Source organism: Manacus candei, unplaced genomic scaffold (genome assembly GCF_025592945.1).
Source record: "Manacus candei isolate 608988 ecotype Guabito, Panama unplaced genomic scaffold, ASM2559294v1 h1tg000008l, whole genome shotgun sequence".
Classification (NCBI taxonomy): domain Eukaryota; kingdom Metazoa; phylum Chordata; class Aves; order Passeriformes; family Pipridae; genus Manacus; species Manacus candei.
Window position 1 is genome coordinate 17,715,360 of NW_026138056.1, and position 253,734 is coordinate 17,969,093.

The following is a 253,734-nucleotide window of genomic DNA, read 5'->3' on the forward strand; positions in this document are numbered from 1 at the left end:
CTGTTAGGACTCAAAAAAACTAATGCGCTCCTGCATTCCCCGAGACACACCTCAAGTGGGGAGTGGAAACATGGTTGGTTTATGACTTCTCTTGTAGCATTAATCCAAAACTTTATGCACATGAACTACTCATTAGTCTTTCTTTAAGAAGGCAGCTACCAAAACAGAAGATTCTGAGGCTGATTATAAAATTTATGTAAAAATGTTTCAATTATCTAGGTTGGTGGTCCCCAAATGTTTTGCTTTTGCAATTCTACTTATGATTGTCTTGGTTTCTATCAAATTACCATAGATGGCTAAGAAGTAGGTGCTGCAGCTTTCTTTGAGGTCACAACCTCCAGACTAAGAACAAATGCTGGTATCCATAGCACGTAGCAATACTTCTATTTTATTAAAGATTATCAACCCAACCTATTTTCTACTTTGAAGGAGAAAGGCAAGGGAGGAAAACACTTGTTTTTTCCAGATAGAGACATTGTGTTGTATCTGTCCAAAACAGAGCTATACAGAAGTCCTGTCAACACAAAATGTGTCACAGGACTAACCAGAAAACACAGTTTCCCTCCACATCAGCTCATGGCACAGCAACTTTATGGGTCTTTCCCAGGTCAGAACGTTTTCATCTTACCTTAGTCAAAAAAACATGCTGGAAGAGGCTTAAAAAAGTCACTTATTAATCTAAAATAAAAAATACCGCAAAGCAGAAAACAAGTAGTTTTCAGTGCAGATCAGACTTCTCCTCTCCTCCTTGCCTGTAATTAAAAGCTGACTTTGAGTGCTAAGATCTGAGTGTCTCCAGATTTTGAGATGGAATCCCAAGGAGTCCAGTGACCAGAAACCAAAACACAGTAGATAATGGTTTATACACTTCAGAGTGGAAAAAATGCAAATGAAAGGACTTGTTACATGAAATGCTGCAGACTTTCTTCTTCCCTGAAGTCTGTGGCAGTTGCAAGTGTTCACTGCCTACAAAAGATAAATGGGCCTATGGTATCATACTCTGAGATTTCCATGAGAACATTTTGTGGGATAGTATAATTGATTTTATACCAAGTGTGAACCCTCTGGACCAAAAAGTCTATGCACTCCTTCTAAATATCATTTCTTTCCTATTCAAATGCTAATTTCCACTTGCAATGTATATTCTTAAACTCTGTTCAACATTTTTCATTCATCTAGTAGACATTACCACCCCAGGTTTTAAGTGACCATCTGAAGCATGTCAAAGACAGACTTTCAGAAAATGGCAACCTTTTATCTAAGAAGACTGAAAGGCTGAGAGAATTGAGATTGTTCAGCCTGGAGAAGAGAAGGCTTTGGGGTGTCATAATTGCAGCCTTCCAGTACCTGAAGGGAACCTAAAATAAAGATGGAGAGAATCTACTTACAAGAGCATGTAGTAACAGGACAGGAGGAATGGATTCAAACTGAGAGAGGGTTGGTTTTGTTTAAGTATTAGGGAGAAATTCTTTACTGTGAGGGTGGTGAGGCACTGACACAAGTTGCCCAGAGGAGCTGTGGATGCCTCATCCCTGGAGGTGTTCAAGGCCAGGTTGGATGGAGTTCTGAGCAACCTGGTCTAGTGGAAGGTGTCCCTACCCCTGGCAGGGTGTTTATAACTATAATATTTAAGGTCCCTTCCAACTCAGGCCATTCTACCATCCTATGAAGTCAAATATGTTTCAAATGGATTACTTTACTTAAAATGGGTTACCCAAGAACATTTTCAATGAGATTCCTAAGGCATTCCTCCAATAATCACCACAGTGATGAGGTGTACTCACTATTTCACATGGCATCATTTGAACACATGGTCTAGTAATGTTTACTTTCTGGTTGCAGTAGACTCCTGCTGATAACTCACAAAATTATTGTTTCTCCTCACGTTTTACACTGTTCCAGATCTGGGTGCATGAACATCCAAGAAAGACATGCAGAACGAGATGCTAATGCTGTAGGGAGCCCTGTGTGACACATTAGAGCCGTTCTCTGTGGAGTCACCCTGTGTGCTGTCACTGGTGACTTGCTAGAACTAGTAGGATGAGTTTTATCAAACTACATAATTTCTACTGGATTAAGCCCAGTTCCTGAAGTGCCTTTGATTTTTCTTAACACTACAGTCCGTCATGAGACATATTATTGGTGGGATTATATTGTTCAGGACAGCACGTGATTTGAAATTCCTCCTTGTGCTGGTGCTGTGCTTCAATAACACCTGTCAGTCTACCCTGGAAGATAAAGTGTTGGCTGATACGGGAACCACACACCAAAGTGGCTCTGGTACCCTGAAATGCTGGCAGTGAGCCAGCACTAAAGATCCCAGCTGGCACCGTGCCATTTTCTTTCCCAGAAATTCTTGGGGACTTCTACTCTTCCTGGTATTCTGCTGTTCTGCTATTATAATTCTATATTAGCAGTCTATGGTTCCTTGTGCTTTTAGCAATATCCATATTAGCTCTACCCCCATTCTATTACTCCTTATGTCTTAGTCCACAATCACAGAGCTGGCAATGGTAGCTCTTAAGTTAATATTGCTTCTTTAACCCCAAGAAAGATTATTAACCATGTTTTTTCATTGTTGGAGACATATACTATCAAAATCTTTAAACCTGAGTATTTATTTACCTTGGTATATAAGGTTGACTGTTTGCTGACATTAGGAAAGACGTGGGAGTCTATTCATTAGTGAGGGTTTTTTTGAATCTATCCTGGCTTCATTAAACGGGCTAAAGCCAAATAAATTCTTGACTGTCAATCACCCATTGTCTTGGTTCATTACACGACCCATTTCTTAAGGCTCACCACAGCAGGAATTGTTTTCATTTTTGTTCTGCTAATGGAACCTGATTTGGAAAAACTCAATGGAAGTCATTCAAGGAGCCTTAGCTTCAAATGAAAAATATGAAACAATTTATTTCCCAGTGGGAAAAAATGTGGGTTGGAGAAAGAAAAAGGCAGCAAAAGAAAGAAATGCAGATAGATATAGAATCACAACTCAGTCCAGAGTGTGGAAGCCTGAAACACTGCAGGAGTAATCCATGTAATGAACCAACAGCCTGAGAAACCCACAGGGAGTTTCCAAAACATTTTCCCTTTGGAGAAGATAAAAATAATTTCCATAAGAATTATCGTCAGGGGCTTATAACCAACACAAAGATTGTATACTATGTTTTCAGCCAGCTGTTTCTCCAGTGTGGCTGAATAGAAGTTGGTAAAGCCCTTCTCTCAGATAAAAGACTTTGTTCTGCAACTCACAGAGCAGAAATATCCTTGTTTCAAGTCCTGTTGTCACCATCCTAAAAAGGATTGCTCTCTGTCTATCTAGGTATCTTAATACACAGGCATATATCCAGGTGACAATACCACTACCAGGCTGGGTTTTATTCTGAGTTGAGCTTGACACTTTAAAAAAAATATCAGTAATAAAAATTTTCTCTCTTAAAAAATTTCACACAAAAGATTATGTGGGGTTTTTTCATAATAATGTTTTTAAAATAATCCATAGAATATGGGGAGCAACAGAAGCAGGGCATTCTCTATTTGCAATTAATTTTATCTCTGTGACTAACATTTGTTTTTAGCTTCATGGATATTCAGCAGTGTAGTATCAAAACCCCTTGTGTCAACAAATTTTTGCTTTTCAAATCTCAGAATAAAAACTCAGGAAAAGTCAAAATTCTAAGGATTATAAAAATATGGTTAAACGTTTGCATTATTATGAGTGAAAACCAAGTACAGCGTTTGGTATAACTAGGCTGTGAAGTGCTTAATCCATTATTCTAGTGAATTCTGTGAATTACTATGCTTTTAAAAAAAAAAAATATGGAAGCACTGAAAATATCATGTAGTATAGCCGGAACTTAAAAATTAATCATGCAGGCCAGACAAAACTGTTGTTAAAAGCAAAGCCATGAATGCTGAAATATTTGATTTTTTCTCTTAAGGTGGTGGTTGGAAACCATGAGGAAAAGAGCTTACAAAAACCTCAATCCAGATTCTCTGCACTGCTTTCATATCAACCTATTTAAGACCTAGCAGAAATTTTTCCAGGGTCAAAAATATTAGAATTTCTCCAGGTCCAGCTCTACCACAAATATGACGCTGAACTTCCACTCCCTTGGTGAGGGCCCTCTTGCAGCAATTCATACCAGGCAAAGTCCTTTAGTGTTTCTTTAGACCATGACACCGCTGACAACACCCCCAGCCATCAAGTTTCTGCATTCAGCAAAATCCAGATGGATTCAGAATTGAGGATATGAGATAATTAAGCTTGAAATCTGTTTCCATCCTCTGACTTTGAAGTCCCACATTTACAACTGCCAGAAAATACAGGTAGAAATACTGCTTAAAACATGAGGAAGTACTTTCTATTGCTTAATGCAACCAAGGTCATTCACTCTAGACTACCTGCTGTAGCTGTGGAAAGATGTGTTGCTGAAGGGTTTGAACTGAAGGAGAGAGTTTGCAAAACTCAGTTACACTGGTATTAATAGAATACAGCCAGATGGTGCAGTCATCAATAATCTAAAAATATCCCTGGTGCATAGTCAAAAGCAAAGTAGCATGAAAATTAAAGTAAAAAAAAAATCACACCAATAATGTCCTAAAAAACCTTTAATGGCAACTCACCCTATGTTTGCTGAAAGGTCGATGCGTAGAAACAGTGAAAGCCTTTTGCTGTGAGAAGTCATTGAAAGAAAATCTTACTGTTACCTGACTGATTTTAATATTGTGCTTTTATGCAACTGAGTTAGAATAAATACTTTAAATAGTGGCTTTTAAATGGCACCAGTTTTTTGTTAAAAACATGCACTCATCCTCCTGTATACTTGGTCCACTAATGAGTAAAAATTCCTGTGACTAGCCTGATTCATCACTCCTGTGTGGGTTTTGATATTGTTTATACACCTTTATGCAGAGCAGGCAAGAATTAACCACTCTGATCTAGTCCTATCTGTGCAACTATTGACAACTGTCTAAGATAGAGTGGTAATCAAAGTAATTCTCATCAAAATCAAAATATATATATTTATATTCATATATAAAGCTATGAAACTACCTAACTAATATATATATATGATAGTCGCTCAACTGATATATACATACTTATATACATGTATTTGTAAGCAGCCATTCACCCTGCCATCTGCATAGAAATAGTTCTAGTCCTCAGCTGCTACATTTTTAAATTATTATTAACCTCTCCATCTAAGACTGTGGTTGACAGATGAATGAAAGAAGGTAAAATAAGCACTATAGCAAACATTTCTTTCAATGTTTATTTATGATAATAAGATTTTTAATAGTTTAATCAACATTTATGAGCAAGTAGTCCACATTTAAGTCTTAGCAATTAGTTAATGCAAGGTTTAAATTTAGCAATATTAACTAGGGGAAAAAATTTACGCAATTATACATTTTTTAAAAACCTTACCTGGTCATAATCTAGAGTTCTGATTTTCTCTAGGCCCAGGGGAGGAAACGCCACCAAAAATAAATCAATTTTCTTTCTGCTAATCCCCAAAGAAAAAGGCAGATACAGTACATTTTTATTTTGTGCACATAAGCTATTTCTCACCAACTCAGTCTTTTTATAGTACATGTCAAAAGGCAAGTAGGTTGGGTTTTGTTGGTGTTTTTCTTCCCCCCACAGGCATTCCCTAACAATGAATTTGGGAGCCTTTGTTCTATGCAAAGTCAAACATCTCCTGTATGCCTTCAGAGATCTACATGCACAGGCTCTGTAAAAGAAAGAGTACATAGAATTTCTCAGGGCATGTCAGCTTTTATGAAACTGAGCATTTCTTCAGTAACAAGAGAAGCAAATGGAAAAAGACATGGCAGGAGATTATACTTATCAAGTAGAAGAAATTACACAACTATCTGCCACAAAGCCACCTCAACCCCACGACTGCCTGTATGGCTCAAGGAGACAACAGCTCAAACCAGTCGTGCTTGAAATGGTGATGTACAGGAAAGACTCGATAAATCTTCAGAGCAGGATAAGATCTAACAGAAGTTTTCCTTGGTTTTTGGGGGGTTTTATTTGTTTGTTTGTTTGGGGTTTCTTTTTCTTGGTTCACTTCACCTACATGTTCTGTACTAACAATGTACTTACAGATTTCCCTTCTCCAGAGGAGCACTTGATTGGGTTGCTGAGAGCCACGTGGGCTGCAGGAGACAACAGAACACCTTGATGGCTTTACTAAAGTATTGAAAAAAAATATTTTACGGGGAGCAGACACCATGAAAATGGGAAATGAGAAGGAGGTTGGGATGTAAAGTTTGGGGCATGCTAGAGATGGAAATACCTGTAGAATCTTCCCATGCATGACTATAAGGGGTGCCCAAATTATCAAAGAAAAGAAGCCCATTTTTAAAATGTTTGAGAGCTGCTGAGAAGAGAAGCATTTAAAGGAAATGAGTAGATATACAAAGGCTGCTTTTGCTCAAGAGAGCAGGCAACAGAAATACTAAGACAAGGTGTTCTGCTCAGCCTCATGTCTCACTACAGGTGCATATTATGGAAATGCAGCAACATCAGAAGCATATATAGAAGTGAGATTTGTGCTGATTTTTCATTGGTGTAACCAACACCTGAATCTAGCCCAAATTTATACAGTTCTGTCAATGATCTTCAACAGCTGCTTCTGTCCATACTTACTTCTTTTCTTCAAAGCTATTCACTCCTTGAACCATTTCAGAGTAGGAAGGAATACCTCTAAATTACACTAAAGACAGAAGACTAACAAAACTGAAATGAAGGTAAAACATGTAATTTTTACAGACCTTATTTTTCTTATGCAAAAATAAGACTTGTGGTCTTATGTGGTGCTGTGAGTTCCTTACAGTACAATGCTTCAGCAGTTATAAAACACCTGAGACTTCTTTTTGGCTTCACCCAAGAAAACAATTCAAAGGGCCAAGATATCCTCATTACCAGGATCCTGTAATTAAATGCCCACACCACCCATCAGAGATACTTGGAAAACATTTGGGTTTATGTGTTAAAAACAATTAGAAGGAACACATTGTAGTTTTTTTTTTAAAGCCAATGAAAACCAACTCATTTCAAAGTGATGAACTAAAAAAGCTCAAACACCAATATGTTTTTGTGCCTGTTTTATGCTTTACTTTTATTTAGACAGATGGTGATACCCTTATTTCTATGAATAATTTTTTATTCATGCACACTTCAGGAATAATTTCTGAAACTTAGCAGTAGTTCTTGTGAAGCAAAATCACTTTTGAGCATCCAACTTTTAAGGATAAATTTTTCAAAGGCACATAAGTGACTTAGGATCCTACATTAATTTTCAAAAGTGATTTAAGCCCCCCTAGCCTAGTTTCGTCACAGCCAGCAAGATTTAGGATTTGAAGGGATTTATATAGATGGTTTTCAGCATTGTTTGGCAGAGATGCACAACACAACTCCTCGACTGCTCACAGCTTGTAATTTCAGCATCAACTTGAGTGTCTGTTTGCAGCTTGGGATCCCTATATGGGAATTGCTAAGCTTGTAAGAAAGGGATTTTCAGCTTTTTAAGGCAAACAGCTGAGCAGGGAAGCTGCCTAAATTAGCCAATAGTGCAAAGCTGAAGAATGGGGCTTATGCATCTAAGCAACTGATGTGATGCCAGTTTAGAGGTGGCTCCCCTCACACAGGATCCTTGGCTGCAAGCTCTCTGCTGGACATGGGCACCACAGCCAAGTCAACTACTTAAGCAGCCTGTGCCCTAGTTGTCAAAACTTCTGCCTGTCTTGAAGGCCATCTCTGCTGCACTTATCCTATTATTCTCATTATCCCTTAGCTGTCATGTAGTCTGGAGTTGGCTTTCCTTCCATCTAGAGGTGGCCTATATTTATTTTTCTGCCATGGTGCTGGGAAACAGCATGCCTCAGGCATGCTGAGAACACTGCTGGATGGGTACTAATAAAAAGATGGGATAGGTATCCAGGCTAAAACCCTGATGTCAGGGCTTCTGGAGTCTCTGTTTGAGGCAGAGCAGCTCAATACCGTGGTGCTGAAGTTGAGATTAGGCTCATTTGAGTGTGTTGGATAGCAGCAGGTGAGAAGTTGCCATTACTGATTTGCACTGATGGATTCACTGTGATCTAGTTTTAAAACTCTTGGTGAAGCCTCTTCAGCTTGAGTGTATGATCTGGCCCAAGGGAAATTGTTTTTGAAAATGGAATTTATTATCATAACTTCTTTATACTGGTATCCCTAAAGGTTTCCTGAACTGAAAGATCAGTTTCACAGTATCACACAGCATAAGTAACTAAATATTTAGATATCTAAATATTTGTGTGAATATGAATATTATGTGCCTTAAAAATCACGGATGCCTATCAGCATCCTCTAATACCTAAACGTCCTTACAAACAGCCTGAAACTCTGTTTTGTTTGACTGAAAGGAAGTTGTTTTGAGTATCTGAACTGCAGTTTACAGATTTGAGCATTAAATGATTATAAACATATTCAAAAAACTCTAAAAATAACATCTTCTGAGTTAACTGTTAAGCTATTAACTATTGGGACAGCGGCACTTTCTATTTTAAAGTTCTTTATAATGGCTTTATTATTTCACAGTTTGCTTTGAAGTCCTGCCACCTATTGGTTTGTCAGAGCAATGATCAGGCCGGCTGGATTTCTCCCTGTGAAACCACAGAGTAAAACGGATCTTAACAACATCAAGCCGCTCAGCATTAAGAAATCTAACAAGTGAGCAGAAGTAATTTAGCCCTTTTGCAATTGCCAGATAATTTTCTAGTGCTGTGTTTGCACCCCATATGGACGAGGCAATTGCTAAAGTTTAGTTTCTGTCCTTTTGAATTTAGAAAAAAAATCCTCTTCAAAGATCAAAACACCGAAGCCCTGGAATCTTATTCAAAGGATTCACAGACTACACTAGGAAAATGTACATATGTTCATTGATGCAAAATAGATTTTAAATATACAGATACGCATGCACTACATTTACTTGTTTTGAGCCAAGTTGTGCATAAATAACTTATTTCATAGCTGCAAACAGATCAATCACTGCCTGTATTTGCAAATGCCTTCTTCTACACCACTAACAAACTGCACTGGGAGAATATATTGGAATCCTCTTTTAGCTTATGTTATCCTCATACCACATTACTTTCAAGGTCCTTACTACAACACTAAAAGCTGGTTATAATATCAAGAGTATTTGGGGAGTGACAGCAGAGCACAGTCAGAAGTTAGGAGTTATGTGAGCAGTGTGGGGTAAAAGTCTAAGTAACAACTGTATGGAAGCAGAAATAAAAACTGAGTGAAAAAATTTATTTCTAGACTTTCTAGTACTGAGATATTTGAAATTTTGTTATGAAAGTGAGGATTTTTCAAGACATAGCTGAACCTACTTTTAGCCTTAACTTTTTTAAGGCTTTGTTCAGGAGATGCTTCACTCTTGGGTAGTGACCTTTGTCTCCTCTGATACCTCATTTCTGCCTGGTGTCCTTCAGAGAAAAATAAAACAAATAACCACCTGAGGAGAGGAGTTTTGCAGCTTCTGAAGGTTAGTCAGTCAGCCAGCCCTCTGCTTTCCCCGCTAGTATCAAAGCAGCGTAGGCAAGTAGCACTGTACAGAGGAAGCAATGATCAACTTGTCACAGCTGCAACATAGACTGTATAAAATAAAGCATCATTGTCAACATAGCTTGCCCTGACAGCTCAATCAAGTTGTGTTGTGCATATTCATGCAAAAGGGTCTGCATGGAGAAGACAAAATATTTTAAGAAAAGGGCTTAAAAAATATATCACCAAGAATAAACTTCCAATTAGCTAACCATTCTTTAAATATTGGGAATAGGAAACTGCTTAATTCACAAGCCTTGCTGTCTTCTGTTCATTATTTTGTGTACCCAAAAGAATTCACTAAAGTGCACTCCACACGATGACAGTGTGACAAGGGCCAATTTGTGAATAACTTGTCAACAGCTTGAATGAAACTCTAGAAATCCATAACAGGTGCTCGATAGCTATAATCGAGTGACAGATGGATTAGATACATGAAACCACAACAAACTGACTGAATGGGAGAGGGAGAGAGAACGAGGGTGAGAGTGGGGGAGGTTCATTAACTATAGAAGAGAGCAAAAATACATGAATTATTAAAGAAGCAGCATGAGCCAATTTGTGTGGATGCTTCCTGCTCATCTTCAGCAGGCCTGGGGAAGAGGAGCTGCAATGCCAGCTACTACACACAGCAGCAATGGTCTAATATCTTGACTCTAGGCAGGGATGTACCAGAGCTTGGCACTGGCCTTGATTGCAGAAATCACTGTTATATTTCAGTACACACATAAGAGCTGATTCAGCAGTGTACTTGAGTGCAGGCCCTGCTTTAAGCATATGAATAGGACCATTAAGGTCAGCAGAACAACTGTGTTCAACTCACACTAACACATTTAAGCATGTTGCTGAATTTTTGTTCTCCTCTGTGGGATATAAAATACAGGAGGATGAGCCCCAGCTAGTATAAGTTGTTACAAGCCCCCTGGGCACTGCTGATGTAAGAGTGTCAAATAGTACTTGGAGACACAGGCAAACGATGGACGAACACTTCTCTGCAGGCTTTAAGCAATGGAGTTTACACCTGGGCCGAATCTGGGCACTGCAGATCTGTTCCTGTGCCAGCAAACCCAGACAGGGATTTCACCAGAGCCAGGGGCTACCTGCAGCCACCCCATAGGGTTTTCCTGGTGGGAGACCCATAACATCATCAATACCAGATACTCTGCACTTTAGGCATCTAAAGTCATTGACAGGCACTCGTTGACCACACACCTTTGTTCCAGGTATGTTAGAAAATTATAATAGGTCTCAGCAAAGACACATTCTACTCAGTCAGTGCCCAGCCCTGACTGCAGGCAGCAGTGGCGCTCCCATTACCACCTTTCATATCTCTTCCTCTCCAATGGGTTTTCCCTTAAATTAAATTTTTTACTTCAAATTAAATCTTCCGTTTCCTTATTTTCCTCCTGTGCACACTATGGAATGCCACAATCCCAGATTTGCAATTATTCTATCCAAACAATGCTTTTCCACAGCTACCTATTAGAGGAACAACCAAAACCTTGACAGCTGGTTTGCTTTCATAGAATGACCTATCTTTTTTTTTTCCCCCGTCAGAAATCTTTCTGTGACTAGTATCTTCCCTCAGAGAAAAAACTGTGAAATTATGGAACCAGTTTAGACAATGAAAGAAATACAGTTCCCGAATGTTTCAGGTGCAAAACCAAGACTTCCTGTTGGTAAAAAAACACAACTTGGTTTTTATTTTTCTTCACCATAAATTTAATGTAAACATATGGACCAAACTACTGCTTAGAAAAGGAATTTGCTGCATAGTATTACTGTACTAGAAACCCCTATGATAATAAAATATGACCATTTTAAAATAAGATACAGTCTTGGACTCCTGACATCATTTCATCTTCTTGTTTTGGCATAATTTTTTTATTTTATGATATATTCACTCCTGCCACAGTCCAGGCTGCTCTGTTTACCTGGGGTGAGACTGTTCTCTCTTGCTGTGTGGGCAGTGATTCCCAAAAGGTCACACTAGCACACTCATACTCTCATGTGAACATTTAAACAGTGAATTCAGTGTCAGAATTAACCCAAGGAAGGCACTGTTTCTTGAATCCCTTTCAGCTCCTAGCAATGAAAAAGCAAGTTGAGCTTATAGATCCAGAATGCAGGGAAAAGGCTGTCCTGTACACAAAGATCATGCATTAATGAAATCCTATTTTATTTCATTTAAACTCTACTTTATAGTGTTTCTGCAGTGCATAGCTGCTTGCCTCAGGTGTGAGAAAGATTTCATTCACTTTTTTTTTTTTCTGGGCCTGCAATAACATTCATGTAAAGATGTGACCAAAAGGCTGAAAAAGCATAAGATGAGAAATGAAAAGATCGTGATCTTTGATAAAGATACCCAGCTGTCACCACTACAGCAGTGGTCAGTAATAATAATATAATGGCTAATGCCACTGCTTAGGACAGAGCAGGCAGGCATGTGTAGCAAGTAAAAAAAGCATATTAAAGCAAAATGCAGATCCACAGACAATCAATTGTATTTTAGTCTCTGGAAGACTTTGTGTGCCTGATGTTGCTCTTAACCACTGCTTCTATTGAAGCAAAACCGAGACTGGAGAAAGTTTCCTGCTTAGTAAGTGAAATTCCTAATCTTGTTCAGATCTGACTAAACGTTCCTCTCCTTTGGCTGAGAAACCTATTTTATGTATATTAGCCTTGGATTTAGCAGTGTTTCTCTGTTCCAAAGTTAAAAAAACCAATCTGATTGCATGCTCTTATGTCTATGCCTCCTTTGTAATGCACACTGTAATTATCACCATGTAGAGAATTTTGCCTGTCTACTCCACAGCTGCTTGTGGGTGAAACAGCAACTCTATGTGAGCAAGTACACAGATGTTCAGCTATTGAATCACTTCTTTGCAATCCAGACCTGACAATAAATAGGATGTCAGTGATCTCCAAGCATCTGATCCAGTGTTGGCTTCCTTATTTTGAGAAATCAAATTAAACTTTGGCCTGGTGGATTTTAGGGCATTAAAGCAAAAAAGTGACCCTCTATGACAATTGTGTAAACTCAGAAAGACTGGCACCTTGGATGTACAAGGAGATGCTTATTTTGAATCTCTCCACTTTGCCTAACCTTTATCTCTACCATAAACTAGGCAATTGGCTGCTTTCACTGGAATGAACAAGCACTGGACAATGTTTTGGGTTTGTTTTGGGTTTTTTGTACCTGTTAAGCCAGGTACAAAAGCTCTGTCTGAACTCCCAAAAACTGTGTGACTGGCTGTACCGCCACTTTACAATTAGGATCTCACTTAGAGAATCCTAGAGACCACTGCAGATCTTGCTCAAATTTACTGCTAACATCTAGAGGAAAAGAATGTTATTAGTCACCCCATTTCACAGATGGAAGGTGAGAACGAAGAAGTAGCATTTACTTGTGTAACCAAACGGCAGACAAATGCCTGCATGCATCTTTCACTTCTCCATGAACAGGAGTGAGAATTTTCACATGTGCCATTTGCTCATAGTCAACTGTTTGAAGTGTAGATGGTGTTTAAACCACGCAGACTTGTTTTTCAAAGATCCTGTTAAGACATCCCCAAGATCTGTAAGTTCTATGTGTTAGAACCAGGAACAGCTGCGAGGAGAGTACCTTTTCCCTGGCATTGTGAGAGCAGCTGTTAAAAGAGAAGGTGTTCACTTCATTGGGTACTATAAACAGAAACTAGAAACAGCCTGAAACGCTTCACAATACAACTTTTGCAAAATCCGCTCATATAGATGATTAACCTCCTAGTAGCCTATATGAATGAAGGACTTTAAAAACCCATTACTTTAGCATAAATAACTTTTTCCTCTAGCTGATCTGACCTGAGGACATCAATTTCTTCACAGTTTGATTTGGGTTAACACTTTTAGCTTCAGCTGGGGGGGAAAAGGAATAGAAATGTTACACAAAAGCTTCACAAATAATTCACCATCTTCACAGCCAACTTGTGTGTGTTTTACTTTTGTGTCAAAATAAAGAAGGCACAAATGCACAGTTTTTACCCCAAAACTTTTCCTATAGATGGTGTGTCTTCTGGTCAGAAAAAAAAAAACACAGCAAAGCAACATAAAACCTACCATTAAAACACTCATTCTTTAATACCGATATGTGTCAACGATGTAGAGTGAATCCCTAACTAAGGACTGGGTCTAGGTTCTGAATTTACAAAAGTTGTTTTAAAAGACCGTGAAGCCAACCGTAATAAGCATGACCAGACCTCCTTATATTTAAGCCCGAAGTTGAGAGTTGCCCTTAAGCAAAAATCCACACATAAATTGTAATTTCTAGGTCAGTTTGAGACCTGGAATAGCAATACTTTGTTAGATCCTCATTTTGATGTTGGAGAGGTATATACCAAGAAGTGCATGAGAGTGTATTAGGAAATGTGATTCACAAACTTCATGCTAATTTTCAGCTCTTCTGTTTCTTTCTGGGGTATCTTAACTTGCTGATTGGCTTTGATATTACATATCACTCTGAAGCAGACAAGAAATCTAAAGGATGAAAGACATGAATTAGATCTCCAAGATACGTATTCATACTATAGGGGAAAGAAAGAGATAGTATTAAAATTTTGGAGGCTGAATGCTTGCACCCCCAGGCCAACACTGTACGTTCAGCAGCAGGCTGTCATACCTAATTGCTAGTACCCCTTTGTGAATCAACATCTCTGAGAAGCCAATTCTTCATGATGTTTCTTTAATATACATCTTCTCATTTGCCCCACGTATATTTCAGTTTGCCATCTGATAATTGGAATTGTGTGGGTAGCAGCCGGTACCATCTGGCTTGTTAATAAGTAGAGGATAAAAATGTCTAATGCCTTGCTCTACATAAATACAAGAATTACCCTACAAATAAACATCTCCCTAAAACCTCAACTGATGAGAACAAAAGAAAATAGTGTGGTCTTAGCTCATTAAAAATCACTGAGGAGAGAATGAGGGAGCAGTGGGAAAGCCTCATCACTTCCCATATGAAGTTTTAGTGTAACTAAAACATATGGGGAAAATAATGCAAAATTAAACGTGATAATGCACTTTTCACACCAAAACATATTGGGCCACTATACAAATGATGCAATTAAAACTGCTGCCTTCAGGAGCCAAAACCTAAGCTGAATAAGAACGGTACAATTAAAGTTTTTTATTTAAAACCAGTGAAAGATTTATCATAATGAAGCTCAGAAACAAGATAATATGACTTGGGGGCATCAAAGCTAAGCTATAGAAAGCCACATGTCCTACAACGTGGACTTAGAATTGGAAGACTGACATCAGCAGATTTTAGGGCACAGAAAGGCTTACAAGTTCATTTGCACGTGAATGGCCAAGACCATGCAAAATCTTGCATGTAAACAGTGCAGTATTGTAATCACTACTTTAATTAACAGGAAGGCAGTGCAAAGCTGTCTGCATTGGGGAAATAAACTCTGATCCTGTAGGCTGGATACGAAAGCCGTGCTGTTGTATTTGGAACCTGCTGGAACTTGTACAGCGCCTTATCTGAAAGGCCTCATACGCGTCACGACAATGTCCTCTAATCTGGTAATAAAAAGGGCATCATGAACAGTGGTAGCCGGGCCAGCCAGTGATGTCTGCAGTCACGCTATGCTCCCAAGATGGTGAAAGGAGATTTAAGCCTCTTGCAGAAAAAAAAAAAAGGGTTGCCTCCAGTCTGGAGGACTCCAGCGGCCTCCAGCCAGCCAGCGGCCTCCAGCCGCTACCTGCTTGGAAATGGCAGTACCTGGGAAGCTGCCAACATGCAGAGGAGAAAAGGCACACAGCCAGCACCTTGGTTCCTCCCTGCCACCAGCCACCCCCACCAAACCTCAGCCTGAGAAAGCAGACATGCTGGCTGTTGGAGTTTTGCACTGCTGATTTTTTCCCCAGCAAGGCTTTGCCTGCTCAGCTGATGCTGGGAAATGCCTTCATTCTTCCAGACGTAAACTCACCGTGGGGTGAGCTAGAGCTCAGAGGTAGTGTGTGCTTCCCCAAGAAGGAAAGGTAGCAACACTCTTCATGATGATACTATAGCAGGCTGAGGGGGTATTTAGTGTGACAAAATTGGTAAAGATCCACATTTGGAAAACAGACCTGTTCTGCACTGGGTGGAGCTGATGTAGTAGGGCACCCAACGGAGTTCTGTGGTTTTCTGCCCTGTGCCCCTGACCCTGTCAGTGTCACTATTAACACGGAGGCTGTAGTCACTGCTTGTTTATCTGCTTTCTTGCTCAAATATTTATACTTATGCATAATATTTGTATCGTGTACATCCTTTGACACTGCACCGAGCACAAGGGTACAGTTCTTTGGCCAACCTTGCACTAACTCTTGCTGCTAGTCTGAGTTGTACATCACGCTGATCTGGAGCCAGTCCTTGCCAAACAGAATCTGTAACAGCTGAACCTCCCTCCTCTTCTCTCTTCCCATGAATCATAATTTTGCTTTCATAGCAATCAGCTGATTTTTCACAAAATCTCTAGGAGCTCCATTATCTCAGTAAAAATGCTTTTGCTTTTATAGCCTTTTCTTCTGTTGTTTTGAAATTTAGCCTCTGCATTTTGAAAATTTAGTTTGAGACTGACCAGCAGCACTAACTAGAAAATATTTTCAAGGGGAACAATGTAAGAAGCATAGCAATAAAATGAAGACTGTAATGATGCCTTAGAAGGAAAAAAAAAGGAGCGAAACCTACGTGATGGGCTTTGTGTGAGAGCTGATAGTGTTTGAAAGAGGAAGAGTAGAGATTTCTAGTGAACTTGGGGTATATAGAGTGGAGATGGTTCTAACAGGTGTAGGAACCAAACCAGAGGCAGCAGATCTGAATGCCTTAGCTGGGACCATGCAGTGACCCTAAAATGCAGGGAACAAAGTGGTTGCATCAGAGTTATGACTGCCCTCAAGGCATGGAATATGTAGTGCAGTATTTCAGGTATCTCTCATCAAGCACAGCAATTGCTGTTGTGAAACTGATAGTGTATTGCCTGTCACACAGTAATAGCTGCTCTATGCCCTTACACATGTGCTAAGGCTCTTCCTTCCTTATTGTATACACACACATGTACCACATGCCCTGTTGTAAGACTGATGTTGCTCATTCCTAATGCACTTCAAAGTCGTTTTTGTTTCCCAGATGTTAAAACAGAGCTAGAATCAAGTGTCTTGCTCAGGGTTATCCATAAGCCTGAGTAAGGCCTAAAGTTGGGCTTCCTGGGGTTCCATTTTGTCTCTTGCCAACTGGGAAACACAAGGCATCCCCTCACAGTCTTCAGCACTGATGCTCTACATGTGATGTCTCTGCCATGTGTCAGTGCAAAGAGCTCAGTTCTTCAGTCTATGGAAATTGCACTGTACTTTCTCTGAAGGAAATCAATTTATACACGTTTTTCTGGTAAGATGAGTTTTATAAACCTTCATTCCTTTCCTGAGGTCTTTTTGATCATACATCAGGATTAAATAAACTGTCTCACAATTCTAGGCACTTCCCTCCCAAGGGAACTAAGCTCATCATGCTTCTAAAGGATCACATCAATTTCATCCCAGTAATTTTGAAATCAGTATAGAACCTGATTCCTAATCCAGATTTTGTTTATTTTAGAAGTATGCAGAGGGTGCACATGAGATGGTACATGTATTTGAGGAATATTTCAGGCCACATACATTAAACCCTAGCCCAAGCTTCAGGGAACTGGTTGAACAGATGATATCTTCAGTTCGATAAAAAATGACATTCAGTCCTTTGTTTTTTCTTCTTATTTTATTTTCTGTCAAAAAATAAGATAAAAAAGGTGTGCACAAACAGTAAAAGACAAGTTTGGTGTGAGTCAGAGTTAAGCTTGATGTAACATAAATTATGTTTTCTTCAATACCTGGGATGGGTACAAGTATGGAATTTGATGGTGCATATATATATATATATAAATATATATATATATATATAAAACAATGCTATGAAATAATAATATGAAAACTTATTAGCTAGTAATTTGGATTGGCCAGAGAAGAGAATTTTGAAAAGGCCCTGCTTGGCAAAAACAGCTGTGCATTTAGCATCTAAAAATGAGGCCACTTCAAACGATGTGAAGCTGGGCACCAAAATCTGGTGCTGGGCACCAAAAGCTGGTTTGAAAAAATCCCATGCAGTAACAGTTTCAGGAGCAGGCAGCAGCCACCTAAATAGTAATTGTTATCACATAACTGAAAAGTCCTGAGATTTACTTAGACAATGTCCCTGGGAACATTCGTTAAGAATGAAATGCAGTTGAAGCAATTTGTACCATGAAGTCAGACAGGAAATCAGACTAATCCTTGATGCAATTATGTGTAAGCTTGGCTGTCTAAGACTTACTAGACCAAAAGAGACAGAAGAAAACGAAGCCAGAATGAGATATTGAAAGGTACTGAAACTAGGTCACTGTCCTACATTACACAAAAGCTAAATGGAGTTCTATCATCTCACGGTATCCTGAGCAAGTTGAACAAAGGACTTCATCTCGTACAGATCTCCTGGCAGTGTCCAAGTTATACAGCTGCACAAGTCATAAAAAAACTAAGCATAGCAGAAACGGTAAAACAGGTAGAACGTATTGCACTGTTGGAACACAGGGAGAAACCAAGGAGATGACTTCTGTCACAACTCTGTATGATTGCATGATAGCAAATTCCCATCAAGAAATCCCGTGACTTATTAAAAGTACGATGTAAGTAGAATGAAGGGACATTGAGTAGAAAAGCCACGACATAGTTAGATAGATATACTAAGTCAGAAGGAGACAAGAGATGCTTAATTAGTAAATAGAAACAAAATTCTATATAAAATATAGAATTCTATATAAAATTCTGGTGCTAATAGAATAAAATAGAATCTGTTTTCTACAGAATTTGTTTTCTACAACACAGACTCAAAAATCTTTGTTGTGATTATTTAAGAAGCAGGATAGGCTTCCTGATCTGTCAGGACAACAAATGTTAACTGTTCTTGCTCTCCTTCCATCTCCTTAATATTTAAAACTTCAATTCCATTCAAGTTAATTCAATAATTGGAATTTATGTATTTTTTCCGAATCAAGTACTTTTCCCCTTTCTATAGGGATCGATTCAGAACTATTGTTAAAAAATGGAAACTTCAGAAAACAAAAATGGTTTTAAAGGTTGTTTCAAGCACAACATGTTTTGTTCTTTTTGGGATACTCCTGACTCCGCAGCTTATATAAGTTAAATAATGAATATGGTTTAAGTATTTACACTATTCTTTTTTATTGGAGAAAGGCCATAATTTCAATACTGAAATATTATCAGAGCAAGTTGTTTAAAGATGAATGTAGATAAGATAGTCTTTAGATAATAATAATAATGTAATCAATTAACTGTGAATATCGTATTTCCCATCCAAAACCACTAGGAAAAGTATTTTTCTGCTCACATTCCCTCTCAGATTGCTGGAAATATTTGAGAATACAGCATAGTTTTCTTAACATGTACCTAGAGCCTAACAGCCTCATACCACTGTCTTTCCCCAGTCTTGTAAATAGCAGATGATCAGATTTAGTATAAATCTTTGAAAAATGAGATGTGAAGAGATGCCTATCTGACAATAAGGCCTTCTAAATTTGTGATTTGAATTTAGGCAGTCAGACAAAATGAAAATCTTGGCTGAAGTCTTTATGTGTTTAGCATTAGGGCACATTGCTAAAGTAAACCTGTTTCTGCTTCATCTGTGATGTGGGAGAAGACATTGCCCTTTTAATGTCTGCTTATCTGAAGGTCCAAGTGAAAGTAATTTTAAGAACCCTTAAAAATATTATTTATATTCATTAAAACATTATGTAAGTAACTAATAATTAACTAAGAACCAGTTCATGCTGTCTTTGGGTAAGTGTCCTAGAACAAAGAAAACTCTGAACCCCAGTGGAGCAGAGCTTCCCAGGACAGGTCTGTCTCCATCCCAGCCTTTTGCTAACTCTAGAGTCCAAACTCATCAAGATTTGTGAACATCCAGGATTCATGTGATGCAAATTTTGAAATTCTATTCTATTTAAATTCAGGACATAGCTTTTCAGTGTCAGGGTCCATTTTGGTTTATCTAAATATGTCTATTCAAATAAACAATTACCAGTTACTTTATGGGATTTAAATTTGCCTTGTTTTCTAAGTGAAAATTATTCTCTATCCGTGGAAAGTTGGAATCTGAGACAAGAAATGCTCCTGAAGCCATTAGCATGCATCCTAAATAAAACTGGCCTGTTTTCGCTACAACGAGCAGTGAAAAAAGAAAGTCCATTAGGTGGAAATATTGTCTTTCTAAAACCAGCAGATTTTTATTTGTGCAACATCTAAGCACTGCAATTCTCCGCAGAAAATTGCACTGGAACAGTGGGCGGTTCCGAATTGCTGGAAACTTTACAATGGCTTTTATGTTTAAACATCATTTAGCAGCTGTTAAAGGTCAGCACAAATCCTGTACTTTATCAGTATAAATGAAGTCTACAACTGCCAAGAAAAGAATGCATTAAATAATGCAGTGATTATCATCTTGATTTTTTTCCCTTCGGAAGTGAAAAGGACCTCTTAAACGGTTCTATTTTTCTCCTTCTTATTTCAAATTGACAAAGTAAAACACTAATTAAATTATTTATGTCAGACATTTACTTACAGGGATGACACATTTTGTACACAAAGCAAGTGAAACATCTGACACATTGTATAGTGCCAGGTGCAGTTAAGAAAGTAAAATATAAGTCAACATATAGAGGATAAAAAACCCAAAAAACTTGCTGCAATATTTCATTATCAATTTTATTTTCTACCATACACCAAATGTACAGCACAGAACACAATTTTGTTGTTTTGATGTAAGAAATATTAATTGTATGAAGAAACAGTATACAAACTACTCCAAATTAAAAAAATGCATACATCATTGCTCTTTACAAAAGGTCTAATTTACAGTATAGCTCATCAATGCATTTAAACACAAATAAAAGGAAAACTGAAAGAAAAAAAAACAGTGCACATTACAAAACACATCAAGTACAAGGGAGGCAAATAAATACAAACATACTTCACAGAACATCCTGAGCAAACAACCAAACACAGATAAATTAACCTGAAGCCATAGTAAATCATAATAATAAATACATAGGTCAGTAAGAGATTTTTTTTACTTAAATAAAATATATAACAAATTTGTTAAAATATTTAGTAAATTAAATTTTAGTCTTTGTAATGAGTGAACTCATTTTGTATGCATTTAACAAGTATAACAAATGTTTGCTTTTTGTGTTTTTAGCAAGAACAATAACTTTAATAGCAAATTTTTGTTTGGTGTTCTCCTATTTATATTAGACAGCACGTATGGTAGCTTTTGAAAAATCAATTTAAAAATAAACACAGCTCCTAAGAACATACATTTTCCCCTGTCTAAACTAAGATCGGAGAGTTGAATCAACCTCCCAACAAAAAGCAAGCCCCACCTAATGCAGAACAGTGACCACAGTGCATGAGAGTTGAATCACTTCTGAATAGTACTTTTGTGCAGAAACAGTAATAATATAATTGTATATGTCAAGCCTGTGAATGCCATCATATTCAATCTAAATATAAATGCGGCTAATAAAAATAAACACTTTCATTATAGCACGGAAAAATTAAACACACGCTAGATCCATGTATACATTTACACTGAGGCACATATGCACATGAGGTGTGTGTGCATACAAAAAAGGCAGTTTAGCTGGTTGTTTATACCTTTTTCTTAAAAAAAATAAATATAAAAAAAACTTTTGAAACAATGCTTAATTACTTACAATCCCTGAAATAGACATTGCCTCTGTTATAGCAACCGCTAGTTTCTGACGGACTCAGAAATTCCATACCCAGGCTAACCAGATACCGAGGTGCACGCTGGCACCTCTGTGCAAGTGCTCGTCTGTCCACACCTCCACCTGTCTTACACTCTGTAGCACTTGGTATCCTACCAAGAGACTGGTAACAAACTCAGTATCAGCCTAGTCTTAGTGAAGAAAGATAGGAGAAACCAGTCACGGCGTTGCTACCAGTCATTCCAAGAGACAAGCAACCACCGTCAGGCCAGAGGAGTATTATTCCCCTCCAGTCCGCTGCCTTCTCAGCTGCCGTTAAGTTCAAACCAGTATTAAATGCCATTTCAGGGGAGATGTGTTCGACTCGTTATGCAAAAAGCCTTTAGCTTGGGATGTGCTTGCATTTTTCAAATCCAAATCCAATTCCATAGCAATACTGGTCACTTGGGTAAAACCTCAACGTCTCATATTAAAAAAGTATCAGTACCTGCCTAATTACCCTTCTTGTTTAGAGATAATTGTCATTTCCCTTCATGAGCTAACTCTGAACAAAAACTGCAGTGGTAAAATAAATCTGAAGTTCTCTTGAAACATTTTAAATAATCATTCTCATAGGCTAAATCACACAGCCAAGTCAAGTGCTTTGCTGATTGCTATATTTCATTATTGCTAACGTATTCTTTAACACACTGTTTTCCAGCATACTGTGCTTTTAAGAGCCCAAGTTCCCCACTAGTGGGCACCATTTGTCTTCTCATTCCGTGCATCTTCACATCTCGTGTTACTGCAAACCCATTTCTGATACAAAGCCATTATAAAAAAGCAGGATGTGAGGAAAATAAAACTAGAACCACGGTTCAGTCATTTGTTACTTTCATAGGTTTTTTTTATCTTCCTGTACAAACCCAGCAAGTTATTTAATTTACAGTATAACTTTCAGTCTATTTAAAATCTTGTTGGAAAATAAATTAATAAACACATTTGTAAAAATATGGCAGGCTGCAAAAATGCTGTTAAAAGATAAAAAAACCAACTCTTTGATTAGAAATAAATAAAAAATATAAAAAATAGTTGCACACACTTTTTACATTCACTTTACAAAAACTGAGTGCAAAAGAAGAAAAAAAAAAAGAAATTGTACTGAAATAAATACAATATACTAACAGAGTGCATTGCTGTTAATACAAATAGTCTGTTGTGGTTTTATTCTTTTTTTTTTATGTCAGCTGGGAAAAAATTAGTGCAATGTTGCAATTGTAAATGCAGCATGGCAACCTACACCCCTTAGCAGTACATGAACTCCTAACAGATCCATCTGGAGTTTACTGCTGTTAAGTAATTTCTGTTGCCCAGCAGCTTTCACATCCTACACATGGATGCCCTTCACTGCCTGTTTGATACTTTCCAGCAGAGCTTTGCATTCGGGGGAATAGTCCCGTTCCAGATTGCTGTACATGTCTGTGAGTGTATTTACATATGCTTCGAAATTCTGCTCGCTGATTGGCCCCTAAATGAAGACAAAACAGATTATAATTGTAAGAGATAAAATTAGGCCAAAAAAACCCAAACACCCAACCCCAAAGCATGGAAAAGTAGCGATATGGCAACTGGGGAGAAGTCATAAACAGGGCAACCATCTGTATTAATGGAGGGGTTGTGGAAATGACAGGAGTTGCAGTGCTGGGGGGATCCACGCACTTTCCAAGCAAGCAAAGGAGTTGGAGATATTATGATTACTGTAGCTTTTTTTTGTTGTTGCTTATTTGGCTCTGAGATTGTGGCTGACATTCCCCCTAACCGTCCTTACTTAATCTTTCAGTGGCACTCTTGACATTTGGAAAGGGGACTGGAAACCCAAGTACCTCTGTGGATTTGGCCTGTGTTTGCAAGCAAGGTGTGAAATTTTTGAGAAGGTAGAGCTTTTTTGGCTTCAGAAAAATCACCTGTATTAAACAGTTTAAAGTTTTGATTTGGAAGCAGAGTAAATAAGGATTCTCAGTGTGAAATTTTCACTCTTTGTGCAGGGTGGATGTTCAGATAGGGAGAGACGGGGAAAAAGCCTGCTTTGCACAGTGTGGTATAGGGTAAAGATACCAGTGCTGGCTCAGTCCTGGAAGCAACTGTGCCTGCCATCACACAGATTTCATGATCCAGCATCTCTGCAAAGTAAATCAGGCTAAAAGAGCTCTCTGCTACTGTAGCTTCAGTGCTCCTGCTGGTCCCTGAGCTTGCTCATCTGCTTCAAGCGCTGGCAAGACAGTCTCAAAGAAGGTGCAAAGCTGCTGGCTGTGGTCTTACCATCTGTGGAAGCTGAATGTCAGCGAGACTGGAGATAAGGGCTTGGCTTAAGCCAGCTAACTCCTTCAACAGGCTCTCGTTGTTCTGCTCTATGAGTTTGTTCTCTTCTTCTATTGTTTTCAAATTGCTCTCCATAGATGTAATCTAAAAGACAGGCACGCACAAACACACAGACAAGCAGACCCTTGGCAGCATTGTAACTCCAGTTTGAACTCAAAATGTAAGTTGAGTGATTACAAGAGGGGCTACAACAGATCCGAAACTCAGCTATATTTTTTTAGGAGAGACATAACTACTCCCCCAAATATTCAAAGCAAAGAAGAGGTTGTATTTGCTCTGAATCGATGGACTTCGCTGCTTGTTCATGGAGAAACCTTGGGGCAGGAAGGCACTGGAGGGTGGCCCACAGCAGGAGGAGGGAATTCAGCTAGGGGGGAAGGTCATTGTGGAGCTGGGATGGAGAGTGCGCCGCAGGGCCGGCAGAGGGAAGGAGAAAGGAGGTTGATGTTTACATTGCTGTCCTGCTCTTACAGCATCCCTGCTGATCGACCACAATAGGAAGGGCACGGGTATTAGCTGTTGTGCTGCTTTCCCGCCCTGCTCCTGGGTGAGCTGTGGGCTGGCTGGGATTAGCAGCAGGGCTGGCACTGGAAACAATAAGAGAAAAATAGAGTGGAAAGGAAACTGATATGAGAGGTTGAGTGCACAGCGATCATCACAAAGATGATCTCTGATCAACAGAACTGAAAGGGTTTCGAAAAGAGCAAGATAAAGCAGCCAAGGTAGAAGAAAAATGGTATCTTTTTAAAGTGAGAGCTCTGGAATATATTCAGCTCTGAAGGCTTATATGTCAAAGCAGTGCTGAAAAAACATAAACAGCAACTGCAGGGCCTGTTTTCCTCCTGCCCTTCTCCTTTCCCTGGGAACAGGCAGTGGGACAGGGTCAAACCAAGGGCTGGCATCCCTGTGCCCGGCCACAGCTCTGCAACTCACATAAGGGTGCAGTAACATCCATGATTGTTATGCCCACCCTATCCTTATTAGTATGCACCTCTTTGCACTACTTAATTGCCTCCTGCTGTGGCCACTTTACTTTCTTTTCTCACACACAGCAAAACTCCCCAGTGTGAGAAACCCCTTTTTGCCTGCCTGCCATCCACCACAACCTCTCCTCTGGAGGGTGTTCATAGCAGCCCAACACCTGGCTGGGATGGATTAAAAGGAGGTAGGGGTGTTATTGCTTCTGTTGTAGTTCAGTTCAGGCTTTGCTGGTCAGACTGCCTTCACCAGGGAGCAAGTCTGGGGAGAAGAAATCTGACTGCATAAATTGGGCAATCTCCGTACAAACAGCACAGTGATCACCAGAGAGAACTAAGTGTCCTGAGGCACAGAGCACAGCCCTCCTGCAGTGCAATTTGAGATGGATATCCCCATAGCCGTTTCAGTTTAGATCCAGCAAAAGTGGCATAGACTTCTCCTTTATTTAGACCATACATGCAGTGGTTTTTACAAAACCGGCACGAATCAACACTATGCATTCCAATGTGGTACAAATACAGTGGGGTGTGGTTACACTCAGTTTGGTTTAGATCAGTTTAGACTTATATTCAGTTCCCAGATCTCACTTAAACACTTATTCAAAAAATATTGAGCAAGTTTCTGCTCTTGCTTTTACACAGTCCACCCAGGTTAGCTTCCAGGTGCATGTAGGAGTCTCTGTAGGGATGAACCTACACAGCTCACTCCATAGAACCACTATCAGCATCTTAAAGGTAATTTAACCTCTCCAGTATACAAAATAATGAAAGAGAATAACTCGTCTAACTCCCATCAAACTCCTCTGCTACACAAATTAGCAAAAGGCATACATTATTTACCAGGTGTTGCCTGTAGGCAAAATTCAAACTATTTGGATAACTGACAGTGAACTAGGCAGATTTTCCGAGGTACACCTAAGAACAAAGTCAACTTGCATTAAGAGTTGGAGTGTGCTAGTAAGAGGCAATATCCTCCCTAAAAACTCAAGTCATAAGATCTGCATGGTTTGGTCAACAAACGTTTGATCAACAAAGGAAAATGAATGTTTTGTTTTGTAAATATGTTTTTTTCTGCTTGCCAAGATTAGCTCCCAGCTGCCCTGAATTTGTCATTCACCAGATCTTTAAGACAATAGCCAGGAACCTGCTGCTGATTTACAGAAAACAAGCAAGCAAGAGCTTGACAAAAAAGCATGTAGGATTTTTGGTACTTATAAGTTCCACGGAACGATGGAAAAACTAGTGCAAGGGAGACTAGATGTGTTTAAACATAGCATTTACACAGTATCTAATTTATTTAGCATGCTTAAACATAGCATAAGAAAAGGTACAACTTTCACATTAATGTCATACCTGAGTCTGAAGTTTCATCATGTCAGCTTCAATTTTAAGGTTGGATTCATTCAGTTCTTTTATTTCCTCATCCAAGTGTCTTATTTCTTCATCACTCTCAATACCTGTAAATAGTTGAAAACAACAATGTCAGATTTAAAGTGTCCATATGTAAATGGATGTATGACTTACAAACTACATTACCTGTTACTGAACAAGGAGAAGATAACAAGTATTTCATCAAATGTTTGATCCTTAAATTGTCTTTTACTTTGCTTTTACTGTCAAAATTGTATCCTACCTGTAAAAGATCTATAGGACCTGAAACACAGAAGAGGCTATCTTAATCCTTGAGTTTCACAATTCCTTTTATTTTCCCATTGCAACATGCAATTACAAGCTGAAGGGTGCAGAAAGGAAAAATTACCCAGAAAGAGGAAAGTTTATCATAAAATATAAGGGCATTTTTGCAGTGTTTGGGTATGGGCCTTGGGTTGTTTTTTTTGTTTGTTTTAAAAAAACATAACAGCAACTCTTCTCTTTCAGAAAACACTCCAGGATAACATCTTCACTGGTATAATTGCTGACTTTAATAAGCTCATCTGTACTTGCTTCTGATCTTGCAAGAATTTCTGTGGGGCCAAACCTCTGTGCAGAATAACTTCAATAACCAGTCTTAGTTATATCTGATAAATAGTGAAGTTTAAGTAACAGCAAAAACAAAATTATCAGAAAGCTAACAAGCATTATAGAAAAAAAAAAAAGGAAGGTAGATTTTTACATTCCACCAAGTTAGAAAAAAAAAAAAAAATTCAGCTCTTTAATCAAAATCTTGTCCTGAAAAATACAGAGCAGTTACAGCTGCTGGCAATACATGTCGCTCTTTCTGCTCAGGATCACTCTGAGACGAACTCTGCCTGGAGATTTGTGCCGCAGTTGTTAAAACCTAGAACCCTGAACTGAGTCTGCTGGGGAGCCAGCTTGGGAAATGTGTAAGCAATAACACAGCCGTTTTGCTCAGCAGTTGGAGGCTAAAGACTAAGTTTCCTGAATCCTGGTTCAATCCTCAACTTTCTAAAGCACATTGTATAAGAAAGGAGACTCCTGCACATTTTCCCCTGTAACTATTTGGTAATTGTTGCTTTGCACTTGGGTTAGCAAAATTACCTAAGCACTGCGTAGATACTAAACCAGGTAGTATTCAAGTTAGGGAGATGAGCCAACTTCTGACCACAATATTTCTCCCTTCTCACCTTAGTCATTAGCTAGCCAAGTCCTCCTAATCTGTAACTAATAATTTATTAATAGCAACAGTATTGAAAGCATATCCAAATAAAAAAAAATAATCCTCTCAGACAAGAGAATACCCTCAACGTTGGTTTATCATGATGTAAATGAGAATAATTTTTTAATCTCTCATGCAAAGATTTTTGTTATTTAAGATTTTTTATTACTAGAGACAACTGAAAGTAGTGAGAATTAATGCCAGAATGGCATAAAGGGGCATAAGCATAAATGGGAGTCAGGGCCCTTCTATCTAAATAAATGTCATCGTCTTTTACAAATCTCCTTACCGCCACTTGCTTTAAGCTTGATAGTCATTAATTCTTCTGAAATTTTGCCCTTTTTTATGGTTTGTGCATTCAGAGGACAACCAGACAGGCTGAAACGGATAGGAAAAAAAACATTAGCACCCACTTGAAAATGGCAACAATCCTTTCAGGCGATATTATCATGCACTTGGACAGACCTCTGTACCTAAGGTCACATCAGTATCTCCATTATAGCATAGCTTCGGGGAATGACATAACTCATAAAGAGCCATTTAACTGTATATTGCAGCTTGAAAATTGGTACAGAAATCTCAACCTATAAGTAAACAACTCTTAAGCATATTTCAAAATAATCAAAATAACAATGGCAGCTACAGTTATGTGAAGATGTATTTACAGAATTCTTGAAGTTCCAACACTTATGAATTGTTTTTATTGAGGGATTGTGCTCCAGAGGAGAGGGACAGTATGGTCCTATGAAACGGCAAGTTTACTATCCTAAAAAAATTTAATTAATAGGATGATTGCCATGGTGCATAATTATTGGATCATTTTGTTGATACATAATAATGATCAATACAATAATAACTCTGGATATACCCTGTAGGCTGTAATAGCTTTTTAGAATGGTTCTATTATATAGTCAGTTTGCTTTTTAACCACTGTTCACGTTAAATTACATTTTGCTATTTCAAAGCTTACAATTTCATCAGCTGGTAATTATCTGAGGCAATTTTTATAGCCCACTAAAGGGCTAAGATGAATTGCACTGCCTTAATACTATCTATATAAATAACAAGGAAGAAATACCCATATGCTGAAGAACTGGCAGAAGGATTTGTATTCAGATGTAGCCAAGTAAGGAGTGAAGGAAAATTTTGTTCCACAAGAAAATGGTTGATTTGTGTGTGTGTGTGTGTGTGTGTGTGTATAAAAATTGAAAACAAAAATCCTAACAGACATGGCATTTCCACACAGAAAAAAAAATAATTCAAAAGCAAGCAAGTTTTTGTTGGCTTAGCTAAAAACTATACAGGCAAAGATGCTAGTTCTTCAACTCTAAATTACTGCTTATTATCTCTGCCCAGAGCAGATAGCTAACTGGAAGATTGTCTCAAAGCCATGAGTTACTTGTTAGGTTTCAAATGTCCTAGGAAAGGATATCATATCACAAAGCTATATTTGCTTGTAACATCTTGAGTGTTATTCAGCCTTATGTAGGACAGAAGTCATCTGTACTCTGAGTTGCAGCCAACTAAAATACTATTTATGCTACTTGCTTAATTAGCTAAAATTTACACTAGTGTCCTGATGTAAAGACTTTAACAGGGGATGTAGATCATAAAATTAGGATAACATTGGACTCTGACAGAATTTATTCAAGTCACCTTAGACATTCTTGTATTGCAAAAGATGGTTCAGAGTGTTACGAAGAAAGCAAAGGAGATAGAGAATGTAGACTTAATTCCTGTTAAAGATAGAAAACTAAACTTGGCAGATATTAATTCAGATATTATAGCCAGATTCTTTGAGTAATATTGATTGAATACAGTCAGGTTATAGTAGTGTTGTCACAGTGATAGCTGGTGTTTCTTGTTATTGGTTATATGTGTGACTCCCTCTTTGTAAGGTTAATTTTCTTTGTAAGATTGTCATAACTTCAAACTTTTTAAATCCATATGAGTTCTACATGCTTAATTTTTTTATGTGTGTCTCTAGCTGTTTAAATACAAAGTTTATGAAGACAACATGAAATGAATGCCGTTAGGCTAAAACTTTTCTGGTGACATTTAAATGATATTTCCATTTTCTTTTAAAGATGTGCAGATACAAATCTATATTTCCCTAGGAAAGAACTCTATTTAATTTTAAACTGTGTAGGCACTGTGCTAATCTGAAGACCTAGGAAAGTCATGCTGCAATGGGAACATAGAAAAAGACATAAAAGTTTAAGTCTCTCAAAGTAATTCTGTTTTGTATCACTCTAGCTGCAATGTAAACCATGTTGCTATTTAAAAGACTTCAACACAGTTTATTCTGGCTCTAACCTCATACGTTGCCAATTCAACAGTGGATTGTTAAGGAAAAATGAGAAGAGAAAACACAAAGTTATACCTTCTGTGGGTGACAAAAACATTATTAACATGACCCAGCCCGTTGCAGCCTGGCAAAGGACAGTGTGGCAGCTCTTGTTTGTTCAGTTTCCAGGATAGTGAAGACCCATTGACAGGACTCTCCTTCTGTCTCTTGGCAGCCAAAGGACAACCAGAAGCAGTGCGATGAGAAGTGTATTTACCTGATATGTGACCTTGGCCATCACAGCCTATCACTGGACATCTACAGAAACACAGCAAAAGAATCCCTGTTTTTGCTGGAGAGAGCAGACGAAGACAGTCTCAAGAAAGTCTGAGAAAATAATTCCAGCTGCCTCTGCTACTTTGCATTAATGGATTTAAGACTTGGTCCCTGGTGGCACACTGTACCCGAGCATCCAATTCCTGACGAAATGAGCTATGGAGGTTCAGTTGATCTTAAGACAGGGCAATTTAAAATACAGTTGTAGAGACTAAGAAAATAAAACATTCATTTAGATAGTTTTTTACTAGAAAAAAAATCAAAATTCTATTACAGGCAATAAATCACACTTCTTCAACTGTATGGAAGGTCAACATTCTCTCCTCTCTCTCTAGGTTTCTGGTATGAAGCAGAGGGTGGGTTCTGTACCTGGAAAACTTGTGTGCAAACCCATGCAAATATTTGCAAAGAAAGGATATGGATTTTTTGTGCTGCTCTGTCAGCATTATGCAGTTTCTTATATTTCATTAGCAAGTATTAAGGACAACATTGCAAGCAACTTAGTCTTCACATTTATATTCTAGTTATCATTTACAGATTTCAATGGAATGTGCATTCAAGCTGGGGATGTAGTGAATCTCTGTTGAATTTCCACTTTAAGTGAAATTCTAATTTATACATAAAGACATAAGACTTACGTATATTTAATTCGTCTGGGATATATTTTGAAAGTATCACTCTGATTTAATTAACTGACATGTTTCACCTCATGCAGTAATAATTTTCCTTCATTTTGCCAATTTTTTTCAACTGGGTGGTACTTTCATATTTAAAATATTCTTTAAAATAATTGGGCCAATGCAAACAGATATAGCAATCCTTCCTCACTGTTCAGTCTCCTCAGTGATGGACTCCACCTGCTTCACTAGAAGCAGAAACACTTGGTTTCGTTCCAGCTCTAGGCACTATTCTCACGTGGTTCAGATTAACTGGGATATCTCCCTATCATCCCTCGTCCTGAACTTTTACGGGCTATTTACCCCCCTCCACTGGTGGTGGATCATTGTTTCCGTACTCACTTAAGTTCAGGATCTTCTTTTTCTTCCTTGGTAGGAGTCACTTTGATACCTCCTTTCCTGGCACGAGGACAACCAGATAAGCTGAAAGAAGCACACAGAATAAAAGCCACCTGCTGCTAGCCGAGAACCCTGAGCACTGCATCCCCATGTGATGGGACGGGTTTTACCTTCTGTGGGATGCATAGTTCCCTGTTACGTGGCCAGAACCATCACAGCCAGGTGTTGGGCACCTATGGAACAATACAGGAAGCTTACAAAATATGGCCTCGAAGATTATTTTTTTTTAAATGAGCAGATTCTTTTTGGGGGGGGCTTTCTTTTTTTTTGCCTTTTTTTTTTTATAACAGCTTTAGTAAGGAATGTGAAATATATTGCATATAATTTGTAAATTTGAATAGTTTATAACACTGTTTGCATCAAACATTTTTCCTTGTACAGAATCAAAGTTACAAAAAGAAAAAATGCAGCTTGATATTGATAGATTTGTAAATTTACTGCTATGTGTTTGTTTGTTTGCTATTTTTATGATGTTTTCAGGTACAGATATAAATAAGCACTTTGCCACTATTTACAGAAAGGAAAATGGAAGCAGAGAAGTAGTTTTACTTTTGAGCATCAGATGATAGCCAGAATTTGAATTTAATAATTTGTATGTTCTAGCACTGTAAGCATACCATGGGACCATCTCTATCTAGCACATGATTCAATTGAGTTTTCAGATGGGCAATTGGATTATGCTTATGTCTCATAGTTCAGGGGTTTCTGTGCGTGTGTGCAACAAACAAGTCTTTCCAAGTATGAATGTTTAATACTGAAACATCCACACAATAAAAAGAAGCAAAACCTGCCCATTACTGTGTTTTTACCAGTGGTCTGGCAGGGTGGGCTTCTTGCTTGCTGTTCATACATGAAGAACACGCTCCAAAAGCCAACTGGAGTCACTAGGTCTTAACACTAACTTCTGGAGCAGGACCTTACTGGTAACACTTTCTATCTCAGAAGTTCAGAGATTTTTTTCTTTTTTTTTTTTTTTTTCATTTAGGCTATTGTATGTTTGTGAGGTGATTTGATTTGGGTTTTTTTTCAGAGAAGAGAAACACACCTCAGCATACAAAGCAGCACCAAAAATATTTAACTTTATAAGATATGTCAGTCTTTTCTATGCTTCTGTATTATACAGCACAAAGTTCTTATACTAAGCACCCCTAAGGGACTTTGAAATGCTCTGATTTTTACAGAGTATCAGAGTTACAGAAAGAGTTGTGCCAAATAATATTGTACTGAACCATTAAGGAAACTTTCATTTTTCAATATGCTCTTAAGGGCCTCAGTTGTTACTGAATCTTTCCTGACTTAAAGTGATGAGTGATTTCATCTAGTCATTGGTAGGCTGCCATGGACAACACCTACAAACAGAATTGTAATAGCACATCTGAGTATGCAGGTGCATCTCTTCACAGATTATTTAAAACTAGTTTTCTGCGAACAATTAATTTGTCAAAAATCTGATTTCTTTTGGACATGAACAAATTTATGCATTGATTCAAGCAGAATTCAGCAAATAATTTCATATGAAGAAAGGGGTGACTTTTTTTTAAAAGACAATGTCAAAACATTTCATGATGACATTTTGTGAACAAAATATTTTGGCAGAATGACATGCCTCGCACTGACAGCAAAGGTAAGGGTTGCAGAGTGCCAGATTTGCTCGACTGTATAGCACTGACTGTTGACCTATCTGAGTGTGGGACAAGGACTGGGCACAATGTCAGTGGAGCAGGCAGCAAGGGCAGATGTCTGGAGAGTGTGAATGCTCACAAGTAAATCCAGAACACCTGCCAAATACCATGGATATTAATTTTGGCTACTTGTTTTATCAGATGATCACAGATAGAAGAGCTGTTTGCATACACTGGAGGTGGACTTTAATTCAGTAAAAGCTCTTTGTGTGAGACATTCAGATCTGAGAGTCTAAGAGTTGTGGACTTAAAAAAAGACACTGAACTAAATTTTAAATCACCCATCTGTATTTACCACTTTTGGCAGCAGACACATTTCACAACCAGATTGGAATACAAGCTATTCTTGAGGTCATTAAAGATTTGAGTCTGAGATATTACAAATACTGATGGAATTATAAGGTGATATTTCAGGTGGACTACTGACAAATCAGTAAAAAGCTTCATTAGCAAGACTCTTAAGCTTGACCACTGGGTTGGGTTTTCCAAATATTGGTTATATCTTTGTATCGATTGTGAAATTCCACAGCACAAGATACATCAACAACGTATTGCCTTACAGTCAGTAATACTCTTGATCTTCATCAGCTTTTAACTGGCTGATGAGTTTGAACTGGTGCCCCAGCTTAGGGAGTTGTACTCTGTTACAGATTCCTGTGCAAAGCCAAGAAAATCAGATTTATGTTGAAGGGCCAGAGGCCTCAGGAGGTCAAAATAAAAGATGTCAACTCTCAAGTGGGTGTAGGTTACAAATTCTTTTACAATTCTTCCAAATTTGTTCTTCAAAAATAAATCTCTCGGTGATTTCATATTCATATTGCAAATAGGCATTGAGTGCCTGCTATTTTGTCCCCTTGTCCCAGAGGTCTGTTTTATCTTTAGGAAGATGAACTACAACTACATGTAAAATTTAAATACTGTGCTGCAGATCTAGGAGCATGTCTGGTTCTTTTGATCCCTCAAAAGCTCACAGGGTATGAACTGTAGTTAAGGCAAACCCATTGAGATCAGCTGAGAAAACCATTAACTGAAATACATCATGCTGCCTATGGAATATGTATCAGTGTCAATGTTTTCTGTGAAACCTTTCTAGAAGAACCGCTAGAATGTCTCCTAAAAATTGACATTTAACCACTGTAAAAGGATAGGACTGACCACCTATTTCTCAAAGTTTCTGAACCGTAAGTAAATATCTCTCTAAAAGTACACATTAAGATTCTTAAAGGCTTGATTAGCCTTTGGTGAAATAGGATGTCAGCCACGATTATCCCTTATAGCTTTAAAATCTGAGTCATCATCAAGTTCAGTATGTTTTAAATTGACCACCTCAGATTGCTCTAAGCAGTAAGAATCCTCAGATAAAATTTTCTTGAATCTGACTCAAAGGCCCACTTTCTGAGCAGATCTTCCTTATTTCCAAACTGTGGATCACATGCAAGCCTTGTATCTTTGCTGGCATAGAGATTCATAATTAAAGCCAAAATCATATCTTGATACTGGCAAATTAAACATGAATAACATTTGGAAAAAAATACACAGCTTTTTCATATTCATGCTTAACTACATGAGGGTACTTTCCTGGCCTGATTCTATGAGCATTTATGCCCTCTGCTCACAAAGCAATACTGAAATTAACTATTGATATCACTGTAGTATTCTATACAGTGCAAGCATGACTGCAGGTTTTGGCATAAGATTTCTTTTAGCCAAAAGCAGAGTTTTGTTCAAAATTTCACCTGAACTATGTTTCCAAGAAGCTAAAATAAGGTGGTACATTTGTGGAAAATAATTTTATTTAGCACTTTTTCCTTTTGCGAATTGTCTGTGAACAGATTTTGATTTTTGCTCTTTTTCTAGTTAATTGAAATTAAATGCTAAGTGCGTTATGCAACATATTTCTGTCTGTGAAATGTCCATGAACTTTGACTTTGTCTTTCACAACTCACTTATTATACATGGCGTACAGTGTGCAGTTTGTCATTTAAGTCATATGCTGTTGCTCCTCTTTCCTTATGGCATGACCAAAACTCTAGAAGCTTTAGTGGAAAAATAACCATATTGGTATGCAAATTTACTTATTCACACATGAATGGAGGGGGGGTGGTGGTGCATGAGGAGCAACTATTCAAAATATTTGTGTGAGTGTCTCTGTATGGCAGAAAGCCAACAAAAGCAGGGACAAATATATATGACTCAGCAAATTACTTCAAATTTGTCAGCATTTTTACAAGTCAGTTCCTTGCTTCTTGTTCTGCTCTTAGGAAACAAACTGAACCTCAATTTTATACCTTTTGAATCAGTCGTGTCAAAAAATGAAGCATTGTGTCAATCTGCCAGTTTACCTACTGGCTTTGGGAACTGCTTTGGACAGTTTTCTGTATAAATGGCCTTTCTTTGCCAGTTTGCTGCATCTCCTGTACATCCAATTCCATAGATACCATCAGTTCAGCATTTCATTTATAATTCAAGTTGTCAGACTAAGGAATAAGACCACTAACATTCGATCTGGGGAAGATAAACACTGAGTCAAATCTAAATGTAGTTACTCCTGCTATTAACACCATTAAAAAGCATAATAGTGCCATGATCAGATTTATGTTATATCTGGACTAGGGATGAACATAAAGGACAGAAAGGACAGTCATGGGATTCTCCCTTTTTTCATGCATTCATGAGTTTTTCCAAGCCATCTATTATGGGGTCCAATTTACAAGTTGCAGAGGGAAAGCTATGAAAGAACTCTAATTACCCTTTCCTTTTCCCCACATCCTTATTGACGAAGCCAATTCATAACTAGATGACTGGTTGCCAGTGCCTCTCTTGACTACAGATTTTTGAAATATTCATATGTCCCTATACATCTGTCTATATAGCAGAGCCTGCACAGTCCTTTTGTAAGTGACATTTCATGGTGAGAATTATGCCAGTACAAAATCATATGACTTGATGTCTGCTTCAGTGACATTAAACTCATAGTATAGGGTAGTGAATAATAAAAAAATTATTTGCAGTAATTCTAGTCTCATTTTTAGATTTATTCTAAATAGATTTATTTCTAACTAAATAATTCCAATTTATTCTATCTGGATCAGGCTGAGTTGTTTGCCAGATCACTCTTACATGTTAGATATCTTCTATTTCTCTCTGATTCAGAAGTACTGGGAGAGCTGCATCTCTCCTAGTGTTTACAATTTTTTCCCCCAGGTCCTGGTTAATTCATGAAAATGAAGGGGTACAAGAATGAAGAACAACAAATGGAGAAAAGTAAACTTTATTTCACTCAAAAGCTTTCAAACCAATTCACTTCACATTTCAGACAAACATTTGACATTGCTCTCAGAGCATTTCAAATAACATAGGGAACATATTGATTGAAGGTAAAAAACAATAACATTTGTGCAATTTTCAATACTTACTTGAGCTCCTGAGAATTAGCAGCCATAAGGGATTTTAATGTCTTGTCAGCTAATGGGCACCCAGAAACACTGAAAAGAAAATTCTATGTGTAATATTTTACTAAACCAAAACATCTGTTTTTTCCTAAAACATCAACCTCCAGACAATCTATGACTTGTAATGTGTAAAAAGATACTCTCTAATATATGCAAAAGAGGAGCACCCAATATAAGACTGTGGTTCTTAAATAACTGGAAAAAATTATCTAGTTAGGGACAAAGATTTTTAGGCCCTGTAAAACTTAGCATGTGGAGGCAATGGTACACAGAGTCCATCTTTTATGTTTCGTACATGAAGGACAGGTAGAGGATCTGGTCCATGTGGTTGGTAAAGACAGAAAATGTTTCCATGCTGCTCCCAAAGGAAAAGAAGGAAATTATTGTTGCAACCCCTAGGTTGACAGTAGGCTATTTATTCTGAGGAAAATATTTAACATCCTCAGGTTATAATAGCAGATCTATGAATTTCAAAGCCATTCAGAGAGAGAGATGCATAAACCTCATTTATAATCACATGCAACAGCATCTGTGTAGAGACTGCTTGTACACTTAGGGAAATGCAAACTTTACTAAAGGACTTATCTGCAAGTCTCAGTTAAGAAATGCAGCTACACTGATAAGCATATACTGCTTAACTCTGCATCAGTGGTTTGAGTCCAAATGTTCACAAATATAACAAAATCAGGAAAAACAGCCACATTTCTGTATGGATTACTTTCTGCAAATTACTTTTGAATACTTATCTATGGTTAGTATAAAAACATTCAAAGATACATTAGCTAAAAGCAGCTCTATTTCCTGTTCTAGGCTTCCTGTTGTTTCTTACCTGCGGTGTGAGGCGTAGTTTCCTGTTACATGACCGCTACCATCACATCCTGGAGTTGGACAGCTATGCAAAGAAGAAGCAATGAGAAATTAGAGTATGTATAATACACCACATAGCTCACCATACACAGCAGTGAATTATGTAATGATCCTTAGGGCGATCACGTTCGTCATTACACATTTCAACACTATCATGACACTGCAAAAAACTAGCAAAACTTCACTTCTATTTTTTAAATATTACTTGAAGCACAGATTAAAAGAATTTTTCCTATTTCCACAATGCAAACAAGTCAAAACCTTATTTTTTATCAATGCCGTGTTAAACCATCATGCTTTGGATAGATATTTTGGTTACAATGTGGGTTATTAAAAAGAAAAGTTCATTATTGTTAAGAAATTTTGACAGCAATTCATAACGTTAGTGCTGAAGTTTCTGAGCTGACCTCCTGTATAACACAGGTCAGAGGACAGTAATATTCAAAATAATTCCTTGACTTCTGACTAAAATAAGGGACCCTCTTTAGAAACACATCCAATATTTATTTGCTGATACAAGTGAGAAATTTGGTGTTACGGTTGCTTGCAGAACGGAAAGCACCTCAAGCTGACACAGGTGAAGTTCAGAATGAGCACATAAGTTTTTCAAGGTGTTTCAGATCTGAACTGAGAAGTGATACAAAGGTGGTTGTTGTGGTTTAGGAATGGTACTCCCCAATTCAGTGCTCCCATTGAGACTCTCCAAACCATGTGCTACTCACTTGATACACCAACCCCACCCCTTTCCCCTCCCCTTACAGTGAGCTGGAGAGGAGAACTGGAGGCACAAAAGGTGCACAGGTTGAGATAAGAACAATTTACTGAAAACAGCAATGAGATAAGAAAACTAACAGTAACAGCAACAATACTAATAACAAAATGTACAAGATAGGCCAACAAGTCACACAGGGTTGCTCAGAACTGGCATTATTCCCCTGTTCCCTGAACCACACTCTACCAGAAGGAATCCTTTCTCCTCAGGAGTGTCTTCCTTTCTCCTGCCCCTGGCAATGATGTGAGGTGGTATAGAATAACCTCCAGATCCTAACCATGCCTTCTCCTGGCTACTGCCAAAATTAACCCTGTCCTGGCCGGAACCAGGACAGTGATGTACGTTTAGCAGAACAGATGCCAAGAGTTGGAGGTATGCTTGACCTGGAGAAGATGTTAGAGCTTCTGTTTTTCCTCAGCCCTTCTTCAGTCATAACACTGAATTCATTTATCAAATTGGAATACAGTTCTCTGCAAAAGGGCAAAGATATCAAGAAATGCAACTTGTACATGGAGGGTGAGGTGAATTAAATATACCTTTGCACAGTACTTTAGAACATCCTAACACTAATGCTTATAAGAATGGTTTTATTTCACTGGGCATATGGATAAAAAGGGCAAGCAGGTGCTGTACAAAAAATGTTAGCTAGTGCTCCATGCTAATGAACAAGGGGTGCCTGAGAAGCTCACCTGGCTATTTTCTCTGAGTGGCAGAATGTTAGGAGGTTTTTCAAATCTGTAAAAAAGCCTTAGGAAGACATCATCCTCATTTTCACAGCCCATTTCAACCTGAGCAATGCAGTTATGGGCAACAGAATTAACATGTAAAAATAGAAAGCAATGCTAGAAGGAGGTATCGAACAACAGTTCACTGCAACTGAGCTAACCATGTTAGAAAATTTTTCTCTGTAAGTGCTTATGTCATTTTAAAAACTTCCTCATGATGGAGCCAGCTGTACTGAATTGTTCTGTACGATTTCTGAGCTCAATGGAGTCATAGAAACACAGTCTGATCCCTATATTACCTATGGATTCTTCTGATAAATTAAAATTACTTCTTTAATTTTCTGCACAACTACATTTTCAATACCTATTTCTACTCACTGTTTGAAAATAATATAGTAAAACCACTGTAAGCTGATCAATGCCCTAGTATGTTATTATTGAGGAGAGTAGAAAAGTATTTTACAGACATCTCAAAACAGGTCAATATCACAAAGGAATAAATATTCCAAAAGAAAAGCCATTAGTCTCCAGCAAATAAACTCTCAGTGATTTTTGTATGCATTTGTTTTAGAAGAAGAGGCAAAACAAACCTGACCTGTAGCAATTTAGGTCATGAACTACAACTGCAGATATAATGTGGTGAGTAGACAACATGCAGACTGCATGACATGAGGTGAAAGAATCACTCTTCACAGCAGCTTGCCCCAGGGAAATGTAAATTCTAGAGACATGGTCAGATCTAACTGTTTCAGTGCCATTGAGTCTGGAGAGCAGGACACAAGTTGCTGGAATGTGACTTGTTTATTTACGGGTGAGCCTGCAGTGATATGTTATAGACTATCATTACTAAGTGATGCAGACCTCACTTTTCTGAAGAGACCTATTCTAGTTTGGGACAAAATGTACTAAAAATGGTTGTTGAGTCCTAGTTGACTAGTACAGTGAAAACTCTGCATTGATATCAAAATGAAGTTGACATGAACCAAAAGGGATTTTCTGAAGAGCCTAGATGAGATTTTAAAAAGTGGCCAGTGTTAGGGTCAATTTTATGAACAATTTAGCTTGGAACAATTTTAGTGAACAATTTAAACTGAAACAAGGTGTTGCATGCAGAAAGATTTGATAGAATTTATTTTCAGTTTTAGATAGGAAAATTTTGGTAATTAACACAGAACAAATGCATCTCAGTACTTGGGAAAAGAGAGTATTAACCTATTCTCCTGGAGTGCGAATTTGGACATCCACTGGATTTTCGGCAGGACAGAATAACTAACTCTTCTTTGAAGGTAACAGATGAAGGACATAAACATAGATTTCCTACATGTTAGAAAAAAACCTGGGACAGTTTCTATCTTGTATTTTGTCTTTTTATGAACTCTACATGTTTCCTGTCTGAGGAGTCCTGACCACTTCGACGCAAGCGCTTACCAATGGATCTCTAGTGGTAATTGCTCAATTAAAGTTTATTTAATTATGTCAGCATAAACAGAGTCAATCTGTAACATGCTATGAAACTGTGTATTTTGTAGAAGGACCCCACTTGTTACTTATCTATCCGAAGAATTAGTGGCACTCAGTATAATGTCAGTCATGAATCTGTCCAGACCTCCAGGCGTACCCTGGCTTGCCTCAGCTCCAAATCTCACGTCTATCCAGTTGCACACCTGAAATGTGGAACTAAGTACCTGCAGGGAACTGTGCAAGTCTCCCCGCTCAGCTCCTACAAATCTGCTCCAAACCAGAAGTCAGAACAACCGTGTAGTCAGTCTTTACCAAGGCAAAGGAAAATGTGGCACTTTTTGTGACTCACGTGATGAGTTCCTTTTTGAGATCTCTTGAATGGAGCTTGGGTTTAGGGCTTGGTATGGAGACGTCTCCTGGATACTTCTTTTCCTCCATATTTTCTGGAGAGTTCACTGGATCTTTCTGAAATATTAGATGAGAATGTGACAAAAGGTTTCTCTCTTCAAGTCGTCCCATGCGTTCAAGAAATAATTTGCCATGGCAAGAAGAAAACCTCTTGTAAAACTTAAAAAAAAAAATTAAAGAGAAATTAAAAAGAAATGACAGAGAGAAATTAAGAAAGCTTAGTACATCATAGTTTCAGGTTCTAATAGGTTGACTTCTAAAAATGTTGTGAAAGGATTTCTGAAGGCAAATGCTGGTTTAAGCTGTACATAGGGAAAACTGAGTTTCAATTTATAAAATGGTGATAAAGGCTAAAGAGAAGTACATAGAGAAAATAAAACTGGTTGTTGAATATATAGAGGCAAACAAGACTTTGGCAAGTATGTTCTTGTTTTTTTTCTGTGTAAGAACATCACTGAGTTTTGTATACAGTTGATATGAGGACTGTTGTACTGTGAATTATTAAACTGCAACCATAAATTTTAAAGAAATTACTGTTTTACGTAAGCATATGTAAATGCAAAGCTTTTTAGATCTGTAGAACGGAATGGCTTGTTATCTTATTCAGAGAGCAGATTCTTGTTAAAATAAAAATCATGAGAACAAAACCACTTTGAAGTTTTCTTAGTAGGAGGCTGCTAAGGGTAGTTCTTGATTTCTACTAGTTGTATATCAAAATTATCACTGCTGCTGGACTGTTTGGTGAATGGTATGAACCATGAGCGTTCACTCCCTTGGGAAGGCATTTTGGGAATTTGGAGTCCTGAAAGGAAATTACATTTTTATTTTCTGAAAAATCTCTTTGGTCACTTCAAAATAGCTTGGTTTATACTGTTTTGAGACTTAATGCCTTCAATTATCATTATTCTTATGAAAGATAAGTATTTCCTTTCTGGAGGGATGCTGTGTGGCTATTTTATCATTCAAGAGTTCTCTAAATCCTATAGCATCAATTATCAAACCTCTATTAATCCCTTCTGGGACTTCATGCTGGTTTTGTGATTCCATTCCAATACCCAGATAGGTATTGCCCAGAGATTACCATCTGTGGGAGCAGAAACTGCTGCCTGTGGTTGAAAGGAGAAGGTCCCAGCTCCTGCTAAACTCATGGGGCTGATGCTCTGGGCTTGTGCAGCTGACAAATGTGCCAGGACAGAGGGACAGGGATGTCTGCAGAGCTGTTAACACAGAGTGGAGGGCTGAATAGAATCTGGACTGAAAATGGAGATACTGCCTAATGGGACTTGTAAGCTCTGCAGGGGTGTTTCTTCTGATAAAGCTTCCATATGGTCCTCAATTCTGGCAGCTCATCTTTGCCTGTTTGGAGGCTGGATCCTCAATATGACTTCCTTCTGCTTTCTGCTATTGGCTACCTACAGTCTACTGAAACTCACACTATCCATACATATAGAAACAATGCCATATTATTGCTACATCGACTACTACTGAATTTTGCAACCACATTTGTGGGGTTAGTTTGTTTGGGAATAATCTAATCTGCTACAAATATAGAAAGTAAAAATAGATATGTTCAGCTTTTCTAAACACTCTTTCACAGTAATTATCTAGTAATTATTTTAGATAAATAGAAAACCCCTCATATGTCTCAGGCTTTTAGAATTTTATTTCTAAAGGAAAACTTCATATAAGGAGCATTAGAGAAAAAAACTATGAAAGGTCTTGACAAAATGTTAGTACAGAAATAATAAATGGTTGAAAGTCCTCCAAACATGGAAACTAAAATGCTAAAATTCAAAACTGGAAAAATGGATGTCAGCTCTGTTCAAGATTCAAGAAACGTCAAAGACACTTTTCCAAAGTTGAGTTAAATCTTGGTTCCAGTGACGTATGGTGGTGGTTTTGCCCCTGCAAGCCACAGAATGTGGATTTGAACTCCTGACTACTGCTGTCCACAAGTTCTGACCTACCTTTCTTACAAACACATAATTGCAAGCAGGGATCATCACCAGTATAAGTTACTGTAAAATCAAAAGCTCCCCAAAGAAAAAACAAAATGGCAACCCTCTGTTGCCAGCTGGAAGGGATCAGATGTCAAAATAACTCCAAAAAACACAGGTAAAATGGTTTCCTCTTAATTCAATGGAGGTTGAAGAAGGCTACCTTATCGGTTTCCTGTCTAACAATTAACTGACAGGCTATATCTGTATCACTGAACTGAGGACCAATGCTGTGTTTCTAAAAATTCAACGCATGCCTTGGCTGGATCCTAACTGCATATCAAAACTGGGGCCCACAACAGCCTCTTCCGCTACTCAGATGTAGAACTGAGAGAAGTCTGGAGTAGGTGGTGATGGAAAGACCCCTCTGACACTCCACTGCGATCCTGAGCTGTGTGATGGACCTCAGAAGGCACCTGCAGCACACCAGAGTAGCCACAACTGTTTGGACTGCAGGATATATTAATATTTTCATATATGTAACTTGTGTTTTTTATCTCACACGAAAGATATCTCTTGATCTCTTGCTGGTGATGGACCAGGAACTTGCTTTTGTTTGAGTTTTTCATCATGTCATTGTTTGATACCCGTTGCACAGAACAGACTAGTGGAGAATTATGTATATCAAGGCTTGACAAAATGCTACAGTATTGCAGTTCACAGCTTCATTTAATGATGTTTCACTGAGTCATTTAACAAAAATAAGATTTCACAATGAGAACTAACATGAGTACTACAGCCACGAGTATAAGTGACACTAGAGGGTTTAGAATTGAAGTATTTTCATTTTCTATACTGATTTCTTTTTCAAATCTTAATAGTAAATTTCCTGAATTAAGTTATTAAGATTTGTAATTTTTTTAAATGGATAGCTATATGCACATACATACATACATACATAAGCATCAATAGTTTTACAGTAACTCCTCTTTTGAAAAATAAAAAATCTAATAAGGAACAAAGTGTGAATACAGTTTTTTTCCTAGTTAACAACCCTTACTATATTTCCCAGAATGAAAGAGGTATATAGACATTTAAACAGGTGACTTCTTCAGCACAGTCTTAGCATCTTGGGGACCACTTGATATCACTCAACAGCATGAAATCTTCAGATGTGTAGAAGCTGCAAAAGTAGCACAGTGCAAAGGAAATGTAGGCAAAAAATGCCAAAATTCTGCCTTTCTAGGACCTTACATCATTAAATGTGGCCCAAAAGGGGTTGCATCTCTGAAACACAGAAGATCAGAAATAAAGATCAAATATTTCTTGATCCTCTACACTTAAGACTGAGAGTAGAGCATCATGTCTTGGCTTATGTGCTTCTCCAGCTACTTAGCTTAGATAATCCTTTGGGAAAACACCTTTAGCATCTTCCACTTTCTGGTGTATTAGGTGATGGTTGTCACAGCTAGTCAAGTCCAACTGTATATATAATTTTTTCGTTTCCCATTTGAATGGATTTATAGTTAAATGCTATCAAAAATCTAACAAATTCTCGACTAAAGAAAAATCAGAACCAGACCCATTAGTCCAAACACCACTATTTCCTGCAAAGAGCATGTGTATATCCATGCATGCACACCAAAGAAAGCAAGCAATGAGACTCCATTAATGTACAGATGGAAGTTTATATTGATTTCAGCAAAGACCAGAACATAATGGTAACATGAATAACAGATAATAGCATCTGGCACTTTTAACATTTTTAAGCCCTGAAATCTTTGGAGAACTGACAGTTGAACTAACTGACAGCTCTAGTTATTTCTCGGCGCTTTCCTTTTGGAGAGATTTTGAGCTTTTTCCAAATTCAGATTTTTTTTTTTTTTAAGGGGGCATCTGGACAGGCTATTTTGCTGAGAAGGAGAGAGACAATATTTTCTGGAAATTACCACCAAAATTAAGCAACTGTTGTGCATATGAACCAGATAACAATGAATTAGAAATAGATATCATCAGTCATTTTCTTTGCATGAGGATAACTGCCAGTCTTGATTTTGAAAACAGAGCCTCTGGCCCTGACATCACTGGACATATCAAGGCTCCCTGGGATGGCAGAAGCTCACAGCAGAGATCTGGGGCCAGATCTTCAATTAGGGACAAACTACACAGTGTCAAAGCACTGAGTGCAAGGGGCAGCAGAGCCTGAGTGCATCAGGCCATTATGTCCTATCACGTTGTTTAGTTGCCTCCAGCTCCCTGTGCTGGGCAGGAAAACAGCCAGACACCCATCACAGCCTTCCAAAAGCCAAGCATGGGTGGGGGGCATGTGGAGGTGCTCCTGCCTTGGCTCTTCTGCTGAGCTGTGGTGGCAGCAGGGAGAAAGAGTGTCATGACAGGCCCCCTGCCAAGTCTGTGACACCTATTGATCCCCTGCAGCAAGGCAGTCAGTCCTTTCAAAGCTTGCTCCTTTACCAGCATGAATGGGGAAGAGCCTGAGTCCCCAGCCTCCTACCTCATGTCAAACCCATTCCAAAACCCTGATATAGGGATTGTGCTCTCATTGGTGAGCTAAGAACCATCATTAGCCCCAAAGAAGAGACTGCAAAGGGCTTTTCAAGACAACCTAGCCTTCAAGAAGTGTAAGCTTTTTTAGCAGTCACATTGTAACAGACTACCCAGTGCTGATTGACTTTTTCTTCACACAACTGAATTATCTTCTAATTTCGTGTGGTTTTGGAATTAAGGCCTGGATCCCCTAAAGTCAGCCCTAAATACTAAAAGCTAGTGTCAGTTTTGATATTTCAACAAAAGGTAATTTCATAATAAATATAATGTTCAAATGCTATTCTTTTGTATATAAAACCAAATGGGGAGTAAAGTATTTGAGGCTGTATAAAACCTCCTAACTGGACATCTTTTAGTCTGTTTCAGAAAGCTATAACATAGGCTTGTCCATGTTAATTACCAGGATTTTATCTTATTAGGTTTTTAAAGATCTGGTGGTCTCTTCCTGATTTAACAAAAATGCAAGCAGTCCATATTCTGACAGTCAAGCTCAAGAGAAATTAATAAATCCAAACTTGCTAGCAGGATAGAGGAATACGAAGGAAAGACTGAAGTAGATTATGCTGCTTTGTTGTCAACACAGGGTAAACAGATATGTAAGAGCAAAACAGAAACAAAACCAAAATCAAGACAGTTATCGAATTGGAAGTGGCACTCTAGAAGATTAGTCATAGAAGTTTCAAGTTGGAGATCTAAGGCTTACTAGAAGAGATTTCTTGAAGTATGTTAAATGTAAATAAAAAGTTTTCCACTGAAAGAATATGGCAGGCAAATTTCTAAGCACGTGTTTTACATGCTTAGATTATGAGTTATCTAGAATTATGAAGAGTTGGTGTGGAAAAACTGCTTTTTGTTTCAGCATGAAAGAACTGCCTTGGTTTGATTTTGTTTGTTGGGGTTATTTTTGGTTTGTTTTTCTTTTTTACCCAGTAATCCCTAGTCCATTTGGGTGTATGTGCTACAGGACTGAGCCATTGGAAACAAAATTTAAAAAGCAATCTCTAATGATGGATACTTTTGATTCCCTTATCTTAGAGACTTATAGACATTAACAAGCTGGCTCTGAGAGATTTTTCAAAGTGAGTAATGATTTTTTGTGCCATATCCAAGAGACGATTAAACCAGCTCAGTGTTCGCAAGCCTCTACCTGCGGAAATTGATTCCCTTTAAATGCAGTAGATGGTCCCTAAGACCATCATATGGTCCCTCATTCAAGGGAAAAAGTCATTCAGAAACTAAAAAAATACCTCTTTTTCTTCTTCTTTCCTGCCATGGGTCTTGCTGTAGTTGATTGGTGTATCCCAGCCTTCCTGTTCACAAAGAGCCTGGTAGAAGGCTGCGTTTACCAGAATGCTGCTTGCTTTGAAAGGAGAAGAGGAAGGAGTGGGAAGTGCTGTGCTGGAAGAAGTGAGAGGCATAACTTTGTCTTGGCTGCGATTCTTTTTCATGCTCAAATCCAGAGTGCCATTTTCATCCACTTCTATCTCAGCTCCCTGACATGCAACAGGAAATAGAGACATGTTTAGATATGGACATGGTAAGGCTGTAAAATAACCATGTGGTGCTTTTAAAGGATAAATATAAATGCACGCTTTTATTTAAATTTATCTGAATCTAAACCCAGCTTTTCGATTTATGTCAGTTAATGTCCAACTCTTAGGCAGACTTAAGGGTAGCTTCAGTAATGGTGTCCTGCATCTCAGCTTAAACACAGTAAGTAGAATTTAAATAAGATGCCTTAAACCATAACCTATACACCCTAAATCTAGTTTTATTTAAAAAAAGTTTAGCTTTAAATCTTCTTGATCTTTTCACTCTTACAGAGAACTATGACCCCAATTCACAGTTAAAAGCATTAATGCATTGTTTAGGTCATCAACAGCATTACTATTATATATCCTCCCTTCCCCCACACCCTGGAAACCTTACAACATCTGCATCATGGGGGGAAAAGGAGGGGGGAAGAAATATGTCTAAAAGTAACACAATAGGAGAAATTTTCACTAGGGTTTTCTACATCACTTTAGATAACATATTGCCTTCATCATAATTTGACTAGGCCACTAAGGCACAGGTATGTACTGAGATCACTTGAGTGAGAGGTACAGGAGGATCTTGAGGAGGTTCTCCCTGACGGAGACTATCTGCATGAGTTAACAAAGCCTTTGCTACCTGGAAAGTACAGCAAAGAGCAGCCTCTAATTGCAGAGGTGTGTGCAGTTTGGGGAGAGACACAATTTCTCTTTCCAGTCTGTCAGAAGCTCTTATATCAGCTTTCAGAGCAGCTTCTGCTCACAACAAAGGGCAAGTGATGCTTGGCTGTACAAGAACAAGAAAAGGAAACCTCACTATCCTGCCTCACCCTGCCTGATCCCAGAAAAAGATGACAATCTCCTCTTGGAATGATAAAAAGCTGCGGAAAGTGTGGCTTACTAATGGAAGCAACAAAAAATTTCCCTTCATGCTCAATATGTTATGCTGTATATTGACAGATTTTTTTTATATAGGGATGAATACAAGACTAGTCCTTGCTGTTGCCAACAATTACTGAAGTTAAGTAGGGGAAGAGATAAAAGGTGGCTTCTAGATGAGTACTCGGTAGTCTAGTTCAGTGTGTTGCCCTGAATAAGGTGGAAAACATTTAAAGACCATGGAGATAAATAGCAGTGTCCTACATCTACACATAGAATGCTTTAATTAACACTGCTCTTTGCCTTCCTGTTATTGCGATCACTACTATTTTTCATTTGTATCACCACAAAGCTCAGATAGCACTTGGGAATTTGGGGCTAGATATGGTAGGTGCTGTATAACTGTAGGAGACAGTTATATAAACAAGATTTCCTATCTTAAGAAATTTAAAAGTAAACTAATAGTGTAAGTGAATCACCTAGAAGTTGTGTTGCAAACAGAAAAGAGACAGGTATGTCCCGGGGTAAGTTTTTCCATCTTTCCTAGACCTCTTCCTCAGGAAGACACTGGCAGAAAGAGTCTCTTTCTCTTTCTTCCCAATAAATATTGCTGGGGTTTAATGATTAGTTAACCATCTAGTGGTTAAAGATAGGACAGTGAAACTTATCCTTGCTCAAGGATCTTAAAAACAGTTGTGCTGAAACAGGGAATTCTCCCCCTGTGCTGAAAGTGTGACATGGTCACTGTAGTTGGACTACGGGTGTAAGCTTTCTTCATGCAGCCCTCCTATCTTTTATCACTACCAGTGAGGACTCATTTAAAGATAAATCTTCTTAATCAGAAGGAAAATTCTGGTAGAAGATAACAGTTTAGGGCCCAACAACTTCTCCTCCCTCAGACAGCCTGACTCCATTTTGTATCCAGGAGCCCAACACAGATGCCCACCTAGACCGAAGCGCTACCAAGCCATCTGCTTGCCCCTGGTTCAGAAACTCAGGCACCTCTTATGTTTGCTTCTCCTGCATAACAAAGTTCCCATTTTCAATCACACAGCTTAAAAAGAGAGATGTTTTATTATATTTATGGGAAGTAAATACACTTCTAATATGTTCATACTAAGACGCTTTGGTTATATCTTTCTACCCCTTTTTAGTAAATAGTTTAATCTCCTGTGATAGTTTTAAGCCCTGAATTTGACAGTGCAGCTTATCCTGGATAATAACTTACTAACCACAACATCTTATGCCATCTGTATAATATCAAATACATTTTTATACCAGCATTAATAAACCTTAGTTACAAAAATCCAAGATATTAACTATATCAGTGCCAAGCGCACACTCCAGGATCTGACAATATAGCTCTGCCATGATCACCCTAGTGTTTTTTGGCTTCATAGCTGACATGTAACTATAGCAATGAAACAGAGCTACAGTAATCAAGTTTAATGACCAATGTAAAGTAAAATGCTAAATATTGTAGTTGCTGACATTTTTCATAATAAAAAAACTTGGGTTAAGTCTGCACAACCAACATTCACATAAAATTCCAGACCTCTGTGACAGATGGCTTAGGAAAGGAAGCCATGTGACTGGGCTGTGGTAGTTTTATAGTGCAAAACCAATAAATAGTGCAGATTCTCTGTCACTGACAAAATATCAACTACTCGGAAGGCAACAGCAACAACAAAAAAGGACAAAAACCAATCAAGGTCCCTTCCTCAATGCAACTTATCACAGAACAATATCAGAAAATCATTGTCTCTGAGAAAAAGATACCATTAGCCTCCACAAGGAGCTCTGGCTGATAAGCAGAACATTTCCTAACATGGATATTTAAAGCTTTCTCAACACTTGCCTGAAATTCATGTAGAAGTTGGGTTGTCCAACACGTACCTAATTCTAATCAGAGAAAGCTGGGTTGTGTGTTTGTGAAGTAGCGTGCAGATGGGGTTTAAGTGAGCTCACAGATGCACACAACAATTAAATAAAGTCATGGGAAAAATATCCCCCTTTGCCCATTGCAGGATGGATCACACGTTTACAGCATGGCTTTTTATTCAGAATGATATAAAAGAGCTATTGCTTTGCTGCCTTCGTAGCAAACTCCAAATGGCAGAGCAAAAAGAAGGAAGTCAGAGTTACTGCTCCAGTTTGTATTCCTACTCTCATCCTACCCTCCTCTCAGTATGCCTCCTTTGCTTGTTTTACCACATTTATTTTTATATTAATTTTAAAATGGAACCAAAAAGACAAAAATGACAAATGGAAAAAATGCTAGAGCAGTGTTATGACATACTGACAGAAAATGGCACTCGCTATGCTTAGCTCAGGCTTGTAAAGGCTGTGTTCTCAGTGGAGGCAAGATCTTATTACTGTTGACTCTTGTGCATGTGTGAACAGGCCTATATTTATCCATTTATCATGACATATTTAAAATATAGCTACCAAAACAATGTAAACTGTTCTGACTCTTCCTTAAAAATATAAGCAAAACAAAGATGCAAGTGTGTCTTATTATTTCCTAACTAATATTAGGTTGCAACTGTGTAAATCTTTGGACCCTAATTTTGTTCTTATTTACATTTACATTTAAGCTGACATAAGCCAGGAAAATATCCACTGAAGCAATGAAGAAAAATCAGTGAGTGTAAGACGATACACGGTCTCTATCCACTACAAGTGCTTTGTACTTTAAAGTCAATCTTTCTCAGCCTCCTTTATTTCATGAAATAAATATTACAGAATATTTTCTAGTACTTCATTAAGTCTTGTCCTTAGGAATGTACTACAACCGCTAGGACAATAAAGATTGTGGGGTTTTGTGCTAAATTTCTCCATATGCTTTTGGTCCATCTGATCACTCACAACATTTAATATTCTCCAGTGTGTCTCCAGTAATGATTACAAGTTAAGCTTTATCTCATAGCTGGATCAGAAAGAGTAAATTATTGTGTCTGCATGGATCTTATTTCAAACCTGTGACATTAGGGAGATTGTATCATGAATTTAAGGGATTGTATGTATTCTTTGGTTGGCATCAGCCATACAATTTAATACTAAGTAAGTCCAAAGAAACAACACGATCAATGATTTTGCATTCCCCCCAGCAGTTCAGTCTGGTTTGGAAAGCTCAAAAAAGCTCTTAAGTTCTGGTATTGGGAGTAACTTTGAGACTTGCATCTTGCCCTGTGTATACTGTGAATATAGTAAATAGTGAATAGTATATAGTGAATACTATTCTTAATGCAAGTCCATCCAAAAGAGTACAATCTTTTCTATTCCCAGCCAACAAAAACATGTCCACCTGGTCCTCAGCTCTTCACACTTTAATTTAAGCAATTTAGTCCTTCTGCAGCAAATTAAAACACTAATTTCAGTCAAAACAAGAAAACTTGTAACAGCCCAGCAACATCTGAGACAGGAATGGAGTCTCAATTTTAGCCCAAAGAAGTTCACAAATTAAAAAAAGCTAGCCAAGAAGGTACTCAGAGAGCAATACGCACAGCACTATTCAAGGATGGTACCTTGAATGATTTTTCATCCTGTATTTAGGCTTTAAGGTATTTGGAGTAAAGTACTGCCTGAAAAACATGCTGAGTACTAACTACATTTTTTAAATAATTGATGGAATTATCACCATCATCAATATCCAAGAGTTGAGAGATGACATAATTTTGTTCAGAAACAGACTTTAAACGTTTTTAGCAAGTGTCATTTTTTTGTTTTCTTTCAAGGCATAGTGTGCATATGCCATTTTGTCTAAACAGGTGGGAAAAACACCAAAACAGTCAACAAAATATTTGGCAAGCAGTATTGATGAGGATACAGATAAGCTGTACTGCTTGCAGCTACCTCTGTGAGACGCGTGTGGTAAGGGTTGTAAACAGGGGAGATCCCTGGGAGTTATGATGATGTAGACTCTTGCACATGCTAGAAGCTGCAGGCTAAGCCTTCTAGGGGAGCCCTTCTGTTGACTTCAAAGGGACCTGAAGGAACCTACATAAACTACAAATGAAATGCAACCAGGAGACTGGCTTGGGGTACTGACTGCATGAGAATTGACTGATCGGGATTATAGTCAGGGGAGCAGTTTGCTGCATCCCCAGGTGGAGGTTGAATGGCTCAGACAATGTAACATTAATGTGGTATTCATTATTTTTGAAAAAAATATCATCAAGGTATCTGGTGGTCTTAGTATTTTTTATGCAACCGATAGATAATTAATGAAGCTTTAAGATTCATTTTGCTGCTCATTTCAGAATAAATTTATGCTTTAAATTGCTTCAATTTTAAACCATAATTTTTAAGCTTGGGATATTTGTCAGATCCCCTTGTACATTAGGTCTCTTTGGAAGTTTTGCTTACCAATGATACTGTTAATATATAATCTGACTTCTCTATCCTTGCTACCCTTTGCTTTTACTTTTGTTGTCTTAGAGTTTCCTTTTGGAACTGATATGTAGAGAAGGAGAGATATGTATTTGAAAATCCATTAAATTATTGAAATTTGGAAGTGTGTTGTAAAAAACATTTATTTATCATTTTAGTGTTAGCTATTTATACAGGACAGTGGTGAACATTCAGCATAATGTTCTCTTTCTAAGAGAGAGACAACACTCTGGAGGTCAAGAAATAAAATTTAAGAGACAGAAAGAAAAAAAAATTACTTTGGAAACACACTTGTGCTAAAAAGTGTTTTGGTGTTTTCCTCACTTGTTTAAGCACAACAACATACGCACATCTTGAGCAAATACAAGAAAATGCCACTTGCTTGAAACGTTTGAAGTTTAAGTTCTGCTTTTAAAAAATAGAAGCACAATATTTTTACATCTCTGACAATTGTGCAACTTGCAAAGGATTTCCAGCAAGCCTAAGAAGTCCTCTGCAGTCTCACATGTCCTTGGTCTAACACCACTCAGCCTCCCATCTGCGAAGTATTATGGCTTGGATTGCTGGGAGGCTGACTGACGCTCAAAGAACAACAAATACCTTTACAAGTCAGGAGCTTTGATCTGCTAAAGTACGGACGATGCTAACTAGGTTTTCTTAGACAAAGGAACAAAAAATGTGGCAAGGGGCAGGGCTGAGAGGTCTAATACTGTGGGGCTCTGAACACAGGCACTCCACACAGGTATTTTCAAACCTGGTGAATGTGTGTGCTGTGGAGTAGAAGAAAGAAATAATTAACTCTGTAGTAATGTGCTGCATTATTTGCGTTCAAACACAAATAAAGTCTTTAAAGAGATTTTTTTTAAATATAAAAATTTGTAAGGTATTCTAGCAAATAAACATTTACATTTTTGGTCAATTCAGAAACACTGATAAATAGTAGTCTCTTTACAAGTAGCCTTATTTTATTGCTTCATATTTTAAAATTAGAAAGCATCTTCACTGAAGAGAGCCTGGCAACCTAATCCCACAATTTTTTTTTGTTTGAATCCTATATGATAAACATAATAAATATCCAAAACCAAATAAAAATAGGTTTTGTGTGGTTTTGGACACTAAATCTGTTTGGGGCTTACTTGTCTGTGTTTTGGCCAGAAGCTAATTCTGATTCTTCTGTCAGATGTTTTGTAGCAATATGCCCTCCAGAAAGTCTGGCAAAAGTGGAGGCAGGCAGATAGCAAGGTATGCAGGTGATTTTCTTTTAGGCTGGATTCCTGGCTGTGAAAAATGAGTAAGCTATGTGCCCCAAGTGTCCCTCCATATCGTTACTGTTATGTTCACTTCCATTCAATCCTTCCCCGTGATTTGGCAACTGTAAAGCAGGTACATAGGAGAAAATCTTTGGGTTATGCCTGGTCCCTTTACTGCTTGTCTCTGGCAACAAAGGTCTATTGCTGAGGTCAGCCAAAGGCTGCTGCAGCAATTTAATCCAACCATTGGCATCAGTTTCCATTTCCCCACTAGAAGAAGTCTCTATTGAAGACTGGTGGAAGGAGTGTTTTACAGCAGATATCAGGGATGGATCTGTCATAGTGAAATGTTCTGTGAGCAGTCTTTGGGGCAGATAATGTCTGAGTTACAGGAAATGCATGTGGACATATTCCAAAGAGTCTACCCTGTGGCATCTCTCAACATTGATTTCAAGGTCCAAAACTTCACAAGTAGAAATCAAAATCAGCAAAGTAGGGGATACCACCCTGCAAAGGCACAAGACTCAGAATACCTAACAAGGTGTTATGCAGGTGGTAAAATTAATGGTTCCACTCAAAAAATAACAACTAACCTCTTAGCAATGGTGAATGAACACTCAACCTAATTGTAGATCAACAGCTCTGGAAGACACCTCTAGCCAGACTGAACCTGGTGCTAAAACAAATAAGGTAGAGTGACACTGACTTGTAGAGAAACAAGTCATCTCTCTTTTAGAGCACACATCAGTACTGAGAGCCCACAGCAGAAGCGAATCTGCTACGCTGTATTTTGACAAATGTACCTCTTTTTACTTCCAAATGATTTCTCCTCAAGATCTTGGGATGACACCCTCTCATCTACATAGAGCTTTCAAAAGTTTCTTCGCAATGGAACATGTGTGACTTTAATACAAATAATAAACAACAGTGCTCCCACACCACTGTCATCAGAAGAAAATCTTGTCTATTTTCATCAGCATTCTAATATTAGGTAATGGCACAGAAAATAAGGCTCATAGTTCACACAGTACCACTTGTATATCATAAAGATCTGTGAGGAAACGCAGAGCAGAAATCAAAACACGAAAGCCACACAAACATCTACAAAATTAGGCAGCTTTCCATTACGACAGACTTGCCCAAATTATCTATCTCCAAGCGCAGTGGGCCTGATTCTCCACTCTTGCCAGCAGAAAGGGGAATTTTACCAAAGTCAGTTGTTATTCCCCCCTCTCTGCCTTGCCAAACTGTTAGGAGCTCCAAACACAACAGACTCCATAGGTGTAGTGCTGTTCCATTGCTAGCAAAATATCACTCTGATTAATCATATGATTTTTATATTTTTTTTAAATCAGTCTCCAAAATGATCGCTAATGGCAGGTTTCAGAGGGAGAAACATTTCATCTTAAAACATATCTAACGCATTATCCACCACAGATTGTTGCTGGATTTCAAATAACCTTTTTCTTTTTTCCTCCCAGAAAACTCCCCCCTTGCAATTAGGGCTCAATTATGAAAAGAATTAACAACATAATTCCTGCTATTTATTTAGTTTTATCAGAACTGGTCACTGCATTACTGATTTATTCTCTGTCTCTCTTCAAAAGAGCATGCAAACAGAAGCCTCCTTTTGGGGGATTTAATGCAGTCACTAACATGAAAGACAGTTTATTCACACAGTTCAGTAGCTAGCACACCCTCCAGGTTCTTGGACTACCCTACCTTGGCAGACAGACTCTGTGGTTTGTTGGAGAGGATCTCTGCTGCTTCCCTGCAGCGGGTGGAAAGGTTCAGGATAGCAGCAGCTGCTGCTATGTGGGTGTCTTCACTACATTGACCGTAGCTATAAGAGTTGGCATGGCAAGGGCTCTGTGTGTGGGCGCTAGCACTAGGCAGTCGATTAGAAAATTTCACTGGATTTGAAAAATGCTTTGCTGTTGAAGAGAGATTTGATTAGCAATTGCATGTATGAAATTTTTCCCATTAAATAGTTTTGTTTCTCAGACTACAATTTCATACATAAAAATATTCAAAGATTACATTTAAAACAATCCTTTTCCTATTGTCAGTAAGGGTTTGCAGTAAAAATGGCTTCAAAAACACGATAATTTAATTTTTACTTGAAGAAATACACATTTTTTAACAATCAACTGAGGTTTTTACTCATATTTTACTTATCCCTAACTCAGGCATTAAAAATAATGATGTCCAAGGAAAGACTGAACAAGCATTAGCATGTTATCCATCATGATTTGACCACACGAGTGGGTAAATGCAATTGTAAGTGTATTCTTATAGAGGCTTCCTCTTAGAGCTCTATTGTGTAAAAAAAACAACAGTGACTTGTCCAGTCTTAGCTAAAACAACACTGCTTACCCTACTTAGATTAATAAGTCTGTTATTTAAATAGCTTTGCTTAGGAGAACAAGACCTGGCCCTTGAATGAATCAGAGTAATCAAATAAAAACAATACCTGTAAGGAACATTCAGTACTAATTTTGTGGAAATTTTTAGAAATTTCAGTCTGTCCTTCAATCAATTAAAAAATAATGGCAATGAAGACTCCAATGATCTTGACTTAGTCTTTTGTTGGCTATATTTGGAATGAAATACTAATAGGTGAACAGAAAAGCACTTTCACAGGCAAAAGTGGTATGTGTCATTCTTTGTTTTCTTCTCCATCAGCAGCACTTACTCGAAAACAGGTAGAGAGAACTCTGCTCTCTGTTCTGGATTTTGGAGCTCGAGATGTCATAGACTGTTACAGGGAAAACACAACACCATGATTTCAGCTCTAAGGAAGCAATAATCACTTCTTTTGTCTGTAGCTCTCACAGCGCCCTACAAAGATAAACTAAGCAAAATCCGATTTCTCAGCCTACACCCAGATACACCAAGAACATTTCTGCATATGGCCATCTGCTCGCTCCCTGAAGATCTGAGCCCCAAGGCTCTGGATCCCTTTGGATGTAGAGCTTTGGCTGAGTGCATTTTAATGCTAGGAGCTACACAAGGCTTTGAAGGACTCATCTTTCCTCAAACTTGGGATGCTCTAAAAGAAATGCTTGTTTAAGTGCTTTGACTGTAGCTGAACGCCATACTTCATTTTTCTAAGCACTGGAGGCATCGCAGTAGAGCAATACATGAAAGCCTCATGATTCAGTACTCCCTTTCTCCAGTGCAAATTAAAAAGGATTTATCTGCCCTGTTTTAATACTATAGTGCAAGCAAGAGAGTCTAAATTTTTTAGCACTTACTACAGTGAAATTCAAATTGTATTTAAAGAGCAGAAAAATACATTTTCCATTACCCACCTTAAAAGATAAAAAAATCAACCAACCAACCAACCAAACAAAAACCCCTCAGGCTATAAAGGGTGCATGCTTTGTTAACAAAACAAGTTTACAAGTGCAGAATCCACAAAGTGCTAATGATGGGCTTTCAGCTAGCTATGTATTTACATAGGACTCTGAATCAGTCACTACATCATCAGCTTCTTATTGCCAACTTCTGTATACCTGCATAGTTAAAGCACTCACCAGCTCTTTTACTTTCACCTTTCCATTAAAATAATAGCTGCACACTGCAATCTTTGCAAGAACAACAGGCTGTAAACTTCAGCCCTGATATACTTCATACATAAATTGCATATGTATGTATTTGCATTTGTATAAAAACATTTCAATCATTTTTCTCTGAAATGAACCTGTGAAATAGACATACATCTGTGCAAAGAGATGGCTAATAGGGAATATTCAATTTTACAAACAAAATTGGAAAATCTGCCACCCAAGAAGCTGGCAATGCACATATTTGCTTTCATTTGAACAAGCCTATTTTCCAGGCCAGATAAATATCTACTTTTCATTTGCAATTTTAAACAGAGTATATATATATATATATATATATATATATATACACATACAAAACACAGATACCTACATACATATATATGTGTGTTTGTGTGTACTTGGACACATACACAAATAAACATAAATTAATACAAATTTTATAAATATATAAAACATATAATATTTTATAGTATTAGAGTTATATTTAATTATCTTATATATGTATTTATGAATATATAAAATTTTTGCTTTTCTGTTCACCTTACTATGAATGTTTTCCTTTGTTAGGATATTTGGGATATTTTTTTCCTATTTTATTTTACTTTATTATTTTGTTTGCAATTAACAAAACAAAAGCCAACTAAAGAGTCTTTTGTCACATTGTTCTGGATCTATTTTCTTATGAACCCAATTATGGTGCAATGAAACCTTTCTTTTCCATTTCCCTCATGGCAACAGAATTATTTGTTTCTTTGAACTAAAAAATATTTTATAATGGTCAACACAATGACAGAATCTTGCTGAAGTTTCCCATGCAGACTGTGAAGAGAATCAGCAGTAAATAATCAGTGTCCACACTGCGGTATCTCATTTTTACAGAGTAGTACCTCAGCAGATCTGTAAGTGATGCAAGCAGGAGAATCTTGATAACAGTTTGATGCATTGGATATGTCTGCACTAAAATATGATGTTGTACAGTAATATAAGATAGCAAAATAAATTCAGTCCAGGCCTGGAATTAAAGCAGCTGAGGCATATGCTCATCTAGGAGGAATAATATCTGTATGGATGCATCTAAAAGGTACTCAAAGTGCCTTTGAAACCTAACTTGGATTTCTTTGTACTACAGTTCATTATGTCCTATAAAGACACATTCCATGGGACTTCTCATGACAACATCCTATCACATAAAGATATCACAATTTAGCCAAAGAGGAATGTAACAGATAAAACATAAAGTATTCCTTTTTACTCCAATTTTCCCCTGATAATTGCTGTTAAAAGAAGCATCAAAATAGTAAACCTTGTGGTGATGATGTAACCAACTAGTAATTCTATTTACCATTCTGGCCACAAGTGATTAAAAATGCTTCCTACAGAGCTTTTTAGAATTCTAGAAGTTTGAAAGTAGAACAAACAAAAAGAAAAAAAAAAGTCTGACATTCTACCCCTTTTCCAAGAGAGAACTGAATTTCAAGCTTACATTCAAGAAACTGAGGTGTTTTTCTTCCTTGTGTCACAGGTGCTGTTGTGCGTTTCCCAAAGACTTGTGCATCAAAACTGGCATAATCAAATGGTACTTTCCCAAACTTCTCCTGTTCCTTTGCCAAGGTGCCTCTGGAGGAGGTGACCGGCTGTGAAGTTCTGTAACTGTACTGAGATACCTCAGGCTGCTTTGCTAAATTTGTCCTACAGAAAGAAGAAAAAGAATGAAGGAGAAAGACAGGAATATCTTTAAAAAACCTTTTGACAAAAAATACATGGTAAAGCATATGGTTCCATGTCAATTAAAAAAATGTGCTATTGTCACATGTAAAACTTACTGGTAGGTGTATACAAGATATAAACAACATAAATACGGTGGCTGACCTACTAGTCAGAGTACTTTGACTACTTCAAAATGCAAAGATGAGGACATAAAAAAATTTAGTATTCTTTTCTAATGGTTTGGGATATTTACAAGACAGTTACCAACTTACTACTAGGTTACCTCTGTAGGATGGGGCTCCCTTTATTTATAAAAATTGTCTTGATTTTTTCTAGTTAAAGGACTTTCAGGTTTTTTTAATCACTATTGTTCCCACTTTACTGTGAATGAGTGTGGTATAAATATAATATAAGATGATCTGAAATAATTGCTTGTGCTATTTGGGAGAAATGAATGATTTATGGTATGTTATTCTGTTTAGTTAATGTTCAGTAACTACTTGTCTTTAGCAATTTCCTAAGGACTTTTCATATGTAGAGTTAAGGCACGTGCAGTTGGCAGACACATGGACATAATATTCTGTAATGGCTCTGAAGGAACCATTAGAGCTGATCATGTCAATAATCCACAAATTAAAGTGTCCCCAAATAGACCTGAATATAATAGGTTGTAATGGTCGTGGTGCCAATGATGTGCAAATTATGCATGTCTGTAGGGTCCATATAACTCAAACAAAATACAATTGCAATAAAAAGTGTTTCTATTTTTTGATGTCATTATACAATTCAACTAATTAAACCAATAAACTTAAAATTAAGAAACTCTATGAATTGTTCTGATCAGGTTACTTGTGTGAAAGTAAGATTTAGTAGAATATATCTGATTGCTTGTCAAAAGATAGGTCTATTGTACTTAATGTCAGCCACATGCAAAAGAACTAGCAGAAAGACGGTTGTTTATTTTGAGATACAGTCAAGTTATTTAGCTTTGCAGAGGTTCATCTTGGAAAACCAAGCTATCACTGCAACTGAAAGCTGAAATAGGTGAAAGACCTGAGGACCAATCAATAGAGTTTGCGCATAAATACTTTGGAGAGGCTGGTTTGCAAGCACTCCTACCTATGAGTCTGATCATGGCACTGCCCAGCTTTTGGAGACTCGAGATGGTTCTTTTCCTGGGACATTGCCAACTTTTCAGCTGCAGCAATTGGACAACCAGAGAGGCTGTTGAAAAGCAAAGGTGAAGAAAAGGAAAAAAAAAAACAATGTTAAAATTAATTCTTAAGTAAAAGAAATGTGTGCTCTGGAATCCAGTGACTTTGAACTTCTCTGATGTTCTGTGCATCTATGGGAATTGCTGCTGCTATAGACCAGACTCATCTAGTTTTCAATCCTTAATGCAAAACTGTGAAATCTTTGTATTTTAGGTGATATATCTGTAAACTGAATCATGTAGGAGTTTTCCGCAGTTCAGCTTTGATGTTTTGCGTCTGGCAAGTCACTAGTAAATTTTTTGACAAATGACATTTACTTTATCAGTTAAACCATGCATATAAGCCTCCTACTGATTAAAATGAAAGTGAATTTGGGAAAAAAACAGGGATATGTGAGTGACTGCTACCAAAGAACACATTTTGTCATTTCAAGTTGTGCTAGCTTATTTTTTCTGTTTGCTTTATTAGATTAGAACATGTTTTCTTATCCTATTTATGGGTTGCTTATGATACAGCTGATGTGCTTCAAAGATGACTGGGGATTTAAAACAAGAAAGACAAAGACTAAATATTTGGTGTTCCTTATATATTCTTGTAGACAAGCTTGTCATATCTCTGGAAAAAACTGACTTTTATACTAAAGATTAGTAATAGAGTATGATAATCCTCAGTTTCTGTGCCCTCATACAATAACCAATCAATCAAGCAGCAAAAACAAAACCAAATCCTCCAAAAATTCAGTTCAACAAAGAAAGTTGGTTTTGAATTTTTTATGTCCCAAGTTTGTTTGTAAGACGGATGTTGTATTTTTCCAGAAGCAGTATATGGAATATTTTGGCTTACTGGCTTCCAGCAGAAAGCATTACTGACAAGAGTTGTGCTGACAGCAGTGGCTTGCTGGACACAGAGTGCGTTGACTCTCTGCCTCACCTGCTGTCCAGCTGTGATTCCCCAGCTGCCTGTCTGGAAGGCTTTTCTCAATTTTACTTTCTCCCTGCAGGCAGCAGGTTAAACGGACAGGAATGTTCCAAGCAGGAAGATGGCATTTCTGAGGGTAATAAATGGAGCTTTTAAATGGATTCTAAAACATTCCACTTAAAATTTTCTGTTTTGCTAAAAGGCAATGTGCCTTGATCAGAAGTTCCTGCCGAGGACTGCCACGTATGTGATGCAAAACAAACAGCTTTTGGTTTCCACTGGGTTTCCCAGTTGTAGCAATAATAATATATTTGTTCATTCCTACCTCTTGTACATGATGACTTTTCATTGTGAAGATTGTGAAGAATATATAGCTTTAAATCACATATCTGAAAAATACTAGTGGAATTTGCCATTCTCAGTGTTGCAGCCATTTTTTAGATAATGGAATTAAACACAATTTTTTTTGTTATAAATAACACAGGCTACCCTTGCAGTTCATAAACAGTCTGCAGAGTAGTACATATCATCTAATTCCAAGATGTGCCCATCAATTTACTCCTACTCAATTTTAAGTGGACGGCAACTTTTCTGATCTACCTTCGATGCGTGTTGCGATTGCTGTTGACATGTCCTCTTCCAGTACATCCTGGGGTGGGGCACTTTAAAACATTTTCATGCATGGCAAGAACTAAACAGGAATAAAAAAAAAGATTGATACTAACACACATCAAATAAAAATACATATAATTAAAAAAAATTAACGTTTCCTCTTTGGACCCAGATTCTCAATTCTGTCACATTCTAACAACAGAAGAGGAGGACAAGAAAAAGACCTACAACACAGTGAGTGTGGTGCCTCTAGCATATACCAGTTTATATTACTATAACTTGTCTTCTCACATGCACATCATTGTTTCTACAAACTTTAAAGAACGTAGATGTAAGTTAGCAAAGATGTTACATCATGACATGCTTTTTCCTTTGATTCATACACCACTAACACAATCGACTAGAAAAGGTAGGTGATAGAGGAGCCCTAGGTCACATGGTCATGCTACATATAGCTGCAGTCCCTCTCTGTCTCAGGGAGGCCAAACCCTCAAGCACAGGAAGGCTGCTTATGCATTTTATCAGAGGATCTGAGTATGTCCCCTTTGAACCCTTACACCTTCTGATCCTCTGAGCTGTGCTGAAACTACCTGTGACCAATTGGTCGTGCTTCCAAGCAGCGGCTTACACTCCTAGTGGTGACTGCAATGGCATGTACATTTGTTATGCCTTTGACGTGGATCATCTTTACTAAGACTGACATATGTCCGTGTTTCACAAAAGCTGACTGTTCAGTCAGCTGGTTTGTTCTGTCAGGAACAAAATTATAACTTTTTTTTTTTTTTCCCCTAGCAGGACAGAACACATGTGATTGGAAGTGTGATAATTAACAAGGACTTGCTAATTTTAACTTTTTAGAAAGGTGATGTTGTGAAGGCCTTCCAAATGCAGCACCCTGCTTAACTCAGCAGATGTTTCCATAAATATAGTTTAGTACTAGTTTAGTACTACATTTTAAAAAATGTAGAGGTACAGTTAGGAAGAGGATGTTGGTAAAGTGCAAATATGCTTTTAATTTGTTGTTATGCATACCACCACAATGAACAATCTGACTAACCAGGTTGTTTAAGTGGATAGCTTCACATTAAATTTACCGATGTAATCAGAGCAGCACAGTTAGAAATAAGCAGGGAATTTCAGGTTAGACTGGACGTAAAAGGATTAGTGTGATACTGTCATAAGAGAGGGACCTGCCGTGGACCAGCTCTGGGATGTACTGATGGAAGTAACCTTTTTGAGCTCAGTGGTAAGGGGGACACTGGAAACATCTCTGCACAAGCATGTCCAGGCCTCTCAGCTGTTGGCAATGAAAACCAGCAGCCTCGGTGTGTGATTGTGGCAAATGAGGCCACAGCTCTGAAACAAGTATGTGCTGTCGTGTGATGCATGCCTTAGCACAGGCATGAGCAAGAAAGATCTTGAAGATTCATGAGATTACAGTGTGCGGGTCTGCTGGAAGGGTGGGAATAGCTGGGCTCTTATCTTTTTCTTCCCAGGCCTCCTGAGGAGCCTACTGCTGTTTGTAATGCTACTGCTGAGTACTTGAGCTGCACAAGTGTGGAAAGTAGAACTACAGCTATGAGCTGGAGGGCAAAGAAGGTGTGATGGCTTCTCTCTCAGTCTCATTCTTCAATCTTACCCAGAAAAAAAGGGGTTCTTTTCCAGCATAAGAAAACACTATCCACAATACTGAGCCAGATCCAGCTGTTATTCTGAACTGCAGGGTGATGATACTCACTTTCTAGTGGCACTCTAACTTTGTGTGGACAGCCTGAGAGACTGCGGTGGTGAGGGTACAGCCCAGTCACGTGCCCTGTGCCATCACATCCTGGGATGGGGCATTTGGTTTCTCTCTTTTCAGGCCTGGGTGAATCTGCAGAGAAATCAGACAAGGTTTTGTTTGGTTTTAGCCCCTGTCTGCACTCAGCTGAGTGATCCTAGCAGTGTGATATTCTCTATTTTGTACTTCAGATTTAATTCCGATGCAAAGTTTTAACACAGACACACAACTTAAACATCACTTTAGGTTTTCACACTGTGTCCTTTAAACAATTACTCCCCCCTCCCAATATGCCACTTATGTGCTAAACCATATAGCTTTAGGATTGCAGCGTCATTTATTCCATTCAGATCCTAAAACAGGACAGAAGCCACAATCCAATAAGCTGGAAAACTGGCAGTGTCGGCCAACAGCAAGATCTATAAAAGAATAAATAAAAAAAGCAGAAACAATCTTTTGCTCTGTTAATGTCAGACTCCAGGAAGCTGGGACAACCAAATAAAAGCTGAGGTGTGAAACAAACAAACAAACAAAAAAAGCATTTCAACCAGAAGCCATTCCTTAAATATCACAGATCTCTAGGCTGTAGGTTCTTTGTTAGGAAACTGAATACATGCCACTTTACATTTGAGAGGCAAGGCAAGCAGCTCCCTCTGGTACACATGGCAATGCCGCTTTGTGGAGCAGCCCACAAAGACAGACAAAACATGGAGCAGCCGATACCCTTTCAAAAGTGAGGTCTCAGCCCAGACCCACAGCTACCACTCTGTGATGGCCACAGTGCATTCCCCTTTTTTTGTTTCAAGCACCTAGAATTGTGCAAGAAGCACTGGTCAGAAAACCTTTATTTGATTTCCAATGCAGAATCAAAAGATTCTGCATTTGGAAAGAAATGATTTTTGGTCCAGAAATTCTCTTGTGAGAAATCTGGAGGAAGTGGCAGCATAAATTGCTGAGGATGGTTTTAGCTGCATCTGTGATTGGCTGCCAACAGCATTTCGTGCTGAGGGAGAAAACAGCTGCAGCCAGCACAGTCTCCTTCAAGCTCATTTTTTTGGACTGTGAGGTAGGACATGCTTAGGGATAGAATCACCAGAAACAGTTGAGGGTTAAACTTCCTGGCAAGTGTTTAGGTAAAAAATAAAATAAATAAATAGGGAGGAAAGAAAATAGACTGAACATCATCAGGATACCATAAGCTTTTTACAATCACTGCAAATAAAAAGTGCTGCAATAGTGAAGAGGAAATAAAGAGGGATCCTGAAACATGATTTAGCATTCCCCTCGGTAATTGAAAAGGTTTATCATTAAATAGATGGATAAGTATAAACTTAAGCCATTTTTTTCTAATCTAGTATCCAAGAATTAAAATTAAGAGCTGATGGATTTGATGGTGGATTGCTTAGAAATAAAAGTAGTTAATTATATAAAGTGAAAAAATTGTGTGCATGATACAACATTGACTGCAGTCATATGGTGTTTATGCAATCTGAACAAAGCCCAGAGTGTTTCTCCATGAGTGTTACCTCTGAACTCATCTGGAAACTACAGATAATTATAATATGAGACAAATCAGGAAGGGACAGATTCTGCCATTCTTACATCATTGCTCTTTCCTGTGTGTACTGTGAGAAAGTCACACTGACACCAATGTGAACTTGGTGAACACAGATGCTCTCAGGATAAGAAAGGATATCTATAAAGTTCCTGCATATGCCATTGTCATCTGAGTAAATAAAGGTTCATGTAGTTTAGCAAGAAGGTAGACTAATACCATGCATGCACAACTTAAGACATGCTAATGAAAAGACTGCTTGAGACACAAAACTGAGATGCATGCATTTTCTTCCCAAATACAACTGGAAATATTTTACAGTTGCAACCCCTAAAAAAACCTGTCGGTTATCTTTCACTCTAAATGCTTTTGATAACTAAATTACTTTAATATTTGCAATGTCCACAGGGACTACTCTAAAGTAACATTAGAAACATCAAAGTAAATCATTTATCAAAATCAGAAATTGCATCAATTCTGGGGTGAACTCAGTGTGTTCGGAAAGCCAAAAGGAAAAACCAAAGGGCAGATGAATGTATTGTTACTTAGTACAGCAGGGAGTGTGCTTATAAAATGACATCTCTTGATGTTCTGTAATTATCCTTAATTGAGGAGTTGCATACAAGACAGCCCAGTTTACAAATCAAACCTAAATCTTTTAAATCTCCACTTTAAGTGCTGAAAATGCAGTGATGTTCCTACAGGTTTGTAGAATGCCTCAAACTCTCAGAAACAATAAGGATTTTGGAACTTAATGGTATTTCTGCTGATGGTGAATGGGGCAGAAGAGCATGGCTTGTGCTTTCCTGGCTCAGAAGTACTGGCTGTAGCAAAATGTAATGCTGATACATGAAGCAGACAGAACTCAGAAAATGCATGGCTTAGGGATTAGGTGGCATCTTTGGAAGAGGCCAATTTTTCACCCTAACCTTGCCCTTGTGCACCATTTTAATGCCTTCTCTTTTGGCTGCTGAAATTTTGGAGGTATGTATTAGTGCCCTATGGAGGAGGAAGTAGAGGAGGAGGAAAAGGAGGAGAAGGACTGTCAGTGCCAGCTACACAGCCCTTTTAGTACCCATTACTGATCATTTCACATAGCAGTTTGGCACAAAGCCAAGTACCTAGCGTTTAACCTGGTTAGACATAAGGCACTAGTGTGAAGGTACATAATTAACAAAATTACCAGCTAAATTCCAGATTCTTTACTGTTGCTATAAAACCCAGCTCAGAATACTCCATCAGTCACAGGACAAATGCTTAAGCCAGTAAGAACAGCCAAAAATACTTCCTTACGTTTGTTGTTAAATATCTGTCTCCCACCAATGTCAATCACTTTGGTTTGTCTCCTTTCCCCTGCTAGATGCTCCAGAAGAAACCTGTCCAGTTCCTTGTAAGTGCTGTGAAACACATGCCCTTGCTCTGCCTGCAGAGCAATTGCTTGCTCTAGCAAACTCAAGTTCCCTTTTGTTTTGTCCAGCTCAACCGACACATCTGTAGTTTCTGACAGGCACTCGTTGTCATCTTCTTCGCTTTCAGGGAAGGGATTCTGAATTCTCTTCTCAAAAGGATCTGGGTGAGACTCCTGGGGTGCTTTCAGCTCTGTTTCTGAATCACAAAGTGTTTCACAAGGACCATACTCGACTTCTTCCTTCTTGATTTCTGGGACTTCCAGGATGCTGGGTTGATTACACTCTACAAAAAACTTCTGAGTTACATGGGGCTTTACACTAGTTTCTTCCGAGAAATTTGAGGAGCTATCCCACTCATTGTCCATAATTTCAGAGTTACTTTCATTTTCCTCAGATGAACAGTATTTTGGGTCAGAAATAACAGTCTTTTCCTTTCCTTCAGCTGAGTTAATCAGGTAACATTCGTCAGTGTCATCACTTTCTGTTTTTAAGGATTGAATGCCACTATCGTTTAGATTTTCTGCCACTGTTTGACTGGGTGCATCTTTTGCTAATTTTCCCATGTTCATCAAAGATTTGGCCATGGCATCTTGATAGCTGGAGTAGTTGTCTTGTCTTTGACTGGAATTTTCTTGCCCACCCAAATGAGGGGTTTCTTCAGATGATTTTGGAGTACTCTCCTCTGCATGAGAAAAAAGCAAGAGAAATATGTTAAGAATAGCTGCTTGTTGTATCTTGTAGAGGTGATATGAAGATATTTACATACCAATTGCCATTTCTTTACTCAAAGGTGCTCTGAAGTGATTGAACTCACACCAAGGCTGTGTTTGGAATGACTGTGTAGCTTCAGGAAAAGCCTGAAGCTTTACCTACTTTATATTGTAGCTACAACACTATAAGGGAAATAAATATCACCATTTCTCACTGATGGTGAAGACCTATATTATCTTAGAACACACATGCACATTCTCATATACATTCATGTAGATAGATACTACATATATACACATAATCTATATAATATATGCATATATATATACAGGCACACACATTTTAAAATTCCTCTAATCTGTTTTTACTTCTCCTTCATCTAAGATTCCCAAATATTTTCTCAAAATGGACCCTAATTACTTTCCTAGTCACTCCAGATCCCATGAAAAACCTTGATGGAAAAATTCTTAATACTTCACAAAGGGCAAGCTCCTGGTCACCACTGAAATTGCCATGTTAAATGATAGATCAGGTCATGCACAGGCAAACAGAAATGGTTGTTATGTACAGACTCATGAAGGACTTGTTAAAGACACCACTGAAGTGCATCCTGTCTTTATAAACATCTTTCTTCAGAAGAAAACCAGCAACCAGCAGGTAATAAAGGCTGCATGCAGGAGAGGTCGTCGGTGTGGAAGACAGTATGCCTTTTGTATCTCATTTAATTTTTTATAAACATTTCCTCTGACAAGGACACTCAAAAATACATCTCCATCATCTTCCTTTCTGGTAATTATCTCTCTAAAATCAACACTGGTTTTGCCAGGATCAAGTAAATATTGCCATAGTAACTAAAAGCATTTTTGGATGAAGGGAAGAATTTAGTCACAACACTAGCCCCTTCAATAATGCTGATTATAGGGTACATTCTTTTGTTGGGATCTATTCAACATAAACTGAAAAATTTAACATTTTACTTCCTAGAAAGGAGGATGAATAAACAAGCACAGAGTATTTTATAAGACGTGTCTGTCCTTTCCTGAATCAGAAGAACTCCAGGTTTAAATAATAAATTAAGCATAGTCTAAAATGCAAATGAAGTTTCTCTCAATAACACAGTGAGCTATTAAGAGAAAGTGTAAAGGGTTATGATAATTTTAAAGTATTATGAACTACAGAAAACAAATAAAAAGCATTTTCAGTGAATATGTCCAATTCATTGAACTATTCTCTCAATCCACTTAACTACCCACATGTGTACAATAATGATTTATAGACATTATACCTAATTATGCATATTTGGGCTGTGTTAGAGTGCCTAACAAAAGCTCTAGAAAGCAACAATTACCTCTGTTGCTTAGCTACATAGTTTAAAATATTCCTATTAAGTGCAGATTATTGTGGAGGGGAAAAGGGGGACAAAAATGCACATGTGCACCACAATGCATTTCACTTTACTGCTGCCAAACTGTTAGCATTTTGGGTCATTTCCAGTTTACATAATTGTTTGGTTCAACTGTTTGTTATATGTTAAAAGAAAATATTGATTAATTCTTATTCTTCTTCAGAAAATTGGACTCATGCAGGGAGAGGTGGCCTTGTGCACTGTGTGCATAAAGTTGTATTTAAAAAAAAAATGTCTGTAAACCTTATTGTAACTTTTTAGCAGCTGGTCTAGTACCACACACATTGCAGTATTCTGGGTAAAGTCTGCTGTCTTTTCACATCTCGACAAGTAAGGATGGTGATATGGCTCTATAACCAACTTTAGTCAAATGGATTTTTATTACTTGGTCTTCTGCTATTTGGAAAAGAACAGAATCCCATCAATGGGTCATTTCAAAAAGTAACAAGATTCAGCTAAATAGAAATATCCCACCCTTCAAAACAAAACAAAGAAAACATTTTAATGGTAACAGGTCTTCTCAGTTATTTTTCTGTGTGAAAGATAAAAAATAATAACAGATTTTTGTTCCTTAAATAATCAGCAATTCTTAAAACGCTGTGTTTAAAAATCTGTTGTTGAATCAGTCTTAATGGTTCAGCTGTCTCAGCTTTGCTTTTTACATCTACAGGCTGTAAATTTACTTCAAAAATAATCAAAACTCAGTTTAGTTTACAGTTGCATCAATCCATGAACTGAAGCATTAACTAATCAACAGACAAGAATCATGAGTTCACAATAAAATGAACAATATTGTTAAACTAAGAGATTACAAATTAGCCTACATGGCCAGACCAACTGTATGCTTTAGCTGAAATTTGTTTTGTAGCTGGCAAAATTAATGCAAAAGGGAGTAGGTTGTATTATCATTTACACAAACAGTTGGGAGATATCATATTGGTATCAAATAAATCTTTTTGAAATAAAATGGATTTTTTTGTTTTGTCTGAAGGGCATGGTGCAAATAGAGTTCCTCTACATTTATATCAATGGATCTGGCCTAACACTTGCCCTTTTTTTGAAAAAAAATCAGTTAAGTAACTTAGGTTCATCTGTACATGGCACAGAGTGTACCTTTACACCCATCATAGTACTTTCCCTTCATTGAGTTCTTCAAGCTGTGCAGAGGACAGACAAAGGAAAAGAAAAACATATTACTGAGGGCAACTCTGGATAGTCAGGAACCAGGCTGAATCAATACAATAAAAATTTGCTAGAATTCATATATCTAAAAAAGAAAATTCCAAACAAACAACAATCCTCCCCTCCAAACGCACCAAGTCTTACTCCAACAGATTCCCTTCTGGTGTCAAGAGATAGAAACACTCCTTGAAGGCTGAAGAGGCACTGAGAGCCTTGAAACTTTTTTCTTGATGAATTTTCCTTTGCAATGTCACCCAACAGAGGGAGACATTGTGTATCACCTTGCTAATTAATGTTCTCTTTGATGATGAGCTTTACAGTGTGGGCTTTCGCAGTGATTTTTGGAATCCTAGAAGATTTACAAGTGACAGCTGACTGAAAACTTTGCTGTATAGAAGTGCTACAAAGACTTCCAGTGATTTTGGTAGAATCAGGATTTGACTCTTTAATCTGAAAGACATTCTTCCTCTGTTATGTGTTTTATAGTATTCATATATAGAAAATTTGGGGAGAGTTATTTTGTTTTAAGGAAATTCAGTTTAGAATGGATAAATACATAAACTACTAATCTCAGTTTATCTTAGAATCATAGAACAGCCCAGATTGGAAGGGACCTTGAAAGACTATCTGGTCTAAACTTTTGTGGGGAAGAGACCCTAGATAAGATTACCTACCACCTTGTCCTTCAGAAATATTTGGTAAGAAGAATCTGAGGGGAAAATAAAATACCTTTAAACTCCCCTAGCAATCAACAACTGAGTGGCATTTAAGTTTATTCTTCATATGTTTACATGTTATCTATGATTACTTATTTCCCAGTGCCAGATCACATTGCTTTTTTCTTGACATTTGCTTTCTACAGATGACTCCTAAGGTCCTATCCTGATATCTTCCACTGATATCTTCTCACTTTTCTAATTAACTATTTTGGCAGAATATTCTTAAACAAATATGTGAAACCAATTTTTATTTTTTTTTTTGATATTTTTGTTTTTATTTTTTGTTCAACTCAAATATATGAAAAATATATTAGAAAGGAAGAGTAATAAAAGCATACTGTAGCTATATCTTTCTGTCTCCCCTTCCTCATCTATATTTTCTAGCATGCACATTGTAGAAGTTTCTATAAATTGTTGGATTTGTTTGGCTTAGCAGAGTTGGAATAACAGGTATAAAAGTGCTGAGTCTAATAATCGTGTTAAACAGAACACACACAGTAGTCACACAGATGAAATTGCTTTGCTAAATGTTAAAGTCAACAATATTTTGCTAAGCATTTTTTATTTTTTTTTCTTCCTCGGAGTTCTATATATTCCAGTGAAAATCTGCTCTTCATAAATGTGTTTTTCTCAATCGTGGGCTTAAGCTTGTTCTTTGACAGAGATAGTGGAGAAGCAGGTGCTGCTCCATATCTGACCTGCTGCAGTAGTTGTCTCTCTGTGTGACCTACAAAGCATTTACTAGACCCCAGGAGGAGTTATTGTACAAAATAAATGGAAGTCTGATGGTTAAAACTGGACAGAAAGGCACCATTCCAACTCTCTTAGAAGTCAAACACGTCCTGCATCCTGTCTGAAAATACCATTTCTTATCCCTTCCTGTGGAATTCAAGTTTAAGTGGAGTTCAAGCAACTACCTTGAGTTGAGCTGCTTTTAACGACACTGATCTCTTCCTGTAACTCTGTCCTGTCTTCATTTTCTTCTTTGCAATCCAAGCTGGGGCTGTAGTGGCGGGGTTTCATTAGCAGGGACTTCCTTTTGTTGACAGGAACGCCTGATATCTGGTCTTCGGCTTTTCTCTTCTTAGCCATGGAGCATTTGTAGGCACTGCAATTACCAATTGCCAACAATAGGGAAAAAAATGGGAGAAGCGAGGGGTAAATTGTTTAAAAAGTAACACCACCCTTTAGTTTAGTTCTAAGTTAAAAAGTGAGGACTGAGAAAATATTAGTTCACTTGCAGTTTCAGCAAGTTTTATCTAGTGAATATTTAATTTTAGCTCATGTACTGAAAATTCAGGGCACAGTCAAGTCCCATTTCTTTTCACTGCTGCTAAAGTCTGTTTGGAGATAGGGGAATGAGGCAGAAGACAAAACCAAAGGAAACCATAACCCAACAGCCTTAGAGCAAGGATGAACAAAATTGCAGTCTGGGTTGATAGTCCTGAAAAACAGCTAAGGGGAAAATTATACCACCAGTTGTGGTAATACTACAACATCTTGAGCCTTTGGGTTCATTTCGTTTATATCAACATGGATATCCAATCAGACACTTAGAGTTCAACAGCATAAAACCTGTGTGAAACACACTGTACCTTGATAACGTTTTGCAATACAGGTCCCTCTCTCAGTTCTAGTCCCAAGCATTGGTTTCATTTCATTAATTCCAGTCATAAACTCCTGGTTTAAGCTCTACTCAGCTCTACTCTGTATAGGCTCTTGGAAAAGGTTCCTACAAAGGGATACTCACCTCACTTTAAATTAGATCAATATGATAAAGAGGGGGAGCCATTCCCTGGGAAAGGTCTTACTCAGTCCAGGTGCCTAACTTTCAGATCACTGACATAAGAAGAAATGGCAGGATTTTAAAGAGGAAGACTTTTAGCAGGTTTAGGATACTTCTTTAATCTCCTAACAGACCCACATCTTGATCTGCACGTTAATTTGTTTCTACAGATATTTAGCCAAGCCTTTGTCATCATGCAGTTGATCTGTATGGCATATAGATGTTACAACATATGACGCGTCACTAAAGAGGCCTGAACCTTCAACCCTCTTTTCTTAACAATTTTTCATGGAAGTGATTTGGCATGATTTAATTTTTCTCTCACACACAGTATACTAGGAAATTTATGTAGTATGAATAATAGTGCTCATATTATATCTGTCAGAGATGAAAAAACTACACATAGGGATCTGTGTAATCCACTCAATGGTTTCTCGACCTTATGTACCCCCAGGGTGCATTACAAATCTACATAACGCCCTTAGGTGTTGGATTTTGCATTTGGCTCACTGACTTAGCTGCAAGATTTGCAAAAAAAAAAAAAAAGGCGCCATGTATGAAGAGAACTCCTATTGGTTACACATATTACAAGCTCAACAGCATAAATTAATCCTTACAAGGTATCTTATATGCACTAAAGTGGCTCAGGTTCTGATTGTTTTGGATGAAAGCATATGGCTAACTTCAGCTTTTTGTTAAAAAAAAAAATTTGGCTAAGCATCTTTTTGGCATCCATCATTGCAAACATAAAGGATATGGAAATAAAAAATCTGCATTTTAGGGGGACTGTTAAAATTCCACCATACACATCTCAAACACTGGATATGCTTGATCTTCTGAAAGTTAAAATGCTATGGGTATCAGGAATACTGGATGCTAAACACATGCCGTAGTTGAATATAATATAGTTTCTATGTTATTTCTCTGTTTATGTACAGACATTAACATGAATATCATATTAAAAATCAGAATCACAGCGGTATCAGTATCTCACTGGAAATAATGCCCATATAAGAGATATCAGAGATGGATGTAGTGTGGAAAAATACGCATATTTTTTTTCTAAACCAGGCACGTTGTTCCAGGAAAATTAAATAAATGGCAAAAGTTTGAAAACCTTTCACGCACAATTGTTTTTATCAACCAAAACCTTCCCTAGGTTTGCTTTTGATCTTTCTTATTTGTTTGCCAAGCTCCAAGTTTCTCTCCAGTAGATACTGTGAGCTTTTTTAGGACATGATGAGTTTCCAGCGTTTAATTCCGCTTTGACAAATCTACAGTTGTTTCTTACATGAGCATAATCAACAGATTTTTGGAAAAGAAGATCCAATTAGATCATGTATTATGCCATCCTGTGAAATCCAGGCCACAGAACTTCCTGGAGTTCTTCAGCCTTTATCCTGTAATTTGTCTGCCAATTGTCAAGACTTGACTAACCCAGTCAAGTTAAGAGAAAACATAGTAATCTGGTAAAGTCATTGTAATATTCTTTCTCACTGAGTACAATCTTTTTCTAGTAGCATACTGTTACAAGCCCCACCCTGTGGACTGGCATGACAGTTATTAAACACGTGGTTTTTTCACCACAACTGGAAAAGATAAACTCAGATGTCAGCAGACCACGATCAAGACCAGTGTGGGAGCACTGTTGCCACCTGCCACCTGCAGATCCGTTCTGGGAAATGTGAGCACAAGAATCCCACCAGGCTGTAACCACCACAGTTTACAGCAGTAAATCAAGGGCTGCATTAACTTGTCCTTATTGTATCTTTTTCTGTACATGCGTGGCCTCTCATCCAGATCTCTATAGTTTCCATCATTTTAAAAGAAGTGAATACATGAGATTCAAATTCTAGTAAAAATCATTCCTGACACCTTCCACTCCAGTTACAGGGAGATGACAAAATACAGTTGTCACTTGTTTCCTAGGAAGTTCAAATTGCTCTCCTTACTCCAGGAAGAGATTTTTCAGCTCTTGTTTTTTGCTTGTGGCTTTTTAACTGCTGGTTTTGAGCTTTAACTGGAATATATTAGTTTGCAAAAGCCAGTTTAAAGACCAGTAATATATCAGCAATTCCTCTCCTTTTCTACCTTCTTACAGTGTTTAAAATTAAAAATGAAAGTAAAACCAGAAAAAAAAACTTCTCAAGTGGTAGCTTTTTTAAGTACTTACACATGATTTGTTAAAGATTTGATAATGGACTATGGGAATTTACGTACTATGAAAAGAATCTATTTATGCCTCTGTTACATTCACGTCATGCCAATTTCACCTTTGCCTTTAAAAGTTTCTATTTCTCTTTTTCTTATGTGCATTCATACATAGACACACATGTAGGGTATCACAGATTTGTCAAGCTGTAGTTTGTCAAATGGTAAACCTATAATTTAGTTTCTCTATTACTCATCTCTTAAATTCAATGTCTAATAGTTTTGTTGCTATTTATCAATGGCCTGCTTGTTGTCATGGAACACTGATTCAGCTGTCAAGGTTATTTGGTAATCTGAGGCTCATAAAATAGGAGAAGCTCTTTTTGTTATGAGCCCAAAGCCAATACATGTTTTGTGGTTTTTTTCCCAATCTAACTGTACTTAAATTTCATGAATAACAAATCATTTTTTATACTATCTACAATGAGAAAATTTTTTATAATTATTTCTTTTAGTCAATGATTCAGTTACCAAAACCAGTCTTGTGTCAGTTATCATAGTGTGAGTCAATAAGTTAAAATCTAAGACACTTAGGACCAGATGCATTAGCACTAAAAAAACACCCATGATGAACCTTTTGTATATATTTCATACCTAAATCCCTCTTTGGGGGGGAATTTACTGGGTCTTTCTCTTTCCTTTATTTCTTCTCAGATCATATCTTGTAGACACTGGTTGTATGCAGGCAGTACTGTGCATTGGCTCTTCGCAACAAAGCAATGTCTCAGAAATAAGAGAGAGGTTTTAAGCAGTCCCAACTACACAGAGATTTTCTTAAAAATTGTCATTTTTTTTTTGTAATTGGTTCATTTAAGTGATACGCCTGTCAAACCTTCAACCCGACCTTTAACCACTTTGTGGTGGTTAAAATCCAGCAAGGATTTGTCGCAGTCAATCTGCTGGCAAGACCTCCAGATCTCTGGGGATTTTTTCCTTATTCATAGCAGCCTGCAGGTTGGTAAAGCATGATAACAGAGCAAAGAATTGCCAGAGTGGGTAAAACCAGGGGTACATTCAGCCTGAAAACTGGTGTTTACTAATGCTTGCAATAGATGCCATGTAAAATAATAAAACCTGAACACACTGCAGCTCGTGTACACTCCTTAGATTCAAGAGAGAAAATGAATGCCTTTGAATATCAAGGCACTTACATTTATTGTCTAATGCTATCTGAGAATCTCACTCCTCATGTGATTTCATGCGAGAATAATTCGTGATACATTTTAGTTGTGGAGAAAATAATTTTAAATTCTTAACCTGAATTGCATTTTGACTGTTTGCCTAACAATTGAATTGCAATTAAAGGAGACATCATCTTCTAATGTGCAGAAGCATTTAACTTTATAGTAGTTACAAGGAGAAGGTTAGTTTTACCACTCCTTAATCATATTGTGATTAAAGATATTACCAGACGCTTTTCACCTTGATCAGGTTTTTTTCACAAACTTTCAGATGCCCTAGGACACTGTAGAAGTCAAATACTGCATTTTCCTTACAGGAGGGAAGAGCTGGCATTTGAAAATTCAGGGACACTTGCCACTCTAAGATGAACTAGTAACTAAAAAATGTCTGTCATGGTTGGGCTTTATTCTAAGAATTTTAACATATGATTATATGATACTGAATTTTATCATATGATATATGATACTGAATCAGAGGTACCTAAGAGGAACAGAAATTCTGAACATCGCCCCATCTTAGTACTCTTTTATGGCTAACTCTCTAACACAATGGCTTCCAAAGGTTTAGACTATAGCTGTGGAAATGTCTGATCACCAAACATCACAGAAAAATCTTGAGTTCCTCATAAAATGATGATCAGGGGAATTTACTAACACTGGATACAGAAAGGGGATGATCTGCTCCTAAGATGGATTGCGTGTCAGTTCAAGTTACATTGATGATACTGTTTACATCAACCATGAATGCCAGAGGTTCAAAAAAATGAGCTGGAATGTCAGAATCTAAAGAAAGAGTGTTGGTAGTCTCATCACTGCAATTGAAACCGAAATGGATGTTGATAATTACAGTAACTTCGGGTGGACAACAGAGGCTGGGGAGGAAGGTGGAGTGTAACTATGACTGTGACTTTTCTTCAGGTTAAACCAGTCAGATTTATGTCCCCTTTTCTTAATGAACTCTCATTATTTGTGAAGAGTGTATGTAAATTTTGTAGCTCAGAGAAAGTGAGATTGATCGTGTTCTCACTCAAGTTGCTCTAAAAGGGATAACAGACAGAAAGCTGGTATTAACAGTCTCATCATAGCTAGAAGTTGAACTCTCCACAGAAAGACTGAAAATTCACAACATTAGGTCTGCAAGAACATTTCAGCTGCCAGGGACTAAGATGATTTTTCCAATGCCATGAAATTATTTACTGAATATGAAAGAATTCACAAAATCTAACAAACCCAAATCTTACATTCAGAAAACTAGATAGAAGTGACTTTAAGACACATGAATTAGTCATAGATTTTATATATATATATGTAGAGAGAAAAGAATGTTTTCTACAAGGAAGAAAGTAAATGGCATCACTTAGGATCATGGATACTAGAATATAAAATTTACAAGGTTTATGTCCTTGAAAAAAACGACAGCTAAACAGTATTTCTGTTTACTCTATTCCATTCTAAAATCCATATAGGGTCTGGATGCAGAACTAAACAAGTTCTCACAAAGCACATAAAGAAAATTACTTGTGTACTAAAGAAGGACTTTTTTGATCAATCCTTTTTTTTTTTTTAAGAAAGATACTCAATGAGATACTTTTCATCAGTGAGAATGGCAGTTCAAGAAAAGGCTGTAATGACTTCAACCCAATTCTGTACCCCGCTACCCTCAATCTCAGAAGGATCCTTTACAAACTTTCTATCTTGTCTGCAGTATGGATTAATATGTTAATTAATACATTAGGATTTCGACAGCACTGTATTCTGATGTTCCATCCTGCAATGCACTCACCATTTCCAAACATTCTTCTACTCAGTGGGATATGAAACTATGCTTACAGATGTTTTACAAGTCCATGAATTTATCCCTGAATAGTAGAACATGCTGGGATAAAAGAAATCACCATTTTACCTACTTAGGAAAAGTAAAAGTAAGATGCGTGATTTGTCAGGTGTGGGAATATTGCATGTCCAGAAGCAACATCTTGCTTTGCAAGTTATAGGTGGCAACACACACTAGCTGAAGAACTTCAAGGAGTAAGACTGCAACTGAGAAAATTGTAATCAAGGGTTGAGCTACAATTTGTTGTCAGTCTGAGTTAAATCAGAAAAAAGTTTTCTTCATAATTATTTTAAGTAATTATAATTATTAAAATACATTCAAAATTATGCAAATGAAAACATATGGCTTTATGTGAAAATATTAAAGAAGGACATTTGTTAACAGAACTCTGGTACGAGTTTTTACAAATTAAATTTTGGAGGCTAGTCCTGGGAAGGACCACTGTGTTCTTTTCCCTTACAAGAAGTTAAAAATGTATTTGTCCTGATTGCTAATCTGGGGTCAGAGCTATTGACATTAATGATTTTTTCTATGTTATAAAGTAAACTAAGCCACAGTACTTTTAGATAATTTATAATATTTGGACTCCATGACTGAGTGTGTTTTATTTCACTGATTCAGACTAGGAGGTGAAAAACAGTCCGGAAAAGAACTCCAGCTGGGAATTCCTGAAAAATACATTTGTGAAAGAATTCATCAGGTAAAAATAGTTTCCTTCCATTTTGAAGGATTAAAATGGTAAGAACTTAAAGCAATATAAATGTGTTGAAAAAAAATTGCTCTTCATTTAGACACAGAGAATTGACTGTAATGAAGCTTGGAACTATCAGGACTTACTTCAAAGATAATTAAAGAAAATCTGATTGATTCTCATTTTTAGACATCACACACAACACAAAAAATTCATGTCCCTTTACAACAAACTCATACACTTGGCTTCCAAGTTGTATCTGTGAAAGGGACAGAGGCTTTTCCTGTGCCTCTACGGTTAAAGGACCTTCTCCAACTAGAGAAGTTTACTGCCATACACAGGCAATGCTCTGTTTTCTAAAATGCCAGAGTTTTGAGAAGTTCAGTCCAGTGCTGGAGCAAGAAAAAAGGAATGCATATGAGGTATAGATGGGAAAAATATAAAAGGGAAATTCATATTTATGAACACTAATATAGAGCAAAATAAGAATAGTAACTTGAGGGTATTAAATTGTCTTCTATATTCAAAAATGAAAGGTTTATCTAGGGAAAAAGGAACAGAATTGGACAGATAACAATGTGGAGAAAATATGATAACATACCTGAAAACTGGCTGAAGCAAGATATTAAAAGATATATTTTCTTTGAAAAAGACATATAAGAAAGGATCTGTCATAGCCTTGTTTGTGAAAGAGGATCTATTAGACCCCGTAAGAAGAGACTGGAGAGAAATGGGTAATGGTGTTGAATCATTATGTACTGAGCTTGGAGGTGTTTCAGACACTAAACTAAATGTTATAGGCCCCCTGACCAAAAAGAACAACTGGACTGTGAAATGATTGAACAAATGCAAAGAAGCACGTAAAAGAGTGGAGCAATGGTAAGTCAGCAATAATATAGGAAAAGGCATGCAGTTATGGTGAAATATACCATGCCTCAAGCTCATGTCTCTGTGATGCCTGAGGGTCCAGGACAAAAATTTCAGGCTGCAATAGGGCCATGAAATGGCTTTTTTTTTTTTTTAAGCATATTTTATTATTTTTTTAAAAAAACTCTAGGTTACTATTTTTAACAGGATTCTCCCTAAAGGAAAGACAACTGAGAGGAGGACAGCAGAGATTCAACTTCTCTGATTTTCTTGTTTTCAGTTTACAAACTTGTAGGATCATAAGGATATCCAGATCACATAAAAAATAATGCATATAAACTCTCAAATTGAAATGCTATGTTAATGAAGAGGATGACTTCTTCCCAGTGTCATTATATAGCTCATAAATTAAGAACTCTACATGGTTAAAGTTGCATAGTTGGACCCTTTTCTATCAGGTAAGTTATTTTTAACAAGAGTCAGTTTAGAGGAAGTTTACCTTTTATTGTGTGAAGCTCAAGTTCTTAAACTCACTAATATGAATGAATGCTTAAGATCTGGGCCAAATCCAGCCTCCCTAGCCTCTTTTTCATTTACTCACTCAATCTGTCCAGGTTCAGTAGGTCAATAAATTCCAGTGGGACCCAAGCCAAGAATTTGGCTTAGAATGGATTAAGTTTCTAGGCAAATCTACAGATCATCCACACAACCTTTGCATCCAGAAAGCCTTGCACATGAGTGGTCAGCCTGCTAACGCCAGTAACTGCTTAAATAAAAAGCATATTGGTAACTACAGTCTGGTTAAAGAAGACATAAAGAAGATAAGCTTTGTGGGGCTTTTTTGACAACAGACAATAGGACTGTAAACAGTCCATTGTCAGGAAGCAGTACCTCCCTTTAATGTAGCAGGGGGTCCCATGGCTACATTCTTTTCCTTTCTTTGCTATCTCCAGGCTGTACACAGTCTGTTTCAGCTTGCTTTTGCTTGGCTGAATCCACCCTTAACATCAGTCAGATGCAGCAATTCAGCCAGCCATAATATTTAACTCATGATTGATATATATGAGGCAGAAGTTACTGGTTGGCGTTTCCATCTCTATATGGCTTGCGGTCATCTACAGAGAAAAGGTCTGCCATAAGAGGAAACAACCATTTGGGGCTATAATGTTCTGATGCATTCTGTCATGCAGCAGAAGGCATGAGGGCATATGCAACTCTAAATTTCTGTGTAGGGTTGGGAGGATAATATTTACTGAGTGCTGATAAACACAGAAGTTGTGATGGGGAAGACTAGACTCCTGTAATATATTCAATAACATAAAAATTTTAGTTCAAGGCAAGGAATATTCTAGGTTGCAACAAGCTCTCAGGTAGAAAGAAACTGAAAATAAATATCTGTCGGTCTGGCAGCCACAATAGAGTGATGTGGATTTGACATATGGTATAAAATTCTTACAGAAAAACATATATTGAAATGAAATAATAATAATTTTTTTAATATTAAATGGAGTCTTTAAGTAGAAAAAATGTAAAACCACAATCAAATGTAATAGCAAAGAGAAAAGAGACACTGAGACTGCTGGTGGTTGCTAGAAATGAACATCAAAAGAGGCCTACGACATGCTAGAAATGTATCTAGTGCACTTGTTGAATAGAGGTATAAAAGTCACCTATTAAGCAAATGTACATGAAGTATCCTCTAAAGCTAAACTAAAATGGAAATCTGTACACGAAACACAACCTTTAAATGTTCTAAATAAATCCAGGAAGAAAAGGTAGAGGTCACAGTACATAGATCAAAAGGTCTGAACATGTACAGGAAACAAGCAAATTATGCATCATAATTAACAACTCCAACCTCAGTTGTTTCAGAAGGATTATGAGATACAGTTCTTATTTCAAACATCTTAGTGGTTATTCAGAACAGTTCACTAAATACCTAAATAATACTGTGGCTTGTTCTACTTTAAAACATAGGAAAATACTCTGTCAACCTCAGGGTAACCTGCAAAATGTTAAAAGCCGTTATTTGCGGTCATCCAAAATATATGTTATCATTTCTTGAAACAGTGTGGAGGTTCTTGTTACCTTACATTCAAAGAAAGGCATAGTGATTGTTCGGTGTTTGTTTATGCTTGAATGTTCAATGTTTTTTATTGAACATCAACTACAAAATCACTTTTCCTTAGCAAAAAACAGATTTTAGCAGACTCTTTGAGGAAAGTAATAATGACTAGCACACCAGAAAAAGTTTCTCAGAAACTTAACAGCATTGTCAGAAAAGAATAGTAAATGAACAAGATTTAATGGGAATTTAAGAAAGTGTGATTCATGACAATATGACAGACTTGCTTATACCAGAAACCATAGAGTAAGAGGCATGGGTTAATATTTTCAAAGCCCCATAACCATTTCCATTTCCACAATGGCTAGGGAAGGGAGGAAGTTCCTTTTCCAAGCTAAAGAGCAAGCAGTAGATACTCTTAACTCATCCTTTTAAGAGACCTTGAGAATAGGTACTCTTAAGATTAATGCCCATTGTTTAATTGAAGATCAATTTTCAGTAGAAACAGCATGATACAGATCTTTGACTCAGGTGAAATGCCTAATCTAACGTGTCATGGAGAAGTATTTAAATGCCAAAGTGGCACAACTCTGCCCCGGCCAGTTACCATCATGGGGAACACCGAGAAGGAGAGATGGGAATGTGTGCCATCAACACTAAATCTTCAATTGCAAAAAAAAAAAAAAATATTTTTTTGTGAAGCTCAAATATGTCTGGCAGTAGCTATAAATATTGACCATCTTCATTTAACATTTACTACTAAGTCTATTTGAGTTCAGAGACAAAACTTGTTTCAGCAAAGCACATTAAGAGGGTCCCACACTCTCTGTCAGTGGGAGACAGATGAGATAACGGGAAATGCAAGAGTCCACCTCAGTTTCTATTCCAAATGTGCTTATTCAGGATTATGACAAATGTGCTTTACCACAGCAGTTTTCAGAAAATCAGTCTATGACCAACTCCTGTGGAAACAGAAGCCAAGAACAAAGGACAAACCTGACAGTTTTTCCAGGTACGGGCTAGGAACAGCTCTTTCAGTCTCTGTCTCTCTTCTAGGCAGTTCTATGAAGAGTACTATGAAGATGATAGCTACACAAATCAACCATAATCTCTGCTCTTACTGAGGAATATCTTTGAGTCTTTTCATGTGATTTTGTTTCATGTGCCCACTTCTTCTATCATCTAAGTATCACTTTCACCTCCTTCTCCAGTCATCTGCCATGCTACTGCTTCCTTTTCATACAAGTACTTAAAAATCTGCTTGCTTTATGAAGCTCAGAAAAAGAGTTAACAATGAATCATTCCTTTCTAAATGCAGCTAGGCATACACATTCTTTCATGCCATGAACTTTTCCTGAGTGGCCAAATTATCTTCTATCTACCAAACTCTCTACCTCCCTTCCACTACTGTCTGAAACAGAGTTCAGATATAATTGCAACCAGATAATTTACTAGTTCTGAAAGAAAAACAGCAAAATATTCAACACTGTAGAGTAAGGAATAACCACTTCACTTAGAAAAATGTTTTTTAGTAGGCTGTCATACTTGTATACTGTCACATATATTGACATATCTCTTAAAACATTACAGGTAAAGTTAAGGAATACATTTTAGTAACACAGACCTTCTGAAATGCTTCAGTACCTTTGCTTGCAGGGTAGCTTTGCTGGCTTCTCACCTTCCTAATCAATAGACAGCAAGGAAAGGGTGAAGTATTCACTTACTCCTTCTAACAAGGAGACATCCAGACAGCTCTGCTCTATTACTTTCCTCTCTGCCAAAGCAGATACTCATAACTCTATACACTCACACCGAACAGTTCTTCTCTGAATACCTAAAATCTCTCACACCACCTGGAACAATAGTTCTAGATAAAAAAAGTGACTGTCCTTACTTTTGAAGAAGTGATGAAATGCTTCAAAGAGTAAGGGGATGTGCAACTATTCCCACTAAAGAGCAGGGCTACTCTCCACAACTTGAAACACCAGTAGGAAGTCTTCATTAATCATTAGTGACAGAAGCCAGAAACACTTGTTTTCACCTGTATCTAACTCAGAAACGATACCCTTTCTATTCAGATATGGACTTAGCCAAACCAATCTATGCTTTTGCAATGCTGTGCTTGGATCAATCCAGTTTGCTCTTCCTTGGTCTGACCCAGATGCCACTTCATAACCTACAGATGGTTCATTGTACTGTATCCCATCTGTTAAATAAAACACAGTAATGAGAATACATCACTCCAATATTCTTCACTTTCCTTTAGTTTCCATTCTAATCCTGAACACAGCTGAAGGTCCTGGTCCTTTCAGTGGTCCATGACTAAATCATCTAAGAGAAGACCTCTTCATTCTGCTTCTTGCAGAAGATGGATACAATGGAGCTTCTATGCCCAAAAGGTGTCAGCTTCAAACTTGAATGTATGGGACAGAGATCTCCTGGCTCCAGCACTTGCTTCTACCACATATTGTTGTTTGCTATGTTTAGCTTGTGATAAAAAGGCTCATCTTTGCTTAATGTAGTTTAACTACCAATGAAATCACCACAGCACTACTTTCCTAAATAAAAAATAGAACCATCTTCTTAATAAGTAAATAACTAAGACTTCAAGAAGAAAGAGTTCTGTTTTGAAGGACATTTAGCATATTATGCTTCAACATTACAGGGTATGCAGTAGATACAGTAAAATAACCCTAATAAATCTGAACAAATAACACAGCAGTGTTAGCAGTACTCATGCATGAAAAAATTATTTTTATAATATTGAAAGCTGGGATTCCTTAAGACATATAATTAGATGAAATCAGTGCAACTATGACACATAAATAGTTGTGTATAAGTGGTCAGTATCTGGAAGAAAAGTACTGTCCTCCTTGCACTGCAGTGCAAGAAAATTTTTAGTTATTTTATTAAGCAATAAAAACAAACAAACAAAGAACAAACAAACCAAAACCCCAAAACCCAGATTGCCCCTTAAGGTAATGTTTTTCTAAAAATATACTTTTTATGCAGAAAGGTGGTCCTATTTCTCAGAAGAAGGTGGATGATAACAACAACATTAGCCAGTTTTCTTGGTGAAATCTTGGCTTTCTTGAAACCAAGAGACTTTTTTGGCATTTAATTCTTTTAAGCAAGATTTCAATGCCTGAAATTTAGAAGAGAGAAATTTTCATGCATTATTGAATTTAATCAGTGATTGAAACTCTTTGTTTTGCTTTTTATTTCATTCTCTACTTTTGTGAAACATAAGTTACAGAATAAGAAAAGGCTAACAAATGCTCTAGAACCAATCAATGTTCTGAAATTAATAATAATACAATATGAGCATGTAAGCTTATGTAGTGCCTTTTATGTAGAAGTATCCCAAGGCACTTCGTAACAGAAACTCAATAAGGAGTGCAAAAGTGCTTTGTCAGATAGGATAAGCCAGGGGAAAAGGGGAAATTAATTAAGCATGGATTTAAATTTCTCAGCCAACACAGCATTTAGAACCTTGGTCAGAAAACACAGTGGTTTCAATATCTGTATCCAGGGAACATAACAGACTATTTCACTCTTTAATTCTTGAGGAATGTTTAATGGTTTTTCCACACTAGTATGGATATGACTAATAGGAATGCAGTCCATCAGCTATGTTTCCAAAAGGCAGCCCCCGCCTCTCTCCCTCTACTTTTTCATGGACAATTAGATTCATAGAAGTTGATCACCTGACTGGTATGCTAGTAAAATCCCTTGACTGCAGAGATACCCCATGAGGAATTTGGTACTGTAGAAATTAGAAATACCAAGTTAAGGACTGGACAACGCCTTTATATGCTGTTTAGTTCACTATTTTAAACCAATGTATGTTTCCTTATGGAGGTAGTCCACATCTCTGACAGAGTAATTGCTAAGACAGCATGTGTTTCACAGGGAAAAACAAAGTTGCTTGGGAAAAGCTGTAGCAATTGATAATACATAAATTACAGCTTCCCTGATGTTGCAGAAACTTGTACATCCTCTATTTTTCAAACATTTTTCTCTTAGGAACACATGGACCATCCTCATTTTTGGACGGCTGCCTCTTCGGATTAATACATCCTTCTGGTGTATAAATTAGGGATGCAGAGAGGAAAAAGGAGAAGCGCTAAATCTCAGGAAACTGAAGCCATACAGAAAAATGAGATTCAGAGTAGAGCTGAATGAGTGACTCACCATGAATAATTTATCCAAAAAGTTAGCCTACACTTCTGTTCATGGAATATCTATAAGAAGCTTATAATTTCCTCAGTTTTATTATAAAACAAAACCTTAAAATATTGTGTGTCTTGACTGCAAAATAACTTCCTGTAAATGTTTCATGTCCTATCTTAAGAGGTAGTGGCATTTTGGTTGATCAAATAAATCACATGATGATGTTTCTGTTCCCGAGATGGATGAACCCACAAGCACATATTTTGGATGCTTGCTGTGATTAAACAAGCAGCTCAGTAGCATGTGATGAAAAGTGAGTGTAGGGAAAATAAGTTAATTTAAAAAAAAAACTCTGAAGAACTTTCTGCAAAAATGTTTTCAGTATTTATATTGCAGCTGTAGTGAATTGTAATTTTGATTAATAGCTCTAGGAATTTGCAGCTACCTGTAAATACTTGTTTTCTTGGAGATTTGTTACTGAATAATCTGTCAGTCTTTCCCGAGTTTGTTCTAAATTCTAGGATCAGTTGTTAGGATTTGAGGCACACATTGGTAGATTAAGGTAGTAATGTTGAAATTTTATTAGAATATTTGTGATCTGGAATATCCTTGTGTAGTTTACGGTTTGGAAGGTACTACAATACATTGTGCAAATTTGCAAATCTGCTACTTCCAAACACTATGAAACCTCAACAAAAACTTAAGGAAGAATGAGCCATTAATGCATGTAGAATTTACAGTAGTTTACAGCTCATTTTTTTTAAAAGCCATTTGGCAAAATGTGTTAGCATCTCTTAGAGTATTCAGATATTGAGATACTATAACACATATTACAGGAAAAGGAAGACTAAAGATCTGAAGATCAACCAGAAATTCTTTTGTTGTATCCCTGATACAGGCTGAAAGTAAAGACAGCATACCTGAATTCTGCCCACTTCCAGTTACTTTTGATTATGCTTGTATAGTTATCTCTAACATTTTGCTTTAATTTTTGGTATATCTAAAAAGTGTATCTGCATCAAGTACCCTTTTTCAGGTCTGTGCTAAATCATTACATAATACATCATTTACTGGATTCTTCATTTTATAGCAATATATAAATTATATTTATCAATATAATCAGAACATAAAACTGAAAAAATAAACATGAGTTCTTACCTGAGCTCTTGAGCTATAGAGTCCACTTGAACTGTTAATAAAAGCAGGAAAGAATTAATTAGTTTACACTTCCAGGCTTGTGCTTTCTGCAACCTTGCACCTGCCTATCTGTAATGACAGAGGAGTGGCTATCAAAACACAGGTGGTTATTTCATGCTAACCACAGGATTGTAGCTACTAGTGACAAATGTTAACTGAACATATAATTCTCACAGTTATTTTAGAATGCATAAAACCTGGAGTATGGTGTTCAGTGGAACAATAAGGAAAATAATAATAAAAAAATAAAAGTAAAAGAAGAGACCCTTTTACTGAACACAGAAAGACAAATCTCTGCTTTTTCAGAATATAAATTCAATTTTGGAATGCCAAAGGCTGGTGCTTACAAATACCTATCCACAAAGTGATATACAGCCTATTGACAAGGCCAACAGGTGTCTCTAAGAACTACTCATATTGCAGAGGCAACTTCTCTTGTTTCCATTTCTGGAAAAATATTCTTACATATTAATTGCTATACTTGTGTGTACATGAGTGTAAAATATATAGAGAGAAAATCCATGAGTTTTAAAATTGTGTTATTAGCTTTTTGAGTGAAAGGGTAAATACAATCAATTTTTGTTAAGCCTGACCAACTGAGAAGACATACACTAAAGCTGAGGTGTGAATAACTTCCCTATTCAGTGAGTTATTCCCTCGGGTTTAGTGCTTTTGAAATATACGTGAATTTTATATTAATTTCAGAGAATATTACAGAAGTTTTGATATGACAGTGATTATGTTTTTTAGAATGTTTTTTCTCTATTTATCCCCTCTTGTCTGAAGTCAGTCTGTGGTATTCAGCCTTCTTTCTCTGTCTCTTCCTAAGTAAAGTCTAACACTTTTAATGTTTTTGATCATTTGAAAATAGAGAAGCAAACTAGACTTTAATTTTTCATTCTGACTATAACTTAAAGGCACAATATTAAAAATCCAGAACTACTGAGTTGTGACAATGAATTGACGTAGTCTGTTTTGCACAATGCTGAGCGTATAGAAATCTCATTAAAATCAGAATGAAGGATGAGTACTTTGCACCTCTGAAAATAGTCATAAGCAAAAATTTTCACAGGGCAGGCAAAACTTAGACCTTTATTTTTAAGTATATCCATTTTTCACTTGTTATCAAGAGTCACAAAAAGTGGTATGAATTAAAATAAAAAGTTATTTTACTGGAAGGATTGTATTGCTAGTCAATCATGTTTTCCAGATGTAGAGATCATTAAGGGCCTGTTTATCTCTCAGTACTGCATTTCCATCTGTTCCTTACAAAAAGAGAGGAATTTCTGGGAAACAACACTATGCCATAACTTTGCAAATGAAACATGAGCACCAGTGCTTAAAAAAAAGCACAAAATTCTCCTCTGCAACATACACCTGCACCTTTTGATTAAAGTAAATATACTTCTGGACCATTTATGTAGCTGATTTACAGATAATTAACGGTAATAGACAGAAAAACATTCAGGTGGCTGAGACAAAGTTTTGGTACATTACTTTGGAATCATCCATTCAATATTGTCTAGTTCTACTCCCTATGGAGAATCTTTATTTTGCATAATAAAAAGCATAGCCCTTATTTTCTTTGAAAAATAACTCAAAGAAAATAGCATACGGTAGGTTTTTTTGGCTTTTCTTTAAACCATAGCTCATAACATCATGCCTCTTAATGCCACTAGTCTGTGTCCTGCCTTGATTAAAAAAGCAGCCTTAAGGAAGCTACACACTCTCTTACTGCACATTAGGGACTGTGCACAGGAACTATCATATTTCATGGTGTTCTGGGCACAGGGTCGTGGAGCATGCTTGCTAACTCACCCTTGGTTCCTTTTGAGCGTGTGCGCAGCTTTTTATTTTCCCCATCTGCATCCATCTGTAATATTAACACAGGGTCTTTAATTCATACCTTTTGCCATTGAGAAAAAAAGATACTCCATTTTTATTTTTTTTTTTTTTACATTTCCAAAGGCTAGACAGTAATAGAAAAAAGAATAATCATGCCTTATTAATCTTGTCAAAGAGACAAAAAGCCATCTGTGAATATCTAGTAAATACCTAGGAGAGACCTTTAATGATACAGATTTGTTTAATAAAGTGATGGCTATGAGTGACTCTGTAAGGTTTAATGACAAGGTCTACAGGTGCTAGCTGAAGGCATAAGGTTAAAAAGAGTAATGCTTCATGAGTGCTGCTTTCAGCATCCACCTCCTGAAAGAAAAGGTCCCAGAAAGCAGCAGTGCCTACAGGAACTCTACATTTTTGTTGTAACTGAGGCACAGCTATATAGCTGTGTTGGAACCTGCATTTCTGACAACTTCATCCTTAAAATGTGAAAGCTTCTTGCTTGACAGTGCATAATTACACATGTACAGCTTTGAAATACCTCACCACTTAATCAACTACTTCTTTAAGTTTTGCTTAGAGACAGTGAGTTATGGATTTATATGAGTTTTTGTGAGAATGTAGTGCCCAGGCTTGTATTTCACATTAAAAAAAGAAAAACCGAATTAAAACTAAAACCCAAAACCCCCTAAAATTTAAAAGCTCAGATGCCCCCCCCTCCCCAACTCAGCTGTTGTCATAAGATTTCTAACTGAAATAAGAGTCCTTTCAAGATCAGCTGTTCTCACGACACTTTTGGCTACATCTAAACCAGCACTGGAAATATGCACCTTCTGGTCTTGGATGTGTCCCAGACACATAATTGTAGGGGCAGGCTTTCAATCCATGGATTTTATTGCAAACCCCTGAAATTCAAAGGGATTAAGATTTCATGTTATGGTGTGGAGAACTGCAGTGACATATAGCAGATTGTACAACAGTGCAATTTTGATCATGTCCAGGGAGGCAAACTCTTCTTTCTATAAGTAACACTTAATTTTTATGTAAGGAAGACTCTCAAATCAGGAATGTTTGTCTAGGCAAAATATTAGGAACTCTGGAATTCTTTTTATTCAGTCTCTGAGGGAATCTTACTACCTGTCTTCGCTTTGAATCTCAGTTTCCCTGTTTGTATAACGGCAGTGATCAAGTATACTCTAGACAAAGCAACTCCCATGAACCTCTGCAGATCCATTTGCAGACACCAGCATATGATTTATAAATCTGTGTTGGGTGACAGGTAGATGTGGATACCAGAAGTTTTCTGGCATCCCTGCAAAAGGCTCCAAGATAAATATCAATGTCAACAGAAGATCCTGTCTGTTATTTCACTCTTGCTTTCTGAGGATCAGGTGAACTGAACTGAGGGAAGATGCAAGAAGATCTGTTTGTGCCTTTTTCCATTTATAGAGTTTGGAGATTTGAGTATGCTTTATTTTTAGCTTTATATGACTCAAATAACTGAGATGTTTTGAAGGTCTTACTAGAAAGAACATTACAGAATATGACAAAATTGACCTGAGAAACAAAAAGAGTAAAGTCAGCCTTTCTAGGGAATAAAAAGTATTTTTTCTAATTTCCTGAAGTCTTTTTTTTGTTTGTTTTTATATATGTTTGAACATTATAAACAGCTATTGGAATCAAAATACCTATTAGCAGGAGAGAACACAACCATTTCAAAAGGGTATTCATGGACTCAAAGAAATCTAATTCTAGAACACACGTTAATGATATCTGAAATGAAAGTATAAATTGATGGAAATCATCAAAGCCAGACAGTGATATCTTTTCTCTGTTTAAATTTACATCTGATATTGATCATTAGCAGGGAAGGAACATGAGGGTCTTGTGTTTATGTAGTAGGGCTGATGGCAGTCTTTACTTGTTACTATCCTCAAAACATGGAGAACGAGTTTTCACAATGTGACTGCAATGGTAATGGGAAACATGGCTCTGTTCTCTGATGCTGAGTTGTGATTGAAGGCACTGACCTGCCATAGACTTATAATAGGGGAGCAGGTGTGGCAATGATGGACTTTAATTTCCTTTAATAAACCTTTTATGTGCCACACTTTTACTGCCATTCTATGCTCTCCAAGGTCCTGCACATAATAGGTTCATTACTTTTGATTACTATAGTCTATTGAGACAAACAACTCCAGAACACACTATATATTATGTTCAGTTAAACCAATATAGACTATTTATCCACTGTGCATTATTTCACCTGCAACTCTACAGACAAAATTAACAACAGCTCCGGTAAGCTAAAACTATTAAAACCACTGGTACTCCTTTGTCATCATTTCATAATAAATACCACACCAATCACACTGCTGCTCTTTTAATTATGAAACAAAAAGTGTCCACTGCTTCTACTGAACAGCAGTTACTTTGGTCTAAACAGCAGGTTGCATTGTGATGAATATTTAAAAGACATACAAAGAGTGAAAAACAATGATAAAATCAATGCAGGTGATTTTTCAATTAATTTTCTTTCCTTGTAAAAGTTTCAAAGTATGAGAGATGTTTTTATCAACTCAAACATAAAATTTATAGGACACTTTATTCTGATGCATACATACATCAAAATAATCATCATGTCTGTGTTGCATAAAAACCACTTTAACTTACAAAAAAAGTTCCATACATTAACTTGAAAAATACACAAAAGTAACTTAATAAAAATGAAGTCTCTTAATTGTGTCATCAAAAGGAACTCTCTTGCTCAAAATTTAAATACAACATCTTTGGGGTTTGGTAATTCTTTCAGAGATTACCTGATACTGATAAAAAGTGAATGAAGTATTTAATTTCCATTTTTTATCTACATAGCAATAATTTTACTTCAAATTACAGCCAAGGATGGTCAGCAAGAAGCATTCAAACTTTCAAATCACCCATGTAACAACACAAGAATGAAATTCTGAGAAATTCTATCCAATTTTTAGAAGTAATTGTTATGAAGGTGTTGAGACATATATTGTTACTGTTATTTGCTGTAAAGGTTGGATGGATACTGAAAGGTGCTTCTTGCTGTCAAAGCTGGGGGATCTCAGCTCTCCCTCCCACTAGATATGTTTGTTGTCTTGAGAGAAGAATCCATAAGAGGTAAATAAAATGTCTGCACAAAATCCTCACACAGTGTTTCACTACTAATTTTTTTAGCCATCAAGACCATAGGAATAATAAAGTATTTGCCAGGAAAATTTTACTGGGAGTTATAGTCCCATATTTTTTAAGGGCAAGCTCCACAAAAATAATGGCAAGTGAATAGTGGAATTAAGTCCACTTAATCTTTGTGTCTTATACCTAGATTCTCTGATTTGATGGATTTAAAACTCATCTAAACATTTTCCTTTCAAAATTACTTGAAGCTAGCTAATGGACTCTAAAGGAATTAGTGGGAGATAGACAATGAGAAACACAATGATATAGAGGTAGCAGCCATGCCATTCCAAATAGTTAAGGAAGTAGGCTAAGAAATAAATACTGCTTCAGTTACACTCTATTTCTGTGATCTCAGAATTTACTGAGGATGTGGTTGTTGAATTATTTTCTGAAACCATGTTCAACAAATCTCCCTAGGTTTATGAATGCTCTCTGTCTGACTTTGTGAATTTCAGTCTGATCCTCCCTCTACTTTTCCGTCAATATTGGTTGAGACTTAAGAGGAAGTCAATAACTAGATCACAGAAAACTGATTGGAGTCACAGTACCACAAATTCTGCTGGCTGAAACTGTAGTAATTTGTTATTTGACTCCTACAGGGTATTTGCGTTTCTCTCTATTAACTTACTGGTGGAATAGCAGCAATCGTACTTTGTGAGCAAACTAATTCAGAGTTCCTGGCTGCAAAAACTAAATGTTACTTCTTCTGTTTGTACCATCCCACTGTAGATAACGGACTCGAGAGCACCACCTGGAAATACTTCCCTGAGTGAGAGAATCAGGATTTGGCTCTGAGTTTGGTTTTTTGTCTGCCTAGAGTCTGTCTCTGCACATGTGCATGTACTGATGTTATAATAGGATACAAGAAAATGACTAACAGCTGAAAAAGGGCATGGGCAATAAATTACAATAATGACAATAATAATAATAATAATAGTAGTAACTATTTCAGTTTATTTGCACATTTTTAAATTTGGATTTCAGAAACTAATTTGATACTACTATCTTGGTAAGATAGTTTACAGCACACTACAGTGAAATAAACTATGACACAGGGAAGCCAGTGTTGCTGATGTAGGTAAAAGTGAAATGCATCTCCTGGAAAGAGCTAATGTAAGAACTATGCACTTTGTAATTTCCATTGTAATCTTCACATAAACCTGACTTTCCTGGGATGGGTTTCACACTACTGAAGTGTCGATCTGTTTCCTTTCGCATAACTAGCTAGAGGAAAAGAAATCACTATCTAGAGTATAAGCTTTAACATTGCATTGTGATTTTCCAACTAGAAGTTACGTCTGATTTTCAAAACAAAATCTGGCAAACAATTTCTCTAAGACAAACTTTATCTGATTTTGAGAAGTTTGGAAAAAGAATAGTTTTTCTCTACTATCTTAATTTGCGAACTACTGAAGTTTGTATAGAGACAAAAGTCTCTAGCCCACTGTCACTAGCCTAGTGAACTCAGCCAGAAAAAAAACAAACCCTGATGATTTTTAAAGCACATAAATCCATTCTCAAGTCTCATATACAAGCCACAAACTTCAAATTTGAAGTCAGACACTGCTAAACACTACAAACAGGACTGTGCTGTACTGTGCTCCACAGAGACATGACATTCTGTGTTCTTCTCCCTACAATAAATAATATACTCAGAGCAAGCTTTTCAGTGGTTTTGGTACTCATACTTTAATGTTTCTTTTCAATAACTCATTTAAGATTCTAGTGCATGAAAAGAGAATAATTTCATAAAGAAAAATATTAATAAATCTGAAACCAAGATTTCCTATAGACTGCCCAGAAGTACAGATCACTGTTTGGCTATTGGTGTATATGTGTGCTGACTGCATCTTTCTCTTAGTCTACGTTAATTTGTTTAATATGAAGTATTAATTACAGATTGACAGTGAGAAGTACGGTAAGAGAAAGAAATGCAAAGAAGACATATAGTAACTTCTAGACAAAGCTTGGAAATTTTGATTACTGGCAGTAAAAATAACCCAAAATCCAAAGACAAAATTTTTAGGAACATTGTTTTCAGTGTGGTTAAAGTTTCTTGCTCTTCTTTTTTCTTTTTTTTTTTTTTAATAACATATTCATGGCTGGAAAGAAAATTTGAATTGAATATTTTGCTTTAGTTTGCCCAGTGGTATGCCTGATTCCTCCAGGAAAAAGTTGAATGACATGGAAATAATTGGTTCAGCTGTATTAATTTTTCAGGAATTAAAATAAGTACATCTACTAAATGAAGACTTTAAAGCATGTTTATAACACACATAAATCATCAACAATTTGGCATTTTATAGTGTGATTTAATGGTGAAGACATTTTTGAGAAGTAGATTTTTTTATGTTGAAGCCACTACTTGAAAACACGCAGTGATAAAATAAGCCTTAAATCAGAGGCAAGCTTGAATAGCTTTGTAAGGAGGATGATTTATTTTGATTCTCGCTTCTGATTTCTGAGTTGTCACTGCTGTTGTATACTTCATCCATGCAACTTTGCACAACTGGCAGTGCTGAATATAAACCAAAGCCATATGTTTATGTCCTTTTGCCAAACGACTACAGCAAATAGTTCTATTATTCCCTTAGGTAATCAACGTGTGCCAAGTATTTCTATTAGTCTTCTTTACCAAGGCTTTAGAGGGCAGAGTCACAGCTTTATGAAATCAAGGGGCAACAGCTAGCTTTTTTAAATTCAGAGAAAAATTATATAGCAAACTACACTGAAATGCATCTCAATACAGGCTTGTTTCTGGAGGCTTTTTTTCCCCCAGATTATTATTTTTGATGTAGTTCTATGTCTTTTCACTATTTCCCGGGCTACTATATATTAAATATAATTTTTTAAAAGAAAGAAAGTGTCAATATTCATAAAAAAATACTTTGATGCCTTGGGATCTTTTTAAATACACTTAAGTGTTTGCCTACCCAACTGATATATGGTTTAAAAAAAATCAAACAATAAACATTACATATTTAAAAAAAAAATCACAAATAAGCTTTCCATCAAAGATTAAATTTAAGCAGTGCATTATGAAGTATATTCTCCCTCCAGAAGTCATATAGATTCAAAGATAGTTGTGTTACTGACAGTATGTAAGGCTAAGAGAGTGTAATTTGCAAACTTAAAAATTAGAATTTCTACATATTTACAAACATTTTCATCTTTTCAATATTACTATACTTGACTGTTGAAGACCACTGTTCTTGAAACAGCAGATGTTATGTGAGAAAGGTAGTCTTAGTGCATAAGACATTACACACGAAACCACATAGTATTCTATTCAAATTAATTTTTGTGAATAAATTATCCCACCTTTGTGTGTTTCCAGGTGAAAATATGTGCAGATTCCAAAGGACCAAATTCGTCACTCAGCCCAAGATGCCTTGACTGGTTTAACAGAAAACCTTCAAATTCATTCTCTGGAAAAAAGGAAACCAACAACAAACAAAACAACTAAAGAAAACCAAAAACCAGCTATACTAAATAAAATATAGATGAAACAAGACACTCTTTAAATCAAATGGGTAAATAATCCAGGTGCAATATTTTCTTCTGAGGTTTCACAAAGATAGGCTATAGAGGCATAAGTTATGATTCTGAAAGGCACAAAGAATAACATTTTTTCTTTCCTTATGATATTTTCTTTATATTGTTAATGCCCATTTCAATAACTTATGAAATAGATCTTCACTAAGGAAAGTTTTTCTTCTTCAATGAGTAAAAATCCACGGTTTCTATATGTAGAAATCCTTAGTCAAATGTTTTAATTGCATCGGAACCTCTTTGATGAAGTAGTATGGTTCAGTACATGCTGTAAAATAAATGAGAAGCATTCTGAAATATTTTAAAAACAGAAGAAAATCCCTCAGTTTTATTTTTTCTGATTTTGAATATTGGAGTTAAAAGTTTGGCAGGCTGATAGTGTTCTCAGCACATGCCAACCAAAGGAAATTCTTGACGTTTCTCCATTCTCTATTTTTATTCTTTTCTGTGAGGGACCTTACGCTAAATCAACATTTACAGTGAAGGAAGTAGAGCTGCAGAAGTTTACATATGAGTGCACAAGACTGAGATCCTTGTATTCAGAAATACTGAATACCCAAACCTTTCTAACATTTAAAGTTGCAGGTACTTGCAACCTGGGAGCACCTGATGATGAGAAGTTATTAAAAACAAGTTTCATTTTGGCATAAGTGCTGGCACGAGTGATCAAAACATAAAAATTTTGCTATCACTTGCAATTTCAGAGCTCTGTTTCACATATTATCCAGTGTATTTTGTAAAATAAATCTATTCCTTGAACTTATTCCAATCATGACAAAGTTTGCAGATAAACTTTTGGAACTTAAACTGTTCATTTAATGATATCTGATGATATTTTGTAATGTTACATTTCTGAAATTGGAAAGGCTCATTCTAAACAGATTCTCAGGGAAGCTAGAGTTTATTGAATGACTAATTTTTGCTCATGTCCCAATAGATATTAGTTACATCCCACTGATAATTTTTACTTAAAATAAATAAGCTTTTATCAAATAGTGAAATAGACAACAGATTTAAGATGACAAAGAAGGGAGAAAACCCAGAACAAAACATCCCAATACCGTTAAGATTTTTTAAGCACTTTTCTAGCCAATATGTTTCTGGAAAGAGGTGCTGTTTATCCTCAAAGGCCTCTTTTTCTGTTATTCTATTTCAACATTCATGAAAAAAACAAAAGGAGTCTCAAAGCCTTCTACCTGCCTCTTCCTCTTTGTTCAAAAGACACTAACCTAAAACAAAAGATCTCTGAGAAAACTACAATGGTGAGCAAAGTTCTTTCTAAAGCCTAAAACTTATCAGATTTTTGTCTAAAATTCTATCATTTTAAGTATTTATTAACAATATATTTTTCATTTATTTTCTTTAAGATTGCCAATAAAGAACTAAATCACATAAGGGAGTAGCTGTAAACCCTTTGAGTTCCTAATGTCAAACTCATTAGCATCCGAATAACCACACAGCAGCACATCATCTGCACAATTGCAATTTTTTACTACTTTTAATAGCGTTTCTCAAAGGGCTCATTTTCAACTTTCTTCAGTGGTTAGTTGGTTCTCTGGGGAAAAGAAGCTTCTTGACGCTCACAGCTTCCACTCAGCAACCAGGCCGTTTGCTGTCAGAAGTATCAGCCCTCTGCCCCAACCCCATCTGCTGTCTCTCTCATCCTAAGGGACCGAGAGTTAAGACAGCACAGCTGAGATCCACTTGGAAAAGTGCACAAAGGACAAGAAAAAATATACAAAACTTTTCACGTTTAACTTTACAAAATAAACCAGTACACTGAAAAGGAGTTAGGGCTGGGTCAGGTCTGGAGAGTAGGTTTTAAAATTTTACTGAAAACCTACATGCAACAGTGCCATTTTCTATTTTACTCCCATCTGCCTTGCATGCGACACCATCAGATAACTTCGTGAGGCAGAAAGTGTTATAGTAGGACAAAAGCAAGACAATATAAAGTGCAAAACCTGGACCCCTCTGCTGTGTTTAATCACAACAGAAGTTACTGGTTAGTAAGTTTAAATGTGCTATTTTCGATTTCTTTCACATAACAGGGTGCTGGCTGCCATACAGCTGATTCATGGCTGAGTACCCACATTTGAAGGTATGGTGTTTCATAAAAAGTCTAATACAATGTCATGTATCTGTCATGCTATAAACAGAGTGTGTAGGATTATTCTGTGTCATGGGATGTGACATACCCCTGATAGAATATAAACTATGTGTCACACCTGTCCACACTGCAAAAGGAAAGTTACATTTCAAATATAAGTGTTGGGATCTGATAGCTCAGGCAGCAAACAAGGGTTAGTGCTGATTTCAAAGAATGATCAGGGTCTAACACTAAAGTTATTGAGAAACTCTTTATTTTATTAAGTTTTATGAATTATAATATTGACCATGGGCCAAATTTTGAGCTATTGCAAGTGCACATAAAAGTGTGCAATGCCAACTGGAAAAAAATAATATCTCAGCCTCAAGAGCCCACGAAGAACATCTAACTAGGTTACTGGTGACTTAGATGATAAGATCATTGTTGATGGAAATCAGGCAGAGCTAACTTACTTATTTGTTAGTCGAGGTTCTTTGGTGGGGTCACTCCCCTTGAGTCCACATGTATCTTCATTTGGCCCAATCTATTCATAACTTGCATTTTGTCTTTTTTAGTAAAGAATTCAAATGGAATTAAAGACAGCAAATTATTCTTATATTTCAACTTCCTATGTGTCTGAACCATATTTTTCATTCTAGAAGGTGAAGCTTGCCTGTCTGCAAAGAAAACTTTCACCCTTTTCAACCAACATCTCAATCCAACTAAAATTATAAATTTTATAAAACCACAAAGATAGAATGTATGAGTTGCTTTATTTGTCAATGTAATTGTTCAGTTAAGTCACCTGGAACCTTTGCAATTCATTCTTTGGTTTATAGCCATTTCCAGTGCAACATGATTTTGTACTGACTCTGAAGTGCCATCCTACTGAGATCCATGAGTCATACTAGGATACTGATGTGAATCACAGTTTAGGTCCTGATCCTCAACATCAAATGTGTGTGACAAATCCCTTCAAACAACCTTTTTTGTTGACCCATTGTCTATGGGTAAAAGTCCACTCATTCAGGTCAGATTACTAGAGTTCCTGACAATTTAATTATGAGAAAAGACATATTGTACAGCCGCAAATTATCTCAACTGAAGTCTGAAATTGTTTTCTCTGTCAGAATTTCAATACTCAAAGTTGTACTACATCTGTAAGAGACCCCAAAAGCTTTTTTGAGCATAATACATTCATTTTCCAACAGATTGATTTGATTTTCTCTCATTTACCACATCACTAGTTGATATATTGCAAATATGGAAATTAAAAATTACTACAGTTTGTGATTTGTTAACTCAGAATAGAAGTAATAGCAAAGGAAACAAAGTTCAATGAGCTCACCATTATGATCCCTAAACATTTCTTGTGTTTCTACAGTGACAGTGATTTCTCTTTCTCGAGACAAAGTAATGCAACATATTTAGTAAACGAGAAAAAAAATGTGAAAGCAAAAATTACCATTACAGTATATAAAAATATATTTAGCTCCTTACTGCAGTCAGATCTTTATCCTGCACAGGCTGGAGTATGTAAATTTACACCTGAAGTTCTGCATAAACCTCAGTGAGATCTTGGAGTGAATATATAACATTCAACACATGAGTAAACGAATTTCATTTGTCCTACAGCCTCACTGCATGGGCAGCCTTGGAAATCTGAAGGACTCTGCTTGGAAACATAGTTTTTGTAATTTGAGCTTCGGAAAGGAGTTTCTTTGGGGCAGGGTACTTTTCTTTGCACTTGTTTTATTCAGTGCAGAGTATACAGGAAACAGAATTATTACTGTTTCAACTATTGCATCTTCTTTCCCAGCTATAAGGCTAAACTTTATTTTATTTACTTCTTCCCTGCAATAAATAGAGGTCACATTAGCAGTGTGAGACAGGCTGGTAATACAAGCAGTTGTCTTTCTAGAACCCGTAAAAAGAACTTCACTTCCACTCATCCTCTCTTTTAAACAGAGCAGTAATTCCAGTGACATGTGCAAGATCATATTTCACCTAGCAGAAGAGTTTAACTTTCACCTGATTTAAGCAACAAACTATCCCTCAAAGAAGCCAGAGGCTTTGCTGTAATTAACATAACTGCATTTAGATGCTACTCATGACCGATAATTCCAACACCTTGTGAAAAAAAAGAAAAAAGGTTGCAAGCTGTAAACATTATAAACATATTCAAATAAGCTTAACGCAATCTGCCATGCTTATTTCTGCCTAGATCATGGACCAGCGAAATGGTTAATGCAAATGGATTTATAATTTGCTTTGGGGGGCCAGTTTCTTCTCCTTATTTATTAGCCCAGCTGATGGGGCAGATTTGATGAGGCACTTCTGGAATAATTGAGTCATCACACAAAGAAGGCTGCTAGCATTCAGAGTGGTTTTATCAGCAGCAAGCAGGCCTGATTACTGACAATTACACTCTGATCCGGTGATGGAGGAGAAAGAGCCAACGAGTGGGAAATGTCCGTGTTTCTATCCAGGAATAATTTCTACATTCATTTTACATGCTAAGTGTTTCCTATCTCTGCATAATAAACTGTAAACAGGAATAGATGGCACAATGTCCCTTAATATTTCCTGGTAATGAAGACACAAATGTACAGTGAGTGCTGATAAATATAGATGAAACATAAGCTATTCTCTGAGTCTGTATTGTTACCTTTAAAATAAATGCATTTTGGTGGTAAAAGCATAATCATAGCTAATGCAAAAAAATGACAGAAGATTGAAGCTGTCCTTGTAACTACACAGAAACTTTGTAAAAGTCCTGTTAATCACCGCTGCTCTAGAGGCTCACAAGCTGAAGGTGATATACTGGAAAGAACATTTTGTTTCTCAATAGTCAACTGTGCAGGAACTCTTTTCCTTTGACATAGCGAAGTAGAGCAACAGCAGTGACCTCCATTAACACTTCAGGGATAGAGCACATCTCAATGCTAAACTGAAAAACAATGAAGCTCGTCCTAGAAGACATCTTCACTATGATAAATTCTTGTTTCCCTCTCATCAGTTTTAAGATAGTGTTTATAACGAATAATAGAGCTAGACCACAGATTTCATGAGTAGTGCTAAGCAATATATTATTGCCTTTAGAACAGTACTGTAGAGCAACATAGGTGATGTAAAATGACAGTTCTTAACAAACTGCTGAAAGCAGAACTTCTGAAAAATCTGCTTCTTCAGGAAAAAGAAAGGGGGGAAAACATGAAAACAGACAAAGTAGGGAGTTGAAAAGTAATTTCTGTGTTTGTTGATGGGCAATTAGAGATTTCAGCTGGAAAATGTTAATGCCCTGGTCTAGGGAGAGTTTGCCTTTTTTAGAGTTGATCAGGCATGAAACACTGCATAATAAACTTTTCCATGCTTGTTTATTCCTTTTCCTCTTTTTTAAAGTAATTCATAGCTTCAAAAGAACTAAAAGTTATTCTCTGTTCTCCTTCTGGTAACTATGGTAACTATGTTTCATTAAAGTAACCACTTAACTTCAAGGCTTGTGTTACAATGATATGCATTATTTTGAGTAAAACCACACTATAACAACCTTATGATTTCAGAGCAATTTTAAAAGAAAGTTCAAAGAGCATGCGTCATTGACTCTGGAACACAGGGTTCGTTTCCTTTTAAAACATGTTTACTCTGAAAGCCAGGATCACTTTTACTGTGTGGAGTCATCTCTCTTGTGAGGTACTGTTGGGGGGGGATCACTGCTGACCTCAACAAGAGATGACCATGCTCTGCTCATCGAAGGGATGCTCAGTAGTTGCAGGATTGAGGCCAGCAGGAGATGCCTGAGTACACAGATCAATATAACTAAGAACAGTGAAATTGTGTTGCTTTAATTACTCTGTTACAGCTTCCTTCAGTATCAGGAAAATCCTGGTCTGGCTCTGATGTTGCTACATACCTGCTGTTTAGCCACCATTATTAGTCTTTGTCCTGTGATTTACTTTCAGCAAGCTAGTTCGGAATTGATGGGTTTGAAGGGCAATTTTGTGGGGGTGCTGTTATGGTTGCACTGAATTTCTATTGATGTACTGAAGCTGATTAAGTTCGAAAAGTGGTCACTTCTCAAATACTTACAGCCTTATCTAGGTTACTGTATTCCTTCTCTGTGATTTCTGACTGTTCCAGACATATTTTTTTTTTAATGAATTAATAGTTAAAATTAGGACATCACAATACTTATGCTAGACAAAACCCATGGCTAATTAGCTCATTGAATTTTCTGACATGGAGTCAAAAGAAACAATAAACCTAAAAATACAAACTTTTTTTGTGAAAAGAAATATAACTGCCATTCTGTTATCCTATGCATTCATCTTGCCCTTTCTGAACAACAAGGCTCTCTTCATTAAGCATGACAGACATGTCCCAAGAAAGGGAAAGTCACACAAAGGGAAGAAGTGTGCCTTCCCTCAACATGCAAATCACATACGTTCATTAACTTCAAGAGTGCCATGTGAAGTACAGTCTGCCACCATTTAAAAGACTTGTAATGACCCTAACTGCTAGAGATAATGGGGCTTGCTTGCAGTACTGCACTGCCCTGAAGATCTTAGTAACATGCTGAAGAGCACAGGAAAAAAACAACCCAAGTACAAAAAATACCACCTCGAAAATCAAAGTAGTGAAGACTATCCAAAAATTTGACTAATAACTGTCAGATACCAACCCAGTGTTCCCCAGGACAGACTTCTTTTTTGAAAGGTTTCGCTCATCATATGTTTGGGTCAGGTAAGTGGAGCAAGGAAAAGTGTGTTTAGTTTGTTCATAGTTATGTTGAGAGGTCAGCAGCACCGGGAATGGTGGTTTAAATACTCTTCTCAGAGCCTTTTATGATTCTAAAGTGGGGGAAAGATTATTTCCTAAAATGGCACCTGTCTTCTGTCACAGACATAAATAGAAGTCACCATGATTGAGCAAGTATCTGGAAAAAAAGAGATTGTGGAACTCTCTTCCTGCCTCTGCCACTAATCTATTCTGTACCCTTCATCAAGTTTGTTCACCTTTCAGCTAAATGAGAATAAAAACATAGAGTGCTTTTGTGCATTTCTAACCATACTTTAAGGTAGTGAATATTATTTTTATCAGCATGCATTTGTCAGTTTAGTAGCTTGGTCATGCGTTCACTGCTTCTGAAACTCAGTCTGATACTTCAAGGGTATGACTTGAGATTTCCAAGAAAAAAATCTTTCCTCTTTCTTTGCAAGCTTTTTTACTAAAACTAAATTTGAACAAACAAAAAAGGACAATACTGAGGAGGATAGGTACGAACTAATATATGGTGAATGACAAAATAATTGAAAACACATTTCCATTCTCTTTTGTCCTAATGTAGTAGGCAATCTGGAGGTAACCATACTCTTGACATGTTTGATGTTTATCTTAAAAATCTGTTTCACTTGTTTTCCTATACAGAGAAACATTCTCTAAGAAAATATCTTTAACTGTTTTCCTTTTAATTGTTTTTGCTCCTGGTGTTGAAAATGTCAGTAAGGTGTATATATATATATGCATATATTTATGCTTATATGCATATATTTATGTGTGTGCAAATATATATACATATGTTTGTGGTAACATTAATTTCAAATATTGCACACAGCAAGCACTGTGTTTATTTTAAAAGGAAGTGAAAGAGGAAGGTTTCTTTCAATGTGAACATCTTAGATGTGTGGTAAGAAAATGACCCAAGATACCACTAAACACTAGTGAGTTGAAAATAACACTACAGAAACATATATTTGTAATACTACTTTGTATTGATATAATAATAATAATACTATTGCAGCAAATATGACTACAGCAAGATGAAAAAAATCATCCTATGGAGAGATATCTTACAAACTTTGTCCCTTTATACAGAGTTACCCTTCAGACTCCCTATTGTAAGCCTGGCTGCATGGAAAACAACCAGAACACTCTCGTGGACCCCAATAATACATGTTATTTGTATGTGAAAGCACTTACATACATTTGGTGTTAAGTCACACAGGTATACAAAAATACAGTCCTGGTCAGAAGATCTTACAAAGTAAGGCGATCCAAAACAATTTTGCATGTAGCAACTGTAAATAATAAACAGCAGTTTAAAAATTCCAACAGCACATTAATGAAATTCTATTATTTTAGGTGATAGTTATGTCATTCTTGATAAACAGGACTCTATCAGGTGTCTGAATATCTATGTAATAGTCTGGCTTGTTGTTTGGATGTCACATTAAATCATGGGTTCTGTCTCTTATGTTGGAACCTCAAACACCAAAATGTGTTCAGGAAAAGGGGTGGGGTGATGAGTGGCTTTTGTGCTCAGGCTGTAATCCTTTTTTTTTTTTTCATAGGCTGTGCTCACCTAACCAGGAGACAGATTTTTGTTTTATTTTGAAGAGGTCTGCATCATCTTGCATCAGAACTGTGTCCTGATACAAGAAGTAATAGCTGTAACTTTTAAATAATCATCCTCACTAAAGACTCCATTATGGCAACCAACAGTGTTCTACCTTAAATCATTTTGACAGCGCATTCTTTGCACTGCCCATAGACTTGGAGGGTGTCCTCAAAACACTGAAAGCTGGGACAATATCCATGGTTAAGAAAAGTCCAGAAGCAGCCAAACAGGTGGGCACTTCTCCGAAAAAAGATCTTTTTAGATAGAAGACCTTTTGTACACTAGTTCTATCCTAGGCCCCCTTCAGGGGCTACACCTGAGAGAGAAAGTGAATTATCAATGACATTTTTTTAAAAGAATCAGTGGTTTAACACTAATTTCTAATCAGATCCTACAGAAAGGAACAGCTCGTATGGCAGCTGTACTTTTCCCAGGGTTAATTACCTTTCACTGCTCTCTACTAATGAGTCAGCTGTTCCTGTCATCACACAACTACACTGTGTTCATCTGTAGCTCTAGCTGTGGACAAACACAGTAGCTAGAGCCCTGTTTACATATTGGCGAGGTTTGTTGTGCAAAGAATTTGCAAAGCAATTTAAAAAAAAAATACTTAAAACTCCTTCCATTCCCATGTCTCTTTTCATGGAAACAGCAGTATTTTTAAGACCATCACCATGTTCTCTAGGTTACTAAATTAGCCAACAGGGGTAGAGATCTAAGGACACAAAAGCTAATGAAAATGGGTTTTTTTGCAATATTGTATAATAGTTTATATAAGGAAGGTTAGATCCCTGTAGCCATCTAGCTTGTCTTACCTGATTGATAAGTGAGGATGTTTATTTATAGCTTGCTAGTCTAGGACATAGAAAACTTCTTAATAAAATATGGTTTTAAGCAGTATAAAGGATAATAGCAGAAAAAATAATACACTTAAGGAAAGAGTTTGTACTATTTTTTATGGCAAACTCTAATGAGGCAATGATTGAAGACTTTCAGTAATCTGCTAATGTTTCTACGTAATTCTAGCAGGTAATTCAATAGCAAATAAATAGAACACGTCATCTTCTGGCTGGGGTAAACAGGATGTATTCTTTATAACCATATAAGATCAAGAATGATCCTCATGCATCATTTTCATATGTCCTCTTTATGGACTATATAAAACTTTGGGGGTAACAGGGAAGCGATTCACACCTAAATTCCATTTTTTTTTCAGGAAAGTAAGGGCACAGCTAGTGAGAACCTACAGTTAATCACTAGTGGTTATTTCAGCTTTCTCGTGGGAGGCTACAAAGACTATGGTTAAAGATGGGTATTGTGAGCGCTCTTCCAAAACTCAAGTCCTGTTTGGGTAAACATTCAGAAAATGTTTGGTTTTCATATAACCAAGTGTAGAACTCCAAGTTAGCACTGTCTTCGAAGCATGATTTTATGCTGAAAATATCTGTACAGAGGTTGCCCTGATCTGAGCAGATTTCCTTGTTGTAAGATCTGCAGATGTTAGCAGAGAAAGTAAATTTTCACCAGACACCAAAGGGACAACACGCAGTACACATCATGTGAGAATGAGCTCAGCTACCTGCAGTTTTATCTGCAACAGGCCTGTTCATGAAGATATTATTTGAGTCTGAATTCCTTGCTGTCACATGAGATAATGATAATTGACAAATTTAAGACAGGAATACAGTCATGTTAATATGATGATGGAAGAAGAAACATAAGCTTCCCGCTCCAGGTTAAACTTGCAGGACTGGTAGCTCAAAACCACAATAAATTTCCTTTTGAAAATACCAAAGCAAAAGCACCACAGCATTCCAAGGGATCACTTGAATGGTCATCTGGAAAATTAGTAGTGTACTTTCCTTTAAACATTACTGTAATGATCCACCTCTGTCTGTCAGGCACTTGAGGTTGTGCAAGCTGTATTGACAGCTTGAACACTCCAAACAGAGAGAAAATGTGAGCTGTGTGATTACGCTCTTTTAATAGACAGATATTTATTTATTGCTCTATTAGAAGCAATTCTCCTGCTTGGTTTTGTAATTTTAAGTGAAAGTGAATTTCCTGAAGGTGCATTAATTGGGCTTAAGGATTCAAAGAAACCTTGGATCACTCAGGTCAGGCCAGGGAAAACTGTTTTATGTAATGTCCACTTTGTCTCAGATTCTTCCCCTGACCAGAAGACTATTCCTTCTTCCAACACACTGTATCTCTCTCACTGTTGATGTTAAAAAATACATTCTCAGGGATAGCATGGCCATTCTTCACCCAGTCAAAGTCTTCACATGTTACTAGCTTGTCTTAGGTTTCCTGAGTTCTCAAGAACATTATTCCTTCTTTATCCACAGGCAAGAAATAGGGAAAAAGTCCTCTTCCCTTAGTGAATAGAAAACCCCAATGACTTGGGATGAGTTTCATCCTTTCCTGAGATTTGGTCTGCTTAACTTGACCTCTGTCAGTAGCCACACTTACTAGCTCTCTACTAGAAGTAGAGTTCACGCTGTACACAGAAGCAACTGCAGTACTAGAAGGCAGCTTTTCTAAAGAGCTTATTGGGCTGATGATAGTCCTACTATTGGGAGGAATCTCTACTGGAGATTCAGGAGGAAGGAGGAGAAAAATGTAGTGCCAAAAATCATTATGTCTTCCACATTGTGCCCACTTACTTATAAACTTAACTTCTTTATTCCTAAAGTTTTATCTAAATTGCAACTGATAAATAGATTCCTATCACCCCAGAATAAATAGGGAAGTAACCTGTGTGACCTGGAGGGTGTCTGCATGCTGAGCTTTCTGTTCGAAGGCAGCACTTCTTCAATGATCACAAAATAGTAACACATTATTCACATTAGTAACAATAAGTGGTAATGCTAACATTGTTGCTATAAATAATACTGAGCCCAAAACATTCAGGGCTAAAGCTCTCACGCTATCTAGAATTATTAAGTCTCTCACACTATTTAGAATTAGAGATATGTAAGGAGACACTTTTTAATGACAGCCACTGAAGGGTTGACTTTGGGGAAGAAAACTCAGAGATTATATGTGAGCTGGTTAAGCTTTTCAGGATAAATGTTACAACATTATCAAGGGTTATGTTTATTGAACTGGTGTCAATTTATACCATAATGAACTCTGCATTACCACAATTTTGGGCATTATTTTTACTGATTTTGAGTTTCCCCTGTGAAAGTGCTACTGAAGACAACACATAGTTACTTAGTTACTAACCCTTTTGTAAAATTCATTGTTTCAAAATTAGATCAAGCTGAGCATTATCTTACAGCAGAATTTACTACTCTGGCTATCCTGCCCTCAAGGAAAGAGTCTGAAAAGGCAAAGCACTGTCAGAGACCTGACTATGGCTCCCTGCTTCCAAGGACAACCTGCGCCTTCCATGGTATGGGTTAGGATAGCACTGTTCCACATGCTGTTCCATAGGGACCATTCACTACATAAGGGTTAGCACAGATTTGTGGAGTTCAATGCCGTTCTGAACCCTAAAGGAATTTAGAGTTGACCACCTAGAAACAGAATTTAAGAACTCTGCCTTGGTCTGAAGACATTTTGAGAACCTCTCCCTAGAGATTCAAAAGATGAAGATTTGTTTACCACACATCTATGTGCTAAAATCATGGGGATGAAAAATAATTCTGTAAAATTCAAAATTCTTGTCATCAAATCTCTTAAAAAATGAAAGAAAATAGTATGTACAGCAAATGAAATTTTTATCTGAAAGCTTGCTTATAGTTTTTATGATAGCATGGGAAATATTGAATCACTATAATCATCCACTGAAAGAGTACAAAACCATAATCAAATCTATCCTTCTATTACCTTGAAGCTTGAGAAACAGAATCTTGAAAGCCTGAGGAAAGAGAAAAAATCACCCCTAAAAGTGCCTACGGACTCTGGGTAGTGACCAACAGGAAAATGGAAATACTTCTATCACCAATGTTTAAAAAAAAGCCAACTGATTTAAGGTAGAAATATTCACTGTATTTTGAAATTAATGGATATTGTTAAAACTTTACAGCTTTCTTTTTAATTTTTGTTTTAAGAATTAGTTTTGAGAAGAAAAAGACTTTCCTTAAAGGAAACACAATGCCTTCTAAAAAGAAAGCAGGTAGCTGACACCTTCCCTTTTGTAAAAATCACATTTCAGGGGCAAAATTTGGTTCTCTGAGTTGTACAACAATATTCAGTTTTGTTATTCGGCTCTCCATTAATATCTGAACAAACACAGATTTTCATCAGTGTCACATATATGCAAAAGGAGACTTTTGGTCTAAGATATATGATATTATTCATATCACTGTCTTGTATGAAAAAATGAGGACTAGTATGTTTTTCTGTAGAGAAGATATAAGATGAAATAAAGTCCAGTTTGTAGGCTGGATGGAAATGACAAGATTCATCCTCATAACTTTACATGCCTGAAATGCAAATCCATATTTCTGAGTCCGTAAATGCTGGATTCCGACAGTCTCTGTGGGCAACCTGCAGGCATTTCTGATGCTATGTACATGTGTGATACTTTTCATATTCTACTTCAGGATGAGAGGAATGACATCCAAGAGATGCCTCTTTCCACTGACTCCAAAGCGAATCTGTATGACTGGCTCAGGTCTGGACACTTCCACTGTGCACACTGACATTTCACCAAAGGATTTCTAACCATGGAACCTACGGCAATCGCTGAGCAGCATCTTATAGATTAAATAACACGCATGATATGTGGCTCTGAGCTGTACTGTAAAATAAGGTTGAGAAGGCAAGAGAAACAGAGTAGGAAACCATCCTCCAGGAACGAAGGCAGTGCCAGTCCTCGTAGGAAAGAACTGGCAAGCAAAACGAAAGTGATGAACAAATAAAAGGGAGCACTAGTGGATGGTGTAACTTACAGAAATGTGGAGTTAGCCACAGCTTTGACATGAGCAGTGTGGCCTCAGAGCCACAGAAGAATCCAGTGCCAAGAGGCAAAGAAAAAAAGGTCAGCATGATAGGGCAAATATTTCTTATCTAGATATAGTAGAAAGAAGACAATCAAGTTCTAAGCACAACAGAGGGAAACTGAACTCTAAGAGTTGCTATGGACTGGAATATCATCATTTTAGTATTTGCATTGGACAATATTTTGTGAAGGAATAAATGTTGTCCTGATAAGTAAATGCATCACTGGATTAGTGTCTGATAAATGGGAAGTGTGTCTCAGCTTCAGCTATTGTTGTCTGATATGAATAAAGTTTGCTGTTAAAGCTTATCTGTGTTTCTCGCTTGGTTTACTAAGAACTGTTGCATACTTGAGAAACCTGATGTCACCAGTGACAGTGGATCTGCATTTAATTCTTTTTTATTGGTTTGTTTGAACCATACATAATTCCACATGCCCTGTTTTATTTTGTGTCTTCTCTTCTGTGCCAAGTTTTCAACCATAAAAGTAAATAAATTAAAAAACCCAAATTCCTTCTAGCAACTTTTGCTGACCCTTGGGAGCTATAAGAGCCAAATTTTCAGAAATGAAAATGTTATCGTGCCTACGTTGCCTGCCACAAACATACACTTTTTTCAGAATGTAAAGGTGAATCTTTAGGCAAATAATTATTATCACAATTCTTTGCTTGATTTAGGAATGTCAGACAGAGCTGTGTCCAGTGCACTAAAAGAAATGCAGTTTAAAAACAAACAAAAAAACCAACAAAAAGTTTAATGTCTTTTTTTTTATTATTTTTATTTTGTGTATTTACTCCAAAGAAAAAAAGTCTTGTTAGTAAAATTAATCATATCCAAACAAAAGACTGGCAGCTTAAGTAAGTATATGAACAGGGGGAAGGGAGACTTATTTCCCGAGTTTCAACAGATGTCATACTTAATTGGTTGTGAAATAAACCAGAGCTACTCTCGGCCTGTTTCCCTAGTTTCAGCTGTGAAGACACTTTCAAACATGTGCATTTCCCTCCTGCTTGTCATAATGAGGGTGTGGGGTGAGAATCAAACCTTCGAAAGGAGTAAAGCAGCATGCATGGTGCATACAGGCCTTAAGATACACTAATTAAACAGAAGTGAGAGCTGCATCTTTTATTCCTGAGAGATACACATCAATACAGCATTAGCCAAGACAGCTCTGTTGAAGGGTAACTGCCTTTGCCTTCTGCTAATATCAGGAAGTCACTGGACTATCCCATTCCACACCAAGTTTTTCTACCTTCATGCATTTTTTCTCAAAAACACCCCTTGTCCTAAATCAGAGCATTGGCAATATCAAAAAACTCATTGAAATGGGATAATTTTTGGTTTTTTATTGACAGAGAGAACATTAGAGGTTTTTTGGGTTTTTTTCCCCTTGTGGTTGTTTTCTGCTAGAAGCAGCAGAGTAACACCACATGAAACACAATGCCAACAACAACAAAGATTTTTAAAAAAAGAAAGAACTCTCAAGTATAAAGTAGTTTGGCTACACATGGTGAAAATGGAGAACTAAACTGCTCCCGAACCAAAAGCCCAAACGTTTGCAACTGTGTCTAACCACTAGTCAATGGTATGCTAATATAAATAAAGGCATTTGTTTCTAAAGGACTGTGGTGAAGAATGTTAGTCATGAAAATGCTCTTTTGAGCTCCACAGGAAAAAGCTAAATATGTGATAGGTGTCTCTCAGTGGAACTCAGTAAATAATTAAAAAAAACCCCTGAGAATAGTGTTTGTTAAAACATTTCAAATAGAAATGCAATGAGAATTGTGTAAAAAGAAAAATTAAGACCAAGGTTAAATATGTTTAATTCACCTGTGGCAAGCAAACTGAACAATATTTGTTCTTTTAGTTTAGACTTGGAACCCAGATCCCAGAGGTGCTAGGAGAGAGCTTTAATCCATAGAAAAAAATTCAAATTCCCAAAGTGTACGATGAAAACCTGTATAATCCTTCCTGAAGTGAGAAATAAAACAGAAAATACTTTTTTTTTTCTATTAAAACAAGGGCAGTCATCATGATCTATATTCTTTTAATGTTTTACAGGTCTGACTTTCGGCAGATGACCTCTCTTGTTTGTCCCTACATGTTTTCCAAAATATAAAAGTGAAATAGAGTCCCAAGGGCACTGTACTTGAAAGGTTATGAGAGTTAGAGAATTTTAACCATGCCTGCCAAATCAGCAGATGGCTTGTGATTATAATTATATGCATCAATAAAACGAATAATCTTTACAAAATTTGAATTTCTACTAAAGTAAGGGATTTAGTAAGCAGATGCAACAGAATGCATTTTCTTTAACCCTTTTTGTAGGCAGTACTGTTTCTCACAGAAATAATGGGAAGGTTCTCCATAGAGTAGCTTGAGCATACACTTGAACCATAAATAAATGTTTCCTTTGACCAAGTGTTAGTGCTGTTTAGTGTGATTTATGTGTTCAGTTGCACTCTGTTCACTAAATGTTGAATGTCATGTGTACTTAGTCTCTTCATTTTTGTCACAGTGCTCGTTCCTTCTCTTTAGGTTTTGGTGGCTTTCCGTACCTTGTATAGAGCCTGAGTTAACCACATTCTTAGGGAAGAAAATACTTTTTCACCAAATGTGTTAAATTTAAGAAAGGTTTTGTTGGGGAGTTTTTTATCACAAGAAATTAAACCATAGGAAATAAAAAATTCACAGCTGTGGATTTCTATGACAGCCGATTTTACTTTCAAACTTGCTTTTGTAACAAGATCATGTGTGTTAGAATGTGTCAAACTTCTGCCTGAAGTAGGAGAAAGTCACCCAGTAGAAAAATTGAACAAAACAAAAAAAAAGGGCCCCTAAACCTAATCTATTTCTAGGCTACATCACAAAAATTCTAGAAAATAGGATGTACATACCCTATAACTCTTCTAATATGGGAAGGAAAAAAAAGTTGAGAACAATAATAAGTACATTTTCAAAAAAGTCTCGGTTTGGCATTCTGCAGTTACCTACCTACATTTATTTTAACATTTATTTTATGCAAGCATTTAAATGAAAACCTTTATATGAGGAAGTTGCATGTGTTAGTGTTATTAGCTACCTTAGTATTGCCAATGTGAAGAGTGAAAACCAATATTTTGATGCTCATTAAAAGGTGGATTTTTACTTCAGAAACAACAGAGCCATTACTCTGTATCATGTAAATCCTTCTTAGCATAAGGATTATTGACCTGATAGTCCATAACGGTGCCTTTGGAGCCATTACTACTTTGTTGTGCCAATCCAGATGCTGCACATGTACACTAACTTGGGGGCAGGAAAGGCATTGAAAGTGTCAAATTTTCTTGTGAGATTTAGGGAACTGACCTAGTGACTCTACCACTTGGAAAAATACCATTAAGAAGAATTGGGATCTCTGGTCCTCACTTGAAATTGTGTTTTGGAAAAGTCCTAAAGCATTTTTTATAATCTAATGCCTCACGGAGCAGAATTTAAATACATGTGTTTAAATGAAAATCTAGCTCTTTTTAACCAAAATTCCTTAGTGGAGGGAAAAGTTCACATATGAAACCAAACCTGAAAAATGTGTTAGATGTTACTTGAATCTCCTAAGCAAATCAATAATCCCTCATCTTCAAAACACTTACCCACCTGCTTTACTCTATTAAAGAGAGCCATCAACCTCACATCAGTGGAATCACTCAAGTGTACAAATGTTTTTGTCAGTGTTCATCTATCCAAGAAGGTAAACTCTGTTTTTTATTGTAAAGTAACTTTTGCTGTTAGGTTATCACCTTTTTTAGAAACCTGTTATTTAGAAAGGTAAAAATTGTTATATCATTAAAAGTCTTCCAGAACATAAAAGAGAGTAATTCTCCTACAAAGACATTTTATGTAAGTACTAAAAAAAGTTAAGAAGAAGATAACCTTTTTTATTTCTAATTAAGCAGTGTCTTTAGTCTGAAATCGTTCAGGATAATTAAAATCCAGAAGCACTGATCCTGTTTATTTGGTTTTCAAACATCCACAACTACGCGTACAATAACTACAAGGAAGTGACTCAGTCCCAGGTACACATATATACTTCCAAAATTAATCAGGTCAGTAAGAGATTTTTATCTAGATGCTCTATATTCATATGGATATAATAGAATATAAAGTTTACTCTACATATTGTCTGCTACATTTTATTTTGGAGCCACAGAACCAGGCTTCTGTGAGGATTGTCAGTGACTTTGGAGATACTTGCTTGACAGGAGTATCAGATATCTTGGGATTATTGGCCTGAAAATCTATAAACACGCAAAAAAACTGAATTAGAATTATTAAAATTAGCTATGTAATGCCTTAAAGTTTTTCAGATCATATTGTTGTCCACTGGAACTGTGCATCAAGATAAGGACAAAGTCCTCATTGGATTATAAGGTCCAAAAAGTCAGAAAAGTAGTTTCTGGAAATCTGGTATGTTACAGCTTATCCGGGAGATCAGATAAATGACATTAATTGTCAGAAATCAAGTTTTCTTTGTCTTTTCTCTCAGGTGCATCAAGGAAATTACAGAGAAGAGAAAAAAAAAGAAGCTGTGAAAAACTACTAAAACTTACTAAGACTCAACCTGTCAGATCACAGTAGCAGTATGATTTTTGTAACTGCTGCATGTGCATTACCCTTGTGAAATCACTCTCTACTTTCAGTAGTATAAACAGTGGAACTTACTGTGTGAATGCTGAAATTTCACATACCCTTTAGTCTTGTTCATGTAGGTATGTAAAAAGCATGGTGAGTCTGTGATAGGGATATGCTAATTTTTAAAAGCTGCAGAGATGCCCCTGAACATCAAATATCTTCGAATCTTTTCTGTTAAAATAAACTTAAAACTTTATATCAATTACCAAATTTCAAAGCAAAATTGTGTTGTAATGCTGTAGCTTACTGAATCTCTGCTGATCTAGCATTTAGGTTTGAATTACAGGACTTAACTCAGAAAGAAAGCTTGCTTTCTGATGCCTGCATATCTCATATTTGCTGAGGTAGCATAGGGAAAACATTGCTGAGACGCACATAACTTTAAAAATATGGAAAAAAAATATAAAATACTAAATTTTACTTGAGTTTGTTTACTTCTCTATTACATTCTCTAAGTTGGAATTATTGGGAAATGCAGAAGCAGATATAACTGCAGATATACCTAATATATACTGAGTTTCAGCAAACTGGGATGCTATATAGGTGAACACAGTTTTTTGCATATGTACACTTTTTATATAAATATGCACACATGGATTTGTATACATGCATGTGCACATACCCCTTTGCAAGGAATCATCAAATGTATATGTTCAAATGTCACATTTTCTCCTTCTGTAAGCTGAAGTGATAATTCTATTGCCCATGCAGTAAAAAAGGATGTCCCTGGGTAAGTGACATATCGTAATGAACTGACTTCTGTAACCTGTGAAAGAGTTTTAATTAAGTTAACAGGTTATCCTGATATGCCTAAATACACAGATATTAACAAGGGTTTTTTTCTAAATTAAGTAACTGTCCCAAAGCGAAACAAACAAACAGAAAGAAAAACAACCGAAAGACCCAATAAGAGAGCAACTGTAATGCACACTGATATCTAAACCCTACTTCTTTAACCATCTGTATTTGAGAAAACATTCTTAAAACATATGGTTTTCAGTGGTTTTGTGGGGAGAAGAGGAGAAGCATTACTTAATTCACACAGGCATCTTGCAATAATATCATGTTGTTTTGAGCCTAACATCCCCTGAGCCTCCAAAGTGCAAAGCAGACAGAAACATTTTAGCAATGCAAACAAGACTTTCCGGCAACTTCCTGTTGCCATTTTTCAGCAAAATAAAGGGTCCTGAGGTACTAAACTGAAACACTGCTAGAAAAGATTTTATCATTGGTTACACAGGCAGGCACCTGCTATTCTATGATATCAGCTGAATAATTTGCTGCTGTGCAAATAAAATAAGTAATGACTGTGCAACTGCTTAACAGCAGTCTTCAACTCTTTTAATTTCAGCTCATGTAAAAGACAACACTGAGAAAGACACCATGTAAAAATCTGTTTTAAAAAACATCCCAAAATTATAGTAGCAACTTCATTGTAAAAACTGTACCAAGCATTTAGGGGTGTAGAGTAGCTGGCTAGTGGCTTGAAATGTGTATTCATATATATAACACATTTTCAGTACATTTTTACAGAGAAGCAAAAAGAAACTTTCTGTCTGTAAAGTTCATCAGACATAATGTATATCTGAGTCAATGCTCACTGTGTGGCAGTTCCTACAAAGAATATTTATTTCACTAGATTATAACCAAAATATCCAGTTCACAAAACATACTGTTTCACCTTACTTTCGGAATTCCAGAAACTTTTGAAAGCTGGCAAATCAGGCTGAGAGAAAAGGAAACAAACAAACAAGAAACAAACCCAACCTTGATTCCAGAGACATTTTTCTCCCCTTCATGAAGTGACGGGGGGGAAAAAAAATCCCTTCATTATGACCTACTTGTCTAGAAAAGGACTTTCAACCCCATGGTTAGGCTAAGATTTGCTCTACTTTCTCCCTAGGGCATAATTGTCAGACTGACTTACCGTGTGCCTTTTAGCCTTTGTTCTGCCTCTCACGCTGACATCAGGGAAGCAGTGATGTAGAATAAAGCAGGGGTGGGCTAGGTTAGTCCACTGTTTGTGTCGTTGTGTGGTGTGCAGGGACACTCTGTGATACTCTAGTGAGCTGCTAAGCTTTTTTTGTAGGCTTTGTGTCATTTACTTAACGACCAATCTCATTAGCTGCCAGGGTACAATGGGCTGATGCATTTTCTATGTACATACTCTACACAGTGACCCTCAAGGTTGCCGAAGGTCTATTTAATCAGTCAAAATGCTGAATATATTTGCAGTAAATCACTAAAAAAAAATACGAGACCACAGAGGTATCTCATGAGTGTTTACTCTTTCCTGGGAGTTATTTGCAGGTAATAAAGTGATAGGAGTTGTAGGCAAAAGCAAGGGCAAAGAATAGAAAAGGGCACTCACTGAGTTTACACTGGTCACCTTTAATTTAGGGAACCTTGGGGGCCCTGCATATCACTGTGTCTCTGCTTGTTAATTTCTCCATGCAGTTCATGCTTCAGTGTAATCATGTTATCACAATTAAACCCCTGTAAATAAGAAGAGCAGCACTAACAAAAAACACAGCCTTTCGCACACCGGAGAGGGGATGTGTTTGTGCATGTGTGTGTGTGTGTGTGTGTGTGTGTGTGTGTGTGTGTGATATTTATTTATTAACTTCTTTACTATAGGCAACCTCAGGGCTGGCATCTTTGCATTTCTAACCTCTCGTCAGTTACAAGGTAAAACCCTTTTAACTCTTATGAAAAATGAAATGCTGAAAAGCCCTATGAATCACGACAGCTGTCCATAAGTAACAGGGAGAGTTCTATTGTCCAACTTGTCCCTGGATAAAATGAATACTTTACAGCAGAGGCTGTTCAGCTTGGCTAAAGAGTATGGGGAGAAGGGGAGGAGGTCACTGGAGATTTCGCACACTAATTTAATCTGGGAAAAGGACAGGCACTGCATCTCACTTGAACAGACTGGCGGCAATCTGGGCTCCCACAGAACTATCTCCTTTTGCCTGTGCTCTATTTATTCCTTATCTCTGTTTACCAACCGCTAGGTCCCTTTCATTCACACCACGAGGCCGTTCTCCTACTATCAGTCAGCAGCTGACACTGTGGAAGAGCCTCAAAGGCAAAAAAAAAGGGATCAAAACTAAACCAAAGCTGTATAAACAAAGCAACAGTAGAAGTAAATGCATAAATCCTAATTCTTAACCCAACCCACAGGGTGCGAACAGAACCTTTATAGTAAATCCAACAAACCCACCACAGTGAGCTATGGGCTACAGAGGAAATGGGAAAAGCCAAATATCATTCATGAAATCACCATCTCAAGCAGAAACATTGAAAATAGGCATTGGCAGACATTTAGCTGGTTTCAGGATAACAGGTTCATCAGTCCTATGTATTCATCAGCAAGTAATGAGGCACAGGTTTACCTGTGTGCCTGATATAAGATGAACAGGAGCCTTTACCGCTTGACCACCTCACTGTTCAAAAGCTTTAACTAACTCTGCACTCACTGCTTGTGATTTAGATTAAAGTCAGTAAAGGCAACCTTTAAAAAACTTTTAAAAAAATTATCTGGAGGTAGTGACAATCTGGATAACTTTATAGTTAGAATTTAAATGTCAATTTATTACTGAAGAATTTGTCCAACTAATTTTGCGTTTAAAACTTTGGATCTTTAAAAATCACCATTTCTCAGTTGTTAACTTATATTTTTCACTCATACTCCAAGTTTTTAGTGTTTACCATAAAAAGAAAATGGGTGAAAACAGGAAAGAAAAGATGAAACTTGTAACCCTAACATAAAAGTGAAGTATTAAACTCTTTACATTTAACGTTCTGGATTTGGATTATTACGGTGACTTAACTGTGCATAAGTCTGTTTTATAATTTCAGTGGTGAAGTATTTTGTGTTCTTAAACTGAGTTAATAGGAAAGAAGTTGCAAAGATTCATAGAAAGACAGAAATATTGTTTCAGTGAAACAACCTGAGTATTTAAACTACACAATCTGTAACTCACAAAGTAGGGATATTCCTCCCAGAAGAGGAGTTCTTCTTTCAGAACTGTTCTCAACTTTTTGAGACATACAAATACTGGCAAACAGCATATATCAATATACTGTCAACTGCCTGATCAGGATAATTATAACAATTACAAAGAAAATGTCCCTCATTATCAAAGATGATCAACTGGACCTAATTTCAGTTTTGATTTTCACCTATGTGCATTATGAGCAGTGCAGTCTTTACTACTTGGATCCTTTTTTCCAAATGAATTAATGAATTAAATTTATCCTTTCACCAGCTGCTAGGCAGCAGATGGAACCATTTCTGAAGCCTTGTTGAATTCAATCCATAAAACTCATTTCCTAGGATTAGCAGTCCAAAGTTTCTTTTAATGTTTATATACCGCTTGGGATTTTGAATTTCATGATGTTAAACTTTCAATTTAACTATTTTTTTTCATTTCATATCAAACAAATATGAGCGTTTGGATTTCTATAGCTTTATAACCACACATTTCAGGTCACATAAGGACAAGAATTCATTTCAAAAGCAATCAAGTAATGCAAGATTGGGATCTGGTTTTTTTTTTTTTGTTGTTGTTTGTTTTGTTTACATTACAGCACTACCATAGAAACCGTTTGTGTTATGCACATGGATTAATTTAGACCAGAAAAGTTTTATTGCCTGTAACTTTGACAAAAAACTTTGACTAAAAATGTAATCTTAATAAACAATTTTTGAAAGCTACTGTGATATGAGGGTGTATTTCCGATTAACAGAAAGATGACATGCTCCTGAGTCAAGTTTTCCATACACATGTCTTTTATAGTTAACTTCATTATAAGGTTGGGGGTTCTTTTCTGGTTTTGAGAGGAAAACAAGAAGTAACAAATGGTGGCAGTTTTGTGAGCACTTCAGCAAAGATTTTTTTCGGTGCAGTAATAGGAAATATTGGTCAGCTGCAGTACCCTGGACAGCTCCCCGTCTTTCATTTTCGGTTTTCTCACCTCTGCTACACACCTCTGTCACGATAACCAGAGATCAGGGGGTTGAACTGCAATTTCGTTCACAAAGGTCCCTATTCATAGACATCTGAATGAATTAATCTGTAATTTAACCAAAGTTTCTACTTATTAGAAATCTACAAAAGAAAAAGCAAAACAAAAAGGTACACTCTCCCGCTCAGCTTTCAAAGATATATTAAAAGTCTTAAGAATAAAATCTCATAATGTCAAAGTCTTCCTGTTATTCAACAAAGTAAATAAAACTTAAAAGAAAAAAAGTGATTCGTTGTTGTGTATAACAGTGATTTCCGCTAATTTGGCACAAGAAATCTATATTAATCTAATAATGCAGTAAGCCAAGAAGGCCACATAATAATAATTACCATTGAGTAATTGAATATTTAGAAGGAGGAGGAAAAAAGGAAGACTGGTAATCTTAGCCTGCAGGCATGAAAGTACTGTAATACACAGATGATATTTACAAGTCAAAATAAAATGCTCCAAAGTGGGAAGTTAAAAGGCAAAGCCTATATTTAGAAATTCCTGATTCCAAATCTGTATTATTTGCTAGTCACCTTGTCGCAGAAATATATTATTGTCTCAGAGAAAGCTTTCATCACAAGTGCTGTAATTTTCCCCAAGAATTACAAAACCATGGCACAGCCAAACCAAAGAAGACACATCTACACAATTAACTTAACTAATTTAATTGAGAAAAGAGGTAATAAATGGTCATTTTGAATCCTACAAAGATCCTTAGCTGACAAAGTTCATCCCATACAGTTTTACAGTTTAAGGACAAAATCTGGGATTTGTGCTTTTAATCTCTTAAATGAAAAATTCACAGCACCTTGCACAAGATTGTCTTGCTATTTACATATGAAGGAAGACAAACATCTGAACTAAGTGCTTTGTTAAAGACAAAAGAAAGTCAGAGAGAGAGAGAGAGAGATTGCTGATCAGAGTGTTAAACAGACTTTCTCTAGCATCAAATGCTATTTCATAAAAATTATCCTCCTGCAAAATGTTGTCCCAGAAGGTCCATTTCACTCTTCAACCTTTCCTGATATTACTGTGATTTAACTTTCTAAAGATTTTCCTGACACATATATTCATTCTGCATTCTGAAGTACAGTATTCGCTTTTTTAATCAGAAGCTCTCAATTCACTCTCTGAATCCCAAATAATTTAAAGGACTGAAATTCCATGCTTTGAAAGACTCTTATTTCCTGTAGAGTAAAGCTAATAAATATCTTGATCAATAATCTTAATTTCAAAAACCTTATGCATGATTTTAAAGCATTCAAAAAATCATGAGAAAGCTCTTTGGTCTGTAATACACAACTGCAAGTGAACCTGCTTCTATCGAACAGTTCCTACAAATACACTGGTCCCACTCTCTCCCTCTCCAGCCTCATTATTTTCTCTCTCTTTTTTTAAAAGCTAGTATTTAAGTTCAGTAACTTTTCAAAATGAGAGGAAAAGTATCCTTGTGATCATTTCCTCAAATCAAATAGCTAGAGCTGCAAATTTGCACAATTGTAAAATGTATATGAACAAAGGCTTTACTGAGGCAGTATAAATGCAATTACACCATGACATTTTATTCAGAAAGCTTTCTGAAAGCAGTTACAAGTAGCTATTTTTTAATTGAGGCCCAAAATAGCATTTAAGATAATGACCAAGCATACATTGTAGAAGAAACAGCATTAGTGTCATTTAAACAAAAAAGAAAAGTTTGCAGAGAGCATTTTAAACACGGATTAAACCCCCTCAAACTTCTTAATACAAATCTCTCAAGCTTTCAACATCAATATATGGACAGGATTTTTTGCTTTTTGCAAACTAAAAGCACAAACAAGAAAAAAGACAGAAAGTTACTAACAGTACAAGTTGCTTAAACATCAATGGGTTCAGAGTAGTGTGAAAAAGTTGTTAAACTTACTTTATTTTTGTTTCCAAAACTTATATGTTTCTCCTCCCTTGTGTGCTGAACTGTGCACTAAAGCTGTGTCTTTGAAAGGTAGTTCCCATGATATGACATCCAGCGCCTTTGACTGCCTAGAGATAAGCACCTGCGTTTGTGTCCCCTCTTTACGTCACACCTCCCTATTCAAACCTTCTCAATATGATTCACATTTGCACATCAACAGCCTCATGCGCATACACAGATTTTTTTCGGCTCTGGGCCCAAAACTTTCACTTTAATTTTCATCACATGATTGCTGTGGCATATGTCCTTCCAAACCTCCCATATATCAGTCATCATGCAAATGAGATGGAATATCACTCCTCTGCAGCAGATGGCCAGGGATGATAACAATGGCTCAACAGAGGAGATTCAATGTCCCTGACTTTATCGCCACGGCAACAACAACCTAAAATATATGTAATGGAAGTGGTGCTTATTAATTTTGCAGGCTCGAGTGTTCTGATTTTGTGAGTGAATGGGCTGAGTTAAAAAGGGGGCTGTGTCCTCCTGCCTCTAGAAGACTATCTATAAAAGCCAGGGACCTGGAAATTATTTTCAGTGACTAAGAAGGCAACAGCCTAGCAATTATTTGAGTAATTAGGTGTAATTCCTCCCTGTAGGCCTTGTACCCTCCTGTGCTTGTTTCACAGAAGCTCGTGAATTAGACAGGCACAGATACTGAAAAGAAAAGTGCCTCAAGATATAGCAGGAGAGCTTGCAGGAACTAAGCTTCAGTGATATGACACTTGGCCTCCACCAGGCTTGGTAAACACAAGCCCCAAGCCATAAGTAAATAGAGGCCCCACTCCACAAACATAGACCAATTAAAATTACAAAGCCAGCCACACTTCTGGGTGGGGCTGGGGAAAGCTTTATTCTGCCATGATCTCACTATGAGTTGTACACATAATGGTCTCTTAGTTCCGAGCACTAAGTACTGCACTCCATTGCTATCTGTCACTATCAAACTCAAGCACAAGGTTCTCTCCAGGCTGTGAATTTCTCTAGGGATTGATCTTGCACCTTTAAGGAAATGTTTCAAAGTGAATTTTCTATGTGTTTTCTTCTGAATGCAAAGCAGAGTGAAGAAATAATGGATCACCATTTTACCTCTGAGCAAGCAAAATATCCACAAAATATCTTTACTCCATTGATGTCATAACTTTCACATGCTTTAACATTTTGAGTGTTGGAGTAACCATTTGATTTCTCAGAAACAAAGTTCAGCTCTGAACTATATAACTAAGAAAATATACAAACTGTATGTCTTTTGTTCTTTTCCTTAGGGAAGACCATAGAAAAATGGAGAATCCTTTGTCTCCCTCTGTGGTAGAGGGGAGGATGTTTAAGTAAACCTGATGAAACACTCTGGTAAAGTGGTGGCTCCATCATGTACTAGAGATTTAGTGCAGGGTTGGACCAAGAAAGCTTGCTACCCTCACAGGAGTGAATTTCTCAAAATTGGTAAGATCGTTGAAAGTAATTTTCAATCCTCTCGTAGGAGACCACAAATCCTGAGCCTCAAATTCAAAACCAGAGAGAAAACACCAAGTGGCACTACCTGGAGGAGAAGTGGAATGCAAAATGCTTTCTTGAAGCAAGTGATAGGAAACTCCAGAGGCAGTTCTGGGCCTGTGGATCCTTCTCCTGTTTTGTCAGGGCTCAACATCACCTCAGCATTGTTGATTGTTCTGTATTAGCATTTCCAATCATCAATTTCAAGAAATTTAACTTCCATCTAGAAAATTCACAGGCACATTCTGTTGAGTACCAATTTCATAAACTTCCAGAACATTTATTTATTTATTTATCATACGACTGTACAACACCCAGCACTCTCACCTTCTGACCTACTAACAGATGCTACCAAATGTTCAGTACTGAATGACCTCTCCTTTTCCAATATGAAAAACATCTTCTGAATGTGAAAAAATGAATGGTTTTTTTAACCCAGTAAAAGCAGGAAGCATTTCCTTTCTGTCTTTAGTATTCCCAACTACTTATTAGCTCCCAACGGAATTATTTAAAATACAATTGTAAAGTAAAACTAGTTGTTCCTCTTTTACCTCACACTGTGGCATGGAGTTTGCAACTACGTTTTCCAAATATAATGTTGCTGAAGAGTTTAGTTTTCTGGTTTCAGAAAAGCTCAGTTGAAATGAAAACCCAGAATTTTTCTTTTTTTTGTGTGAGTTTTTTTTGTGTGTGTGTGAGTCTGTGTATGTGTGCATGTGCAATAGGATTCTAGAATTTTATATGTCGATATTCTTTACTTCTGTACATTTTATTCTCCGCCTTGTTAATTTGGTAACAACTCATGAATGTGTCACTTGTGGCGAGATGAAGAAATAAGTTTGGTCCAAGCCTATGCAAAGCTCTGAAGCTCCTTTTAGTGGATCTGTAGTTGGACAAAAAGCCAATACACAGAGTACTATAGGAATGATGTTTTCCTGACAGCTTGTGTTATTTATGGGACTGGCCACTGTCTTCTGAACCAGATGGAGCTTTTTTACAAGTCTTTTTTTTTCTTTTTTTTATGATCTGCTGTGTATGGCCTTAATTGACCATAGAGTGAGATTGTTATTTAGGTCACTGTCTTTATTTTTTCCACTGTTAAGTATAGTCCTGGGTTTTGAACCATCTCATTTATCTTAAAGGGGCAGCTTGTTTATCAAAGCTATTCCGATCCTCTCAATCATGGGAAGAACATGGGATGAGAGGATAAGTAAAATTTGTAGATACAGATTATTGTTTCCTGTATGATTACTGTATATATAGTTGTAGTTGTAGTGCCATGTATATTGAAAACTCTTTACTTAATAAAGGGTTTGTCTTCCACTGAGACACATAAGTAAGAAAGAAAAAATCTTTGCCATTAAATCAATCCTAAATTCAGATTTAACATGCATTTTAACATGCAAAATTGCATTTTGCATGGTTTGCAATCCAGTAAGTAATGAAAAATTGGCAAAGATTGGATTGTAATGAGAATCCCTTTAAAAAACACAAATATGTACTTAGGATATAAGTGCTCAAAAGTTAGCAAAACTTTAGGTTGCAATAGTCATCCTATTTTAATCCTCTAAGCAACAGGAGGTTCAAAGTTTACAAGAATAATAAGAAAAAGGTAAAAAAAGTTAAACTGTTTCTTAAACTACTACTCAGGGAAACATGAAATCTAATAGGAGAACAATGTCTTTTTGCAGAAACAAAAATGAAACAAATATATTCCAATACGCAGCAACTACTATTCAGACTTGTCTTAGCAAGAAATTGCGCAGGTCTAATATGAATGCTCAGGTACAAGACTTAATAGTCATCAACTGATAAATAAAATACCCTTTAAACACCATAGACCAAATTGTGGCACTATATCTGATAAACCAGACTGACAAAGAAAGCTTTCTTGTAGACTGCACAGCAGTTACCTGACTGCTATTCAAGTTCAGGGAAAACTTCAGAAACTGCACTTTAAATAAATAACATCTATTAAATAGTAATAGAATTTCCAGTCTTTTCACTTGAATTTAGTTTATCTTCACAATTACAAAGGAGACACTGATACAGTAAATAAGAAAAAAAAAAGAGTTTTCCTTCCTCTGCAGAAATAGAGGTACTTTGTGTATTCCTGAATCTTACCAAATGATATTCCAGATCTATTTTAAAAAGACAAAACATGATACAATCTCCTGAAAAAACAGAGATGACCAACGAAAGACATCATGAGAGAAAAAATAAACAGTGACAATAATTATAAAGAAACTTCAACATGAGATATATATAAGATATATTTCTACTTCTCTGAACAGCTATTAGCTCAGAAGAATCATAACTAAACATTCTGGAAATGACGAGGTATCAAAGAAATCAGAGAGATTACATGAGATGTATTGAATAGCAAGCAATATGCAAGACGAAGCTTGATTCTTCACAAAGAGATAAGGGAATGAAATATTCTCTGCTGGTGCCAGTAAATTCATTGCACACATTGGCATCATCAAGCACCAAGGGTAAAGTCATTATAGACAACAACAATGCCAAAGTTGCCAAACCCAGGAAGCACCTGGTTGAATAAAATAATAAATCAGCCTGGAGTGAGTTATGTTAGCTGGCTTATGCTGAGGAAAGCTGCCAGATATATACATAGCAGAAAAACTACAAATCATTATGCATTCAACTTAGAAATGACATTTAGGAAATATTTGTACAACATGTTACTTCAAAAGTGTCAGTCTAAAGGAATAAAAAAGGAGGAAGAAGAAAGGATACCTGAACTAATATTAACAAGTGAACAATTATCCTATTAAAATTATATATTGGTTCATGGGAATATTAAGGTTTTCAGCATGTTCTCTCTGAAATACTTCATTAACTGAAATAACAGGAAGATTTCATCTTCTCTCTAGCCAATTTCTTTCTTAAATGTTTACTCAACAGTATCCTAGAGAAAGCCAGCAAATTTTGAAGTACTCCTTTCCTGCCAAAAAATTCTGTCACAGAAAGTTGGAAACAGTATTTCAGGTGAGTTTCTTGAAGCCTCTGAGTGCAGGCATGCACCCAATTCTATTAGTCTTTCTATGAAAATACTCAAAGGACTGTGGAAAACTCTCCATGCAAAGGATGTAAAAAAGTAATCTTTAATGGGGCTTTTGGTTGGGCTCGTACCTCACTGAAAGCGAGAGTAGAATATTGTAATTTGAATGACAGTTTTATGAAATTGAGGCTGATCTAAAACTGGGGAAAAAAGATATTTGTCTCTTTGCAGTCTTATTTACTTTAATATATAGCCTTAATAAGTAACCGAAAGCAGTTATTTAATAAGCACAGAAAATTAGGTGTAGGTGATGTCAAATATGGATTAAGCCTTCCAAAAACTCTCTTAATAAGGCTAAATATTGAGTAACTAATATTCTCAGCTCTTGCTGCTAATTAAAAAAAGCCTCAAACACATTTTTCTCCCAATCATTGTATTATTAAATGCATAAATAAAAAACCAATAATCTTTAACTTTCTATCATAGATACTACCAGATTTTCATTTGCAATTTAGATAACTGATCAGCTGGAAAAATTCTTTTGAGTCACAATATTGGATCATATCATAAATCAGTAGTTTTAAAGTCTTGATCCAAAAAGCAAAAATATTCTGTTTATATCAACTTTGGTGAACTTTTGACTTCTAAATTATTGATCTGTTTACTATTTTAAGCATTTGTCTCTATGTGTGCCATTCCTACCTTTCTCAGACCATCACAAATGTTGTAAGAAGTAGGGTTGACACTTCTAATACCTTCAGCATTAGCCTCTGAAAATTTCATCATGAGTATTTGCAGCATCAGATTAAATCTTGTTTGGGAAACTAATTATTTTAGACAGAGCAAATTAACCCTGAAAATATTCACACAAAGTTCACCTAATCTCACAGTCCACATAGTCTTGAGAAGTACAAAACTCAACAAAGTTGTACAAATATCCTGAGCTCTGACAACTGCATCTTTCCTTCAATTGCCTTCATGTTTTTCCTTACATATTTTTTCCTGAAGCCTACCTATGGCTATCCAAGCAGGAGAATTACAGTTTCTGTTTGGGAAACATTCCTTCTTTGATTTGGACTTGCCTGAAGGCAAGAGTTTGATTTTACTTCCGTAGCCGACAATCCACAGTTTTCTAGATTAGAGAAATCAACAGGTAAACACTCATCTGCTGAACACCTTTCTTTCAGCCTAATGCTTGTCCTCAGATCTTCCTAGGCTTCCAGTTGTGGCTCTTTAGAGTTTTTTTAGTCCATAGTCATGTCTTGAGAAAGTGCCTAGGCAAACTTTTCTGCTGCTCTCTCAGCAACACACACAAAACTCCAACAGCTATTGCCAGAAATGTCTTACCTGATCCCTGACAGCTGCTTCCTTCAGGGGAATTGTGCACACAATTTTCTTTTCTCCTTGCTGCTTATGTGAAGAACACACTTATTATCCAAAGAAAACCCTAATGACATTGTATAAACAGTGATATTAGCATTCCTGGGTTTTAAGGACTCTGAATGGTGAAAGAAAATTCAAATGGGTCTCAACTTTAATTATCACAATGAAAACAGCCAGTTAAAAGAAGAATTAAAAAAATTATCTTATATGGCTATAAAGAGAAAAAATATCGGCATCTTTTCCCTGCTTTCCAGTATTTTGGCACAGGATTAATAGTTTTCCTTCTGCTTCTAAATGTTTAGGATTTATTTTACAGGTATATCCTACTAAAACCACTCTGATTTGTTCAGTAGAACCATCTTTCTAGTAGAGAGGTTTCTATTATATTTTTAAAACCTTTCAGATGACATTTTTTGTTAAAACCTCTAAATTTGTAGTGGTTTTTTTAATAACATTAGAATACTATTGCTGAACTTTGAATAACTTTACTGTAGTATATTCAAAGAGTTAAGTTATACTATAAGACACAGTGATCTCACAAGGGCATCTTAAGCATTACATGAAAATAATCCAAAGTCAGATTCATCCATGTATGCAATATTGTGTGTATATGATCACAATAGCATCTAATTTTATATTCTGATGCATCTTGTCGGGACTTTAAAATACCATACTAATGCAACAAACAATTACAATACTTATTGTTATAACAAAGTACATGACAAACTTTGACTCTCCAAACCTGTATAAATAGGTGTAAATATGTAAAATAATCTCTGGTTTCAAGTATCTCTATGGAAATGCATATTTTATATAAACATGTAAACATATATATGCAACTTTTTATACATAATATGATTAAGCCTTCAGGGCAAAAAAGTCTTCTTTCTAACACCAAAGAGATAATTTTAATAGAATGGAAATAGTACTATAAACCTTTTCTAAAGAGTTTACACAAAAGTAAAGGAGAGCCATATATGGGGCGTTTTGTCATTTTTTTTTTCCCCTCAGTGAATCGATGAAATCTACAGGAATTCCAGGTCTTTAATCATAAAGAATTTAAAATGCTTAGATACAGACAGGGATAACAACTACCTGAAAAAAGAGGGAATTATGTTTCCATGGACTAGGCTTGCTTTCTTTTCTTACACAGTTTGCTGAAGAGCCTATATGGCCAAGGGATATTCTGGACCTAATCCTAGGAAATGAGCCAGGCGTGATAAATAAGGCTGAATGCTGGGAGTGGCCAGTGTAAACCACAGTGTCATTAGGCAGTCTCTAGATTAAAGTCACTAGCCCTCAGTAACTAAGTATATGTTTTCTTCTGGCATTTCTGAAAGCAGTCTTTTAATTTAATACTTAGTCATTCCCTCTGTGATGAAAATTCCAACCAATATGATGCAAAGAGGTCCGGAAACTTATCACGTGTCAAAAACTCCAGGTAGATCAACATGTGCCTTATACTTCACTTTGAGATCCACACCACACTCCCAGATGTGATTTGCTTTTGAAAATATTGACCAGATTGCCTAATCCTATATTTATTAAAGTCATCAGCAAAATATTCTTACTGTTATCATATGCAGAAAAAATTAGTTCCATCCCTCCTAACTGAGAAAGGAATGGGTCGGGTTTATTAAATTATTTGAAAATAATTTCAACAAATAAGGGCAGATATGGCAACACCAACACCAAAAAACTAAGTAAAAATTTAAACAGGATATTTTTTCCTCACTGACTTAAACTTTGTAACAGTCACACTATTTTTCCTCAAATTGCCCCCCCCAAAAACACCACTCAAAACAAAACAAACAAACAAACAAACAACCCCCCAAAAAATCCTAATCTCCCCATCTCCCCATATAAACAGAAAAATCCTCAGCTACTCTTCTTCTCTTTTGGAGAAAATATGGCAATTTGTATTCCAGTTTTTCAAGCCAAAGTTACAGGGGGCTAAAATAGGGCTTTATAATGGAAGTTGATTGCAACCCTTACTACAGAGAGGCTACTGCCTTTCCATAATAAAGAGCTGCACATTTCCAGTGAGGGGAGGAGAATACTGCTCTGCATGACTTCTTGTAATTTTGTTTCTTTAAATTGAGGTTGTGTCTTGAGAACTTTCTTAGTTCTTTTGAGCATGAAGTTTGATATTTCACTTCATGTGGTTTTAATTTTGATCTAACACACTGGCATTTTGCAGTTGACACATTTTAGAAATAGGGAAAAATATGAAGCTTTGCACTTTTTCAGAGCTGTGATCTCAATTTAGTTTGGGGGTTTAGTTTCTTTTTTTTTTTTTTTTTTTTTTTTTTATTTTGTTTTGGTATGAATCATATGAAAAGGCTGTGGAGGCTAAAGCAGCAATTTAAACGTATTTGGATTTAGTTTCCTTGTGTTGTATTGTCTTCTTGCTTAATGGTAGAATGATTTTTGGCTGTTTAAATTTCAGTCTGGAATGTGTGCTGGCAGTTCTGATTTTTTCTGGGCATAAAATTGGGGAGACCACAGAGATGGTGTCAGGAATGCAAACTGTGATCATAGTAACCAGTGCCCAGGTATGAGATTATTAGCATCAGTTTCTATTGCACAAAGGTTTGACTAGAATTAATTTTTTCAGTCGTGTGGATGCTTCACCACAGTTAAAGGTTGCTGAAAACCAACAAATAGCAAGTAAAAGAATGATTTTATGCAAACATAAGTTTGGATTGTTTTATAAGAATTACAAGTCAAATTGGTGTGTGGTTTTTTTCAATGTCTTCAAGGGACCGCAAAAGAGGATGTCCTTGGAGGAAATATTTAGGTGCATTTAAATCCAGACATATGGTCTGGTCTCCAAAACTTTGATGCAGATTGAATTCCATTCCTATCTATTGCTCTATTGCTACTAATATCTGCAAAAAAACATTGAGCTAGTGTTTGTGTTATGTCTATGATTAGTGAACATAACATTTTTAAATATTTTCATTATGGTGATAGGTCAGAGCATCTTCTAAATTGGAGCCTTGCATTAGGGCATAAGGTGTGTAATTTAAGAGCCTACCACACTTCCTAGCACTCCTCCTGGGTATAAAGGTTCTCACATTTTTAGAGACAGTAGGCAAAATACTTCACTTTTACAAAAGAGGGTTTTTTCCTCACAGATTGAAAACTCTTTGGAGCAGAACTATAAGGTACCAATGAGCATTGCTAAAAGATTTATGCATTTTAATTCTTTTCTCCAGTATTAAAATCTTCAGTGACTATGGAGGAAATTAGTTTAAAAATTTAATTCTCATACTCACTTATTAATTGAAATGATGGAATAAAGAACTGTATTTAAAGACAGAATTTACATTTCACATTTACAAAATGTCTCCTAATATTACTGCCTAAGCATATTCCATGTATTTAGTTACTGTGTATTCATGAGTAGTCTTTCATGTTAAAATTATCTTTTCCAAATATTAATGAAAACAGTAATATTGTTTTTCAAAAATATTATCCATAAAACAAGAGTGTGACATTTCACACTTGAGAAGAGTATTATTATATTACTAGAAGAGAAAACTGGAATCATGCTTTTTTGGGTATCCAGGAAGAATATTTTCTTTCTGGACTCAAAGTGGAAAAAAAATTAATTATGAGGTCTTGAAGAATCAGTAACACTTTTTTTCTCTTCAAGTCTATGTGTGAAAAAACATGTGAAAGACCATTTACTGCTCATAAAACAAAGTACGTGTGGACCACATAATACCTTTTTTTGTTTTACAAGTCAGTTCTAAATGTAGAATGTTTCAGCACTTGTTATAATGTATCTAAACCATAATTTTGTGTAGCAAATGTAAAAGCAATCTCTGATTGTATACATACCACATCAAATTCCCATTTCCACACAGAAAGAGTGACCCAAATTATAAGAGTTAAAATTTAAGTCCCTTAAATAAAAAATGTAATTTTCCCTTTTCAAACAAAATACACAAAATAGGTAATTGAAGAAATGTACATTCAGAGGATTTTATTCAAATGTGAAGCTAGTTTATTTTCCAGGTTGTCAAAAAGAAGTAGCAAATGTGGTATGACTCATGCTAGTTGAAAATCCACATCTTTATAATTCAAACTTGCATTAAGAAAATAAGTAAAAATTAAATTCTTTGAATTAATCTTTATTGCTCATTTAGTCAAATGATAGTAAGAATTAGATATTTAAATCGCTATGATTTGCAGCTGTCTCTACTCATCTGGGTTCTGCAAGAGTTGACTAAAATATTATGATATAAACTCTGTAGACCTCTAACTCCATAGAATCCACTGGCATTAAATTAAAACTGAGTAAGGCCAGGAAAAAACACCAAACTGTGAATGGATCAACTGATATTTTTAATTCTGCTTAGTAGGTGCCATTGACTGAAAACCAAAATGCAATCACAAATGCACCAGGAATGTAGTAAAAATAACACATTTGATTGTTTTCCTAATTAACTTGCCAAAGATATGACTAATTTTATGATGTTTTAAAGCATTATGCATTAACTTGCACACTGCTACATCTAGAAAGTCAGTTAAGGACAGAAATTTTGGTAGAGTAAGCATTGTCAAACACAGGACAAGAACCAAGGAGCCTGTAGGTCCCAGTATAATGTCTTCTTCACAAAAAGTCATCTTAAAATAAATCCATGATCAGAGTTAAATCTACTAAAGCCAGAAAATTGAAATTTAGGCCTTTAATATATTACTCACTTGCTTAATTATGTACTTCTGTTGAAGTTATTTTGTTCTTTGCCTTGGAGGCTCAAACTTTCCATAAATAAACAGTACATCCAGGAGTTTAAGACACACCAAACCCAGTCATACAAACCACCAGACCTTCCATCACTAAGAAAAGGCCTGTCACTGGGACTTCAAAAATACCAGTGTGTCTGACAGCATTCCTGGGAAAAAAAGTGCAATTCATTGGCAGATATTGAGCAGGAACGGCACATCACTAGTTCTCAATGGCTAGTTTGAGTGCTATAAACAGTCTGAAATTATGTTCCCAAAGAGTAATAAACACAAAGTAGTCACTTCTATTAAAAGAACAAAATAATTAAGACAGTACCAAATCTTAATAGCTTTTTTTTCCCAAAAATCAGCTGATAGCCACTGTTTGTTAAAGAGACTAGGTTTAGTGTGCTAGCTGTGAGACTATATGATTTAGTGGTTGTTCACTTCTAAGTTCCTACATGGAGCATTGCAAAGGGTTACCTGACCTTACACACTATTCAGATAGCAATGCTGAGACCCAGTGCAGAACCATTACCTAACAAGCTCAGAATTTATCTTCTTTCATTAACTTTAAGACCTTAAACATAATATGACAATTTTTGTGGCTTAAAAGTATATAAGCATCTGTTAGCAGAAGCCCTTTATCTCATATAACAAGAGAATTCCGTTTATAATGTGTCACCAGCTGCTCAGTCAAAATGGGTTCTATTAGAACTAATTTAATTTTACATAAGTTGATCTATTTGCATTCTGAGTCTCCAGTTAAATGACTAGGTACTATTTTGTAGACTGATCCCGCTTCAAGCCTCAGTGTGTGGACAATGCTTAATCAGTGTGTACATCAGGAAATAAACGTAATCAGCAAGTGCACTAATTAAGCCAGGAAAATTTTGCAACATGCATACACTGTATGGATTAACAAGGCAATTCATTAGAAATCTTAATTATGGAATATTATATTTTCCGTACATTTTATTTTATGATGCTTCAGATGAGTTTTCTCTAAACACAGAAGCCAGCTACACTTCTCAAAGTAGACAGTGAGATGCTTTTAACTCAGGCACATCTGTGTAGCCTCTAGTCTGAAAGCCTCTATGGAAAACATGCTTTGTTATCTCCAGCCAGATAACCTGATATGCTCTCTTAAACAAGCAATTGCTAATCAGATGTTAAGATGAAGATGACTGAAAAATAAATACAAAATACAACATATAGACAAAAACTTCATTTGGTGATATGGAGCCTTTTCTCATCCTTTAAACAGGTTTTTAACATGTTTATTTCTGAAAAGTCAACAAATAGACACCTTAGAGCTTGAGACACAGCACCAAGGTTTTAATGAAAAAAGGTTCTGTGGAACTCAGAATGCTTCAAGCTTTTGGTATAAATTGGTGGCAAGACTCCAGTCTGAAGCAGACATGTCAATAAATTCCAAACATGCATGCTGGTAAATATGCGAGCCCTTCTTTGGGAAAAATCTCTACTTCTTTGACTCCCTGTCTAACAAAAGATCACATTCTAGGGTACACCTTCATGTAAACTTCTTGCTGAAGGAGTTTACTTGTGGAATAAAGGAGATTAGTCTGCTTGATTGTACAGGGAATCAATCAAGCAGTTTGTATCAGCATAAGTGGACTTTAAATAAAGCATTTTATCTGTCAAACAGAAGTATTATAACTGACTTCTCCTGAAGCTGTCCTGTACCAACAGAAGAGAGCTCAGAATGTCAGCATAGCTTTCTTCTCTGTATCCAAGAAATAGGCTGTTTCAGAGCTGCACACGGGTAAGATCATTGTATTACTTCTAAGCCCTGCACATACAGCTTTCATTTTACAGGGAAGACTACCATGATGTTAAATAATGGTGAAGTGGTTCCTGCAGCATGTTCTGAAGATGGAGACTGCCCCCTTTATACAGTAAAAGGATACGTTACTATGCTTAGGAAATAAGAAATGTCTAATGGGATAGAAAGTGTATGTATAGCTATTCATCTGTCAGGTGTTCCAGGTCCAAAGAGTCCCAACAACGTCTCTTGGAGCAGGTGCTCATCATTACAGTGATAAATGGGAGAAAAAACAGAGTTGAAAGTCCCCTAGCATATTCTTTTTAAACCTTTGGTTAGAATACCAGGGAAGGAAGTTTCTACATAGGCCCAAAACATAGATCATCCATCTCTAACATGATATGTTATCCTTCTTGCCCTTTTAGTAACTCATTCTTTTCTCCATTTCCATCTTTATCTCAAAATCACTTGTGGGAGGTGCACGTACATTTTCAGCTCTATAGATGCAATCTGCATAAACTATCAGCAGATTCACTGTAGGGGAATATTCTAGTCATCACAAGAATAGGTGAAATGGTGTTATGAATCTTTGCCGTTATCGAAGCCAAGCTTATTCCTTAGAAAATAGGTGGGATTGAATTCCAATGTTAATTCAGTTTAGGTGTGTCTGAATGGTGGCAAATGGGCACACTTATGTGTTTTCCTTTTACCACACTACAGGATAAATTTTGTTCTTGTTTCTACTATGCCAGTGTTCCTGCCTCTTGCTATCTCTTGTATTAAGTGGAATAAGTCTGTTGTAACTTAAACATTACTTTACATTAAGGTTAGAAAAGTCTATGGGCTTTAACTGTAAACTTAAAAAATACTGTCAAATAAGAGTTACACTCTGATCTGTTGCTAGCAGAAATGCCAAGCAGTGCCCATATTGGGATGGTCCCTTGGCATCTGCATGAGTCATAAACGTGTCTTTTGGCCACTGCTTCATTTATTGCTCATTATGTTTGTTGTGGACTGGTAAAGGCAGATATAAATAGAAAAATGCTTACGTAATATGACGGACAGATTTTGTTTAAACATTTTCAATAGCCCAGCCAAAACCTGACAAAGTAGCTATTATTGGCATCTGAAAATTCCTGTTCCATAAAGGATTATTTATGTATATTTAGGCCACACCATTTTATTTGTGGCAACAGGCATGACCAAAAAAACAAGGAAAAAAAAAAGAGAGAGAGAGGAAACCAGGGGCTAATATATTCAGTGAAAGCACTTAGATATATGAAATATTCATGTGTGGGATACAGGGCTTAACAGTACAATTAAAATGCATTCCCAAAACAGAGGCCAGATCACTTAAATGAGATGGAAAAGGATATGTGACAGCACCAAACCCTTGTCCAGAGTTCTGGCCTAAAGGCAATGAAATAAGTGAATTGACAATCTGGGTAAAGCTTTTGTTGTTGAGAGCAATAATTCACATATTCTTTGTATGAACATGACAAGTGGAAATTACTTTTACATCCAGTTCTTCCTTCTGTCCTAAACCAGCCTGTGATACAGCTTAAGTTTTTTAAAAGGACACTGGTCATCATCATAGTCCAACAGTATAGAAAATAAAAGATTTAAGTTCTGAAACTTCCCTAATCCTGTAGTAATACTTCTTTTCACATCACAGATTGTACTTATTGCTTTCTTGAGACCACTAAATTATGATAGTGCCTGGTTTTTAATTTGAGTTTAAAAATAAACTGTCTTTTTATAAAGTTCACTTGAAGTATAAATTAATTTGCATTAGTTTATCAGTTACAAAGTATATTTGCCTTTGAGCAATGACTTTGTCACATCATCAAGTCATGGAAAATTCAATCTGTCATAGGCTGAAGGGCCAAACTATAATAACTTCATTACAGCATCACAAAGGGAGACACGGGAAATTATACTGACGGTAAATTATTTCTCTCAAATCTCAACAGTTAGAGGACTTTTCTAATAATATCAATTTAGAAGAATACAATCTATGTCATTGCAGATTTCACAAAGTGCAGAGGTCATACTGAGCAAGCGTGGACAAAAGTGATTTTCCATTTGACTGTATGCTATAAAGTATGAATTATCCCAGACTTGTTTCAGGGACCCCTTTTCTACCAATATTATCAGCATATGGTGATAATATGCTTATTCTACCATATGACATCAGCAGTGGTGATAAACAGCAGTTGCTTACATCTGAACAATGTAAATTGTTAGATTCTCAAATTTTACAAAACTCTCTGGAAATAATTGTTAGTATAAGCCTTCAGAAGACCCAAATACTTTGTTCAGAACTGTGGTATTGCTAACTGGGTTAATAGATTCAATAATTAATTTAATAGGTATTATCCTGACCTAAACAGCTAGGGGATTGTACTGCATTAGTAAAATGATACAGACAGGTGGAAATTGCTATCAGCGTAGTTGTGAATTGAATAGTAGTGGAACTGATTTAAATCAGCTCACCTGGTTTAAGCCTGTGCCTCAATTTAACTCAAATAGTTAATCAGTGAATTTTTCAAACCCATCAGATTAGCTATCTTACAAAAACTTCCTGTAACCATCAATATTTACACATAAAAATAAATATTTTGGACATACAAGATATAGGGTTACCAGATGCCAAGTACTGACATTTGAAAATATGGTCCTGAGTGTCATACTGCCCTTGATTGATGCATACAGATCACAATGACTTCAGAGAGTCTTCTACACACAGATTGAGGGTAAGATACGATGGTAATAAAATGAACATTAATCTATGAATAGAGTTGTTCTCCACCATAGGGCAATGATAGATTCACTGTAAACCTTTTCCATCTGTCAAGTGCACTGCAGTTCTTGTGCTTACACTAATATTCTTTCATATTTATAGCAGTGGCTTTTGAACACCACATCAGACTGAATTCAAAATATTCCAAATAAAAATAGTGTTATAAAAATCCAAAACTGGTTTGGAAAGAAAAAAAGACTGTAAATTTCAAATGAATCTGTCTTCAGACTGAACAATGAATTCCAACTAACAACATTAACATCACTAAAATACAAATATTGAGAGTGTATTTATTGAAATAATTGTCTATAGTTCTTCATATGGGAGAAATAAAAAAGCTAAACCACTGACAGAATCACGGTTCAGGGGAAACGACCAACCTCCTACCAACAGTGGAGAAGTGAGGACTACAGTACTTCTCCAGTACATTAGGTTCACTCCTCAGTCTGAGTTTATATTAGTGGTACATGTGAACACACAAAACATTTTATTTTTATGGGAAACATTTCAAAGCAGGTTCATGGCATAGGTAAACGCATTGAAGCAAATAATGAGAAACAATACGCTAATACTGGTTGCATTATTTGCTGATAGTAATTGAATTTAACTTAAAAATATTATTTAATCATTTAAAAAGTTGGTTGAATAATGAAAATAATTACTTACGAGTATTTTACTGTCAATTGATGTAAAAATGTGAATAGGTCACATAATTAAACATTATTTGACTATTTATACAACTAATTGAATAAAGGAAACATTTATTCACCAGTAACACATTCATCTAGTATAGAAGAAAGGAAACAAACAATTTGCAAATCAGACCTACATTAAAAGGATGTGGTGAATATCTGTAATATTGTCCAAATTTCTGTTATTGTTACAAAGAATGTGAAAGCTTACTGAAATAATATTGTCATTTACAATAATAGAACCTCAAAAAGGAAATAATTTGGCTAGAACACACTGGTATCATTAATCCACTGTATATTTAACTTGATGAATGGGACGACATTTCAAAGCACAGAAGGAAGAATAATCTCATATTTTAGGTACAGGACCAAGAACTAGATGACCTGTTTTCTACTCTTAGTCTTATCATCAATTATTTTCACAGGATTTTCACCTCTCTAGCTGGAAATTACTTGTCTCTGAGCTAATTACTTTCACCTAAGGCAAAGCTATGAGTTTTATTCACAGTCCAGTGAATAACCAAGTAGCTTTAACTACCTTTGAGTTAGGGCAACTGTACTAACATGGGTATAATTAACTGAGGCTCAGAAGAATAGAATGCTCGAAAGAAACATTATTCTTACAAGGTGTCTCACTTCAGCTTCCTAAAGGGTTCCTGTGAGGGGATCTTTCATCAGTCAGTGAAATCAATGATTAAGTGTGAATAACTATCATTGCTGATGTTACTTGACACTTTAAAAAAATAATCTGCCTGAAACACATGAAAACAAAGCAGTTGGAAGCACAAACATAAAACTGTGAAAAACCACCTGCAACTGGTGATTTATGCAGTATTCAAGTTCACTTAACCAGTGCAGGGGCTGAGGTGATGAATACATCCCTTTCATCAGGAATCTCAGTTTATCGAAAATGTCAAGTTCCCAATGTCCTTATCTATGACACAACACCAGTCTTTGGAAGACGCAGTGTGCTTTCATTACAGTATCTGTAGTCTCTTGGAAAGCAGTGGGCAACTTCACCCCAGATGAGCAACATTCAGCTCTTCTCTCTGTGCTTCATCTCTAATTATTATTAGACAGCTGGTATAGTACTGAATTTTATAAAGAATCTTTGGCTGATTCACTTCACCAACCTCAATTCTATTGTCTGTGTTCTCTGCTCCTCAGCAGAAAGCAGACTTAAAAGGTCCAAGGCATCTGCTCTTACTCAACAGAAACAGGATACTGGTACCACAGCAGGAAACCAGAATTAAGAAAAGGGCAATATTGTAAAATAATAAAAGTAAAAAAATTGTTTCTCAGGCCTTGAGAAAGAGTCTAATTTTATCTTTGTAAGGTCAGATATCTGTTAATTTTAATCTGAAAAGGACTCTAAAACTATGTAAACAAGTTTAAGACTGCAAGTATAGCTCTTTTTCAAACCAAAGCAAAGGCTAACACAATCAAAAACTCAAATGCTAATTTCTGATTATTCAGAATTCAGTAGCAATCGTGTTATTTTGTATTGAGGCACAATACCAAATGTCAACAAGAAAAATCAGCTTAATGTTTTAACCTTTTTTGTTCTGACAGAAATGAAATTTCGCCCTACACCTTTCCCTTTCAAACAGAATTCATGCAAAACTGGCCACTTCAGTGAAATATTTTGACTTTGGCAGAACTGCACATTCTCTGAGCAGCAATACTGGTCAGCCCTTAGCTATAAAGCTGCATATTAATTAATGACTTGAACAAGCTTGCAAAGCCAAAAACTGAATTCTAATACGGACCTGTACTTTTTTTCTGTATCTTCCTCTTCAGAGTACAGTATAATATAGTGCAGATGATGAATATTTATTCAACCCTGATCATACTTGAGCTGCATTAGTGCACTTTAGATTAAAGCTTTGTTGTTTCTACTGCCAATTCTCGTGCATGGTAATATTTTACATTTTAGATCTTTTGATTTACACGTAAAAATACACTTATTGTAATGTCTGCCTTATTAACCCTCTTTTCTGTTCTACATTCTATTCATGGCAGTATTGTATTCATGAGGTGGGTTATCATATTTACAAACTTCCTTATTTACTGCAAATGCAGAAATTAATATTATTAACTATGCATTCATTACAAAACTTAGATGTCCAGACTTAAAGTAAGATCTTATTCTGCTTAAAACATTTCACTCTCAAGAACATGGACATGTTTATTTTTCATTTTTAATTAATATAGAGATGAAGCTATTGTGTAGTAAAAAGTGATGGTGCCTCCACAAACAACACAGGATCCTACAAGATACTAGCAACAGGAAACCTGACCATGCAGCACCTTTAGATGCCAAGAATATGGCTTATTGAAGCTATACATTTAGTAATGCATCTGGAAAGGCCACCCAGATGTCATCGGTACCCTCCAAGACATTATTTCCTTAACTGGCCTCTCAGAGTCCAAATGGATTTTGGGACTTTTTTGACTTTGGTTTATAAGATACTGGAGAGAGGGAAATTTCAGAGTTAGACAGGTTGGTATGACTAGATGGAAGGCATGAAGTGCACAGCCACGTAGCTGCTGTATCAGGTAATGCCTCGTGAGCTGGTGCTACAGGGAAAGCTTACTTATGGTTTTGTTTTTTGGTTTTGGTTGTTTTTTTTTAACGGCATTATAGAGAAAGGAACAAGCATCTCTGCTAATCATTGTCACCTACTATTCTGAACTTAACTTCATCATTCACACAGCTAAGCCCTACTGAAAAGAGGAGACTCATTCACATCTACAAATTCAGCACTGAGGGAAACATTTCTTCCCAACCCCAAACAAGTAGTGCAATTGTCAAGAGTAAGCATAACGCTCACTATAAACTGGGTAAGAACAGAGCAGAGTAAAAGTAGTATCTCCACCCAATTATACTGGAGAAAAAAAAACACACTAAAAATTTCTCTTACTGGCTTTATATGTGCTCTTTTCTTTCCATTTCTCTTCCTTTCTCCTCACATGGAGATTTTACAAGGCTTTTAAAATATAAGAACAATGAAACCAGAACTGGACACGTAAAGAAAAGTCTAGATAAGCATACTGCAGCATAAATATCATGTCAGAATCTGATAATCCTCAAAGATCTTACTTCCAGTACAAGCAACACGGTGCTTTCAAGGTACAAGCACAACTCTGCCTATATAAAAACACAGATGTGTTTGGTATATTGCCACTGCAAATACAGAACATTTTCTTATGGTTGTGCATCTGCCAGCACCAGTTCCTTCAAACAAAATTATCATGGTGCGCTATAGTACAAACAAAAAAACCATCGATGTTAAAAAACATGATATCCGAAAATGCAACTATGTGATAAATGAAATAATGTGTGAAGTAATGAAAGGATTGAAGAGAGAAAGGAAGTAGGTCATTATTCATAATTTGAACTTTTATATTAATAACATCTATTTATCTCTATATGAGAGTATCTTATAATGTCAGTAAATCTGTTTACAACATACAGAAAAACACACAAATTTCCTGATCTAAGGAACTAAGAGATAGTCAAAGCAAAAGAAAGAATAAAACTGTGGAAAACAAAGTGATGCAGCCCGACAAAGGCAGACAGTAACAATAATACAGCCACCTAAAAAAAACTTAGAACATTTGCAAACTATTTTTACCTATGTATGTGTAGAAGGCAATCACATTCTCAGTTACATTTCCTAATGAGATGGTCTAGAGATAAAGTGAGCAAGTACGCCCCTACCAAAAGTTGTTTCTGAAGAGTGGGTTTCAGCATTCCCTCAAGAGGGCTGTCATCTCACTGCATCTGAACATCTTGAGAGCACAGGTACAGGTCCATTTGGACACTCAGCTTGTCTTAGAACAGCAAAAATTAGAGACACAAAAGACAGTTATAAAGAACTTTTAAGACCTTCAGTATCCTCAGACAACAACTCAAGTAGTCAATTATCAAACCCCAAGAGACATTTTCCTTTATGAGAAAAAATGTAGAGTAACCAGAACCAGATTCATGGTGTTGTAACATAGCTACTCAGAAACTCACCATAAATGAAATATAAGTGAGACTGTGGATCCCAGAGAGCTCAAACAGCATGCACTACCAGAAATTAAATTGTTAAATATTTTGGCTAACTGCCATTTCAGTGATCCTTAGTCTGAAATATTTGGCTAGTAAATACAGTATCTTTAATTTTAATCAGATTTGAGTGTTTGTAAATGATGCAGCTGTTGCTATAAAGATAATTAAATAACCAAATAACCAACAACTTTAATTTTAAGGGTTTTTCTTGAGAGACTTGAAGATTAGAGTTATTTGCAAACTCCTCAGACCCCACTGCTCTCATCACTGAGAAAGAAAAAATCTGAATGCATAGTCTACGTGAAACATATTTGCTGTCTTAGCCCAGTTGCGAAGCATGACAGACTTCACAAATCTCACCATCGTAACAGGCATCTTTGTCTCAATCTCTGTAAAAAGCCAAAAGAAACCACAGAGATGTAATTATGCACTTCTCCTCCTTACAATTGGTCCCACTATGTGAAAAGCAAGCTGATGGCATGGATCACGGAGAAAGAATTCACAATTCTCACTGCTTGCACTGACTTGTTTTTCTGTTAGTAGTCTCTCTACATCAAGTTGTGGAATTACAAAAAGGATTACTTTCCTTATTTTGAATACGAAGATGTTACCGAGTAACAAATGATCTCATTGCAAATCAATATATATTCAAAGAAAATCAACAGACTCCAACAGTTACCCAAAATTTGTAGTTATGATGGCACAGTAGTTATGATGACTGGCTCTACAGGCTACAACCAATCTTTGGCTTGGGAGCCAAAATCAGGCTTAGTCTTTAATATCAGATGCAGCAAAAGTTTATCAGAAAATAATGCAAAGTACAGCTCTCTCCTCAAGTTTACAGCATGTTGCTTTGATTATATTTAAATACAGTACCTCGAAACAAGAGTGCCATAATGGACCGTAGCTTACCGGTACTATCCTGAGAGATATTCTATGAGTGAGAACTCCAGGAAGCATTAAATCCTATGGAAAACAATAGTTGTTTATGCAATTCTGGATAGTGTTTCTATTCTCCAAGTACAGTTGCCTTGTTTGCATATGTGTGACTTAAATAGATATTCACATTCACAATACTCACAATATGGTAGCCCAGAAAAGGTCAAATTCCTAAACATTCTTTGGTGTCTCCTTAACGGAGCACAAAGCACAACATGAAATATTCCAGGAAGTATAAACATAACGCAACTCAGTCGTGATGATATTTTGATTCAAGAGAAACAAGAGTTTTTAATTAAAGACTCACCTTCAAAATAACAGAATCTCTCACTAACACTGGCGTGAAAGTCAAAAACCCATCCTAGGTGTCATCAGGGTAGCTACATATTTTTTTGTTGCATTTGTATGCTAATCACATAAGAAGCAAAAATAGGCTTAGATTGGAAATCAAAGATTGGTTGTATACAGGTAATAGAGTGCTCAAATGCCTTATTTAAAGATAGAAGGCTCTTGAACCAGGCTTTATTATTGAACTAAGACTATCTATCCTTTTTGACACTTTTTAAATTAAGTTCTTCCTCTAATTTATGTTTTTGTCAGCTTTCCTCCTTACCTGGCTTTAAGCTGATTTTTTTCTCTCAAAGTAATAAACTACTTCAGAGAGGAGAGAAAAAATTTTAATGACACTAGGAATTCAGATTAACAAAATGGATCATTTGTATACAGCTACAGAATTATGAAACCTTTTGAAGAGAGAGAGTCTCCAGCAACACACTGTTTCTACACATTGCCACAAAATTCTTGTTAGTGCTCCCTACATTCTCAATTCTTGGCATGTTTTAGCAGTACCTCACCCCTTGGGTGCAAAATTAGGAGGACAAAGTTAAACCAAAGGGATAATGTTAAGGTCAAGACCATCAAAGTACTTTCCCTTTTATGTTGTTGTTTTGTTGGGTTTTTTTTAATGCTGTGATGGGTAAACCCACAAATCCTTGTACCAAAGCACCAAACAAAAGGCTGAGTGACTGTGGATTTGCACCACCACTCATGTTTGACTCTTTATTGGTGACACAGTCTGACTTATTATTGCTAATCCAGCCTGCTTCTGAGCATGGTCTGCACCGTCTGACTTCAGCAGAGATACAGGGAACCAGTACAGAAAAGCAGAGCAGGGTAGCAGCTGCAGCCTGATGAGTGGTGGCAGCTAGATAATCTATTGTGATGTCTTGTTGGAGAAAATTTGGGACAATGCAATTTCCTCAGTTTGACATGAAACCCTTGTCAGAGCAACACCCAGCCTTCAGATGCTGTAAGCAATATTTGTTTCTCTATTACAAGAATTAAGATTGCACATGGATACTCCTAAGGTATCTACAAGTTTTCAATAATTTAAGCGTTAAAGATATGAATACAGATTGAAAAAAGAACTGTCTATTCAAGAGGAAAATTATAGTAGCTCACACTTTTTCCCTGCTTCTTTTCTCTCTTTCCCAGTTTCCAATGTGATCTTAATTCTTCCTATCAGTGGGTCACGCTGCAGGCATTTTTTGAGATTCCTTTTAAAGTGAATAAAGGTAAAATGATTTTTAAAAAAGGAGTTACTGATGTGAAAAGTGATCTGGGTTTCCTCCATTAAATAGAGTCACGTTCACAAAATTATAGAAACATCCACCTTTCATACTCAGTCAGGTTTCAAAGTGGTTTCTTACTTTAGCACATCTTGTAGAGTTCCTGATTTACCAAGAGAAAGAATTATAGGTTTTAAGAGCTCTGAATTCTTACATAATAAGGCTTCATTAAGACAGTTTCACTCAGAGAAACATCCAACAATAACTTTAATGGAAATACTATTTCCAACCAGATCCCTCTGTGGACATTCTCTTTCCACGTTAGGATATATTTTCAGTAAAAAGTATACTCAACTAAAATTGAAGCAGCAATTAGACAGGATCTTAAGTTACCTATAGAACCCTAGCGTGTCCTTTTAACTTTTGAATAAAGTTACTAAGACTGGTTGAAACTCATATTCCCTCCCTAAACTCTTCAGCAGATGTTGATTCAAGTACATTTTTCAGATTTATTTTGTACTGATAGGTATGCTGGTTTTGTACACCTTTTCATCAATTTTGGCTTTCAGAATTTAGATAAACGAAAAACAAAACCTCAAGCGAAGAATATGAATGCCCTGTATGCTTCACAAATTGCATTTATATTCCAGATTATTTCTAGAAGTTTCTATGTGAGTATACATCCTAAGATACAATTCTAATACTAATATTTTTTTTTACTTTCTAATGTTGAAGCAACAATATCTGGTATGGCCTTCTATAGAAACTGATCCAGGAAGATGGATGGTAGAGCTGAAGCCCACTGTAATTACACAAGCACTACCAGATCTGATGATATGGAAGTAGTCTAAATTCACCATTCTCATTTCTCTGTCCATACCTACACAAAAATAGAGGCCTAAATATTCAGAGAATAACCCTTAAATGCCAGACACACAAGTAAAGATCAAGTAATCTGTGTGAATAGCTTAATTTGGAAAAAAAAAATGCTAAAAGCATGCGATGTCCATTACAAATAACGAAAATTCAATGAATGAAAATTAAATGTAGTTTAGGTACTTTGACCTAAAACTGAAGTAATTAACATCACTTTGTGAAAGTTGTGCAGACTAAAAAAATAGTACAATCAAGTTCTCTATTTATCTGTAGATTGAAGAAGTTGCCTAAGTTTTGCAGCCTGTATGCTTCAGATGTGTTTTACTAGCATATTACTCAGCTCTTCCCTGCTTTGGGTTTGATGATTGAGACTTCTCCGTACATGGATGCTGTCTGTCATTTTGTGAGAAACAAGGACATGGAAGTCTACTAATATTGAGTGTGACTGTATTCGTAGTGTTAAACAAAAATAGAAAGCATTGTACATTCCCAGTGGTCATTACAGTCAATAGAGAGAGTAAAGAGAAAAATTAACAAATGCAACTTACTTTGTTGTTATATAGCTATTAGTTACACAGTTCTTTTGTCTAAACTGAATTCATTAAATTTTAACTATATTTGTCACTAGATTCTCCCTAAAATACCCAAATATGGAGTCAAGCCAAGGGGAGCTCTGACTTAAAATCGTATTTCTGCTGTAGAAAAGGTTATAATTGAGAAGAAAAGATTGGAATACATTGTAGCTTCAAAAGTTGTAACAGCAATTTAGATAACTAAGTATTTACAAAGAAAGAACCATGAAACATATTTATGCATGATAAAGGCTGCTCTCAATATCCCCATGAGTGCTGACTTCTGAATGAAATCAAAGAGTCTGATGCTACTGAAGCAATTGAATTAATACTTTTGGGGCTGAACAGATCTGTCAGGAAGAGAGACAATGCCATAGAGTGTCATTGTCTTTTCCACTTCATTATTGATTCTCTGTCAGCATACAGTGCCCCTGCCTCACTGCATGGTGCCTACCGGTGTCATGTGCCATGTTTAACACCTGGGCTCGTGATAACTGAAGAAATGCAGCTCGACAGTCCTTGTCACTGTGGTATCTGGACCAGAAATATCATTTATTCTTTACTTAAAAAAAAAAAAAAGGTGGAGGGGGGAATAAAATGCTTTCTTGGTGGGGTTTTTTTGAGCATTTACAGTAGTTAACTGCAAATATGATCAATTTGCTTAATTAGCATTGACTTCTAAAATGGCTGATATCCAATTCTACTATGAACAGCATGCTATGCTGTATGCTGTATTATGTTGTATTGCACCTATACTATCTCCTGTGCAGAAAAAGAAACTCTCAGTTGAATTTTTGAGGCAGATTGTGTTTCACACTCACATACAAAAATACAAAGTGCAAAGGTATTATTACTGAGCAGCAAATATGATCTTTTACAATGGCAGAAAAAGTTACATCAAGTGTCATGCATACAGAATGCCCAGTGAGGTCAAGAGAAATTACGCGTCTGAATGTAAACAACAAAATGTGTGCCCTACCATTACAACTGCTAGGCAGCCTTGCTGTGTGACTTGGGATGTTAGTCAATAGGCATGCATGTGCTTTTGAAATAGGTAATAGCATATTTTCAGAGTAATATGACAGAGTTAGTAAATGTACTAGGGTAGATATTTAGAAATGTTAAATTTTTTTCCAAGCTAGACGGGCAATATCTATGATACATCACTGAATATCACATACCTGCAGATTATCACAGTCAGTCCCATTCACATCTGTGTTGCTGGGCAAAGTGAGTTTGAAAATAAAAGTGTGTTTTTCTCAGATCATGTGCAAGTCACCACAGAGGACATCCTCGTCGGCAAATGAAGGAGCTGTGCTTATGTCATTGAGCTCTTGATTTGTATTCCGTTCAATATGTTTTCTCAGTTCCACAGTTATGCTTCATGTTCATAGTATTGTGATACCTGGAAAGTAGAAAAGCTAGGGCCTGGTTTTTCTTTCATATAGTATAATGGGAGTGGTGACAGTAAAGTAATTATGCTTCTGGACTGCTGTCTAGATATCATTAGTATTAGTAACAGAGATAAGATGTGTAAAGCTGCCGAGGTATTTAATGCCATCTTTGTTATTGACAGCAAAACAGCAATACAGTTGCATTCAGTTTGTTCACACACCCAATTATTCCAATGTAGTGTGTGTCACAGTACATTAGAGTAGTTCAGAATTTTCATTAAGTTTTCTCTTTTCAGTGTGTTGCAAGGTGATCTTAATCATTTGCTTTGTTCCCAAAGCAGATACATGAAATCTCAATTCAAATGTGAATTTCATTTGTGTGTGAGAATATTTGCCAGAATAATAATAAAAGAAAAAAAAGGTAGACGCCACTTGCTTTCCTGCTTTAACTAAGAGGTATCTTTAAGAACATTTCTCCAGTGAATTTTCCAATATGAGATCATCTCAGGCAAATCTGGATGTGAGGAACAGCACCAGAAAGGAGGTATGATTCAATGGAGTCACAATTCTCTGCCCAGCCATGCATGTATGGGGACAAAAAAGGTTGGCAACTTGTAAAGGCCTGTTGCTGTATAATTCTGATCAACTCTGCCATATGGAGAAGAATGCAGCCACAGACCTCAGTACTCACAGGTAAACACCTCGTGGTGGAATAAAGTGTAGGCCAGTGGGAAAACATATGGTGCAGAGTACACTATTTGCTCTTCCTCCTGTGTTCAAGACACAGTCTGATATCTGCAACATGAATCAGGAAGTTAGAAGAGCTTTGGATTTTACAAACCTATATTTTCACTATATGACTGGCCAAAATCTAGCATAATGAGACTGTAAGGTTTTGAAGAAAACTCCTTGCAGAGTCCACATCCACATTTTTTATCACCACTTAGAAACATAGCTTGTGGGGTTTCAACATTTTAATCTGTGTTTTTTATAGATTTTTCATAAGGATTTGTGGATAGGTTAGAATAATAAAAGTGGTCACTTTGATTAGAGCTACCTTGATTTCCTTAAAAGTATGAATTACAGTTTTCTTCACTCATAAAAAGGCAAAATACACTTTTAAAATACATATTTACAGAAAAAACCCAAACAACAACCCTGAAAGACTAGTGAAATCACTTAAGTGTCTTGAAAGCTTTTGAATTACTTTGAACAAATACTTCCTTTAGTATCTTCTCTCTTTTTAAAGGGGAAATTAATCGTTCTGCTGGTTTAGAAGGAAACGTGGTTACACATATGTCTTGTTCACCCACCTTTAGGTAGCTTCACCCTTAGAGAGGCTCAAATTAATTTCAAAGTGAATCATCTTTTATACACCAAAAGTGTAAGATCACCTGTTACTTGCTGCTAGATGAGTTTTAAATTGTACATTATAAATTCTGGTACAATGATTTTTAAGCAGGTGGTAACTGCTTTACATGTGATTTTTGAAGGGTTTTTTTTCAGTTGGCATTAATTTAAAAAGCCATAAAAATTTTAACCTGTACATTAAAACACAAAATTATACCAGAAATGAAACCATAATAAAATATGTGGAGAATTTTCATTCTAAGGGATTTTTCAAGGAATTATTTGGCAGGGTTAAATGCAATTCTGTGCAGAATCATTTGTTCTAAAAAACCAAAAATAGCACAAGATATGTGTGACTGATTGTATGAGACTAAAGTATTGATCTACTGATATATGACACCCTGTTTTATTTGTGACCTCTAGGATCACATAAAAGGGCTCAAAGATTTCTATAATTTTTCTTCTGGAAGATGTAAAAAAAAAAAACGAGGAAAATCTTTTTGAACCCTCATGAAGTACCTAAAGCTAAAGAAACTAAACGATAAGAAACTATTAACTCCAAGCTACTACATTAACTTCTACAGCAAAAAGTGTCATTAAATCTCTGTGAACAAGGTGAGGCTGCACCAGTGCAGATCAGAGCAGGACAATCGCCTCCCTTGACCAGCTGGCAATGCTTTGCCTGATGCCCCCCAGGACACAGTTGGCCCGCCTGGCTGCCTCAGAGAAGAGACTGACCTCCTTTCACATAGTGGTAGAGAGTGAAAAGGTCCTTCCCTCTTTGAGCCTCCTTTACTCCAGGCTTAACAACCCCAGCTCCCTCACCTGTTTCTCATAAGACCTGTGCTCCAGACCTTCCACCAGCTTTGTTGCCCTTCTCTGGACATGCTCCATCATCTCAATGTCTTTTTTGAAGTGAGAGGCCCAGAACTGAACACAGAATTCAAGGCATGGCCTCACCAGTGCTGAGTACAGGGGGACACTCATTCCCTCGTCCTGCTGGTCACACTATTCTTCCTACAAGCCAGGATGCCCTTGGACTTCTTTGCCAATTGGTCACACTTCTGACATGTTCAGCCGGCTGACAACCAACATTCCAAGGTCCTTTTCTGTAGGGCTTCTTTCCAGCCACTCATCCCCAAGCCTGTAGCATCACCTGTGGTTGTTGTGACCCAAGTGCAGGACTCGGCCTTGTTGAAGCTCATACCACTGGTCTTAGCCCATCAATCCAGCCTGTCCAGATCCCTCTGCAGAGTCTTCCTATCTTCCAGTAGGAAAAGCCAAAATTCCACCAATGACACCAGCCTTTAGGCCACATGTTTTTCAGGTGGGTTCTCCTGTTCCTCAGTGTTTCTGAAAACATTTCATTACACTCTCATTTCCATAAAGAATAATCCTACAACCTTTACATGAATTAAATTTCTTCAGAAAAAGGCTAGATAAGTACAAGATGGTCATTATTTGACCCAATATTCCACTGAAAAAGTAGCCTAAAAATTAAGTGCAAAGAAGTGCTGTATACAGAGTGAGTAAGTTGGCATTTGTAGCCTGAAGACAGTTGAAGGTAATAGGTAAAGTGAGAAATGAAGGATGAGGTAAAATAGCTGCAACCATTATGATCATCTTTGATTAAACCTATTAAAAACTGTTTAGCATTAACACAAACACAAAAACCTGGAGCATGAATTTAGATTTTCCTGGTATTCACATGAAAATTAAAGAAAAAAATGGTGTGAACGATATTACACAAAACCCCTATTGAATCAGTAAAAACCAACATGAAAGGAGACCTCAGGATATGCCTGCACAAGAGTCCAACAGACAAAACATGTATTTTGCCCTGTGTTAAAAAGGGGGAAAAATGGTTGACTAGAGGTAGAATATGTGCATTATCTTTGTTTAACAGGTTAGAATATCTCCTGGCTGGAAGCTCCCTGGCATATGTGAGGGTGAATCAGGACATGTAATTCTCAGCAGTTTCACAACTTGGTGGCATGCTGCCAGAAGAGCCAGCAGGTCATTGATTGTTATTGGGGAATCCCCTGACAGTTCCAACCCCCAGGAAAAGAGAGAGAAGGCTGGGCAGCCAGCCAGGACTTCACTCCTGAAAAAATCCTAAATGCTGCTCCCTGACTAGTTACGCAAGAATCACATAAACATTTAGTACTACTGCCACCCATGAAATTCATGATAAAACACTAAGGCAACATAGAGTTTACTTAAGGTTTGAACTGTGGCTGCTGTTGACATTTTTACTTGACTCAGAGCCGTAGTTCATTACACTAACAACACTACCTCAAAGGGGTATAATAATACCTTTTAGTACACACCTTCTATAGCATGAGTATATACTATTATATGCTATCTGAACCCCCGAACTAAATTATTGACTAATCTGAGTACGTTCATTTGACGGTAGTACAAGTGATAAAGGCAGTGGTTGTCTCTCTGATCATTTCAGCGCTATATGATATACCCGATGGGCATGTGAAATGTATTTGACTGATGCAGGTGGATGTATAGGTTACTGTACATTTTGATATTCCATCCAAATGAATGAACTATTTATTCAAAGCTGTTGCCACTGCTAGGATGGGCTTCTATCTTCACAACACTGCAGAGGTTAACAGTTGATTTTTCATGAAAAGGACTTCTGCACCATAGAAACACAGTACAGAAAATATAGTCCCCACCTAAACATCAGCATGACAAAAGTCAATAACTGTTTTAAAACATGACCAAGTAAAGAGAGCATTTCCTGGTTTGTATAACGCCTTGTTTTCTCAGTGACTGCAAAGGAAAAAAGAATTACCCTGTCAAGTTGCGTTCTTCAGTCTAATTTCTTTGTCTTGTCCTTTTAACACACTTGATTTTCTGAACACATTCAGATTTCCAGAGGCACTGAGTTCTCTATGCAGGACTCAGAATATAATGCTAAAAATTTCCATATAGTAAGTTTTCAAAATACATCTCCAAGAGCAAAGATGGGAATTATAAGAAGAAAATAAACTGGCTATATATTTGTGAGATCAATATTTTTGATTTTTTTTTAAGGATAGTGTTGCCTTTGAATGTGGTTCATAAAGTATTTGTTAAGGAGTGAATGAAAGCAGAAAATGAAATGAATGGTATTTTTTTAGACTTCTTGAAGTCACTGAGTGTTTCTTTACAGTCCTGGAGTATCTTGGGAGAGATGGTCTTCTCATGAGGTGTTTAGTACCACTGTCTAAACGAGCCAGTTGCCTGGTCTTAGGACTTGTAAACTACCCAGTGATGAATGGACTGGAAACACTGAACTGTGTGCAGCAGTTAAATCTTCAGGGAAATGTAGAAATACAAAGGAAAACAGTTACTAAACACTGAAAAGTTATCAGTTGCTATTGCATATTGTTGTGGAAACAGACTAACAATTTCTTGCAGCTAAAAATCAATACGCAGCATAAGAGCATATGTTTCAGCTCAACAATTCATTCCATTTAGCTGCCTATTACTAATAAGTCAATATTTCATTTGAGGTGCTGTAACAACATTCACCTACAAAGCTAGTGATAGGTAACCAGAGATAACAGGGCAGCAGCAGCTTCTTCGCCTACAGACAGCTGCAGCCAGTGGATAATAGCTAGATTTTATCTATTCAGAATCATAGAATCATGGAATTGCTTAGATTGGAAAAAAACCTCTAAGATCATTGAGTCCAACCATTAACCCAGCACTGCCAAATCCACCACTAAAGCATATCCCTAACTACCATATCCACATGTCTTTAAATACCTTCAAGGATAGTGACTCCACCACTTCCCTGGGCAGTCTGTTCCAATACTTCACAACCCTTTCTATGAAGAAATTTTTCCTGATATTTAATCTAAGCCTCTTGTGGTACAACTTGAGGGCATTTCCTCTTGTCCTATCGCTTATTACTTGGGAGAAGAGAACAATCTCCACCTCGCTACAACCTCAGTGTAGGTGGTTGTAGAGAGTGCTAAGATACCCCCTGAGCCTTGTTTTCTCCAGGCTAAAGAACCCCATCTCCCTCAGCTGCTCCTCATAACTCTTGTGCTCCAGACTCTTCCCCAGTTTCGTTGCCCTTCTCTGGACACACTCTATCATCTGTCTTTCCTGTAGTGAGGGGCCTGAACACAGGATTCCATGTGCAACCTCACTAATGCTGAGTACAGGGGGATGATCCCTGCCCTGGTCCTGCTGGCCACACCATTTCTGACACAGGCCAGGATGCCATTGGCCTTCCTGGCCACCTGGGTACGCTGCTGGCTCATGTTCAGTCAACTGTTGACCACTAACCCCAGGTCCTTTTCTGCTGGGCAGGTTTCCAGCCACTCATCCTGAAACCTGTAGCACTGCATGGGATTATTGTGACCTGAGTGCAGGACCTGGCACTTTACCTTGTTGAACCCCATATAACTGGCCTCAGCCCATCGATCCAGCCTGTCCAAATCCTTCTGCAGAGCCTTCCTGCCCTCCAGCAGTTCAACATTCCCACCCAACTTGGTGCCTTTGTGAACTGACTGAGGTTGAATTTGATCCCCTCATCCATATTGTCAATAAAGATATTAAACAGGACTGGCCCCTGAGGAACACTGAGGGGGCCTGGGGAACACCACTAGTGACTGTCTGCCAATTGGATGTAACTCCTTTCACCACCACTTTCTGGGCCAGTCAGTTTTTTTACCTGATGAGAAGTGTACCTGTCCAAGACATGAACAGCTATTTTCTCCAGGAGAATGCTGTGGGAAGTGGTGTCAAAGGCTTTTCTAAGTCCAGGTAGACAACATCCACAGCTTTTCCCTCATTCACTACTCAGGTCACCATGTCATAGAAGATCAGGTTGGTCAAGCAGGACCCATAAACTTATGTTGTCTGGGCCTGATCTCTTGGTTTTCCTGCACAGGCCGTGTGATGGCACTCAAGATGATTTGCTCCATGACCTTCCCTGGCGCCAAGGTCTGACAGGCCTGTAGTGATATATTTTCAGGATAATGGAATCAGAAAACTTTTGAACAAACAAGCCTTGTGTTTAAGATTTATATAAGCTACTCTCTTGAATTCTTGCTATTAGATCAGCATCCAAATAAATCCTCCACCATTTTATTACAGTTGTGTGTAACATGGAAAGAGTCACCTCTGCCTGTACTTTTCTAAAGACGGCTACATATAATTCTACTTCAGAACTTTACACTGAAGTTCTATTAAATGTTTATTATTTGCATTAAAATAAATGCAAACTCTGTCTTTGAATTCATCTTCAACACCAGTATCAGAATTTGCAGGTCTAATTTTGTCTTCACATAAACTGTAACAGCAACATGGTTATTAGCCTTACTGCTTTAGAAATGTTGAGCCGAAGAAAAATCTCAGTAACAAACTTCATAACAACAGTGTTGGAACTAGGAGGCCAAACAGAAAAAGATATATTCCTAGTTCTTAAGTCTCTCCCATTAAGCAGTTAGCACACACAGACGTGTCCCAGCCCCCTCCTCCTTCTCAAACCTTTTGGGTTTGCCTTGAAGTGGTACCAAAACTGCTGTTAGCATCACCTTAGGAGCTGATTTCAGGCTTGAGTACATACAGGAAAAGAGATGTCAGACCACAATTCCAGGTACAGCTGCAAATAGTGAATCAGGACCATTCTAGAAGAGCATTTGGTGCCAGTGAAATAACACAGTAAAGTAATAGAACTTCTGCAGATTTCCTGAGAATCGTCTGAACTCTCTGATAAAGTAACAAAATAGCTATCTGAGGTGTAATATCAAGCACAAACTAAACACCCTGGGTGAAATATGAGGGAGAAACCTAGAAAAGCATCCTAAGAAGGGGTGAACAGAAAGTGATACCGCAGAAAAAAAATGAAAAGCTGGAAATGTAAAATATCCTACTGACGGCTCCATGTAGCTAGCCCTATTTACAATGGTGTGCAAGCACAAAAAAAACCATGTAGCCCACTTATGCAATTAAGGCTTGGCAATTTGATGAAAATATCATGGAACAGAATTGATGTGAATTTGAGCACCCTGCCAGCTCATTGGGATGGAATTGGCAGTCAGAGGAAGAGACGGGTGGTGTGATGTGCACGCATGAGCCTGCAAAGGCAAACTCTGGGCTCCAGGGCAATTGCCAGGAGTTGGTTATCCTGCAGGAAAGCAGGGATTTTAACAACAGTTAAGCTCTCAAGGGAGATAGGTTTTTCCAGGCTTCAGATAATTGAAGGAAAAATAGTGGGAGATAGATATATTACCAACCTCTAATAGTCACAATGCCCAGGCAAAATTAAAAACATTGTCATCACATAGGTAGTGGTAAATTAAGTGATTTTTCTCCTAGACAAAACTGCATTTAATTGCAAAACTTTATGCACTTCATGGTCATGTTTACATCTACAGTGGTTAAATTCTTCTTCAGATTAGTTCAATACTAAATAAAACCAAAATGTATCACACAGCACTTTGCATATGAATGATTTTCTTTGGTGATTTCAAATTTATGATAGATGCCAAAGGAACTACTGAAGTGATTAAATCAGTTTCATGTCTAAACATTTGCAAAAATTTCAGCAAAAATATTATATTGCAAGAGATCTGTAGGATTTATGAAATGCTACTTTAGGATTTAAAGTTAGAACACTGTGTTTCAAAAAGAACAAAGAAGTCTCCCCAATTAAAGAATGATTATTACAGTTATAAAATAATATTTTCTAAAAAATCTTTTCTTCACCAGGAAGCTTTTTGCTCCACCAAGAAGCAACAACTGACCATTCCTGTAACAGATTTGGCACAGAACACAAACACAATGAAAAGTTAATTATATGCCAATGTAATAAATGTTTAAGCATCCTGAAAAATAGTGTTGTACTACATTTCGTTTCAAAAGGGGGTCTATTTTATAAGGATATTTTTTACTTGTATTCATTATTTACTGTCAGACAGCAAGCACTTACTGTCAGGTCTCACATTGTGCATATTACTGTATGATAGCAGAATGGTCACAATTCTGCAAAAGCTTATAAATTGTGCCAATAACTGGACTTGCTAGTCAAACCCAATTAACTTCTAACACCAGTTTGCCTGGTAAAGCATCCACTTAGTCAGAACTCATTTATGCTTTAAAACTGAAGCATTATACATTTTTTGAAAAGTAATATTTTTTCAGCACGCCATTAGAATTAAAAATATATATATACAGAGGATTAGAAATTCTAAAGTTAAAAATAAAATTAAGCTGAATACTTATGGTTCACAACATCTGAACGTGCTGTAAGTACACAGTATTTTGAAGCATCAAGCAGTTCTCAGCTTCCTGCTGTGTCCCATATAGAGTCTCTATCACTATCATCAGTCATGCATAAAATAATTGTTTTTCTGCTCTTACAATAGGACCAAGAAAACCCTGCATTCTGGTTGAAATGAAAATGAAGGCAACATGAGTAATCACATCATGATGGGTCAGCTGTTGTGTACCGAACATCCTTAAAAGCAGTTCAATAATGGTATCTTTAACTAAATGTTTATTTACATAATCACATAGGTAAAAATGTACAAATAATTTTTTAACAAAATCAATATCATTTTAAAAGACATTTTGAATTAAATATTCTTCAAATCAGTGATGAGAAGAAAATCTTCTTGACAGTGTTTATAAAAATGATAACACGATATTTATTAAGAAAAAAGAAGCAACACCTGAGATAGCATGAATGATGCTATCTAGTTTCAATTACCTACTGAATTGAATTGTGACAAAATCAAAGTAAACTGATCACCAGATATTATTTTGACTTTTTTTCTGAAACATATTTGAAATAAACACATTTTATTTGAACAATCCATTGTTGCTTAATCTGTTAAAAGAATATGAGAAGCATTTCTGTAAATTTTTTAATTGCTAGACTGTTTTCACTCTGGCTTAATAAAACCTTACAAGCCAGTGAATCAAAATATATTCCAGTTACTTAAAAAGTAAACTGCAACTGGATTAGAAATGAGATAATTCCTCCTCCTTTCCATGAATTAACAGTAGATCTGGGATGCAGAATATTATTATTACAGTTTTTACTTCTTCGAACCATGGTACAATGGGATTCCATATAAGTGCAGATCAGAAAAGATTTAATTACATTAAAGAACTTTTCTATTGGCTTAGTGTGTGTGTTTGACTCAAGTCAGCTCTTCAATTTGTTTTATAATAACTCCTTGACAGGAATATCTGGCCTCGACCCTTAAAATGCTTAAATATATGCATTGCTTTAAACACCTTAATTGCCCCCTTAAACTCAAGTCAATTTAAGCATGTGAGTAAGTGTTGGGAGCGTAAGAGATGAACAGGTTTTTAAAAGCACCTCAATAGTGTGAAGAAAAAGCAAACATCATACTGTGATATATAAATACAACAATGGAGAGACAGTGTACAAATAGGAGTGTCATGTTAGATTCGTGAAGTCATCCTTCCACTCTACTTGGTTCTGGCTGTATCACATGGAGTTTTTGGCAGGAAGATGTGAATCAACTGGAAACAGTCCAGAGGAAAGGAACAGTAACGAATTAGGTTTAGAAAACAAGATTTAGAAATAAAGACTGGAGAAACTGAGTTTGCTTATCTTGACAAGTGAGAAATTTCAGAGAACGTAGGTTGTTTCATGGAGTTTTACAGGCATTATGTGAGAAAATACCCTCAGAGCTTCAGTGCAGGTCTTTGATGTGTAGGTTCATAGCTACAAGGTTACATGGCATATCTCCTAAACCCTTCTCTACATATTGTATGAGGTCCACCAAAAAAAATCCCACTTAGGTACTCAATAGATGATAATAAAAGTGCCCAAGTAGTTTTTATTTTGCTTTTGACTCATCAAAATTCTACAATCTATTGATTTCTCCTTTGTGATGGAATTAATTTAAATGCCCAAATAAAATTCAGAACTGCACTTATTTTTTTGTTACAAATAGCTGTTTTTCAAAAAGACTGTGGGGGCCCAGAGGGGAAACAAAGCAGATATTTTATTTTCCTTTTCTGGATTGTCTTTCTCATTTGCAGGAAAAGAAATGCCTCTGAGGTAACTAATTTGATCACAGTACACAACTGTGGTGGGTCACTCCCACCATATTATCTATGGATTACTGGAGTTTAATATTCTTACTTACAGAGATTAGGAGGAGATCAAAAATGAACAGAATGGGGATGCTCATCCCTAATTATCTTTATTATGACAGAGAATCATTGTTTTAAGTTGCAAGGTTATTGCTTATGAAATGACTGTGTATAAAATATTGATATTACAGTAATACTGTATTTTGACTGTTAGCATGGTGCATGCCGTCTGTATGAAACATAAGATCTGGCAAAAAAAATGTTTTTCGAGGAGATTTACAAAGTGACAAGTTTTTTTTATTATTTAAACAATCCTAAGGATTGAATAAATACATATTTTTCTTGTAACTGTATTCCAAGAGTGAATGTCTCAGTAGCAACATTAATCAGGAAAAAAATCTGTAATCTGTAGCATTTGTCATGTAATTAAAATGATAAAAAGCCGGTAAATAGGAGGGAAATGGCTGTCTGAAAGGAGCTACAAGTAGGCAGACATCCAACACATGCTCCTGCAATGGAAATCATAAAGCAAAAATAATGCATTTAATAATTTGTAAAATTCCAAAAGCAAAAGCTCCTCAAACAGCAAATGTACACAGAAATATCCCAGGAGTTCCAGTTCTTTATTTTTCCTGCAGTGTTCTTAGATGCTACCTGGATTTTGTTCAAGCCTCTCTAAAATCACAGTGCTTCATATATAGTGCTGTCTTTCTTTCTTCTGATTTTGTGTTCCTGCTTTAGCTCAGCCTGCATTGTAGGCCATCCTATTGTCCTATAGCAGCTCACTGTTCACCTCTTACACTTTGCGGTAGGAAGGTATTCACATTTAACCTAGATTCATCAAGTGCTCTGAACTTCAAAATAGAGTTGCCCTTCCCCAAGCAACTACTGAAGAGTGGTCAGACTCTGGAAGGTGACTTGAAGCAGTTCTTATGCCTTGCATAATGTAGTATGAACACTATATTTGGTATTGTCTACCTGGAAAATCAAAATTATCTTTAGTATCTAAGGATATTATGTTATTATTTTCAACCAGACAAAGAATCAAAGAAGAAAAAAAGATTTGGAAAGGAGATAGACAGAGAAAACAAGAAAATATTTTGGGAAACCTGAAACTTCTATCTGATTTGGGCCAACAAATTGAAACCATGTCTTTTACAGGCCAGGCATTAAGCACACTTCCTAGAAGGCTTCTCTCTGAGTGACTGGATATTTAAGTATTTTTATCACATTTATACCTCTAGCTTGGTGGTGAGGAGTGGGAGGGTGGCAGAGTAGATATTTCTGACACAGGCATACAGGACATTTCTACACCAATATATGCAGACAAATGTTTGTCTTAGGAATTTCAGTGCTATCATAGCTCTCTATAGAGCTAGAATGATTATATCTTCACTCATACATTAGCAAACAAGCAGAGGAGCTCTCATCTTTTATACCTTTTTACATAGGTATACTAAAATTCCCTGTCAATAACATGCTTGAAACACAGAACTACCCATGTTCCAGTCCCCAGTCAAAATCAGCCAAAAGGGCAGCCTAAACCTGGTACTACACACTCATAAGGAACTTGTTAATTTGGGGGAGTTAGGTATTTCAGGTGGAGTATCTGCTGCATTGCCACTTTCCATTTCTGACAAAGGTATTTATAAATTTTCCTCACAGTAGAAATTTTGGTAACATCAAATCCCTGTCTGCCAGTTAATGCATTCTTGAGAAGTCCTGATGATGTCTAGGTATGGTCCTGCTAATGTTCAATGAACTTTGTGGTGAGAGATCGTGATTCAGGTGAAGACCCAGTGGAGTCAGTTGTTGACCTTGCCCCAATCTAGTCAATGACAGAATTCCTTGTTTTAAATGCTACATAGTAAGTTGTCAAAACCATAATTATGAGGGATGTTATATTGAGCTGTGGGTGTGTTCAACACAGACTTCAAAGATTTTCTTCTCAAAGTTATGAAGTTCCTTAAAAAAGTTCCTTTTATTAATTTCCTTGCTTTGCTTAAATCCAAATGGTTTATTTGAGCTTGACTTTTGGAAATCTAACTGTAGGGGACCTTATATATCAAGGAAACATTTGATGTTTCCTTAAGATTATATTGCAAATTACAATATAAATGCAAGCAACATACACTATAAGCAAACAGGAAACTGTCAGAATTATATTAATTCAGGAAAATAACAACCTATTGATCTGCTGAATCTAATGAAAGAGACTAACAATTTACTAAACATTTGGTATCCCATTTTAATCTTTTTATGAACAGAGCTTTCATTAAGACTTATTTACGCATACTTCATTTCAATATGTACTGTATAGTTAAATAAGAATGACTATTTCTAGGGAGAAAATGGAAAAAAATATATGTTTCATGCTCACTTAAATGGAACAAAGTAGAAATATAACACGGGAAACATAGATCTTTGTGTGTATGTTGCCATTATTGCAAATGATTTCCCTCTTCAGACTGTACCACAGATTTTTTTTGTTTTTTTCTGGTTTTTTCTTGGTTTTGTTCTTTGTTTGGTTTTTTTTCTCTGTGTGTGTGGTTTTTTTTAGGACAGGAACAGAAAAATAGTGGCTGCCAGAGAATTATGACATGAACCATGAGAAAGAGCCCTCATTTTCAAGCAGTATGCAGGAAGTGTTTGTATACTCAAGCATGCACTAGTTGAAAAATCTAGTTTTGCTGATCTGTACAAGACCAAAAAGACAAAATCACTGTTTAGCTATGAATTTAAGAGCTTAAGGCAATGTGAAGGCACTAGTTGCTTGCAGTAGGAGTACAACATTGTGCTTGTTTTTTAATAAGTAGGTATCTGCTTAATAGTATATCTACCCATGTGCTTCTAAGATAAAAGTTATTGTAAGAATCTCAAACTGTTTCCACTTAATTAAGTCCCTCCATATAGCATTGGTCTAGGGATACATACTAGATGTGGATATATTACATGAAGAAGTGAAACAACCTTTTTTCTTTTAAACTGCCAAATAAAGCTTTAGGGAAGTCTAGTTTTACTATCATGTTTTACAGAGCACCATGGCTCAAACTAGCCCCAGATGGATAGTTCAGGTCCATGCACATCATCTCTCTTTCCTACTTTATATGAGGTGATAATATCTTTTATTCACAAAGCTGCGAAAGATGTCCTTGAATGTACCAACCACAGACATTTATATCGTTAAGACTTTATAAAATTCTCCCCCAAGATCTGATAGACAGGGACCAATCCAGCTTAATAAAAGTTTCATTAGCTCTAGAGAAAGTGTCTCCACCTTAGCAGGCAAAATAACTTATTTAGTACCTCTGTACTAGGACACTATTTATTAACCATAATGTAAAGGGCAGATTTGATCTATCAACATATTAAAACCAGGAACTGAATACAGTTATTTTTCGATTGTGGTAGAGATTAGAGAACTCACTGAGAGTGATGAGTCTGAGCGAAGCTCATTTAATGAGGCACTGTGCACACCATTAAAAGACAATCCCTGTCACTAAAAGTTTGTTGTGTAACAACCCCATCAACACCACATTGTACTCTGATGAAGATTTTCTCTCTGTTTTCTATGAAGTCTTTCTGGATGCCTATCTGTATTGGGTTTCTGTGGTCAGGTTAAATAGTGGGGGGGCTACAAGGGTGGCTTCTGTGAGAAACTGCTGGAAGCTTCCCCCATGTCCAGCAGAGCCAATGCCAGCCGGCTCCATGATGGACCCGCCGCTGGCCAAGGCCAACACAATCAGGAATGATAGTAATGTCTCCATGATAACATATTCAAGAATGATAAAAAAGTTATTGTATAGATGAAGACTGCTGCCAGAGAAGAGCAGAGTGAGAACATGTGAACAACTCTGAAGATATCAAGGTCAGTGGAGAAGGAGGGGAAAGAGGTGCTCCAGGCGCCAGAGCTGAGGTTCCACAGCAGCCTGTGGTACAGACCATGGTGAGGCAGCTGTGTCCCTGCAGCCCATGGAGGACCATGGGAGTGCAGAGATCCACCCACAGCCCGGCAGGGGAGACCTACACTGGAGCAGGTGGATGCCTGAAGAAGGCTGTGACCCCGTGGAAGGCCCATGCTGGAGTAGGGTCCTGGCAGAGACCCGCTGACCTGTGGGGAGAGGAGCCCACGCCAGAGCAGGTTTCCCTGGTAGGACTTGTGGCCCCGTGGGGGACCCACACTGGAGCAGCCTATGCCTGAAGGACTGCATCCCGTGGAAAAGTGACCCATGTGGCAACAGTTTGTGAAGAATTGTTTCCTGTGGGATGGACTAACACTGGAGAAGTTTATGGAGGGCTGTCTCCTGTGGGAAGGACCCCACGCTGCAGCAGGGGAAGGACTTCTCTCTCTGACCAGTAGCAGAAGCAACCTTTGATGAACTGACCTTAATCCTCATTCCATGCCTCCCTGCGCCACTTGGGACAAGGAGGTAGAACTTGGAAGAAGGGAGGGGTGGAGGGAAGGTGTTTTTAAGATTTATTTTACTTCTCATTCTCTTGTTCTGATTCTGTTAGTAATAAATTTAATTAATATCCCCACTTGGAGTCTTTTTGCCTGGGATGGTGATCAGTAAGTGGTCTCTCCTGGTCCTTATCTCAACTCATTAATCCATCGTTATATCCTCTCTCTCTGTCCAGTTGCAGAGGGGAGTGAGAGAGTGGCTTTAGTGAGTACCTGGCATCCAGCCAGGGTCAACCCACTGCACTAACTGCATATCTGGGGAAGATGGAATTATACTTACACCTAGAGCAAGAGATATTGTGGCGATGAGACAGACAGATGGGGGAGCACTGTGCACCAGGGAGATTCATGACAAGTGTAACATGAAGTAATTAATCATTTGAACATACATTTCTGGGGAAAAAAAGTGTTAATAGCAAATTTTCAGCAGTACAGTCCAGCTTTTCCAACCTGTTTAAATACTTATCATTTAAAATTAGCAATCTGGTTGCATTCATAAAGGTCACGAAAATATTTATAGTTCAGGCCTCTTCGCATTAACTGTAAGGCAACTTGGCACTGCCATCAGGAATTCTTTCATACCAATAAGGGACTCTTAGGTGCTACTACTAGAGAAGTATGATTGTGCTAATGAAGTATCTGCAGGAGGGGGAAAACTGCCATTTCATATAGATTATACTATAATGTTTCTGCTTAAGCCAGTGAAATCATTTCCTCATTTATTACAATAGCTGTAATTATAATAGCTGTATCATCATTAATAGCTGTATAATGGCTGTGCAGTTATTAATACTGAGGTACAAAATCAATTTAAATTGTCAGATTTTGTTATTATCCAGCAGTTATTAAGATGCCTTTTACCTACAACTTTTATTTGCCCCCTAAGAGTACTGAAAAGTTAGGCTTGAGGATATTGAATGAAAGAGGATAAAACCAGTGAAGTAAATTCTAATTTTCCAGAAAATGTAAGAATAACTACAGCAACTAATTCTCAACCCTTTTATATTACAAACTCACATCAGTTCAACAAACCTGCCTGTCTAGTCCTTACCAAAGACAGAGAGGACTCCTGTGATTGTCCCGGTGGCTACACCTATTCTCTGCACTGTTCTGCTATTTTTCCTTCTCCCTTTGCAGCTCTCTCCTTTACTGGAGCTCTTAGGGTCTTTTATACTGGTAAGTGAAATCTAGTGAACAATATACAAACTGATTTTCTGAAATCAGTTTACCATGTAAGACCTGATGTTTAATGCTTCTTGCAGAGGAGGAACACGATGTTGTGGAATCGTGCTGAACAATCCACCTATCTCCTGAAGCAGAATGGCTCCACTGTCTCCTATGAAGGCATTGAATGCTCAAGCTTTTCACCTGTCATACGAATATGAATTCATCAATCTTTGGACAAAATGTTGTTACTCAGTGTTATTACTGAAAGAGAGTATGTCCAGTGACACTGTAAAAAGGGTCTGTGTTTTGGTCAAACGAAGGTTGCATTTAGTTGCATATCGAATAACATGGTTCCAGTCATGACAACACAGAACCACTACATATCAGGAACTCTTCTTTGAATAAAGAGCATGTAGCTGGGTCAGATGAGGAACATACCCTATATTCATGTGTAGGGGAAGGCATGAAGAACTTTGGAAAAAGGAGGCCAGAAGTAAGCAGACATAAAGGTTCATCTAGACAACAATTGACTGTCTGTCCCTATCTGAAGAGATCCAAGGAAAGAGAATGATGATTAATAAGCTGTTAGACAAATGATTTTTTTATTTTCTAGTGACCTGTATGCAGAATAGGAGGGACATTCTCCCAAGAAACAGAATTTCCATACAGACAATATTTTAGATATCAGAACTGCATCAAAGGATATAAATATCCCCTATCATTGTTGCATATTTAGATCTTACTTTCAGACTATGACTCTAAGTAAAATTGATAAATGGGATTTTTTTATGAATTAGAAGACAAGATTGCTGCATTTATATTAACTTCTATTCTAAGACTGTGCAGCGAGCATGTCTTGGAAAAAACATTATCTTAACCATATCTCAAGGACAGTAAAATTTTATGCTTATATGTATTAAAGCAGGAACAGACAAGTGCCATGTGGTTGAGACTGACCCCACGAATTATGGGACCTAAACTGAAGGGAAGGATTATCTGTTATCTCACACCAGAAGAAAGAAGCAAGAAACAGCAGTGCAGGTCAGAGAGTTTTGCACAGGGTAGAGAAATTTGCCATGTTGGGGGATGCTATGCCGGCAATTTAATCTGTGTTTTATTTAATTCACTCTGGTTGCCTTGTCTTTTGCCTTTTGACATCCAAGATTCACAGGCCTATAATGACATGCATTAGTTAATTAGTTAATGTTTCTAAAGCACTTTGAAAATGTAAAGCACTGTGCTAAGCAGTACATATGAGAAATTGATATGAGGATACATTTAACTGTGGGAGTGGGAAATACACTTTTCAGATATGGTAATAAGGGAGAGATAAATATTTTTGCATAATTAAACTAGACTGTATTCCTGTAAATATACAAGAGATACATTTGTGTCATACCATGCAGCTACAGCATCACTTAGATTATATAAGTAGAAAAAACACTATTCACATGTTCATTGGAAAGAATACCACAAATCTATGGTTATGTGTAAAAGATGCACAGCTTTATGCAGAAAATTAGACTAGAAAATTTTAAGAGACTATATAGACCATATACCACACATAAGATATATGGACATGATATTGCCTGCCTTTTCCTTTTGACTGCTGTAAGATAGCACCTACTATCCATTTTGTGGTGTAGAGAGGGCTAAAGGGGAGTAAGAATAAAAAGGAAATTTTGCATAGGTTTATGATGCCTGACTGCAACAGTCTTTAAGTTACAGAGACTTTTCAGGGACATCTGAAAACTATCACCTGAGTCAAGGTGCTCCAAGGTGCAGAAGCATTTGAGACGTAGGCATCTGTGTGCTGGCAATTGGTACAGGAATGTGCTGCAGTATGAACTTACACATATTTTACAGTTCACTGATGTGCCTGAGTTAGATATGGAAACTGTAAATGAGGGTGTAACCAGCAGGTACCTGAAAAAACGTGAACACAGCTATCAGCTGTCATCAGTCACACTAGTATAGGGCAGCTCATATTCAGTCCAGATTCTATTATGAGAAAGTTTTGGCAGTTTCATGTAGGATAGCAGTATGTCATGAAGGCATTTTAAAAAAGGATTAAGGGGCCCACTGAACATTTATGGGTGTTTCCAGTACAGAAGCCGTCCCATTATCATGCATGTTTCCCAAGCAACAACCTCTGTATTCTAGATATATCAGGCACTGATGAGATCAGGTAAAGAATTCTTCTTTAGGTTATCACTGAACATAAAAAAATGCAATTGTTAGGAAACTGGAAAACAATTTTTAGCAGTTGTGGTACAACAAGGGCACACCCTATGTCAAAACCACAAAGTTTACTCAATCTTATGTTCTAGCTGAAGGTCCACGAATTAAAACAAAGATGAATGCCTGCATTCACAGAAAGTAGGTTCAATACAGTCTTCTAAGAGAGACACTGAGAACTCTTAAGACTCAGAAACTGGGTTATCAGAAAACTGGTAGTTTCCTTTTAAGTCAACACAGCCAGAAACAACAGAAATCTAATTAGGAGAAACTAAAAGAGAAAGAGGAGGCAAAGTCAAAACCAATAACATAAGGAAAATGTAAAAAATATGAAAATAGACTTTTTCATTACAATTAACTATTTTGGCTTTTTTTTGTGAAGTACTATCAAGCAATCTGGAAAAAAAATACTGTGTAGGTGCAATTCAATGTCTTGAATTAGAGAAACTTAGTTGGCATGTATCTGTCCATCCCCACAATATGCCTCAATTTCACTAAATGAACAGCTTCTGCTGGAAAAATATTTGAATTTTTTTTCTAATAGATTCTAAACTCATCAGAACTCTTGTATCTCAGTAAAAGATGAAAGTATATCACAGAGTTGTATTTGCAATTATTAAGTATAACAATGCTAGGTTCGTTAAATGTTTTTTTGATCCTTAGGATTCCTCATCATCAAAGTGAATGTAAAAACTATGCTGACTAATACTACACCCTTCTGTATATCATTAGTTGTATCATCTCATGTCCAACACCTTGCACAGTTAAGGATTGATTTTTATGGCAAACAGTGCAGTCTTCACTTTCTTTAAAAGCTGAAAACAACTAGGTCTGTCTCAAGAAGTGAATCAAGTCCTATCTGCATTTTCAGTTGATTTTTTGCTAATGAGAAAAATCAGACTTTACAGCTGCCAGTGGTTAGGTTTCCATATCCTTCAGTGGGATTGAGATTTTTTCCTATGGACTTTTGGAATTATTATTTTTTCCAGAAGCATCTAAGCCTTCCTATGGGCTTTCATAGAACTTGATTTTTACATCTGGTAAAGGACAGGACCTGTTCATCTAGTGGGAACAAGGAAGGACATATTCCAGGAGCTAGAGATGCCCCTTTGTACAGAGTCTACTCCAGGATTGCCTCCCTCCTGGAAAACAGTTTTAGTCATCTTGCCATACATATGTCTTTTCAGATATAATGAAACTATTTTGCAATTTTTGGAGCCTCTCTTGATAGTCTGTTCTTTTCAGGTCTTTTATAATAGTGGTGAATGTAGCACTTTTTATTTCCTCCTGTGCTGTTTAAGAACAGGTTGTTTCCTGCTAACCTTTCGTAAAGGTGCTATTTGCTTAAGGTCTCACTCACTCACAAAGTTTTTCAATCTTCCCTCAAGATAAAAAGAAATAAATTTAAAAAACTGCTAATACTGAAGAATACAGAGATGGAAACTAAATTCTTGAGTAGCACAAGCACAAACCTTCTAAAATAGTTAATATATTTTGTCATAATTTTTCCCTGTGCAAAAGTTTGGTTCAGTTCTGCAAAGCAACATTCACTGATAGGTTGGCAGCGTTTAAATAACAGACACTTCTGAAAATAAGAGGTAGAAGTTTCTTTCTCAGCATTTTTATAGCAAGCATAAAATACAGTGGATAGTTACACTGTATCATTTTCTTTTGAAAAATTTTGAAACAGATGACTGTGATCACCTACACCACAGCAACAAATGTTACATTAGGGGAGGGAAAGGTAGGCAAGACCTGCAGATTTCTATATCACTAGAACTGATTTATTCCCAGCCCAGAAAAGCTGGTTTGGAATCACCCTTTTCAAGTGAAACCATGTTTACCTTTCTTGTTGTGAACTACTACATGCATGAACATGTGAACTACTTTTTCTTTCATGAAAAGAAAAAACATTAGCCTTCCAACTGTGATATATCATATTTTATCCTGTGCTTTTCCTGCACCACTCACTTCATTGCATTTTTTGCTGTTCACCCACAACTGGAGAATGTAATATATCTATTAGTTATCCTGGGGCAGATACCCACTTTAAATATAATTTCACAGTTTACAAAGATATTCTGTAAACATATGTGAAACAAATGAAAGACCTTTTTTCTGGAGGTAACCACTTTCCCTGTCTTAAAAAGGCTACCTAAGCTCAGTTTCACTCATAACTTTCCTAGAAGCTATTAGAATGCAAAGCACTGTCCTGAATGTTTTTGATGTACCTTTTTGATGTGAGGCTGACACAGGGAATAAACAGGTCACTTAACACTGGTAACATATCTGTGCAATAATGAGCAAGACGGTTACTGTAAAAAAAGCAATAACAGCTGGGCATCACAGACTAGTGATGCTAAAGCCTGTATTGTACAAGAATGATACTACTATTATGAATCATGAGAATCTGTGACACTCATAAGTTTAAGTGGCAAACAATGTAGCAGGTGCTCTTTAGTTCAGCATTATAGACAAAGGTAAAGAAAAAAGATCTTAAAAAAAACAGTGGCCAATTAGCTGTGAGATAAATAACATTTAGAAATCTATATTTTCAGACAGGCAGCAATACAAAAGCAATGTATTACTATTAAAGCAAAATCTATTAATCTCTTTTCTAGACAATTCCTTACTCACTCCAGGGTTCCCTACAAATCCCTAGTTTTCTCAATGTAACCAGTACTTCTCTGAAGTCCAGATAAATTAGATTGACTTCTAGTTCTCTTAACAAAAAAATTAATTTTCTTACCTGAGATTGATCTGACATGATCTATGAGCCCTTTGTTTTATGCTGTTTGCTTTCATTTCTTTTGTATTGTCAATATTTTCTAACTTTTCTCCTGACTGAGTCACACTTAAAAATCCTTATTAATCTGTTACCTATTTTCTTTCTTGTCTTAAATATTGTTAGCATATATATTACTCCACAATTTTATTTTGCCAGTCATATTTCTTAACACCTTTTGTGTGATTGAGATTTTATGTAACAATATTTTGGGAAGGACGTAATCTTTTTCTCTCCCCGTCTCCTGCATACAACATATGTTAAGATTAGTGAGATCTGTCTTAGCAGGCCTGCCTTTGCTTTTGTACTCAGGATTGGTCCCATTAATAAGTGAAACACATATAATTTTGAATCTGTTCTGGGTAAAAGATAATTTCAAACACATGGCAACCATCTGCCTTTTTTGTGTTCTGTTAAGAAATGAAGAATCTTCTTTCTAGAGCAAAGACACAGGTTGACTTTAAGTCTTGCTTTATCCCACTGAAGCACAGGATTCTTTTTTTGTTTTCTCTTTCTCTCATTTCTTATAGTTTTCTGCTTAAGCTTACTGCTCTTTTAAAATTCATTATCCAGAATAGAATTTGGGAGCATTCCCAACAGTTTTTTGTTTTGAACTGGAGAGTGAATTCCTGGGAGTTTTTGCACCATTGAGAAAACTTTGACTTCTTAGAGACGTAAGTTCCTAAACTCTTTATTTCAGTTGATTTATCTCAATTCCTTTAAGTTTTCCCTTTGTAATTGAAAACCCATGCGTAATAGGGCTAAGCTAAAATTTCAAGAGCCACTCCAAATTTATGAATAGTTATTTAGAAAGTTTACACTTTTAATGTTTAATATCTGTCATAAAATTAAGATATTAGCTGTAACTTTCCTTGTTTACAAGAAATTGGAAGTACTGATAGGACATTTTTTTTTCTACTGTATCTTACTTCAAGAACTCCTTGAGGGATTATCTTGTTGTCAGAGCTGGCTCATAGTGAAGACAGGTGTGTGTGTGTTTTGCCTTTGAATCAGAGTCAGCCATAGATGTAATAGAAATCAAAATCTTTCATTTGCAACTTGATCTAATAAAATACAATTACAGTACCATCAGCATGGAGAAATCTCCCACACAGCCTGGTAAGCACCCTAGGGGGTATGTTTTTAGAGTGATGCACAGTAAATTAACCACTAAGCACCCATTAATGCTAATGAGAGCTCCATGGTTAATTTCCTGAGCACTCTGCTGAAAAGATACCTGTAGGTATTGGTTTTAAGCCTATAGTACATTTAGTCTAATAAAATGTACTGTAAAAAGTGAACAGACCCACTAATTCAACTATTAAAGCTGTCCTTACAGTGTAACTTGCACAAAGCAAGTTAGTCAATCTGCTAAAGAAAATAAGATCGATGCAGATTAATAAGACACATTTTCAAATATGGAACAAATATATTTGCATACAAGAGCCAAATCAAGTATGCAAAAGGAAACACAAAATATATTTTAAGTCTGTGATTCAAGATCTTCTCTCCTGCCTTGATAACTATAGTCATCAAACTCAATGGGACAAATTTCTAATGTGCAGCACAAAGCTGTTTGTATAACAGAGTCTGCAAGTTCAATCGAAGTTGTATATGCACCATTATTAATTCTATTTCAGTGGTGAAAGTCACTTAGCTAAAGTTTCTATTCTCTTTTAAACTGTATTTTGAAGGTTTATACTTCAAGACATAATAAACAAACTTTAAACAAAAGTTGCAGCTGTTGCATTCTTAATGATGTATTTCCAACTCATGCTACAACAGCCATCTCTGATTACACCATTAGCTAAGTTGTCCATGAAATGAGACAATGTTATTAAGCAACAGGATCAGATCTCAAGGAAATGTTTTATAATTTCGTTAAAGTGAAATATAATTTTTCTTCCCATACATTGCTCAGGACATGTAGGACACCGGTCCCACAACCCCTACAATTTAAATAGATTTAACTTAATAAAAAATGAAACACATTTTGAAATATCTTGCTTAGGTATAGATAAATGTTGATTATGTTTATATTTGTACAATGGTCATGTGGTTGTAGTAGCTTTGCCAGCTTTCACTCATCTCTCCATAATTAAACTCTTAATTAATATATGTTCTTCTTAATCTTCAGTGTTGAATGTACAAGGTCAGAAACCTTCAAATGTAATGTTCCTTTCTATGGACAGTTCCACCACCATTCAACACTTGCGGTGGCTTGCAACTAGCACCCCCATCCTTTAGCTCCTAGAAAATTTTGCAACAGAGAGGAGGAAGCTTTTTAACATTTTACTTTCATTTTTCTATTCTGTATTTCTGTAGTTATATACATTATAAATAGGCTGTATCTGTTTTCCTCTGGATTATCACGACCACATTTTTAATATCTAAGCTTCTCTCAGTGGAGAAAAGAAGTGCTACTGGGGAATCTTCAGCAATTGCCCAAAGTACAAGCAAATCGATAAATTTTATTATTTAATTTTTATAGCATAGCTCTAATCACTAATCAGAACCACTGTGCAGGTAGAGTATAAATGAAGAGTCTCCCCCAAAACACTTACAGCATAACCTCAACATAAATAGCTCAGTGGAAGGCTTTTGGTAGAAGTTTTAACATAGTTTCGCTAGTGGGCTTCAGCAATTACATGCATCATTCTGTGCTTGTTGAAACAGTGATAGTTCTGCAGCCTGCACAAAGTCTAGAATAAAAAAACTGAATAGACAGATTCACTCAGATGTAAATTTGGATGATTAAATGATCAACTCAAAGCAGTTTCGAAGACCTCTAATTATGTTTAAATACATTTAAAACTGTACAACTTCTCTATTAGGTACTGAGTAAAGATGTAATTTCAAAGGTATGTTGGTGTGCTGGTTTTGGCTGGGAGGGTGTTAATTTTCTTCACAGTATCTGGTATGGGGGCTAGGTTTTGGATTTACGCTGAAAACAGTGTTGATACCACAGGGATGTTTTTGTTATTCCTGAACAGGGCTTGCACAGTGTCAAAGGCCTTTTTGGCTTCTCAACCCACCCCACCAGCGAGTAGGCTGGGGGTGCACAGCCAGTTGGGAGGGGAAACAGCTGGGACAGGTGACCCCAATTGACTACATGGATATTCCATACCACATGGTGTCATGCTCAGCTTGTAGAGTTGGGAGAAGAAGGAGGAAAGGAGAGGATACTTGAGTGTTGGCATTTGTGTTCCCAGGTCACTGTTACACATGATGGAGCCCAGCTTTCCTGGGAATGGCTCAACACCAATAGGAAGTGGTGAATTAATTCTTTGTTTTCCCTTGCTTGCATGTGTGGCTTTTACTTTATCTGTTACATTGTCTTCAATTCAACCAATGAGTTTTCTCACTTTTACTGTTCTGATCCTCTCCCCAGTGCCAGTCGAGGGGAGAGAGTAAGTGGTCATGTGGGGCTAAGTTGCTGGCTGGGGTTAAACTACATCAGTTGGATATACAATTAATATCCTATTAGGTCCCAAAGAGGCATTTAGATTACCCTTTAACATGTATTTGGAGATGCCCTATTTTTGAAAATTCAGTGTACAAATCCTGCAGTGAGAGTGTGAGCTCTTGATTTTCAGTGTCGCCTCCAAAAGGCTTTTTAAAGGGCTTATTGGCTAGCAGCTGTTAATGGAGCGAACCATCATGGTTTTATGCACATAAAGAATCCTTAGATTTCACATTAATGTCACCCCTTTTAAACTCAGTCATGCTTTTCAGTTTCTCTAATGCGCAAACTTAGGGAAGCATACAAAACTACAGGTCTTTCTCTCATGGTAGAAGAAGCATATGTACAAATACTAAGCATGCAATTCTCCTTACAGGTTCCATCCCCCACCCCCAGTCACATCTCTACTTAAGCTATTTCAATTGCAAATGAATATTTGCTAAATAATTGGGTACTGAAATGCCAGTTTGAGACACCTTTATCTATACTACCATCTAATTGCTTACGTAATTTTCAGTTAGGTTCTCTTCACTTTTTTAGATGTTTCCTCTGCCATATTCTTTCCCATACCTGTTTTCTAGTAAGTCAAGTGCAAATTAGCCAATTTTCCTTCCCTTAAGCATGCACAGACCAGCTCCAGAATCTTACTTTAAATTGTCTTAAAACGATCTAAACTAGGGATTCAAGGGACTGATCAAAGCTACTAACTTTAGTCTTAAAACACTAAAACAACTGTTCATCAGATTTTTGCTTTCAGATCAAAGTGATACAGTACACAAAGCATTTCAGCTACAATAATGCAAAGGTGCCCTCTGGGAAGAAAAGCCTAGATTTTCCATGTTAATGCTCATCCATTCTCTAGATTATGTTGCAAAGCAAAAATTCAGGATGTTAGTCACACTTCAGGTTTCTCACACCAGGTTAGATTTTTCCATGCCTGCATGGAGCGAATGTCAATTATATATTTAATCCACATATAAAGCTGATTCTCTAGATTTGCAATAACAAGTATATGTGATCAAATAGAATTCTATGAGAATAAACACCAAGAAAAGTCAACATTTCTTGTGTGAAACTGTACCTGTTTCTTAAGACTCTCCAGATCTATAACAGTAAAATATAACTATGTTAATAAACATACAGCAAACAGATGCTGAAACACAAGCTTGTGAAAAATGCATCTGAGTGCAAGGAGTAAAACATAGATTATTCTTTCTAAAACAATACATTTCCATAATGCTCTATGGAGAATACTTAATAGTTTATTTCATTTAGAAGAATAAAAGGCAAAATAAAGACGTAGCAATTTTCCGACAGGAAACATAAACTTAGAGAAAGTTTGACTATTTCTTAGCAGTACATGCATTTGATAGCAAAAGGGAAAAAAATGCTGGCACTTAAAACTGGCAGTGTAGCTATCCATTTAAAACCCTGTATCAGATTACCAATACCATGTGATGTCTTATATAAAGCTGGATAACATTCATGATCAGTTTGTATCCAGTACAAAGCTCCTCATAAATAAATAGGGCTAGAGGCATGTTTTGATGGCAGAGGGCATCATACTGCTCTGCTCTTATTGAAAGATGGCCCTGGTTTAGTAAAGATATGTTTTGTTGGCAAAAAGTCTGCTATCATCTGGTTAAGTGGAAGGATGTTCTGACATGAAGCTGAAGCAAACATTTAAGCTTAATCTTGAAGGCAAGTGATTTACTTTGTAGCATTTCAAGGCTATTTATTTTACAGTACAGCAGCTTGTTTGCCTGGAATCAGTGTGACTCACAAAATCTTGTTAAAATGGAATATTAGGAGGAGGAAAGAGGAAAAAGAAAAAGAAAAAGGAAGAAACAGAGAAAGAGTTAGGAGTTAGAAATATAAGTAGAAGAAGAAATAAGGATTTAAACAAAATGAATGTTAGAGAATGAGAATATATCAAGTAAACAAAAATTTATCTTCCATTTGAACCTCTTAATGGAGCCCTTGCTTATTCTGGTCAGCAGTTTCTTTTGCAAATAGCTTCATAGGTATCAGTGGGACAATTTCTGAGAGTTACTGCATTTTTATGTCACTAAGAAGTGGACTACATAGTCTTTCAGATGATAATTAACAGAAATTACTACAGAGTAGTCAGAAGGAAGAGAATGTATGTTCTATAAACTCAAATATCATAGTACCAAAGAGAGAGAGTAGTATTAACCACTGGGAACTTAGCATTAATCAGTCTTTTAATACATTTGCATTTATTTCACACACATACACACAAATCTTATTTTGCATGCTATTTCACCCATTATTTTTCTATAATGAAGTTGATTAATTAAAGGAAATTCTAAGTCTTAGATGGTCCCTTCCCTCCCTTTCCCCCAAGTACACCTTTTTTTTTTTACATTAATGAAGTGAAAACATAATACAGCTAACATTTTAAATGGAAGTAACTATTAATCTATGAAGATACTACTTAACATAAATATGAGCAGTCAATTCTGGACCTTTTATTAATGCTTTGGTCCGCTAGTCCTTGCAGCGACCAGATCAGCTGTGGTTTTTTATGTTACACAAATACAGTTACATCTTTATCTACAAGTTTAGCCTATCATTTTGTGAAGACATCTTCACTGAATTATCTAGATCCTCATAAAATTTGTCAGTAATGTTACAAAGAGTTTGACTTTCATATCAGCCTCAGTTAAGGAAACATTAGGTAGTCATTTATTCTCAAAGTCAGATTTTAAGTAATACAAATATATAGCAATGAATGCCTTAAAATTTATCTCACTTGAAATGTATGTTTTATTTCAGATTTCTATATTAGTATTAGATGTCACAAGACACTTTCAATATGTACTAAGCACCTCCCTAGTCTCACACATTTTTCTCGGCTTAGCAATAGTTTTGTTGTGTAAATGTCTTGCTGTTGTAACACAGTGAATCAATGGAAGAGTAGATGACAGCTGAGGATCTGTTTTTCCATTTTCAGCAACTGGTGATAGTGAGATTATCCTTAGAAAGGGCTCCTTTGATGTACAAGTTAAAGATGTGTCTGTCACTGCAAGTCAATGGCCAACAGCCATCATCTCTTCATCATTTGCATGTAGGTGTGACAACCTCCATCTGTCTCTGTTGCTAGTTCCAGAGGAATCACAGGGTTTAGAGAAAACATGTAGGTAGATGGGAGAAAGACGTAAGACCTGTACAAAGGGTGAATTACTCTCTCATTCTCACTGATCGCAGTATTAACTGGTGGAATGGGAATACAAATGACAGAAGGAAAAGATTCAGAGCAGTGAGGGGGACAAATGAAATAATCCCACACCGAGTCCATTGCTGGCCATACTGATCTGAGTCACATGCAAAAGCTGTGCTGTAAGGTTCACATGTGAGACTGTCAAATACTTGAAAAACTGCTTTTCCTAGCACTGAAGACTACCACAAGAACAGATTTTAAAATAAGTTGTTGGACTTCTTACTGGGTTGGTTTGACTAAAGAAACTAATCAAACTCTGCCTACGAAACCCCAGTAAAGAGAAATAAGTGATTCCAACTAGTTCATAGGCTCCCACTCCACGTTATTCAATGCTTGAGCTCACCACCGTTTGTAAGGAAAGAATGTAAACATGGGAGATTTGTATGTGCAGAGAGTTGGTTTCTTTTTAGGCAGGACCTGACGATATTTAACAAAATGAGAAACAGAACCAATGAAAACTTGAGGTCTTTAAATAGAAAGACCTTTAAAAAACCCAAAATAACACTAAGCAAACCTCTAACAAAAGCTTTCTATAAATACATTAATTTTACTCTCTTAACATTTGTTAGTCCAGTATTTGCAGGTTTTTGATATTTGCTTCTCTAATTTTTCAAATGATTTCATTATAATTTGAATATTTTTTATATATATTGTCATCTGTGTATACCAGTCCATAAGGAAAAAGAATAAAATAGAAAAAACAAAATATATTATTTCCAAAAAAAGTAAAAAGGGGCACAAATGACTTTGTCTTACACTGTTTACTCATAAATGAAATACAATTTTTAATTTCTATTTCAACTAGGAACTGTTTTTCAGAATTTAAGTATGCTTCCGGAGTGCACAAACAGATTTACTTTTGAAATAAAGCAACTGCAGCACTACTTTATATTTGTAAAAAATCCATTTGAGCTGTATTGTGCCTACCTCATTTTATGAATTTATCATCATATCCTTTTTTTTACTGTTCAACATTGGAGAAATTCTTTGATTTTGTAAGGAGCAGATATGAAGACTGATTCAATTGCAACACAAATGAGACCAAGTCATTTCAACATCTAGGTATAAAGCATCAGAAATGCATTAACAATAAAAATAACTTGCAAAGACAGAACAATGTAATGGCATTAAATAATATGTGCAGATATACTAGAAAAGAAAACTGGTGGAGAAGCAGAAAGCTGCAGTTCACCCATCAGTCAGTGCTCAGGATCACTCCAGGAGATGCCAGGTGTGACTCACAGTAATCTGAAGGGTCTTTTTCCTGCGGGGTCTTGACAATGAATGACATCAGTGGAATCCCCCAGCGGGTTAGGGGTCATGGGATTGGTCTTCCTAAAGATCAAAGTCAAACACACTTAGAGACATCAGGAAGTTAGTGGCTAATTTCATTGGTCAGACCCTGAAAAGTCACGGATAAGGAAAACCAGTTTATCTTCTTGCACATGACCACAATCTCCTGCCTCATGTCCCCAGGGACATGTAGGTAGTTATTGCCCAGTTTGAAAGTTCTGCAAGCTTTTCAGGCTTGCAGTACCTCCAGCAGAACTGTGAATTCAGTCAAGGCCGGCTAAGGCTGACTGTAACGTTCAGGGTAATGAAAAATCCCCTTGGTTGTGTGCATTTCAGATGCAACCCTGCAGATGCCAGGGTAGATGATGACAGTTTGGTATATTGGCTTGGCTAGTAATCAGGTACTGTCTAGGGAAGGGATATGATGATGATCCACAAGGGAGGGCCGTCACATAACACTTGTCTCTACTGTGCCTCACAGTCGAGAGATTTAGGCTGCATATCCTTGATAGGCATAACCTTGCTATTATGTGCTTCCATCAGCTCAGTCCCCAGGCTCTTCCGTGATTAACTGAATAATTCCATTTGCAGGACATGATACCTAGCTCCACAGTTCTGGGGCACTGTACATTACTGGCACTGAAGTTAGGATAATCACAGCTGAATGGTCATGTAGCTTGTCTACATGATGACACAGCCCCTCAGGTCATTATTTGCAGAGGGCTCCAATCAGAAACTCAAACACTGCAATAACCTTAAAGCTAATCTTATCATGTAACGAACAGACTTTAGTGGGAGAAGATTACTTCTCTGTTCTGGAAAACTTGGATAATATCTCTATTATTGTCTTGAACTTTGTCTATGAACTCCATAAAGCAAAAGAAAAAAAAAAATAAAAAATAAGTACTTAATAATAAGAACCTATCTCCTCTTTGATATACCTCCGTGCTATCCTCTGCACCAGTTTCTGTTCTCACCTTAAAATTTATAAAGAGTCTTTTACAAATAAAGAGATACTAAAGCTTTTATGGTAGTTTTGAGAAGATACTTCATCATCACAATGACTGGCAGCAGTGAAGAGCAGCTAAAAAACCTGCTTTTTCATAGGGTAGGTGAGCAATAATCTATTAGCAACAAATTGTGATACTGCTACAGCAAATGGAGGCAAAACATTCAGAACTGTCACACAGCTAATTCAAATTGAAGGGTATTAAACAGGATTTACCCACAACTAGCCTGCACATTTTTTACACTGCATTCTTGAAAATATTCTTTCAAGATATGCAACTACAAGGCTAAATTGATGAAACTCTTCCCAACATCACAAAAAGAAAGAAATATAAGTTGCTTGGGGTGTGAAAGATGATGGCAAAATACGCTGCCATGAGATTTTCAAATTTCAATCGTGTTTTAGTGTTAAATTCAGAGTTGAAAATAAATACATTCCTTCTCAACAAATGCCTATATGGAGTTTCACCATTGCAATTCAGGTACTTGATCTTCAAAAGTGGTAAGTATTCAACAGAATTAAAGGTAATATACAAAAAAAAAAGGCAGATATACAAACCACACATCAGTGTTTGTATATAGACTTCTACATACTTTCTTCTCAAGCCCAAACTCACAACTAATATATTCAGGATGTATATTTTATAGTTTGCATTTTTACAGCAAACCAGAAATGCCAGCTTTAAAGTGGCTGAATCAAAAAATAAAATTCTGCTTACTTCTCAATCATGAATACACCATCATAATTTCTTTTCTTTTTTACTATACAGATTTACTTCAGTATTATAAAGAAGCCTTTTCTAGTCATGAAACTGTTGCTGATAATTTCTTTTCTATTTATGAAATGATAAATTCTCCCTCCCAGACCTTCATTCTCATCTTACAGAAATCTGATTGGCAAGTATATCCATGCTGGAAACTATCTATCCCTGTTATCCCAGGTGTCTGATGCAGAATATGTTTCCTTTTTTCATGATCATGATAATATGAGCACAGACTGCATACTCTTGCTATGTGATAAGTAATATAGGTGATCTATTTTTCCATAGAGGGTTTACAAGGGCATGATTACTTTCTACAAAAATACTTAAAAACATGCTTTTAAACTGTTAAGATTATATATGTTGAAAAAAGATATATTTTCAGAAAAAGGTGGGTTTGATTCTCAAATGTCTCTTTGAAATTTGCCACTAATTTTGATGTGACTACAACTAAACTGTGAGGTTCATTTCATGGTTTTCTGTAGCAGGCCCACAAGTTTGAGAGAGGCAATCTCATGATTTCATGAGATAAATGATGAATCCTGAATGTTCTTTGTTTTCATGATATCACATCTGTGGATTGTTAGGTCCACAAATGTTCAGAGGACTTAAAATATTGCAAGTGCCCTAATGTTGCATTTGTTTTGCTGCCCTGTTGATACAGAAGGCAAAATTTCTTTTTCATCAGTAGTCTGTCCTTTTTCCGACATTACACAAAGCCGATGAAGTCAGCAGGAATGGGATGTGCCACCCAGCTCCAGGCTGCAGGCCATGGGCCAGCCATCAGCCTTCTGTGGCTAAGGCTATGTTTATTGCATCCCGTTTTACAGGGGTCATTGCTTCACTGGGAACAACTTCTACTTCTAGTAGGAAGAACAGGAGCTCAGGGAGTGAGAGATGTGATATTTTTCAGTGGAAATGGTTATCCTTTTTTATCAAGTATGTTGATACTAGCAAACAAAGCTAGCAAGCTTGTTCCAAAATGAAGCTTACAGGCTGAAAGAAGAGGAAGAACATTTACAATATGGAATTGATCCATTTTAAGCATTCTATCTGGCAAATGTGTTAGGAAAAAAAAAGAAATCAGAGTCTGCAACAGATAATCTGGCATGAATCAGAAACAATATTTTGTAGGTGGGCCCAGCACAAAGCAAGGTCCATTAGGCTCAAAGGACACTGCAACAGAACAATGGAAGCAGACAGGAAGTCTGCACTAATAAATATGCCCATTGGGCCAGTGCCACTGCCTAGCATGGCATAGATACGTACAGAAGGATTATACACTAAATGGTGCAAACACAGTCCAGTCCATCTGTCATAAACATTAAGTCCAAAGGCCACAGGTGCAGATGGCACTAAAAAGTAAAAATTACACCCAGATAGAGACCACTTCACATAATATGGAGAAGAAAAAAACAATCCAGCAAAACAAAACAAAACAAAACAAAAAAATCCAATGATTTTTTTTTCCAATCAATAAATGTTCTCAGAATGTCCTTGGCAGTCTCTGCTTCCTCCTTTCCCGCTGTCGTTGTACATACATTTTATTTCACAGAAATACTTTGAGCATTCAGGTTCATTTTTTTATTCAGTTAAATAGATCTACCAGTTATTTTGGCAAAAAGGGAAATAGTTTAAAGCAAGATTCGGTTCTTCATTCTAGTGTGTTGAGAATAGAATGTGTTTTCCCTTTGGAGATGGAATGTTAGGTTTCAGGTATATCCTGTTTGAGGAATGTTCCCATACTAAAAAGCATAACAAAAAGCAGGACAGTGTGCTTCCCTCTCTCATAGTCCAGAAAAACCAAAAGGAAAGTTACATATTGTGAAGTTCTGAAAAGCATACTGAAGTATTTTTAATACATTCACTACTCTGTAGATTATGTGCATAATAGTGGCTACACACCACAGAACACACCTTATAGTAGTGTTTAACTTTTCATCGTTTTCTTCTTTCACAATTACCACAGGCTAGTAATCAAACATCTGGGGCTAAATGGGAACAGAACAACAAAAAAGGGTTCTAAGAACAGTCTATCCAAGCGAAATAAGCACTAAACACCGGCACTTCAGGAATTTGTCTTTAGCTATCAAATCAAATCAACTGTATCTCAAACCTATGGAAGTCATAATTTCAAGTTTGTTCTTTTCAGTCATTCTTTGATGCAGTTGTAAAACTTGTATTGGCCTTATTAGCCACCAGTGTGCTTGTAAAAAATGTGGATAGAGCCTTTCCCAAATCTTCGTTCGCGAAGCCCAGCCATGATGCTGTAAAACTTGTACAAGCACTTCTCAAGTTGTTAGATGATTAAAGAAAGGATGCCAATTCTTCAGCAGCATGTACAAAAGAGTTCTAAAACCACAACCAAATGCTTGTATCTTTGATGGGCTGTTGGTTAGTGTTTAACAAAGAAACAATACCCGTCCAAGAATATTATCATATTCCAACTGTTTAATGCCATTGAAATTCTTGGCAATTCATTTGTTTCAAAAACACAAGTACTTTTGTCGATACTAAAATCTCCTGAACTTTTCCTTGCCACAAGAATAAGTGTTATCTTCCCATCCTAGTCAGCATTGCCCATTGTGCCTCGTTCACTTTGCTCATGAAATCTGACCTCCAGAATCAATGAAAAAAAAAACTGATGCCTTTGCAATAGCACTAGCTATAAAGTTGTACAAGCAGGTGAATAGGCTGTGCTGCATTTTCTCTTTCTTCTGGACAGAGTTTTTGTAAGTGGGTAGCAGACGCTATGATCACAGAAATGATTACACATGCTGTTTCTTTGTTGTACTTGCAGCCAAGTACTGTAAAGATCTAATAATACAGAAATGAGTCAACTGATTGTTATTTCCAAAATATCAAATAATCATTCAAAAAAAATCCTGAGTTGTACAGTTTTTAAGAGGTACATACTCATTAAACAAGGGTTTGGCTATGATATCTGCAAGAGATAACAATGGACAGTATCAAGGTCATTTTCCTAAAGTCTCAAATTAAAACAGTTCAGAAAAGGGTTTTTTTTGTTTTGGTTTGGGTTTTTGTTTTTGTTTATTTGTTTGTTTGTTTTTTAAGATCAAAAAGTGTAAACAGTGACTTTTAAAATCTGTTTCTTTACCGAATACCAGATGACTATACTATTTCAGTTCTGGGTTTTGCCTTCCAGCTGTGGTGGGGTCCATAGTCTCATAACCAGAGCACATTCCCATTTGATTAACAGCTGTCTGAAGTTGTCTGGGTTAGCCATGAATTAGAACTAGAGACTTTTACAGCATCCAGTTTCTAAGTGTTTATTCCCACACTAATGCTGCATTGACAGTTTTGACTACAGCTGCTCCTACCTGCTCTGCTTCCCCCTGTCCTCAGTGACCAGCAATGACAAGAAGAAAGTTCCTCTCTCATTGACAAGGTCTGCTGGTGCAACTGTGAGCAGATGAGATCTTGCTCTGCCATATATCAAGCCAGCCAAGTCTCATACAGCCACCACGGAAATAAATAAATGTGACACCATACCCAACCTTCCAACAAGGCTTACTTATCATGGTCACTGTGGTGATATACAGAGTATTAAATTACTCATTTCCTATTAGTTCAGAAATTAGGCAGAGTTTGCTCCTATTTCCATTCACGCACTGTAACTCCGAAGTAGCCCTGACGGATGTGTTCCTGTGCCAAGATGTATGGAATGAACCTAAAGATGTTTCAACCATCCATCACTAGCCATTATTGCCCATGCCCTTATTTCCTGATCTCCTTTTGTGCTACTGTGCACCAATGGCAACACCAAGAGCATTCTCTTGGTGTTAGGGCTCAGGAAAGCAATGAGGTTTCTGCCTGGGCCTCACCTGGAGTTAAACTAACTGAACAGGACATACTGCAACCATCTATGTAAACATGAACAAAAAATAAGAAACTATTGAGAGATAACAAGGTGAGGAGCTAATAAACTGTATAGATAAGGCAGTGAAGAATGGTTGGATTTCACAGGCAGTAGTGAATTTATGTGATCATTGGCCAGACTCCACAGAGGGGTGAAGGGCACCACTGGGGACCTTCTGGTTAGTGCAGTCATGCAAGGCCAACAGTGGCCAGGGAACTGAAGAAGAAATTCCATGCAAGGCTGTGGAATTAGCAATGGTTTGAGAAATACTGAACTGGTAAAGTGATCTAGCAAACCTGGAATCAGTGGGGAGAAAGAAGTTGGGGCAGGGTTTTTTTGGGAGGAGACTGAAGCAGAAAACAGTTAACCAGAGAGGTGAAAAGGAACATCCAAAAATAGAAGGGGAAAAAGATAAGAAATAGAAAAAATTATGAGAATTCATACAAGTCCTGTGAGCAGTGCTGCCTGCTGGGTAGTCCTGCATTTGATCAGCCCAGCGTGAGTCAGGACTACAAAACAAACTTGTAAACATGCAATGTACATATCAAACTTCCTTCTGCAATAAGGAGGAACCGAGTGGGGCAGAGGTATTTTCCCTGGCCTAACAAGAGAACATCCATATGGGGCAGATCGAACATTCTGGCACAACTCCAGAACTGATTACTTTGGTATCTTACCAAGCGCTTCCTAATATCTTTCAGATATCCATACAGATATCCATACAGTAAAAGACTGATTACAATGTATTCTACATTCCCATGTAGAGTGTTTTCTACCAACAACCCAAGAGAGCTAGTGGTTCCTTTCCTTTTACTTTTAGCTCCCAGTCCTCTCTATTGGTCATGTTGATTTGGTATTAGGAAAAGGTAGACGTACAAATATCTGTTAATCACTCCCTTGGCTGTACTATTTTCACTTTCAAGCAAAATGCATCAGATTTCTTATGCATTTGGCATGACACAGTTCTTTCTCCTTAAGCAAAAATATTCTCAGGGGAAAATAACAAAAACAGGACATAAGCAGAATTAAATCAAACCAAGGCACCATTCAGAATCCTTAGGCCATCGCTTCCCTAGCAACAGCATTCACCACCCTGGCCAAACACCTGTGCTCAGTAAATTTCCAACATTCCAGAAGCAACACCAAGAACTACTCTGCAGGAGGAATCCTTCCAGCAGACCTAGGAGGTTTAGAGACCTGGATAAGCCCATAGATTAAATCTAGAATGCCAACTCTTTATATTTTTCATTATTACTCATATGAAAACAATACTTTGCCCTTACGAAGTAGTAAAGCACTACATCTACTGCCTAACTTCAGAGAAATCTCTTGCAATATTTAGGGATTCATTAGAGCTCCTTAACCTAAGCTCATCTGATGCATATGGATGGGTGATCCTCCTTAGGAAGCAGGAGGCACTATTCATTTACAAGGAAAATGTTACTTTACAAGTTGCAATGCTATTATTTTCTCAGGATTGCTCTGCCTAAAAAATATTTTTTTACCTGCAAGCATCACTTCACCAAATTAATTAAGGCCTGATTTCTCAGAATTTCTTCACAGGGCATATGCTCCTGCTTCCGAGCTCTCTGCTGAACTTGCTCCAGTTGATCAACATCTACTTGTGTGGAGGTAACCAGAACTGGAATTTTCTAGATGTGGCCTAATTAGTACCAAGTAAAAAAAAAATCTCAGCTTTCTCTGATCTACTACTAGTGGACACAGCCCAGTGCTTTGTTACCCTTTGTCACTGTCAGCATACACTGTTTAACCCACAGTCCACCAAGACACATGGGAAGTTATTGAACAGGACCAGTTTCTGGACAGTCCACTAAGGAAATCAGACAAGGCAGAGTATGAACGTCTAGCCACTACCCCTGGAGTTCGATGATCCATCCAGTTTTCTACTCACGTACCAGTCTATCCATCTAGTCCAGAAGTACACTGCATCAATATGAGGATGTTGTGGGAGACTGTGATGAAAAACTTGCTTAAGTCAAAGCAGATGACATCCCCTGTTCCCTTTAAACATGTATGAATCCAGTCAACCCAGTCATCTCATTGTAGAATGTTACCACGTTGGTAAAGAATTAAAACCCATGCCACTCCAGATCACTTTTTTGTAAGAGAATTTGGTATAAGCATACCAGGTAAAAGCATTCATATTCTCTGTGGTTATCTTTACCACAAACATTAAGCTACCAGAAAATCTTTACTCATATATTTTCTCTGAAGTAGCACAAATCTGCTAGCAAAATGGAATATTTTTGACACATGCAATCACATGACTAACACATCTATAGAAGCACTGTTAATAAAATTATTACTGAGAAAAATAGATGAAATATTTCTGTGAGTCAGGTTCATGGGTAACGTGTTTCAGTTTTGTGCCATTTAAAGCTGCAGTTAGTATTTTTTTCAGACTTTTATCTATATTTCATCTAATTTTAATTAAATATTTTCTGAAGTTTAACATCTTAATTCCTGGGAAAAATTAATGTCCACATTAACTTGTTGAGATCACAAAATTTATTAATGAGCTCTTAATAATTTTTTATGCAGAAATTTCATAATGTTCTGTAAAACTCATATACATATATAGATATAAAATATGAGGGTGTCAATAAAAATACAATGTGTATAAAAATAGATAAAAAGATTTCAGAAAAGCACTTTTTTTTTTCTAGACCGACATAAAACCCCCAAAGAATGGTCAAATAATGTATTCAAATAGCATTGCTATTCATTTTATTTTTACAGTTTACAGTTGAAACTGAGATGTGCCCTTAAAGTAAAAAAGGAAAAAGTAAAACTTTTTACTTGTTCAATATTTTATATTCTGTGAAGTCTATTCTTAATAACCCCTTGCACTATGTTGATGACAAACGTATACTACAGAAGATCTTGATGTGTTACAAAGTGTTCATAGAAGAGTTATTCTGTACAGTAAAGTCAAATGTAAGATTTAATTTTAGAAGAGACTTGTTAAAAACATAAAGATGTTCTGAAGTGACTTTGCTTGTAAACATAGAGATGAATATGCACTACAAAAACTGAATAATACACATTTATTTCATTTACAGTTGTTAATGTGAATATTTACCTCTTAGAAAAACATAGGTGTAAGAGGAAAAAACTGAGATATTTTCTAGGAAAAAGGAGTGATTTTCAGAGTTTCTAGAAAGCCTTAACACGACATATACCTCAGGTTTAATGTTGATATCATTAAGGCTACAGTTCCTCAGTTTTAGCCATATTGGTTGTATTTTTTTCTGTTCCCAGGATATGTAAGACACTCAAGACTTGTATCAGCACCCTATTGATGTCAGTGGGAGGCAAAGACTATCAAGAAGAAATTGGAGTCTAAAGTTTATTCTTGACATATGAAAAAGTAAGAAAGCGAAAAAGAGCCTTGACTTGAGCTACGCAGTGAAAAGGACAGGCAGCAAACTCCCAACAGAACTCCAGAAAAAAATGAAAAACACCCAAACCCATCTATATTGTCCAATCTAATACAGTCAGGGAAAATCACCATTTCTGATCCCTAAAGCACATGAGAAGTAAAATTGCCTCTGTAGATATGTTTCAGTAAAATGATAGAACCACCAAAATCGAAACTGTTATATTGATGTTTTCTTGTGATGTATGTCCAAAATTTCCAGAATTATATGAATTCCTTAGACCCCTTAATTCCCAAAATGGGTGAAGGAATCTGTATTTTTTGTATCTATTGAATGTTTGAAATTACAACTTATTTGTCTACATTTATCATTCTAATTTATTGATTCTTATTTTTTTAAGTTTATTTTGCAATCTATAGATTGATAACATAATTATCTACAGATTGATAACTGGCAAGGAGTCTGAATTTGTTTAATTGCTGATGCAAATGCCACAGTTTCACTGTTTATATGAAGAGATTTTCACTAGTGCTGCTATCTCAGTCACTGATCATTGATCACCACTGACTGAAGCAGTACTATTCCCATCTGGACACAAGCTTACAATTTTTGATCCCTGCTTAAACAGAATACACAGCTTTATAGACAAATGACATACACCTTCATATCAGGTAACATAAAAATATTGGAAATCACCCCTGCACATATATACACTGAGAATGAAAAAAATTATCCCCGAATTAAACAAACAAAAAATATAGCTATATAGTGGCAGGATAATTTAACCAACCCTACTTTGTAGGGAATAATTTTTATAAACCAGTAAAAAAAAAATGTTATCAAAAACATCCAAAGGACAAAATGAGAACATAATGTTATTATACCAGTGTGTATGAATGTAATACCACAGTCAAGGAAATATGAAACATTAATCTACGAGAGATCAGGAACTTCAGTGATAAGATATGCCCTCTGCTTCTTAGTCATGAACAGCTCTGCTACAATCTTGTGTCTTTGGTCAGGATACAGATAAGAAGAGCAAACTTCTAGCGTAGCTTTATACTTGACTAAGCTACACATTTCCAGCAATATTATTTTGGTCTCTGAATTTTGGAGGTTTGCATTTAACACGTTACTGGGGACGGAAAAGCAAAAGAAAAAAAAAGGCAGACCAGATGTTAGTGGAGTTTAACACTCAAGCAAACTTAATTGAAGCAGGAGAAATACTTAGACTCGTGGACTTCAATATTGACTGGCTAAAACCAGAGCACTGAGTATTATAAAAGCACCTTAACTTCTAACTTTACACTAATTTTCAGGAAAAGCATTTGAGGAGGAGGGTTCCCTCCCAACACCAGCTAATGAAGAAAATCAGTTACAGTAAATGAGCACTTCCACTGTGGCTCAGCTAAACACAACTTCTCACATCCTTTTTAACCAACAAAAAATGAGAACAATATGTAAAAGGGAATTGGAAAATATTGCATGACAAAATAATATGGACAATAGAAGTTTACATGGGGAAAGAAAGCAGATTTTAGTTTTGAATTCAAGCCTATTTTTCAAAACACAATCAAAGTTGGTGGTGAAATCAGTACTGAGTCTCGTTTCTCCAATTTAAATGAAGAACTGAACTAAACTGAATGGAATTGAGTCCAAGCTTTTGGTAAAAATTTGGACTCATAATGGAAATTGCCATTTAACATGCCATCATTTGTATGCCACATTATTAGATTGAATCTTGTGTTATGAAACAAATGAGATTATTTCTAAGTTTCTTATGTCCTAGGGAAAAAAAAATGTTGAAACAAGCTTGTAGAGCTCCTCACCTCACCACTGATTCAAACATCAGGACTTCATTGGCTTCACCAAATTCAGGGCTTTATGCTACATGTATAAGGGGAGTTATTTGCATGAAAATCTGGCTGTACTGCATTGAAAGACATATGTGTGGTATCACAGAGACAGAAGCAAAGCAAAAATGCACGATGGGTCAGATATGTAACAGCAGTTTATAACATCTCTGTCTCCTTCCCTCCTGAATTAATACTGACTACAGTTATTGGGGAATCCCTCCCCTGCAGGAATCCTCCCTTTAAAGTCCTTGGAGTTTCCTTCACACTTACCCATCTGACTCTAGTGACTCCACAGAACAAGTGCCTGGGAGAAAGGGTTGCAGAGTCTCTGTCTAGTTCTTGTCACTTTTAAGAGCATGATAAAGGAAATGGAAAGGAAGTATGATTTTCAGAGGTGATGGATTCTCTCCAATCCCTCTATAATCAATTTAAAGAAGTACATGAAAGGTAAGGAGAACAAGTGAAGAGGACTTCCAATCATATTTACTATCTGTATAACTCTATTCTCTCTAAAGGTATGGTAAACTTCTCCCTAAACTCATTGACAGCAGATGTAAGTTAGTACTAGAATCAAAATAGAACATGATCCCTTTTATCTGGTGATAATTTTTTTCAATTCCTTAATATTCGACAATCGCAATTTAATAGCAAGCTACTTTTCAAAGTACTTAGTTAAAGTGCAAAGAAACAGAATGGGGACAGGCTCTTTCTAGATTCATAGAAAGTAGCTTGAACAGAAGCTTTTCAGAGAGCTTTTGCAGCTAATATATGTTGGAGGATCTTTTCATGTGCAGACTATACAGGGTGATTCTTTTCCTTGCTTTAAATCACAAAAGGAAACCACGAGCAAACAATGGCTTTAAAAAGTGAAACAAAAGATAATTCAACTTTATATACAGAGTTTGTTTGCCTCCCTACCCTGCATATATGTGTATAACACAAAGAAAATACTTTTAAAACAACACATACTGATAATTATCCAAAGTTGTTAGTAAAAATGACAAAAAATTGGTTGTTACTTTAAGTATCTGAAAACCTGTTTCCTAAAAATTATCCTTTCTTCTATGATTTCTTTTGTTACATAGCCATTAGGTAGATGTATTTACCACTGAAATATATGTAATAAGTATTACATATGGGTTTCAATAATGATTCCACAAAATAAGGTTTTCAATATCTCTGCAAGCCATAACATGCAATGAAATGTATGTTGTTGCTTCAATTGCTCTGTTTAAGCAGTGTAACATTATCATATTGTCACAAGTATGTTTAACCTATCTTTCAAGAAGACAGGAATATTGACTGTAAGACACCATGAGCCTTTACCCCATTTTAAAGGAAAAGTTAAAGATCAAAAGTACAGAGCATAAATACACAAAGCTTTGGCACTCTGCTTCCATTTCAGCACTCTGCACTGACCTCTACTGGTTTCTCTATTGTAGCTTTCATAAATATTAAACAACCCATTTTTATTAAACTTTTGCACTCTTTTCTTCAAATTCAGGGATAAAGTAAACTGTATACAACCCTGCTAACTTCTGTCTGACTGGAGGTCAAAAAACAGGCAAGCTTCTAGCTATTGGTGGCAGTTTATCTGTAGTGGACTAGACACTATGAAAAATAATATGTTAAAAAAAAACACCTAACAATACATATACAGCTGTAGAAAGACATTAAAATCAGAAAACTCTCAACACATTTCTTATTATGACTAATGTGTCTCATTTTTTATTCAACTGCTGTCTTATGTTTCATGTCACATTAGATGTGTGCTTTATAAAATCTTGTTATGTATTGTACAACACCAAGCATCTGAGCAGAAGTATTAGTGCAACACAAATACCAAAGCTGTGAATATGATTTTACCATATTCAATCATCCCCATTTGACAGACTTCTGCTTCACAGAACACACTTCTCTCTAGAAGGTTCTTCAGAAATATTTTCTTTAATTAGGATAGAGCTTGCAGCTTTTTACCCCACACCAGTGAATCAAATACAGTAGCAAGTTTGACATCATGAAAGTATCACTGTAAATGTTTTGTCAAACCAAAGTCATCACCCTGTCTTGCTGAGATCAGTGATGCACTCATCACATATTTTATACCACTAAATGCAGTTCAAACCATCCATTTTCTAGCTGATCACAATAAAAACCAGTTCTTTTTGTGCCTTACAGTAAAAAGCAACTCTAGTTAGTCAGAAGTAAATGAGCAAACTTTTCCATCCTCCTTTACCAAAGAACTTTCGTTGTCAGCAACACCCAAAACTTTCCAATTTTAAAAGCATATTTTTAGATTTCTTTGTTATGCAAGTCTTTAAGTATGAATAACAGTTTTACATATCATGAGAATTTCATTTCCTCTCACTGCACTACTCCAAACAAGTTTTTTAATTTTTTTTTAAAGTCATCTGTACCGGCTGGAAAAAAACAATGATTGTTGACCACAAAAACAATGAATCTGTTGGTATAGATAGTAAAGGAGATCACAAATTTTTAATTCAACTTCAGAATAGCAAGATGTCTATTATTCATTAAGCTATTTTGTGTAATAATGCATTTTTCTTTCATTTTTCATGAAAACCTCTTTAGATCCTGAATATAAAAGAATTACTCAGATATTCAGCATGAATCTATAATATTTTATACTTTATAAATAAATATCTGAATCTGACATTTTATTTTATTTTATTTTATTTTATTTTAAATCATCTTTTCTGACTTGTGGAACGCTCATATATCTCTCCTTTCTTTTACCACAGCTGAACCTCGCACCACTCCATCCTAAGTCTGTCAGTGCATTCCAGGGAAGCCCTGGAGAGCCCCTGTCGCTCAGGGCTCCCCCCAGGCAGCCGCGGCAGAGAGGTGCCGGTCCCCCCGCGCCCGCCCCGCTCCTCCCCGGCGCTGGCCAGCAGAGGGAGGAGAGGGGGTGCCCGAACCACCCCGCATCCCCCAGGGCACCGCAGCCCCCTCTGCTCTACCTCCAAGCACAACGACAAGCGGCAGCCTCAGCTTCAATGTCTGTGATGAAAACCCACACCTGCTCCTACCCAGAAAGCGCAATGATACTGCTTTTTGTCTTTTTTACTTCTTACCTTCACCCAGTGATTGAGGATGGGTGTCCACAAGGTTGCTGTCGCCTGGTCTTGCCACTGCTCCGACTCTCACACTGCTGCTTCTAGGACTTGGATGAACAACTGGATCTGATCTGCTTATTTTGTTCTGTGTTAGAAAGAAAACATTTTGATGTTCTGTCACTAGAACTGGGCCTTTGCTCAATGAGCAAATACATATATGTCTGAGATCTGCAAATCAGCATCTTTTTCCGTAAGTGGGAAATAGAAAATCTTGCTAAGACTTCCTATAACTTACAAAGTAGTGAAAGACACTTTCACTGAACAAGGTGTTGATTGGATCATCATGAAACCATCTTCTTTCCAAGACACATTTTAAAGCAGTGCTTTCAGTCAGCTCTGTGCAAAATATTCCACAACAACCCCAATAACTTTTTTCCTTACCTCTGGTATCCCAGTGAGGTCACATTCTGTTAAAAACATCCTGTCAAGCTTGGTACAAAAGGGCTCCAAAGAATCAGAATGCAGAAGCTATGCAACTTGCTGACTAACTTTGCTCAGTGTTATTTACCAACCACACAAAGAAAATGCTGTCTATTCAAAACACAGTTCAAAACTCTCTTCACAGAAAGTGAGTGAACAAACAGTCCCATGTCCAATGCTGTAGTCACATCTCCCATGAGGCCCGGTGATAGCTCTGGGGCATGGGACGGAGTGACACCACCAGCAGTCACTACAAGGCACTTTTGTAAACAAGTTGTGTGTGTGCAGAAGAGGAGGAGGAGGAGGAGGCGGCGGGTGTTACTTTTTCTCTGTCTTAACATTATGCTTTATTAGCTTTATCACGTTGAAGCAAAACTTCAGTCTTGCTTAGTCTACTGGGTGTATTTTCTATAGTCCTTGCACAAGATTTCCCTCACTATAACATTTATATTCTTCTAGAAGGGATCTAAAACGAACACATGGAATTTGTGCAGGATCCAGATTTGGAAACCTGCAGCAAGGTTAAGCAGCAGAAGCTAGTTCAGACTCTTCCAGACTCATCACAGAAACAGAGAGAAAATCCATGACTTACTCTACTTCCCAACAAATGCCCAACAAATTTCAAAACACGTCACACCCTTTGCATTAATTTGTAAAGAAATAATTCTCAGTTATAAAAGCCATACACAAGATTCAAGTGTTCAGTATTCCTATAACTCAAAGTGGGAATTCTGACCCAACTTTATTACTTTGCTTCATTGAACAACCAAATTCCTAAACCAATTTGGGATTGCTCTAAATATCAGAGGAACTTCACTATTTCAGTTTGGTAATTTCAAGTGTTCCCAAAATCATAAACCCCCTACACCCACTTTCATTATTTTGAACTTGTCTATTCTTTATAATCTCTTATCCCACTAGTTACAAAGCCACACCTTGTCAGAGAAGTAGATGTCTTTTTCAGGTCCCTATGGGAAAAGAATCACTGTATAGACCCAGCACTCCCAGTACTGACCACTGGCCTCTACTCACACCAAGCCACTCCAGTGCTTTTCTTTATACTCACAACAAATCCCAAACAACTCTTTCCAGGTTTGGAAATATAAGAATTGCTCTTGTTATTCTCCTTGTAATTTCATTCTTTAACTGTCAGACCATCATCAGAATCCTCTTTCTGTCACACAATCCAAACCATCCCCACTTCTTATCTACAAGGCAGCCCCTACCACGCTTGATTTTTTTTTCCCTTAACAATTCCCTAGTAAATAGTTTTTCTTATGTTTTCAGAGGTCTAAAAGATGGGTGTTATAAAACACCTGTGGTGTATGTTTGCGAGAAGAAAATACTAGACATGGTGTCATTATGTTGTAAAATAAACATGAGTTTGCATTTCCTTTTGTGTGGTCTGGATCTGCACCTTTATAAGCTTTCACAGGTTTGTGATGTAGATTCTCCCAAACCTATATTGCAGGAATAGGGATCATTCCAGGTATGACATAAAGCACAATCAACTGCTGATATATTTCAACAGCTGAATGGTTCATGATCAATAACTGGATGGCAAAAGTATAGCTTTTAAAATGTAAAAGTTTTCTAGAAATACACAAAACCTTAAAACACTTAGCTACATTTCTTTTATCAATAGTTGAAAACAATGCCTTTAAAATGGGAATAGTGAGTGAACTTGCAAGAAAAATCGTCTAACACAGGATTTTTAAAACAAATATGATTGTTTCTCAGTAGCCAACAAACAACCAGTCTTTGGTCAGAGGTTGCTGTTGTGCTTTGTCAAGCATTACCATTCTTCAAAAGCAATCACATACCACACCAGTTGCTATTACTTTTTAATGTAGACTTTAAATAACACTGAAACCAATAGGAAGTTTTCCACTGATTTTTGTATATATTTTTTAAATTTTTAGTCCAAGTTTATCTTACAAGTTCTTCTCATCTCATTAAAATTAGTAGTACATTATAGAACAGTATATATATTCTTCCTTTTTCCCAATAACCTCATTTTTCCACTTAATTATCTGTATCTCAGGAACACATACTCTGCCTACTAAAATACTGCAGTATACAGTAGGTTGATTATTTTCACAGTATGACTATGAGGTCAGAAAGTTTATAATCCCTGTTTATGTACTGGGAAAACCTGAGTTAGGTCTTCCTCTTAAGCATTTTCTGAGCCCTGGTACCTATTTTTGAATAGGTCAAGTGTACACAAGGTCTTGTGTACATAAGACTGTACACAAGAGCCAGGTCTATAAAACACCGAGTTTCATAAGTCCAAATATCTGACTGACTTTTTCTTCTCTGTTATTGATCCAGTAACAAAATTTTGAAAGGTACACCTTGCTTTTACAGGGAAATCTACCAAACTATGTGAGTCAAAGGAATTTAGCAATTAAAATTGTGTTCAGATCACTCTCCTTATTTCCTATTATTACAAGAGAACTTTTGTTTTTTTACTTTGATGATCCTTGTGGGTCCCTTTCAACTCAGGATATTCTATGATTCTATAAAAATCAGCAATACTGTTACAAGAGAGGAAAAAATGAAAATGTCACTGTATTATAAAGACAGTTTCATGTTCTCTTGTTTTGTGCTGTGGATTTCTGCACCTGAGATTATGTGTGCTAGAAACTCTTTTTGTCATTTGCAACCTGACATTCTATGTCCCACACATAAAATGGCACTAATTGAAGGTATTGTCTTTCCTTTGGAGCCTGACTAGTGACAGACACCTGTGCTCTTAATTTTTAAGATCTGGACTGTTAGTGACTCCATTCAACTTCACAAGGAGTCTCAAAAATAAGACAGTAAAATCAAGCTCAGATTCTCAGAAGTTCCTCCTATCTACCTCTTGCAATCTACTAATTTAATGAAATCAGCTGCAGTCTATATGTGTGCTTTTCAAAAACTACTATATAGTTCAATCTCATGGAGAAAGAGGGTTAGAAAGTTTAAGTTGTGATGTTGATTTGCCAAATCTAGGTCACATGGGAGCTAAAATGTGAACCTAATAATGCATTTAATGGCAAAGACTCTTCTCTCTCTCCCCAACAGCTCCACTAGGGAACTGAGACGAAGCAAGATACCAATTATGCACACAGAGGAGACCTAGCTGCAGTCACCAGTCTGATACAGAATTCTCTGGGGATCACAAGCAAACAAAAATGGAAGGGGTTATAAAGAAAGAAAGGAACAAAACACTTTTTCTGGCTATTTGCAACATACACCCAACATTTTAAAAAATAAATTAAATACACAAAAGAAAGAAATTCAGGGAGGTCATGGAAAAAACATTTAGTTAGGTGAACAATAACTCCAGGAGCAATGTTGGATACCAACCAGTCACATGCTCCCATCAGGTGGTTTAAAAAAAATAAAACAAAAGAAGATTCAAAAAAATCCCATGTTTCCTTCTTTTCCACATAATTACCATGAGTTACAGTTTGGAGTGATGCTGTAGAGAGGGGTGGGGGAAGTGAGGTGAATTTGAAAAAGATAAAAGCTGGGTAAGCCACTCCAGTAGTCAGGTTCATGCAAAAGTACTTTAACAGAAACAAATGCTGGTGATGCTTTTGTTCTGGTCTTTTACTAAAGCTTATTCTGGCCTTCTGATGTGCCTCCTATAGGTTGCCTTTGCCAGGCAACTGTTTATGTGCTTACGGTCCCAACTGCTAGCACCACATTTATTTATTTATTTTCAACCCAAATAAACTCTTAATGGCTTAACATAAAACATTTAGATTTTTTTTTTTTTTGAAGCACACTAAATAATAAAAAAGCCAGAAGCACAATAGGCCATAAGGGAATGAAAGGGATGATTGTTCAAAGCCATATTAAAAGGTTTGTTGCTTTATTTATATATTTTTTTTAACAACACAATTTCAGAGCCTTTTAAAGAAGACTCCTCCTCCACAGTTGCCTGCCAAGATAGTACTTAGCTGAGGGAGGGAGTGCCTGCTCTTTAAAAGATGATGGTATCTATTAGAGAGAGAAGGGAAAGAGAGATATATAAAAAGGCTTTCCCAAAAACAGTTGTCCAGAAGGGCCAGTGAAAAGAAACAAAAGGTATGAGATGAGAATTAAATGGAAAGAAGAGGAGGTAACATTAAAACAGAGAGCACTGAGAGAGAGGAGAGGTTTTTAAAGCAAAAATGGTTTTGTAAAGGTCGTTTTAGTTACTCTATCATACTAACCATGGTCTGTATTTAGGCATCTGTCAGATAGTAATTGTGAAGCACTTCACAGAAATTAACTGTGAAAGCCCTCTTTCATGAGGTAGGTGAGACACACAGACTGACTTACATGCAGGCAGAGACCAGGTTGTTTCCAGAAGACCAGAAGACTCTTTGGCAGCATACCATGTTGCAAAGCAACAGGCACAGAAAGGTTAGTCTACCTCTTGGTACGATGCATTATTTCATTGTAGGCATTAAGTAATTTGTCTGGGTGGAAGACATGTCAAGTGCAGTCAAAATATCTGGAGATAAAGCTGAGGTCCTTGTTCACTCTCCTTTTTCTTAGAAGCAAATATTACAGTCCAGGTCTCACTCTTAAAAACATTCCTCCAAAAACTGCTATTGTTTGAAAGCCTGTTCTCTCAAAATGCTGTCAGCATGTGATCACAGATGTGATCACAAAACCCCCAGGTAACTCATGCAAATCTGAGTAAAAGCTGCAAAATGAGCTTCTGCATTCACAGTAGGGGCTCGGTACAGTTGCCACTGGTGGCATGTCCACGGTGACCTCTGGTGCTAGAGGATGGTCTGTAGTTTGTTCTGACTGGATTTTTTCCACAGCTCATGAAGCCACTCCTGGAAATTAAGAATGATGTATCTCTGTTTCGGCTATGAGAAATTCCTGTGCAGTTAAGGAACGAGTGTGAAGAGCTTAACCTTCTCTGGTGGGCTACAATCAGCTACATCAGGTTGCACTATCAGAGCCACTGGGCTCTGAGGCAGCCTGCATCACAACTTCCCATCTGTTAAGAGCAAGAAAGAAACTAATGCAAGAGGATGTTTTCATTGTAGCTTGGAAGCAACAAAAAAACCCAAATCCAACTCCCAAGGACAGGTTTATTAGAAACACCTCTGTTTCAGAACTGAAATTTCATCCTGTGAAACTAAAAATAACTTTAATTGTCCTTCATACGTCTTCTGGTACGAAACACTCATTTCAGTAAGAATTTCCAAATAAACTCTGCTGAACACATTTACAAGAACTCTTAGGTTCTCAAACCGAGGCACTAACTTGTAACCTAAATCCTATAGATTAAGGTGCCGATAAATTCTTCAGAGATTATTCTTTTCGTTAACAGGTTATTTTTGCCTAGATTTGATTTTGTAAATCTTTCAGGTCCTATGTTTCAGTACAGGAGAAGCAAAAGATTTTGAAAAGTCGTGTACAATGCATCTTTTTGCATGACACAGCTCTGAAGCTGTTAGCACAGATCTCAGTTCTGAGATAAAACCAGGACAAACTCCAAAGCTGGTGTCTTATTTCAGTGAAATAGTTTACTGGGATTGTCCATAGAAAAAAAAGGACCATTACCTTATATGTACACTGTAATATTTCCTAAAGGAATCTTTGAAAGTGTCTGAAATAATCCAAGGTTAAACTAACCTATTTAAAAGAAGATGGTTTGTACACCAGAGTCATGTAAAATTTTCTTTCTTATACCATGCTGTTTTTTTGTGAAAGACTGAGTAAATTGTGATATATGGTGTGAGACCAAGAAACTCTTTTTAAAATCCATTAAAATTAGTGAAAAGAGAGAAAAATGAAGCTGCATCCAGCACAAAATAAAGAACAACTTCCAGTCCCTAAAGGAAATTTACATTTTATAAAGCATGGCCAGGACACTACAATTTCTTTTCACCATCCTGAAAAAGCAATGGGATCCTTGTCACCTGAAGCTGTTGTGACCTTTGTTTCTTGCCAGCTGGAAGGAAGGAATCCTAGCAATGCATCTCTCACCAGCGTCACAGGAGGCAGAGCAGGAGAGGAACACCACTGGAGAGACTTAGAAAGACTATACAGCTGAACAGACAACAGTAATGACTGCAATCACAACCATGAGCCTCCTAGAATAGAGGATCAAAAGTGCTATCTCAATGCTGTAAAGATTCACTTTGTTCAGTGGTGCTTCAGTATTCTTTAAAGTATAAGGCTGTGTGGAGAACACAGTGCATGGTTTTCCCCATAATTTTCAGACAGGCTACTTAAATCCATTAGATATCTCCAGTGAATTCTGGGAGTGTTCAAGGTGAAGATGTTAATTTCAGAATCCTCATTTTAAATAAACAGTTTGTGTGAACTAATCACAATCTAATTAAATACAATATAGAAACTGCCTTTAGAAGTGCCATTAGCAGAAGAGAGACCATCTTGCTATGAAGTAATTGGAGACTCCCTGAAGATGAAGGGCCCAATACCTGACCCACTAGATGTACAGAAAAGTCTCATGAGTTTTACAAAGTGCTGAGTGATGCTGGTTTTTTCAGCTAAAGAGAAATCCCTCCCTTTTGGGTTTGAGAAAAGCTTGGGCTGCCACCCAGTGGAGACAGGTACAAATTTTGTACTGATTTAGCTTCCCAGTCACAGTAGGACAGTCAGCTCTCTAGCTCTCCAATAGTAGAAAAAGGAACACCTTAATGATGTTATTTCTTAGTGCCCATCAGTTATTCTGGATCAATATATTCCATCTAGAAGTTCAAACATGACTTTTCTAGATGCCAGCCTAGAATCTTAGAGTCAGACTGAAATTTTGCCTTGCATATCTGCAGTAGTAGTTTCTGTAGGGTAAAAACTGATTGTTGAGTAAACTTCCTAAAGAAATTATGCAAAATACTTTTTATATTATTTTTTCAACCATAACATAATTTTTATTCTACATTTTATTTGGCATTCTTATTGCTATTTATGACGTAATATATGGCTTTTACACAGGCGGGATCACTGTAATGTAATTTTACTAGCAAAATATGTACTATAGAAATATACAGCAAGAACAGAGGAAATTCCTTTAAAACATCTAAATCTGACCTTGTCAGGACAGATATGAAAGAAATGTTAATCCCCTGTATTGACAAGCAAAAATTAGTCACAGTTCAACAGGTACACTGACTTATATAGGTGCTATATAATTTTTTTCTCTATTAACTCCAATCTGGTATTTTGCTATGCTCCAAGAATTAGCATAAGACCACTTTCTGACTGGTTTTATTTTTAAGCATTTCAAATAGTATTTCAAACATCCTCCTTGTATACAAGAATCAGAAAGTGGAACTTATCAGGGACAAAATAAAAGAACTTATCTCTTACCAAGCTGTGAATGGGGAAAAAAGCAATAATATTGAAAACTTTTTCTCACAAAAAGTATTAAAAATGTTTACTTTGATTTAGATTTTGACCTCTCATAACAAAAATATTTTTTCACATATTTTATAGATGAGAAAAAAGATTATAAGCTATCATAAGAATGCTTATAATAGCTGTTGAGTATTCAGGCTTGCAAAAGCACTGAGATGAGTATAGTATCCTCAAAAGCGGAGAGTTCTGATCCCAAAACACCTAAACTGCTCACAGCATAAGTCACAACTACTCCATGGCCTCATGCTAATTTAGATATTACTCTGTCTCTCACACCTACACTGCCAAATCACAGTAATCCCAGTTCTCTGACCAGGTATGTCAGATTTTACAGAAAGTTTCTGGAAATTTGGAAATTTTTTCCCCCTCTTTGTCTGACAGGTGTGCAAATCCTTTATGTATGACTGCAAATAAGATCATTTTCCTTGAAGCCTTTACTCTTGTTTCCAAACCTGTACTTAATCTGACTTAGAGAAAGTGTTGCTTAGACTTCTGAAATGCCTCTAACTACCAGACTAGAAATCCTGTACTTGCTCATTAGTAGCCTCTTCTGTTAAAAGCTATCCTATTTATGATAATGACAAGATGACATCTGTCTACTTTAAAGCTGTGGGGTTAAGGCATTCACCTGAGACACAGAAACTTCAAACTCTTGTTTCTGTTGTAATAAGGTGTTTTGAAGCCCATCTTTCCTTTTTCAGGGGTTGCCGCTTATCTCATGTAGTTGAAAAAAAAACAAAACACAACGCCTCAAAGTCAGAAGAGGTTCCCAGGAGCATCCTTTCTGTGTCAGGTTACAGAATATAAGAATATAAGGCTATAAGAGTTTGCTGCTGTTAAGTTCTGTTCATGCTTACCAGCCTCATGCTTGAATGACAAGTCTGTGTCTTCACTTGCCTCTGAACTATAATTCCTGTTGCACAACAGATCAATTAACTTTGCGCTTGCAAACATTTGATTTCTTTTGGGCACTCTTTATAGTCAACTATGTAGCAGTGATTTCTTAAGAAATCTGGCCAAAATTTTAACTTAAAACTTTCACTGCACCTCAAGGAGAATTCTTAACAGTTCGATTAAAAGAGCACACAAATGGAACATAAGAAAATTTATAGCAATGGAAAAATCTGAAACCACGAAATGCTGTGCTCTTTTCCAATGGTTCTGTTATGATTAACAATTTCTGGTCAAAGTATCTTCATGCCACAAGAGGGAGACACAGGCACATAATTTCTTCATTTAAAATGAAGCAAAAGACTAACATCCTGTAAATTACTTATCTCAGGAAGAAGAGCCCATTTGCTCTCTCATGTATATAATACTAGTTCTGGAAATGAGCAGGCTGGCATAGAGGAGTTTCTACTCCACACCACATTATAGAAAAAAGAGTTAAAATTCAGGGATATTAGGCTTTCATTGATGTAGAAGGAAGAAAATATGCAAGAAAATCCTAAGTAACCTTCCAAGGAGATAATACAAATGCTGAATTTCTAAGCTTTTCTCTGAGAAGAAGAGTCTGTCCTAGGAAATTAGAAGTGGAAAAGATGATTTAGTTCCCACTAAATTAATCTTGCTGTTGTATAAATTAGGTTAGTTATGGGACCAGCATTTTATTTAAGGGAAGGTATTTTTAGCTGCCATGATAAGAAAGAATGCTTCTAGAACTTTAAAATGAAAGAAAATCAGCTAGAAGGATGACGGTGTTTTGTGTTAGTACAGATACCAAATTTCATAATTAGTCATTTGTACATAAACTTCTGTTAACAGAACAACTTACAATGTTCAAGAATAAAGAACATCCACTTGATGTGTGGATATTTATAAATTTGGGTTGGCTCAGAGCAATGCCTCAAAATTCATTTCTCCACCACTTTTGCAGCTGCTCTGAGCTGAAAGTCAAATAAACTTTAGCATTATTTGTTCTCCAGCACTGCAGTGTAGCTCAGTTTGGTTAAATACTTCACAGAATGGACTAAAAGGTGCACTACATCTTGAAGCATTTGCAAACCAGTATCAATAATATATAAACTAAGGTAAGGAAACACTGGAGAGTTGGACAGCTGTGTTGACAGCAACACATGAACTCGACCAATTAATTCAGCATTGACACTTGACAAGGGTGAACCAGAGATTGTACTTGCTCTGGCTGCTGCTGAAACTAATATCTGTGTAATTTCTAATAAACTAAACTGAACAATACAGGAAAGAAAGAAGAATGCAAGACAGAAAGCAGAAAAGATAGAAAGTAAAACAAGCACTGTGGATTTGAATTATTCAGAAACTTCCCTGTAGTCACCATGTTGAGCTTAACAATCTAAAAATTATTTTATATTCTCCAATTCTTCAAGAGAATGAAGTTCTCTATAAAAATCAGTACACAGATAACACTGGAAAATGGTCAATAATTTTATGTTTGAAGACATAACAAAAATCACTTTGTCTTGCATATTATTTCAATACAGAAACCCCTCTTAATTTTATAGGTCAGATGGAATAGATCTGTGTTTCTTTAAGAGGGGACACAAACTCTGGAGTTGTTCAACTTGTTCTCAGAGGCCTTTAACATAATATGTTTCTCTGCCTTGCAAAAACATTTGTTAACAGACAAATAAATTAGCCTCTTGAAATCCTTGCAGAATGCTGAGATATTTACACACCAGGATATGTAGTATTTTTGCAATGCATTTTGAAGCAACCAATAATTGTTCAAAGCTGACTTTAAGTTACTCAGAGGGCTGAATATGATAATGTTTTGTCTTGACAGAAATACATTAAGAGGAAGGGGAGAAAGAAAACAACACAGTGGAGCCCCACCAGGACCAACTTTTGTTTAATGGGAGTGATTGGTTTTGAAACCACTGAAACACTTCATTTTGAAACTGAAGTCAAAAATGGTAAAGAGTGCAGAGAAAATTACTTCATTTGATATGTTTTCAATATCTCTATTTGTAATAAAGATTTTTTTACATTATAAACTTGAAATACTGATATGATAAAAATTGTTTCAGACTAGCTCTACAATGCTTTTGCAGGTATATACTTACTATGTTATTGTGCTAGAGAATCTGACAAATAAGGTGAAGCCCTGAAATACAAACAATAAGATATTTCTGAAAGTTTTGTAAAAAGATTTCACTTTCTAAACACTACACTTGTAGTGTAGAAATTACTTCTAGAGTTTAAAGTAGTGTAAACAATGCAGTGAAAACACTACAAGGTGGACATTACAATGGTAATTACAAAGAATACAGAATTTATTTCAGACTAAAAGAGAGAGGAAAGATGGGTTATGGCCAAAAGCCTAAGGTTCTGCATAACTTAAATTTGAGTGTGAGTTTCACAAATGCATACTGCCTCTAAAAAGGAAAAAAAATAGAGCATTATAATCTGAGAAAAGCAGTGAATTTAAATTCACTGTGTTTTTGAGGTCAATAGATAGATATTACAGACAAATTATATCCATAATCCCTAATGACTGTTCCATTCATTTCAATATTTTTTCTTACTGTTTTACTGCCATAGAGTATTGACACTTATTGCAAGTGTCAAACACAACCTCTCTAAGATGTGACAGAATGAAGGGAAGAACTGTGAATAAATAAAAACACAGCATTTTTCTTGAAAGAGAAGTTTCATGAAATAGATATTAACCCTTTTGTATAACATTAATCCCCTACTGATCCTAGAAATCCCTTTTATTTCTTTATGAAGAACCTAAATATGTTGGGTTTGGCTATGTTTTCCACAGTATGTTTAGCTTGGTTTCCATAATATAGTTTCAAATCCATAGGTCACCCTTAAATTTATCAGTGGTTCATTTCACTAGAAAGAGTCACTTCATATTCCTTTCCAACTTCCTTCCAACCTACAACTTTATTCTACACAAAATCTCTGAGCCTTTCCTCACCTGCAGAAGCACTAAGGTAGAAATCCTTCAATCTACAATTAGGAGCTAATAACACATAAGGTTTCCTTAGCATATCATTAGCACAAGTGGAACCAAATATAACATTATTGCCAAGAAGCTACCAAGTACATATGCTCATCTGAATAGAAGAAATGGAATAAAAAAATAGAAACATATTGAATACTGAAAAAAAGGCATGACAAAAGCACAGTTTTGAAGGGTTAGCTAGCGGGTTTATCATAGTTTTTGTAAATTTAATTGTTACCCAACTGTACCTGTATTTTAGAGTGTGGATTCCAGGTTTCTGCTGTAGCTGCCATTGGCTTCCTTCCTCTTCCTCTGAGCTTGAAAAAAAATTTCAGAGGCCTCCTCAAAATGTGTCTCTTCAAAATCTGGATCTGAGAGAACACAAAGAAGAATGAAACATTTATAATGCTTGCTTTCAGTGCAGACTGATTAATTAATCATCACAGACTCATTAATTAAAAGTTTTCCTAAGTTATGTCTGTTTTGCTCATGACAGTAATAGGTAAGGGATCTCAGTGTCTTTATCTCGTGGACTCATGAGCTCATGGGCTGTTATCTCATCAGTGCACAGACCCCAGGTTGTTGGGAACTGCAGAAAGCTGGAGCAAACTCATCTCCACCAGGGCAGCCAAATAGGGGAACCCAAAAATAGTGAGCATGCCAGTAACGATTCATATAAGGCTTACACACAGGGGAGAAAGAAATATGTGCAAGATTAAAATTTTTTGACATTGTTTTTAAAAAGGGTATTTAGAACTTTGTTAAGTATTCATTAACGTTTTGTAACTATAGAGTGAGGCATGTCTGCTGTACTGCTGGCATTAGGCTGGAATTAGTCAATTGATTTCCAGTTAACTGTATGTCATTAATTTATCAGAAAATGTTTAAATCCTGATTTGATTTAAACCACATGAGTTGATAATTTTATATGATAACTTCCTATGTGAAGAGAAGAAACTGAACGGAATTTCTGGACAAGATCCATGTGTTAAATGATTCACATGTGATTCAGCTGCTTCATGCACATATCTAAACTGATTTAGTTAAAAGACAACAATGTTAAGGGACCTGACACTGCGGGACGGATGATGCCAGGCTGAGTCAAAAGACTAGAAATGGAAATGCTGCAGCATTTCTGTGGTCAGCACAAAATCTTAGACCTTGAACAGACTTGCCCAGAAATTTCAGGCTCCTTGGCCACCTTCTGTCTCAGTTCTCTTTGACAATCTTGTCTTTTGATGTGAAGATAGAAGATGTGGTGTTCCTTGCCAAGGTCAAGTATAAAACCTGATCTTGACCTTGACTACAGATCTCTCGCTCTGTTTTAATTTCTTACCAGAAGACTGTCAGTTCTGAACATTCACTCAGCAGAAATTTGCCATCTTCAAAACACACAGCAAAACTCTCAACTCTTTGCCCTCATAGCCCTGAAAAATATTGAAAAAAAGAAAACAGGTAACAAGAACTAAAGCATAACCCAATGATAGAACAGTGTGGGGGGAGAGGGAGAAAAAAAATGAAAGGGTATTTTCAACTAATAAATGCCATCAGACACTACAAGTGTTTTAGAAATCATCTCTCAGATATTCAGGGCCAGTAAATGTATGTGTATACAAATTTAAAATCTGAAATGAATACATAATCCATATATGGAAAACCTATTTGAATTAGAAAAAAAGCTGTAGGGTAGAGCAGACTCTATAACTGATGTGGATACTTTTATTTCTGAAGAAGTACTCCAAAGAATCAACTGAATTCATGTCCATCCACCTCCCACATTCTGCAACAGAGAAGTGAAAACCCTCAGACTTACAGTCTTAGTAGCAAAATAAAAATGCAGGATTCTAGTGCCCTTTGGGGGTGGAGGGAGAAAAGCTGTCTTACCTCTTTACTATTGATCATGGTCAGCCAGTCTACTAGTAGATACTAATAAATCTGTTATAACAATTTCAAAATTGACTGTTGAATCTACCATATGTATCTGCTAATGCAGAAGCTCTGAGTCAATTTAATTTTGAGCTGACAGGTTGTGACAGTGACTAGAGCCTTAGTAATAACTCCCAATAAACAAACTACTGTCAGTGAGTAATGAAATTCTTTGAAAGGGGTTAGGGTTGAAGTAAAGAATAACAGCTGAGGGAGGGAATTAGCATCTTTTTTATCATGACCCCCAATTGCAACTCAAGACAGATGACATCCTTTAAAACAAAACCAAGTGCCAAATGTAACCACTTCACATTTCACCCTCAAAGGACTTAGCAATGATTTCTGGATTTCATGACAGTTGTTACTGCTTTCTTTTCTTATGATAAACTTCTTTGAAGTTGAGACACTACAAAGACCTTTTACATTAATATGGACAGGTAATAAAAGCCCTTCTGCCAGTGAGAATACATAAAGAGATATAGAAAACACACTGTGTTGGTTTCATACGCTATTATGTCCAGTAGTTTATAAATATGCAGGATATTTTCTTTGGTATATTTATACACAGAGACACATACAACACAAGTGACTAACAGCACTAAGTCCCCAGATACTGTAGTATACTGTACTGTACTAGTCATGAACTCACAAGTGTTTTGGACACATGTAAGTCATTCCTAAGAAAATTCATCATCCTCATATTTTGGACATGTGATAATAAGAATGAGCTCCTCAATAGCTCCAATCATTTGCCTGCTATGACATATTTAAAAAAAATTTTGATAACTCTACTGAAGGTTGATTAAAATATTAGGAGAGCACAATCTACAAATACTCTTTATGACAAGCGATTTGACAATGGGATAGTTTTCTCTGGGAGACATTCTGGACATTTTTCTGAAGGTATCCACAAATGAAAGTTGTACCTTGAGTGTGAGAAAAATCTTTTTAATTTCTCAAACCATTTGAAAGAAATGGAGACTAGGAGGCAACTTGCCCACCTCAGGTATTCACAAATTTTCATGTGGGACTGCAGCATATTGACAAAAGTAAAGTCATTAATTTCATTTTTGAAAATCCTTTTGTATTTCAGTTCACACTGTCTGAATCACTACCTCCCACCAAACTTAAAAATGAAAACAAGTACAGCTTTCTTTCATTTATAGCCAAAGAGGAAGTTTCCACTCCAGCACCATAGGTCATGTGCTCATGTTTTATTATCTAATAAAAAACAGATCTCATTCATTCTGTAAACATAAAATTTCCTGTCTGGATCTACATAACAGCTTTTAGTTACAATTATCTACAAAACTCAAAGACAGTGTTAAAGTTTCTATCTTATAATTACAAAATCACCAGGTTGCTAAGTTTCATATTAACTTTTCCCTTTCTGTCTTTAGCATTTTCCCCTGGCTCCCACCTTCTTTTAAACACCTATAATAGCATCATTTCACACTAAATTTATTTTCTTTTAAAAAGAAAAGAAAAAAATCTCTTACTTGTTAGAAGTTAGAAAAACAGCTCCAAGGGCATGGTGATACTATGCAAGGGGGAAGTTTATAGTGACAAACTTTTGAAGAACTCTGATCTTAAAACCTGACCCTTACACAGACACACAAGTTTCCACAAACTTTGAGCTCATGTGACCAACTTTATCCTCAGCAGCAGTTTCTTCTTTTCTCATGTACTCATATTCAAAACTTCCACCCCAATGTACACAGATTTACTTACTGCCTGCAGGTTACTTTGCATTCACTTCCTCTTTGTGATCTTTATTATTTACTTCAAGTCTTCCAGCTCTGCAAAAACTTATATACCTCAATGCAGTTCACTCCTTACTGAGAATTTTCTCCCAAATAACTGTTGCCTTTTGGAGAAAACATCTTCAGAAAGTAGACACAGTACTAATAAACTTATATTACTTAATTAAAAATTGTTTTTCTATTCAACTCAATGATCTTAAGGGTCTTTTCCAAGCTAAATGATTTTTAATTATATGATTTTATTAAAATATTCCAGGGAAAATAGAAAATAAAATTCATGACATCTTCTTGGGATCATATCCTTGTAAACTGCTTTAAAACTGGACTTTGAAATCTGAATATTAAATGTAAATGTCTCCTTGATATTATTTTAAATTCAATATGAAATATGTTTTAGAAATTAACATCTTAACAGTTCAGTTAATACTTGATTTAATACTTGATTTTTGTAAGATAGAAATCTTTCAGAAAACCCTCTTGGTTTATGTTCCTCAGAACTTCCTCACACTGTCTTTTTTTGTCAAGCCCATCTTGATTATTTTATACTCTTCAGAGGAAAGGGTTAATGAACTGTGAATCTAAAATGCTATTTTGCATATATTGAATGCATTTTTTTAAGGCTGCTTTCAGCTGCCTGGTTTCAGTGTCCATGTCTGTTTGTCAATTAGCACAAAATTCCTGTCTCACACATTCTGTTTTGGGGAACTTTGTTTATGTCCAAACTGGTCTACACCAGAACTTAAATAACAGTGAAGCACATCATATGATTATACAGTAACATAACTAGATGGAGAAAAAAGATACATTCACACATTCTAATTCATATAACATTAACTAGAATTGCCTTCATCATTTTTTTTTAATTAAGCCATGACTAAAACTAGTCTAATATAAAATTGAGTTTAACAAATAAGACCAAAAATAATTTCTCTAATATCTACAAATGCTCAGAAGGATTTAGAAGTGATTTATCTCTTACAGTTTAACATCAAATCTATGTAAACAGGAATTTCTCCACTGATAATGCTGGAAAAGGCTCCATGTGAAGAGTTTCCCTTTTCAGAAATATAAAAAAAATAAAGGAAATTAGTCACTTTGCATAATACAGCACCAGTAGCTAGACCTGTTGAAGCCTTGGGCCACCAGCTGTGAACTTTCACCCAGATATGCTGAACTTTTACCTACTTAGGGCAGCTCCAAATCTGGTTTACACCGGAAAATAAGGAAACAAGGAAGGTCAAAGTTGCCACCTGAGAGATAAGAGAATAAACAGCCTGCATAGAGACAATGAAGAGATCCAACAAAGAACATGAAGACTGCTGATCCTAATATAATTATTGGGGTGAACTGTCATGTGAGGGTGCAAAACCTAGACTGTAAGAATACAAATGCCACATTTCTTTGTTCTGAGTCCCTCTCTGGAGGCATCCTGCTCAGAGATGCATTTTGTCACAGATTAATTAGTTAAGTTCTGCCTGAGGCACTGCTCAGGGAAACCTAGGGTTGAGCCAGAAGGGAAAACATCTGCACTAGTGTGTGTGTCTGAAGTCAACACGGGGCACCTGTCAGTTCAGTGGAGCCACCCACCATGGTGGGACTACAGAGCTCAAGTGGTTAAAGTCTCAAGTGGTCTGGATGATTTGCTTTCCCTAACAAGAGAGCTTCACTTCTATGTTGAACGTGTGCAGGAACAAGTTTCAGCACCTTGACTTTGTGAATCTTAGGCACTCTCCTTATAAAAATAATGCAAATTTGTCATAGAATTAAAATAACATTTACTTTCGTGAGAGTGACAGCTATGAAAGAGCAGAACTGGAAGAGTAACGTCTTAAATTCTGTATTACTTTCTCCTCAATCCAGTGTTCTGATTATATTTACTGTCTATTAGTCCTATTGAATACAAACTCAGCGTATATTTTACACATAAAGAGAGCATCAAAACGTCATTATTATTTTAGTGGGTGGAATGTTGGAATAAATCTCAAACAAAGACAGTAAATTTAAAATGTTTTGCACTCTCTCTCATTCCCACTCTCAAAGGTTTTCATTTATAGTGTTTCCATACAGATAAAATATAGGAAGTAATCTTTAATCTCTAAAATTATTGCAGAATCCCAAATATTTAGGTGATCCTGCATGAACAAGCATAATCCTCACCAGATATTCTAGTGTATTTTTAATGAAATGTAAAGTAAGCAATTACACAATTAAGAAAAATAAATTATAGCTTCCCCTGTTTTGGTAAAAGCTCTAGGCTGCCAGCAACTTAGAGCTTGGTGTTACCTCAGGCAAGCATCTATGTGTTTGCTTACCTCAAGCACAAATAAAAGATGTCACAAGTTAGGAGATAGATTAGAGGCTTTACACAGCATCCTCAACAAAAACATAAGCACAAGCAAAACTTAGCATAAATATGTGCCCTGGTACCACAATAATTCTCTCAATAAACAGAGAAATGCGACAAATGTTTCAGCTACTGAGAAATATCAAAGGCTAGAAAAGACTTTTAATCTGAAATTTTCTAATTTTGTCACAGGCAGGAAAGTATTAAAAGGGATTTCTACAGTAGTGGGGGAAGGGAGGGGCCTATAATTAAAACTGGGGGGAGAAAACTGGCCCAAGAAACAGCACACTTCATTAATGGAGCAAACTTCTGTCAAAAGCATAGTCTTGAATGCAACTGGGAGGAGAATACCGGTCAAACAAACTTTCCAGTTTTCAGCACTGGGGCTCTTTGAATGGGAGATGAACCTATAGGATAAAGAGAGGAACATTTTGGAAGCCTGGACATCAGGACCAGAGTGGGCCAGTGTATACTGAACGTACTGAGATCCATTCACTTGGTAGATTTGGAAAACAGATTAAATATACAATGAAATTTATGACAATCAGGAATGAGGAAATACTCCTTTATGTAACAGGTGAAACATTCATTTGCTTTCTAGGCTATTTGCATGAAGAGTTTTGCATTGATCGGGATTAAGTGTTCAGTGTTTGCTTCCCCAAAGCTTGTTAAAAAATCATTATTAAAGTCCCAGTGTACTGCTGGCTATGAGCAAACGATCACTGACACAACATTTAGTGGAAATAACTTGGGGGGGAGGGTGGAAACTCCATGTTCTGAGTAATGCTACTGGGAAAGACTGACAGAATAAGACATATCCACTTTATTGGCAGAAGGGAACTAGTCAGATAATATGTCTTCCAACCTTCACCCATCAAAATTCCCAGCTCTCTTTAGATTTATACTGTGGGTATTAGTTTTGGCATAGGTCACTCTGATTACCCTATGTCACATGCAGTAATGACTGTCCTGAAGTCATAAACAGGAACAAGAGTAACCTGTCTCATTGTGTAATGATCACAGTGTACTGATAACCACATAATTAGGGTGTTAGAAGTCACAGAAAAGAGAGGGTAGAACTTTGAACTTTGTATTAAGTCAAAGTTCCTTAAGGGACACTTCAAAATAAGTTATAGAATCTTTAGAAATAGATGAAAAGAAAACACCAAGCAATCATAAATGAGTAAAATGGAAGAGTGAGAAACAAGAAGAGAAGAAAGTATTGTAGTGAATTAAAAACATGTCCATACAGTAGTGAAAGATAAAAATGATGAAACAAGAATAAATGTAAATCAATTGTGGATTTTTCTTTCAGAAAGGATGTAGGAGAAACCAAGAACTGCCAGGAGATTAAAATTTAAACCCCAGGTCTTTGTTTATAAATGGCACACATCTCTTGAAATGGAATTAAAGAGAATTTGGGGGTTTTTTGGTAAAGTAGGCAGCTTGTTCTCATAATGCTTTTTTAAGGTAAAGCACAATAAATGATTACTAGCAATACTGTGCAACTGAGGTGCATGTTAATATGAAGATGAATACAAGCTGCAAAGATTAAGTTTTGGATTCAAAAGTGAATTTGTTGATCAAAATAAACCACACATATACAAATTCCATTAAAATCACCCATAAATCTGCTTAGGAAAAGCTCATATTTTAAAGCTGTGAGAAAAACAAAAAGGTCTGCCTGCTTAATTTTTTCTGTTCTCTGATGTTCTTGTAGATTTTTTGTTGTGGTGAACTAAAGCATTTCTGTAAAAGTAACTTTACAGTAAAGATAGCTCCTGAGATGTCTAAGCATTTTATGGGCATTGGAGAGAGAAGGAAGTGAAATGCTATTTAGGAGGAAGTGGCTCTTTTTCGGAAGCAGATTGCATTCTTACCCTCACTACCTCTGCACAGTCATAAAAAAATCAGGACAGATTCTCCAGCCTGTTACAGCTACTCTAGAACTCCCTGTCAAAAGTCCCAAAAAAGTCATTTGTGTTAAGTGAGGGATGAAATATGATCATTCTTTTGAGTCTTTTAAAAAAAAGTATCAAGCTACATTAGTTTAAAAAAAAAAGATACCCGAGGATTGTAGGACAAGAAGTACAATATCATCCAGAGTTATTCAGAGAAAAGTCTTTCAGATTCCGCAAAAGAATATAACTGTCAGAGATCAGAAGCAGGAACTGTCAAGTCATTAACTTGAAGAGAGAAGAGAATAGGAGAAACACATTGGTATAAATCCCCTTTCTTGCTGATGGGAAAATACCCCATATAGCCCAGAAAACAGAACCACTGATAACTGAATGAATTTGAACAAAGAGTCTTGGTTTCAAAATGGTATCCCAGAATTAAACAACCAGAATCATAGTTGTAATTAAACATGCATTATTACATTTTCTAACCGAAGTACCACAGAACACGTTGGTAGCATTAACCATTTCTTACAGGTACATTGTTTTCTTTGGGGGGGGGAGCTGCCAATAACTTATGGAAATAGAGTAATGGAAAGGTCAAATAAATGACAAGATTTTCTTTATCTCCAATTTAATTCATCTAGCCCTCCAAAATACTAATTAGATAAATTAATTAGACATTAAAAATCCAATTTAGTCCATTAAAATTATTAAATTAAAAATAAAATTTACTAGAGGAGATAAAAGATTCTATTTCCTGTGGCTAAAATTAACACAAAACCTTCTTCACAATCAGTCATTATTACTACTTTACAAGGAGGACGGAGGGATTCATCCTTTTGCTTACCTATCTGACAACAATGCTGCAGCAGTCTTGCTTTGTTGTCAGACTTAAACATGTAAAAGGGAAAAGTGTCTGTACACCTCCTTCTTTTTATGTATGCACTTTGAGTTAATATTCTCAAATATGACCTCCATATGACCCCTTGTGCAAAGGGACAAAAAATGGTACAACTGTAGAAAAACTTTCTCAGATCAAAAGTAGAAGAAGTTTAAAGTAATAGTTTCTAAGTGAAGGTTATTTTTTTACTCTAACGTCTCCTAAAATTATATCATTCATTTTAATGGGCTTCATGAAAAGGTGAAGTACTTGAAGTCTACAGGTGGGAAGGTGATGGTTTCTCTTGAAGCAGTGGAAGTATCATGGAATGTAAAAATCTAATGCTCCTCAGTAAAATGACTACATAAAGCAGTAGCGCTTTCTTACCCATTTATCTTGAACCGTTTAAAAATGACTTAACAACACTTTTAGCTCTTGGTTAGACCAAGGTTTGATTGCCTGTTCAGGCTGAGAAGATTTGCAATATTGTCTTCTAAGTCAACACATTGATGATCCAGCTCTGTTTCAAGGACAAAATAATAACATATATGCAAAAGTTCTGAACCCCATGTTTTTATCCATAAAATTTAAAACTTATCTTCATTCTTAACAATTAAATACTTCTTGTATAAGTGACATTAATCTTGTTAAATCTTCTAAAAATGAAGAGCTTCAACACAGAAATTGAAATAACACTGTCCTAGAATATTTCATAACACAGGAATTCTCCTGGTCACAACACAGAGACCTATGGAAAAGTATCTTTTTAAATGATCAAAAATAAGTGTGGGTTATAATTAATCATAAAAGCTCTGCAGGTTTTTCATTCCCAGTGTTTCATTTCTGTTCCAGTAATCTAAAACTGACTGATAATGCCTACAATTATATCCTTTAGTGGGTTAGCTCCTTCAGAGGATAACTGCCTGCTTTGTCCCAGCTTTTGCTTAAGAAGCTAATTGCAGTACCCAATAGTACATTGGGTAGTCTCCATACTGTAACAGAATGTCAGGATGAAGAATCTTTTATCTGTATAATATATAAATTTATTTTGCAAAATATGATATTTAAAAGTAAAGGCAGATTTGCTTTTATTCTGCTATTGCCTTTTTTCTATATGCATACCATCAGATACGAATTTCAATTTTTTTAATGAGGTGAATTATTACTTTTTGAAATCATAATTGCATGCTTGTGACCCAACTGTTCCCACAGTAATAAATCAAAATATTGCAGGGAATACAAGCACCACTGAAGATACAATGAACACATTCTTTATACAGAGACTACAAGTAATAAGAAAGGAGAAACTAAGACATTAAACATAAGAAGCCTTGTCTGAATAGAACTGTCATGATTTCCATGAACTACTGGTAGGCCTTCAACAGATTGCTAATTCATATTTCCCTGTCTAGGAAATTAGTGCAGTGTACTATTATTGGAGACTATGCGTCACAACACTTAAAATCTCTTCATACAAAGTATCCAAGTTAGGAGAGAACATATAACCTTTGTGGACGTAAATTGTTCTCAGTAGAGTGCTTTGTGTGCTCATCCCCTTCAAATAAACATAAAAGTATTTCCATTGATGGCAGAAACAATTTGAGTGGAAGGAAGTCACAAGAACTGAATTTAATTTTAATTATTTCTATTCTATATTAATTTGTAGTTGCAAACACATGTGAAGAGGTTTTTTATTAGATTATGGTGACTCTGTAATATTTGCCATGAGATTTTCAGATTATTTTGTACATAAGCATAATTCATAACTAATATTAAAGGAATAGATGTTTGAGAAAGCAGGATTTCACTTCCTAATTTTCAAATGAAAGTGAAACAAAAAAAATAAGAAAAATTGCAAAAATTCTTTTTTTGCTAATGTTCTTCTCTTTGATTTTCAATATGATATGTGGTGTGGATCAGTAAATCGTACTATGAGGGAAATACTACAGTTTAGTGCAAAACTTGAACTGATGGTAAAAATTCATCTTCATGTGTTGATCTGCTGTGAATAAATAACTGAAAACAGCGTTTCCATTATCTGATTATTTGCTTCTTTGAGTCACTCAAAGTACACTTCAGCCACAAAGTTACCTATCAGGATTCTCACGAGGAGACAAGGGAGGGAGAACACATATCATAACTTTCACATAAACTCAGGATTATTTTTTTTTCCAGGAAACTGCTTTTTTTTAATCCAATTTGTTGGTTTGCCTTGCAAGAGCACATGGCTATAATTTTCTTCTAAATGAAATTCATCTGAAAGCTCTTAGATGCACTTTTTGCCATAAGAGTAAATCAAAAATTACAAATGTTTTACAGTTGAAAGCGTAATGAGTATTTAATATGTAGCTCCACAGGTCATTTCACTCTGGCACATAGGGTTCCTCTTCATGAAAATGTTTTGATTTTGCCTATATGCAAAACCTGAGGGCTCATCCTTTCACTGCTTTTGCATGTCCACCTGCTACTTAAGAGCCAAAACCAATAGTCATCAAGCATCTGGCAACTGTCTGCCATGAATACTTTTCATAATATCTGTAAACTCAACGAGGGTGAAGTTCTGCTATTAAACATGACATCTCTATTCTTATTAATGGGAAATATATAGTTTGTTTTATAATGTTGGTCCATTTTTCTTGAGAGTCATTCTTTGATGGCGAGTGTAGGCAGATACTATATTTTCCTACAAGTTGTGTATATGTTTACGCAGGTCAAAGTGAACATGAAAAAGACATGGAAAGTGTTTAGTGAAGGCTCTTTTGTTAGCTATTACTGTTTTGCATGCTAAAAATGGAGAAAAGCAAGGTTGTAAGCCACCATAGAACACACTAATAAGGAATATGTTTCGAACAAACTGCAAATAACAATTTCTTCCTAACTTTTTCTTAAAGTTTATCTGATTAGAAAAGAACAGGGCATTCAAAACTATATAGCTGGTTTTGTTATGTATGTTTTTAACATACACAGTGATATTATTATAAAAAGTTTAGCAAAAAGTGCTGTCTTCAGTGAGAAATACCAAATACTTACCTAATAAAAAAGAGAAGCAAAATCATATCTGCTAAGTAGGAAAATATTATGGTTCTTACTGCAGCAAAAAAATACTTACTTCCTATGCAAGCTACGGGAATCAGCAGCAACACTGCCTAGAAGGCAGACTGGGTGTAAAAGCTAAGATTTCCTCCAAGAGAAGGGACGAATGCAGTTATCCTGAGAGTTTTTGGACCAAAAGGCAAAGAAATGGATGAGGGGGAAAAAATTGCTTTTTTTGGTACAAACAAATTAAACTCGGATTTTCTTCTGTTTATCCACCTTCCTCACCTTGCAAAGCTACAAACATTTGTAAATGTGTTGTCTCTTTTACCTATTGCAAATAAGTACTTCTATAGGTATTTAGACTTTAACCTGGCTTGGACAAAGCACCATTTTTCAAATTAGAAAACAAAGCATATCCTTCATCCAAGGCTGTGGATAATTTCTCATGCAGGCCTGTGCACAAGTGCTCTCCACTCCATCGAACAGCACTCCCTGTGCAAGCCAGGCAAAGACCAAGTGATGGGCAGGATCCACGAGGGTCAAGGAAAGCAAAAGTGTCTTCTAGTGGCTCTTAGTGACACCAAAAGCTCCCTCACCTTCATCAGAATGACCTGAGTGTCACAAGGAGAGTGTCTCAGGCACTCTTCAAGCTGTGTCCTAGTGTACTTAAATTCAGTTATTAGAAATTGCTAGCAATATAAGCTTGAATTAGATTTATGTTTTATTTATTCCATCATAATATAAATTTAAATTCTCTGGAGGTAAATATTTCTCTAGTACTGCAGACCATAAGTACATGATATATAGCCTAGACACACTACTGTTAGACAAGTTAGGGTAACTGAGGTTAGCAGAATTTCCATCTCATAAAAGCCACAGTTATGGAACTAGGAAAAAAGTTTCAGTGTTTTTGTTCTTCATCTTTTGAACCTTTAGGTCATGTTTTAAGACTTAATCCTGCAATCATGTAGTCTAGAAATCAGTATCTGAGTCTTTCTTGTTATTGCTGAAAATGCATTTTTAAATAAGAAATACAGAACTAAAAGACATTGTTAAATTATAGATAATAAACGTAGCAAAATATAGACATAATACTCCACCATCTCTTCTCCCTCTACTTATGAATTAAGGCATTTTTCATTGCTAAATTCACTAATTAAAAACATACACACAGTTATGACATTTTGCCCTTTTTCAATAGATCTGTAATTTGCCTTGCATGTACAACCTCCTCATCAATTTATAATGCAAACAAAGTATGTATCAAACTGCCATGTTCTGAGATACAGATTTATTGTGTTGACATACTGTAGACAGTGTTATTAAATCCTCATTTATTAAGCATATTTCACTGTAATTACTGAATGATACTATATCATTGTGGAGCTGTTAAGAATGTTTTAAAATTGAAGAACTTGAGGTATGTTAAAAGTATATTTGGAGAATGAAGAAGGATATTTCCACATTTCTAATAGAAGATTATAGCAAGTGTCGATAAAATGCTGTTCTATTTTATTCAGAACAGGTGCACATTAATCATCAGTAATTTATAGTCTGCATGACTAATACAATCGAACACAAGAAATAAACATTTTATATCTTCTCCCATTCAGTATTCATTTGCAATATTATTTATAATTATCAACTACTTTAATCAAAAGAGAAAACACTGCATAAACGTGATTAAGTTCCTTATATTGTTTGGTTCAGTTTGGTTTTTTTCCCTCCTCCAAATCTGTATGAAATTGTCAGAAGTACAAAGCAAACTACAGCAAGACAAATGTTGAATCAGTGCCACCAGTACACAGGTAAGTGCCTTGTCTAAGACATGCTGATCAAAGCCTATGTACTGGGAGCAATTCCTTTAGTGTACAACACTGTACAAAATTTAAAAGTATAATGTCACAATATCTAAGAGCAAAACTGTGAAACTCCCTGCTCTTGCAACCCGGTGAACAAAGAAAAATGAAAAACAAGGTATAAAAGCCTCTGCAGAGATAACTAGATGTCTCCTCTCTCTCAACAGGAACAAACTGAGAAGCTGAAAGTTGTGTGTGTGTATGTATGTATGGTGAGCCTAACTCCATCAGTACACACAGCATTAGAGTCCCTCAGAGTAACAAGATCCACTGCCTCCCTCCGAGTTTGGGTGCCAAGAGGAACAGGAAGCTGGTAAAGCATCTGAGATTGCCACTGCAAGTGTGCCTGAAAAGCTGGGTTGAGTAGCTTGTCAAAACATTTTGGTCCCTGGTATCACTTTGCAAACTAACTTTAAGTTTTGTAAATCATCTGTAATCCCTTATTCTGATCAACATTGCCATTTTGCTGCTTGACTTTCAAAAAGCCAGTCTGCCTCCACTTTAAAATCTGTACCTACTCCTTAGAAATCTACTGAAGATTTAGATACATTGCTTATTTAAAATTAAAAAGACTTGGGCAGAAAATGTGAGATAGTACTTTTTGCTATCAGGGCTAATGTGAACTTGGAATTAGGAAACCTTCCCCATAAAGCTGCTCCCTTTACACCGCCTGCTTCAACCAGGAGTCACAGATGGGTGACTAAGTGGGATCATGGCACTGGTAAAAGGGATAATGTGAAATCTGATGGGAAATGCTAAACATCCTGTGAGGTTATAGCACATCTGTCCCTGGATTCCCCATGCCTGTGGGTATCAGGCTTCACTGGCCAGAGGAGAAAAACTTCTTTCCACTAAATAAATCCCAACTGAGTGATGCCACTAGAGGGAGAGCCGACCATATTTATCAGCAATATCAAACTGCGTGCTGCTCAATGGTACCAGTGGCTGGATGAGGTAGGTGGGGGCAAAAATCCAAACCCCTTCTGTACCAGACAGTGACAACCCCAATTTAAAAATTCTACAGATATGTGTGTAAACTAGACTATATAAACTTTTAGGATAATGATTGAAATAAAAGTGAAGTGACTTTAAGTTTAGTTTCCAACCACTGCAAGCAAGACCAGTTCATTTATTGCATTCTTGGTAAGTATCTATTGATCTGCTCCTAAGAAGCCCAGCAGTGATGACTGGAGTTTCTGGATACAACATCACTGGTTTGGTGAGCAAAGGAGCCTATTTAATATTTTAATATTCCTCTGAGATGTAAAGGTGTTTTCTTCCTGTTAACCTAAACATTCCTCAGAACTATTTAAGCTCAAGATACCTCTCTATTCCAGTTTCTGTGGAGAAGATTTTGCGTTTCTGTCTCTTGGTTAGTAACTTTTAAAGTTTTTAAGAGTATCATCTGATCTCCCCTCAGTGTTCTCCTGTGTAAATAATTCTAGTTCCTGCAACTGGTCTCTACACATGACCGTTTCCACATCGCAATTATTCTCATTGCTTCTCACATTCTCTCGGTGATCAACACCTCTCTGAAACTGCACATCTCCAAATTCAGTCAGAAACCTTTATATGCACATCTGATTATTGTGACCTGGCTGTGCTTCTGTACATTTGCCTAATTAGACTTGCAGCTTAAATAAAAAAAGCATTTAAAAACCTGTTCACTACAGGAAAGGTCATCCAAATGTTCCTTTATTCTTAAAAGGAGTTTGATTTTCTACTGCAGTGATAACTGCATATTAAGTAATTACTTCCAATTCCATCTCCAAGTCAAAAATGGAAAGTATTGGCCAACAATAGAAGTAGAAGGGGACTCTTTGAGAGTCAAATCCAATGGGTAATTTTAAAAGCATTTGCTTCCCTCTCAATTTATGCACTTGCATTGGAGTTATCAGGTATTCAGTGTTTATGACAGTCCATTCAGTAACTGTGTCAAAATACTTCTCACAGTCAGATTTTGCTGTAAGTGCTTCTCCTCTATGCAGAGGACTTATTTGTTTTGGAAGAAAGTTACTTTAGTTTAGCTAGTTTGTGACAGGTTCATAGTTTTATTTCCTAGGTGCCCAACAATGATTTTTTCCAACACACATTGTCCTCGGAATTGACATTAAGTTGAACATTTCTCATATTTCTAGCATGGTTGTTTTGAAAAAAACCATGATCCCATCAAGATAAGTGATTATTAATTAGATGAAGCAATTATTCTCTAATTTATTATTTTCCTATACCCACCAGTGCTTTTATCTCTGTTTCGAAAATCTGTTTGCTGCCTGATCAGAGGAAAAGATCACTGGCAGGCAAATCCCTTTTGCATTTCCTTCAGGTATATGCCTGAAGAAGACCTCTTCCTATTATTTTGCAGGTCAAAAGCTGGTGGTAAAGGGGAATAGTCCTACCCTGACAGTGAAAACCATAGCAATCAGCAACTGATCTTAGGGAACAGTTGAAACTTGAGTGTCATGGGAAGCAAGAATTTGGGATTGGAACAATTGAATGAAGGAAAAACTTTTTATATTGGTGGAAATTCAGCAGCAGAGGAAAAAATATTACAATTCCTAATGAAGAGAAAATGATTAAACACCCACTGACTCTTCTTAAGGTCACTGAGAAGTTCACAGCACCAAGAGTACCAGGAAGCTGTCCCACAGCTCAGGGAGGAGTGACGAGAAGTTGTGGATTTTTTGATACCTAGAGTTAAAATTATATTTACTTGTTAATTATATTTACTCGCCTTACACACTTAAAAGTGTTCTGTTGGATCCCAAATTCATATATCTGCAGAAAGGAATTTGAGTGGTTTCAGCAAAAGGCCGTGGGCTATGAGAGCTGCAGAAAAAACCTCAGTTTAAGAAGCAAATGGGACATCACTGGTGTGGAGTGCCCTGCCCAAGCCAGAGAGACCATATCCTGATGTTATCAAGAATCTGCAGAAGACGTATTGCGTTTTATCTCTCCTTTTGTGTTACCTGTTCCCCCCATGAAATTCCAGTAAGATAAAGTGGGTTTTCCCCTATGGTATAGTGTTAAGACCTCAACATTTGTAAACCTGGGTTTTCCCCTTTACCTCATCTCTGTAAAACCCCCAATTGTAATAGGCTGACCCCCTGATGAATATGTTAACCCTCCATGAATATGTAGTACCACAGACCCATAAAATACCTGTTTTTGTACGAATAAACGATTCCAGTTTCTTGCCTCCACCTTGGATCGACTTAGCTTTATTGACCTCCACAGGGTTCTCAATCGTGGGTGAAAGACACATACAAAAACTCAATCCAAACCAAATAAATAAGCCATGCCATGACAAATTCCTGCTGAAGCCCCCAAAAGCCAACATATATTTCTGCTGTTTCTGTTCAACCTGTGAGTTGTCTAGAACCTCTTCTGAGAAAAAAAACAACAACACATAAACTTGCTTCCTAACTTGCACATTTTTTCATGCTTTTCAAGTTTGTTCTTTCAAAAAACTATTTTAAGAATAACAGAGTATGTCAGCTCATCATTCATTCTCTGTAAGCCATTTTTAACATCAAGAATCATATTTTAGCATAATATTCTAAAAAGCTTTCCTGGTAGAAGAATGGGTTTTAACCATATCTTCTTTCTTTGATTTTTATATTTACAAACATAATTATTGTGGAATTCCTTGTTTTATATAGGTTGAAATACATTATAAAATAATAAAAATGCTTTTTTCTTTTATGCTTTATTTCCCAAGAATGATGACATTTAAGAATTTTGGAAGGTAAATAGTTTTCTCTTTTTCATTTTGATTACTCAAGATGGTCAAAATCTCCTGAAAAGAGCTCAGGAGATTTTTGTCTCAGCCAAAGCCAAATCATAATCTTGTATGATTTAGTCTTAAACTGGCAGAAATGTTAATCTAAAGCTGATCCAAAGCAAAATGGTGTATTTGTGTCTCCTTCCTATTAAAACCCAAGACTAGTCAGAACAATTCTCTACTCACATTACTATTGTTTCAGGGGATTTTGATTGTGCCTTCTGTGATCTTACTTCACAAAAGCAAGAGCTGATAGTATTTATATGCCTTTGAAATTTCATGTTTTATTTATGTTATTTGTGTGTTATACTTCTGTACTACTGTGATATCAACCCTTGGGAAAATTAAACCCTTTTTGCTGAATGGACTCCAAAATAGGTTTGGAAAGCACTACCACAGTCCATGTTTACTGAAATATCACCCTTATTACTTTTTTTTTCCCCATTATTAGTAGGATCAGTGATGGATTTGGCTGCATATGGAGCAAGGATTTCACTTAGTAATTTAAAGAATGATAAACAAGGGAAAGATAAATAGCTCAGCAGGAGAACAAGGTAACATGTTTTTGCCATTTTTGACATTAGTTTCACCATTGCCTATATGGTGAACAGAGGGGGTCAGACATCTGTCAGCAAGGAACAGATAGAGTAAGCAGCAGCAGAACATTTAAAACAGATCAGAAGATTATTACAACAAAGGGTCTACAGAGTAGTAGTACTGGGGAGTGGGAAAAGACATGGAGAGGGAACTAAGTGGCTCTTAGAAATTTTTCAGTAGGTGGTTAACACTACCTGGTACATGTCATGTAAGAGTTATTACATTAGAGTAAAAACTGATGCATGCCTGGCAAGTGTTGCTGGCAAAAGGAACTTCTGCACAGACTTTTCTGACCTACTCATGTTCTAGCAAAAGGTTTTCAGTCATGGCTTACTGCAGAGCTTCATGACAGTGAGCACAAAGGAGGTAAAACTTTATATAGGTTGAGCTCCCTCGTGCTGAAAGTAGTGTACCATTGCACATATGCTACTACCATTTCATCCCATGGTGATTTAAACATTTGCAAGAACAAATCACTTACAAATGTTGCCATGTTCAACTACAGTTTTTTAGTTCCATATGATGTCATTTTAGAACCAAAGAAAGTCACAGTAACTTTAGTTTAAACATACGAGCTAGATTGGTCTCCTCAGCCAATGCCTCAAAAATAAAATATACAGAATTACAAAAGAATAAATATTATAGAGAACAGGACTTTACTCTGGGAATTCTTATAAAAAGAAAAATCTTCATAATACAAAATACACCATGGTATGCCCTTCCATAGTATTTATTTTATGGGACCTTTACCAGCAGTTTGGAAGAATATTCTCCACTCCAAAATTTTTATTTTAATTTTATTCAAATTTCCAGTCTCCATAAGAAATTCATCAGCTTTTCAGCCAATCCCCCTATTGTTGCCAGTTCTTTGTAGAAATGATGAGTAATATGAAATCTGTTTTATTTTTAAAATGGAAGCTTCCTTTGAACTGTCTGTTTTCTTATATTCACCATCACATTTCTAAAGATGGAGAGCTTGCTTCAAAAATCTTTCTTCTGACAGCTTTATGGTTTGGGACTTCCCTATAATACTGAAGTTTTGGCTCATTTGTTTTCTTAAAAAAAATAAAATGGGAGAGGGCAATTCTTCCATTTAATCATCATTCAGAAACTGGCAGGTAGTAAACAATAAAATAATTAGGAAGAAGGAATGACAGACTGGAATTAAATATTCCAGAGGTTTTTTTCACCTGCAGGCAGGCTAAAGGAATTGTTTCTATCTGTTTCTGATCCATAAAAAATAGTAACTACATTGCACTTTGGCAATAAAATAAATAACTATTGAATAGATTGGGGGAAAAGCTCTCACGGCAGTTTCACCACCAGTCAGGCTATCACAGTTATTGAGACATAAAACATCTAAAAATATAAAATAATACCTTCTTTGTTAACAGCACTGCTTTCAGTAATGAAGAATCATTTATTATTTGTCAATTTTTCCAAGCAAAACTTTAAAGCACAAACATAAAATCTAGTCAAATAAACATAACTTAAAGATTTCTTCTTATTTTCATGATGCAAAAAGAACCTGGCCTTGACATTTTTCATCGCAAAAGTGATATGAGATTTGGTATATAAATACCAGTTTGAGAAGTTTCTGCATTGGTAAAAAAGATTATAAAAGGTAGACTTAATATACAATGTGTTTTAAAAAAATAAGGTGACTAATGGAAAATACACTGTCTTACTGATTCAGTATCAAAGAATGTTAAGTAATTTTCCTCTACAGTACCTTTCTTTCAGTAAAAGAGTTGGTTGTTGGGGTTTTTTTTAACACCATGTGAGATATGGTAACAAACCAATGATTCATAATGTAATTTTACACAATATGAAAGAAATAGAATCACCTTCTTTTATGTGTTTAAATATATATATTGTGTTTTGTGTTTAAATATACATCAACACCCTTTGAAATTTCATTTTTATGGGAGTGATAAAACAGTGTTGAAAACAAATGCAGAAAAGACCTGCTAAATTATCTAGTTGCATTTGTATCATGCATTGGGCTGAGGAAGCCAATTCAGTAAAGCAACTTCATTGCTTCCTCAGAGGTCTCTTTAACATATTCTAAGACTATTTCAAATAGATATTATGACAAAATTTACAGAGTCAAAATAATTAATGGAATAAACAAGTTCAGCTTAATTTAAAGCTCTAGAAAGTTCATTTATTTGTTGGTTTTATGTGATTTTATTTTTTTGGTGGGTTTTTTTGATATTTTTTAAAAGAAACAAAGGGCGAAGTGTTCATGGTTTAGTCTAGGGAGTAGGATTCTCTTTACATCTCACCCTATATCTTTCTGATAAAGACAACCACAGAACACAGGAGCTCAGAGTTCTGCATCTGTTAGATGATGCATACTAATCCAACAGGAAATCCCTGTTCATCAGACAGAACAGTTGAGTTCTTTCAGGTGCTGCTACTAACTCTGTTCCAGGTTTTTATAATTAAACTTATGTTTAAATACATAAAACTATGCATAAAACTCCAAAGAGCACACTGTGGAATAACTCTAACAGCAGAAATTAATGGAGGATCTTCAATGATTCTTCACATTTTGGATTCTCAATTGAGAGACAATAAACTGGAGTTTAAATCAAGCACTTTCATTATTCAGGCCAGGGATCTCAATCATGATCTTATACCCTCACACAAGGATGTTAATATTTATAAGTAAAAACATCAAGCAAGATAAAAAAAAATTCAGCCAAGCAGGTAGGAAACTTAAGACCTTTGCCAGTAAATTTTGAAATATTTCTAAAGTGACCAGGTCACCCAATTAAAATCTCTACTATTTTAGAGGTGTTCTGTCTGACTAAGTGCACATGATGCCAAAGAATTTATTTCTTGCTGGCTGACAGGTACTTGGATAAATATATGGAACCTGAAAGTCTAAAAGGCAGAAAAATAAAATCTTGGGAATTTATACATGCCAGTGAAATGAACTGTAGCCATTGTTCTCATAATCCTTGTCATTGTATAGTAAACTGCAAATTATGAATCACACACTCTATTTCCTTGTGACTTGGAAGAATGCCATTTCTCCATTGAAGTCAGTCTCTTCCCAAATTCTACTATTCCAGGTTATCTGGATAGAAGGAAAGCTTGCTACAATTAATGTTGTGTTTAGTGTTCTGCACAGGACACTCCTTATAGAATCTGCAATGCTGAAAAACTCTAAATTTAAAGTTCTTAAAATATTAATTTGGAGAAGCTTGAGCATGTGTGCATAATCCAAAAGAATGTTGTACAGTATGTCCACCTTTGGTAAAACCACTCCGCTGAATGAGCAAGGTCCCTCTGACTTGCTGCTCACTGCCTATAACAATATTGCTCACCAAGTCCTATTTTTACAAAACACTGTATCTCTGTCCTTATTATTCTTATTAGATTGTTTGGGAGCCTCACTGCTGTGATAGCACTATAGAGTTGTCTAGTTTTCAGGCTAAAGTAATTTCTGATAAGTTTTCACACACCTCTTGTGCCTTTTGTACCTTCTTGCACTAATGCATTTTTAGAGAGTGATAAGAAAAAATGAAATTTGATAAGGATATGGACAAAGAAGAACATTCAGATCTCTTCCCTGCTTCACACTTGTACCCTTTCTCACACTTACTCCAAGCTGAGTTCATCCTTTCTGAGTGTCGGTGGCCATAATCTTGCAAATCAGTTCAGGGGAGCTCATATCTGTCCTTTCTACAATGATGCTAGATGTGCCTACCTCTGCTGAGGTAAACAGGAATTAAATTTACCATCTCGTGGCACTATAATGTGACTCATGATCACAAGATAACTGAGTCACTACTTCATGTCCTTCTCTCCAGCTGTTGAAAGCCAAAATGCGCCTACTTTACATCTGTTCTTAGTAACGTTTCAGCTTAAATATTACATTTTATACTAATCACTTTTATTCCGATTGTATTCCTTGAGGCTTCAACATCATCTAGATATTAGTTATTTTTGAGATCTCACATGTCCTTTATATTGATCACACCTCCTAGACCTGCATCCTCAGCAAATTCCCTGGCACACCTAGTAAGTGAAAATAGCAGAGTTAAACTCCATGAGGATTCTTTTTAATACCTTTTTTTGCAATCAATACTTATCTTTCAGTACTGACAGCTTTCCTCGCCTTATTAGCTGGTTCCTAAACCATATTACTATCAAGAATCTAATATTCTCTGTCCTAACTGGTCATTTCTCATAACAGTGTGAAGTTTTGGCAATAGCAGCTTAAAAATGTAATGAGAGAAGGGTTTAGGGAAAGTTAATATTTCTTACTCAGTCAGGTCACCTGTGCATTGGCATAAGGGGAAACACACAAACATTGCAACATGCAGGAAGACACCAAAGAATCTTCTTTTCTCATTACTCAAGGGGTAGGCTTTTGGTGTCCCAAAATTCACCAAATAAACAGTGCATTTACTAGAACATTACATGTTATACTTCTCCATACAAAGAGTACCTTCCTTAGTGTAAATCAGACTAGTAAAACTATTGTACTCCTGTAATTTGTGTATGTAAAATTGTTAACATTTATTGAAAAAAACAATAAACACTGCCCTTGACATAAAAATGTAAAGGTGAACCAAATAATTTGGTCTTCAATTTTCAACTTAATTGTTTTCATTAGAAGGAGAGAACTATACTTCAAAGTATCAGTTACTTCTCTAATTACTGTAATGAGTATGTGGTCAGAAATATATAAATATTGCAATATAAATTATTTCAACAGGCCTTGTTATTCATTATCCCTTTCTAATCAGGTCCATTCTGTCCTGCACTGCACATTATTTCCCTAGTGTGAAATAAACCTATGAACAGCATTTGAAAATCATAGATCTTTCAAAGATAGGCTACTTTTGGTCAAAGAGTGAGGGGGAAAGGAAAGAGAGATCAGGACAGGAAGAAAGACTTATCATGCTTTGCACTGCATAATTCATTTTTTCCTTCATAATCAATTCCTACATTCCTTTGACTACTGGGTAGGCTAAGGATTGAAGGAAGAAGCAAATTACCCGCTCTACAGGTTGGTTTCTTTTTGTTTGTTTTTAAAGAGAGACAGTCTGTAGGAGAAAACGTTATTTTCATTTGCAGTCGTGCATACAGAAACACTATTCTAAACAGACCTAAACAGGTCTTAACCAAGTTTCAGGCTAGAGCACATCTCCAACAAAGACAAGCTGTGAGAACTGGGGTTGTTCAGCCTGGAGAAGAGAAGGGTCTGAGGTGACCTAATTGTAGCCTCCACCTGAAGGGAGCTTACAAGATAGAGGGGGTCTATTTACAAGAGCATGTATTGATGGGACAAGCAGGAATGGTTTCAAACTGAGTAGGTTTAGATTAAGTATTAGGGAGAAATTCTTTACTGAATTGGCAGTAAGCACTGAAATTGGTTGCCTAAAGCAGTTGTAGATGTCCCATCCCTGGCAGTGTTCAAGGTCAGACTGGATGGGGCTCTGAGCTACATGGTCTAGTGGAAAGTGTCCCTGTCCATAGCAGGAGTGTTGAAACTAAATGATTTTTAATGACTCTTCCAAACCAAACCATTCTATGATTCTATTATTTTGTTTTCTTATTTTTCTTCACTGTCTGGTGCTCACATTTCAGAAGTACATTTCTATTTCCAACTACTTTGTAAAATCTAACAAATTTTAACGTAAGTTAAAATTTTAAAACAAGTTAAATTTGAAAATAAATCCTGAATCACACCATCAATGGCTCAAAAAACTCTATAGTTGAAATCTTCAATGAAGCTGAGATCCATGGTAAGTCCATTACAGTTCATGGCTAAGTCACCCTAATAGATATAGGCTAAACCCTTGCTCCACTGTGTATTAACACCCTTTAACAGCAGTGCTTCTGCTTACAATTTGAAAAAAAATATGATAGTGACCTTGAAAATCATCTATAACTTGGTAACAAATACTGAAGCTTAGTGAGGAGGTAAGGAGTCTTTCAGTCTGGATTTGGTGGAAGGTAATTACAATTTTAATAATATATATTGATATTGCAAGTGTTGTGAGGTTTTTACAAACAAATGTTACAACGATTACTGCAATGGATCCAAAATTACAGTAATAGCAGTAAACTATACCTGATTTTTTTTCTAGAGAATGCCAAAACTCAGCTGATATTTCCACAGCTCTGTTCCAGACTATTGTCAAATGACTGGTGATTCTTGCACTCTTGACAAAGGAAATGTAGTTGCTAGCTTCATCCAAAGAAGGAATTTTTCAGTGAAAATGTTTTTTCCAATAGAAAGGATGAGGACGTAGTTATGTTAATTCACATTTACTTTTCTTTGTTGGTATCTAGTTTTGTTCTAAAAAAAAAAATCTTAATAAGCCTGTAAAACATGTTATCCCAACACAGAATCCAGATTTTACTTAATTTATTTCCTTACATGTTCTTCATTCTAAACTTTAAGAAATTGCTGAATGAAACCCCAGGAATCTACAGAATGTTACAAATCTTGCAAAGTTTGCTAGTGGTCTAAAGATAGCTACTTTACATCCAGGTATCTAAATGCACATCAGTGCATTCATTTGATACTAGCCTATAGCTACCATTTACTCAGGTTTTCACCCAAACTGTTATATACGGACTCTAAGATAGTGGAATTTTCTTATAATCTCATGACAGTGGTTCTGCCTTCATTTGCTTTCCTATCTTTACAATCTCACTTACAATTTACTGGGTGTACCTGGAATCTCACCTAAAGCCTCTGGCCCTGGTGCATGGTGGTTCTTGCTGTTTGAAACATCTGCTTTCCTGAAATGTGGTGTTTGCATGGACAAACATGCAAATGTTTGCTCACAGCCATGGATGCTCACAGCTATTGTGATGACTATATCAGAGGGGTTTTTTTCCTTTTCACAAGTCCATTTAGACCTGCTACATAATGAGCACAAAATGTTTTCTTTGGCACTTCTCAGACCTGAGTGTTCACAATGCCACTTTGAAATTTTCCTCATCTCTTCAAAAACACCAGAGAAAGGGTGGTTCCACATAGTATTTATATTCTGAGTCTAGAGATGTTTTCTTGAAAATGACAAATAAAACTCTTAGAAATTACTTTAAAGTTTATAAATGTATGAAGTGCAGAAAAACTCAACACAGGACACAAACAAAACTAAAGGGAAAACATCACGACCTTTTTAAAGTTGAAGTAAGTTAATTTTGCTCTGAGGAGTAAACTGTGCAGCAGCAAAGTAAGTAAGAGAAAGAAAAGTAAACAACTTCTAGATGTCTTCAAAGAAGTACTCATTGCATAAAGTGAGAGGTTTGGGAGTAGCTATAAACTTTCTTGGTTTTGGTACATTTAGGATCCATTCTTGCTAACCGTATAGTATACTCAAAACAGACGACAGAACAAAGCTTCTGTTTGGACAACCTGGTACAATTCCTTTCCTTTCCACTGAGTCTTCAACTTGTATAGAGCTATGAGTTAGAGTTTGAGGGTGCATTTGTTCTCATGTTTTTTTAATAATTTAGAGATTAAATGAAAATGGCAACTCAGAGCTCATCAAGAGATTACAATAGATCTCAGAACATTCTTGCTCAAGGGTGGCCTTCTTGGCTGAACACCTTAAGCTGAGGCTGCCTGAAGAGACTGTGCCATTTCTGGAAGGTTAGTATTACAGTATTTTCCAGGTACACAGAAATTACCATTTTTGTCATAGTATGACATCTTGTGGACTGCTGGTAGTATTACGAAAGGACTCACTGTTCTTAACTTAAATATTACTCACATCAAGTAAACTAGTACATGGAGTGCCTATTTCTTTTGAAGCTGACTGGGTCATATACACAGCTGTCATCTATTTATGGATGAGAAACATTGCAGACGATAAGCTTGTGAGAAAGGAGGTACATCGGCAAAACCTATTTAATATACAGGCACTGAGCCCCGTGATTGCAATGTGCAGGGCTCAGGATAGGGGAATGCCTTTGGTCGCTCAGCACCTTCCTGGCAAGGGGCAGGCTTCCAAGACTGGCTCATTCCCATCTTCAACCTACTTTTTTTCTTAACCCAGTTTCTGGCAGGCAGAAAAAAGGATAAGGATCCCGTGACATGTTGCCTGGCAGGCAGGTGGTAGGTCTCTTTTTCCAAACCTCCAAGGAATGAAGAATGGAATGGACAGACAATATTGAAAAAGTTGAGCGTTTTTTTCCTCCTCATTTCTAAAAATGGAGAGCATTCGGGATTATTTTAAGATTTAGAGCGTGACTAAAAGCTTTCGTACAAGGCATGTGAGCTTGCCTGGTCATATCACTGGCCCACATCACTACCTCCTGATTAACAGTAATGGAAAAAATCTGTCTGATCATTAAGCTCCTGACTAAATTTGAATACATCCCCTTATATACTTCTTTTAATTCTTTCCTGACTGACATATTCAAGGAAAACCTGGTGCTTTATTTCAAATAACAAGACAGCACAGAGTTAGGAGCTGACAGAAAATTTGAACTGTATGAAATGTATATAATCTTTTTTTTTTCCCCCATGGGAACTGAGGCCAACAGTTTTAAGCAAAATGCTTTTTTGCTCTTAGATTCCTTTGTTGCTTTTTCATTTTGCACACAGCATGTTCAAATCTATTCCTTTTGTTTCAGGCCACCTTATAGCTCTTCATAGGTAAGAATATGCCACACACCATTCCAAACAGCAAGTGATTGTGAAGTGTGAATGTGGACAAGGAAAGGGAAAGGAAGCTGTACTTTACAGAAGTACAGAACCAACAAAAAACAATCACCGTCATTATTTAGGTGATGGTGTAAAAACCAAGTTTCATTAATGGATACATCTCACTGAAATTGTGAAACATACCATACTTCATCAAGGTGGATGACAAAAATACTGTCTTTAGACTTTTCCTTCATACTTGAACTTACCTTTAGAGCTTTGATGGAGCAGGGAAATGCCAAAATTCTCTAGAACTTGAAAGGAGTTTCCTATTCTAATTTTATGGATTTGAGAGAAGTGGAAGTTTTGGCTGGGTGTATAACCTCTGTGTCCCTAGTGAAAATGAAGGGAAATTACAGAGCACTCTCTTCATCAGTTTAATTTTTTTTTTCCTAGAGAAAAGATTTATCAGTTTAAGAATTACTTTTCAAGTTAAAGTCTCAGGAAGCATATAGAAAATATTTCAAAAAGAGTATAATATTGAGGGAGTAATAGAATTACTAGGTTAATATTATTCAGCCCAAGATTAAGACCTCACTGATAGTGACTACATCTTTACAATACCAGAAGGCCAGGCAGATATCATGCTTTAGAAAGCTAAATTCAGCTGTCAGTCTCGAGCTGATTCCCACGCTATACTGGACACAGACAAAAGGATGTTGTGTAACTTGTTAAGTGTCTGTCTGTGCTATACCATTTTTGCAGACACGTAGACTAAAGACAACCAAAAAAATCACCAGACTAATAAAGCACATTATCAGAGCTAGGTACAATTATTAAAAAAAAAAAAAAACAAAAAAGGTTTTCTTTTCAAGAACATGCTACCAAAGTAGTTGTACTCAGTTGAATTTGACCCACACTGCATATTAAGCCTGGCACAAACAAGTATGAACATAAGGAGAGCTACAAATGATGACGTAAAACACTAAATCTAGCCTTCAGTGGAATCTACCAGCCTCACAGGGTCAAAAGCTGAACTTCAAAGTGAGGTAAAACTAGTCTTTCTCAAATATTTGCAAAATTAGAATGTTATAAAATCCCTTTGATCCCCTGCCCTTGCCATGCATTCTAATTCTCAAGTGATTGCTTAAGGAAGAAAGGCAAAAAAATCATGTCCCATTGCTTATAAGTATTTATTACCAGTAGGCAGCTGAAGGCTGAACACTTGCCATATAAAAAGCAATGGTAATGACTTAGGCATTAGTTACATGATAAAAGCCAGAAATATTAACTAAGTAGTGAACAGAATTATTAAAAAAAATATAACAAAATGCAGTTCAATCTCCAGTTTTCTTCCCTTCCTTGTTTTCCTATGATTCTTATTTTTTTGCTAGTCAGTTATCCCTTCTGTCCCTCTCCCCAACTCCTGGATGCAGTTTGCACTGACCACTGAACTTGATTAAGCCACTCTGCTGGCTGCAAGTTGTAAAGAACATCACATAATTTCTGTTGTAATTCTGTTGTTATTCCTAGTGGTCTGCTATATGTCTTCTGTACACTATGTGGATCTGAACCTATATTGCCATTTCAGAAATAGATTTCAAAAGAAATTTGAAAGGGGTACATATTGGACATTAGTAGATGAGCAGTATGCAGTCTGTAGCTGAATTATTTGGGAAAGTAACAGTGGGATATGAATACAGGGAAGAGGAGGAGTTGGGATGTAGGGAATGTGGGGAGGGAAAGAGAGATGACTGACTGATAACTATTTCTCAATCCAACGTGTATTTCCTAGATAAAAATTCACTATCTGTCAACAGCTGTTACATGGAGCTCTTACTAAGCAGTCACCAGAAAGGAAAGCAGGTAAATACATTTCTGACACTTAGCTGTTCCAATCACCAGGATGGAACAACACACAACATTGCAGCAGCACAACTAAACCAAAGTAGCTTCTTGTTCACAAGCAGTTGTACTTTGCAGTACCCAGGTGTTATCTACTACATATCTGCATAGAGTATGCTCACTTCTGGTAAGCTGAAATCTTGGAATTCTTTGGAGTTCTGCACAATTAGTTTACTGATGGAGACAGGCTTAATGTAGACACGCTTTAAGTGCCAGTCATTAAAAAATATGATCTTACCGTTTCTGTAAGAAACCATAAACTAAAAGGATAACACCAAGGGAAAAACATCCCTCCATCTAAAACTGAATTCCACGAAAGAAGAACAAAATTAATCTGCACAACATAGCACTTAAGTTGAAGGACACTTTCTGATTTCAGAGAAAAAAAAAACCAAATTGTATATTCTTGAGTATCAAGTCCAACTGTTAACCCAGCATTGCCAACTCTACCACTAAACCATGTCCCCAAGAGCCGCATCTGCACACCTTTTAAATACTGACAGGGACAGTGAATCAACCACTTCCCTGGGCAACCTGTTCCAATGCCTGACAACCTTTTCCATAAATAAATTTTTCCTAATATCCAATCTAAATCTGCCTGGTACAACTTGAGGCCATTTCCTCTTGTCCTGTCGCTTGTTACCTGGGAGAAGAGATTGACTCCCCACCTCATTTCAACTTTCTATTAGATAGTTTAGAGAGCAATAAGTTCCTTCAGACTCCTTTTCTCCAGGTTAAACAACTCCAGTTCCCTCAGACATTCCTCATTAGACTTGTTTTCTAGACAAAATTTTCCTTAATTCATTATTTCATTCTTCTGAACAGATGTCAAATGCCAGATTATGTTGTATTATTTCATTTGCTTATCAGGGCAAAGGTAATGTTTAACTTCGCATGACTATGAAGTCTACAGTTTTGCTCTAAATTTCCAATTGATAATTGTTTTTAAATATTTATAATAGAATTTTATTTCTTTTTTTTTTAAAAAAGCATAACATTCTAGAACTACAATGAAAGCGATAGCGATAGCTATAGCAATTGGACAATGACTGTTTCTGTCTCCCTTTAAAATGCAGAGTCTAAGCATTAAAGTAGATCAGTAATACCATAATAATCATTTTTCATGGAAAAAAAAAAAGAAGAAAGAAGTAAAATCATGTAGACATCTCCTGTTTGACAGAAGAAGTCATAAATGACAGAAGGAAACTCAGGATTTTTCCCAAATTAGTTTTAATCACTCCCATATGTTACAAACCATACCCTTTTTTGTGTCTTGATTAACAAAATTGTGAAAGCTTTATTTTAGGCCTAGTAAGGAAGAGATAGGTCTCACACAAACATGTTTTACACCTGAGTCACTTGATGATCAAACCATTTAGTCTTAATTGTTTGTTTTAAAACCAAGTATTAAATACTTTAGGAAGAATGTGGTACTGTTAGCAGACACAGACCCAGCCTGAGTCATTACAAAAGATGTAAACAAACTGGATAGAGTCCAGAGTAATAAAAGTTATAAGAGGTGCAGAAAATGACCTATGAGGAAAGGTTGAAATAATGGAGCTTGTTTAGTCTAGAAGAGCAAAAACTGAACTGGGACATGATCACAGTCTTCAAATATGTATAATGCCCTTTCTATAGAGGACAATGATCAACTGTTGTCTATGTTCACCAAGGACAGTGCAAGCAATAATTTACAAAATTTGCAACAAAGGAATTATAGTTTGATATTAAGGACAGATCTCCAACTAGAGCTAGCTAAATAACAGGATTCCTGGTTTGGAGAAGGTTCAAAAGTATTTTCAAGAGTAAATTGAAGTTTTGGACTGATTCAGAATACTAAAAACAGTACTGCAAAAATTCATAACATTAAGGCAAACGACAATCAGTCAAGAAGGATTAAATATGATACAATTTATTTTAGAGAGAACATTCTCATAGTTGCATTAAAAATTTGGTTAAAAAATTAAAAACAGTTTTAACTGCTCAGAAAACTTGGAGAGGCTCTGTATAGTCTGGAGAGGTCTTTTTAATGCTTGCTGTTCTTAAATATGAAGGGATTTCTCCATTTGTAGTATATTTCATGTCTTATTCACATAAATATATGGTATATAGCTACTGACACAGCAGAGTTCTTTAGTATACACTTAGAAGTGGAGCTCTTTAAAGCTAAAGGACAGCCTTTATTCTGCAATACTACATAATAAAACTGCAGAAAATATCCATATAGCTTATCTTATAAACAAAGAAGCAACTATAGACATAAAGTGACCTCCTTTAGAAAGAAAAAAGATGCTGTAAGTCTAATTCCACCCACTCTCTGTCAGAACCTGTGTGTATAAATCATAAATAGCCTACGAAGTGTTTATTTAAACAAAAGTCAGTTTTACAGTTTATTCAAGAGCACATTAAACTTAACTGACTTCTGTCCTCTATAAGTAGCTGGGATAGATAATGCATACACATACAACAGAAAAATCCACATTTGCAACACATATGAAAACATTAGGTGATATGTCTTACATGACCATTTCCTCTCTTTTCACCAGAAACCATTTATATTAATTTCAGTTGAAAGGGAAAAAAGGGCATCTAATAGAATTCTAAAGATTAGCTACAGTCCTATATAGACACTAAATAAATATTGCATGTCTTTTATTAACATTAAAATATCATCTAAAAGTTAAAAGATACATATTTTGAACAAAAATGTGCAATGTACAATTCAGAACTATTAATCAATTCAAACATTTTCATCCTGTCAGGTCAGAAAAAAAATTTTAGCATCCAACCTCAGTGCTGACAACAAATCTCTTTTACGTAATATGGATATTATTCTTGGAAAGAGACTAGCACCTGAAAGATGTTAAAACATGGAACACGGATGTTAGGATAAAAGTTATGGAAATTAATGGCATATGGAGATGCCAAACAGTCCTATACACTAGTACTCATTTCAGTTGATTGTCTGTAGAAGGAATAATTTTTATTTTATTCCTAAGACACAAAAGACTGTAGTGTGACAGCTTAGAGAATTTATTTTAATACCTACATCATCAATGCCATGACTAGAGTTGATTTCGACAAGGCTGGATGGCTGCCTTGGTATAGGGTACACTCTCAATTATTTTGTAAATTAATATATATTATGCATTCTTATCAATGTATTCACATCAATGCACTGCCCTTAGGGAGTGCAGAAATTCAGAGACTTGGATCAATGAGACAGAGATATAACTTTAAACAGAGGTATAACCTGAATCTCTTAATTAGTGTATGATTAGCAATGTGGATGCAAAATGATTCACATATGATTGAGCTAAAGCAGATGAGTAAAGATATAGCTCACCATGTTCTTTTCAGGAACCTCACTGACAGACTTCAAATAGCAGCTGTACCTATGTAATAAGAAATATACTTCATCCCTAAAAATCAAGAAGAATGTAGTTCTATAGCCAGCCCAAATCATTTGTGAATCAAAAACTGGACAGTTTGGGCGACAGTATGAAGGGCTAGATGGGTCTGTGTGGCAGCTGAATCTTTAAAACATTTCCACAAATACTGGTTAGCTTTCTATAATTATCTTTTTAATTATTATTTCTGTAGAAAGGTACATATAAAAGTTTTGAACATACGGTTTGCACTTCAAGATTTCCCAGAGATAGTTTTGTCTCCCACGATATACACACAACACACATGGAGCTGTTTCAGTTCTTTTGCAGTTAGTCAGGCTGACTATTGACGATTGCTGACAGATCAGGAGTTTAAGAATATATACTAGAATTAATTCTACAGTGGATTGTCTACAAAGAGGACATAGTATTATGACTAAAGGGTATTTGATAGTGTAACTATCAAGCAAATTAAGTAGAAGATCAGTTTTCCAACTTGAGGAAAGTGACAGATCTGCAAGTATTTCTTACTGCTCAGAGAGCAAACCGTTTCATATCTTTTACTTGTTCAAAGAATTGCAGATCTTTAAGTTGTTGAAGAGCCACTTATATTAAAGAGGAGGAAGACATGATGAAAAAAATAATGTGCAAGTAGAATAAATCTGTCACATAAATAAAAACAAAGGTATTTCACTGAACATTACTGCTAATTTGAACCCTGAACGACCCGTGGTGCTTTCTCAAAGACTGGAATATGGTTCTTTAGGAAAGCCAATAAAGATAACTTCTAATATCATCAGCAGGATATTGGAATAGCAGCTACTATCTGGAAGTTCAGCTCTTTTTAGAAGTAAGGTTCAGGGAAGTAACTAAATTACAGATGAGAGAAGGTGTCTCTTCAGTTATGCTATCCATTAGATATCTCTACTTGTAAGGTCCTTAAAGGTGGCTCATTTGATTAAAAACTAGATTACCAAATTATTACTCTTTTGGAAGATACTTCACAACAGCACAGGATGTTTTAATGATCATTATATCATTTTGTATAATCACGGTGATTCTTTAAGAATCATCACCAGAGATGGCTAAATAGTAAATGACTGATTTCGGGAAAACTTCTGTTGCAAGAGTCTTCACAGCTGACTAGATTGGACTGGATTAGACTCTCCAAATTGCTGTTCTGCTCAATTATTAAAACCAGTTGACCCATGGTCCTCCATGACTTTATGATCCGTCCCTACTGCTTATCATAATCTATGTATGAGAAATCTTTAAACTTCCTTACCTATGTATGGAAGACTGTCCTGCATGACCATCTTTACATCTGCAGGAACAGTTCTACTGACTATTTACGAGTCTAGTTCGATGAGCAGGAATCACCTGAGGGTGTTGCTGGGGCTGCCAGAGTGTACTTCAACACATTTAAGAATAAAGGAAGGCCTATCAGGGGCAGCCTGTGGGAATCTTCAGGACTGCACAAAATTCCCACTTGGAGCATTCCAGTAAAAGTTACTCAAGTATTTCTTGCAAAAGTGGTTATAAATTCAGTCAATCACTTTGTCTTGAGTCAGTCTACTGTCTCACCTACACAATGGTTAGATGAGGAGGTCCTGGGAATTGACAACTTCAGTGTAGAAGGTGTGTGCTCAGGCACAGCCCTTATACTCATCTTCAACACAGATGTAGTTGTGTTAGGACAGACATGAATGCCATCCTTCCATCACACTTACAACTTAAATTCTGCAGTTCTATAGCTCCTGCCACAAGTAACACTTCTCTTTTTCACAGGTATAATAGTGTCTGCATTATTTCACCCTAGATCTCACTACAGACTCAAATCATTACAAAACTTCAACATTTTGCACCTGAAATTGGAAAAATGTCTTTATCATTTTCTAGGGGCACAGACTGCATTTTCTTCTTTCTTACTCCTTGATATGCAAATGTCAATAACTTAATCAAATGGTGGGACCATCTCCCTGTTCTCAATATTCACTTGTGCTGATTTAAATGTGAAAACAACTGTCCATTACACTGACAAATATTATCATCTCAAATTTTCAATCAGTCCTTATCCAGGCATAGTCTTATGTTTTATACTTACACCCAGATTGCTTTGGGAACCCAGTGATTTAGCAAAGTATTTGTAGTGCGAATATACACCTAGTATAACTCTAAGGTATAAGGTGGAAAATGGTGTTGCAATATGCTAATGTAGCATAAATAATATTAAAGTAGTTTGTGCTACTTGCTTCCTATGTGTCCTATGTCTGTATGACCCGTCCTGCTTCTCCATTTGCTACAACTATAAACAGAAAACTAAGTTTTACTTATAGAAAGCCATTTTCTACCAAGACTAGACTTAAGTGGGACTGCTCAACTATTTCATAATGTTGGTCACTAGCTTCATTATCTTCACTCTAGAAGAGCAGCACAATACCAACAGCAAATCTCATATTTTACACATGTGATTCTGCTGACAGAAATAAAGGGTCTGCATATCTTTAAGTTTACCATTCAAAGTTCTAAGTTTTTCTCCCCCACTTAATCTTAAATAACTGTTAAATCTGCAAACATATTTGCAGATATATCTCCCTAATGTTTATCCAGTTGTTTTGCATTTTCTGGTGAATATGTCACATAGAATTCTGAGATATTTTTCTCTATAAAGGTTCCATTAGACACTTTTACACTAGAACAAGGAACTGTGATAAACTACCACTAGATATATAAAAATATTTTTAAATTACAAAAGTAGGAAACTTTAACTTTACAGGAAGATAAGACTGTATCTGGATCCTGTTTCTATATCATATATATCACAGACCAGTAAAGCAATCTGTGCTCCTACAGATTTCTTGCCACACGCAGAGAATCCTCCTGCAACTTTTAAGGGATAGAATAATGATCTGAAAGTAGAAGTTTATGTACCCAATTCCAAGGGCATTCAGTAAAATACCATACCTAAAAATGAGGTCTTTTATCATGCTTCCAGAGTACACAACTCTGAACAGATTCAGAAAGGAAGAAAGCTAGTGATATCAGGTTTTTTAACCAGGTTTGATTTCTTAATGAAAACAGACGGTCTTATACCATATATGGCTTGCAGGGCAACTTTTTATCAACATATATTTTTGTCTCATTCATTCCTGACCAGACTACTGCTGCCAAAACACTGACACTCAGTGACTGCAAACTGGCTAGCCACCTGTCAAAAAACCTGATATGCTCTGATAGATTCAACCCTGTACTCTAGTCTGAAAAAGAAGAGAGTAGGAAGGAAAGGGCAGGAAAGTATTTGCAGTGCTCCTAGCATTAGTCAGGGTTGATAAATAAAAATCTTTAGCTCTCCCATTTGAATTGTGCATATTTAATGTTGATAGATAAATGGTAGATGGGCAAATCTTCTCAGATATGACATTTTGTTGTTTTCAATTTGTTTAATCACTCTCTCCTTTTAATGTTTTTCTAAGTGATCTAGTTTTAGCTGGCAAACAACATTCAAAAATGCCTTTTTCAGCCAGTGACTTCAGTGGAATCCAGTTTTTCCCTTTGAGCATTAAGGAATTCACATTTCCTGCCTCTTGGAACCATACACTCTCTAGAAGTGTTATAATATCTCTTTGTGGACAAGCACAGAAGGAAAACATTCTAAAAGTTCTTTTCTCAGAGAGTAAATTAAAGCACAGGAAACCAAAGGTATGGGTAAGCAGTAGAATCTCTGTAAATGCTGTGCTACTGCATCAGAGGCCACATAGGAGAAAAAAAGAAAATAACCCAAGATTATGTTTTTCTCCTCCTTCCCTATTTATAAAGGCTTGGAGAGAAACATTCTAGCATGCTCTGGTGGAAAAGACTTAAAAGTAGTCAGTAGGTAATCTTTCAACAGCGAACAGCAAGAGCTTCTAAGAATATAAAACCAGAGCTCAGTATGGAGACTTAAAGCCAGTTTAAAAATAGAATCATTTGCATTCTTTTGTTGAACTCAGCCAATAATTCTTACCATTCACAAATATCTTGTCTTCTTGACACATATTTTCGAAAAGAACACTAAAAACCACATAACTGACGATTTTTAATCTGCTATTTCACTCCCACAGCCAGTTGTCCCAAAACACTTTCTGCTTTCTAAAATAAGATTACTGGCTTTGTAAGTGAGGAGAAAGCAGACTTAGTTGCTTATTTCAATTTTAGTAAGCCTTTCAACACTATTTCTCATGGCATCCTCACAGACAAACAAATTAAGGAAGTACAGACCAGATAAGCAGACAGTGAGGTGGACTGAAAACTTCCAGGCTCAAAGGGTTGTGATAAACAGCCCAAAGTCCAGCTGGAGACCAACCAACAGTAGTGTTCCACAGGGGTTGAAATGGGATCCAAAACACAATTTAACATCTTCGTTAATGACATGGGTGATAGGACAGAGTTCATCCTCAGCAAGTTTGCAGATGATACAAAACTGGGAGAAGTGGTTGATAAACCAGAGAGATGTGCTGTTATTCAGAGTGATCTCAACCAGCTGGAGAAATGGGCTGACAGGTATATCTAGAAGTTCAACAAATGGAACTGCACATGGGGAGGACTACACCCCATACACCAGTTAGACTTGGGGCCTACTAGAAATAAAGCATCTTTTCAGAAAACGACCTACATGTTCTGGTGGACAAGAACCTGAGCATGAGACAACAGTGTGTTCTTGAAGAATATAAGGCCATAACATCTTGGTCTGCATTAGGGAGAGTGGTGTCAACTCTTCCAGAGCATTACCAGAAATTATTACTTTCTTCTTTAAATGGATATATAACTGCAGTTTTGTGTCCAGTCCTGAACTCCCCAGGACAAGAAAGAAATGGACATACTGGAGCGTGGCCAGTGAAGGAAAATTAAGATAATGAAGGGATTACAGCACCTGTTATAACAAGAAAAGACTGAGAGAATTGGAATTATCCTTGTTTATCCTGGAGAATGGAAGGCTAAGGTGGAATTGTACCTAATGGGAAGGGTAAAGAAGATGGAGCTGAAGGTACGACTGACAAGCTTATTGTCAGTATGTGGTGAAAAGACAAGAAACAGCAGGTACAAATTTATAGGCAGTAAATGTCATTTAAAGGTAAGAAAAAAATTTTTACTGTGAAAATGGTCAAACACAGGAACAGGCTGTCCAAGGAGCCTGCAAATTCTCCATCTCTGGACACATCCAAAACCAAACTGGACTCAGTCTTGGGATACCTTCTCTAGCTGACTGTTTTGAATTGATGGGTTTTTCTCCAGAAGTTCCGTCCACACCTCAACCACTCTGTGATTCTGGTTCTTCTGCTACAAGTTCCTCTGACATAGGAGAATTGATGATTTTGTTTCTAGACTGTTAAATACAATACAACGTAAACCATAACAAGGATAAAAGCAAGATCACTAGAAAAGCAGAAGAGAGAAGAACTGAAGAGAATAGGATCTCACACATAACATGAAGTGGAAACTATATGTAATGAAACTCAAGCTAAGATCTTTATATTTGATTGAACTGTATCAAAAAGACTTCGAGAAAGAAGCCCTGTGGTCCTCAGATGCTAGAAGACTGTGTGGCCACCTGACCTGCAAAACTGTTGATCAGTGTCAACCAAAAGACACAACATTCACCAATACAGGCATTTAAGTATATGTAGTACTGGTTTCTCAAGTTTCTAGCATACTTAAAATATGTAATGAACAAGGCTTTAGCAATGTGGTCCCTCTTGAAACAAAAAAATGTTAACTAAGGTCTGACTGCTTCTTGCACCATCAAAAAGCAAACCCATCAAACAAACCACAAAGTAGAATTGTTTTGAAGTGAAAACTTCTTTGAAAGTCAATCTCATTATCTAAAATGTTCTATTATGAAAAACATGGCTGTACAACTTGAAAGTAAATGTTTTAATTAGTTGGTTCCAGAATTTAAGATGTTTTTAGGAAGCCATGCTGTATCTCATTTGAGCACCTCACCCAATGATGACACATATTAATTAACACAAGGTTTTCTCAGAAAAACATGCATCACAAACACAAAACTGCTTTGTAATACATTATATTAATTGAGAATAAGATTTTTATATATATATATATATTTATGACTATCACTATGTATAGATTCCCTTCACAAAATGAAAACTTTAGGAACTGTTGAGAGTGAGAAAAGCAAAAATAAGAACAAAAATAACTGTACTTGTACCATTTGTATGACTGCAATCAACAGTATCAGGTTGGTGTTTAATACCACGCAATGAGCTCATACACAAAACAGGACTGCTTGAGCATGAGATCCTCATCCCAGCCTAACAGGCAAGTAAGATATTCAAGCTGTGAAAAGCAGATGCTACAGTAGAAAATTCAACAACAACCCATCACCAACAACTCGTATCTGTGCCATGCACAAGCCATCAAATATGGGCGTCACTGACACATTTTCCAAAAAAATCAAACTTCTTTGACTTGAATTCTTGACTAGATAGTCTGTGAACATTGTAAAGGTAAAGAAAAAAAATAAATCAGACCATTTATCCCATAATTCTATGTAGTATAAAGAAGTTGCAAGATATTAACAAGCCTCCTTAACTACTTGCATCATCTCTAGATCATGTAGAAACAGTTGCCCCATTATAACACATTTTTAAAGTTTGTAAGGGAAAAGAAAATAAAAAGATAATTTTATACACCTCACCATTCAAGAAGAGGTAATTTCCTTTTCCTTTTCCATTAATGTTGCAGAGTCAAAGACAGATGGAGAATGTTGGCACACCAACTGGAAATTTTCTTCATGTTTTTTTAGCATACTTACTTTTCACCTTTTCAACCACCTCAGTCTGATGGGCCGTGAACTCCGACCACTTATGATAGAAATACCAGTAGGTGAGCCAAGCCAAACTTTACTACCACTGTAAAGTTTAAGTCACACCTTATCATGATGTCAGAAGAAGCAATGGTACAATCCCAAATTCTAGGTCAAAACCACTTACTTTACCTGTTCATTCCTAGGACTAGTCATTACCTTATGTACATAAAGGCACCTTTTGCATGCTTATTTGCTAGATCAAAATGATTTATCAGGTCTCCTTGCCTTCTTAATTACAATACTTATCTATTTTTGGTGGTTGAGACAGTGGATAGATAAACTAAACGAAAAAAGAAAAGAAAAGAGAAGTAAAGGGAGGACAATATTTCAAGGGTGAGTTCAACAGGGTAAAAACTCAAGTGGTTCTAATGAAGGTCTCTGAAGTCTGTGGTTACTCAGAATCAAGGCACTGGTTAAGATTCAGTGGAGTCAGGAGACTGAAGAGGGTCTGAACCATTTGCATGCCAGTTGTATTCCACATAACTTTTTTTTATAAGCTTATAAAAGAAAAAGAAACTGATAGCTGCACCTGAACTAGGACAGCTTGTTATTATATAAACATCAAAGAGGTTAAAAATGCTTTTATTTTGGGGCAAAGAAGAGAGAGAAAGGCTGAGAAAGGGATAGTAGAGATAATGGTCATGAGAGAGATCAGGTGGAAGGCTAAAATCAGTGAGGCATGAGATTGGATTAGGAGGATACCAGATTAGCATCAGTGATGAGGAGAGGGAAGGCAAGACATAGGGAAGAGGAAAATTACTTAACATTTTATCAGTTTTCTCTTAAAAGATGCTTAGGTCTTCTGCAAAGAGAAAAACACATACATTTTTCAAATTTTCTTCATGTCCTGCCTCTACTTTATGAAAGAGCAAATCATATTGAGGATAAATAGGGATTTAGGCTTGGAATTTGGCAGTGCATTTAAGAATAGACAAAGCAAGATCACCTAATTTGAGTTTTCCACAAAGTTAAGAGAAACAAGGACAGAAGGTAGTTATGAGAGGTGAATTTATAACGGCTTTGGCCAGATGACTTATAATGAAGAGGGAGTTAAGAGCAGCAGATTCATTGATTAACTATAGGAGAAAATGACTGTTAAGTACTGATGAAGACTGATCTATTAAAGGAGGTCAGAGTGAAAAAAGGAACTCTTTTTTCTGAGTGAAAAAAAGAATAGTGATGAGCTAGTGGTGGCGGGAGCTCCATAAAAGGATGTGAAAAGATTTCATAACTGAAAGAATTAGAATTGAAAGTGCTGAGTAACAAAAAGTTTAGCAAAAAGTGCTTTCAGAAAGCAGGAGAAGTAATTCTCATCTGAAAATAAAGAGATTAAATTAAGGAAACAAGACACATCAGATTTGATTGGTCCTCTGCTTGGAAATTAAAAAATACTGAGCAGTGAACATAGGAGATAATGAAGGAAAAAAAAGATAACCAGGAATAAAAATCAAAGAAGATTTTTATACTCTGTGCCTCTACTAAGGTTTAAAATAGTTCCAAGTTGCTGTTATATAGTTTCAAAAACCTAGAGAGTGAAGAGGTTACTCAAGAACACAGTGACAGATGGAGATGTCAAAATAGATGATATAACGCCTTAATGTCACTAACTGAACAGTAAGTCTTGTTTGAACGAAAACTTTGCAGCAGATGATACCTTTATTATTGCAGACAATCCAAAATGCTGCTGTATTATAATTTATATTTTTTATTGATCAGTGGAAAATTTAGTAGTCTATATCTATAAAGGTTATTTTCTTTCCTGGTGATATCTCTAAATTTCTAGTATCTTTTGCACTATTTACAACTGTTGCCTCACAGGAAATCTTTATCTTCAATGTGCAGAATTTATTGGAAGCACAAGAGACCTTTGTTTGGCTGTCTTAGATTATGAACTGAATACAAGAAGATGAAGTGAAAAACTGACATAAGATAATGAGTCAAGCACTAAAGATAAATTCTGCAGTGACTGAACTGGAATTAAAGTGAAAAAATTATAGTTCAAAAGCAAAACAGCAGATATTCTAGTCCATTCCAGATCACAAACTTCCTTTCCTCAGAAAATCAGGAATCCTAAACATCTGCACTATTCTTTATGCACTGAAAGAGTAAGTTTCATACACATCTAGCAATACTTAATCAGATTGCAGACAAACTGATGCACCGTATTTATTCTTCAAAGGAGTCTAAAACTATTTTTAAGTGCTACAGAATATTAGCATTCACTTAAAATAAATAATACATTTTTGTGTAGCCTTTTTTTTACTTACTTAGCTCATCTTATAAAGAGCTGATGTCCCTATAATAAATGTAACTCTTGGATAAGTATTCTTTTAATTCTTATATGCATTTTGAAGAACGTCTTTGGTCATCATTTTCCAAAGTACAAAAAATTTTACCAAATTAATTCACTACAAGATCATCTAAAAGGTTGTATCTCATCACTCCAGTGGTTTATTTAGAGCATACTGTCCACTGAAATTGGTTTTGCTGGATGATGTTATCATACTCATAGAGTTACAGATATTTATTTCATGGTTCCCTTTAAGCTGGAAGCACATGTTTGCTCTACAAATCCAGCCTTTATGTCTTGGAAGCCTAATCCTTGTTGGAATTAATTTAGGGAGGTGTTCACAAGGACGAGCTGTGATTCAATGGGTTTTTTTTGTTAATCTTCACTCTGGTGACTGGAGAAAGGGAAGGTCATTTGGAACCTGGTTCGAAAGAGCTGCTAAACTGTAGGAGTTCAGAGTTGTTTAGATAGCTGAGGTGCCAGCCAAATGCTTTCTGAAAGGAGGATGTAAGATTTGGTCTCACTTCTGGCTTTCTCTGGTTGAGTACTATAAACTCGTGGAATAGTTTACAAAGTTAGTTTGACCTACTGTTCCTAAGCATCCAAAGAAAACAACAATACACAGCTCTACCTAGCATGCTGAGGTTGAAGAGGAACTAAAGAACAAGTGTGAAACCTACTATATGCTTTATTCAATTTTATGTTCCACAGAAGCATTTACACGTGAAGATGTGTGAGATTTTTAGTTTGCTTGTTTTAAATGCAACGTTTCAGGAATGTAGCTTAGTTTCTTGCAGATATATTATGGGGGTTGTGAATAAGCACAGTTTTTAATTACTCTTAATGATTTATAGCTGCTTGGACATCACCTCTTTTTTTCACTTCTCAGCTTCATGGTGACTAGCTGATTATATGTCACTTTACAAAATGAGGAGTGAACCTCTTAAGAGAAGGAAATAATGAACAGCAAGTAACTCTGTTTGTCAACAACTGTCTTTGCTTGTGTGTTAACACAAAGAAGAGCCATTTTTAAAAACTTTAACAAAATCCTGTTCTCCTCAGTTTTGCGAGACAGTCTCTTGCAAGAAAATCTAAATGAAAGTAGCATGAATTCTGACCTACCTTCCATGTATGAGACTTCCCAAAGAAATGACAGAATAGCCAGGATAACTTATATGGCAACACTAGGTCAAATGTTTTATGAGGGATATTTCCATAGCCCTAGGCTGTGTCCCTTGTGGTTGTAACCTGGGTGATTTGATTGAAAATACAGGGTACTACTAATTGCACAGGAGTCCTCCTAGTGCAGTAAATCATTTTACTGAATGCTCACTTCTAAGAAGGAATACCAAATAAGCAAGTAGAAGCTATGAAGACCTTCATTCTTATTTAATGGGGTTCAAATATGAGTTATGATATCACAATCCTGAATGAATATTTGCATGGGTAAATAATTTTGCTTTTTTTTTTTAATATCAGGAGCTTTATCAAGAAAATACATGTAAGACTTAAAACAATACATACTAACTACACTGTAACTCTTGGGTATCTCAAAGTTATTGTCTATGATGATTCTGGAAAGAATAAAAAACTGAAAGAGGATAAGATTAGGCCTCACTAACTCTTTTACAGTTCATTCATTTATTAGTGATGTTACTATCCCATGATAACTCATTCTTTTCTCATCAGACTCAGCAACAAACATCATAACATTGACTTACTGGGATATTTTAACTTTGCCAAAAGGAAAAACTTAGAATTTTTAATAAATCTTACCTTTTTAATTGATAAAAAAGGAAACCTCAGTCCACACACTGCACTGACCAGCACTAAGTGCTTATGTTGTTTGAAGTCCTACCATATTCTTATTGAAGCTTAATGACTATAATATTAGTCACCTTGTAAAATAATCATATAAGTTTGGGTTTATTTGCTCTGGTTTTAATGGATAATGACATTAACAGTGGTTTTGTAAGAAATTTTAGGTCAAGTTCAAAAAAGTGTAAGAATGGATTTATGGGTCAAGGGTTATATTTCCCCCAGACATAAAATTAAAAGTAATGTTTAAAAGGTAGACAGAAGACTTCTGTACTGAACCTAAAAAAGTTTCTAACTTCTTCATAGATTAGGGTGGTCAGTAACGGTTTATGTCAAGTAACAATAAAATATCTACAGAGATCTGCTCTGGCTCCATGTGGAGGTTTCTATTAGCTTCAAATCCAGGTTCTGAACCCTTGATGGGAGATTCAGACTTATGGGGAACAGTAGAGAGAGATGTAGCTGCTATTACAAGTCAGCATGGCTGAGTCCTGCTAGGATGATTGCTGCCTAGCTCTGGCGCTGAAGGGAGGGTTTGAGTCCTCTCCACAGATTTACCTTTCCAATGGAATTGCACTCTGGTCACCAGTCGGAGGAGCTGCAGGGAGAGATGAGCAGGCTGTGCAGGGAAAGTGAAGGCTTTAGGGGTTGTTTCAGATGTCTGAATATTAATGCATATATCCTGGGGAATGACCAGGAGGAATCATGGGTCTGTGGATGGCTACAGAAGTTTTACCTCGCTGCGATTATGCAGACATAGGGGTTTAACTCGTAATTGGAGTTAAAGGAGGAATGTGGGCTCTTTCAGAAAGACAGGGTGGGTGGGCATGGAGGAAGGGTTGCATTCTTTGTAGAGAGGTGGCTTCAATGCATGGAGCTTTCCATCGTGTCAAGTGGCAGAGAAGTTGAGAGGTTGTGGGGAAGGAATACAGGACAGACCAGTGCAGGTGTCAGGTGTCTGCTACGTATCTGGTCAAGAAGATCAGCCAGATGAAGCCTTTTTTCAGCAGACAGAATAAACCTCGCAGTCACATGCCCTGGTGCTCATGAATGATTAAACACACTTTCTGCTGAAAGGGCGATAGAGATTTCTGGAGTATGATTGAAAAATGCAGACATTGCATCTGTCCTGAAGAAGGACAAGAAGGAAGATCTGTGGAACTGCAGAACTCACCTGTTTTCAGTCTCCTGTGAGTCTCTTGGGAAGTCATTTCTAAGTTCCATGATGTTCAACTATAGTACAAAATAATGAAAAATTTGAAAACGCAATTTGAATTTTAACCACAAATTTAAGAAATGAACATTACTTCTGTGTTTCAGAAGAGAAATTACTGTAACCAAAAAAGTAAAGAGGAAGTTAAAGAATTAGGTTAAAGAATTCTCATTAGAGGAAAGAAAATGTTTTTCTGGAATAATGATGAATGACAGCTAAGGAGAAAATTGAAACGAGATGGCAAAGTGTTGAGTAATAGTAAATAATTAGAGTATCTGCAGGGTTTTTCCAAAAGAATACATGACCCGTGCTTGTTTATTACTAAAAATAATTATTATACTGCTTCCTAGTATTTATTGTAATGATAATTTTTTGGGGAATCTTTGACAAATCGTGATCATGAATAATGTTATACCACATATATGCCCACCTTTCCTAAAAGAATAACTACAGTTGAATTCAACAATTGTATTATCTAGATAACATTTTAATTCAGTAACTGCTATGTGCTACTTTTCATAAAGTTTCAAATGGAAGAACATTCAAAGTTTATCTGAAACATAATTTTAAAACTGCCGTATTTGCTTATCTAAGGATAAAAAGTGAAAGAAATTTTCAACTATGGTAGAATAGCTATTCATTCATTCATGTATTATCCATGTATGCATTTAAATGTGAGCTTTTGAAAAATAAATGATTGTAAAAATGTTTTTTTCTTGTAAGATTTTATACTACCTACAATCTGAATTTTCTGTTCTTTGGCCGATGAATATCACTTACCTCTTCCTTAGCAGGATGTGTTGCTACTACACATTATCTGCCAAACGATCTGGCACATTTCCAGTCACAGGGAGACCCAAAATCTGCTAGTTAATTTTTGTGGAGTTGGCACCTATGCATGTTTGCCTGTAAAAATATGATTGCTTCCTTCCTTCATTTATTTATTTCCTGACTTTATTGGTTTTGGTTAAAACATTAGTGCAAGTGCCAGAGAAGTTATTACTTGAAACAAAAACTCTGTGACCTAGAGATTCAAAATGTCAAGAAGGCAGGTATTTTTATATAATTGGAAAAGAACTCTTCCTTAGCTCTAAGTGTAGGTATTCCTACCCTGATAGTTTACAAAATATATTTGTATTTTAGAGAATAAAATGCATTGTGCTGGTAAGATTATTGTACAAAAGACACTAGTATCAACTAAAATAAAATCTTCATATCATAGAAAACAAATGAACAAAGTTTACCTTACTTTGATATTGTGAATTCATAGTCATAGTAGGGCAGAGCACTGCAGAGTTCATGAAGACAATTAGTAACAGGATCAGATGCAGGCATGGGTGAAGTAGGTGGCTGTCTGGGTAGGCAGGGCATTTACTTCTCCAGGTGGTACCAAGAGTGATACTCGGGGTGGTTCTGCAGTCTAACTCCTGCCTATGCAGCGTGAAGACAAAGGAAGAGCAGGATCTGACTAGTCAGATAATATCAACCTTATTGTGTTTCCTTCTCTGCAAGTATAGGTCCAGTGCAAGTCTTTTGCCTCCCTAGCTCTGCAGCTGCAATCTGGAAGAGTTTGTGGGGCCTATTGGGCAAGAACAGTAAAAACTGGGCAGTAGTGAAAAAGGAAGATTGTGGGAAAGGGTTAACACCTTACAGGAAGATTATCGCAAGGAAGGATGGGAAATGTAGTCTCTGCAGCAGGCCCCCGAAGACGGTACTCTACTGCACATGCCCACTGGAAGGATTCGAGAATGATCGTTGGGGAAATAGCACGTGCTCTATAATTATGTAACCTCTTATGTAATCGAGGAGTATCAAAACGTGTGCTTGGCCGTTAATAAGGGATTTGCAGCTTGCACTCAATCCAGTGGGTCGGTGCCAAACTGCCACAGAAGACCACAGTTAGAGAAGATGAGAGGGCTTGTAGATGGTTTGAGCAAGAAAAATATGAAAGTCCTGAACCCTACAGGGGCAGAGTAATTGGTAGGGAAAAGGAGATACTGCTCCACACTAAATTCCCCCTAAACCCTGTCCTTGGTGAAGTCTATCATGGCTCTTCTCATCTCTGGATGTCTTCTGGCAAAGTTTCCTCCTGATTTGTGAAGAATCACAGAATGGTTTGGGTTGGACTAGTCCTCTAAAGATCATCTAGTCCAACCCCTCTACAATGAGTAGAGACATCTTCAACTAGATCAGATCGCTCAGAGCCCTGTCCAACCTGACCTTGAATGTTTCCAGGGATGGGGCATCAACAGTACTGGATGACATGAAAGCATGCATTTAATTCAATAAGTTCTGTAAAACTTGTAGCTATTTAAAGTGGGAAGGAAGCTATTGTAAGTAGGATAAAGGGTTACTGGTAATTACACATTAGAATGTGACTGCTGCCCTGTAAATATAAAACAATTATAAAAAAGAATTCAAATGATTTTTAAAATAGTACTAGGCCCTGTTCCAAGTGCAGGCTCATGTCACTGCTGAAATAAAGGTAAATGAAAGGGCCATTTTGATCCAGGGGTTCCTGCAGTTATTTCACAAAGGCTTGTGAATGACAAAAAGGGAAGCATACTGTTAGGAAGCATCAGGCAATAAGAGCAACCCTTGGGGACCTGACCCTGATAAAATCACTAAATTGAATTCCTCCGTCTGTGAACAGGAATTTTATCTCTTTTATATTCATTCAGTGCTTGATGAAGTCAAGAATAGTTTTTAATTTATTGCTAATAAACGACACTATCACTTCGCATTTATTCAATGATCACCTCCTTTTCTAAACTGGAAATATCCATCGTACAAAATTTTTAGTTGACATCCCAGATCAAGAGGAGTAATTCTTCTCTTAAAATCATGCTGCTTGAATCACACCAGAATCTTTAAATTACTGTCCAGTCTATATCTGCTATTTCCTTACAAGTTGATGGTGTTCTGATATTACAGTATTTTGAATAAGAGATGAAAATGTAAATCTTTTCATCTCTTACACCAGTAATTAATTAATTACTAATAAATTCTGCTGTCTGACATGGACAATCTCATAGAGGTATGACAGTTTTCTTTTTCATTTGGGTTACAAGGTCCAGGCCTCTATTTGATACTGAAATGCATATTTTCCCTGATCTATTGGGAATCTTTTATGCATGTTTTCCATTATTCACCAAATGTCCTGTTATATATGTGCCTTTTTTTTACAGGATCAAGGTTTTAGATCACACTTCTTGCAGTGCCTGTTTTTTGGTTTCTTTTTTTTTTTTAATTTTTACCTCCCTTCCATAAGTTCCAGCTCTTAAGGAGTACATGTGTGAAAAGAAACTGACTTCCTCATAGGTCATGACCTTTCATGCATAATATAAATTCACATATTATGGTTATAGTGTAGCTATAGTAATTCAAAAGTACTGCAGAGAGCTATTTGACATTATTGTATATAGAGTCAGGGCAAAGGGAGTTGAGCTACAAAGAGAACCAACTGTTTTTATTAATGCACAATTTCATAACTAATCATTTTGTTGAAGCATAATATACATCTTGGGAACTGATATATTTGTGTTAGACGTTTGTAAATCTAACGAAGCATAAACACTTGACTTCAAAGCATTCCTCTGGGGGAATGATCGTATTTTAACAACATGCCCAAAAAGACTGGTCTTTTTGTTTGAAGTAGTTATACCTGAAGGAAGAACTGTATTATGAGGTATACTCCTGAATATTAGTAGATATAAACATACCTCATTTTGGCTGGCTAAAAATCAGGAGATTAGACAAACATAGTCTAGCATTGAGTACTTCAGGGACCTGAATTTTGCTATGAAGCAGCACTAGAAAACTTGCTTTGCAAATAAAACAAAAAAATACCCCAAAATTTCAGCTTTTGCACTCCCACCAGATACTGGAATTGACAACAGCAGCTTCAAGACCAAGATGCATTGTCTTGTGCATTGTCCAAGACACGGTAAATGATGCATACGCATATAGCCCATGGGAAAAGAAGAGAGAAAGTCATCAACTTGGAAGTTTTCTATAGTCCTTCTGGACTGAAGTTGACGAATGGTACCTAGTCATTTTGGTGAAACCTGCACACTGGGTTAGTTGGTATGGCTCATCTGACAAGCAGAAATGTAATAATCCTCAAATTTACTAGAGGTGCTAAACTGGACTGTTATATAGAGTCTATATCATGTAGCATTCTTAACTTGGAAGCTGGCCTTTCAATCTCATCAATTTCAGTAATAATTTGCTAATACTAATCATCTGTTTTGGAGAATGTGCTGGATATGTGGAACTACAGGAAGAATGAATATTGGCAAGTCTACCACAAGAGTTGCCATTGGCAACTCTTCTGAGCTGGGCTCAGAACTTTGGCTAAAGCTGTGTTAGTGTACCGCACTTTTGTGATGAGACTCGTGTGGAGGAAGGATCGAACTCGTGCACTGATTTGCACACTGAGGTGTTCCTTTGATTGGCTCTGGAATTTACCATGTTGCAATGGTCTGTAGGAGCACAGGCAAATATTCCTTAAAATAAGTTGATTTATGAACTCCTGTTTCAAGGTGCTGGAGATGACCATATCGATGTGTTTCAAAGAAGCGACAAAAGAAAGGGATAAACTGATTTTGTGAATATGTGATAGAGCCTGGTGCAGAGGACAGGAGGATAAAGCACTGCAGTTAAGAATTAGTGATACTGGAAAGCAGTTTGCTACTTACAGGGGCAAATCAAAGAGCAAAGGACTGTCATTTGAATATGTCACCATTTGGGTACAGTCTGAAAGTATAAGGCAAATTTACCCCCAAAAGAACTCCAGTGTACTAAACCACTCTTGTTAACCCTGTGCAAACTGATCAAGTGAAAAATGGAGAAGAAATAATGAGCTATTCAGTTTAAGAATCTAATCTCTGATGTCATCTTTCAGTTGACTCTTGAAACTTTTCTTTTTGTTAATATTTTGTCTTCAAAACACAGGGAAATGTACAGGGATGCTCCAGAAGAATATATGTTATCTGATGCTGGTCTACTTTATGTCAGTACTTACTTGATTAAGTGTTGTGATACAATCAAACCAGATTGATTTGAATTCCTATTCTATTTAAGAATTTATATGTCTGTCATGATAATATCAGGGATCTTCATTAATAAGATACTAACTGACTAAAAGCTTAACTTTTTCTATTGGTTCATTAAGTCCAAAATTCACCACCAGTGCATTTTTCTACATTTCTGCTAATGTTAGCCTTGCATTTCTGTTTGCAAGACAAAAGGAATTATTTTTTGAGAGAGTGAAAGAATCAGCAAAGGAACTGCTCTCTTATTCCTATTAAGCTTCATGGAAAGACTTAGCTATCCTGAGAGAGATATTTAGCTCAAAAAAACCCACATCAAAATTCTACTCATTCTATTCAAGCCTACCGTATGAGCAAGTTAAAACTGAAAATACAAAATTAGAGTTAGCATTACCTGGCTACGCTATGTGGTTACTATGGTTCCTACTCTAGTATCATCAAAGGTAAAAAATCCTTTCCAAATGCAACTATAACTTGATGCTATCAATGGTTGTGGGACCCCACCACTCAGAGGTGCTCTCTCCATCCTGGTGTTTTTTCAGTCATCTTCTAACCACAGGACTTCTAAAGTTGCTCTTTGAATGTAAGTGCAGGATCTTGTTTTCCTGTTCACAGTCCATGACAAACCATCATCCATATCTGTATTATTAATAATATCCAGAAAATTAATTAAAGGTATTTTAATATCTATGACTTCTGGTTTATAAGGCTTAAATGTCAAACAGTAAATAGAAAAATACCCTGTACAACAACCACAGTGTTATTGGAATAAATTAAAACATGGAGAACAATTGAAGACATAAGGTGACAGTAATGTCTGCTGAAGAAACTGTTTCTTTGGAGACACATTCTGCTGAGTTTGCAGTGTTCTGCAAATTTACAGTCTGAGAACAAAAATCTGCTTATTCCTATTTCTAAGATATTACCCTTTAGACACTCTCTTGTTACTCTTATTCTTGCTGTTCACTGCAGCAGGTCCAAAATTTTCACTGTTATAAATTCTAACACAAAACCCAAATCCATTTATCCCTGCTATTTCCATCTTTATGAGCTTTACTGATTCTACCTTTCAATTACTAACAGATAGTTCTATGCTGTAGGCCAGCAACTACTAAATACTTTTTTCATATCAGATTTTACTGGGAAGTGCAAAAACATTTCCAGAATTACCAAAAATTTCTCAATATAACAGAATCCCTTCTAAGACCTATAGGTGTTAAAATGCATTGACAAGTGTGATGCTATTTTCATGGCTTATTCGTACAAATATCTCAAAAGACTCAGAACTGGCATCAACAAATAACCCAGTAACATTCATAGCTGTTTATTATTGGTTTCTCATTTCAGTGATTACTTTGTCTGGAAAAATCAGTGCTTATTAGTCTTTACTCATGGCTGTAAAGAGTCAGACTTTTGATTTCCCTCACTTTCCAGTAGTGGTTAGGTTCTAATTCTCTTCTGAAGAGAGCAGTTGTGATTGGAAATTGCATTTAATGAAGGGAATGTGCTAAAAACAGGCCTGCCAAGTGAACTTTATGGTACCCCTTGTGAAACATGGCTTCTTTTTCAGTCAGACCATAAACTGCATATATCACAATCTCTCATGGGCAAGTACGTAATGTTCTGTCAGTCACTGGATTTTGCAGCTTGAATGACTCAAAGTACAGTCCTTGCTTCATGAACTAAATTAGGAACAACATGATTTTATTTTAAAAAATAGAAAAGTCATGAAATGATATTCAGAACTCAACTGAAGTCCTTACAACATCTGCAAAACCATGGAAGCGAATTAACTACTCTTTTACATGCTCCCATATAAATCAGCCACTGGCCATCAGGGTTTGGGGTGGTCCATTCAGGCTGTCTTTATCTGCCTAATCTATCCATTATAGAATCAAGCTAACAAAAACATATCTGGTCAGCAAGCAGTCAGCATGGAGAGGCAGCAAGTGGCACTCAACCATGTCTTGATTCTAACTCCCTCCAAGGATGTATCAAAATCCTCAAAAAAGTCCTACAAAAATATTGTGCAGTTGAAGGGTCAGTAGTTGGTGGATTAGCACTTAATTCCCTGGAATAGGGATATAGGAATGAGCTCATTAAAAATAATATTTATTCCTGGAACAGGGTATAGAGGCAGCCACTCTCCTGCTGCTCAGTTTTGCTTCCCTTCTGCAGTAATTCCCCTAGCCCACACATTCAATTTCCTCAGACTGTGGTGTCAGCTGGCAGTAGTTGCACCTTTTGCAGCTGTTGCTGGATGTGCCACACACAGATCCAGCCAGCACACTGTGCGCTTTTTCCCTCTCCCAGGTCCGGTTCTATTGTTGGGATAATGCACATTCCCAGATGTTTGTTGCTGCTCTTCACCCATCTCCCAACCCTTCTCTGCTGCATCAATGTACTGCTGGAAGGGACTCTGTGAGCTCTTTGCAATCTCTTCAAGCAACATCATCCAGATTAGTGCTATTTTCCTCATCAAATTGAGCTGACCTTGGTGATTTTGTCAGCATCGCTCCTTAAAATGGGAGTACAACATATTCCACCTAGCACGCAGATTAGAAAAATAAATACCTTAAAGATTAAAATTTATGTACAAATTATTTTATTGATTATTTTATATGTCCTTTAAACTACTAATTGAAAATGAGCTAAAGATTTGTTATATGGTCAAATGTTAATTTGCAGACTGATACACATTTTTATGTCAGAAATCTAAATAATTCCTCATCATTGGAAAAAGACTATGACCTTCCAATATTAGCGTCTTTCCTACCGGATCTTCCAGAATTTTGAGAGAATTTATTTTCTGATGATAACAAAATGTAATTATTCACCAATTTTTAAATTAGAACCTCTAGTACTCATTTGTTTCAAATGAAAACTGTATGTCAGCAGTTGGTCTAAAGTTGAAACCTTTTCTTCTTTGAGCAACTATATTTTTGCTATCTGTAAATTGTTCTAAAGAGTTGACAAATAGGGGCTATGAGTGGTATTCCCACCAAGAGTTCATACAATTGGAAAACCTTATGAGTAAGTTTCTTCAGACATCATTTGTAGTCTCAATATGTCATCTTTTTCTATATCAAGCACCATTTTTAAACCTAATTTCTGCATCCTCTGCCTTGAAAAATCAAATTAGTTTGATAACAGTTTCCTATATGTAGAAGAAATAAAAGGAGATTATCCTGCAGTAATTTTTCATGTATCCATTTTTGTGGTCCATTTCTGCTCTTCTCTCTCTGCTGGCAAAGACCAGTTACACAATGAAGAGAAAGCTCCCAAAATTAAGTCTCCTTGGTTTTGTGTGTGGATGAGGAAAATGACTTGTTGAGAAGAGTAGTTTTTGCCTCTCTGAAGAAATCACAGGAGGCAGTCGACCACAATACATTTCAGTCATGTATGTTAAGCAGCTCACTCTGGGAGATTACTTGATGTTGTACTACCAAGAGGAAGGAATGAATAACTGAGGAAGATTTGAAGTCTGGAAAATGCTGAATGCAACTCAATGGAGTTCAGAAAGGTAGACAGAAAGTAGCTCTGTTTTTGAACAGTCAGTGACTCTAAAATCTGAGAAATATATAGCTTATATAGAAATGAAATATGACTTCAAGGATAAATTAGGTTATTTAGAGAGAAGAAATCTCTCACATTTGTGAACTATACATATTTTTTAATAATAAAAAAATTGCATGTATTTAGAAAATACATCAAGACATGAAATTCAAAAGCTTTTAAAACCTTTAACAAATATAATATCAAACTGATAATACAATTTCAATGGAATGAAGAGTATTAGCTACAGAGTTAGATATGACTGAGAAACAAAAATATTTACCAAGTAGATCTGATGAGCCTAATTATCTAAACCAAAGCCATAGAAATAAATACAGGAAAGTTCATACACAAACAGTCAAAAGAAGGCAGGCATATGGGCAATATACTTAAAATATAGAAAAATTCTAGACGCATATCATATGTTCTCATATCACACCGCATCGGAATACTTCAAATACCAGCAATGGTTGCACAGTTTCAAGAAAATATGACGATAAAATCATTGTTTTGGAGGTGGCTCTCACAGGAACGGGAAAAAAATATCTCCTCCTGCCCTTACCTTCAAAAAATCACTTTGCTTTCTTCTAACTGAACAGTCCCTTTGACTAAGGGAGATTTTTCGCTACACAACACTGGCATGATCAATTCAAGAGCTGAAAGACAGATTTTAACAACTTTGTGGAGAAGGGGTCTTGGGTTGTCTGATCTCCTAGACCTGAGTTAACTGTCACCCTACCTATGGCACTGTATGTTGTCAGGTTACCAAGGTTACCAAGTTGATTTTAATATTCATTGATGTTTAGGATAAGAGAGTTCACCTCTGCTGAAGTTTGGACTGTAATGCGTTTCCTGTAATGGAAACAATTAGAAAAGAAAAACACGAGATAAGAAAACATAATTCCAGACTATATTTAACAATTCATGGCTATTTAAAGAGCCTCATCGTTTTGGCTAAAAGTGAGGCCGACCATTTAATCTTTCCTCTCTTTTGGCTTCTCTTACAACACAAAAAAGCTTTGAGAGCTGACTACTTCCTCTTCCTGGTATTAAGAGGTGGATTTTCTTTTCCCTAGTATGCAACCCATATGAGGGGCGGACAGCTGAGCTTTTCAAGCCTTCAAACTCTGCTTCCACTCCCCAACTTTCCTAATTTTCCTGTTCTGTTTGTTTAACTTCGATTATTTGTTCCTTATTGTCTGCTGCCTCCATAACTAGTTAAAGAAGAACCATGAGTTAGA

The 253,734-nt window shown here is 36.5% G+C and overlaps 1 protein-coding gene across 6 annotated transcripts; it reads right to left on the reverse strand.

Annotated features, from left to right (window-relative positions):
* Positions 1-20,455: 20,455 nt before the first annotated feature.
* ST18 (ST18 C2H2C-type zinc finger transcription factor) lies at positions 20,456-203,139 on the reverse strand. Of its 6 annotated transcripts, XM_051774222.1 has the most exons (25): positions 203,111-203,139; positions 201,022-201,112; positions 199,934-200,056; positions 187,910-188,036; positions 94,183-94,289; positions 87,628-87,682; positions 85,771-85,801; positions 70,722-70,912; positions 65,672-66,469; positions 62,782-62,916; positions 61,032-61,122; positions 59,419-59,523; positions 58,076-58,281; positions 54,743-54,954; positions 46,215-46,460; positions 40,407-40,522; positions 37,062-37,124; positions 36,197-36,265; positions 31,209-31,271; positions 31,042-31,122; positions 29,783-30,004; positions 27,689-27,777; positions 26,136-26,239; positions 23,746-23,889; positions 20,456-22,954 (listed from the first exon to the last, which is right to left on the reverse strand). In XM_051774222.1, exons 2-25 carry the CDS (start codon positions 201,043-201,045, stop codon positions 22,814-22,816), a joined length of 3,543 nt encoding a protein of 1,180 aa, XP_051630182.1. In that variant the 5' UTR covers positions 201,046-201,112; positions 203,111-203,139; the 3' UTR covers positions 20,456-22,813. The 6 variants fall into 6 exon arrangements, with proteins under 6 accessions (XP_051630182.1, XP_051630189.1, XP_051630224.1 ...); XM_051774229.1 differs by lacking the exons at positions 199,934-200,056; positions 201,022-201,112; positions 203,111-203,139 and adding an exon at positions 188,333-188,580; XM_051774264.1 differs by lacking the exons at positions 199,934-200,056; positions 201,022-201,112; positions 203,111-203,139 and adding an exon at positions 188,187-188,218.
* Positions 203,140-253,734: the final 50,595 nt, after the last annotated feature.

What these genes read in the sequence shown, in the direction of transcription:
- ST18 (XM_051774222.1), bottom strand. Translation starts at nt 201,045, where the DNA reads ATGTTCAGAACTGACAGTCTTCTG. An exon ending in AACTATGCATCCCACAGAAG is followed by an intron (nt 31,123 to 31,208) that starts GTAAAACCCGTC and finishes TGCTTCTTTCAG; the next exon opens with CTTATCTGGTTGTCCTCGTG. An exon ending in ACATTCAGCTTCCACAGATG is followed by an intron (nt 22,955 to 23,745) that starts GTAAGACCACAG and finishes GTCTTCATTTAG; the next exon opens with GGGCCAATCAGCGAGCAGAA.